Source organism: Haematobia irritans, chromosome 5, assembly GCF_050003625.1.
Source record: "Haematobia irritans isolate KBUSLIRL chromosome 5, ASM5000362v1, whole genome shotgun sequence".
NCBI classification, from domain to species: domain Eukaryota; kingdom Metazoa; phylum Arthropoda; class Insecta; order Diptera; family Muscidae; genus Haematobia; species Haematobia irritans.
The window spans coordinates 58,367,325-58,626,663 of NC_134401.1; the positions used below are offsets into that span (position 1 = coordinate 58,367,325).

The window sequence follows — 259,339 nt, forward strand, 5'->3', positions numbered from 1 at the left end:
CTAACTTCCGAACGAAACAAGCTATCGACTTGAAACTTGGCACAAGTAGTTGTTATTGATTTAGGTCGGATGGTATTGCAAATGGGCCATGTCGGACCACTTTTACGTATAGCCCCCATATAAACCGACGCTCAGATTTGACTTGCGCAGCCTCTTGGAGGAGCAAAATTCATCCGATCCGGTTCAAATTTGGTACGTGGTGTTAATATAGGGTCTCTCACAACCATGCAAAAATTGGTCCTAATCGGTCCATAGTTATATATAGCCCCCATATAAACCGTTCCCAAATTTGGCTTGCGGAGCCTCTAAGAGAAGCAAATTTTTTCCAATCCGGTTGAAATTTAGTACATGGTGCTAGTACATGGTCTCTAATAACCATGCAAAACTTGGTTCACATCGGTGCATAATTATATATAGCCCCCATATAAACCGATCCCCAGATTTGACCTCCGGAGCCCCGTGGAAGAGCAAAATTCACCCGATCCGGTTGAAATTTGTTACGCGGTGTTAGTATATGGTTTTTAACAACCATGCAAAAATTGGTCCACACCGGTCTTAATTATATAACTCCCATTTAAACCGATCCCCAGATTTGACCTCCGGAACTATTGGAGGAGCAAAATTCATCCGACCCGGTTGAAATTTGATACGTGGTGAAATTTTGTATATTACGCTAGTATGTGGCCTCTAAAAAGTGTCAAAATTTGTCCATATCCGTCTATAGTTATATATAGCCGATCCCCAAAAATAATCTACCAAAATTTAATTTCTATAGAAAATTTTGTCAAATTTTTTTTTACTATAGAAAATTTTGTCACAATTTTATTACTATAGAAAATTTTGTCAAAATTTTATTACTATACCCAACAAAACTTATAATTACTAGTGGTACCTTCAACTTTTGTGGAAGTGGAATATCTTACTCAGACTTCACATCATTGTTGTTGCCATCAATCCCTGTAGTTGCTTTCTTCGCCGTTTTGTGGGTTGTTGAAACTTCGTTTGGCTCTATTTAAAATTGCTGCATTGTTGTTGTTGGGTGTAATTGGAATTCGATTGTTGCTATTCTTTTGGGTACAAAAACTAATAATTTAGCTCATATTTAAATGGGAAGAATTCCCCAATCCTTCATTGGATTTTTTTTTTTCTATAGAAAATTTAGTCAAAATTTTATTTCTATAGAAAATTTTATCAAAATTTTATTGCTATAGAAAATTTTGTCAACATTTTATTTCTATAGAAAATTTTTTCAAAATTTTATTTCTATAGAAACTTTTGTCAAACTGAATAATTTACGTATTTAATCGGCCTTTTTTGTTTAATATATACCCCGTATGGACTAACTTACAATTGAGAAGACGGTGTTAAAAAGTTTTAAAAAACCTTGCCATCGGCAAGTGTTACCGCAACCCAAGTAATTCGATTGTGGATGACAGTCTGTAGTAGAAGTTTCTACGCAATCCATGGTGGAGGGTACATATGATTCGGCCTGGCCGAACTTACGGCCGTGTATACTTGTTATATTTACATTGGGCGAAACCCAAATCGCTCTTATTGATTAGTTAGGTTTCGTAGTCCCTCAGAAGAAAGGTAGGACGAACGCATAACACGCCAAAAACTAAGGGAGCTTGAATATGAACATACCATATAGCTTTTACCTTGCACCGTCTACCATTTGCTTCCGTCTTCGCAAAACTCTTAAAATGGTAAAACTTTCGACAGCGATGAAGTTGTAATATCGCTCTTGGTTCAGTTTTTGGCAGATAAGAAAGAGTGCAAAAAGTGGATATCATATAAATTATTAAAGTTAATTAAATATTTTAAATATTGTGTATTTAAATTCCATTAAAAACTCGCTGGTTTCTCTTGAGACAATACAATATTTTGGAATGCCTCACATTCCAGTTGAGTCAAAATAATCTGTGGATTTAGGCATTAAACAATTATTTCCCCCTTTAAAGAGCAGGAATTTATAGTCATGAGTGTTGGTTGATATTTACACCGCTAACATATCATATCATTCACACACTCGCACGCTCAAAAGACTATGAAATTATTGAAATGCTTTTCAATACATGTGTGTGAAGTACAAGTTGCCGTTTTTTTGCTTTGTTGTTGACGGTGTTAGTTTTATTTGCCTCAACAATAACATTTACGTTAACGACCATCATCAGTATTGAATAGCAGGGTCACATTCGAAGAGCTCCAATTTGCTATTCAAAAATTTCATTTGCTCCAACTGCATATCAGCAGGATTCCATTTTTCAACATTCAAATCCGCAAATGGTCTGTGTGGCCAGTCATTAAAATTGTTTAACAACTTGGCCAAAATGAAACAATTGCCCAGAATATTTAAGTGTTTGATCAGTCAGTCGGTTTAAATGCTCTCGGTCAGATGATTGGTTAGTTTGGTTAAGGGAATGTGATTTTAGCTTTTTTGACTTTAATGAATTATTTGCTGGTTGCATTTTAACTATTATTACAATTTTTATTAGCATATTGAAGCCGACAATTAGTGGTGGTGGTCATTATGGAAATGACTTAAATGATATCAATGTGGCATTTTAATTATTTATTTGGCTTTTCGTCTATACATACGTTATGAGCCAGAGGACGAGGACGAGAGACCTAAACGATGAACAAATGGATTTTAAAAACAATGCAACAAAATCTCAAATCACTCAGATGATTATTTGCCCATCAATCAATAGAATAAATATATCAATCCTACAATCCTCTGATATGATTGCTGTTGTTATTGATACGTGTTTGATTTGATGACATACAAATTTGCACTTGCATATTTGTTGAAATCTAATTATAACGCATATTTGATTGGAAAAACAATACTGGGAAAATTCAAAAATTTTATTATTAGTTTTTGTCTGCACATCACGTCTGCAATTCCATTTGTGAAAACTATGAAAACAAACACAAGGTCAAATGAGATAGTCCATGATTAATTCAAAACACTGAGAACAAAAATATGAACATCACGTGTACGTCATTCATAATTTTCAATAGTTTAGCAGTCGTATGAATGTTGGATTGATGACGACTGATAATAGGGGTAATCTAAAATCCTTGGTACACACAAAGAAAAAAATTACATTTGTTATGATGTATTTTGTTTAAAAATGGAAAATTCGAATTTTTAAAAAGCGTAGTAATGAGTGTCACTGTTGTGCCACTTTACTAGCAAATTTTCCACCTTTTGCAAGCGTTGATAATTTTCTGCCACTACATACCATATTTTTTACAATATTGTGCTACCTTTTCTCACATTGTCCCACTTTTTTAATTCTTTTTGTACTGGTACATGTTTGGTATATTTATTTGTAATTACTTTTCCCTTCGTTTTTCAAGCAGACACATGTGCCGCCTAAAACTAGGCAACGAAAGATGTTTATAGTGGGTAAATCGTTTTACAACCCTGAACTGTAAAGTTCAAGTGATGATTTTCAATGAACTCGCATTCAGAGATGGTCTGTATCAAACTTTTTTAGGTTTGCGACTGTCGCAAAGTTGTAAACGTCGTAAACGTCACATACGCGTCGTAAATGTAGAAAAAGTAACAAAAGTCGCAAACTGAAAATACTTTAGCCGCGTCGGCTAGGCAGCGAATTCGATGATATCCAAGACGATGGTAGGTGCGAAGAAGTTTCAATTCTTAGGAATGTTCACAATTTTCGGTTTTCGTCCCCACATTTTCCCTATTGCCTTTTGCACGAGTACAGGGTAACCGTGGATTTTCTCGTCCTTTCTTAGCTTTAAGTTCAGTCTCCTGTCCAATATAACTCCAAGGTATTTTACACACTCACTAACGAGAATTTCGATACCACCTAAGAAAATAGGCTTGACCATGGGAAAACTTTCACAAATTTCTGCAGAAACTCACAGCAAATGCTGTCAAACTAAATTAAAAAATGTTCAGGATTTCTTCTATTCAAAATTTGGTTTTCTACAGTAGGTTTACGACTTTTGCGACATACGTATTATACCGTCGCAAACGTATGTCGCAAAAGTCACAGTTTGTGACAGGCCAACCCTGCTCGCATTATAATAATTTTTAAGATAATTTTAAACAAATTTGAAACAAGTGATTTCACAATTCTAGTTAGAAAAATGGGTACACACAAAAAAATTTTTTTCTGATTCAATCACGAAATTAATTGATCCAATTAATTTTTAATTGAAATGTCGTCAATCACAGAAATGATAGTATCAATTAAAAAAATAATTGAAGGTCAATTAAAAAGTTAATTGATCCAATTAAAAAATTAATTGATACTATTATTTTTGTGAATGATTTTTGTTTCAATTAAAAAGTTTGTTGAATCAATTAAATGTTTAATTGAGTATTTTTTAAAACTCAATTAAAATTTTAATTGGAAAAATTTTCGTGAAATTTTTTTGTGTGTATAACATAGATGCATTTAAGTTGTATTTTTTTTTTTTTTTTGCGAAAAAGTGTCTCAGTTCTTGATGGCACCTTTTTGACACTAATTGTATCACCTGTAATTAACGTCGGTAACGCTTAAATTAATATACGCTTAAAGTAATAAAATAAACCTTCGTTTGTCTAAACTTTTGTTCCTTAAGGTGGGTACTATCTTCGGGATTTTCACCAAAAATTTAATAAAAAGGGCAAAAATATATATGACGACGAGTACATTTGTAACAAATTTTATCAAAACTTAGATAGAAATATTTTAAAGTATTGATTGTGTACAAAACAAAACGCAATGCAACTGATCTCTCAGTGTATGGATAGGTACTAAGCTTTAAACTAATTTTTGATTTTATTGTTTTGAGAAATTGAAAAAAAAAATGTGGAATACGCCAACATAGCTTACATTAGCAGGCTGGCTAATTCAATTTCACGCAAATATAAAATACTTTCTTGTGGACCGAAATTTTAGACAAACTACATCCCCCTGATATAAAGTATTTTCTTTGAGAGCAAATGAACACGAATTTGCGATAAGCTAAGCAATAGTTGCCTCTAATATTTATTATATGCTTTTAACGATTATTATATGCTTTTTTCGTCAAAAGAAAACTACGGTTGGCTAAATGTTCGTTCCCTAGAAAATACAACTCTTCTTTCAGTGTAATTCTTTCCATGAACTATATCACTCAGTGTACCAAGAGATTTACCAACAAATAGTTTTGCCATCGGCTATACTGTTTCTTAATATGTCACTGTTGCAAGAATCCATATTCGATGAATATTAAACTGCTCAACCATCTCCTTGAAAGATTTACACAAAGTCGTCGAACATGACTCTCGTCTTTATTGCTCAAAGACGTAGGCAGAAATGGGTTCCCATGTGCGGTTCCCATCTTCGCCAACGTCAACTATCTGCTTTTTAATAAGCATAAAAATTATTTTGACAATATTAGCGTCGGAGGGACAATAAAATCGTGATAGAAAACATGATGGTTATTGAAACCATAAACTGGATCCAAATGGTGGAACTGAGTACATCTGTGAATCCACATAAAATCGTGAATGGGATTAAAAAAGAGCGTGACTACAATCGTGCGATGTAATAAAATCGTAATCGCGCCGTTTTTCCTAGAAAATTATAAGAAAATGATCAATGGAAGTATTGTGCATCTTCTAAATAATATATGATTAAATACATATGTACTAAATAATAATATTATTGTATTTGCATTTTGGTCGCCACCATTCGAAAATCGAATATGCAAATAAAGAAGAAGCCACTACTGAATAGCCAGATCATGTGTCACCATGTTTCTGAAGAAGTTCTAATCCGCAAGAGCAATGTCCAAATTGTCAAAATAGTTTTTTTTCGGGTTTTGCAACATGTTGGCCACATGCTGCAAAATCATCTTGCCATGTCTTTCCAAATATTGTGGACGTTTAGGACTCGCTTCAAATGCATCAATCGGTTGCAGCAGCTCATAGTACACAACACCCAGCTGGTATCACCAAATACATGGCATAAGTTTCTTTCTATAGATATTAGACTTTGTCGTCGATGTTGAGGCATGATCGGGATAAGCATATGATTTCTTTTCGGTAGGGATTATCATAGTGAATCCAGTAAAAACTAAACTTTCTGGTTTAAATCTAAGGGAAACATTTCCTTTTACGAAACATTTTCCTAGCAACAAACACAAGCAAAAATTGGAAGTTCTTTCTAAGTCATTACTTTTAATGTACATACAAGAATGATTTTCGCGAGATGGACTTAATTTTCAAATCACAAAAAGAAATCAAAATAGTGATATATAAAAATCCTTTGTTTTTCTTGACAAATAAAATAATAGCATTTTCCAAAAAATATTTAGAAAGTGTACCGATCCATATAACGACAGACGTAGAATTTGAGATGAAATATTGATTAGTATTATTCCAAAAATCTTTATGTAGAGATAAATGCCTAAAAGGTTACGAAAACTTCTTTAATTTTTGTAATTGTTTCTCTATTTTTTTAATTAAATCCAAAATACTGAAATAACATTACATCTGAAGAACTAAAGTGAAATCAATGCAACAGATGCTTAAAAATATGACAAGCCCATGTAAAATTAATTGCTGCTGAGCCGATTTTGCACCACTCCCGGATCCAAAAGGAGCATTTCCATTGCGTTTTTGGCTACGCTTTTTTTCCTGGGGTCTGTGTATAGATTATGTTATATTGTATTAGAAAATTAGTTCATTGTGATACAGGTACCAACTAAGAATAACTCCTAAATTTTCCCATTTCCAGCTTATACCGTTGGTTCCACCTTATTATACTCTCCTGTAAGGTGTATTCACATGCCATCGATTTATGATTATTAAAACGATAGATGGCTTTTCTATTTCGATTTATGTCTCCTGCAGGCTTCTCTTCATACATTTCCCATTATGCGATGGATGTAAATGAACTTAATCAACTATCTTCAATTGGCAAATTAACTCTAAGCGAATAAGTATGTCTCAAAATCAAAATTAGCATAGATATCTTGCTTGAAGGATGTCATCAATGCACAAATTATCCAAACGAATAAGCGCATATTGGCTTCATCGGTACTACAAATTCATCGTTATTTTGATCAATGGGGAAATTTGCATTTTCTCCCATTGACAAAAGACCTGAATAAATATCTCAAAGCAACAATAGAATCTCATAACAAGAATATTGAAAAGTGCACAAGCATTGCCGGATTATTCCGAACTATAAAAATAACGATAGGAATAAATCATTGATGGTAGAACATGAAAAGAAAATTGAGACAAATCGCTATGCTTCAATGAACATTATTATGAAGAAGTTTTGTAAATTATTTTTGAATGTTGTTTCTTTTTTTTTGTACTAACTTTCCGAGATTTTGGGCAACAAAGAACTCCTAATGCACAATACCGATAAACTTGTCGAAAAAGGATACGGATGCAGGTTTTTTCGAATAATTTTCTTTCATCTTTTTTTTTAGCCGTCTCCAGTGACGTTGCTATGTGAATCCTTTGTGTGCGCGTGTGTGTGTGTTTACACACTGAAAAAACTATTTACGTAATATTAAAGATTAAATTAAATTTTAGGATGCGTAAATGGACAAATTTCTTTAAAATAATGAAATTTTAATTAAGATACATTTTATAATCTTTGCTTCATAAATTTTTTAAATTATCTCGGACACAAATTTTGGAAATTTGCGTCCCTCGGTTAAAGTCGTATATCTTTGAACTAAGACCAATTTTTCTTAAAGTAAAGAAATAAATTTTTTTATATAAAGAAATCGTCCTTAAATTAACTGAAATATTGAAGATAAAAGCGCTTCAAATATAGGCTAAAACTTATTTTAAGGATTTAGCATCTTTGGTTTAAAGTTTTTTGGAATTAAGAAAACATTTTATACGTTGATGTATTCGTTATAATTTGGATTTTTAAAGTGTCATTTGTTTGTACGTGAATAGCTTTATTAATATATCGCGATAAATGGAATCTCTATCTTAATTTTAATTTTATTGATCCTACACGGACGAAAAAGACTGTTCTTCATATGTTTGGGTGTAAAAATTATATGTTTGGAACTCAAATTTTTTAACACAATATTTTTAAGTGCAAGCATATAATGTTCATAAACTAGCATAACATGTTTGGGGCGTATATGTTAATATGTTAGAAGATATTATGTTTGGGACATAAAATTTTTGTAAATATAATATGCTTAGATGCAAACATATATTAATTTGGAAATAGCCTATAAATATATATGTGTTTAGAAAGAGAGACCTAGAGAGTATGCTGTAAGTAAAATAATGGAAGTAACCAATTGGCGCCTTAAAAATATATCCACACAAAGAAAATTTCATTAAAATGTTTTATTACTAGTGTATGCCCTAAGGTGAAACATAATATGTTTGAACAATACAAACAATATTTTGTTTGGACCAATCCTATATATATGCTTGAAGCAAGATGTGTTTGGGGTATATGTTACAGAAGCGATTTTTTTTTTGTGAGGGTGTAGATTTAAAGCAACATAGGTCGCTAAAAATTTCTTTATTTTAAAGAAGCCGCATCTTTGACTCGGAATCAATACCAAAATCCTTAAAGGAAGGTTAGGTTAGGTTAGGTTAGGTTAGGTTATGTGGCAGCCCGAGGTATCAGGCTCACTTAGACTATTCAGTCCATTGTGATACCACAGTGGTGAACTTCTCTCTTATCACTGAGTGCTGCCCGATTCCATGTTAAGCTCAATGACAAGGGACCTCCTTTTTATAGCCGAGTCCGAACGGCGTTCCACATTCCAGTGAAACCACTTAGAGAAGCTTTGAAACCCTCAGAAATGTCACCAGTATTACTGAGGTGGGATAATCCACCGCTGAAAAACTTTTTGGTGTTCGGTCGTAGCAGGAATCGAACCCACGACCTTGTGTATGCAAGGCGGGCATGCTAACCATTGCACCACGGTGGCTCCTTAAAGGAAGGTCAAAATCTTTGGATCCAAGTAAACTTTTTTTGAGTGTAGCATATATTTCTTCTTAAGATTATAACTTATTTTTGTTGTTAAATAAACATGTCCAAGCGACATGTTCCACCATAAGGAGCCTGTGTGCCAGTGAAAAGAAAACAACATTTACAACAATGGCAATGCTGAATGTCAGGGTAATGCTAGAATGTGTATTTAACTGCATTTCCGTGGTCCTTCGTATGCAATTTAAGCGAGTGACAAGGAACGCACACACATACATGCACGAATACATTCACAAATACTTGATAAGATTTTTAAATACCAAAGTCCTTATGTCCTACCATTTTATGCTTTCTGAGAGTGTATGACAGCTTGTGTACTTGTTTTTTTTTTTCTTTTTGCTTTTCTGGATGTCATACTTAAAACGTATTTGACACACATGAACGGGAATTGTGTAAAAAGAAAGAAACTCAGGCAACAAATATAACGTTTTACACTTAAAAATAAGTGATGTGCCAGCGGGAAATTATGAAAGGCCCTTACTCAAATCACATCTTATGCCTAACATAACAATGATTGGCATGCCTTGGTTGCAATTTGCTCATAATGTAATTGGCTTTAGAAAATAAAACAAAAATTTCATTTAATATTAATATGATAGTAAAAAAAATAAACAAGTATGTGGTTAAATTTCAAGGGCCGATGTTGATTTTGAATAAAACACAAACTATTTAGGAAATTATTGTAATTTTATTTTATTATGATATATTGGTATTACTCAATTATGTATGGAACAAAATATCGGCCAAATGGGCGCCGCGACCTCGGTGCCACACCTTCATCTAGTGGTCCAAATTTTTGATGACGCTGAGGCATAATGGAGGTTCTATGCCGTTAATGTGCCGAATTATCTCATCATTTAGCTTTTGAATTGTTGCTGGCTTATCGACGTACACCTTTTCTTTCAAATAACCCCAAAGAAAAAAATCCAACGGTCTCAAATCACATGATCTTGGCGGCCAATTGACATCGCCATTACGTGAGATAACACGGCCATTGCAATTTTTGCGCAAAAGAGCCATTGTTTAGTTAGCTGTGTGGCAAGTGGCACCGTCCTGCTGAAACCACATATCGTCCACATCCATATCTTCCAATTCGGGACATAAAAAGTTCGTTATCATCTCACGATAGCGAACACCATTCACAGTAACTTTCTGACCGGCCTCATTTTGGAAAAAATACGGCCCTATGAAGCCGCCAGCCCATAAACCGCACCAAACAGTCACTCTTTGTGGGTACATTGGTTTTTCGACAATCACTCTTGGATTCTCATTCGCCCAATTGCGGAAATTCTGTTTATTAACGAATCCACTGAGGTGAAAATGTGCCTCATCACTGAAGATGATTTTCTTCGAAAATTGATCATCCACTGTTGCCATTTCTTGTAACTATTCTGCCCATTCACGACGTTTGGAATGGTCAAGAGGCTTTAGTTCTTGAGCCAATTGCACTTTGTAAGCGTGTAAATGCAAGTCTTTATGCATAATGTTCATCAACGACGAGCGTGAGAGGTGCAATTGTTGGGCACGACGACGAGTTGAGGTGGACGGCTCTTCAGCCACACTATCGCGAACAGCAGCAATATTTTCTGCAGTACGAGCTGTACGAGCATGCACTGGTGTTCTCACATCTTCTACAGACCCGGTTTGCTCGAATTTTTCCACGATTTTTGCGATTGTACGCACATTTGGACGATCAAATTAACCAAAAAAAATCACGAAGTGCACGATATGCATTTTGATTTGAACGTCCATTTTCATAATAAGTCTGGATAACTTTAACACGTTGTTGGATTGTGTATCTCTCCATGGTTCAAATTGAATAAGTCTGAAATAGAGATATGTCAAATAAAATTCGGAGAAAAAACTTGGCGTTTAGGTGTGGTTCACATTCAACATCGGCCCTTACAATTTATGTACGGCCGGGCCGAATCTAATAGTGATTTCGACTGGTAAAAAATGTGTTACTTATTTTACACCTTACCTCCATTAATCGAAAATCGTTATTCGATTGGAAAATCCAGTGTAGCCTACCCATAATGTGCACGTTCGATTAGCGGGTTGTAATCCATCGCAAGACCAACAGTGTACCCCATTTTGCGCTGTATCTAGTCAACGGTGCACAAGTTGTTAACAACAATCGAAATATTTCCGCGAATTTTCTTTTGTTTACAAACCACTTGTTCTTTTTTATACCCTCCACCATAGGATGGGGGTATATTAACTTTGTCATTCCGTTTGTAACACATTGAAATATTGCTCTAAAACTCCATAAAGTATATATATTCTGGGTCGTGGTGAAATTCTGAGTCGATCTGAGCATGTCCGTCCGTCTGTTGAAATCACGTTAACTTCCGAACGAAACAAGCTATCGACTTGAAACTTGGCACAAGTAGTTGTTATTGATGTAGGTCGGACGGTATTGCCAATGGGCCATGTCGGACCACTTTCACGTATAGCCCCCATATAAACGGACCCCCAAATTTGGCTTGCGGAGCCTCAAAGAGAAGCAAATTTCATCCGATCCGGCTGAAATTTGGTACATGGTGTTAGCATATGGTCTCTAACAACCATGCAAAAATTGGTCCACATCGGTCCATAATTATATAGCCCCCATATAAACCGATCCCCCGATTTGGCTTGCCAGGCCTCTAAGAGAAGCAAATTTCATCCGATCCGGCTGAAATTTGGTACATGGTGTTAGTATATGGTCTCTAACAACCATGTAAAAATTGGTCCACATCGGTCCATAATTATATATAGCCCCCATATAAACCGATCACCAGATTTGACCTCCGGAGCCTCTTGGAAGACCAGAATTCATCTGATTCAGTTGAAATTTGGTACGTGGTGTTAATATATGGCCTCAAACTCCCATGCAAAAATTGGTCGGTATCGGTCCATAATTATATATAGGCCCCATATAAACCGATCCCCAGATTTGACCTCCAGAGCCCCTTGGAAGAGCAAAATTCTTCCCATTCGGTTGAAATTTGGTACGTGATGTTAGTATATGGTATCCAACAACCATGCAGGAATTGGTTCCTAACAGCCCATAATTATATATAGCTCACATATAAACCGATCCCCAGATTTGACCTCCGGTGCCTTTTGGAGAAGCAAAATTCATCCGATCTGCTTGAAATTTGGTACGTGGTGATCGTATATGATATTTAACAACCATGCCAAAAGTGGTCCATATCAGTCCACAATCCCCATATAAACCGATCACGAGATTTGGTTTTGGAGCCTCTTGGAGGAGCAAATTTCATCCGAGTGAGTTTAAATTTGGTACATTGTGCTAGTATATGGTCGTTAACAACCATGCCTAACTAGGTTCATAATTGTATATAGCCCCCATATAAGCGACCCCCATATTTCAATTCTGGCTCTCTACGTACCGTGCAAAAAGTCCATATCTATTCGTAATTATTTGTAGACTTAACTATACATAACTTTTTTGTCTAATATGTACCACGTATGGACTAACTCATAATTTAGAAAATTATGTTAAGAAGTTTTAAGATACCACAACGCAAGTAATTCGATTGTGGATGACAGTCTTTCGTAGAAGTTTCTACGCAATCCATGGTGGAGGGTACATAAGATTCGGCCTGGCCGAACTTACGGCCGTATATACTTGTATAAATTTTGTATCAATGTTGTATATTAAATATTTTATTGTCACGCACAACAATATCTTTCACTAATATTCAAAAACTGTTTTTTTTGTTCATTGTGAATCCTAATAACATAGTATTCACGCTTTTAAATCTCTTAATTCAGTTCGGCATTCAAAATAGTATAAATTGCATCGAATTTCTCCTAAATTCTTTTGTACAAATTGAATAGTTTCGTTTCCCAATGAAAGTGTAAATAAAGTTTTCTAATTTGACAAGAATATTTTCCAAACTTAATATTTTACATTTATAAAGTTGTACATTTCTTTATTGCAAAGTAGTTTAAAGCATATTTTATCGAAATACTGAACATGAGGAAAGGGCGACAATCCACTTTACCAGTAACCAGTCACGAGGCGAAGCTATAAAAAGAAACTTTTGCTTTGCTGCCTTTGGAGCTGTTCGCAAGTGAAAAACCGCCCTTCAACATTTCTCGGCTTTAACTCGTACGGCACCCGATTTCCTTTCTTTTGAATCATTCCCAATAGTTAAAGTAGATGGGAAATTACTTGGTGTGTAACTTCAAACGATTTGGCAAAATTTTCTTGTGTTTTACACCAGTCCTCATCGTGCAATGCCCCCAATTCAGCATCTATTTCTCGATATTCTTTGTATTCCAAATCAAAATTACCACTGTGAAACCTCTACCACGCTGACGACGAAAGATCAAACTACGGATACGCTTCGGAGAATAAGCGAAGTAGATCGAACCATCACGCAAATTCTGTTTTATGGATACCAAACTTAATATATTGTGAGTCGAAAAAATGGTGTTTACAATCCGGGAAAATGACACACACTACAAATAAAACATATAGAATACGGTTATAACATGATTATAGTTTCATTATTGTCTGATGCGTATACTCGTATTACGAACTACACCAGGATAAGTATTCTTAAGAGGGCACTCCCTACCATTTTTATAGAAAATGGTATTCGTAACATATCACCTTATCCGAAGGGCCTTTGGATATATAATAAAATTCTGAGTTATGTCATGCTTCCTATGGAGCACCAGGTCCGCCACTGCTAAATTATGTACATGGATGTGTGTGCGTGTTCTTATAGAGTGCGTGTGAGGGTTTTTTGGTCTTATACAAACATAAAGATTGTGAATTAAACCAAATCAACATCAAAGCCAAATACTAAAAGTATAGTACTCGTACTTCGTCAGTTGGTCGGGCGGAATGACTGGTGGGTTGCATTGGATTTTTCTTTGGTTCCGTTTCCAGTTCATCGTCGTCGCATTGCAGCAAAAATTATTTGTTATGGTTGCCAACTAATACCACAGCCATGTACGGTAAATAAACTCTGCACCAAAACCAGCAATTCTCTCTAAGCCAACCACCACCACCAGCAGCAATACCAACAACATCACTACCAGTACCACAACGACATTGCCAACAACCGCGATAGTTTTTTTTTTATTTTATTTTTTATTGCTATCCCTCTTAATGTGCAGGTTCACATCTTTGCTAAAATGTTTGTTTGTTGTTGTTTTCTTAATTTCAATAACTGAATCGTGGTATAAAATCAAAGAAAACATTTTTAACGACCCTCGACAAGCCTCTCATGTCGTAAAATCTTTGCAATGAGTGATCTCGTATTGGTTACAAATTACGAAAAACTGAATTTCTAAATTCTAATTTTAAGGAATGCTTTTCGCTAGCAAAAAGGGGTCACTGTATGAAAGGACATGGCATCGGAAGTAAATTCCATTAAGACGGATACCGTTGTCTCAAATTCTTCTTATTTGCACACCCAGAGAAGGAATATGTTCACCTCAAACATGTTTCAAGAGCACCATATTACTTATACTACATGGTTGCTGTGAAAAAGTAACATGGTGCTTTTGAAACATGTTTGAGGTGAACATATTCCTTCTCTGGGTGTGCAAATAAGAAGAATTTGAGAGAACGGTATCCGTCTTAATGGAATTTACTTCCGATGCCATGTCCTTTCATACAGTGACCCCTTTTTTCTAGCGAAAAGCATTCCTTAAAATATATTCTTTTCTCGTCAAACATCACATGCTTTCCGAAATCAGATACATAATTTCCGAGAAAAGAATATGGTTTCGACAAACATGCTGCATGTTTTCCGTGAAAAAGTAACATTTTGCTCTTGGAACATGGTTGTGGTGATCATATTCCTTCTCTGCGTGCATGCATATGAGGGGCTAACTACATCGCCCAAATCCTTATTATCCAATATAAACAATGTTATTTTTAGAAAGACCACCAAAGGGTAATTTGATATTTATTGAAAAATAGTACGGGTTTTTAAGTTTCTTACTCGACAGTTTAAATTGTAATAAAAACAAAAGAATAATAACTGTTGTCAAAAAAAAAGATCAGTAATCAATGGTAAACTGAAAAAAATATTAAAATAATAAAAATATGCAACCTTAATTTTAGGACACAGAATTTACTTTTTGTTTAAATAAAGATTTTTTTAAGATTAAGTCGTATATCGTTGAAGTAACACTAATTTTCCTTAACATGATTAACAACAAAAAACCTCAGGGTGTGTTTTGTGGATTTTGCATATCCCATTTACACAGAAAAAAATAAACTGTTTTATAGTAGGAATGAACTACAAGAACAAGAATGATCGTTGGAAAATTGAACGAAATTGTACTCCACATTTTGAGATTGCAACAAAGCATTGTTAAAACAAGTAATTAAAGTAGAAGGTCGGTCGGGGTCGACTATATCTTACCCCTACTGAATAAGGAAACATAACGGTATCATTGGTATAGATTTGGGAGATAACCCTCATTTCCATATTTAAGAACATTAAGGCGAACATGTTTATGGGGATTTTATCATAATGCCTTATATTAGGTTAGGTTATGTATAGTGGCAGCCCCAGATTTCAGGTTCACATAGACTATTCAGTCCATTGTGATACCACAGTGGTGAACTTCTCTCTTATCACTAAGTGCTGCCCGATTCTATTTTAAGATCAATGATAAGGGATCTTTTTATAGCCGAGTCCGAACGGCGTTCCACATTGCAGTGAAACCACTTAGAGAAGCTTTGAAACACTCAGAAATGTCACCAGAATTACTGAGGTGGGATAATCCACCGCTCAAAAACTTTTTGGTGTTCGGTCGAAGCAGGAATCGAACCCACGACTTTGTGTATGCAAGGCGGTGGCTCCACATTCGGTGACCTGATATTAGGATATATACTTAATTTTGCACCTACAGAGTTAATATGCCACTAAAGAGGAAATCGCTCAATTAGTGTGGGTAACAAATCTGTATTTGTGAACATCAGGCAATTTTAGATTTATTTTTTAATTTTTTAGATTTACATGTAGCTCTTACATAAATACAATAGCTACATGTAAATCCAAGTACGATTAGATGATACATCCAAATTTGAAATTTTAGTAACATTGGTTAATAAATAAGAGGATTATGGCCAACTTTGGGAAAATCGAGCGATGCTATCTAAATCTGAACAAATTTGCACGTTTGATTGATACCACAGAAGATTACCCTAAATTTGGGTAAGATCTGTTAATGCATAAGGCTATTATGACCACATTTTCTAAGATCCGGCGATTCACATATATGGGAGCTATATATAAATCTGAACCGATTTGCATGCTTTTTTGAACATAAAATAAGTACTATAGGAGAATAGAGCAAGCCAAGGTTTTATGGCAAAATTTGGAAATATATATGGGAGCTATAACGGGCGATACATATATATGGGAGCTATATATCTGAACCAGTTCCGATGATATTTTGCAGGATTTTGCTTGATACCACAGAAGGTTATGTTGTGCTAAATTTGAGTACGATCGGTTAATAAATAAGCCTCCCAGAAAAAAGAGCGTCGCTAAAAAAGTAGTGAAAATGTTCTTTTTGGATCCGGAAGTAGTGCAAAATTGGCGCAGAAGCGATGAATTTATCACGGGCGTGTCATAGGACGGATGTCCACCATTTAAACAGCCGTTGCACTGAATTTTCATCACTTCTTACTCTGTGATACAAATTCAGTGTTTTGGATGTGATTTAAAAAATGTCATATTTTGACAAATAAATAATTTTTATAATTTTTTATGACATGCACGTGACTGAAATTTCACTCACATTCACGCACATTCACGAAGCAAAATGTTTATTCACGCACGCTCACGCACGATACATGTGGTAGCCAATCCCACTCACGCACTTTCACGAAATGAACACTCGTACTCACGCACGAGCTACTTTTAAAGACTCACGCACACGACAATTCACGTGATTCACGACAAATTCACGAGACTCACGACATTTTCCAAACGGAAATCTGCAAAGGTAACAAAATTCAAAAATAGAATATAGTTCGAGAGCTAATTAATTTCAGTTAACATACGAGTATGAATTAAATCTTGATTTTTTTCGTGAGCGTGAGTTTGCAGAAATTTCATTCACGCACATTCACGAACTGATTTTATTTCTCACGCACGTTCACGCACGACATTTTTATTTTAGTCCCATTCACGAACATTCACGAGAGTTGCTTTGGATTTTATTCACGACTCACTTGATTCATGCGTGAATCACGCGTGGCACGAGAATTGCGTGACACGCGCACACCTCTTTCCGAATTACAATATTTTGTTTGAATTACAATATTTTGAAAAATTCACAATATTTTTTGAATGGATTTTGAATTTTTTCTACAAAATTTCAATAATTTGTACCATTTTATAAAACTTTTTTTCTGTTTTTAACCTTTCTGAAACAAAAAAATTTAATTGTCCCATTAAAAATAAGAAAAAAGCGAGTTATAAATAATTGAATTAAAAGAACTTCCTGTGTAGTTGAAATAAAGGACATCTTTGGGAGTACATCTTTTGGAAGTGCTTTTAAAGTTGTCAATACTGTTGGGAGAACTTTCAAATTTTTTTGATGGGCTATTATGGCCATATTTGGTAAAATCGGTATATGGTATTTGGTATATGGGAACTATATCAAAATCTGACCCGATTTCGCTGAAAAATCATTGGCGCCAAATCATGACCATTTCAACAATATTGTAGTTAATTCTTACTAGTTTTGGGAATCGTACGAAAATTTTATTTTGCTTTAGTTTAAACTGAAGTTATGAACAGCTTTGTTAATAGAGAATGCATGAATAGCAATTCGTTAAATGAGACCCATAATTTTAATTTTATAGAGTTTAGATTTAAAACAAGATAGCTTCATAAAAACTGTCTTTATTTTAAAAGATGCCGTATTTTGGCTTGGAAGCTACACCAAAATGCTGAAAGGAAGGTTAAAATCTTTGAATCCAATTGATTTTGTTTTTTTTTTCAGTGTGAATGGTAGGAGTAGTAACCCCAGTTGACCGCTGGCGCTTTGTCAATTCAAGGAAATACTTAAGTAAAAAATTATAACTCAGAATTCTTTAAGACGAATGATTTCAGTGATGGGAAAGCACAGATTTCTTCTGAAGAAATCATAAAGCCAACGAAATCTCAACCACCACACAATTTGTATATATATCATATGATGCATTCTTTCACCGGACGAAATTGTATTTCCATGACCGAATCATTGATATCGCCCTTATCTTCGTAAATAAAAATTTTTCTTACTGACTCTTTTAGAAGATTGCTATTTTCAGAATTCTTGGACTGATTATGGAATCCCTATCAAACCCTCGGCTCTGGACCTGGCTCAATGTGGCAAAGACATAATGTTGGATATTAACACCTAACCTCCCAATGAGCAATTGAGAGGTGTGGATGAAGGGAATGTGGATAGTTCAACATCGACCAAGAATATATCTACTCGTACTTTATGGGAATGACAAAATTAGTATATCCCTAATTCTATGATGATGTTTTTACATTAACCATACTAACTAATTAACCTAAAATATAGATTGGTTGTTAATTTTTCAAAATAAAAAAGATAATCCAAGTGCTGTTGGGTTTGATTTTCCTCTTAGCAACTAAGCCCACTTTGATGGGGCGAAAGAATATTGTCAGTCGCGACCAGGTCTGATGATCAATAAAAAAACCTATTTACCATCACAAATTTTTGGGAATTTGTTCTAATGTATATAAAGCCGTCTATACTTACATTCTTTTATTAAAAAAAAAAAAAAAAAAAAAACGATATATATTATTCTAAAAACACACTCCATTATAAATTCTTTAAATCATAAAACAAATGTGCCAGACACAATAACGGCGAACATATCCGATGAATATTGACTAACTAGACCAGCCAAAGCAGGCCAGAGCAACAAAAACAAAGATGATAACAAAAAGTGCCAAATTAGAAAGCAATATATAAAAATATCACAGTTTTTTTCTTTCTTCCTATGCACACAGATAGAGAGAGAGAATATTTTTTTTTGTGCTGTTAATATTTCACAAAAGATTTATATCCCATTTCCGCCGTATGCCATTAAAACAAAAAGTTACTTTAAAATCGCTGTCACACAATTGGAATGGATGTTTTTTTTGTTTTGCAACAGGACTTTCGCCAGCATTGGCTTTAGACACAAAACAATCCCTTTGAATTGGCTCATACATAAACGCAAACGCAAACACACACACACACACACACATGCAGACATATATTTAGTTTTAGGGAATATCACAAAAAAGTCGTAATAAATATATTTGAATTAGTAGTGTATATATAAAAAAATAGAAATTCTGTGTGTTCTGTTTTTTCAAACTGACTTTTATGTTTAAGCAAAGCACTCCAAGGTCCTGCTGACGGTATGCGTCCATAAAAAGTAAAAACTCTATCGCCAATTGATAGGGCGATATTCATACATTGAGTTTAGCATTAAAATCTCATTTAGTGAATATTGATTGGCCATTATTTATGAATTTGTCTTGTTTGTCATTCTCATATTCCTCGCTATTCGGTGAATAAAGGGTTACCTGTAAAGCATTAAGATTTTTGACATTTTTTATAACATTTGCTACGAAAGAATTAAGAGGTTTTCTTTTTCGAAGAACGAAATTTTAGAGGAAGGAAGCTATCTAAACATTTTTCAGTAAAACGCCAAACAAAAAAGATTAGGGATAATGGTTGGATAAAAACTCTTTTTGGTTTGTTCTTAAAGAAAATATTTTAGTACAAAAGGGAATATCTTTTGTCTAACATTTCGCTACAGAGGAAAATGTTTTCTCTCTGGGTGTATACTTCGTCTTCAAATCCATCGACACACCTCTAAAGCAAGTTTTCTAGCTTTTCGGAATAAGTCTGGCACTTTCATTAATTAGACCATAAGGCAACTGATTTCGCGCAATGATCCTTGTGGATACCAACCAACCTTTGTACCAATTTAGTGGCAAATTTGCCACTTATTTTATGTTTTAAAAATTTTGTGCCATTTTTTTGTTGAACCACTAAGGGCCAAACTCTTCAAATTTTTCGTGCCACCATTTCGCACATTTACCACATTTTTATTAATTCCTTTTTTTAGTAAATTCAGATCTGGAATCTTAGATTCGGCCAATGTAGAGCGGTGAACTTCACAGGGAGGTGCGCTATCGCTACTAGTGTATGTAACAACTATACATGACCTGTTAAGGAGGGAATGAACCCGTCTGTTGCGCAGTTGATGTTACAATATTTCTGCAGGGAATGGATCATAATAAATTCTGGAGGAAAGCAGAAAGAAACCTAAGGATGGCATATCACTGGGCAAGACCCAGAGACTTGAATGTTAACACGGAGAAGACAGAATTCTGTCTATTCACTAGAAGAACTAGAAGTGTCCAATATATCGAAGACGATACCAGTGTCTGATAAAATAAAGTACTTAGGAGTAACCTTAGACAGGAAACTGTATTGGAAGAGCCACATCAAAGATAGGGCACTATGCAAAAGAATGGTGGGATTTAAATAGGGTCTGAATATATGAGAGGATAATAAGGCCAATCCTGACATATGCGTCGATAATCTGCTGGACATCAATGGAGAGGAAAAGCAACATAGAAATTTTACAATGGGTCCAACGGACATGTTGTTCTGGCATAACTGGGGTAATGAAGACCATGTCAACCAAAGCCTTGGAGACGATATTCGACTTAAGGCCTATAGAGGTTAAAATCAAAAGCGATACTGCCATGCCTGCGATGAGATTGGAGAAGTTTGGAGAATGGATGAAAACACGAAACAATGCGAACCATCAAAGGTGGGTGTAATGGCGGATGTCGCAACAATCCTACATGTATATCTGATGTGGCCACTGCAGGCGAGTGAGACATTCTCACTCCAGTTAGGTGGCGCTGGGAGAGTGCGAGCCCAAAACAGATACTAAAGGGAAATAACTGATACACCAATAGATCTAAGATTAGCGAGAGAACGGGTTGAGCCTATATATTTGGGGATTCGGACATCGTCATCCTATTCCGATTAGCGGACCACAGCAATCCTGCAGGTGTGTTATTTGGCTCGGAAATAACACGAACATGTTTACAGCAATTCATTTAATTCGTATTTTTTTCGTTTCTAAACGAAATATGTCACTTTTATAAAATCAGATAACGCTGTCTCCGACCATACGAAATTCAAATTTTTCGCAAAGTATTTTGTGAAAAATATATTTTATTGATTCAAATGACAAAAATGTGTCTATTCATTGATTACACATAAAAACTAGTGTATTCCATCACTATATTAATTGATTGCATTAATTTTAATTGTAATTATTATTATTAAATCAAGTAGGGTTTTAATTATATATTGTTTTTAATTCAATCAAGATTTTCATGGACAAAAATTTGGCGCAATTTCTTTTGTATATATTTTGACCTATTCTAGTGGACAAAACGATTTTGAAAGAAACAATCTCAGAGATTATTTTGAAATTAGTGTATTTGATGGGTATATGCTGTAAATAATCACTAAATTCTAACCATATGTTATAGAATATGCGACACCACTTGACATCATTTTCTTGTCTTCGAAAAACACATAAATATATCACCAATTTGAAAACCCAATTTCCAAAGCGTTATGCATTGTGATTGTGTTGATTTTTTTTCTATTATTGACAAATTATTTAAAACTTAACATTTTCTAGTTTCAATTTTTCAGATCATAAATTATCAAGTGTGGCATGGATGGCATTGGCAGCATGGACAACATCAGATAGAACAAGGACAAATGCGGCAATGGATGTTGCGGCAGTATTGCTATCTGATCTATCCTTCATCTCGACCTCCATTTCTCTTGTTCACTCTCTATGAACATTATTGCTGAATACGAGGGACGTATCTTGCTTGTCAACACAAATGTTGCAATTCATTGACAGTGGAGCTCTGTCGTTTTCCCCACAATGTTGCAGTTGTTTTCTTTGTTTCATCACAAATGCCCATACCCACCGACCCCCACGAAATTTCTAGGCAATGTTTGACAACGTCATCATTATTGAATCGCCAAATTCAATAGAGCTGTTTGATGGTAGCATTGAATCCAATCCACTATGGGCTATGATGGAATCAAGGCTCGACAAATCCTTCATCCTCATCATAACCATATTCTAATGGTTTTTTGATATGCCCTTTGCCTATCGTTTTCCTCCCCATGCACTACTACACATGTATTGCCCATTCTTGGCATATCTCGGAATCAATTCGTCAGACAGACTTGTAACAAATGTTGCTGCTGGAAAATAAATTATCTTTGAGCTGACTGACATACGCCCAGTTTTATTGATGAGACATTGAGCGGAGATGCAGCATCAACGAATTTGCAGAAAAACATTAACAACGCGGTTTTAAGCAAAATATTAATCTTTTGTTTAAATTATTTTTAAAATTTGCATTTCTAGTTATTCCAACAAATACAGAACATTTTTTATAAAGGTAAGATAATCTTAAGCAAGTGATATTCCTACAAACCGAAATTTTTCATATGAATGCGTTTTCCATAGTTTTTGTGAATAATCGATATTGGTTTGGTGCGACCGGATGATGGTCCTCAACGACCGTTTTTAATTCACACTGGTCGGTGGGACTTTCGTCCGTTTGTAACGCCATGTCTCAACAAGAATAAAAGAGAATATTAAGTGTCTCATCCAATAATGTGTTCTAGTGTTGTGAAATAAGATATATAGTTTAATATCCTTAATGTGAAACGTTTAAGTTAACTAGAAATTCGAAATTTGTATCGTGAAAGTATGATCTACTTCTCCCGAAATATGGACATCCAAAGTTTAACATCCACTTTGTAAATATTAATCTAGTCGTATTTTATTACAAATTAAGGGACATTCTTGTAATTTATTTGAGTACGTGGTTTCCCAAGAGTTGCAATCTGCCAACTGACAGCTCTATCGTAAAGTTTGACATTTGTGAGATTCTACGTACTCAGAACGTTCTGATATAAATTCAATGGGATTTGGTGAAGGACGTCCAAATTAAGTTCGAGAACAACAACTGATTTTAGACGACCTTCACTAAACCATTAATACCGTGCGTCAACTGATATGTGACTCATGCGACTAATCGTGAGAGACAATCTTAGGCATTAGTGGGATCAACATACATTCAATATTGCATGAACAGTTGACCGTCAAAAAATTTGTTCCCGTTGGATCCCACATAATTTTTCAAAGCCTCAATAAAACGTCATGTCTATTGATCGAAAGAAATGCTTCAAAAATACGTTCGCGATGCTTCAAAACACGTTTCTGACATCGTGATGAATCGTGGATTTACGCGTGTGAACCCGAAAATTAACAGACTGTATGGGTGTTTCAAGATTAGTTAAATCCAACCTTTTTTTCGGAAAAACTGGACATGTCTCACAGTGCTTCGACTCCATATAACGAATGGACAAAAATAGAAGGATGCGTCGAAGGAAAACGAAACAAAGGGATCAAAAATATTTCATACACTCAAAAAACGAGAACCCTATGTTTTACTAAAGGCAATTTAACTTTATTTTAGTTCATGGAGAATGTTTACTCTAATAATTTTTTGTGTATGTTAGTTAAATGAAATAAAAGACAGGGAAAATTATACACAACTAAAGTATAAAGATGTACCAAATTCTTACTTCTCACAAAATAGTGGGCGTGATGTCAGCACTGTTTAGTTAAAGTTTTCAAAAAATAATCTAAATTTTCTAAAATTAAAAAAAAAATTGTTCATCCTAGTGGGTTCGCTGTTTTTTCAGTGAAGATAGTGAGATAACGCAAATATCAAAATGTCCTTTTGACTCATTTTGTTACATAAATTCGTTTTACATTTGTTGTTAGTTTTTAATTAAAAAAATAACATTTTGCTAGTAACGTTATTTTTGCAAAAGTTCATAAAATTCAATTTTTTTCCTTTTTGTCCATCTTGGTGGTATTTTGAGGACGTGCAACAAAAAATTATATCTCTTAATTTCCTTTCTGTTTTGATTTTGTTTTATATTTATTGTTAGTTCTATTCAAGAAATAAAATTTCCCTACACTCAAAAAAAAGTGAACTCACTATTTCACTAAAGCCAATTTAACTATATTTTAGTTCATGAAATTATTATATTTGGAGAAAGTTTCATTTACTCTAATAATTTTTTGCGTACGTTAGTTAAATGAACTAAAAGACGGGAAAAAATTATACACAAATAAAGTAAAAAATTTTACTAAATTCGTACTTCTCACAAAATAGTTCATTATTTCTTTAAATTTGTAACTTTTACTACAACAGCGTCCATCATGAACCTCGTATGTCAATAAAGACATTCTTGCAATTTTGAACTCCAATTTTTTCCTTCAAACTACAAAATTTTCTTTAAAAAGTGAAAAAAATTATTTATGTCTAATAAATTTTCTTGAATTTGTCGAAAAATATTTACTTATTTCTGTGATATCGGCGTAATGCCAGCGCTTGTAATACTGTTTAGTTAAAAATTTCTAAATCTATTCAAAATTTTCTAAAATTAATCAAAAGTTTTCTTCCTGGTGGGTTCACTGTTTTTTTTCAGTGTAATTTGGTAACGGTAGTTTTGAAAATTATATTTTTTCCTTCTCGTCCAAGATTATTATAAAATTCTTGAAATTTGAACTAACTTCTATACCCAGCAAACAAAAGCGTCGCCAAAAAAGTAATAAAAATGTTCTTTTTAGATCCAGAAGTGGTGCAAAATTGACGCAGACTTGTCATAGTACGGAAGTCCTCCATTTCAACAGCCGGTGCACCGAATTTAGATCACTCCTTTAGGTGTGATCCGAATTGAATGTTTTGGATGTAAATTAAAAAAATTCTGCGATATTTTGTCAAATAAATAATTTTTATAATTTTTAATGGATTCTAAGGCTTGTTGGAAACGCTTGACCTCAAATATTTTTAAAAATTCACAATTTTTTCAGATTTGATTTAGCATTTTTTTCGAGAAAATTTAAATAATTTGTACCATTTTATGAATTCTTAAACTGTTTTTAAACAATTTGAAGCAAAAAAATTTAAATTACCCATTAACAAGTGAGTAAAGTAGAAAGTCGGGCGGAGCCGACTATATCATACCCTAAACCACCATTACAGAATTAGTAATTAAAAGCATTTGAGGGGTAACATATAGGTCTGGCAGATAAACCGCAGTTGCATATTTAAGAAAATTAAGGGGTACATGTCTATGGGTGCTTTGTGTCAATCTGACTATAGCTCATAGTAAATGTTGCCAGGGAAAATGTTCGGTTTACCCTACAGGGACAGAAAAGTTCCCTACTTTCCCATACATTCGCAAACAATTTTCCCTACTATATTTTTCGTTAAATTTAAAAAATTTTACAAAACAAAAATGGTTCTAAGTACTTTATTATCTTAAAACATGAATATGCAACGTATATAAATTAGAATATAAATTTGTATTACCACCACGGTTGCCACAGTTGGTAGAATTCTACCCAAAATAGTAATGTTTTTTGTTAAATCTCTATAAAAATAAAATTTTGTAAAAAGTTTCTATAAACAAATTTTTGTGAGAAATAAAATTTTGAGAAAAAATTCCACAGAAATAAAATTTTGAGAAAATTGTTTATAGAAATAATATTAAAAAAAAAAGTCTATAGAAATACAATTTTGACAAAATGTTCTATAGAAATAAAATGTTGACAAAATTTTCTACAGGAATAAAGTTTACCACACATTGTTAAAGATCAAGCCTTGCCGGCTTCTAATTTCCTTCTCTAGAGCCACCAAAATGTAAAAATTATTACAAGTTGTGTTGAGTGAAAATGTCCTACATTGTGGCCCTACGTCCCTACAAGACGCTAAATATTAGAAAAACCCTACATATAGGTAATTTCCCCTACTTCTAGCAACACTGGCTGTGTTGATATTGCACCTACGGAGTTAGTTGCCACTAATATTGAGCCCATTATTAAAAAAAAAGAAAACCGTTAAATTAGTGTGGGTAATAAATACAAATTTGTAAAAATCGAGCAATATTCTTATGTAAGAGCTACAAGTACGTATAAGTACGATCGGCTAGCACCTCAACATTTGAAATTTGAGTAACATTGGTTAATGAATAAGAGTACTATGGCCAAATTTGGGAAAATCGAGCTGCATATATATGGAAACTTTATCTAAATCTGAACCAATTTGCATAATATTTTGCGGGTTTGATTAATACCACAAAAGGTTACCTTGTGCAAGATTTGAGTAAGATCAGTTAAGAAATGAGGCCTGTACATAAGGTTATTAGGGGCGAATTTTGTCAAAATCGGCTGATACATATATGGGAGCTATATCTACATCTGAACCGATTTCGATGAAATTTTGCACATATAGTTAGTACTATAGAGGACTGGATCTAGCCAACTTTTAGTAAGATCGGTTAATAAATAAGGGTTCTATGACCAAATTTGGGAAAATCGGGCTATACATATATATGGGAGCTATATCTAAATCTGAACCGATTTCGATGGTTTTTTGCACATATAGTTAGTGCTACAGAAGATTATATTAAGCCAAATTTGGGTAAGATCGGTTGATAAATAAGGGTTCTATGGCCAAATTTGGGAAAATCGGGCTATACATATATATGGGAGCTATATCTAAATCTGAACCGATTTCGATGATTTTTTGCACATATAGTTAGTGCTATGGAAGATTATATTTAGCCAACTTGGAGTAAGATCGATTTGTGAAAATCGGGCGATACATATATATGAGAGCTATATCTAAATCTGAACCGATTTGGATGAAATTTTGCAGACATGAAAGGCGATTGAAAATATTACCTTTTGCCGAATTTGGTGACGATCCGTTTGAAAAAACGCCCAACGTGACCCCATTTGTCGAAATCGGGCGATACATATATATGGGAGCTATATCTAAATTTGATCCAATTTCTTCCAAATTCAATAGCGTCCGTCCTTGTGCCTAAAAAACTCCCTGTACCAAATTTCATCAAAATCGGTTAATAATTGCGACCGGAATCCTGTGAACAACAAATACATGGACATACCCATATGACCACAGAGGCCAAAATTTTACTCCGATTTACATGAAGTATCGTACAGGGAATAGAACTAACATTCTTATTATGTATGCCAATTTTTCTGACATCGGTTCAGATTTATATATAGCTCCCATATAAATATTTCGCTCGATTTAGATTCATATGACCACGGAGACCAAAGATGCACTCAGAATATTTTGAAATTGTGCACAGACAGAAAATTAACATTTTAGCAAAGTGTGCCAAAGTTAGTAAAAATCGACTTAGAATGAGACAAAGTCCCTATATATATATATGTTCTACCGTTTGTGGCCAATATGGCAAAAATACACACATTTTCATGTTAAAGTCGCCACTGCCAAGTCGAAATTTGCAAAACATTACTCAAATTTGCCCATACTTCTAATACATATCTATCGACCGATAAATCATAATTGCACTTTTGCAAAATTGCATAAATATGGTTTAGATTTAAATATTTCCCTTTTTTAATTAACATTGAGCTCCGTTCAGTTTTGCCAGGTTGGGAGTTTTCCTCAAAAATTTGTTTTTTTTTTCAAGATTGGTGGCATTTTTACACTAAAAAAAAGCATGTCCGGTTCCAAAGATTTTGTCTTTACTTTAAAAATTTTGGTATTGATTCCGAGCCAAAGAAGCGGAGAATTCAGGTAAGGATACCTTTAAGACAAAATTCTCTTTTAAATTTGGTTTTTGTGTACTTGACTCTACGAAGCAAATTTTCGCTTTTTTTCTTCATATGCTAACAAAGTCCGTTAAAAACAAGTTGACGACAACTTAATTTACCAAATTCAGACACGACTTCCAGTAGAAATTATGATATGTTTCAATTAAAAAACGTCTATAAAATAAAGTGTTGAAAAACATGTCCTATTTTTTAATGATTTTATGCTTTGTAGTCAAGATGCAAAAAGACTACAAATTTAAAGACAATTTCATTAATTTTAATGAATTTTTATGAATTATTAAAGTCAAGTTGACCTTAGCCCAAAAAATTTTTCTTTCATGTTATGATACCCATTTTTTTCAGTGTAGGGATAAGATTTATTTTAGGGGGTTTCTAGCGGTAAAAAATATCGTATACCTTATAAAGTAAAACAATTCTCAACCAAATTCGGGACAATATTTGCATGAATTTTGAGAACAAAGACGTGGAAGGTTAACACCAGGGCTGTGGAGTCGGAGTCTGAGTCTGAAGATTTTGCCGGAGTCGGAGCCGGAGTCGTAGAAATTTTACTCCACTCCGACTCCGGCAAAACAAACTTGAAAAACACTTCCTATCAGGCCAATCAAAGTGTATTCATATGGGTGAAATTGCACGGTGATATAAAAAGTAGGTTTTACTAGAATATGGGCCGAATTTATCAATTGTATTGTCCATTTTTAACACATTAAAATACCGATTTTTGACCATATATGTACTCTTGATAAAGTTACAATTTTAAGGCAATATATCAGTAGAACCTAACGTTCTAAATTTTTTGGCAGGCATGTCGAGTTCAAAGAGGGGTCATACCGGACAATTTTGTGATATAGCACCTACATATAAACCCATCTTCCGATTTGTTTTCAGAAGTTTTTCCCAATGTAAAATTTTCATAAGATTTGTCAGAAATTTTGAATTTAGAGTTATTTGAGATCGTTATTGTTGTTTTTGATCTCAGCTTAAAACCATGCATTGACTAAACTACAAGTGTAGCTTAACCAACAGAGGAAAAGTATGCTTGTCAAATTTATTTGGGCAAAGCCCTATAGACCCACTACCGAGTTCTCGTTTAGAAGCAACCTTTCAAGAAAATTGGAATTGGAAGTAGTTATTCCTCTCCGACTAGATATGTTAAAGGAGCTGTTAAAAAAGAGACGCCCCTTTCCCGGATCCCAGATCTCATTTATCGCATTTTCTTTATTTTTTGCGATATGTTAATAAAGATATTTACTTACAAATAAATGCTGAAAATGTTGTTTTAATTCCACAAAAAAACTTTATGCCAAAAATGGAAAATCCTATATTTGAAGCGATTTAATCTTAAATCTAAAGATTCGATATATCAGTGAATTTAAAGACGATTTCTTTAAGTAAAAAATGTTGCTCTTTACTTTAAGAAATTTCCTTAGTTCAAAGAGAAATTTCCTTAGTTCAAAGACATTCAACTTTAACAGAGGGATGCAATTTTGCAAGATTCGTTCCTTAAATTCAATGAAAAAAATACTAAAAATTAAATACTTAAAATTTAATCTTTCATATTAGGTCAATATTTTTTCAGTATACTGTTCACAGTTATATCCCAGCACAAAAAGGCACAACTTTAAAAGCACTTCCAGAAGATGCACTCCAAATGATGTTCTTTATTTTAACTACCAAGGAAGTTCTTTTAATTCAATTTTTTATAACTTGAAACACTTTTAATGGGTAATTTTAACTTTTTTATACCCTCCATCATAGGATGGGGGTATATTAACTTTGTCATTCCGTTTGTAACACATCGAAATATTGCTCTAAGACCCCATAAAGTATATATATTCTGGGTCGTGGTGAAATTCTGAGTCGATCTAAGCATGTCCGTCCGTCCGTCCGTCCGTCTGTTGAAATAACGCTAACTTCCGAACGAAACAAGCTATCGACTTGTAACTTGGCACAAGTACTTGTTATCGATGTAGGTCGGATGGTATTGAAAATGGGCCATATCGGTCCACTTTTACGTATAGCCCCCATATAAAGGGACCCTCAGATTTGGCTTGTGGAGCCTCTAACAGAAGCATATTTCATCCGATCCGGCTGAAATTTGGTATCTGGTGTTGGTATATGATCTCCAACAACCATGCAAAAATTGGTCCATATCGGTTCATAATTATATATAGCCCCCATATAAACCGATCCCCAGATTTGGCTTGTGGAGCCTCTAACAGAAGCATATTTCATCCGATCCGGCTGAAATTTGGTATATGGTGTTGGTATATGGTCTCTAACAACCATGCAAAAATTGGTTCACATCGGTCCATAATTATATATAGCCCCCATATAAACCGATCCCCAGATTTGGCTTGCGGAGCCTAAAAGAGAAGCATATTTCATCCGATCCGGCTGAAATTTGGTACATGGAGTTGGTATATGGTCTCTAACAACCGTGCAAAAATTGGTCCACATCGGTCCATAATTATATATAGCCCCCATATAAACCGATCCCCAGATTTGGCTTGTGGAGCCTCTAACAGAAGCATATTTCATCCGATCCGGCTGAAATTTGGTATATGGTCTCTAACAACCATGTAAAAATTGGTTCACATCGGTCCATAATTAAATAGCCCCCATATAAACCGATCCCCAGATTTGGCTTGCGGAGCCTAAAAGAAAAGCAAATTTCATCCGATCCGGCTGAAATTTGGTACATGGTGCTGGTATATGGTCTCTAACAACCATGCAAAAATTGGTTCCCATCGGTCCATAATTATATATAGCCCCATATAAACCGATCCCCAGATTTGGCTTGCGGAGCCTCAAAGAGAAGAAAATTTCATCCGATCCGGCTGAAATTTGGTACATGATGTTGGTGTATGGTCTCTAACAACCATGCAAAAATTGGTCCTTATCGGTTCTTAATTATATATAGCCCCCATATAAACCGATCCCCACATTTGGCTAGTGGAGCCTCTAAGAGAAGCATATTTCATCCGATCCGGCTGAAATTTGGTACATGGTGTTGGTATATGGTCTCTAACAATCATGCAAAAATTGGTCCACATCGGTCCATAATTATATATAGACCCCATATAAACCGATCCCCAGATTTGGCTTGCGAAGCCTCAAAGAGAAGCAAATTTCATCCAATACGGTTGTAATTTGGAACAGGGTCCATATCGGTCCATAATTATATATAGCCCCCATATAAAACGTTCTCCAGATTTGACCTCCGGAGCCTCTTGGAGGAGCAAAATTCATCCGATCCGGTTCAAAGTAGGAACGTGGTGTTAGTATATGGTCGCTAACAGCCATACCAAAATTGGTCCAATCACACAAAAATTGGTCCATATCGGTTCATAATCATAGTTGCCACTCGAGCCAAAAATAATCGACCAAGATTTTATTTCTATAGAAAATTTTGTCAAAAGTTTATTTCTATAGAAAATTTTGTTAAAATTTTATTTCTGGAGAAATTTTTGTCAAAATTTTCTTTCTATAGAAAATTTTGTCAAAATTTTTATTTCTAAAAAAATTTCTAATAAAATTTTGTGAAAATTTTATTTCCATAGAAAATTTTTTAATATTTTCTTTCTGTAGAAAATTTTGTCAAAATTTTATGTCTACTTTGTCAAACTGAATTATATACGTATTGGATCGACCTTTTTTGATTTAATATATACCACGTATTGACATACAATTTAGAAGATGGTGTTAGGAGGTTTTAAGATACCTTGCCATCGGCAAGCGTTACCGCAACTTAAGTAATTCGATTGTGGATGGCAGTGTTTAGAAGAAGTTTCTACGCAATCCATGATGGAGGGTACATAAGCTTCGGCCTGGCCGAACTTACGGCCGTATATACTTGTTTTTGTTTCAAATAGGTTAAAAACAGAGTAAGAATTCATAAAATGTTACAAATCATTTAAATTTTGTCGAAAAAAATGCTAAATCCAATCTAAAAATATTGTGAATTTTTGAAAATATTTGAGGTCAAACGTTTCCGACAAGCGTTAGAATCGATTAAAAATTATAAAAAATTATAAAAATTATTTATTTGACAAAATATCACAGAACAGAAAAGAACATTTTCACTGCTTTTTTGGCGACGCTTTTTTTGCTGGGATATTTACTCCATATAATCTGATTCCTGGATTTAACTTCTACGAGTAGAGCATACTGGAGGCTAACTTTGACTTGATGCTCCCGTCCATGACGTTAGTATCTATTCAACACAAACAAGTATATACGGCCGTAAGTTCGGCCAGGCCGAATCTTATGTACCTTCCACCATGGATTGCATAGAAACTTGTACTAAAGACTGTCATCCACAATCGAATTACTTGGGTTGCGGTAACACTTGCCGATGGCAAGGTATCTTAAAACTTCTTAACATCGTCTTCCCAATTGTAAGTTAGCCCATACAAAAAAGGCCGATTAAATCCGTAAATAATTCAGTTTGACCAAATTTTCTATAGAAATAAAATTTTGACAAAATTTTCTATAGAAATAAAATCTAATGACGGACTGGGGAATTCTTCCCACTTAAATATGAGCTAAATTATTAGTTTTGGTACCCAAAAGAATAGGAACAACCGAATTCCAATTACACCCAACAACAAAAATGCAGCAACTTTAAATTAAGTAAAACGAAGTTTCAACAACCCACAAAACGGCGAAGAAAGCAACTACAGGGATTGATGGCAACAAAAACAACAATAATGTGAAGTCTGAGTAAGAATTTACACTTCCATAAAAGTTGAAGGTACCACCAGTAATCATAAGTTTTATTGGGTATAGTAATAAAATTTCGACAAAATTTTCTATAGTAAAAAAAATTTGACAAAATTTTCTATAAAAATAAAATTTTGGTATATTATTTTTGGACCGATATGGACCAATTTTTGCATGGTTGTTAGCGGCCATATACTAGCGCAATATACCAAATTTCACCACGTACCAAATTTCAAACGGGTCGGATGAATTTTCCTCCTCCAATAGCTCCGGAGGTCAAATCTGGGGATCGGTTTCAATGGGGGTTATATATAATTAAGAGCGGTGTGGGCCAATTTTTGTATGATTGTTAGAGACCATATATAACACCACGTACCAAATTTCAACTTTCAATTTTCAACTGAAATTTGCTTCTCTTAGAGGCTCCGCAAGCCAAATCTGGGGATCGGTTTATATGGGGCTATATATTATTATGGACCGATGAGGACCAATTTTTTCATGTTTGTTAAAGACCATATACTAGCACCATGTACCAAATTTCAGCCGGATCGGATAAAATTTTCTTCTCTCAGAAGCTCCGCAAGCCAAATCAGGGGATCGTTTATATAGGGGCTATATATAATTATGGACCGATTTGGACCAATTTTTGCATGGTTGTGAGAAGTAAGCGTGATTTCAACAGACGGACGGACATGCTTAGTTCGACTCAGAATTTCACTACGACCCAGAATATATATACTTTTTGGGGTCTTAGAGCAATATTTCGATGTGTTACAAACAGAATGGCAAAGTTAATATACCCCCATCCTATGGTGGAGAGTATAAAAATTGTCAATAGAGATACATAATCGCCTGTGTTTAAGCGATCAAGAATTTAGAAGACAAGATCCCATATACCTTGCAACAACACAAGTAATTCGATGTGGATGACAGTCTGGAGTATAACACAATCCATAGTGGACGGTACATAAAATTCGGTCTGACCGAACTTTCGGAGATATATTAGGTTAGGTTAGGTATAGTGGACGCCCGATATTTCAGACACACTCAGACTATTCAGTCCATTGCGATACCACAGTGGTGAACTTCTCTCTGATATATAACAGGTTGGCTGACCCGGTCTGACACATAGATGGCGTCGCTAGTATTAAATGCATATTATTTTTAGATAGTACCAACCTTCAAATGATTCGTGTCAAAATTTGACGTCTGTAAGTCAATTAGTTTGTGAGATAGAGCGTCTTTTGTGAAGCAACTTTTGTTATTGTGAAAAAATGAAAAAAAGGAATTTCGTGTTTTGATAAAATACTGTTTTCTGAAGGGAAAATATACGGTGGAAACAAAAACTTGGCTTGATAATCAGTTTCCGGACTCTGCCCCAGGGAAATAAAAAATAATTGATTGGTATGCAAAATTCAAGCGTGGTGAAATGAGCACGGAGGACGGTGAACGCAGTGGACGCCCGAAAGAGGTGGTTACCTACTAAAACATCAAAAAAATCAACAAAATGATTTTGAATGACCATAAAATGAAGTTGATCGAGATAGCAGAGGCCTTAAATATATCAAAGGGACGTCATATCATTCATCAATAGTCATAGAGAACGATGGCAAAAATTCATGAATTGGGCTTCGAATTGCTTCCCCACCCACTGTATTCTCCAGATCTGGCCCCCAGCGACTTTTTCTTGTTCTCAGACCTCAAAAGGATGCTCGCAGGGAAAAAAATTGGCTGCAATGACGAGGTGATCGCCGAAAATGAGGCCTATTTTGAGGCAAAACCGAAGGAGTACTACCAAAATGGTATCAAAAAATTGCAAGGTCGTTATAATCGTTGTATCGCTCTTGAAGGGAACTATGTTGAATAATAAAAACGAATTTTGACAAAAAAAGTGTTTTTCTTTCTTAGACCGGGGACTTATCAGCCAATCTGTTATACTTATTAGTAATAATCCTGATTTGGTGTTATAATTCAGTAGAATTGATTTAGAATTTAGTATAATTTATTTCATTACAATTTTACCGATTTTTTTTCTGTGTATCGAATTAGATTCTAATACTACTTCATATAAATAACGCTCCATTATAGTAAATGAATTTAGCAATTGTTAGTGCATAAAGTAATAACGTCTTTTAAAATGATCTACTATTGTATGCAGCTTTTCTCAACTTTAGAAATTTTTCACACGTGTCAGATTATCCATTCACACTTCATATACGAACAAAGTTTATTAAATTATCAATAGGCCTTAAACAATTGGATTGTGTCAAGAGATACTTCTACCGATACATTTCTGAAGTAGCCACTGAGACGAATCATCGAGGTATGGTACTTTTACATTGTCAATTACAGCACTTACAGTGAGGATGTCGCTTGTACGTGCGTTTACACGATTTTACCATATTATCCCACAATTGTGACTAATAACGAACGAAACAGTTGTCCTCATCTTAACCCAGTTTGAATAAATGTCTAAGAATGTTGAAATTATTGAGAGTCTTGCTGTCAAGTGTCATCGAATATTCGATACATCAGTCTAAAGTGGGATGCAGCAAATATTGAATGGCCTTTAAACATTTACTCGTATTTATTGCTAATAATATGTGCTCAATGTATTTATAATGTGTGCTTCAAATGCAATTTATTATATAAGAGATTTGCATATTTATCAATGATATTCCTTGATATCAATTAGACTTGATTAAAATTAGAATATTCTATACATGTTAGGAATATCACGGAAACGAAAATACAATGAAAACAAGTATATACAGCAGTAAGTTCGGCCGGGCCGACTCTTAAATACCCACCCAATATTAGGGTTTCCTTTGAAATTTCAGGGGGGTTTGAGGACAGATCAAGCAGAGCAGTTCAACCAGTATACTTCACGAAGATAAATTTAAAGATTTTACCTATGACGACTATATCAGAATCTGGATTTATAGGAACCCTTTTTGTTTGAGTTTTAGAGGAATCATTAACATCTCTTGTAAGTGTGCAAGAAAATTATAAAATAATTGAATAATTGATTTGAAATTTTAAATCTGTAGATTTTCACCCGAGAAGTAAAATATGGAAATTTTACATTGAGTTTCAAGCAACTTTCATGATCAGTGCGCCTTCTATACCCTCAAGAAGTGAAATCGGTCTATATGGAGGCATTACCAAATGGACCGATAAAAGCTTAATCTGATACACGTTTTTGTGAGCCTAAAATACGAGAATATTTACAATTTAAGGCAAATCGGATAAAAACTACGGTTTCTAGAAACCCAAGGAGTTAAATCGTGAGATCGTTCTTATGGGGGCTATACAAAAAATGAACCGATACTCACCGTTTTCGGCACACCTTTTTATGGCCCGAAAATACCTCTAGATTTCCAATTTCAGACAAATTGAATAAAAACTTCGGATTCTAGAAGCCCAAGAAGTAAAATCGGGAAATCGGTCTATATGGGAGCTATACTAAAACATGGACCGATACTCACTATTTACGGCACATCTCTTTATGGTCCTCAACTAATTCTAGATTTCCAATTTCAGGCAAATTGGATAAAAACTACGGTTTCTATAAGCCCAAGACCCCAAATCGGGAGGTCGGTTTATATGGGGACCATACCAAAACATGGACCGATGCTCACCATTTTTGGCACAACTCTTTATGGTTCTAAAATATCTCTAGATTTCCAATTTCAGGTAAATTGATTAAAAACTGCGGATTCTAAAAGCCCAAGAAGTAAAATAGGGAAATCGGTCTATATGGGGGCTATACCAAAACATGGACCCATACTCACTATTTTTGGCACACCTCTTTATGGTCATAAAATACCTCTAGATTTCAAATTTCAAGCAAATTGGATAAAAACTACGATTTCTATAAGCCCAAGACCCCAAATCGGGAGGTCGGTTTATATGGGGACTATATCAAAACCTGGACATATATAGCCCATATTCGAACTTGACCTTCCTGCAGACAAAAGACGAGTTTGTGCAAAATTTCAGCACGATTGCTTCATTATTGAAGACTGTAGCGTGATTACAACAGACAAACAGCCAGCCAGACAGACAGACGGGCATGGTTAGGTGGCAGCCCGATGTATCAGGCTCACTTAGACTATTCTGTCCATTGTGATACCACATTGGTGAACTTCTCTCTTATCACTGAGTGCTGCCCGATTCCATGTTAAGCTCAATGACAAGGGACCTCCTTTTTATAGCCGAGTCCGAACGGCGTTCCACATTACAGTGAAACCACTTAGAGAAGCTTTGAAACCCTCAGAAATGTCACCAGCATTACTGAGGTGCGATAATCCACCGCTGAAAAACTTTTTGGTGTTCGGTCGAAGCAGGAATCGAACCCACGACCTTGTGTATGCAAAGCGGGCATGCTAACCATTGCACCACGGTGGCTCCTGGACATGCTTATATAGTCTTACAATTTTTCCCTGATCAAGAATATTTATACGTTATATAGTCGGAAATCGATATTTCGATGTGTTACAAACGGAATGACAAACTTATTATACCCCGTCACCATTCTATGGTGGTGGGTATAAAATATTGTATTGGAGCCAAAGATTTATTTTTCTTAATTTACGAATGCTTAGCATAGAAGACGCATTTCTCGTATATAAAGTTTTTTTCCTTGTCCAAAGGTCAATGAAGTCGTTTTGCCCTAATATTTATGATTTGACGTAAAAATAAGTATCTTAACATGAAAACTTTTTTGTTTAGCTAAGGTCAACGTGGTTTTTTCTTTATTCAACCGTCGAACTGAACGGACGTGTTTTCTAATAGCGGAGTATTTCATCGTAATAAGTACTTATTACGAATTTCACGTGTGGTGGAAATAATAAACCACCATGCAGCGAAATTCAAAGTCTTCCACTGGGTTGCTAACTTCAGGGCCCAGTGGACGGGTAACGACTAAAGTTATAAATTTGGGCAGCGACCAAGAGTCAGGCCCAATTAGTCGACCTGTAGACGGGTCGACTGGCGGTGACACTTTGGCAAGTCGAACCTTTTCTAAGGTGACGACATCAAAAGGAGGCAATCCCTCTCGAAAGAGATTCAAGGAACGAAGAAATGCTTTGTTTATCCTAAAGAAATTAGGATCAGTCGACCCAAACACGTTGTCGGCTAAGCAAAGCGATTCCTTAAAATGGGCTCAAGGAATTCTTGAAGCTGGAAAAAGGGAACGATCACCGGATGAGCTACCATCCTCTAAACGGGATCAAAGATCGTTTGCCTCAGTTGCAAAAGACAGCCTTGTGATGGCTATTATTAATAAAGGAGCATTGGGCGGTATGATTCCAAGGCAAAAATGGGGGGAAATTGAGAACGCGATGTCTGGTGTTTACTCAGAGGTGCAAAAAAAGTTTCCCGGACCAAGTCCTCGACAGCAAGATGCTGGATGGTATCAAGGACGATATAAGTTAATAGCTTTTGCAGACCAGAGGTCTATGGATTGCTTTAAAGCTGCATTGATGCTAATTGGTGAAGTTTGGGAAGGAGCCGCTTTGGAGTTAGTCGATAAAAAAGACATACCGGCTAAACCTAGAGCACATGCATGGATACCGGCAAACCCTCCTGCTCCTGAGTCAATATTAGAGAGACTAAAAGAATGTAACCCAGATCTTCCAACCGCCGATTGGAAGGTTGGTCGTTTGGATGAGGTGGATGGACCAAGACGACATGCGGTGTTTATATTAAACATAGAGTCGCTGCCACATCTAGCCCAGACCCAAGGACGCGTAAGTTATGGCTTTCATGATATCCATATGAAGGTATACAAAAGCGATCAACCAAAGGATACCGAAACGGACAAGCCTCCGGTGGAGTCAGCAGTGAAAAAATCTCCTAGCGAAGCCGAAGGAGACATAAAACCTGCAGACTATGGCGAAAATCATATGCGGGAAGTTTCTACAGGCTCAAGCCTCACCAAAGCTGAATCGCGGATTGTTGCGAGAGTTACCGCGATCTGTGAAGAGGAAGCTCTTGATGACTCAATTGAAGCGGCTGATGTGACGGTGGTTGAAAATTTGGATGGTTCTACGGTTCCTCCAGATAAATCTTCACCATTGTAAGGCCGCTTGTGCTGCCTTAAAAGTTCTCCTGATGAAAGGAGACATAGATATAGTTCTTATTCAAGAACCATACATATATAAGAACAAGATCTGTGAATTAAGCACTCCGGGTTTCAAACTTTTGCATAATACCGGTAACGATATAAATCGAGCATGTATAATTGCTAAAAACGAACTAAACTTGTTTCTGCTTCCTTCATTGAGCAATGCAGACACTGTCGTAGCCAGTCTAGAGATATCCACATGCAAATATTGGGTATCTTCGGTCTACATGGGACATGATAGGGATATGCCACCCTGTGCCGTTAAGACCTTAGTTGAGGAGTCACTAAAAACAAAGACAAAACTCATTATGGGATGCGATGCAAATGCACATCATAGTATTTGGGAAAGTAGTGATACTAATGCAAGGGGAGAGTCGCTAATAGAGTTTATTTTGCGTACTAACCTGGTAGTTTGCAATAAGGGAGATGCACCAACCTTCGTCACCAGGAACAGACAAGAGGTTTTGGACGTAACGTTGACCTCTCCGGAACTGAATGATAAGATATCTGAGTGGCAAGTTTTGAGGGAACATAGCTTCTCAGATCATCGCTACATCAGTTTCAGATTGGCTGTTCGTACTTCAAAGACCATATTTCCGCCAAATGTTAGGAAAGCTGATTGGAATAGGTATAGGGAATCGTTCAATTTGATGATACCGGAAATGCCGGAGACAAATATGAGCACTGTGCAAGATATCGAACACGCAGTGGAGCGGATTACGAAGGCCTTCAACATTTCACTGAAAGCTGCTTGCCCTAGAGGAAAGCCAAGGGGAAAAAATCGGCCGCCATGGTGGACTACGGAGTTAAGTAATATGAGGAAATCCTGCAGGAAGCTCTTTAACAAAGCAAAGTCCACAAGAGCTCCGGGGGATTGGGACACTTACAAGATGAATCTGAGAGAATATAAACGAGAACTGAGAAGGTCTCAACAAAACTCTTGGGATGATTACTGTAGCAGTTTTGAGAATACGTCAGAGGCTTCCAGACTACGGAAGGTACTAGCATCCACTAACACCGCTCCAGGTTTCATTAAAACATCGGAGGGAAATTGGACAACGTCCAGTGAGGAGACGTTGGAGGTACTTTTGGACACACACTTCCCTGGAAATCAGACGGTTGAACCATGTTCCGGCGGTGTAAGAGAGGCTCGGCGATCATTTCCTATCGAGGAAATTGTGTCGGAATCTAGAATAAAATGGGCTTTAAAGCTATTAAGACCATTCAAATCCCCCGGACCTGATGGAATTACTCCGGCGGAGTTACAGGCAGTGGTTGAAAGAATTATCCCCTGGTTGACGGTGATATATAAACAATGTGTAAACTTAGCATATATTCCAGAAAAGTGGAGAGAAACAAAAGTCGTCTTCATACCTAAAGAAGGAAAAGCCTCTCACTCGAGTGCGAAGGATTTCCGACCAATCAGCTTATCCTCATTCCTACTTAAGACCCTGGAGAGGATGATAGACATGTATCTTAGAACTAGCGTGGATTCAAGTTTGCTCTCGAAACGACAGCATGCATACTCGAAGGGCAGGTCTACTGAGACCGCATTGCATGAACTGGTCAGCTTTATTGAAAGCTCACTATCTGTCAAAGAATACACAATCGTGGCGTTTCTAGACATCGAAGGGGCGTTCAATAATGTCCATCCGAGCTCGATATTAAATGGACTGACAACTCTGAATGTTGATCCAGGTATACTTAGGCTGTTAGACGAACTTCTAATAAAGAGACGTATTTCAGCCACACTAGGGCAAGCAAACATACAAAGGTATGTGAACAGAGGCACTCCCCAAGGAGGAGTTCTATCACCTCTTCTTTGGAATGTTGCTATAAACAACCTTCTGGTTTCTCTAGAAAAAGAAAGGATAAAAGTGGTGGCATACGCAGATGATGTGGCGCTAGCAGTCAGGGGAAAATTCCCATCCACAATCAGAGATATTATACAGAGAGCTCTCCGGATGACTGAGAAATGGGCGAAAGATAATGGTCTTGGTGTAAATCCAGCAAAGACAGAAATAGTCATGTACTGCAAAGATCGAAAAACTCCCACGGTTAGGCCCATTTCCTTAGGGGGTACTGAAATTCCCTTTGGTGAGTGTGCAAAATACCTTGGCGTTATTTTGGACAGGAAGCTGAATTTTAGGCTTAATATTGAATAGAGGGCGAGAAAAGCCACGGTAGCTTTGTACTCGTGCAAAAAGGCAATACACTAATAGAAAAAATTACGTTCCATAGTCGTGAACGGACGGTGACAAACTGAAACGGCAACGTTCACACAAAATCAAAACGGAATGTTCACAATTTCGTCCACGGGCGTTCACGATTTCATGAACGGCATTCGTTTTTCTTGGGCCATGAAATATCTTAAAATAATATTTAGACACTATTATGGCAACTCCCTCGGTGGTGCAATGTGCTAAGGCGACTGTTAACACGTATGGTGCAGAAAACACAGGTTCGAGTCACGCCAGCGGAAATCTTTTTTTTTAATTTTGTTTATAAAGTCGTAACCATAAGGTTTTCAGATCATGAACGCTGGTTGTTGTTTTGACAACGCATGGTGTCATTTTATCGTTGTCAGATTGACACCGCCTGTTCTCAGTTTGACACCACATGTGTGTTGATTCCCTTTCATGAACGAATCGTTTTGAAATGAGCACGCCGTGCACGATTTTTTCTAGGAGTGTAGAGAAAAAGTGGGGACTAAGACCAAAAATTGTGCATTGGCTATACACGGCAGTGGTTAGACCTATAATGCTATATGGTGTTGTAGTCTGGTGGCCGGCACTTCAGAAACCGACTTGTTTAGATAAAGTTCAGCGTATGGCGAGCTTATGTATCTCAGGCGCATTTAGTAGACAGGAACAGACTCCCTTAATGTCATGCTACATCTATTGCCTTTAGACATTTTGGCCAAACAGTCAGCTGCAACAACGGCTGTGCGGTTGCGCGAGCTATCGCTGTGGTCGGAAAAAATGTACGGTCATAGTTCGGTCCTCAAAGTAATGCCAGATGTACCTAACGTAGTGGATTACACCCTGGCAAAACCACTTTTCGACAAAAAGTTTGAAACTCTAATTCCCAACAGTGAGGCGTGGTGTACACAGACCCCGGGGAATAAAATATATATAGATTTCTATACTGATGGCTCCAAATTGAATGGACAAGTGGGGTTCGGAGTATATTCTAAAGATCTGGAAATTCGAATAGCGAAAAGATTACCTAATCACTGTAGTGTTTTTCAGGCTGAAATATTGGCAATAAGAGAGGTGGTGAATTGGCTGAGAAGTAATGTTCCAACAAATATTGGCATTAATATATACTCAACAGTCAACCTGCAATAAAATCCTTGGACTCTGTGTTCCTTAACTCAAAAACGGCCATAGACTGCCGCAAATCTCTCAACGAGATGGCTGAGCAGTACAATATTCACCTAATATGGGTGCCTGGTCATAGGAACATACCGGGGAACTGTGAAGCAGATGTGTTAGCAAGGCTAGGAACTACCTTACATATTCCAGGGGAACTAGAATCTGTTGGTATGCCTCTGGCCACCTGCAAGCTCTTACTGCGTGAGAAGGCTGTTATGATGGCCAATATTCGATGGGAAAATTGCAAGGGTTGTAACGACACCAAGCAAATATGGCCCCATTTAAACTTAAACCGCACACTAGATATGCTAGTGTTCTCAAGGCGTCAGATAGCACTCCTAATATCTGCTATAACGGGTCGCTGCCTGATAGGCGAATTTGCAAAAACTATAGGTGCGAAGTATAATGACTATTGTAAAAGCTGTCATGACGTGGAGGAAAAGGAATCAATTAAACACCTCTTGTGTGAGTGTCCTGCTTTTTGTGTAAGGCGTAAGCGAATTTTAGGAGCATATAGCTTTAGATTACTGGCTGACCTGGAAAACGTTAACTTAAGCAGTTTGTTAATGTTTTTGGAGCAATCTGGTTGGTTCCACAAAAGTAAATAATAGAGAAGGTTCAGTGGTTAAGACTAGAAGTGCCCATATGTAATAGGTACTTTTAGTTAAATGTGGTATCACAATGGACTGAATAGTCTAAGTGAGCCTGAAATTTAATCGGTCTGCCACTTTAACCTAACCTAACGTGGTTTCAATAATTCTGGAAAATTCTTCAAAATTATTGAAATTGTAGTTAAATTTGTTGTCCTTTTGCATACTGACTACAAAACAAAAAAGCTTTCAAAAATAGGAAAAATTTTACAGTTTTTCAACACTTTATTTTAAAAACGTTTTTTGAAACATACCGTAATTTTTACTTCAAGTCTGAATTTGGAAATTTAAGTTGTCGTTAACACGCTTTTTAAGGACTTTGATAGCACAGGAAGAAATCAGCAGTAAAAAGGAATGAATTCAAATTTGTTTCCCAGTTTCAAGGACGTAAAAAACCAAATTTAAAATGGGAGTTGTGTATTAAATTTATCCTTACCTCAATTCTCCGCTTCTTTCGCTCGGATCAATACAAAAGTCATTAGTGTAAAGATAAAATCTTTGGAACAGGACAAGATTTGTTTTCAGTGTATGAATCCCATACGGCAATTTAAAAGTTAATTGATTGATTTAAAAATGTAATTGTTACAATAGTTTTTGAAATTGAAATTAATGTTAATGAAATTAAATGATTAATTGAATTTGTTTTTTGCACTAAAAAAAAACATGACCTGTTCCAAAGATTTTGTCTTTACACTAACGGTTTTGGTAATGATTCCGAGAATTGAAGTTAGCATATATAGAAAAAAATTTTCTTATTGATCCAATTAATCTTTTAAATCAAATATCTTCAATCACGAAAATTATTGCATCAATCACAGTTTTAATTGGGCATAAAAAAATACTTGATTAAAAAATTAATTGATTTTATGAGAAAATTTCAATTAATTTTTTTATTGATTCCATTAATATTTCTAATTGATGTTGATTGCAAATCTCAATTAATTACATGTTAGTCTGATACCGAAACAGGCAATTGACGTCCAAATGCATTATATCTAATTATACAATTATTTTTCGAGCTTTATGGACAGATATAGATTAAGGAACATGGTTAATAGAGCCATTGAAAAGAAAACGCCAGATAAAAATCTATACACGCCTGGACTGTACATGTTTCGGTTCGGGCGAATGAACCTTTCCACAGCCCTTAGTATAGATCTGGCTGGGAGAGATAACTCAATTTTGGGCCCTTTATGCTAACTCCTTATGGAGAAAATTAATTTTTTATTAAAAACCTAACTGCATTCAAATACTTTATTAACTGACTTAGTCTTCCGAGTTTGATTAACATAACATATTAATTGTATCAATCAATTTTTTTTATTAAAAAATAGAAAAATTTTCAATCATTGAATTGATTGACTTAATGTTTCTAGCTGATTGTATCAATTAATTTTTTAATTGAGAAAGTTTTCAGCTTCAATCAACTTTTTAATTGGAAATATTTTGGGGATAGCTTTTTCTGTGTCATTTTAAAAAACAATTCTCTAGGAAACAAATTTTGACTTATTAGATATTTTAACTTTTCTATTTATGTGCTATCAAAGTCCTTTAAAAGTGTATTAAAGACGGCATACAATTCCAATTTCAGACTCATATTCAAGTATAAATTATATTATGTTTGAAGTGAAAAACATCTATAACAAGGCCGTAGCCAGGATTTTAATTGGGAGGGGGGGGGAGGGTGGTTCAACTTTAAAAAAAAATATTCATATAATCTCATGTGTAGAAAATTGTATTTATGTATAGGTATGTATACAATATCTTTATAATATTAAATTGAGCCGACGGGCTTTTTGGGCAGCAAATAAATCAATGACTTCTTTAGTCGGCACATTTATTCGGCGATGAACCGAAATTAATGTCAATCCATTGAGTCTACTCTCGCTAGTCGAATTTCTCTTCATTGTTGAAAATGAACGTTCGGATGAGCAGGGATGGAAAATGAAGTACTATAGTACTTTTTTCAATACTTTTTCACCCCGGTCAGTACCGTAGTACCCCCGCGAAGGATTTAGTTACTTTTGTGTAAACATTTTTGAGTCGATATTTATGGTACAATGGCTTTGACAAAATATTTTAATATTTTGAGAAAGTTTTTATCAACCTTATTTGCTAATAGTCTTTTACAAATATGGCAAAACAGACATGTTCATGTGGGAAGAAAATCTCGATTTTGTAAAAGACATAGTCAAAAAGAGGATTTTATTGAACTTCAAGAATGTTTTAGTCGAAAAAAGAATGCGATTCTATATTATCGATTTTTTATTTCGGTAGAAAATGTTGTCAAAATTTTATTTCTATATAGAATTTTTGCAAAATTTTATTATTATAGAAAATTTTGTCAAAATTTTATTTCAATTGAAAATTTTGTAAAAATTTTATTTCTGTAGGAAATTTTTGCAAAATTTTATTTCTATAGAAAAAATTTTGCAAAATTTTATTTCTATAGAAAATTTTTGCAAAATTTTATTTATATAGAAAATTTTGTCAAAATTTTATTTTCTTTAAAATTCAGTCTCTTGACAATAATCTTCCAGTGAAATTTTTGTTGAAATTTAGTAAAAAGTACCTTTCCGCTCAAAAAATACCTTTTTTGTACTTTCTTAAAAATTGTATTTTCCATCCCTGAGTAACTGGCAAAGTGACCAAGATTTTTAAAAGAATATGCACGTTTGGAAATATCTCTTTATTGCACTCTCCAAGTGCTTCCATCGCTGAATTAGGCAGGTTCTTTTCGCAGTTTTGTGCCATTTCACACACAAAAAAAAAAATTTCTGATTCAATCACGAAATTAATTGATCCAAATAATTTTTTAATTGAAATGTCTTCAATCACAGAAATGATAGTATCAATTAAAAGATTAATTGACAGTCAATTAAAAAATTATTTGATCCAATTAAATATTTAATTGATACTATTAATTTGTGTGATCGATTTTTATTTCAATTAAAAAATTTGTTGAATCAATTAAATTTTTAATTGAATGTTTTTTAAAACTCAATTAAGATTTTAATTGGAAACATTTTCGTGAAATTTTTTTGTTGTTGCTATGGCCAAACAAAGCGAGTCATATTCACAAAAAGAACAACAAACACACAAAAAGCAGAAAGACATTTTCCAAAAATTAAATTTGTGGTGCGAGAACAAAAACAATTTGTTTTTTTTTCGACCGTCGTTTGACGGGCTTTTCAACTAGTATTCTATGATTTGTGCAAGTTTTATAGGTAAGCGTTTTTCAAAATAAAACCTCCAACTTTTCTTCAACATCTTCGATAAGATTTTTCTATGCAGCTAAAAATATATATTTATTTATACAAAAATATTCATTCATTTCGGGGGGGGGGGGGTTTGATCCCCCTCATCGCCCCCCCCTGAATACGGGCAGTTAACCTTAGTCAAACGAAATTTTCTTTCATGTTAACATACCAATTTTTAAGTCGAATCTCTTAACAACAAAGACAAGATGATTTCATTAAAAGTTTATCAACTTTCGGACAACGAAAAAACTTTATATCAGAGAAATGCGTCTTCTATTCTAAGCAAAATTCGCATTCGTATTTTAAGGACATGAAATCTTTGGCCGCACGACCATATTTTTTCAGTACATTGCATGGGCAACACCAAGAAGGAACGGTGTGAGATCCATCGTTTAGGATACCAATCATTTATTTTCTTATTTAAAATTTAGGTATGAATTCTATATAAGATAGTAAATAAAATTAAATACACTCAAAAAACAGTGAACCCACCATGAAGGAAAATTTTGGTTAATTTTAGAAAAGTTCGGTTAATTTTTGAAAATTTTAACTAAATTGTATTACATAGGCGATATTACCAAAATGTAACAAACATAAGTACATATTTTTCGACAAAATCATAATAATGTATTCGACATAATTATTTTCATTCACTTAATAAAGAACATTTTGTTGTTTGAAGGAAAAAAATGGAGTTCAAAATTGAACGAATGTCTTTAGCGTTATACGAAGTTCAATATAGGCCGAATCTGTGGTAAAATGTAAAAATTTAACAAACTCTGAACTATTTTCTGAGAAACACGAATTTAATAAATCAAAGAACTCGACCCAGTTTGATGAAAATTATTCTAGCACTGAAAATTCAAATTCTCAAGGGAAACAATATTCATTCTCCACGAAATTAAAACCGCAAGGAGTAGCAATTTGAGTTTTTGTACTCTGATAAAAGAGTCATCAATACTAATCTTTCGATTTTTCCAAAATCAAGCAACATTTTTATACCCTTCACCACTACTGCACTGAAAAAAATATTGTGGTGAGGTCAAAGATTTCATGTCTTTAAAATACGAATGCAAAGTTTGCTTAGCATAGAAGACACATTTCTCTGAAATAAAGCTTTTTACCTTGTCCAAAAGTCGATCAACTTTTCAACGAAGTCGTATTGTCCGTATAATTAAGTGGTTTGACTTAAAAATGGGTATCATAACATGAAAGAAACAATTTTTGGGCTAAGGTCAACTTGACTTTAATAATTCAGAAAAATTCTTTAAAATTAATGAAATTATCTTTGAATTTGTTGTCTTTTTGCATCTTGACTACAAAGCAAAAAACGTTCAAATACAGGACATGTTTTTCAACACATTATTTTAAAGACTTTTTTTACTTGAAACATAGCATAATTTCTACTGGAAGTCGAGTCTGAATTTGGAAAATAAAGTTGTCGTTAACTTGTTTTTAAAGGATTTTGATAGTATATGAAGAAAAAAAGCTCAAAAAACGGAAAATTAAAATTTGCTTCCTAGAAGCAAGTACACAAACTCCAAATTTAAAATAGAATTGCGTCTTAAATGTGTCCTTACTTGTATTCTCCGCTTCTTTGGCTCGGAATCAATACCAAAATTTTTAGAGTAAAGACAAAATCTTTGGAACAGGGCATGCTTTTTTTCAGTGTGTGGTACAGGGTATAATAAGTTTGTGCATTTGTATGTAACGCCAAGAAATAATAGTCATAGACCCATCTTTTAGTATACCGATCAGCTTAGAATTACATTCTGAGTCGATTTAGCAATGTCCGTCTGTCTGTCAGTCTTTCTGTCTGTCCGTCTGTCTGTATATGTAATTTTGTGCACAAAGTACAGCTCGCAATTTAAGTCCGATCGTCCTCAATTTTGGCATGGGGTCTTTCTTCGGGTCAAAGACAATCGCTATTGATTTTGGACAAAATCGGTTCAGATTTAGATATAGCTGCCATATATATTTATCACCGATTTTATCATAATTCACGTATTTATGAACCGATCTTCTTCAAATTTCGTACATCTGAATGTTTTGTAAGTCACGTAAAACCTGCAAAACATCAGCTAAATCGGTTCAGATTTAGATATAGCTCCCATATATATCTTTCGTCCGATTTGCGCTTCAAAAGCCAGAATTTTACCCTGATTTGATTTAAAATTTGCACAAAGTGTACGTTTAATAATATGGTTAACTGTGCCAAATTTGCTTGAAATCGGTTCAGATTTATATATAGCACCCATATATACCTTTCGTCCGATTTGCACTTATATGGCCTCAAAAGCCAGAATTTTACCCTGTTTTCTTCAAATTTTGCAAAAGGAGTGCGTTTAATAGTATGGTTAACTGTGACAAATTTGTTTGAACTCGGTTCAGATTTAGATATAGCTCCCATATATATACTTCGTCCGATTTGCACAAAAGCCAGAATTGAGTAAAATGTTTCATATTTTAGACCCATTTTCAATCGGAGTTTCCTTCAGTTGACTCGATAGTTTCCACAGAGAATATATTTAATATGCTTTTTGATCTAATTGGTTCAGATTTCGTAGTCATATTTCACACTGTAATACCACACTTTTCACAAAACGGTCGAGTTTTAAATAAACTAGGCCAAATAATATATCACAACCCACAATTGACCACATATAATGCCGAGATTTAAGCAATATCCTTGTAAAAGCGCCACTGAAGCAACAATTTTAAATATTACTTAAATTTTCCTTTACCTCGAATACGTATTTCTCGCTCGATAAATCGTAAATATTATTTCGTACAATTGCATATTTTGTAACTAACATTGTGTTTCATCCCAGGGTGTTAGCCGATTTAAATTTTAATTCTAGAGATTTTATAGAAATACAAAAAATTGTCTCCATATTGTATATAAATTATATAAATATTTCTAATAAAAGCCTTCATAATAACTCCCAAAAAATTTGAAGGAGTTAATATGGTAACACAAATTTTCGGCCCCGCCCGACTTTAGACTTTACTTACTTGTTGTAGACTCTATCGCTTCAACGTGTTCTTATTAGTATTTTAATAAATTAAAATACATGCAAATTCAACAAAATTTGTGAACAGAATTGAACGTCACAAAAATTTCGAAACGTATTGACTCCGTTGACTACCAATGTCCACCCAGGAAGTCATTTCGTTACATCCATATTTTCCTAATTATGCTTCAAAAAATTATTGTTTTGTACATTATACCATTAGAATAAAGAAGTTCTGGAGAAAAAATAAAAAAGAAGTTCTGAAGAAAAAATAATTTGAATAGCTACTTTTAATTTGGTAGTGAAATGATGCAATGATAGGAATAATAAAACAAGTCTTAAAAAAAATGTTTCCATTGGATAACCCCTTCAAAGTCAAATTTACACAAATAATAAAGACAAAGGTCAGTATAAATAATACAGAATATTTATTATTAGCAAAAATATGTTTTTAGTTCTGCAAAGTTTGACTTTTTATACAATGAAAAAAAATTGTCGTGAGGCCAAAGATTTCATGTCCTTGAAATACGAATGCAAATTTTGCTTAGCGTAGATGAAGCATTTCTCATATATAAAGTTTTTTTCCTTGTCCAAAAGTCGACAAACTTTTCAATGAAGTCATGTTGTCCTTATAATTAAGTGATTTGGCTTAAAAATGGGTATCATAACATGAAAGAAAAATTTGTTGGGCTAAGGTCAACTTGACTTTAATAAATCAGAAAAATTCTTTAAAATTAATGAAATTGTCTTTAAATTTTTTGTCTTTTTGCATCTTGACTACAAAGCAAAAAATCGTTCAAAAATAGAACATGTTTTTCAGCGCTTTCCTTTAAAGACACTTTTTACTTGAAACATAGCATAATTTCTACTGGAAGTCGTGTATGAATTTGGAAAATAAAGTTGTCATTAACTTGTTTTTAAAGGACTTTGATAGCATATGAAGAAAAAAAGCTGAAAAAGCGAAAAATTAAAATTTTCTTCCTAGAGTCAAGTACACAAAACCCAAATTTAAAAGAGAATCTTAAAAGTATACTTACTTGAATTCTCCGATTCTTTGGTTCGGAATCAATAAAAAAATTGTAAAGTAAAGACAAAATCTTTGGAACCGGGCATGCTTTTTTTCAGTGTAGCCTTCACCACTACTGTGGTACAGCGTATAATAAGTTTCTGTATTTGTATGTAACGCAAAGAAGAAACAGTTTGAGACCCATATTTTAGTATACCGATGGGCTTAGAATTAAATTCTAAGTCGATTTAGCGTTGTCCGTCTGTCTGTATATGTAATTTTGTGGGCACAGAACAGTCGCAAATGGAAAAAATCGGTTCATCTTTAAATATAGCAGCCATATATATTTATCACCGTTTTGATCATAATTGACGTGTTTATGACCGATCTTCTTCAAATTTCGTGTATATGCATGTTTTGCAAGTCCCGTAAAACATGCAAAATATCAGCTAAATCGGTTCAGATTTATATATAGCTCCCAGATATATCTTTCCCCTGATATGCATTTATTTGGCCCCAGAGGCCAGAATTTTATATTGATGTTGTACTTCACAAGAAGTACAACAGATTGTATCATCAAGTATTCTAAATTTGGTCTGAATCGGTTCAGATTTAGACATAGCTCCCATATATGTAGCCGGATTAGCTTCTCACCGCTTCAGCTACAGTATCCTCATGAATCCTGTTCAGATCTGTCTGGTATGCTGCCTGATCTAGAGGCTCCCTTTTGTAACGCTGGATCTGGGGCTCTAGAAGGTGAAGATCAACCCTTACATTCCTGGGTGGAGGTTGTCTATCCACAAGATGGTGATTCGGATGACAACTTCGATGGTAACCCAAGAGGTACTGCTTTGACAGCATGTAGTTGTGTCGACGCACTGGGATGATCTTGGTCTCCGCAGAAAGGTGATCCAGGGGTGTACTGTGGAGACATCCTGTTGCGGTTCTAAAGGTAGCGTTCTGACAGGTCTGTATGTTTGTAGTGGAACGTTTTATACTCAATATAAATTTTATTTATTAGTTAATTTAAAATTATTCTTTTTCATTTATTTTCTATAATGCCATAAGCTCATCAAAAATATTACTGTGTAAACTTTGCACCTGAGCTTTACTTTGTGTTAATTCCTGGATAGGCCTTATACTCAATTCATTGATTTTCAATATTAGTTGTATTTTTACACAGCGACAGACATGGGCTAATCGTAAATTTGTCAATGAGAAAAAGAAACTAGAATTGTGCTATGCGTGAGAATTTTTGGAGACTATGTTTTCTTATTGATTCATTTCATTCATCCATTAATTTTGTTTTTGTTACGATGCATTTGCATTTTTTTTTCTTTCTTTCCATTCATGAATGACACCGTTTCGTCGTCCGTCCGTGCAGCTGACTTTAGTTAATTTTTGATCGTCTCTTACATCAATTGCTCTAGTGAGAAGTTACGTGGCAAACTCTTAATAGATTTATTCAAAAATATTTTGTGGAAAAATATAATTAAAATAATAAATAAATCGGTCATCGTGTAACAAATTGAAGTTGATAATTTTTAATATAAAAGTGGGATTTTATGGTATTTTTAGTACCAAGTGGATTATATGTTGCCAGAGTGAATTAGCCAACTTAAAAAATATTCAAGCATATTTGACGTTTTGTCTTTACACGCGATTGTCAAAAAATTTCATGCTTCAAGCTGAACCAAGAATAGCGAAAATTCTTCTTTCTTCAAACTTCCGGCAAACGAGATCAAATAGTTTATTCCAGTCAGCCTATAAAAATAATCGAAATAGTGATCCGATTTAAAAATCCCAATCCTGCGTCATACATTTTAAATTGAATATTTAAAAGAATCTGAAAAGCATATGTAAAAACTTGGCAATAACATTTTATAAGGTAAATTTCTAAATTATTTCGGTAATTATGAGATTTTGACGAGACCTTGTGATTTTAGATCCAACGTGATTATACCCTTTTTCGATAAGACTTCCCAAACGTTGAGTCTGTGGTGCTGTAGTCGAAGAGCACAAGGAAAATTCCCAAAAGGGTCCCACAACACGCGCCAGACTGAAAATATCCTTACTACACCAGAGACAATTTGAGATCTTCTTACCCACAGGGTAAGGAGCTTCAAGACAATCTATCTGCCACTAATCCAGAGTGAAAATATCCCTCCAGCATTGTTCGAGAAGTTGCGTAAAAAAGGGCACAGACAACATCAATCAAATCTCATCGTATTTGCAATTTTCTTTCAAGACTTCCATCGTGAACTCCACCTTGAATCATATGGTGCACATTATTTAATATTAATGAGTTAGCTGGTTTCGTGCTGATTTCATGAGTCCCGATAATCTCAAAATCACCCAAACGTGATCGTTAAGGGCTTTTTTAATCTTTAATAATACCATTTTTTTCTTCGGATATGAACTAAATTTAATGAAACGTAATGTTATTTTGTTTGCCGTACTTTAGTTCAATTAAATCAAAAGCAAAAGTTTGAAACAGAATTAACAATTTTTGGTTGTATCGCTATTGAAAAATGAAACCTTCATTTCTTTAAAATAGCAATTCAATTATATACTTAAGATAATTTAGCTAAATACTAATTTTTAAAATAATTTTCCTAATGTTGGCATAACTACTGAATATGTCATCACAAATTTAATTTCATTTCTTTAAAATAAAAATTTAAACAATAATTTACCTAAATCGTAAATTTTTAAATAATTTTTCTAATGTTTACCAGATTCTAAATATTTGATCACAATTTCACTTCCATTTCCTTAAATCTACAATTTAATTATGTAACAAAAATAATTTATCTAAATCCTAAATTTTAAAATAATTTTTATAATGTTTGCCTATCTACTAAATATTTAATCACAAGTGTATATCCTATCCGAAGCAAAATTCAAAAACAAAAAAATCTCTCATGCTATAAAAACAGAAATTCTACTTCCTAAACAAAAACCATAAGCTAACATACATTGTTCCATAAAGCCAGCAACTACGCAGAGCATGCAGAAGGCCTTCATCATGACTGGACGCCGCTGGTAAGTGAAACACATGGTGATATTTTTACTATTTATACTATAAAGAAAAGAAAACAAAACGAGCTGAGTCAAGAGAGCCTATAGTGAGGAGAGTACATCACTCGTACATACTTATTTACATAAATATTTTTCATTGATGATTTAAGACTCTCATTTATTCGCGCATAATGTAAGTCACTCTTTGTTTACTATAGCCCTCACCTAAGTTCTTCTTCACTCTGCCTCATAGTATCTGAAATTTGGATAGATTTCTGTTGTTTTGATTATTTCCCTTGTTTTTGCTATGTCTTTTTTTTTTATTGTAATGAAATCAATAACCCATTAAGGGCTATGCTATTTAGAATTGATTTGAATTTTGCTATATAGGAAACCTTTCAAAAAAAATTTCTTAATATATAATTCTTAAATAATGTTTAAAATAACTTAAATATTCGTATATAATTAATTTCTAAATATATTTTTGAGCTATGTATGAATTTTCTATAATGTGAATAAAACATAATTAATGATAATGAATTGGTAAATATTGATTTACGTTTTCTACTATAGGGATGTTCAAATAAATTTGGAGTGAAATTAGTTAGGGATCCTAAAAAATATTACCACTTAGGATTACGGATGGTGAGGGTTGTGAGTTTGATTTCTCAAAAACATCGGAGAAATCTTTTCCAATTTGTAAGTTTTCGAAAGTTAGTTTTATATCGCATGTTCATTAGTCTCTCGTTTTTATGAAATTAAAAATTTACCATCTTCCGGTCCATTTTTTTTAAATTTATTTTTTTTTTCCATCATTTAAAATTGTGGGTACTTCGAACTAGGGAGTCTATAATAATAACTGTTTTGTGAACCCGGCTCGTAGGGAAAGGGACAAGAACCCCACCCAAGACTGTTGCTAGTTTCAATAATGGCTCCCGTGGTCCTCATTCCGTTCGAGTTCAATGATGCTTTAATCATATCGAAAATTTCAATTTCAATTTTGTTCGTGTACATTACAGTATTTGGCGCCCAACAACGTGGGGCCGGAAGAGTTATATTACATAAATTTTCATTATTTTTCCATCTTTTTATTTCATATAAAAAAGGGAAATTTTGACTCTTTATCCTAGAGACTTTATGTGGTAAATACTTACAGGAACCCTTCTGGATATTTCAGGAGCTCGAAGTTTACTTCAACTTATCTGACCGTCGGTGTTAATGTGAGATTTTTCATTACATAATGTCCTAGTTTAATGAGAATCATAAATTTTCCTAGAACTTGGTATTCTAAAATCTAGTTGTAACAAGGCTTAGATATCAGCACCTGCTCAGCGACCGGATCTCATTAATTTAGCAGATGCATTTTAATGACTATTGTTGTGTAGACGGGAGATCTATGTCCGAAACAATTTCCAAGCTGGTTTGTCTATTAGAATTAATTTTAGGGTATCCGTACCTATAGACTAATAATTGATTCATTTGCATATTTTATTTTTCGAAAATCATACATTTCACTCCTACTTATGATCATCACCTGGTAGAAAACGTTGAATTTTTATGATTTAGAAACACAAAGTCTCGAATATATATTGTTTTTTTTCGAAGATTTTTTTCTGTTTGTTTTGACATTGACACACTTTTTGTTGAATAACACGATTGTGTGAGCGGTACTTTATTTGAGTTGACATTTTGACTATAATTAAATGCTTTGAAATGGCTTCTCAGGAGCAATCACAAGGCGTTGGTGATCTTCCTGTTCCTTCGCCGGAAGACACTAACATGACTTTTTCTATTTGTCGGATATGCAATGAGCCTTTAATTGAGGGTCAGGACTGCTTAGTGCTGAGCCAATGTTCGCATCCCTTTCATAGGCCATGCATCGAAACTCATTTAGCTTCAACAGCGGAATGTCCCATGTGCAAACGGGCATGCCAACTTAATGAACTTAGAACCTTTACGGTTTCATCGAAACCGCCTCCAAAGGTTCATGCAAAGCGAGGTAAAGGTAGAGGGGCAATGTCTAAGAGTTATAACACTCGTAGTGCTATTAGAAATTTATTTCAAGCGCCAGAAAATCCTCCTTTAGATATAAGCACTAATGAGGCAGCGGACGCTATCCAAACGCCTAACAGAAATACCGGTACAAGAAATCAGAATTTTTCAATTTCCCCTTTTCAGCACCACGTTCGAGCCGCGAATCCACCAGGCATTGACTATACAGAAATAAGTAGGTTGATTGAAACGAGTGTAACTCGTATACTACAAAATATGCAACTTTCGCCACAACAGCCTGCACATGGCACAAATAATTCAGATATACCAGATTCTAATTTAAATGTTCCTACTCAAGGGCGTGAAAACAACGTCCTTGGAAACAATAATAATTTACCTATACACAATCCACCCAATAATTTTCCAAATGTTAACGTAAACCGCAACCGACCACCTGAGGCAAATTTTACGAATTTACAATTCAACATAGGCCCAAATGAGGTACCACGTTCCTCTGGCTTTCAGAATGCTAATGGTTCACCCAATGGTTTTTCTAGCATATATAGCTCAAATGTACAGGCCGACAAGGTGACATCAATTATACAAAATTGGAACCTTAAGTTCGATGGTTCGTCAACCGGCCTTAATATAGACGAGTTTTTATACAGGATCAAAACCCTCACGAAAGAGACTTTTAACGATGACTTTTCAGTCATTTGTAGAAATTTGAACACCCTTTTAACTGGTAAAGCGCGCGACTGGTATTGGCGCTACCACAAGCAGGTACCAGCTATTACGTGGGATAATTTTTGTGTTGCCATTAAGGAACAATATAAAGATATGAAATCCTCTTTCGATATTATCGAAGAAGTTCGTAACCGTAGACAAAGACCGGGAGAGTCTTACGATAGTTTTTTCGATGCTATTTGCATGATAGCCGATAGATTGCCGAGACAAATGGCAGAGGAAGAATTTATTGAAATAATTGCCAGAAATTTGAGACCGGAAATTAGGCAAGATTTGCTATACGTGCCCATTCATTCCCTTTCACATTTACGAAAATTAGTGCAAATGCGAGAAAATTTGTGGAGCGATGAGCACGTACGGAAAACCTTGACCCCACGTAATCTTAATCAAACTTTTCCTACACGTCGTCATATTTCAGAATTAGACCATGAATCTCCTCCTGCCGAGGAACTTAAATATTCAGTTGATGCCCTTGTTAAAAAAGAATTTAATGGTAATTGCTGGAATTGTGACAGCGTTGGCCATCACTGGCAAGATTGTCTTGAGACAAGGACCATCTTTTGTTATGGTTGTGGCACAAAAAATGTGTACAAACCGAAATGTGCTAAATGCAATTCTCGTAGCCAACTTCCAAAAAACTTGTAATTGATGGGTCCGAAAACGGACCACCTCTAGATTGCAATGCCAGCCATATTGAGGATAAAGAAAACGTTGACTGTAACCCAATCGCGAGAGATTCCAAATTGAAGAGTCTTTCAATTTTAAAACGGACAAACAAATTACAGAATTTTTCATACGATGACACCAGTCCTTTAATATTTCCTAAATTACCTTATCATAAACGATGGGAATTGTATATGAAAAAACGAAACGAAATATTCAACGTATCTTCGATCACCAATCGGAAAAAGCCCAAGAGGTCTACGATTCGATTTAGAAATTTTTATAGAATGAAAAAAATTTCTAGAAAAATTCGTGTTTCTACAATAATATCGAACCCAAAGGACATGAGATATTATGCCCAAGTTTCTTTTTTAGATTTTCGTGAATTTGGACTTTTAGATAGTGGGGCAAATGTAAGTTGCATAGGTGGCGATTTAGCCAAACAAGATTTTACTAAATTCCCTAATTATTTTATGATAAAATCCTATGTTAATACTGCCGATGGCAAGGGACAAAAAGTCCTTGGTTGGATTGATGCCAATATATCATTTAGAGATAAAGTCAAAAGTGTAAGACTTTATGTAGTCCCCACCATTTCTCAACGCCTAATCCTTGGCATTGATTTTTGGAAAACATTCGACCTAATTCAGGACGTTTTTAAATCTGCAGACATTCTTGCTATGAATAGTGAAGGCATTTGTACACCAGAAATTTCACCTAATGTTGGAAAAGAGATGGCAGAGATTGAAGACAGTTTTTATAAATTAACCCATTTAGAGCGTAGGCAATTGGATTCTGTAATCGCTCTTTTCCCCAATTTTGAAGTTCAAGGTTTGGGACGGACAGACTTAATCAAACATTCTATTGATGTTGGGGACTCCACACCAGTGAAACAGAGATTTTACCCTGTTTCACCGGCAGTGGAGAAACTAATGTTTAAAGAAATTGATAGAGTGTTAGATTTGGGAGTCATCGAACCTTCAACTTCACCTTGGAGTTCGCCGATGCGCTTAGTGGTGAAACCTAACAAAGTCCGGCTATGTTTGGATGCGCGACGGTTAAATGCGGTAACAAAGAAAGACGCTTATCCGCTTCCAAACATAGAGGGGATATTTTCCAGGTTGCCTAAGGCCAACATCATCACTAAGCTTGACCTTAAAGATGCCTTCTGGCAAATTGGCCTAGATGAGCGGTCAAAGAGTCTCACGGCATTCACAGTCCCGGGCAGGCCACTGTACCAGTTTACAGTAATGCCGTTCGGGCTGTGTAATGCCCCGCAGACAATGTGCCGTCTCATGGACGCTTTGATTCCACCAGACCTCAGACATTCCGTCTTCGGCTACTTAGACGATCTTATTATTGTATCTGAAAATTTTGGTACCCATATTGAGATACTAATGAGATTGTCTAGCCAATTCCGCAAAGCAAATTTGACCCTAAATGTGTCAAAAAGTAAATTTTGCGTTACCCGCGTTAACTATTTGGGCTACGTTATAGGCGGAGGGGGCATAACAACCGATCCCGAAAAAATCACAGCTATAACCAACTGGCCAGTGCCCAAAAACTTGAAACAAGTTCGTGGATTCCTGGGCCTAGCTGGTTGGTATAGGCGGTTTATTCGGAACTTTTCGTCCGAAACATTCCCTATAACGGAGGTGGTGTCTACAAAGCGGAAATTTAAGTGGACTGATGAGGCTCAAAGAGCTTTTGATCATGTCAAGTCACTGCTCACCTCTGCACCAGTGTTATGTAATCCGGATTTCACAAAGAAATTTTACTTACACTGTGATGCAAGTGACTTTGGCATTGGCGCGGTCCTAGTGCAACATGACGATGAGGGCAATGAACGCCCTATAGCCTTCATGAGCAAAAAACTGAACACCGCCCAACGTAACTATAGTGTTACTGAGCGGGAATGTTTGGCGGCTCTGGAGGCTATAAAGCGTTTCAGGTGTTATCTGGAATTACAAGAATTTGAGGTGGTGACTGATCATTCCAGCCTTCTGTGGCTGATGCGGCAAACAGATTTAAGTGGTCGACTTGCACGGTGGGTCTTTAAGCTACAACCATACAAGTTTACCATCAGTCACAGAAGGGGGAAAGACCACATAGTTCCAGATGCACTCTCCCGAATACCCGTTGATGAAATATCGGCCTTGGAACACATAAATCCTGGCATAGATTTGGATTCGCCACACTTCAATGATATTGACTACCAAGATTTGAGAAATAAAATTAGTATGAACCAGAATAAATATCCGGACATAAAAGTGGTTGACATATTTGTTTATTGTCGAACGGAACATTATTCTGGGGATGAATCCCAAGAGGAGAATAGTTGGAAATTGTGGATTCCTACGAAATTACAAAACGAGACTATAGCGAGGGCTCACGACTTGCCGGAAACAGCCCATGGGGGTATGGGGAAAACCCTTGAATTATTACGACGGACCTTCTATTGGCCAGGAATGGTGCGAGACGTGAGGAATTATGTCCGCAATTGCGAAGTGTGTAAGACCACAAAAGCACCCAACATGGTATTGAAACCACCATTAAGTAACTTGCCGGAAACCGTCCGCCCATTCCAGAGGCTATATGTGGACATCCTTGGTCCATATCCAAGGAGTAAAGGGGGATATATAGGAATCCTTATTGTCCTGGACCATTTTTCAAAATTCCATTGGCTCTGTCCATTGCGAAGATTTACTTCCTCGCCCATCCAGGATTTCCTTTTGAAACACATATTTCATGTGTATGGTGTTCCCGAAACATTAGTTAGTGACAACGGGAGTCAGTTTCGATCGAACGACCTGAACGCTTTTCTTACGACCTATGGGGTGAAACATATTTATACGGCCCTATACTCGCCACAAGCCAATGCGTCCGAGCGGGTAAACCGTTCGTTGATTGCAGGTATAAGGGCGTATTTGAGAGACAGCCACAAAGAATGGGATGAGAAGTTAAGTCACATCAGTTGTGCGCTACGAAATTCGGTGCATCAATCGATTCAATGCTCGCCCTATCATGCTTTATTTGGGTTCAATATGGTGACCCATGCGTCATCATATCGACTTTTAAAGGATTTGAAAATATTAGATGAACCTAAAGTAGCTATCGATCATGGCGACCGTCTTCAACTTCTTCGAAACGATATAAAAGGATATATCAAAAAAGCATTTGACACGAATCGAAATAACTACGATCTTCGCACTAGACCTCAAGCATTTCAAGTTGGTCAAATGGTATATCGTAGAAATTTTGCACAGAGCAATTTTGAAAAGTCATTCAATGCAAAATTAACTCCCGTGTTTATAAAGGCGAAGGTTAAAGAGAGACTAGGACGGCATTATTATATTCTTGAAGACGAAAATGGCAAGAACACTGGAACATACCACGCAAAAGATATTCGGAGTTAGCGTTCATTTTTCCATCTAATTAAGATGCGAATATCTTTCTTAATTATCCGGTTTGTAGTGGAACGTTTTATACTCAATATAAATTTTATTTATTAGTTAATTTAAAATTATTCTTTTTCATTTATTTTCTATAATGCCATAAGCTCATCAAAAATATTACTGTGTAAACTTTGCACCTGAGCTTTACTTTGTGTTAATTCCTGGATAGGCCTTATACTCAATTCATTGATTTTCAATATTAGTTGTATTTTTACACAGCGACAGACATGGGCTAATCGTAAATTTGTCAATGAGAAAAAGAAACTAGAATTGTGCTATGCGTGAGAATTTTTGGAGACTATGTTTTCTTATTGATTCATTTCATTCATCCATTAATTTTGTTTTTGTTACGATGCATTTGCATTTTTTTTTCTTTCTTTCCATTCATGAATGACACCGTTTCGTCGTCCGTCCGTGCAGCTGACTTTAGTTAATTTTTGATCGTCTCTTACATCAATTGCTCTAGTGAGAAGTTACGTGGCAAACTCTTAATAGATTTATTCAAAAATATTTTGTGGAAAAATATAATTAAAATAATAAATAAATCGGTCATCGTGTAACAAATTGAAGTTGATAATTTTTAATATAAAAGTGGGATTTTATGGTATTTTTAGTACCAAGTGGATTATATGTTGCCAGAGTGAATTAGCCAACTTAAAAAATATTCAAGCATATTTGACGTTTTGTCTTTACACGCGATTGTCAAAAAATTTCATGCTTCAAGCTGAACCAAGAATAGCGAAAATTCTTCTTTCTTCAAACTTCCGGCAAACGAGATCAAATAGTTTATTCCAGTCAGCCTATAAAAATAATCGAAATAGTGATCCGATTTAAAAATCCCAATCCTGCGTCATACATTTTAAATTGAATATTTAAAAGAATCTGAAAAGCATATGTAAAAACTTGGCAATAACATTTTATAAGGTAAATTTCTAAATTATTTCGGTAATTATGAGATTTTGACGAGACCTTGTGATTTTAGATCCAACGTGATTATACCCTTTTTCGATAAGACTTCCCAAACGTTGAGTCTGTGGTGCTGTAGTCGAAGAGCACAAGGAAAATTCCCAAAAGGGTCCCACAACACGCGCCAGACTGAAAATATCCTTACTACACCAGAGACAATTTGAGATCTTCTTACCCACAGGGTAAGGAGCTTCAAGACAATCTATCTGCCACTAATCCAGAGTGAAAATATCCCTCCAGCATTGTTCGAGAAGTTGCGTAAAAAAGGGCACAGACAACATCAATCAAATCTCATCGTATTTGCAATTTTCTTTCAAGACTTCCATCGTGAACTCCACCTTGAATCATATGGTGCACATTATTTAATATTAATGAGTTAGCTGGTTTCGTGCTGATTTCATGAGTCCCGATAATCTCAAAATCACCCAAACGTGATCGTTAAGGGCTTTTTTAATCTTTAATAATACCATTTTTTTCTTCGGATATGAACTAAATTTAATGAAACGTAATGTTATTTTGTTTGCCGTACTTTAGTTCAATTAAATCAAAAGCAAAAGTTTGAAACAGAATTAACAATTTTTGGTTGTATCGCTATTGAAAAATGAAACCTTCATTTCTTTAAAATAGCAATTCAATTATATACTTAAGATAATTTAGCTAAATACTAATTTTTAAAATAATTTTCCTAATGTTGGCATAACTACTGAATATGTCATCACAAATTTAATTTCATTTCTTTAAAATAAAAATTTAAACAATAATTTACCTAAATCGTAAATTTTTAAATAATTTTTCTAATGTTTACCAGATTCTAAATATTTGATCACAATTTCACTTCCATTTCCTTAAATCTACAATTTAATTATGTAACAAAAATAATTTATCTAAATCCTAAATTTTAAAATAATTTTTATAATGTTTGCCTATCTACTAAATATTTAATCACAAGTGTATATCCTATCCGAAGCAAAATTCAAAAACAAAAAAATCTCTCATGCTATAAAAACAGAAATTCTACTTCCTAAACAAAAACCATAAGCTAACATACATTGTTCCATAAAGCCAGCAACTACGCAGAGCATGCAGAAGGCCTTCATCATGACTGGACGCCGCTGGTAAGTGAAACACATGGTGATATTTTTACTATTTATACTATAAAGAAAAGAAAACAAAACGAGCTGAGTCAAGAGAGCCTATAGTGAGGAGAGTACATCACTCGTACATACTTATTTACATAAATATTTTTCATTGATGATTTAAGACTCTCATTTATTCGCGCATAATGTAAGTCACTCTTTGTTTACTATAGCCCTCACCTAAGTTCTTCTTCACTCTGCCTCATAGTATCTGAAATTTGGATAGATTTCTGTTGTTTTGATTATTTCCCTTGTTTTTGCTATGTCTTTTTTTTTTATTGTAATGAAATCAATAACCCATTAAGGGCTATGCTATTTAGAATTGATTTGAATTTTGCTATATAGGAAACCTTTCAAAAAAAATTTCTTAATATATAATTCTTAAATAATGTTTAAAATAACTTAAATATTCGTATATAATTAATTTCTAAATATATTTTTGAGCTATGTATGAATTTTCTATAATGTGAATAAAACATAATTAATGATAATGAATTGGTAAATATTGATTTACGTTTTCTACTATAGGGATGTTCAAATAAATTTGGAGTGAAATTAGTTAGGGATCCTAAAAAATATTACCACTTAGGATTACGGATGGTGAGGGTTGTGAGTTTGATTTCTCAAAAACATCGGAGAAATCTTTTCCAATTTGTAAGTTTTCGAAAGTTAGTTTTATATCGCATGTTCATTAGTCTCTCGTTTTTATGAAATTAAAAATTTACCATCTTCCGGTCCATTTTTTTTAAATTTATTTTTTTTTTTCCATCATTTAAAATTGTGGGTACTTCGAACTAGGGAGTCTATAATAATAACTGTTTTGTGAACCCGGCTCGTAGGGAAAGGGACAAGAACCCCACCCAAGACTGTTGCTAGTTTCAATAATGGCTCCCGTGGTCCTCATTCCGTTCGAGTTCAATGATGCTTTAATCATATCGAAAATTTCAATTTCAATTTTGTTCGTGTACATTACATGTTATACCACGGCGTATCGCTCGTTTGAGGAGTACACACTGGCGCTGCATAGTTTACCACTGACCGGCCAATTGCCTTATATGTAGTTAACAAGGTTTCTTCGTCCGCACCCCAAGTGCTGCCGACAAGCGACTTGAAGACCTTGTTTCTACCGCGGAGCTTATCACAAATTGCAGTGGCATGGGGGGACGACTTATAAAGGCTGTCGAATGTGACCCCGAGAATCTTGGGGTAATTTGTTGTCGGAATTGTTTCGCCATCGACTCTGACATTAAACTGCCTGCGTACTTCCACCGTCCATGTAGTGAATAGTGTGGCTGAGGATTTGGTGGGAGATATCCTCAAACTTCTTGCAGTGAAATAACTGGTAAGATCAGCGAGGTAGACATTTAATCGATCGCAAATGTCATCAACAATGGGCCCGGATGCCATGATTGTGCAATCGTCCGCATAAGACACAATCTCGACGCCGTCAGTAGGGGGTGGAATCGAGGACAGGTAGAGGTTAAACAGTGCCGGAGATATCACCCCGCCCTGGGGAACTCCCTGTTTAACTCTACGGGGTTTTGACTTCTTGTCCCTGAATTCCACGTACGACTGGCGTCCACACATATAATTCAGAACCCAACGCTTCGTTCCTGCCGGTAGGGACGTGTTCTCGATGTCCTCGAATAATGTGGCATGGTTGACCGTATCGAACGCTTTCGATAGGTCAAGCGCCACGAGGACCGTCCTATGACACGGCTTGGGCTGATTAAGTCCCCTATTGATATGTGTCGAAATGGCATGTAAGGCTGTCGTCGTACTGTGTACCTTACGGAATCCATGTTGATGGTGGGCAGCTGGAAAATTCTCCACAAGGCTGGGGAGGAGTAGTGCCTCAAGTGTCTTGACTACTGGCGAGAGAAGGGATATCGGTCTGTACGATTCACCTTTACTCGAATCTTTGCCTGGCTTCATTGTGGAATCACTCTTCCCATCTTCCAGACATTAGGTATAATGAGTGATTCCAAGGACAAATTGAGGAGTCTGGTCAGGTACTCAACTTCCAGTATTCCCAGATGCTTCAGCATTAGCATTGAAATTCCGTCGGGGCCCAGCGCCTTAGATGGTTTCGCGCTGTTGATGAAGCCTTCCCTTCTGTGATGATTTCCCCCATACACACTGTAATGCCAGACTTTCCAGAGAACGCTTGATATTTAGATAATGCTCCGATTTGTGCAAATTTTGCCAGATTTGGCCAAATAATATCCCACAGCCTACAATATACCGCCTGTCCTTCCCAGCAAAAAAAATTGGAAGTTCTTCCAAAGGCACAACTTTAAAAACACTTCCAGAAGATACACTCCCAATGATGTTCTTTATTTTAACTACCCAGGAAGTACTTTTAATTCAATTTTTTATAACTTTGTTTTTTCACCACCGTGGTGCAATGGTTAGCATGCCCGCCTTGCATACACAAGGTCGTGGGTTCGATTCCTGCTACGACCGAACACCAAAAAGTTTTTCAGCGGTGGATTATCCCACCTCAGTAATGCTGGTGACATTTCTGAGGGTTTCAAAGTTTCTCTAAGTGGTTTCACTGGAATGTGGAACGCCGTTCGGACTCGGCTATAATAAGGAGGTCCCTTGTCATTGAGCTTAACATGGAATCGGGCAGCACTCAGTGATAAGAGAGAAGTTCAGCACTGTGGTATCACAATGGACTGAATAGTCAAAGTGAGCCTGATACATCGGGCTGCCACATAACCTAACCTAACCTAACCTTCATACTTTTAATGGGTTATTTTAACTTTTTTTGTTTCAAATAGGTTAAAAACACAGTAATAATTCATAAAATGGTACAAATCATTTACATTTTGTCGAAAAAAATGCTAAATTCAATCTGAAAAAATTGTGAATTTTTGAAAATATTTGAGGTCAAACGTTTCCGACAAGCGCTAGAATCCAGTAAAAATTATAAAAATTATTTATTTGACAAATTTTAACAGAATTTTTTAATTTACATACGAAACATTAAATTCGGATCACACCTAAAAAGTGATGCAAATTCAGTGCAAAGGCTGTTGGAATGGATAAATGAAAGAACATTTTCATTACTTTTTTGGTGACTGTTTTTTTGCTGGGTTGTACAATTGTCACTGCAGAAATTTAAAAATAACCATAATAAATCATATAATCTATAAATCACTTTTATCAAATTTTTAGAAGTACAAAAATTTGTCCAAATCGCTTCAGATTTAAATACAAATATATTCCAATTTAGAGCTTTATAAAGTTCCCACTAAATTTTATTGACTTGAGATGATACCAACAATTTTGATCTACACTCTGGTGAAGGGTATAATACAGTCGGCCCTGCCCGACTTAAGACTTTACTTACTTGTTTTTTAGTAACATTGTGTTTTCTCCAAGCGCGATAGTCGATTTGTAGAGAATTTGTAGAAGTGTATTCCGGTTTAGAGCTTTATACAGCTTCCAATAAATGTGAATGATTTGAGATGGTACCAACAATTTTGGGGGTCCCGTCCGTCTTCAGACTTTACTTACTTGTTTTAAAGATATGTCTTTGAAAGACAAATAGACTGTAAATGTCGTGCTTGTGATGTTTCTACAACATTTATTTTACATGTTACGAGAAAAAATCCTTCCGTTATTTAACGACAAAAAATCATACAAATATAAAGTTCATTTTTGATTACTCTATAAGAATACAAAAGGCAACCAAATGAAATATTAAGAAAATTTCCTAAATAAAATTAAATTTCAAGTTTAAACCCATCTACAACACTAAATATTGTTCTCATTCCTCAAGTAGTCATAATAACCAAAAACTTTCCTGGAGGCCATATTATGGCTGTGGAAATTAAAAATAATGTTACATCAAATTCAAATCACCATTAGTGGATGTTATGGCTACTCTTACCATAATATGGTTGTATATTAAATAAGTACAGCAATATTTGGAAAAATTATATAGATTAAGTAGTAGATGCAAACTACTTAGCTATACAGTAACCCCTCGATTTACGTCGTCTCTGTTTACGTTGTTTCGATTTACGTCGTAAAATTTTTTGTTCCATCAAACTTCGATCTACATCGCCATTCGATTTACGTCGTCGAGTTTTTTGCCCACTTTATCAGAAACGTCTTTCATAAGTAAAATAAGTATCACATAGAACATTTTTTTCTAAAATTCTTACCGAAATTACTGAATTATCTTTATTTTTGAAGTATTTTAACAGGTTGGCTGATAAGTCCCCGGTCTAACAAAGAAAAACACATTTTTTTTGTCAACATTCGTTTTTACTTTTCAACATAGTTCCCTTCAAGAGCGATACAACGATTATAACGACCTTCCAATTTTTTGATACCATTTTGGTAGTACTCCTTCGGTTTTGCCATCTATGTGTCAGACCGGGGACTTATCAGCCAATCTGTTATATTATTATGTACATGCACATACAACATAAATGGACTTAGTAGTAAGTATGAGCAATTTTTAATTCGGTTTACGTCGTTTCGATTAACGTCGTCAAATTCCGGAACCAATCACGACGTAAGTCGAGGGATTACTGTATGTAGTACAACATATAAATACATTTGGTTAAGCTTATATTCCCTCTATAGTGGCAATCTTTAGATTTTGCTTTACAATAAAATACCAACAGAACAAAATCAACTATATATCAGCTTAGGGATTAAAAGGGAAGCTCAGTACAGGTTTGAAAAATAGACTGTAACAAATGGACAAATATTTCCGATTCGTACAGATTTCCGACGGGCGGAAACGGAAATTCTCAAAGGAATAGATACACTCACAGAGAAAGATGTTCACCAAATATTTTCATTTAAAATTTATTTGAATTTTCAAATTTTTTTAATTAAAAGAAAAATCAATCAAAAAAAATAATAATATCAATTAATTTTTTAATTGGATCAATTAATGTTTTAATTTGATCAATTAATGTTTTAATTGTTTTTGGTGATAGATTCTATTATTTTTGTGATTGCAATTAAAAAATAATAACAATTAATTAATTTTGTGATTGAATCCAAAAATTTTTATTTGCAGGAGATGATTTGGATCTATGATTATAAACATTGTGGTTAAAACGGCACAATATACTAGAGGTGTGCACGTGAGTAATATTTTACTCACTCTCACAACTGAAAAATTTAACTCACGCACGATATATTCGGTACACTCACGAACGAAAGTCCACACGCAAATTCACATGATAAACTTTTAAATAAGGACTCACCATTGAGTCATATGTTACGGTTAAAGATTACTTTTGAGAGTTCGCAAAAACAATCCCTCGTCGACGAGAATAATGTGGTATTCGTTATTAGTTATGGGGACAATCATAGAATTGCATGAGTAATTTAACTGGGGGACTTCATTGAAAACATGAGCATGATTAAAATCGAGAACGTTATTAAACTCATAACATTATAGGTGTTACTAAAATTGTAAGCGAATTCAACTCGTAGTCGTTATTATGTGTTGTGAGCGGAATTATTTTCGCACATTCACAAAGAAATTATTTTCGTGATACACGCTCACGCACGACATTTTGGTTGGTTAAACACGCTCACGCACATTCACCCCGTTGTCATTAGCGTGAGTGACGACGAATTTGTGTCACATGTACACCTTTACAATATACTTGTTGGGCATCACTCGAAAAATTCAAAAATTCCATAAAAGTCATTACGTTTAACGTAGAGAAATTTAAAATTTAAATTTTTTATTTTTATTTTATTAAAAAATAAAATTTAAATTATACCAACAAATTATACAAAATTTAAAGAATAATAAATTGAAATATAGTAACCGAAAAAATAAATACTATTTATCATCTTGTAAAATAACGAAGGTATCAGGAAACCAATAACCTTTCGTAGAAAGTCTGTAGATAAAGTAAAGCTAAATGTAACTTATTTCGTTTTTCTAAATTTTCGTTCCCGAGGAAAGTATTTTTGTTTAGGTGTACATACTGACTGAATATTACAAATTGAACCAAATAGATCATTGTAGTACAACTTTTGGGAAGTATGAAGTACTAAATTTACCAACTTTTACATCCCTGGTTTAACGTACATCCATGAATACTCTTCCAGATATATAATCTAATCATTTACATTAGTTTTACGTTATTTAAATAATAAATTTTTCTTATTTTTTTTTTAAATTAAGCCAATTTTAGTTGTAGTGACAACCCGTTAGTTTAGGCTCACTGTCCATCCGGTGGTACCTCAGTTGATGAGCTTCTCTCGTATCAAACCCGATTCTTAGTTTAGTTCAATCACAAAGGATCTAATTTTTATAGCCGAGTCCGAGCGGCGTTCACGTTATGTTGAATCTACATAGAGAAGCTTTGATACACTCAGAAATGTTACCCGTATTACTGAGAGGGCACAATCCACCGCCGAAAAACTTTTTGGTGTCCAATCGAAACTGGTATTATGGCGGGCGAGCTAACCATTGTACCACTGTGGTTCCCTAATTTTTCCTTTAATGAATTAACAATTTAATTTAATAATTTAATTTTTATTTTACTTGCACAAAATCCAGTGCAAAACTCTAAAACATTAGGTGCACTTCCAATCCCTTTCTTGGTCCAAGCAAATATCAAATGTATCAACCACAATTTTTTGGTGTTAGCCAATTCAACAACCTTTACAACGCTATTGTGATTGTATTTAAAAAATACACCACATATAACACAGTGTGGTGAAAGATAAATGGATTCATAATTTCCCACAAAAGCCTAATGAATGGTGTATATTTATACCCTGCACCATTGTTGTGGAACAGGGTGTTATTTGTTAGTGCATATTTTTGTAACAGGAAGACCGACACATGGTGTCTTTGCTCCACGCCCCGATTCAGCGATGTCTGTCAGTCTGTGAATACATTTTTCCAAGTCGCAGTTTTAGTCCAATCGACTTAAAATGTGGATTTGGATATGTTATTTTGATCTCAATTAATTCCTTTAGATTTTGGCAGTAATAGTAATAGTGAATGGTAATGCATTTTACACTCAAACTAAAGTGACCTCTTATTTAAGTTAAAATGAATTAATTGTAAAGAAAGTTGAACATTGTATAGCGCCGTCAAAGACATTATTATTTGTTTGAACGATGTGATTTTCGTAGAAATTAGGAAGAATGCATTCCATATAACAGGTTGGCTGATAAGTCCCCGGTCTAACAAAAAAAACAAATTTTTTTTTTGTCAAAATTCGTTTTTATTATTCAACATAGTTCCCTTCAAGAGCGATACAACGATTATAACGACCTTCCAAGCTTTTTGATACCATTTTGGTAGTACTCTTTCGGTTTTGCATCAAAATATGCCTCAGTTTCGGCGATCGCCTCTTCATTGCAGCCAAATTTTTTCGCTGGGGGCCAGATCTGGAGAATACGGTGGGTGGAGAAGCAATTCGAAGCCCAATTCATGAATTTTTGCCATCGTTCTCAATGACTTGTGGCACGGTGTGTGGAACAACACTTTTTCTTCTTCATATGGGGCCGTTTTGATGCGATTTTGACCTTCAAACGCTCCAATAACGCCATATAATAGTCACTGTTGATGGTTTTTCCCTTCTCAAGATAATCGATAAAAATTATTCCATGCGCATTCCACACAAGTATATACAGCGGTAAGTTCGGCCGGGCCGAATCTTAAATACCCACCACCATGAACCAAATATTAGGGTTTCCTTTGAAATTTCAGGAGGGCTTGAGGACACTTCCCGAAGATATATTTAAAGATTTCACCTATGAGGACTATATCAGATTCTGGATTTATAAGAACCATTTTGGTTTGAGTTTTAGAGGAATCATCTCTTGTAAGTGTGCAAGAAAATTATAAAATAACGTCTTGATTTGAAATCTTAAATCTGTAGATTTTCACCCGAGAAGTAAAATCTGGAAATTTTACATTGAGTTTCAAGCAATTTTCATGATCATTGCGCCTTCTACACCCTCAAGAAGTGAAGTCGGTCTATATGGAGGCATTACCAAATGGACCGATAAAAACTTAATCCGACACACGTTTTTGTGAGCCTAAAATAACAGAATATTTACAATTTCAGGCAAATCAGATAAAAACTACGGTTTCTAGAAACCCAAGGAGTTAAATCGGGACATCGTTCTTATGGGGGCTATACTAAAATATGGACCGATACTCACCGTTTTCGGCACACCTCTTTATGACCCGAAAATACCTCTAGATTTCCAATTTCAGGCAAATAGGATAAAAACTTCGGATTCTAGAAGCCCAAGAAGTAAAATCGGGAAATCGGTCTATATGGGTGCTATTCCAAAATATGGACCGATACTCACCATTTTCGGCACACCTCTTTATTGTCCTAAAATACCCCTAGATTTCCAATTTCAGACAAATTGGATAAAAACTATGGTTTCTATAAGCCCAAGACCCCAAATCGGGAAGTCGTTTTATATGGGGACCATACCAAAACATGGACCGATACCCACAATTTTTGGCACACGTATTTGCTGTCCTACAATACCTCTAGGTTTCCAATTTCAATAAATTGAATAAAAACTGCGGTTTCTATAAGCCCAAGAAGTAAAATCGAGAGATCGGTCTATATGGGGGCTATACCAAAACATGGACCGATACTCACAATTTTGGCACACCTCTTTATGGTCATAAAATCTCTAGATTTCAAATTTCAGGCAAAGTGGATAAAAACTACGATTTCTGTAAGCGCAAGACCCCAAATCGGGAGGTCGGTTTATATGGGGACTATATCAAAACCTGGACCGATATAGCCCATCTTCGAACTTGACCTACCTGCAGACAAAATACTTTTTTCAGCATGATTGCTTCATTATTGAAGACTGTAGCGTGATTACAACAGACAGACAGACATCGTTGTGTCGTCTTAGAATTTCTCCCTGATCAAGAACATATATACTTTATATAGTCGGAAATCGATATTTCGATGTGTTACAAACGGAATGACAAACTTATTATACCCCCGTCACCATTCTATGGTGGTGGGTATAAAAACAGAGGCCATTACTTTGCCAGCGGACTTTTGAGTCTTTCCACGCTTCGGAGACGGTTCACCGGTCGCTGTCCACTCAGCCGACTGTCGATTGGACTCAGCAGTGTAGTGATGAAGCCATGTTTCATCCATTGTCCCATATCGATGGAAAAACTCGGGTGTATTACGGGTGTGCTGCAAACACCGCTCAGAATCATCAACACGTTGTTGTTTTTGGTCAAATGTGAGCTCGCGCGGTACCCATTTTGCACAGAGCTTTCGCATATCCAAATATTGATGAATGATATGACCAAGAAGTTGCTTTGATATCTTTAAGGCCTCTGCTATCTCGATCAACTTCATTTTACGGTCAGTCAAAATCATTTTGTGGATTTTTTTGATGTTTTCGTCGGTAACCACCTCTTTGGGGCGTCCACTGCGTTCACCGTCCTCCGTGCTCATTTCACCACGCTCGAATTTTGCATATCAATCAATTATTGTTGATTTCCCTGGGGCTGAGTCCGAAAACTCATTATCAAGCCAGGTTTTTGCTTCCACCGTATTTTTTCCCTTCAGAAAACAGTATTTTATCAAAACACGAAATTCCTTTTTTTACAATAACAAAAGTTGCTTCACAAAAGACTCTCTATCTCACAAACTAATTGACTTACAGACGTCAAATTTTGACACGAATGTTGTTACTATATAAAAATAATATGCATTTAATACTATCGATGCCATATATGTGTCAGACCGGGGACTTATCAGCCAACCTGTTATTTGTTCACTATTTATACCCTTCACCACTACTGTGGTCTGTCTGTCCGTCTGTTCATGTATTTTTGTGCGCAAAGTACAAGCCGCAGTTTAAGTCCGATCGTCCTCAAATTTGGCATAGGGTCGTTTTTTGGAACAAAGACAATCGCTATTGGTTTTGGAAAAAATCGGTTCAGATTTAGATATAGCAGCTGTCATATATATTTATCCCAGATCTGGTCATAATTGGCGTGTTTATCAACCGATGTTCTTCAAATTCCGTACATCCGAATATTATATGAGTCTCGAAAAATTTGCAAAATATCAGCCAAATCGGTTCAGATTTAGATTTAGCTCCCATATATATCTTTCGTCCGATTTAGACTCATATGGCAACAGAGGCCAAAGTTTACTACCGATTTTCGTGAAATTTTGCACAGAGAATTGACATTCTACCAATGCTTGGTAAATTTGATTGAAATCAGTTCAGATTTAGATATAGCTCCCATATATATCCTTCGTCCGATTTGCACTTATATGGCCTCAAAGCCAGATTTTTGCACGAGAGTTACGTTTAACGGTGTCTTTATGTGTGCCAAATTTGGTTAAAATCGTTTCAGATTTAGATGTAGCTCCAATATATATCTCTCGTCCGATTTGGACTTATATGGCCTCAAAAGCCAAATTTTACACAAGGAGTACGTTTAACAGCATCGGTAAGTGTGACAAATTTGGTTGAAATCGGTTCAGTTTCAGAACTATACATGTCAAATTTAGTCAAAATCGGTTCAGATTATATATAGCTCCCATATATACGTACACCAGAGTTCGGGAAATGTGGAAGACTGTTTCATATTTTAGACCCATTTCCCATGGGATTTTCCTCCAATTGACTAGATAGTTTCCACAGAGAATATATTTAATATGATATTTATGTGTGTCAAGTTTGATCTAATTTTGTTCAGATTTAGACAAAGCCTCCATATATTTGTTTTTCAGGTTTATACACTGTTAAAAAATATGTTTTTCATATGTTCCGATATTTCAACCGTCGAACGGAACGGACGTGTTTTTCAATAGCGGATAAACTCATCGTAATAGGTACCTACTACGAATTTCAAGTGTGGTGGGATATTAAGCCACCATGCAGCGAAATTCCAAGTCATCCACTGGGTTGCTAACTTCAGGGCCCAGTGGACGGGTATCGACTGGAGTTATAAATCTGGGCAATGACCAAGAGTTAGGCCCAATTAGTCGACCTGTAGACGGGTCGACAGGTGGCGACACTTTGACAAGTCGAACTTTTTCTAAGGTAACGACATCAAAAGGAGGTAATCCCTCACGAAAGAGATTCAAGGAACGCAGAAATGCTTTGTTTATCCTAAAGAAGTTAGGATCAGTCGACCCAAGCACGCTGTCGGCTAAACAAAGCGATTCCTTAAAATGGGCTCAAGGAATTCTTGAGACTGGAAAAAGGGAACGATCGCCGGATGAGCTGCCATCCTCCAAAAGGGATCAAAGATCGTTTGCCTCAGTTGCTAAAGATAGCCTTGTGATGGCTATCATTAATAAAGGAGCATTGGACGGTATGGTTCCAAAGCAAAAATGGGGGGAAATTGAGAATGCTCTGTCTGTCGTCTACTCACAGGTGCTGGAAAAGTTTCCCGGCCCAGATCCTCGACACCAAGAGGCTGGTTGGTATCAAGGACGATTTAAGCTAGTCGCATTTGAGGACCAGAGGTCTATAGAATGTTTTAAAGCTGCTCTGATACTAATTGGTGAAGTTTGGGAAGGAGCTGCTCTAGAGTTAGTCGAGAAGAAAGACATACCGGCTAGACCTAGAGCACATGCCTGGATACCTGCAAACCCTTCTGACCCTGAATCTATTTTAAATAGACTGAAACGATGCAATCCAGATCTTCCAACAGGAAGGTTGGCCGTTTGGATGAAGTGGATGGACCAAGACGGCATGCAGTGTTTATATTGAACACTCAGTCTTTGCCACATCTAGCAAAGTCCCAGGGCCGTGTATGTTATGGCTTTCATTATATCCAAATGAAGGTGTATAAAAACGATCAGCTAAAGGATTCAGAAATGGACAAGCCTCTGTCTGAATCAGAAGTAAGCGGATCCTCTTGCGAAGTCGAGGGAGATACCAAAGTTGAAGACATGGATAGATACCGTATGCGTGAGGAGGCTTCTATTGCCTCAGAACTCACCAAAGTCGAACCTATGGTTATTGCGAGAGTCACCGATATCTCTGAAGAGGACATTCTTGATGACTCGATTGAAGCGGCTGATGTGACGGTTGTTGAAAATCTCGATGGTCCTACGGATCCTCCAGATAAATCTTCATCATTGTAAGGCTGCATGTGCTGCCTTAAAAGTTCTCCTGATGAAAGGGGACATAGATATAGTTCTTATTCAAGAACCATATGTTTATAAAAACAAAATATGTGAATTAAGTACTCCGGGGTTCAAACTATTGCAGTATACTGGTAATGATGTAAATCGAGCCTGTATAATTGCTAAAAACGAGCTCAATTTGTTTCTGCTTCCTTCAATGTGCAATACAGACACTGTCGTTGCAAGTTTAGAAATAGCCAAATGTAAATATTGGGTATCTTCGGTCTACATGGGACATGACAGGGAGATGCCTCCATATGCCGTTAAGACCTTAGTGGAGGAGTCACTGAAAACAAAGACGAAACTCATTATGGGATGCGATGCGAATGCGCATCATAGTATATGGGGAAGTAGTGATACTAATGCAAGGGGAGAGTCGCTAATAGAGTTTATTTTGCGTACTAATCTGGTAGTTTGCAACAAGGGAGATGTCCCAACCTTTGTCACTAAAAACAGGTAAGAGGTTTTGGACATCACCTTGGCCTCGCAAGAACTGAATGAAATGATATCTGAGTGGCATGTTTTAAGTGAACACAGCTTCTCAGATCATCGCTACATCAGTTTCAAATTTGATGTTCACATCACCAAGACCATATTTTCGCCAAATGTTAGGAAAGCTGACTGGAATAGGTATAGGGAATCGTTCAATATGATGATACCGGTAATAACAGAGACAAATATGAGAAATGTGCAAGATATCGAACACGCAGTGGAGCGGATTACTAAAGCCTTCAACATCTCACTGAAAGCTGCATGCCCTAAAGGGAAGCCAAGGGGGAAAAATCGACCACCATGGTGGTCTACGGAGTTAGGTAATATGAGGAAATAGTGCAGGAAGCTCTTTAACAAAGCAAAGTCCACCAGAGCTCCTGTGGATTGGGACGCTTACAAGAAGAATCTGAGAGGATACAAGCGAGAACTGAGAAAGGCTCAGCATAACTCTTGGAATGATTACTGCAGCAGTATTGAGAATACGTCCGAGGCTTCCAGACTACGGAAGGTTCTAGCATCGACCAACTCCGCTCCGGGTTTCATTAAAACATCGGAGGGCAATTGGACAACGTCCAGTGAGGAGACTCTGGAGGTACTATTGGACACACATTTTCCCGGAAATCAGACGGTTGAACCATGCACTGGCGGTGCCACAGTGGCTCAGCGGTCGTTTCCTATCGAGGAAATTATATCAGAATCTAGAATAAAATGGGCGTTAAATAGCTTTGGATCATTCAAATCCCCCGGACCTGATGGAATTACTCCGGCGGAGTTACAAGCGGTGGCTGAGAGAATTATACCCTGGTTGTCGGCGATATATATAGGATGTATCAACTTAGCATATATTCCACGAAAGTGGAGAGAATCAAAAGTCGTTTTCATACCTAAAGCGGGAAAAGCCTCTCACTCGAATGCGAAGGATTTCCGACCAATCAGCTTATCATCATTCCTACTTAAGACTCTGGAGAGGATGATGGATATTTATCTTAGAACTAGCGTCGATTCAAGTTTGCTCTCGAAACGGTTACCCTAGAAAAAGAAAGGATAAAAGTGGTGGCATATGCAGATGATGTGGCTCTGGCAGTCTGGGGAAAATTCCCATCCAAAATCAGAGATATTATTCAGAGGGCCCTCCGGATGACTGAACAATGGGCGAAAGACAATGGTCTTGGGGTAAATCCTGCAAAGACAGAATTAGTCATGTACTGCAACGATCGCAAAACTCCCACGGTTAGGCCTATTTCCTTAGGGGGTATTGAAATTCCCTTTGGTGAATGTGCAAAATACCTTGGCGTTATTTTGGACAGGAAGCTGAACTTTAAGCTTAATATTGAAGAAAGGGCGAGGAAGGCAACTGTAGCTTTGTACTCGTGCAAAAAGGCAATAGGAAAAAAGTGGGGACTAAAACCAAAAATTGTGCATTGGCTATACACGGCAGTGGTTAGACCTATAATGCTATATGGTGTTGTAGTCTGGTGGCCGGCTCTTCAGAAACCGACTTGTTTAGATAAAGTTCAGCGTATGGCGTGTTTGTGTATTTCAGGCGCATTCAGCAAGACAGGAACAAATTCCCTTAATGTCGTGCTGCATCTATTGCCTTTAGACATTTTGGCCAAACAGTCAGCTGCAACAACGGCTGTGCGGTTGCGCGAACTATCGCTGTGGTCGGAAAAAGGTTACGGTCACAGTTCTGTCCTCCAAATAATGCCAGATGTGCCTAACGTAGTGGATTACACTTTGGCGAGTCCACTTTTCGACAAAAAGTTTAAGACTCTAATCCCCAACAGTGAGGCGTGGTGCACACAGACCCCGGGGAATAAATAATATATAGATTTCTACACTGATGGCTCCAAATTGGATGGACAAGTGGGGTTCGGAGTATATTCTAATGATCTGGAACTTCGAATAGCGAAAAGATTACCTAATCACTGTAGTGTTTTTCAGGCTGAAATATTAGCAATAAGAGAGGTGGCGAATTGGCTGAGAAGTAATGTTCCAAAAAATGTGGGCATTAATATATACTCAGACAGTCAACCTGCAATAAAATCCTTGGACTCTGTGTTCCTCAACTCGAAAACGGCCATCGACTGCCGCAAATCTCTCAATGAGATGGCTGAGCAGTACAATATTCACCTAATATGGGTGCCTGGCCATAGGAACATACCGGGGAACTGCGAAGCGGATGAGTTGGCAAGGCTAGGGACTACCTTACATATTCCAGGGGAACTAGAATTTATTGGTATGCCCCTAGCTACCTGCAAGCTCATGCTGCGTGAGAAGGCTGTTATGATGGCAAATGTTCGATGGGAGAATTGCAAGGGTTGTAACGACACCAAGCAAATATGGCCCCATTTCAACTTAAACCGCACACTAGATATGCTAATGTTCTCGAGACGTCAGATATCACTCCTGATATCTGCTATAACGGGTCGCTGCCTGATAGGCGATTTTGCAAAAACTATTGGCGCGAAGTATAATGACTATTGTATGAGCTGTCATGATGCGGAGGAAAACGAATCAATTAAACACCTCTTGTGTGAGTGTCCTGCATTTTGTGTAAAGCGCAAGCAACTTTTAGGAGCATATAGCTTCAGATTACTGGCGGATCTGGAAAACGTTAACTTAAGCAGTCTGCTACTGTTTTTGGAACAATCTGGTTGGTTCAACAAAGAAAAATAATCAAGAAGGTTCAGCGGTTAAAACTAGAAGTGCCCATATGTAATAGGTACTTTTAGTTAATGTGGTATCACAATGGACTGAATAGTCTAAGTGAGCCTGAATCTTAATCGGGCTGCCACTTTAACCTAACCTAACCTAACCTATGTTCCGATATAAACAAAATGTGTTTCTGGCAAAATTTTTAAACACAATATATTTAAGTGCAAAAATGTAATGTTCCTAAACTAGCATTAAATTTTTGGGACACATATGTTAATATGTTAGAATATATTATGTTTAGGACAAAAATGTTTCAAAAAAATAATATGTGTGAATGTAAACATATATAAATTTATAAATTTCGAGTAAACATATATATGTTGTGATATTTTATTCAGGGAGCGACGGAGACAGAGAGAGTATAGAGAAAGAACCCGGGAAGGCTGACGAAAGATATCAACATAACACAGCGAGAGAATCAAAAGAGAGCTTGTATGTTGCTTCGGAAAACTGTTTTACGTGTTCATTTGTTTTGGCTATGCGCTTGGCATGTTAATAATGCTTCGTCTAAATATTATTTAATTTGAACATTAAATTGCGTATTCGGAGTAAAAAGAACCAGGAGAATATACATTTTAAAAAACAGCATATGTTTTTGCCTTGAGAGCAGCAATTTAAATATGTGTGGACATGTGTTTTGTTTATCATTTTGGCATTATGGGCACAATTTTTTTTGTTGGTTCGTCAAAAGAACTGGTAACGTACGACGAGTAAGTCAAAATATTTAGAAAGAAAGGAATTTAAATTAAAAATTATTTTTCATTTTAGCGGCAAAACTCTATCCAAAGCAACAATTGAAAAAGTTTATATGAATTATTATAGAAAAGAAAACGTGAAAACATGGCCATTTAAGAGCGATAATGCCAACTTTATTCCGGCCCTGAAGGTAAAAATGAAATTACGTACAAAATTATTCGTTAATAACTTTATTTGTATTTCAAAATACGAGAAGCTAGTAAAAAATAGTTCACGCCTAAATAAATTTATTTGTATATTTTAACTTATGTATGTAGAGTTTTTCAATTTCTTCGAAAATTTAAAACTTTTATACCAAAACCATTTTTTTGTTACAAAGTTGTTATTTTTGCAATTAAAAAAATAATATTTTTTCCAAAAGCTCAGTGCATTTCGTTTATATCAACCACTGTTCTTTTCTGATTGTAAATCTTTAATAACACACATTTCGAAGTTTCATTGTAAAAATTTAATTTAATAATATATAAATATAAATACAAAAAAAAATTGGTGTTCGGTCGGAGCAGGGATTGAACCCAGGACCCTTTGCATACAAGGCGGACATGCTAACCACTGCTCCACGTGACAAACAAATATATGTTTCTGTTGAATAACGTTTTGTTTGCATCGGCTCGTGGGCGCTGCAAACTATGCTATATAAATGTAACTTATAACAATTCGTTTTTATTATTCAACATAGTTCCCTTCAAGAGCGATACAACGATTATATCGACCTTCCAATTTTTTGATACCATTTTGGTAGTACTCCTTCGGATTTACCTCAAAATAGGCCTCAGTTTCGGCGATCACCTCTTCATTGCAGCCAAATTTTTCCCTGCGAGCATTCTTTTGAGGTCTGAGAACAAGAAAAAGTCGCTGGGACCAGATCTGGAGAATACGGTGGGTGGGGAAGCAATTCGAAGCCCAATTCATGAATTTGTGCCATCGTTCTCAATGACTTATGGCACGGTGCGTTGTCTTGGTGGAACAACACTTTTTTCTTCTTCATATGGGGCCGTTTTGCCGCGATTTCGACCTTTAAACGCTCCAATAACGCCATATAATAGTCACTGTTGATGGTTTTTCCCTTCTCAAGATAATCGATAAAAATTATTCCATGCGCATCCCAAAAAAACAGAGGTCATTACATTGCCAGCGGACTTTTGAGTCTTTCCACGCATCGGAGACGGTTCACCGGTCGCTGTCCACTCATCGACTGACGATTGGACTCAGGAGTATAGTGATGGAGCCATGTTTCATCCATTGTCACATATCGACGGAAAAACTCGGGTGTATTACGAGTTAACAGCGGCAAACACCCCTCAGAATCATCAACACGTTGTCTTTGGTCAAATGTGAGCTCGCGCGGCACCCATTTTGCACAGAGCTTTCGCATATCCAAATATTGATGAATGATATGACCAACACGTTCCTTTGATATCTTTAAGGACTCTGCTATCTCGATCAATTTTTTTGATGTTTTCGTCGGTAACCACCTGCTTTCACCGTCCTCCGTGCTCATTTCACCACGCTTGAATTTTGCATACCAATCAGTTATTGTTGATTTCCCTGGGGCAGAGTCCGGAAATTCATTATCAAGCCAAGTTTTCGCTTCCACCGTATTTTTTTCCTTCAGAAAACAGTATTTTATAAAAACACGAAATTCCTTTTTTCCCAATAATAAAAGTTGCTTCACAAAAGACGCTCTGTCTCACAAACTAATTGACTAACAGACGTCGAATTTTTACACGAATCATTTGAAGGTTGGTACTATATAAAAATAATATGCATTTAATACTAGCGACGCCATCAATGTGTCAGACCGGGGAATTATCAGCCAACCTGTTACATACTGTAATTCCAGAATTTCCACAGAACGTTTCAGTTTTAAATAAGGCTCCAAGTCGCCCGACGTGACCAAATAATATATAACAACCCACACTTGACCACATATCTTGGCGAGATCTAACCAAAATTCTTGTAAAATCGGTACTGATGAGTAGCAAAAATTGTAAATATTACTAAAATTGTCCTATATCTCGAATACATATATATCGCCTGATAAATCATGCTCTTTTGTACAATTGCATTAAAATTTCTCTCGCATCATATTTCCCACATTTTTTACTAACATTGTGTTGCATCCCAGGGCGTTAGTCGATTTAAATTTTGATTCTAGTGTTTTTGTAGAAGTACAAAAAATTGTCTCCATTAAAAGTATTTGTATCTGGAAAGGCAAACCTTTATATAGCTCCCAGCAAATTTGAAGTAGTTGAAATGTTTGTCTACATAGTGGTGAAGGGTATAATAACATATAGTCGGCTCCATCCGACTTTAGACTTTACTTACTTGTTTTTATTTTCATATGTATCTTTTCAGAAGAAAATTTACTAAATTTTGAGGAAAACTGATTTTAGTAAAGTTTTTCTATATTTTTATGAATAATTTAACAACATTTTTTATTAGTTGTAAATTCTTACTCCTCGTGAAGAAACCAGTGTTAGTAAAATTTCATTCCTTGTTTTAGTTAATGAACTATTTCTATTTCTAACTGTTTTCAATTTTGGAATTTTTACTGAATCAGATAAGTGGAAATAAATTATGACATTTTTTCCTTAATTTTCGAAGGCATTTTTTCGCATTGTATTTAGGTGATTTTTATTTACATCGACATCAAGACAAGCCAAGATAGTCAAATGAAAAAAGTATATATGGCCGAAAGTTCGGCCAGGCCGAATCTCCGTAATTGAATTACTTGCGTTATGGTTACAGATGCCGATAACAATGAATAGTTCTATTACTTAACATTGTCTTCCAAATTGCAAATTAGTCCATATATAGTCTATGTTAAGTAAAAAATGCAGATTAAATGCCTACATAAGTCTCTTTATTTATTGATCAGTTTATATAGAAGTCTAAAAATATTCCGGCAAAAAAAATTGGAAGTTGTTCCACAAATATTTCTTTTAAAGGGCATCCCGGAATCCCCCTCATCTTTTGGGCAAATCCATAACATTTTTTTAAAGCACATCGCGGGATATCCCATGGATTGCTTTCCACTTCCAATGCAGTCTCTTTGTTCAAGTTTAAGAAATACGCAATTAGGCTATTTGAAGTGAAAATTGAAGTTTTGAACAATTAAATTTCACAAAAAATAAAACATCAATAAAAACGTAAAAAAAGTAAATTTTATCTCAGCTGGGATTTGTACCTGTCCCGTTAGACTTTTTCACTTCCATGGAAGTTTTAAGAAGATTTTGCACATTACGAGAATTTTTATTTTTTGTTGACTTTTAATGGAAAAAATATATTTATACAAAAATATATGCCAAAAATAACAAAATAAAAACGATGTATAACATAAAAATATATTTTTTTGAGAAAAATATATGATAAATGATACGACCCGAAATTAACTAATTTTCTCACTTTAAATATCGGGCCAAATTTCAACCAGATCGGATAAAATTTGTTCCTCCATTGGGCTTCAGAAGTCAAATCTTAGGAGGAGGTCAATTTATATGGGGGCTATATATAAATATGGATCGATTAGGATAAATTTTTACACGATTTTTAAAGGACATATATTAACATCAAGTACCAAATTTCAACATGATCAGATGAAATTAACTTCTAATTATATTGGGGCTAGCTATAATTATGTACTCATATGAACCAAGTTTTGCATGGTTCTTAGATGGCATATACTAACATTAGGTACCAAATGTCAGCCGGATCAGATATAAATTGCTCCTCCTAGAGGAAATTAAATCTGAGGATAGGTTTATATTGGGGCTAGCTATAATTAGGTATCCATATGGACCAAGTTTTGCATAGTTATTAGAGGGCATATAATAACATCACGTATCAATTTTTAATAACATCGGAAGAAATTTACTCCTCCAAGAGGTTTCGGAGGTCAAATCTGGTGGTCGGTTTATATGGGGGCTATATAATAATGGACCGATATGGAGCATTTCTGCATGGTTGTTCGAAGACATAAACAGAAATCACGTACGAAATTTCAATTGGATCGGATAAAATTTGGTGGAAGGCATAAAAAAGTGTATTTGTGCACTCAAAAAAATATTGTCGTGACCAGTAAGACCATCAATGAAGGATTAGACCGGCTAGAACGATTTTTGGATATTCTCAAGAAATATAGACTCACCTTACGCTTAGGAAAATGTGCGTTCCTGTCGGAGATGATAACTTATTTGGATCACATAGTAAGTGAAACAGGAATATCGCCTGGTGAAGAAAAGGTGAGCGCTATAAGAAATTTACGAACACCAACGAATGTGACTGAAGTCCGGCGGTTCCTTGGACTGACGAACTTTTTCCGAAAATTTGTGCCGAAACCTATAACGTTGTTGACAAGGAAGAGTGAGGAAAATAAATTCCGATGGGAGGAGCATCAAGATAATGCTTTTCGACAGCTGATAGATACATATTCTTTGCAACGAACCAGTGTTGGCGATCTACGCTATGCATGCTGATCACCAAGTGCATACAGATGCAAGTAGTTTGGGCTTGGTCGGTGTTCTTCTTCAGTAGAGTGAGGGAGGTTGGCATCCAGTGTTCTATTTTAGTCGCCACTGTTCAGACGCTGAGGCAAAATAGCATAGCTACGAACTTGAAGCCTTGGCCGTTGTAGAGACTATATAACGTTTTCGTATATATTTGCTTGGCAAGCCGTTCTGTGTGATTACCGATTGTGCAGCTATAACGAGAGTTAAATCCACAAAGGAACTAGTTCCAAGAGTAGCACGATGGCTGATGAAATAGTTGGAGTTTGATTGTACTTTTGTTCACCGAGAGGGCGCACGTGTGGCCCATGTTGATGTCTTGAGCAGATCACCGGACTTGACGCCGCAGGAGATAGAGCCAGCTGGATTTATATTAAATATTAACGTCAACAGCAATGATTGGATTCTGACGATGCAGCTGAGAGACGATAATTTGAAGAACATTGTACTGGTTCTAAGAGACGAAATAAAATCTGAGCAATGTAATCAAATTAAACAGGATTACGTTTTACAAAATCATCGTCTTTATCGAAAAACGCTGAGCGGAGCAAAGTTGGTTATACCAAAAGCTATACGATGGAGGATCGACCACTTGCGACTGTTTATGAAAAGTACACGTGGATATACATATATACTGGCTCTCGCGGATGCATTTACGAAATTTGTTGTTCTGACGCCTGTACGAAGTACGAAGACCCCACCAGTGATATGTATATTGAATGAACTTACTAGTTATTTTGGATTAACACGTCGTATAACATCGGATCGAGGAACGACATTCACATCGAAGATGTTCGAGGAATATTGCAACATTCATAATATTCAACATATCAAAAATGCCGCCCGTGCCCCCAGGTCAAATGGCCAGGTTGAACTAGTCAACCAAACAATACTGTCATTCCTGCGTATGACCACAGAGGAGCCGAAGGATTGGGATTTGTCCCTACATGTTTGGCAATGGTCAATCAATTCCACACGAAATTCGACTACGGGTTATAGTCCCAACGAGTTGATTTTATATTATAAACCCATTGACCTAATCCAGAACTGTATAATCGCCGCTATTCACGATGACGTCTCGACCGAAGAGATTAATATCACCGAAACACGTTCTCTGTCGTGAAAGACCTGTCAGAACGCTGCCTTTAGAACCGAAACAGGATGTCTCCGCAGTACACCCCTGGACCACCTTTATGCGGAGACCAAGATCATCCCAGTGCGTCGACACAACTACATGTTGTCAAAGCAGTACCTCTTGGGTTGCCATCGAAGTTGTCATCCGAATCACCATCTTGTGGATAGACAACCTCCACCCAGGAATGTAAGGGTTGATATTCATCTTCTAGAGCCCGAGATACAGCGTTACAAAAGAGAGAGCCTCTAGATCAGGATTCATGAGGATACTGTAGCTGAAGCGGTGAGAAGCTACAAGGTTAATCCTGTTCTCGGAGTCCGACCGCCGCCCATAGCACCGGAGGAGAGAGACCTCCCATGGCAGACAAGGTAGTTTTGGCCCAACTAAGATCAGGCAAGTGCAGCCGCCTCAATTCATACTTATCAGTGATTGATAGCAGCGTAGCTGACGTGTGTCCCATCTGTAATCAAGGGCCACATAACACTCGTCACCTTTTTGCTTGCCTAGCTAAGCCTACCCGTCTCACTACCATATCACTCTGGACACACCCCATCCTGGTCGCAGAGTTCCTTGATCTGGCTACCAGCTGAACTACACAAGCATAGAACAAAATGGATGAAACTACATTAAAAATTGTTACAACAACAACATCACCGAAAAACGAGACGAGGCTCTCCAGAATATCAAGAGCGAGATACAGTGATGGAGCAAGCGCTTCGATAACAAGCACTCACGACCAACTACGTATGTAGAGGATGATTTAGTCCATATACAAAACTCAAGCCACTGGTGAATCCCGTAAATTAGAACCCAAGTTTAGAGGCCCTTACATCGTTGTACGAGAGCTTGAAACGACCGATATTTGATTGAGGATGTTCCTGGGATAAACATCACTTCGCGAAAGTTTTCCTCTGTATTTAGTTCCGATAACATGAAAAGATGTTGTGAGTTTTCTCCCGAACTGGATTTACCGGACGAAGATGAAGTCGAGGGCGTCTTCGGGTCAGAATAGGCCCACTTGACAGTTCAATACACATTCAATACCAATAAGAGTTAAAACCTTTTATATCTCATTGTCTTTAATAAACGTTTATTTTCTTATGGTTAAAATACTAAATTTCAACGTCCTTAATTCATCTGTGCTGGGTCAATAGTCCTACGAATCCCATCAGTTGACACATTTGTCTGATATAAAGTTTTTTTCCTTGTCCAAAAGCCTATAAACTTTTCAATGAAGTCGTTTTGTCCTTAACGTTAATTGATTTGACTTAAACATGAGTGTCTTTACTTGAAAGAAATTTTTGTTTGATTAAGGTCACAATCATTAGTGCAAAGATAAAATCTTTGGAACCGGGCATGCTTTATTTTTAGTAGGGGGAACACTTAATGTATAGGATTTAAAAATAGTGAACTTTTGAATAGTTATCGTTAAAACACTATAGGCTTTGATAGAAAAATGTTAATGTTTATACTAGACTTGCAATTAATAATTTCTGTTTGGGAGAAAATGTTTCCAAACATACATATTATATGTTCACATAAAACAAACATCATAATATTTCAGCAATATCCACAACTATATGTGCTACTTGCAAAATATATTTGGGACAAATGTCCCGAAATTTTTAGGGTGTGGTTGTATACGAATTCCCCAAGCTTAGCTTACACACAAAAAAATCTGATTCAATCACGAAATTAATGAAATGAAATGAAATGTGAAATGTCTTCAATCACAGAAATGATAGTATCAATTAAAATATTAATTGACAGCCAATTAAAAAATTAATTGATCCAATTAAAAAATTAATTAATACTATTAATTTGTGTGATTGATTTTTGTTTCAATTAAAAAATTTGTTGAATCAATTAAATTTTTAATTGAATATTTTTTAAAACTCAATTAAGATTTTAATGGGAAAATTTTTTTTCTGTGTAGGGCATCATATTGGCTGCCATAACCATGATAGAGGAAATGTCCTCTGTCTTATTTGTTAAATTTAAAAAGGACCGCGTACCCTTGTCGCTCCGGACCCTTGCTTAAAGCCCTTCTGATTTTGAATTCTGATGTGAATTTCCTTGGATAAGGGTTACTGTTGAATCTACATATTTTGAAGAAAAATATTTAAGTTAAAATTTTTTGAATGTCTTTAGCGCTATACGAAGTTGAAGACAGGTAGAATATAAGTAAAATTTACTTATTGTAGAAACTAATGACGAACATTTTATTAAAATTTACTCATTTTAGAGAAATATATTTCGAGCGAATTTCGCACTTTTTTTCAAATTTGTATCAAGTCATTAAAATAAGCAAAAACTAATTAATGTAAGAAAATTGTCTTATATGTGGCAAAATTTAAATAAAATTAATAAAATTTTCATGATCTAAAATAAAGTTAAATCGGTTACAGAAACTTTCTTTAACTTTTTCTGGAGTTGTGATCCTTATTCAAAGGTAATTCGGGCCGACCGATTATGCTTGCTGCTATTAAATAAAATGCACATATAATTTATTTATTCATTTATTTAATATTAAATAAAAAATGTATGAAAACAATAGAGTTGACAATAAAAACAATTCAATAAAAATTATATCTCTTTCAATTAACATTGAACAAAATATTTTTTGTATACTCTCGAGACAAACAATGAATGTTAGACTAAGGCGCACGCATGCGCAATATTGCTCTTATTTATTGCTTTAAACCATAAAGGTTCGGTAACAGTATTATAAAATTTAAATAAATTTTTTCTACGCTTGTTCGATGATTGCAAAAAAAAAAAAAAAGATTTTTCTTTTAATTCTACTTGACTTGCGTTAGCAATTCATATAAACGAACAAAAGATAAACACAGATAAAGACAAACATACTCGTACATATATAAACATATAAATAATTTTACTATTGACTAGGGTATTTCGTGTTGATTTAATTATTTTTCTTTTTTGTCTATTTTTATTTATTTATGACAATTTTATTTAGTTTATTGTTTTCATAGATTTGCCACATATTTCAATGTGGCTTTAACTAGATTATCAAAAATACAGTGGCCATCAGATAAAGGGTGAGTAAAATTAGAATTCTAGGGAATTTTTTCAAAATTCCCTTAGTTTCCTGTGGCCTTTGGTTCTTCCTCATTTGTCATTCGTTTCAAACGAAATTATTATTATTATTATGTATAGATTATTTGACAAGAAAATTTCTTTGAAATTGCACTGGTTTCCAATGGTCTTAAAGCGCAGTATGATAATTTGAACGTTTTTCATTTTCGATTGCTTATGACAAACGCTCTCCTTCATTGTGTACGAGAACTTAATTAAATATTCTATAAAAAAAAATTGGTTGTTGCTGTAGTAGTTGTTATGTTTTTTTATAATTAAGTAATATCTAAATTGGAAAAAGTATTTTGATTTGGTCATCTTAGAATTAGGATTTGTTTGTTTTTCTGTTTTGTGGGTGGAGACATTCGAGATTCGTTGAATGTATATGATGGTATTGTGTAGTTCATATGCAATAACCCGTTCTGTGGGTTTAAAGACTTGATCGAGTTCCTTCGTGTGGCAAGATTAGGAATGATTAAATGATTTGAGTACTCAACACTGTTGCATCGGATTTGTGGTTTCTTACAATAAATAATTTTTCTATGAAGATTTTAATGGTTTTTTGATCGTAACTTTTGATAATTGCAGGTACTGGCCATTTCGGATCCTGCATGGCACCAGCTAATCCTACTATTTGCATTTGGCTTCTTTATGCTTCTTCAAGCTGTATACAATTCCACACAACGATTGGTAGTTACCAGAGGTCCAACCACTCCATTGGCTGTAGCAACTGGTGGTGGCACTATCGGATTTTTTGTTGGCTTTTTTGTTACTTTCAAACTGGCCTTTAATGTATTTCGATCCACAATCTGTGGCGTGGTATCAATGGCAAGCAATGGCTGATTGGGTATGGATCCACCACCTGTGACAGCATTCACCGTAGGACCATTAGCAAGAACCGGTGATTTTGGCACCACTACCGCTGGCGGTGGTGATCCATATTGATGATGATATGCGTTGTTTGAATTTGGTGTTCTTGGCGGAGGAATTGCTACTGTTGCCCCTCCTGCTGCTGGTGATGGCAATGGCACCTTAGAGTGGTTGCTGTTGTTATGATGATAGGTAGAATTGATGTTGGCTAGCGCTGTTGGTGGTGCCTGTATTACAGGAGGAGGATATTGCTTTGGTGGCACTAGAGTCATTGTTGGTGTTTTATTTGGTGATAGTATTAGGCCAGTGGTATTTGGTGGTATTGCTATGTTTGGAGGACTCAGCGGTGATGGTTGATTAGCGTAATTTGTTGCTGGCACTGCGGGTATATAATCGAGAGAATACTGGAAAGAAGAGAGAAACAAAGAATTTAGGAGAGCGTCATAAAGACCAAAAAATGTCTGGCCAAAGTGTCAGACTTTCAGAATACTGCACAATTCCTGATTTTATCATGTCCGTTAGTGGAGCTTCGGAATCGTCTGGGTTACACTTTTCCCATCACCCCAAGTACACCTTAGTCTTGGGAGGTTAATAAATAAACCTGCACTGAGAATGTCCAAAGAGTTCGTAATGTTTTGGTCTTAAGAGATACACAAAAAGCATCACTAATATTTTTCCAATTAAAATTTTAATTGAATATGAAAAATACTCAATAAAGAAATTAATTCCATCAATTATTTTTTTTAATTCAAAACTAACATTAAGGTGTATCAACTATGGAAAATAGCCCTATGGAAATTGTTGCAAATTACTACTGTCGGAGTGTCATAGGACTGGTACCGAGCTCCAGTTTATTTGCAACCCAGCAAAAAAATTGGAAGTTATTCTAAAGGCACAACTGTAAAATAACTTCCAAATACGAGTATGTTCTTTATTTTAACTGCACAGCATGTTCTTTTGAGTCAATTTTGTATAACTCGCTTTTTTCATATTTTTAATGAGAAATTAAATTTTTTTTTTGTTTCAAATAGGTTAAAAAACAGATTAAGATTTAACAAAGTGGTACAAATTATTTTAATTTGTAATTCATTGAAGAAAAATTGCGAATTTTTTAAAATATTTGAAGTCAAACGTTCCAGACAAAAATTATTTACTTGTTAAAATATCAAAAAATTGCATAATTCACCTCCAAAACACTGATTTCGCATCATACCTTAAGAAGTGATGCAAATTACAAAGTGCAACGGCTGTTAAAATGGAGGACATCTGTCCTATGACAAGCCCATTTTGCACTATTTCTGGATTCAAAAATAAAATTTCACTGCTTTTGACGACGCTTTTGTTGATGGGGAGAGGCAAATAAAAATGTTAGGAGCAATCGTTGCAACGTTTTCGTCATAAATTCGGGGTTACTTGCTCTTAATGAAAAAAGAATAGCAGAAAGTACTTTTTCTTTGGGTGTATTATTAAAAGCTATAATATCTTGATGTTACTCGTGTACAAATCGGTAGATCTAATTAGATATGATGAGATCTCACATTTAAATATAAGCAGATATTTCTGGATTCCATACATGACGAGATCTAACATCATATCAAACTACATAAAGGGTGATATGGTCAAAATTTGGTCAATATAAACTTGACGTATTTCTTTCAATTTTGCATTTAAAAAACCTGAACACCCCTCATTTTGAAGGTGTGTGTGTAGAATGTTGCTCCTATTTTAATTTTGGAATTCATTCTTCAGTTGTCAAAATGCCGTTCAAGCAAGAAGAGCAGCGTATCAAAATTTTGCTCGCGCATCGCGAAAATCCGAGCTACTCGCACGCAAAGCTGGCAAAATCGCTAAAAGTTGCCAAATCAACCGTTACAAATGTAATTAAAGTATTTGGGGAACGTTTGTCGACAGCCAGGAAGTCTGGATCGGGGGGAAATCGAAAACCGGAAGCCGCTGAGACGACAAAGAGAGTTGCCGGTAGTTTCAAGCGAAACCCTAACCTCTCTCTCCGAGATGCCGCAAATAAGCTGGGTGTATCGTCTACAACCGTGCATCGAGCCAAAAAACGAGCCGGACTATCGACTTACAAGAAGGTAGTGACTCCAAATCGCGATGATAAACAAAATACGACGGCCAAAGCGTGATCCCGGAGGCTGTACACGACGATGCTGACGAAGTTTGACTGCGCGGTAATGGACGACGAAACCTACGTCAAAGCCGACTACAAGCAGCTTCCGGGACAGCAGTTTTATACGGCAAAAGGAAGGGGAAAAGTAGCAGATATTTTCAAGCACATAAAACTGTCAAAGTTCGCAAAGAAATATCTGGTTTGGCAAGCCATCTGTACCTGTGGCTTGAAAAGCAGCATTTTCATAGCTTCCGGGACTGTCAACCAAGAAATTTACGTGAAAGAGTGTTTGAATAAACGTCTGCTGCCTTTCCTGAAGAAACACGGTTGTTCCGTACTGTTTTGGCCGGATTTGGCATCTTGCCATTACGGTAAAAAGGCCATGGAGTGGTACGCCGCCAACAACGTGCAGGTGGTTCCCAAGGACAAGAACCCTCCCAACACGCCAGAGCTCCGCCCAATTGAGAAATACTGGGCTATTGTCAAGCGGAACCTAAAGAAGACCAAAAAAGTGCTAAGGACGAGCAGCAGTTCAAGGCAAACTGGCTTTCTGCGGCGAAGAAGGTGGACAAGGTGGCTGTACAAAATCTGATGGCAGGAGTCAAGCGTGAGGCCCGGCAATTCGGATTTGGAAAAGCGAAAGCCTAACTGAATATTTTTCCTGAATTTTATACTAATTGAACTTGAAAAAAGAAATTTAATTTGATTTTTTAAATAAACGATTTCACCGATTTACACGCGTTTTCCCTTGACCAAATTTTGACTGTATCACCCTTTATACACTGAAAAACATATTTACGTTATATTAAAGATTAAGCAAACTAAATTTAGGATGCGCAATTTACTAAGTATTAAGGACAAATTTCTTTAAAATAATGAAAATTTAATTAAAATAAAGTTTATAATCTTAGCTTCAAAAAATGTTTATATTACATGTAGGACACAATTTTGGAAATTTGCGTCCCTCCGGTCGCCTTAGTTCAAAGTCCTATGTCTTTGAACTAAGGCAAATTTTCCCTAAAGTAAAGAAACACATTTTTCATTTAAAGGAACCGTACTTAAATTCACTGGAATATTGAATCTTTAAATTTAAGATAAAAGCGCTTCAAATATAGGTTATGACTTATTTTGAGGATTTAGTATCTTTCATTTAAAGATTTTTTGGAATTAAGGAAACATTATTTACAAATGCATTTTTTTATATATGACATCTGTATCCTCATTTTAATGTTATTGATCCTAGATTTGAAGCCAGATATGTCGCTAAAAATGTCTTTAATTTAAAGAAGCCGCATCTTTGGCAATACCAACAGGCTAGAGATGTGCACGCTCACAAAATTATCCCTGTCACGATAATAACGCTTATCAGTTCAATTCGCTTACAAATTTAGTGACAACTAAGATGTTAAGAGTTTAACAACGCTATCGATTTTAATAAGGTTCATATTTTCAGTCAGGTAAACTACACTTAAAATTGGGTGTAAATGTTCGTGAATATAGATTTTCTTTTCGTGAGTGTAGGATTCTTTCAACATGAATGTGCGTGAGGATGAGTAAAATATTACTCACGTGCACACTTCAACTGCATACCCGATATTAAGGGATTTGTGCTCACAGAAAATTATTGTGTGAGTTCCCTAGTGGAGGGTATTTAAGATTCGGCCCGGCCGAAGTTTTGGCTATTTGTACTTGTTTCGCAACGCTTTATATATGTTATGGAATTGATTGAATAATGAATTTAATTAATCAATAATTCGTTATTCAAATTTATTAATTGGAAAAATCTATTTTTCTATGTTGTAACTAAAATGTCCCCCTTAAAAATATTAAAAACAAACACGAAACTACTAAAACATTAATATTTACCTACCATTGGTGGCCCATGATTACCAGGAACATGAGTGGGCGAATGTGTAGCTTGGTTGAAATATGTTGTGGGCGACACCGGAGGACTTGGGTATGGCCAATAGACCACGGGATGAGGATAAAATGCAGCGGCATGTGGCGGTGGAGGAGGTGTAGGATGAGTAGGACCATGGGGATGGTGGCCACGATGGGGTGCTGCTAGAATTGGACCAGGTGCAGCAAAAGGACCAAAATGACCAAATGGAGGGCCAATTACTGAAGCGCCTATGAAAAACAAAAATACTCAAAAATTATACTCATGCCGCTAATGCAAAACTTAACGTACATATGTATACAAATAAAGATTATATAATTATAATTCCATAAATAAAATTAAACAAAAGTATAGAAAACTTTGAAATTGGATTTTTTGATAGAAAATTTAAAAATGCCGAACAAACAAAAAAAAGAACTAAATAGACAATTTAAGTAACAGCAAATATTTCGTCGTGTCTTCTTCAAAAAAAAGTTCATCAAGAAAATGTTAAGATACGAGTCATAGATAGATCCGATATATATTTATAGGTAGTATAGAATAGAGTTATGTAAGTATTTATGCAAAAATATACGATAGTTGTTATATGTTTTTATATACTAAGTATGTATTTAAAAGCACTCACCGTAGCAGATTTTAAAGAAAAACATTTATTTCAAAAAATATATAAAAAAATTAAATATTTACCAGTGACCGACCCACCATGATTTGCAAGTTTTTTTTTTCATTTGAGTTTTAATTTCTTTTTTATGCCACCAGCACCATCATAAGAGTAGAATACAATTGACACACTCTGGATCAGAGAAATACGTACACGTACGATGATGAATTTGATTATTATTGGTTTTTGATTGTATTGGTGAAGAGTAGTAGGTAGAGTAGTACTATCTAGCACTAGTTGTTGCTGTGATATTTGGTAGTACTTAGTAGTAGTAGTTTGCTAATGGTATCAAACATAATTAAAACCATAATTTCAATTGCGCACACAGATATATAAATTCATATTTAAGAAGCATAACTATTTTGTAATAATAAAAATAATACAAATTTTACCATATACCAAAAAAAAATGGAATGAAATAATATATTTTTCAGGTCAATAAATTCCTTTTTCTCTTCGAGATACAAAACGAAAAATATTAACGTGGATCTATGTGCCCTACATTGTTTCTCCGAAACAAAAGGCAATTTAATAAAAAAAAACAGATGAAAAATTATTCACCAAAATAAAGTAACAATAAGACAAATTTAGAATAACCGGAAAATTTTAATTTTTTATATAATATTATTTATTAGTTTGTCATCAAAAAAATGAGAAACTACGAAGTGAGAACACGTATGCATCGTTTGGTATGACGTATGCTAATTTTCTATATTCTATACTGTATTGCCTTTGTGTAAAACTCTTTTTTTAATCAAAGTTCTAAATAAATTAAAATAAATTAAACTACACTAAACAAAAATACTTAAATTCAATTAAATTTAAAGTATAATTTTGTTAAATAAACTGCATTAAATTAACTCAATTAGAGTGAGTTAAATTGAATTAAAAGTAGATTTAAATGTAAATTCATTTTAACTAAATTGTATAAAAAATGATATGCGTTTTATTTTATTCGTGTTATGGCATTTATGTGAATAATATAATTTTTACTAACTTATTCAATAGATGAATTGAAAAAAACACACACTTGAAGTGGTACATGGTTATATTTTAAAAACTTTGAATGAAGAAAGAAATGTTGTATTTATTTTTTAGTTATTGTTTATTTGTAATAATAAAAATAAATTTAAATGTTAAAATTTAGTTTAATTTAACTTTCATTTTACTTGTCCTACACAAGTCAAAAAATAGACCATGAAACCAAAAAATAGACCATAGGAAACTTTAAGATTTTTTCAATCAGTTGGTTAAATTTAGTTACCATAAACACAATTAAACTTAACATAACATATTTTAATTAAAATTAGTGGTCAATTAAATAAAAAACAAGTATATACAGCGATTATTTCTGTCGGGCCAAATCTTAAATACACACCACCATGAATCCAATAAAGCAGTTTCCTCTGAAAATATATAGAGTACTACCTCAAATTTCTACATCAAAGTTTGGATTTATAAGAACCCTTTTTGTCAGAGTTTTAGAGGGATCTCAAACATATCGTGTTAGCGTGCAAGAAAATGACTATTCGTACGAGTTGAAAAAATAAAATCAAGAAATGTAGATGACCAGTGCGCCTTATATTCCCTCAAGAAGAGAATTCAGGAGATCGGTCTATATGGAGGCACTAAACAAAAATGGGTCGATAACACCTAAATTCTACACAGGTTTTTTGGGACTAAAATATATCTACACTTCTAATTTCAGGAAAATCGGATAAACACTACGGTTTCCAGCAGCCCATGAAATCAAATCGGTAGATCGGTTTATATGGGGTTAAAAGAAATCATGGACCGACACTCACCATTTTAGGCACAGGCTAACTGTGGTCCTAAAATACTTCTAGATTTCTAATTTCAGAAAAAACTATAATTTCCAGAAGCCCAACCAGTAAAATTGGGAGATCTATCGATATAAATGCTATACCAAACCATAGGGCCATACACCCAGAGATGGTCTGTATCAAACTTTTTTAAGTTTGCGACTGTCGCAAAGTTGTAAACGTCGTAAACGTCACATACGCGTCGTAAATGTAGAAAAAGTAACAAAAGTCGCAAACTGAAAATACTTTAGTCGCGTCAGCTAGGCAGCGAATTCGATGATATCCAAGACGATGGTATGTGCGAAGAAGTGCCTTTGCACGATTACAGGGTAACCGTGGATTTTCTCGTCCTTTCTTAGCTTTAAGTTCAGTCTCCTGTCCAATATAACCCCAAGGTATCTTGCACACTCACCAACGGGAATTTCGATACCACCTAAGAAAATAGGCTTGACCATGGGAAAACTTTCACAAATTTCTGCAGAAACTCACAGCGAATGCTGTCAAACTAAATTAAAAAATGTTCAGGATTTCTACTATTCAAAATTTGATTTTCTACAGTAGGTTTACGACTTTTGCGACATACGTATTATACCGTCGCAAAAGTCACAGTTTGTGACAGGCCAACCCTGCATACACCCCACACCCAGAGAAGGAATATGATCACCTCAAACATGTTTTAAGAGCAAAATGTTATATTTGGGTGGTGACCATTTAACATGGTTTTCGCAACCATGTTCTTTTCTCGGAAAACATGTATCTGATTTCGCAAAGTATGTATATTTGACGAGGTTATATTTAGTGACAAACATGTTACATAGTCACCATACAAAAATAACATTTTGCTCTTGAAACATGTTTGAGGTGTTCATATTCCTTCGCTTCGTGCGTATTCGCTATTTTCACATCTCTCTAAATATCAATTTTTAAGAAAATTGGATAAAAACTATCACTAATTTGGGTTCGATTTATATGGGTGTCATATGAAAACCTGGACCGATGTAGGTCATCTTCGATTTTGACCAGCATGCAAACAAAAAACGAATTCGTGCCAAATTTTAGGACGATGGCGCTATTATTGAAGGCGGTATCATAATTCAGACACATAAAGGGTGATACGGTCAAAATTTGGTCAATATAAACTTGACGTATTTCTTTCAATTTTGCATTTAAAAAACCTGAACACCCCTCATTTTGAAGGTGTGTGTGTGTAGAATGTTGCTCCTATTTTGAATTTGGAATTCACTCTTCAGTTGTCAAAATGCCGTCCAAGCAAGAAGAGCAGCGTATCAAAATTTTGCTCGCGCATCGCGAAAATCCGAGCTACTCGCACGCAAAGCTGGCAAAATCGCTAAAAGTTGCCAAATCAACCGTTACAAATGTAATTAAAGTGTTTGGGGAACGTTTGTCGACAGCCAGGAAGTCTGGATCGGAGGGAAATCGAAAACCGGAAGCCGCTGAGACGACAAAGAGAGTTGCCGGTAGTTTCAAGCGAAACCCTAACCTTTCTCTCCGAGATGCCGCAAATAAGCTGGGTGTATCGTCTACAACCGTGTATCGAGCCAAAAAACGAGCCGGACTATCGACTTACAAGAAGGTAGTGACTCCAAATCGCGATGATAAACAAAATACGACGGCCAAAGCGCGATCCCGGAGGCTGTACACGACGATGCTGACGAAGTTTGACTGCGTGGTAATGGACGACGAAACCTACGTCAAAGCCGACTACAAGCAGCTTCCGGGACAGGAGTTTTATATGGCAAAAGGAAGGGGAAAGGTAGCAGATATTTTCAAGCACATAAAACTGTCAAAGTTCGCAAAGAAATATCTGGTTTGGCAAGCCATCTGTACCTGTGGCTTGAAAAGCAGCATTTTCATAGTTTCCGGGACTGTCAACCAAGAAATTTACGTGAAAGAGTGTTTGAATAAACGTCTGCTGCCTTTTCTGAAGAAACACGGTTGTTCCGTACTGTTTTGGCCGGATTTGGCATTTTGCCATTACGGTAAAAAGGCCATGGAGTGGTACGCCGCCAACAACATGCAGGTGGTTCCCAAGGACAAGAACCCACCCAACACGCCAGAGCTCCGCCCAATTGAGAAATACTGGGCTATTGTCAAGCGGAACCTAAAGAAGACCAAACAAACTGCTAAGGACGAGCAGCAGTTCAAGGCAAACTGGCTTTCTGCGGCGAAGAAGGTGGACAAGGTGGCTGTACAAAATCTGATGGCAGGTGTCAAGCTTGAGGCCCGGCAATTCGGATTTGGAAAAGCGAAAGCCTAACTGAATATTTTCCCTGAATTTTATACTAATTGAACTTGAAAAAGAAATTTAATTTGATTTATTAAATAAACGATTTCATCGATTTACATGCGTTTTCCCTTGACCAAATTTTGACCGTATCACCCTTTAGGCCGATCGTCTTAGAATTTCTCAAATTAAAACTAAATTAAATATATTTAAAGAATATTTAAAAAACATGGTCACCATACAAAAATAACATTTTGCTCTTGAAACATGTTTGAGGTGTTCATATTCCTTCACTTCGTGCATATTCGCTATTTTCAGATCTCTCTAAATATCAATTTTTAAGAAAATTGGATAAAAACTATCACTAATTTGGGTTCGATTTATATGGGGGTCATATGAAAACCTGGACCGATGTAGGTAATCTTCGATTTTGACCAGCATGCAAACAAAAAACGAATTCGTGCCAAATTATTATTGAAGGCGGTATCATAATTCAACAGACACATAGGCCGATCGCCTTAGAATTTCTCAAATTAAAACTAAATTAAATATATTTAAAATATTATTTCCTTTGTTTTTCTTCACACTTTTTAGTAACTGTAATGCATTAGTGTTTTTCAATTTCGAAACCTTTTGATAATAATCTTCTTTGTCGCATAAATGTTGTTTTCTCGTCACACATATTTGCCAAGATTAGATAAATGATAAAACATGATTGCGACAAACATGTTACAAGTTCCCCATGATGTTTATATACACGGACGGAAAAGACTGTTTTTCGTATGTTTGGGTGTATAAATTATATGTTTGTAACTCAAATTTTTTAACACAATATTTTTAAGTGCAAGCATATAATGTTCATAAACTAGCATAACATGTTTGGGACATATATATTAATATGTTAGACAATTTCATTAAAATTTTTCACTATCACACACAAAAAAATTTCACGAACATTTTTCCAATTAAAATCTTAATTGAGTTTTAAAAAATATTCAATTAAAAATTTAATTGATTCAAAAATTTTTGTAATTGAAATAAAAATCAATCACACAATTTAATAGTATCAATTAATTTTTTAATTGGATCAATTAATTTTTAATTGATTGTCAATTAATTTTTTAATTGATACTATCATTTCTGTGATTGAAGACATTTCAACTAAAAAATTAATTGTATCATTTAATTTCGTGATTGAATCAAAATTTTTTTTTTGCGTGCAGTGTATGCCCTAAGGCGAAACATAATATGTTTGAACAATACAAACAATATTTTGTTTGGACCAATCCTGAAAATATATATGCTTGAAGCAAAATGTGTTTGTGGTATAAGTTACAGAAGCGATTTTTTTAGGGTGTATTACTCAAAATAACTTGAGTACGAACAAAGGGTCATGGGTTCAATCACCACATAAAAATCCCTTCTCAGAAGGGATGGAAGATTTTCTAAGTGGTTTCACCGTAATATGCAATACAGTTCGGAAAGCCGTGATAAACATGCAATCGGTCAGCACACATTGATAAAAAAAGTGGTATCTAAGTTCGGGCATCCACTATACTTAACCATAGAACTAGAAGACAATAACTAAATATTATATTCAAATAAATTAGTACAATTTAAACTAAAGTGATTTATATAAAATTAAAATTAGACTTAATTAATTAAATCAAAGTAAATTAAATTAGAAACAAATGAAAATAAACTAAAATAAAAATCAATTACTTAACACAAGATAAAAGCGAAGAATTAATTTAAATAAATGAAATGAATTAATTTAAATAAAAATAAACTATACTAAATTTATTACAATATAATATAAAATACAATAAAATTGTGTGCATCAATAATTCCACAATTTAACAACCATTGAATTGTGATATTTATACTCAACCTAAAGTATTCGCTGAAATAAAATCCCCTATAAATAGTAATTGATCGTCTAGATTTTAGATTTTTACATAAAATAATTTACAATTAAATAAAACTATGATGTTATTACTGACAACATGCTTTCAGTTATAAAGTTACGCTTCTTGGTTTTATTCAAATGCATATTATCTGTGTGTACACATTTTTGTTCTTTGTCACATATTTAATATAATTTTAGCAAACGACTATTAAAGTAATACCACATACCAGATAACCAACAGCCAACATAACGTTTAATATAATCCAACGAAATTTATTAAAAGTAAAAGGCAAAGATTTGTTTCAACACCACATTACTTACAGCACTGAATAGTTGCAAATTGTTAGCACCATTGTATACACATTTAAGATAAAGGACGATAATCACTAAATTTTTCTTCTCTCTCTCTCTGTAGGAGACAAATCATATGCAAATCGAAAGCACCCCGCCCAGCATATTCATTTGGCCTCAGCAGCAGCCAACCCTTGAACCAACCAAAATTTAAATTGAAACCAAACAAAAAATTGAGAGAATTCCGTGTTTCGAGAAGAAAAATGTGGGCGGACACTACGAGACATACACACACATACAGACAGGAGTGATCTATAATAGCACAACCTTATCAAGAGACTAATTTAAAAAATGTAAATAAATACTTTAAGCCACCATCTGAAACCGGAACCGGAATTTGCGGCAATCACCAGAGTTGTATTCTTGTTAATGTTACGAATGTCCTTGTATGGCAGAAGAGAAAAAAACAAGTTGCAGGACACACACACACACTTAATATAAATGCGCTAAAATAAAAAGAGAATAATGAGTATAATGACACCTTCCCTCCCCACGAGACCAATACTATGCGAGAAAGTTATTCACACAAAAAAACTAAGTTTTGAAGAGATATCCGTTTTTTTTTTGTTTTACGTATATTGTATTATAGGTGTAAATATAAAATAAATTGGTATAAATGTAAAAAGTAAATATTTTTAAAAGAAAAAGAAAATCAATATGCTAATTAAAATAAAATTAAAAAAATATTAAAATATGGTTTTTAAAAAATCGATATTAATATCAAAGTATAACTTAATTTTTCTAAATGGTTTACTAATGCTTAGGGGGTGGGCAACAATCTTTTCTATGTGATCTTGTTGCCTCATTTTGCAATAATTCAAATATTTCCCCTTTTAAATTTCAATACACAAGCTGAATGTCATATGCCATATTATGGCTATTCATAGTTTTGTGAAAATTCCATTTAAAATTGTTAAATAGCAAATATGCAAAATTTACACTCAAGCAAAAAGTACTGCATAATTTTCATATTCTCCAAAGCTGAACTTCATGAACCTTGATCATATCATCAATAACCAATTTGTGTACTTAGATTTCATTTTAATTTTGGATATGGAAAAATCAAATATACTAAAACCAAAACCCAAATAAAAATCCTTACCATAGCAAAATTTGTGTAGAAAAATTTAAAAGAGGAAATTCTTGAAAACTATTGTTTTGTTAACTTAATGATTATACAAATAAAACCAATTATGATTTCAACTAAATTATAATGTTAATCACTCTATTGAAAGCATTTCCGTTTTAATTTTTTTTAATCCATAAATGATTTATATACGTCCTATTGATTTTTGTCTACTTTAAGTACTTTTTTTTAACAATTATAACATTTTTAGTTTTAAATGCAAACGCCATTGTATTGTGCAACAAATCTACTTCTGACATCAGCAGTAAAATCGTAACAAATAATTAAATTCCACTAAAAAGAATATTAGTTTGCTTAACATATCACATTCTTTCTCTGGGTGTGATGAATGCCTATTAGTTTTTCTATGGAACACTTTTTATTTATTTATTTATTTATTTATTTGTATATTTCTACACAGCAAGACAATGTCTTATAATTATAGTGCAGATTTCAATAGATGGACATTATTTCAACTATTGAAATCTGCACTATAATTATAAGACATTGTCTTGCTGTGTAGAAATATACAAATAAATAAATAAATAAATAAATAAAAAGTGTTCCATGGAAAAACTAATAGGCATTCATCGCACCCAGAGAAAGAATGTGATATGTTCATCTTTCAAAAATAACATTTTGCTCCTGAAACAGACCACTTTAATTATACCCAAAATGGGAAGCTCTAAACTAAACGAACGAATTTAATGTAATTCAGTTTATTGAACTTTAGTTTTTAATTTTATTTTTTCAATATAATTTATTTCAAATAAATTATAACTAAACTTGGTTGGTTTCTACCAGTTTATTCCAACCGTATTAATTAATTAATTTTTCTATGATTTATTTAATTTTAGTTTAATTTTCAGTTAATTGCCTTACTTTGAATTTTATTTTTTTCCAATATAATTCATTTCAATTACAATCAAAATTGGTTGATTTCTAATATTTTTCCACTTTTAATTTGGAAACTTGTATCAAATTTATCCTAAATTAATTAATTTTTCTTTAATTTACTTTCACTTAACTGCCTTGGTTCCAATTTAAAATGTTTCAAACTAAAATTGCTTTGTTTCTGCTAGCTTATTCCAAGTTTAGTTAATACAAGTAAATTAAATTATACTAAATTAACTGACAAGTAGTGCCGAAAGTCAAGCCAGGAAGAAACGTAATCTTATCTCTAAAGACAACAGTTTTCAAATGAATAACTTATGCATTATTCTAAAGGCCATGTACAGATAAAAATATATAAACAATATAAATCTTAATTGACTTTGAAAATTAAAAAATTAAACGAATCAATTAAATTTTTAATCATAGTAAAATTTAATAAAATTTTAATTGAAGTTTGGCGTGTGCTATTCTAATATCCGTAATTGGAGCAATTTCAATGTTAAGTGGATCAATTACTTTCGTGATTGAAAATTGAATTCAAACTGCTGAAGGATGTTTTCTAAATCGAAATTTTATTAATTCGAAGCCTATATCAAGTCATAGAGATTACGGACCACTATAGACCAGTTTAATAGTAGGAACAAATTTATATAAGGTCAATATCTATTTATTTTATCTATTTTTTATTATATAGCAATGTTCAAAATATGTTCAAAATTTCAGATCTGCTGCTCGGTCTATTTTGAACTTCATCTAATATGGACCGATATGGATATATTTGTGTCCGGTTGCACGGGGACGGACCTTAACTACCCAGCAAAAAAAGCGTCGCCAAAAAAGTGGTGAAAATGTTCTTTTGGACCCGGAAGTGGAGCCAAATTGACGCAGAAGCGATGAATTTAACATGGGCTTGTCATAGGACGGTTGTCCACCATTTCAACAGCCGCCGCACTGAATTTGCATCACTTCTTAAGGTGTGAGGCGAATTCAATGTTTTAGGTGTGAATTAAGAAATTTTGTGATATTTTGACAAATAAATACTTTTTAAAATTTTTTATGATTTTTTATGCATTATAATGCTTGTCTGGAACTTTTGTGATCAAATATTTTCAAAAATTCAAAATTTTTCTACAAAAGATTTAGCATTTTTTCGGCTAAATTTAAATATTTTGTACCATTTTATTAATTCTTAATCTGTTTTTAATCTATTTAAAACACACAAAAAAAAATAAATTTCCCATTAAGCGAGTTATAAAGAAATTGACTCAAATTAACTTCCTGTGCATTTAAAATAAAGAACATTTTGGGTGAGCATTTTTGGAAGTTCTTTTAAAGTTGTGCCTTGAGCAGAACTTCTAAATTTTTTTGCTGGGTAACTATTGTGGTGTGCGTGTGACACAAAATTCTCGTGACACGCGTGAATCACGTGAGTCGTGAACAAAATCTAAAGCAACTCTCGTGAATGTACGTGAATGGGACTAAAATAAATATGTCGTGCGCGAGCGTGCGTGAGAAATAAAATCGGTTCGTGAATTTCTGCAAAATCACGCTCACGAAAATAATCAAGATTAAATTCACGCTCGTATGTTAACTGTAATTAATTTAACTCTCGAACTGTATTCTATTTTTGAATTTTGTTACCTTGGTTGATTTCCGTTTGGAAAATATCGTGAGTCTCGTGAATTTGTCGTGAATCACGTGAATTGTCGTGAATCGTGCATGAACGTGAGTCTTTATTACTTTTTTAACCATTCACTGCAATGAGTTTTTCATGAATTCTTCAGAAGTGGTGCTACTTCAGTATTTTTGATTTAATTAAAAAAAAATAAGGGAAAACTTAAAATACTTTATCGACTTGTACCTCCAGGTAAAGGCGCTTTGGATAATGCAAATATTATTCTATTTGTCCTTACTGGGTATTATACCCGGTAAAATTTAGAAAATTTCAATTTATTGTATTTTTGATGTACTTTAAAAAATACAATATATTGAAATTATTGTAGAAAAACAGAAAAAAAAATAATTTTTGCCTGCAATCAAGAAATTAAAAAATTAATTGATACTATGACTTTTTGTGGCAGATTTTTGTTTTCAGTAAATTTTTATTTTTAACAATTAAATTTTTAGTTAATTTTTTTTAATTCAATTCAAATTTTAATTAGAAAAATATTTGTGATTTTTTTGAAAAGAGAGATAGCCACCAGTTTCATTCATCTCAATTCAAATTTTGATTTATATTAATTTACTTCAATTATTTTATGTCAATATCTATTTAATGGAACCACAGTGAAACATTATAACCGTCATAGGAATTTAATAAAAAGCCTACATGACCAAAACCCATACTTTTCTGAAATTAAATTTTACACACTATTTTTTCTGAAGAATTTTATGGTCCATCTAATTATAGGCCATGTTGGCTCACAAATAGGTATTGATCTTATATTAATTGATCCACAAATAAAGTTGTCTATAATTTAATGAAATACCCTAAAAGACAATAACATTATTAAAAAAATCAAAACTCTACAAGTATAAGGACTCATGTAGTTTTATATATATATATATATATTTTTTTTTTTTTTGAGATTTATTTGAACGTGTGGCGGATTTTACCCAATAGATATTTGTGCTATAAACCCTGAATTTTTCTGACAAAAATAGTACTCTGGAGGGTTAAAAATTTTTTTGGAGCATAGAAATATTTTTTTGTTTGCTTATAGCAGCAACAACCAAGAAAACTGGAAAGGCGGATACAATAATTCAGAATAATATGAAAACAAAAGCTAATGTACGACTATATATACTAAAGTGTACATGAATTAGTGATGACGAAACAAAACATTTAGATAAACGATACCAATAATATAAAATATCACCAAATAAAATTTTGTTGCAAAAATACATTTTTAAAGACGATTTTACGATTAACACCATAGTAGATTTGTATAAACGCACAATTTTTCATTTAATTATCATAAAATAAATATAAATGCAATCAAATACCAAAATGAATGTAGTATGTATGCAAGTATTAATGATAAATTAAAAAAAAAAAAAACTAAAGATAAAATGTTAAATAGAAAGGAACCCATTTTAAGTACTAAATTTAGTATAAGATAAAATTTAAGGTGGAACATTAGACCCAAAGTTGAGATAAAACAATATTTTCATAGGAATAAATAACCAGGCATGTGGAAAATTCCGGAAAACTGCAAACAACTAATTTTTTGCAATAAAATTTAATTTAGCATTAGTTTAACTGCTGACTTTTTTCTGTGTAGAAAACAATGCCCTCATAAGATGTGAAAATCCGAAAAAGCTGTTTTTCCACAAGTTTGGATCGCATTTTTATATTTTCCCTAACACCATAATAAACAATAGTGAAGGGCTCATAAATACATATATTCGTTACATGTCAAAAAAGTACGTTTTTCGTATCCACTTTGTACAACAAATGCTAGTTTAGTGCATCATTGACAAACGAGCCTATAAAGTCAAAGGAAGAGGTAAAAAAATTCGATAAATCATGTAGAAAATTTCGATAAGCTCATCAAAGAAGCCGGATGGACGGACATACTTTAATTTAATTTTTTTTTTGTAGAAATGAAATGTACAGTTTACATTTATATCCACAGTAAAGAGCAGTCTTTTTCATGTAGACTTTTGAAACGAACTTTGAAATTTTTGTTACTATAAATTTATTGTAAAATAACAAAGTATTGAATGTATTAGTGAATTTTGTTACTGACTTAGGGAAATTTTTATTAAGCCTTCGCATAAGCAAAATTGATTGGTTTATGAAAATATTGTTAAATTCAAGCCTTGCTCAAATGGTTGCTTTAATTCTGGAGAGCCATCCTTAGTGAAATGGATATAAAATGTTTTTTTTCGATAGTGAAATAAAAAAATTTGTTATACCAAATCAATCGTTTTATGATTATTGTTTTAATATTGGTTAAAATTTTTGCTCGCTTATAGCGCCTTAGTCAAAATGATAAAGGATGACTTTCTGGGATTAAAAAATAGAGATTTCCTTTCTTTTCTTAAATTAATTAATTGTTAAGTAGTTTCCATTAAAGACGTGCTAAAGTCACTTTAGTTGGAAAATTATGAAAGTTGAGCAATAGAGAGGACACACACAGGAAAGGTTTTCAATAAAGATTAACCGAATGATAGGATATAGAACAACAACAATAAATTATATAGTATGCAATTTTGTTGTTTTTTTTTGTGTTTCATAAGACTAAGGCAAAATAATCTAAAAAATAATGATTAAAACTAGCTATAAATAAAATTAGGTAAAAAAAAATTATAATGAACAAACAATAATGATAAACCAAACTAAGGTGAAGTTTTGTGGTTTCGATTCTCATGAATTTTTACAATAATTGATTTCTTGTTTAATTTTTAATTAAATATTTTTAAAACAGTGAATGAATGCTTGTTTTTTTCTTGAAATATAAGGCCAAATGTGTTTTTTTATAAAATTCCCAAACATTTTCAATTTTGAATATGCACAACCAAATTTCTCCTTTTTATTAAAGCCAACACCAGACATTAATCAAACACGATTTAATTTCATAATAAAAAGCAAAGACTTTAAAAGATCTTCAAAATGATAAAAAAAAGTATTTTTAGAAAATACTTGAAATTGCACTTAGTAGTAGTTTCATTCAATGGAGGGATATAAATTATGGTTAAGTTTTATTTTTAAAAATAAACCCATGTTTTCTTGAAAATTCTATTAAACAGTGTTTGATTAATGTTAGCCTCTTTTCACATACATAAATGTTTTCAAAACCATTTATATAAACCCAAACTATTCGGTTTTCTTCAAAAATATTTTTCTGAAAGCTTCCTTATAGTTGTATGTTTGTTTTTATAGAAAGCTTTTTTAATTGCCAGAATTGTTTATAAGATTAATTTGTGCAAATGCGTTATTTGTTTTTTTTCTTTTTCTCTATTTTAAGATTTTTTCTTCAATAAAGAAATTTTCTATTTAAGTTCTTTTACTTATGTCATAAAAACGAGAGAGGGATAGTTCTAATCTAAAATTAATTCAAATAGAAAAATTATTGAAACTTAATAACTAAGTTAAAAATAGTCGTTTTTTCTCTATAATATTAAAAAAAAATTATAATAGAGGTTAACCCTTGGATTAAATGTTAAAAAATAAAGGTTTAAAAAGGAGCATAACTCAAATATCGTGTGATTTTTTTTGTTATATTTTTAATAAATTTTATATGAAAATATAAATAATTTTGTAATATTGCAATCATTACCGCCCTCTTCATAGAGCATTTAATAAAAATGGGGGTTATTTTCATCTAAATTCGGGAATAGAATTTTAATGAAAAATTTTCTTGGAAGCACTTAAGTATTTAAGATTTACATCTAATGGAATGCATTGAGCAAAGTTATGGAGTTTTAATTTAAAATTTCCAAAATATATTGGAACATTTTTAAATTACTGTAAAAGCGAAAACGTATTAACTGCTTTGCAGTTGGAAGGCTAAGTAAGATACACTTTCTATGTATCTAAAGGTAATATTCGATAATTTAAAAATATAATTAAAAGTAAAAAAAAACTGTAATAGATATTTTTTTATAAAACAAATAAAAGCTTTGTAGTGTTTTAAAATTTTCAGTGTGAACCTTTTCATTACTTTTTTATTGTAAAATTCTGATAGCAAAAACCAATCCGAAAAAGTTTCATTTGGAACTTTTTTTTTCCAAATAGTCATTGCGACAAATAAAATAAAATTATTAGTAATATATATGTAAACCTCTTTAAAACTACCAAAATCGTTTAAGGCAATCATTGTAAAAGAAAAATTCTTTAGGCATGGGAATATGATCTACAATTGTAGCAAAATCGTTGGAGTTTTTGGATGTAACAATTTGTCATCACTGAATTTAATCATTGCTCTTTGTATAGATACTAAATAGTAAGCAAATATCCATATTCCAACTGAGTTTGCCAAACTTCCTCGAATAATCATTGCCCTTCTTAAAGAGCTTAAGTAGAAGGAATTTACGTCAATTTCAATGACGAATTTCCATAACAGTAAGTTTACAATAGGGCTGTTTAATTTTAGCACTGGATGCAACATTTGTATGGGCTATCCAGAACATCGTTGCGCTGGTGTTCTATGCGGAACATCTCATCAGTGCAAGTCGCGTCGATGTTGCCAGATTGTATTTTGATAAAGTGACCCTTCTTCGATTCACAATAGCAATTTATTGTGACTAATTTATCGAAAAACATGAAATTCAAAGTGTTACAGTGTCATAAATAATCGCAGCAGTAAATATTTATTACTAATTGGAGCATTTCATACAATAAAAATGCAAGATTTCACTTCATTTCTGTGATTGTTTTTAAACAGCTGACAACAGTGTTGCATAGTTTTGGAGATGACCTGGATAAACGGGTACTCTGTTTTCTTTTAGTCGTTCACGGCTTAGGGTATCCAGTGCTAAAAGAAAACAGCCCTAATATGGACTTGCGTTATTTGTCGATGGATACAAATGATCGTTCACACAAATCTCTACTGAAAATTTTACACCACTACAAACTTTATTTTGTTTTCGGAAAACCTAGTTAAGTCCACCTTGCAGTGGGGGGTCATGTTCAATCCTGTTCATTGGCCTAAACACCAGGATTATAAAAATGATAGATATTGCTCGGTGGAGGTCTTGTCAATGCTCTTTTCGCAGCACTAGCAGCTGCATTGGCATCATGTTGGAATGCATTCTCATATGAACGTTTCATGGAATGTGGTATGCTTGCGGCAGCAGCAGCATTTGCAGCGGCTGCCGCTGCAGCAGCAGCATGCATGCCACTGGCCGCAGATGCCGCTTGGGCTGTCTGTGGTGGCATCATGCTAGCAAATTGATAACCTTGTTGAGCTGGCATATAGCCTAGAGGAAAGGTTTGAAAATAGGGTCTTGGCATGAAAACAAATTGAGGCTGACCAGCAGCAGCAGCCGCTGCCGCCGCGGCGGCATTGTGAGCGCCAGCGCCATGACCACCCATTGCTGCGGCAGCTGCAGCAGCAGCTCCAGGATGCTGCATAAATAGTGGATTTACATTTGTATACAATTGCTGCTGTTGCTGATGATGGTGGTGTTCAGCTGCAGCGGCAGAAGCAGCTGCTGCTTGCTGCCGGGCCATAAGATTGTGTTGAGCAATAAATTGAGCTTGTTGCTGAGCTATTAAAGCGGAATTGTGAGCAGCTGTTGCTGCTGTCTGCGGAGGGGGCAGAGATAAATTAAAGGGAAAAGTCATAGCTGCCTGGGGACTTACAGCTGAAGCTGTGGCCGTATGAACAGACAATTGATTGGAAGGTGGAGCCAAAGGTCCTACTGCTGCAGCAGCAGCATTTTGAGCCACAGCAGCTGCAGCTGCTGCGGACTGAGCTGCCAAAGACGGATGATGAACACTAGAGTGAGGAGCTGAGGCTGTGGTTGCCAGATAAGGGGATATACCTCCGCCAGCTCCAGCCACATGTACTGGCTGTGCACTTGCTGACACAGAAACATGAGGAGATGGTGGGGCTAGAGCTGCTACGGCAGCAGCCACAGAGGGCGGTGATTGCAAGGCGTGAGCATGGGAGTGGGCATGGGCATGGGAGTGAGCATGTACATGAGAATGAGCATGCGTATGGGGACTAATAGCTTGTGCACTGGCCGGCGTTTGTTGTGCTAACATACCCGGTGATAATAGAGATGGTTGTTTGCCTCCCGCCAAATGGGGATGTGGATGAGCTGCGGGCACAGGCGATTGTAGGCCACCATTCAGGACCATATTCATGTCATCGCCGGAACACTGGAAGACTTCAATGTAGCGATATTTCTTACCAAACACCATGAACTGATGATGTTTGCGTTGGGCACAAAGGCGAGCCGCATCTTCGGAATCCATTTGGATAAAAGCTTCGCCACTGGGCTGACCCTGCAAAAGCAGAAGAATAGGAAAAAAATCAATCATTCATTCCCATTGCGCATTGCAAAAATCATCTTACCTGTGCATTAATCACCATGTGTACACCTTGGAAGATTATGTGTTTCGCAAAATCATCAAGAAAATGCAGTATGTGTTCCACCAAAGCTTCATAGGGTAGACCACGTAGACGTATACAATTCTTAATGGTACCCGAGGTGATGAGATGCTAGAACCGACCAAAAACATAAAGAGTTAAAGAAAGCGTTTTACGATAAAAAAAGGATTTCGAATACCTGTGGCAATAATGACAATTGCATAGGTGGCAATTGGGCAATCAAAGGTGGCTGATGATTTGGTTCATATGTCTTAGGATCCAATGATCGATTCAGGACTTGCTGTACCTCAGCCGTTGTCGAACGGAACAATTCGATATATCGTTGACCAATTGACTCTCGGTGACGTGACAAAGCCTTGGGCGCATCACTCTCATTGGCAAATAAAACAAAGGCATCACCCGTAGCTCGGCCATCAGGTTTCTTGACAAATAAGACTCCCTCATTATTGTCCAAGACATTGCAGGGACTATCGCCAGTGGTAAAGAAGTCCAACTATGAATTAGAAGAAAAAAATGAACATTATTGGTAAGAATATTGAATATTAACGTTTTCTTTGTTCTTACCACTTGTTTGGCTGTACAGTCATAGGGCAAGCCACGCATCCGAATGATTACTTGGGCGCCTTTGGACAAAAAGGCCTGAGCTTCGTTGGAAGCTCCACCGGCAACTGAGAGAAAATCATCTCCTGTGGCCCGATATACCTCAATATAACGATTGCCTATGTGGTGTTTGTGACGTTTCAGAGCCATATCGCGGTGTTCCTGTGAAACGAAACGTATCAAAGCTTCACCGTTACGACGGCCCAAAGGAGATAGGCACAATGCTACGCCACCTCTGCGAAAAGAAAGGAAGGTATCACATTTTATTAATAAATTAATATTTTTAATATTTAAAAAACTAATACACCATTGCTAATGTCAATGATATCAATATCGAATTTTGAATAGTATTTTTCCGGAAACCAAAATCGACAATTTGTTTTTGTGAGTATATAAATAAATATTGAATTGTAAATGTGGCAAAGTTTTACATGTTTTAACGATTTTAGATTTTACCTACAAGGGAAAGTTGTTACTTCTACAGTATGGGATATTGAGATATTGACTTAACAGTTCAAAATGTTATTTTTGTCAACATTTTATTTTTATAAAAACTTCACTCAAATCAAATTTAATTTTTTAATCAATTTTAATAGAAATCGCAATAGAAAATTTTGTTAAAATTTTATTTCTATAGCAAATTTTATTCCAATTTCATTTTGTCAACATTTTATTTTTATAAAAAATTCATTCAAACACTGTTAGAAATATATGTTTTTCATATGTTTCGAGCACAACAACACAACACAATATACATATTTAAGTGGAAACATGTAATGTTCCTAAACTAACACTAAATGTTTGGGACACATATGTTAATATGTTAAAATATATTATGTTTGGGGCATGAATGTTTTATAAAAATAATATGTGTGAATGTAAACATATATAAATTTACAAATTTCTAGTAAACATATATATGTTGTGATATTTTATTCAGAGAGCGACAGAGAGAGAGAGAGAGAGTATAGAGAAAAAAATAGAGGTAGAAACCGGGAGGGTTGACGAAAGATATCAACATAACACAGCGAGAGAATGAAAAGAGAGCAATTTCTGTGAAACCGCTTGTATGTTGTTTCGAAAAACTGTTTTATGATAAGGCCAAAAATTTGATATGCTTAAGTCTAAATATTATTTAATTTGAATATTAGAATGAGTATTCGGAGTAAAGAGAATAGACATTCGGAACTAAGAGAATAGACATTTGAAAAAAAACAGCATGTGTTTTCGCCTTGAGAGCAGCATTTTATGTATGTGTGGACATGTGTTTTGCTTATCATTTTGGCATTATGGCCACAATTTTTTTTCTTGGTTCGTTAAAAGAAATCGGAACGTATGCTAACCACTGCTTCACGTGGCCAACAAATGTATGTTTCTGTTAAATAATGTTATGTTTGCATGGGCTCGTGGGCGCTGCAAACTATGCTATATAAATGTAACTTATAACGATAATTGTCTATTGGTGACTATAACAGCTACGTAGGCTAGTGGTAGTGTGTTGGCTTACAAATTGCATGGTTCCCGGTTCTATTCTCCGTCCAGGCGAAAGGTAAAATTAAAAAAAAATTATAAAATTGAATAATTTCTTCAACATTATTTGTATTACAGAAAAAGGTGCCAAAAACTAAAACTTTCGTGGAAGTGAAAATTATGTGAGGGAATGAGCACAATCTTCTTGGGGCGAAAATTCTTCCAAGCAAAATGCTTCCAAACATATAATATGTTCACATAAAACAAAATTTTATTCCTATAAAAGATTTTGTCAAAATTGTATTTTTATTAAAAATCATTCAAATTAATTTTTTGTTTCTATAGAAAATTTTATTCCTATAGAAAATGTTGTCAAAATTTCTCTTATAATTGTTTGCGTAAGTTAGTTAAGTGAACTAAAAAAAGGAAAAAATTATACACAAATGAAGCAGAAAGATTTACTAAATTAGTATTTCTCACCAAATAGTTCGTTATTTCTTTAAAATTGTAAATTTTACTACAAATACGCCCATCTTCGTATGGCAATTTTGAACTGCAATTTTTTCATCAAAACTAGAAAATTTCCTTTAACAAATGAAAAAAAAAAAAATAATAATTATGCCTAATACATTTTCTTGAATTTATCGAAATATATTTACTTATTTTTGTGATATCGGCGTGATCTGATCGTTTGTAATACTGATTAGTTAAAGTTTTCTAAAAAATAATTTAAATTTTTTAAAATAATCCAAAATTTTTCTTCCTGGTGGGTTTACTGTTTTTCAGTGTAGACAATTTTGTCAAAATATTATTTCTATTAGAAAATTTTGTCAAGGTTTTATTTCTATAGAAAATTTTGTCAATTTTATTTTTGTATTACCTCTTAGTTGGATATGAATATTTTGGAAAGTCCTCCAAAACATCAATAATTCTACCAATCTACCGAACAGTAAAAAATCTCCTATTTGTGGTAGAATTCTACCAACTGTGGCAACCGTGATTGGAAGACAACAATGAAGCATTTCTTCGTGAGATACCCCTAAAATGTTGCAAAGAGTATACCAAAATTGGACAAAGCGGATGGACCATTTGAGGCGCCGTCTGGGTCAACATTTGCATGAAATAATCTTCAAATATTAAATTATATGGACCGTACTATCAAATAAAGATTTAAAGAAGTTTTCCGAATTTTATGTTTTTTTTTAAAGTTCCTCTTACAAAATCATTCTTTAGAAAAAGGAACGGAAAAACCCATTTCATTCTTTATTACTATTTTTAATTTAGTTTTAATCACAGAATACGATACATAGTAGAAAGATTATATCGAATTTACATAATACTAAATTATTATCACTCTCTAAATTATCTTGTACATTTTCTAATCACAAACAATCGATGCATCTCATTTTCATCATTATCAGCATAACAACCTTCACCAAAACACATCAAAAGATTACAATGATATTACGATGGAATTTTGATTTAAGATGCTGTTAATAAAAAAAATGTCGAGCAATACCGAACGTACTACTCAAACACTAACGCCAGCCTATTCCTAACAAAAATTTCTCGACAATCGCTCTGAATCTGATCGCTCTGTTATCAGTGCGTATGACGACCTGATGAACAGCCAATAGTCCCACAATGGATAGAGAACCAGCCGGGCAATCGTCTAAAGATGAGTGAGACTGACGAAATATAAATCCGATTGAATCAGTCAGTATAGAAAAAATCTTCATTATCATGTCGAGAATTCAAAACAACACATGCACACCTATGACTCAAAATGAAAATGTAATATGTGGATAGATATAACAGGTTGGCTGATAAGTCCCCGGTCTGACACATAGATGGCGTCGCTAGTATTAAATGCATATTATTTTTATATAGTACCAGCCTTCAAATGATTCGTGTCAAAATTTGACGTCTGTAACTCAATTAGTTTGTGAGATAGAGCGTCTTTTGTGAAGCAACTTTTGTTATTGTGAAAAAAAATGGGAAAAAAGGAATTTCTTGTTTTGATAAAATACTTTTTTTCTGAAGGGGAAAAATACGGTGGAAGCAAAAACTTGGCTTGATAATGGGTTTCCGGACTCTGCCCCAGGGAAATCAACAATAATTAATTGGTATGCAAAATTCAAGCGTGGTGAAATGAGCACGGAGGATGGTGAAAGCAGTGGACGCCCGAAAGAGGTGGTTACCGACGAAAACATTAAAAAAATCCACAAAATGATTTGGAATGAAGTTGATCGAGATAGCAGAGGCCTTAAAGATATCAAAGGAACGTGTTGGTCATATCATTCATCAATATTTGGATATGCGGAAGCTCTGTGCAAAATGGGTGCCGCGCGAGCTCACATTTGACCAAAAACAACGTGTTGATGATTCTGAACGGTGTTTGCAGCTGTTAACTCGTAATACACCCGAGTTTTTCCGTCGATATGTAACAATGGATGAAACATGGCTCCATCACTACACTCTTGAGTCCAATCGACAGTCGGCTGAGTGGACAGCGACCGGTGAACCGTCTCCGAAGCGTGGAAAGACTCAAAAGTCCGCTAGCAAAGTAATGGCCTCTGTTTTTTGGGATGCGCATGGAATAATTTTTATCGATTATCTTGAGAAGGGAAAAACCATCAACAGTGATTATTATATGGCGTTATTGGAGCGTTTGAAGGTCGAAATCGCGGCAAAACGGCCCCATATGAAGAAGAAAAAAGTGTTGTTCCACCAAGACAACGCACCGTGCCACAAGTCATTGAGAGCGATGGCAAAAATTTATGAATTGGGCTTCGAATTGCTTCCTCACCCACCGTATTCTCCAGATCTGGCCCCCAGCGACTTTTTCTTGTTCTCAGACATCAAAAGGATGCTCACAGGGAAACATTTTGGCTGCAATGAAGAGGTGATCGCAGAAACTGAGGCCTATTTTGAGGCAAAACCGAAGGAGTACTACCAAAATGGTATCAAAAAATTGGAAGGTCGTTATAATCGTTGTATCGCTCTTGAAGGGAACTATGTTGAATAATAAAAACGAATTTTGACAAAAAAATGTGTTTTTCTTTGTTAGACCGGGGACTTATCAGCCAACCTGTTATAAGGCGACCAGGCAGTCATTTAGATTATCAGTCAACTCTATAATGAAAATGTATGAATTTTGCATAGGGTGCGAATTTTAAAATCCGTGAAATATCTACTGGTTATACAGACAGTTCATTATAAATAGGTAGCTACTGTCCTCTTACATTACATTACGAGTATACTAGAACTCGACCGAAGAATCGGCTTCGGCCAAATATCAATCTTTTTGAATAATTTATTTAATATCGAATTGTCCCAGTGTTGAAATTGCCTCAGTCAAAATGCCCAGTACAAATAAAATGTAAAACATGTATAAAAAAAGTACTTCTAAGGGGACAACTTTAACAGCACTTCCAAAAATGTCCTCCCAAAGATGTTCTTTATTTTAACTACTCAGGAAGTTTTTTTAATTCAATTATTTATAACTCGCTTTTTCCATATTTTTAATGGGTAATTTTTAACTTTTTTATTTCTAATAGGTTAAAAACAGAGTAAAAATTAATAAAATTGTACAAATTATTAAAATTATGAACATGATTTATTCGGAAAAATACACCCAAAAAAACTGAACCCACCGTGGAAGAAAATGAAGGCTTATTTTAGAAAATGTTAACTAAAATAGTTTTCTAATTGCAACATGTTACAAATAAGTTAATTCAATTTTTGTCAAATTGAAGACAATTTTTTAAAAATAATTAATTTTTTACTCTTGTTTAAGAAAATTTCATATGGTGAAAGAAAAAATTGAATTTAAAAATTGTTAAACTGTCTTTAGCGCTTTAGCTCAAGACAGGTACAATTTTATTCAAATTTACTCATTTGAGAGACTTATGAACTCAATTTAAGCAAACTTCTACCATTTTAGGAAAATATGAACTAATTTATTTGTTTGTAAAATTGTGCACTATATTTGTATACAACTTTTTTTCTTATTTTTAGTTCACGTCATTAAAGTTAGCAAAAAATTATTCAAAAAAGGAACATTTAATCATATTGAGTAAAATTTAACTAAAATCAACTAATCTTCATGAACTAAAATTAAATTTCAGTTGGCATTAGTGCCCCTTTTTTCTGGGTGTATAACAGAATTTTGTAATTCGCATCCGATACCCTGAATTCGAATCACACCTTAAGAAATGATGCAAATTCAGTGCAACGGCTATTGAAATGGTGGACATCCGTCCTATGACAAGCCCATGTTAAATTCATCGCTTCTGCGTCAATTTTGCACCACTTCCGTATCCAAAAAAATATATTCATTACTTTTTTGGCGACGCCTTTTTTACGAGGTAATTAAAGTTACACTGAAAAAAAAGCATGTCCGGTACCAAAGACTTTGTCTTTAAGGTGAGTATTAAGTTCGAGTTTTGCCGCAAAATCGCTAAAGTGAAAACTAAATCAGACTAAAACTAAACTAAGAAAAATGCATGAAATTATACGTATTTGTTGCAAATTTTATTATAACTTGATGGGGAAAAGCCCAAAGCAAATATTCACAAAGTTTGTATTCCTTAAAATTGATTATTAAAGAAAAGTAATCGTGAAAAAATGACGTTTTTAGCGGCTAAAGTCGTACTTAATACCCACCTTTACTTTAAAAATTTTGGTAGTGATTCCGAGCCAGAGAATACAAGTAAGACACACAATGTGGGTTTTGTGTTCTTGCTTCTAGGAAGCAAATTTTAATTTTTCGTTTTTTTCAGCTTTTTTCTGCATATGCTTTAAAAACGAGTTAACGACAACTTTATTTTCAAATTAAGATTCGACTTCCAGTCGAAATTATGCTATGTTTCATGTAAAAAACGTCTTTAAAATAAAGTTTTGAAAAACATGTCCTATATTTGAACGATTTTTTGCTTTGTAGTCAAGATACAAAAAGGCAACAAATTTAAAGCCAATTTCATTAAATTTAAAGAATTATTCTGAATTATTAAAGTCAAGTTGACCTTAGCCCAAACATTTTTCTTTCATGTTATGATACCCATTTTTAAGTCAAATCACTTAATATAAGGACAATACGACTTCATTGAAAAGTTTATCGACTTTTGGACAAGGAAAAAATCCCTATATTAGAGAAATGCGTCTTCTATGCTAAGCAAAATTTGCATTTGTATTTTAAAGACATGAAATCTTTGACCTCACGACAATTTAATTTTTTTTTTTTGAGTGTGTGCACGCACATGATTATACTTTATCTCAACATCGATTTCTACAAAATTCTTTGACAAAAATCGATTTGCGACGGTTTAATGTTTCATGTTACAAAGTTTTCTTAAATAATTTACTTACATGGTTTTCAAAATTGACTTTATCTCTACGTTAAAAAATTCCTTACTTCAAAAATATTAATTTGAGTACTAACGTTGTATTCAAATACTGTATTTTGACCCAGCAAAACAAATTGGAAGTTCTTCTACCCAGGAAGTTCTTTTAATTCAATTTTTTTATAACTTGGTGTTTTCATACTTTCAATGGATAATTTTAACTTTTTTTGTTTCAAATAGGTTAAAAACAGAGTAAAAATTCATAAAATGGTACAAATCATTTAAATTTGGCGAAAAATGCTAAATTCAATCTGAAAAAATTGTGAATTTTTGAAAATATTTGAGGTCAAACGTTTCCGACAAGCGTTAGAATTCATTAAAATTATAAAAAATAATGAAAATTTTTTATTTGACGAAATATCACAGAATTTTTTAATTTACATCCAAAATATTGATTTCGGATAACACCTAAAGAAGTGATGCAAATTTAGCGCAAAGGCTGTTGAAATGGAGGACTTCCGTCCTATGACAAGCCCATGTTAAATTCATCGCTTCTGAGTCCGTTTTGCACCACTTCCGGATCCGAAAAGAACATTTTCATTACTTTTTTGGCAACGCTTTTTTTGCTGGGGAGTTAAAATACTTACTTGGCGACGTTGAGACCACGAAAGAATTTTGCTATATCCTGGTCACTGCTTTGCCAGGGTAAACCTCGAGCTCTCACAATGCAGTTTCCATCAATTTCATCGTCGATTGAGCTGAAAATAACGAAAACGAATTTTTATTATATTTACTATGCACTGTGTAACTCTACATATATGTTGCCTATAACTATTGTTTGTAGACTAGGAATATCATTCATATTTAATAAATAAATAAATAATGAGAATTGTCCTGTCGCAAACTGTGACATTTGCGACACACATTTACGACGGTATGAAACGTATGTCGCAAAAGTCGTAAACCTAATGTAGAAAACCTAATTTTTAACAAAAGAAATTATAAAATTGTTTTAATTTACTTTTGGTTTCACTGGAATGTGGAACGCCGTTCGGACTCGGCTATAAAAAGGAGGTCCCTTGTCATTGAGCTTAACATGGAATCGGGCAGCACTCAGTGATAAGAGAGAAGTTCACCACTGTGGTATCACAATGGACTGAATAGTCTAAGTGAGCCTGATACATCGGGCTGCCACATAACCTAACCTAACCTACTTTTGTTTGGCTCCCCAATAAAAGGGACGCAAAAAATATGTTGTTACAATGTATTTGTTGAAAACTCAACTACCCAGCAAAAAAATTGGAAGTTCTTCTAAAGGCACAACTTTAAAAGCATTTCCAAAAATGCCGTCCCAAAGATGTTCTTTATTTTAATTACACACGTAGTTCTTTTGATTCAATTTTTTAAAACTCGCTTTTTCATATTTTTAATAAGACATTTTAAATTATATTGTTTCAAGTAGGTTAAAAAGAGAGTAAGAATTAAAAAAATGGTACAAATTACTTAAAAAATTCTAAATCCATTCTAGGAAAATTGCAATTTTTTGAAAATATTTGAGGTCAAACGTTTTAGACAAACGATAAATTATTTATTTGGCAAAATATCACACAATTTTATAATTCACATCCAAAACAAAGCCTCTCAATACCAAATAATCGCTACATCAGTTTCAGATTGGCTGTTCGGAAGTACCAGAGACAAATATGAGCACTGTGTAAGATATCGAACACGCAGTGGAGCGGATTACTAATGCCTTCAACATCTCACTGAAAGCTGCATGCCCTATAGGGAAGCCAAAGGGGAAAAAATCGACCACCATGGTGGTATACGGAAGCTCTTTAACAAAGCAAAGTCCATCAGAGCTCCTGAGGATTGGGACGCTTACAAGAAGAATCTGAAAGGATAGAAGCGAGAACTGAGAAAGGCTCAGCATAACTCTTGGAATGTTTACTACAGCAGTATTGAGAATATGTCCGAGGCTTTCAGACTACGGAAGGTACTAGCATCCACTAACTCCGCTCCAGGTTTCACTAAAACATCGGAGGGCAATTGGGCAGTGAGGAGACGCTGTAGGTACTATTGGACACACATTTTTCTGGAAATAAGACGGTTGGACCATGTTCTGGCGGTGCTACATTGGCTCAACGGTCATTTCCTATCGACGAACTTGTATCGGAATCTAGAATAAAATGGGCGTTAAATAGCTTTGGACCATTTAAATCCCCCGGACCTGATGCAATTACTCCGGCGGAGTTACAAGCAGTGACTGACAGAATTATCCCTTGGTTGACGGTGATATATAAAGGATGTATAAACTTAGCATATATGTTAGTTATTCCAGAAAAGTGGAGGGAAACAAAAGTCGTTTTCACACCTAAAGGATTTCCGACCAATCAGCTTATCCTCATTCCTACTTAGGACTCTGGAGAGGATGATAGACATTTATCTTAGAACTAGCGTCGATTCAAGTTTGCTCTCGAAACGACAGCATGCATACTCGAAGGGCAGGTCTACTGGGACCGCTTTGCATGAACTAGTCAGCTTTATCGAAAGCTCACTATCTGTCAATGAATACACAATCGTGGCGTTTCTAGACATCGAGAAGGCATTCAATAACGTCCATCCGAGCTCGATATTAAATGGACTGGCAACTCGAATGTTGATCCAGGTATACTTAGGCTGCTAGACGAACCATGTTATTTTCTCGGAAATTATTAATCTGTTTTCGGCGAGCATGTTATGTTTGGCGAGGAAACAACATTTTTGCGAGAAACATGTTACATGGTCACCCTCCATTTTGCTCTTGAAACATGTTTAGGGTGATCATATTCCTTCTCTGCATGTATATCTATATATGTCATTTGCCTTATACAACAAGTAAGGAAAGTCTAAAGTCGGACGGTGCCTTGGTGCCCTGCACCACTTTGTAGATCTAAATTTTCGATACCATATCACATCCGTCAAATGTGTTGCGGGCTATATATAAAGGTTTGTCCCAAATACATACATTTAAATATCACTCGATCTGGACAGAATTTGATAGACTTCTACAAAATCTATAGGCTCAAAATTTAAGTCGGCTAATGCACTAGGGTGGAACACAATGTTAGTAAAAAAATATGGGAAACATATAAATCTGAAGCAACTTTAAGGAAACTTCGCAAAAGTTTATTTATGAGTTATCGCTCGGTATATATGTAATAGAAGTTTAGGAAAATTAGAGTCATTTTTACAACTTTTCGACTAAGCAGTGGCGATTTTACAAGGAAAATGTTGGTATTTTGACCATTTTTGTCGAAATCAGAAAAACATATATATGGGAGCTATATCTAAATCTGTACCGATTTCAACCAAATTTAGCACGCATAGCTACAATGCTAATTCTACTCCCTGTGCAAAATTTCAACTAAATCGGAGTTAAAAATTGGCCTCTGTGGTCATTTGAGTTTAAATCGGGCGAAAGATATATGTGGGAAATATATCTAAATCTGAACCGATTTCAACCAAATTTGGCACGCATAGCTACAATGCTAATTCTACTCCCTGTGCAAAATTTCAACCAAATCGGAGCAAAAAATTGGCCTCTGTGGTCATATGAGTGTAAATCGGGCAAAAGCTATATATGGGAGATATAAGTAAATCTGAACCGAATTCAACCAAATTTGGCACGCATAGCTACAATGCCTATTCTCCTCCCTATGCAAAATTTCAATTAAATCGGAGTAAAAGATTGGCCACTGTGGTCATATAAGTCCATATCGGGCGAACGATATATATGGGAGCTATTTAAATCTGAACCGATTTCTTCCAAAATTAATAGGGTTCTATTCTGAGCCAAAACACATACTTGTGCCAAATTTGAAGTCGATTGGGCTAAAACTGCGACCTAGACTTTGATTACAAAAATGTGTTCACGGACAGACGGACATGGCTATATCGACTCAGGAGCCCACCCTGAGCATTTTTGCCAAAAACACCATGTGTCTATCTCGTCTCCTTCTGGGTGTTGCAAACATATGCACTAACTTATAATACCCTGTTCCACAGTGTGCGCAGGGTATAAAAAGGATTTCAAATCAATATTTAGTGGATTTTGAGCCTAATGTGTATGAACTAATAGCACGTCCATTGTACTGAATGTAAAGTTGTACATCTTTATATGATTATTATAAACGTATCTTTAATTGTCTTTCAGTGGAATTAGAGCACCTAGATATAGCAAATATTGAGATATTATTTCATGCATTCTTGAATTGCTCTGAAATCACGTTTCTCTATAACAAAAAATCATAACCACCACGACTACCAAAACAAAGAAAAAATTGCTAAGATTAGCAAAAAGTTATCATAACACTTGAATTGCTGTCTACACTAACAGCAGTATCGGTCCGCCACATTTCTCAGCTTTAATGATTGTAATGGCTTACTAAAACAAAGCTGGCATGTTATTTAAACTCGAACGAAATTTCGATAAAACGTAAGGTTCTAATTGTGCAACAATTCGTATATTTTTCTTTAACACGTCAGTCCATAAAAAACAGAGCAAAATTTCCTCTCTCTCAATGATTAGTAAAATCAAAAATCTACTTGAGAAATCGAATATGCAGATTGATCAATATTGGACGATATCCATAATATTATTTTATTGTTTAGAGTTACCACCCCAAAAGAAAACGTAGAGGGGCCAAAATGGGAGCAGAAAACCAGGGTTTAATAGAATCTGTATTAGTTGGATCTTAAGATCATCTATAAGACAAATAGGAAAATTGGTCTATATGCAACGAATTAATAAAATATAGTACATTGAGCATTTTAATTAAAAGTTGGTCTTTTATGATTATGCGGATTAGAAAAATCGATTCATCAGTCACATCATAAAAATCAATTGCCACACTTATATTCTTATAGGTCTGATATAGCATAATTTTCAAAATTTCGCATACATGCATATGCAATATTTGACACATCTCTTTTCAAACTTTATATAAATCATCTGATAATTGCACCTTCATGACGCTCTTGATGTCTATTCGGTAGATCAGTTTATAACGTATCGATGCATACAATATTTGACACATATTTTTACTAGTCTGAAAGACCTTTAGATTTAAAATTCCTATATAATTGGATTAAAAAAAAACTTGTGACATCTGGAGGTTCATGAAAACAAATGGATTAAAATATGCACCGACATGCATACACCATGCGTAGATTCCACGCACATCGGCTAAAAATTAGACGCCCACATTAAATCGCACGTTCAGTTTTTAGAGATTCTACATTCAAACAGGCGCCGATATAAGTGGTTGAAGCCGAACAAAAATACCTCTAGTAGATCACCTATTAATAGTTGATATTTGGACAGTAGGAGAATCTTACCCGATTTTTTAAATTATGCTTATTAACTTCTTCGAGTAATATACAATTTGCTGGATGTGGAGGGGGTATTACCGAATACCGTACAAATAGAGAAGTTCATGCTATGGGATGAGAGAGGATCTCTCCCCAGTTCCGATCTTTTAAAAAACAAAGTAAATTCTTAGCCTAAATATTCATAAAAATATCTGAAAATCTAAATACACCCAGTATTGGCTTATATCGAGTACTGATATAGCGCATCTTTACGTTAGGTTATGGAATATCGGTAGTTCCTTATTTTAGGCTCACTTAGACAATTCTATCCATGATGATACCACAGGTGGTGAACTTCTCTCTATGTTTCAGTACACGCAAGCCCGAATCGCGTTTCGCTTTACTGTGAAATCACCACAACCGTTTTCGGTCCCAAATTCGGCCTATGGTAATTATTACCCCATGGCTAGAAACATCCTATATTTACTATATTGGCACTTACGTTTTTCAATATAACTACCGCACTGCCAACACCGAACTTTACACAGGCATTTTGTTTAATTAGTTCACAATTTTATTTTATTTAAAAAAATTACTCGACTTTTTTCCGAGATTGCATTTTACTCCTCTTCACCGCGAGTTCAATACAAAAAACATATTTTTTATTTATTTATTTTAGTTTGCTTTTTTCAATATTTCTGTTATTGTTTATTGGCACTTTGTCTCAGAAATCCGATAAGAAGCAATGCATTTTTGTTGCTGCTATGATCACTTTTTACTTCGTATTTCTTGGGTGTATATGGGGATATGATTTTGTTTCAAATTCGATGAAAAATCCAAAAGACCTTTTTTTCCCAAATGCCGTCGTCTATCTCGAGTTAAAGGGAAATCGCTACTGTCATAAGAATTGCTTAAGCCACGAGCACGTTTCAGATCGATAACGTATCTAGCTGGACAATACAATGTCGATGTTCATCGCCAAAGTATCTCTAACTATGCCGACCAGATAGAGAAATTGAGAGTAAAAGAGAGAAATTAGTTCAAAACAAGGTGCCCACTCAAGATCTTTGAGATTAACCATACATGCGAGAATTTCTGCAAGAGCGTCATAACTCAAAATTGAATTTTTGCTTGGTTTGCAAAAGAGTTTAAAAAAAATGTATTGAGAATAGTTAACACTAATACTTTATAGTTTAATTAGCTATTCAAGTTATTAAAATCCTTGACTAACAAAATTTATTGTGAGTTTCTGAGCACTTTTTCACCATTTTTGTTTTAAATTTTGAGTTAAGACGGTTTTGAAATAATGGATCGATATGTTCAATTTTCTCACACTCTCACTTTCAACATTGAAGAAAAAAGAGAACAAGACCACTCAAAGTGTTTCGCCTTTGAGTGGCGATCATCTTCAAGTGTCAAATTATTTTGAATTGTTTGTTGTATTTTTGTTTACATCCAGAGCTGATAATAATCGGAACATAGTCAAGTGGCAGTTTTGTGGTTGTTTGTTTGACTTAGTTTATGGTTCATCTTGGAACAAACAGTGAAGCAATTGCTCTTTGGATACCAAATGGGATATATACAGTGTGACTGAGCAATGGTTTCCCCTATAATCTGATAATCTTTGAGAGGAGAGTTTGAACTAAAGTTCTTATCAGGTGTCAACTGTATAACCCACCATGACATACCAGAAATTTATTGCTACCATGTGTATTTTATACATCCATTCTTTTACCATTTATATACTTTGGAGATGTAAACGATAGGAATATGAATGCATGGAGAATATAATACTAATTGCGATTTAGTTATTGGGAAAAAATGCAAATAGGAATACCACCTATATGCTACACCATGGATTCGAAACCTGAAGCATTGATGTAAAAAAATTATTTAAAAATTAAAAGATCAAATTGGAAAATGAGGGTGTTATTATTAAAGTTTTCAGGCTATGTGGCTGATATTTCGAACTTCTGTATAGAATATGTCCAAATTATAGTATATAAAGCGATGCATATTTAAGCGAGCATTATAGAAATTTGAACCGATTGTGAAAATCGTAGTAGTGTTGGAGCGTATTACCCTTTGCTAAATTAGAGTAAGATCGGTTACTAAATCAGCATATTGTACAAAATTGTTCGATCATTTGATGACACATATATATTTGAGCTATATCTGAATTCGATGTCAATTTTGCGTTAATCGATGTTACAAATGAAAAGAATATGGTCATATGTCTGATATTTGGAAGGTTAAGCCGAATATCACACCAAATTAATTTGCGGTAAATGTGATTGTGATCAGTAAATTAATAAGGGTAACAGGTTGGCTGATAAGTCCCCGGTCTGACACATAGATGGCGTCGCTAGTATTAAATGCATATTATTTTTATATAGTACCAACCTTCAAATGATTCGTGTCAAAATTTGACGTCTGTAAGTCAATTAGTTTGTGAGATAGAGCGTCTTTTGTGAAGCAACTTTTGTTATTGTGAAAAAAATTGAAAAAAAGGAATTTCGTGTTTTGATAAAATACTGTTTTCTGAAGGGAAAAAATACGGTGGAAGCAAAAACTTGGCTTGATAATGAGTTTCCGGACTCTGCCCCAGGGAAATTAACAATAATTGATTGGTATGCAAAATTCAAGCGTGGTGAAATGAGCACGGAGGACGGTGAACGCAGTGGACACCCGAAAGAGGTGGTTACCGACGAAAACATCAAAAAAATCCAAAAAATGATTTTGAATTACCGTAAAATGAAGTTGATCGAGATAGTAGAGGCCTTAAAGATATCAAAGGAACGTGTCGGTCATATCATTCATCAATATTTGGATATGCGGAAGCTCTGTGCAAAATGGGTGCCGCGCGAGATCACATTTGACCAAAAACAACAACGTGTTGATGATTCTGAGCGGTGTTTGCAGCTGTTAACTCGTAATACACCCGAGTTTTTCCGTCGATATGTGACAATGGATTAAACATGGCTCCATCACTACACTCCTGAGTCCAATCGACAGTCGGCTGAGTGGACAGCAACCTGTAAACCGTCTCCGAAGCGTGGAAAGACTCAAAAGTCCGCTGGCAAAGTAATGGCCTCTGTTTTTTTTGGGATGCGCATGGAATAATTTTTATCGATTATCTTGAGAAGGGAAAAACCATCAACAGTGACTATTATATGGCGTTATTGGAGCGTCTGAAGGTCTAAATCGCGGCAAAACGGCCCCCTATGAAGAAGAAAATAGTGTTGTTCCACCAAGACAACGCACCGTGCCACAAGTCATTGAGAACGATGGCAAAAATTCATGAATTGGGCTTCGAATTGCTTCCCCACCCACCGTATTCTCCAGATCTGGCCCCCAGCGCCTTTTTATACCCTACATCATAGGATGGGGGTATATTAACTTTGTCATTCCGTTTGTAACACATCGAAATATTGCTCTAAGACCCCATAAAGTATATATATTCTGGGTCGTGGTGAAATTCTGAGTCGATCTAAGCATGTCCGTCCGTCCGTCCGTCCGTCCGTCTGTTGAAATCACGCTAACTTCCGAACGAAACAAGCTATCGACTTGAAACTTGGCACAAGTAGTTGTTATCGATGTAGGTCGGATGGAATTGAAAATGGGCCATATCGGTCCACATTTACGTATAGCCCCCATATAAAGGGACCCTCAGATTTGGCTTGTGGAGCCTCTAACAGAAGCATATTTCATCCGATCCGGCTGAAATTTGGTATATGGTGTTGGTATATGGTCTCTAACAACCAAGCAAAAATTGGTCCACATCGGTCCATAATTATATATAGCCCCCATATAAACCGATCCCCAGATTTGGCTTGCGGAGCCTAAAAGAGAAGCAAATTTCATCCGATCCGGCTGAAATTTTGTACATGGTGTTGGTATATGGTCTCTAACAACCATGCAACAATTGGTCCACATCGGTCCATAATTATATATAGCGCCCATATAAACCGATCCCCAGATTTGGCTTGCGGAGCCTAAAAGAGAAGCAAATTTCATCCGATTCGGCTGAAATTTGGTACATGATGTTGGTATATGGTCTCTAACAACCATCCAAAAATTGGTCCACATCGGTCCATAATTATATATAGACCCCATATAAACCGATCTCCAGATTTGGCTTGCGAAGCCTCAAAGAGAAGCAAATTTCATCCAATTTGGTTGTAATTTGGAACATGGTGTTAGTATATGATCTTTAACAACCGTGCCAGAATTGGTCCATATCGGTCCATAATTATATATAGCCCCCATATAAAACATTCTCCAGATTTGACCTCCGGAGCCTCTTGGAGGAGCAAAATTCATCCGATCCGGTTCAAATTAGGCACGTGTTGTTAGTATATGGTCGCTAACAACCATACCAAAATTGGTCCAATCACACAAAAATTTGTCCATATCGGTTCATAATCATGGTTGCCACTAGAGCAAAAAATAATCTACCAAAATTTTATTTCTATAGAAAATTTTGTCAAAATTTTATTTCTATTGAAAATTTTGCCAAAATTTTATTTCTACAGAAAATTTTGTTAGAATTTTATTCGGTTCATAATAAAATTTTCATCATTGTCAAAATTTTATTTCTATAGAAAATTTTGTCAAAATTTTATTTCTATAGAAAATTTTGTTCAAATTTTATTCGGTTCATAATCATGGTTGCCACTCGAGCCAAAAATAATCTACCAAGATTTTATTTCTATAGAAAATTTTGTCAAAAGTTTATTTCTATAGAAAATTTTGTTAAAATTTTATTTCTGTAGAAATTTTTGTCAAAATTTTCTTTCTATAGAAAATTTTGTGAAAATTTTATTTCTATAGAAAATTTTGTTAACATTTTATTTCTGTAGAAAATTTTGTCAAAATTGTATGTCTACTTTGTCAAACTGAATTATATACGTATTTGATCGATCGTTTTTGATTTAATATATACCACGTATGGACTTACATACAATTTAGAAGATGGTGTTAGGAGGTTTTAAGATACCTTGCCATCGGCAAGCGTTACCGCAACTTAAGTAATTCGATTGTGGATGGCAGTGTTTAGATGAAGTTTCTACGCAATCCATGATGGAGGGTACATAAGCTTCGGCCTGGCCGAACTTACGGCCGTATATACTTGTTTTTTTGTAGATTATTTTTGGCTCTAGTGGCAACCATGATTATGAACCGATATGGACCAATTTTTGTGTGATTGGACCAATTTTGGTATGGTTGTTAGCGACCATATACTAACACCACGTTCCTAATTTGAACCGGATCGGATGAATTTTGCTCCTAGAAGAGTCTCCGGAGGTCAAATCTGGACAACGTTTTATATGGGGGCTATATATAATTATGGACCGATATGGACCAATTCTGGCACGGTTGATCATATTCTAACACCATGTTCCAAATTACAACCTGATCGGATGCAATTTGCTTCTATTTGAGGCTTCGCAAGCCAAATCTGGAGATCGGTTTATATGGGGTCTATATATAATTATGGACCGATGTGGACCAATTTTTGCATGGTTGTTAGAGACCATATACCAACATCATGTACCAAATTTCTGCCTGATCGGATGAAATTTGCTTCTCTTTGAGGCTCCGCAAGCCAAATCTGGGGATCGGTTTATATGGGGGCTATATATAATTATAGACCGATGTGGACCAATTTTTGCATGATTAGTCTCTAACAATCATGCAAAAACCATGGGGCTATTTAGGCCCCGCAAGCCAATTCTGGGGATCGGTTTATATGGGGGCTATTTATAATTATGGACCGATGTGGACCTATTTTTGCATGGTTGTTAGAGACCATATACTAACACCATATACCAAAGTTCAGCCAGATCGGATGAAATATGCTTCTGTTAGAGGCTCCACAAGCCAAATCTGAGGGTCCCTTTATATGGGGGCTATACGTAAAAGTGGACCGATATGGCCCATTTTCAATACCATCCGACCTACATCGATAACAACTACTTGTGCTAAGTTTCAAGTCGATAGCTAGTTTCGTTCGGAAGTTAGCGTGATTTCAACAGACGGACGGACGGACATGCTTAGATCGACTCAGAATTTCACCACGACCCAGAATATATATACTTTATGGGGTCTTAGAGCAATATTTCGATGTGTTACAAACGGAATGACAAAGTTATCTAATCTCAAAAGTCGGATGGATTTTGGAAGAGGGGCTTAAAATATCCTCACGATTGTGATTAGCATAAGTTAGTTCAGTTTTTTAATAAAATCAATTTTTTTACAAATTACTGACCGAGGGGGTTAAAATTTTGTCTGAATGTGTTCTAAAACTAAACTCTCGAATATACCAAAACTAAGTCCGATAGTAATTTATAGATCACACTTTTTAATGTCTTATAGATGATGAAGAAGCAAGGAGACCAGTCCTTATAAGGCCTATATCTACCTATTAGCTTATTTAATATATCCGTTTACGTCAGATTCTAAAATTCGGACAAAATTTACGATTTGTAAATGTTATAAACAAATAAAATTGGGATATCGTTCTATATAGAAACTATATCAAACTTGGAGAATCTTTGGTTTATTGTTGTGGCGTCAAATTAAATTTCTATTCGAGACCATACCAGAATACTATACTTTACCAATGCTTTTTTGCAACATGTTCGAAGACAAAGCAAAATTACTTGTACAAAATTTCAACACGATCTAAGGCTTCCATTTTTTAAAACATTTAAAATTTTTCCGTACCACCAAAAAGATACTAGTTATAGGTTAAGAAATGTACCTATTCATTTTGTATAACACATGTGTGTTTAATTTATTTTTTATTAAAACACTTAAACCATAATAAATTATAATTCAATGGGAGAGACCATATTTTTAAAAGACATAAATAATAAAAATAAAATCGATTGCAGTTAATAAAATAAAAACAACAGAAATTAAAATGTATTTGGAATTAATTTAATTAGACGCTGAGCAAATTGCTTCGGAAAATAAGCCTTTAAGAAATAAAGCCCCCAAAATGGAAATGAAATAATGCCCCAAGTTTTTGTTTTGTAACGAAATAAAGCCTCATTTTGAGTATGCAATAAAATCCCACAACAATAACGAAAACTATCATGAAGCATGAAATAGGGCCTAATGGCGATTGATTTTATTATCAAAAACAAAATATTTATTGATCTCTGAGCAAATATTGTACAACAAAGTCAATTTTTGAGCAGTAAAAATCTGTTCAAAAAATAAAGCAACAAAAACATGCCTTGTTTGAAATGTCATAAAATATATTCTATAATCTCAACTTCATTTCAAATTTAATTAAATTATAATAACTCAGCATGTACTATTATTAAATTCCTTTATAAACGTAAAATTTTGAATATATTTTAATAAAGTAAGTTGTTAAATAAATACATACAAAAGTTTGATGCAATTACTTTAAAACTCACTATCTTTATCTATAATAACGACGAAAACCTAAGCCTCACCTTAGCCTACGTATACGAACTAAAGTTCATTTGGATTTTTAGTACAAATTACAGAATTTATTAAAATCATACATGAAAATTACGTTACTTGCTTTGAATGATTGTTGCTATTAAACAAAAAAGCCGGTTATTTTTATTGATTTGACATACAAATTTACATGCAAACAATTTCACTATTTATCGTTAATTGTTTGATAGATGATGTAAAGTGACTTACCAAATTCCAGGTTCTAACACTAAGCTAACAGTTTCATTTGCAGTAAATTTATGACCTAAAAATAAATAAAAATATTTATAAATTCACAAATTTCCAACGGGCTTAAGAATGCCAGTGATTTTTCTCAAGTCTTACCTGCTTTGAGCAAATGTTGAATTGCTGAGACCATATCACGAGATTCACGGATATAAAAATCCGTATCATCAATGGTTGTGATGTTCAATTCTGTAAGGGTAAGGGAATTAATAAAAAAATTTCGAGAAACCAAAGTGCAAAACTCATTTCACTCACCATTGATTATTTCGGCTATACTTTGAGCGGGGTTTACCATGGGCATTTGTAGCATTTTCTTAACATCTTTGACAGGCACCAGGGCCCGTGACAAATCGCCAGATTTGAAAATTGCATACTCTTTGCGTAGATCACTAAATTTGTTGTAGTATGAGGGCAAATCGATATCTTTGACACAGGCCTCACGATGTAAACACTGGCGCAGGGGTAATTGACCATCGGTGACTATTTTGAAATCCGTATCAAACAATGACAAGGATCGTAGGTATTCGTCGAACTGCAATAAAAATAGAGAATATTTGAAATTAATAATTGAATAGTTGTTGTTGTTCAATGTTGCGAATTAGAGCGAACTATTATTTTTATCGCGCATGGGAGGGCGAGTTTTAACGTGGTTTCACATCGATGTTTGATATCGCTTTTGAGCCACATAGGACAAAGTATCAAGAATACACGATCTCGTAGTAGCAGACGTGCGTCTGAAATAGTAAGGGTACTTAAAAAAGTCTCTCGTACGAATATCAATCGCATGAGGAGCAAGATTGGCCTATCGAATACTGTGACATTTGCGACATACATCTACGGCGGTATAATACGTATGTCGCAAACATCGTAAACCTAATGTAAAAAACCTACATGTGAATAAAATAAATTATGAATTTTAATAATTTTTTTGGTCGCATTTTCTTCTTAAAATAAATTGTAATTTTTATTCAGGTTGGCAGAATCTATAAACTTTAAATAATAGCTATTACTAAATATATTTTACTGAATATTGTTAAACTTCATCCTCGCTCTAGAAATCTTTGTGATTTTCACAAAAATCTCCATTTTGGTTTATACACCCTCAAAAAAAATCGCTTCTCTAACATATGTTCCAAACATATTTTGCAGGAAGCACATATATTATTGGATACTGCCGAAACATTAATATGTTTGTTTTATGTGAACATATTATATGTTTGGAAGCATTTTGAGCCCAAAAATATTATATGCTTGGAAGAATTTTCCCCAAAGAAGACTGTGCTCATTCCCTAACATAATTTTCACTTCCACGAAATTTTTAGTTCTTGGTACCTTTTTCCGTAATACAAATAATGTTGAAGAAATTATTCAATTTTATAATTTTTTTTTTAAATTTTACCTTTCGCCTGGACGGAGAATCGAACCGAGGACCATACAGTTTGTAAGCCAACACACTATCCACTGGGCTACGTAGCAGTTATAGTCACCAGTAGACAATTATCGTTATAAGTTACATTTATATAGCATAGTTTGCAGCGCCCACGAGCCCATGCAAACATAACATTATTTAAAAGAAACATATATTTATTGGCCACGTGGAGCAGTGGTTAGCATGTCTGCCTTGCATGCAAAGGGTCGTGGGTTCAATTCCTGCTCCGATCGAACCAATGTTTTTTTTTTGTAATTTAGATATTTATACTAAAGGGTGATTTGTTAAGAGCTTGATAACTTTTTTTTAAAAAAAAAAACGCATAAAATTTGCAAAATCTCATCGGTTCTTTATTTGAAACGTTAGATTGTTCCATGACATTTACTTTTTGAAGATAATTTCATTTAAATGTTGACCGCGGCTGCGTCTTAGGTGGTCCATTCGGAAAGTCCAATTTTGGGCAACTTTTTCGAGCATTTGGGCCGGAATAGCCCGAATTTCTTCGGAAATGTTGTCTTCCAAAGCTGGAATAGTTGCTGGCTTATTTCTGTAGACTTTAGACTTGACGTAGCCCCACAAAAAATAGTCTAAAGGCGTCAAATCGCATGATCTTGGTGGCCAACTTACCGGTCCATTTCTTGAGATGAATTGTTCTCCGAAGTTTTCCCTCAAAATGGCCATAGAATCGCGAGCTGTGTGGCATGTAGCGCCATCTTGTTGAAACCACATGTCAACCAAGTTCAGTTCTTCCATTTTTGGCAACAAAAAGTTTGTTAGCATCGAACGATAGCGATCGCCATTCACCGTAACGTTGCGTCCAACAGCATCTTTGAAAAAATACGGTCCAATGATTCAACCAGCGTACAAACCACACCAAACAGTGCATTTTTCGGGATGCATGGGCAGTTCTTGAACGGCTTCTGGTTGCTATTCACTCCAAATGCGGCAATTTTGCTTATTTACGTAGCCATTCAACCAGAAATGAGCCTCATCGCTGAACAAAATTTGTCGATAAAAAAGCGGATTTTCTGCCAACTTTTCTAGGGCCCATTCACTGAAAATTCGACGTTGTGGCAGATCGTTCGGCTTCAGTTCTTGCACGAGCTGTATTTTATACGGTTTTACACCAAGATCTTTGCGTAAAATCTTCCATGTGGTCGAATAACACAAACCCAATTGCTGCGATCGGCGGCGAATCGACATTTCACGGTCTTCAGCAACACTCTCAGAAACAGACGCAATATTCTCTTCTGTACGCACTGTACGCATTCGTGTGGTTGGTTTAATGTCCAATAAAGTAAACTGAGTGCGAAACTTGGTCACAATCGCATTAATTGTTTGCTCACTTGGTCGATTATGTAGACCATAAATCGGACGTAAAGCGCGAAACACATTTCGAACCGAACACTGATTTTGGTAATAAAATTCAATGATTTGCAAGCGTTGCTCGTTAGTAAGTCTATTCATGATGAAATGTCAAAGCATACTGAGCATCTTTCTCTTTGACACCATGTCTGAAATCCCACGTGATCTGTCAAATACTAATGCATGAAAATCCTAACCTCAAAAGAATCACCCTTTATATTAAATTTTTATAATGAAACTTCGAAATGTGGGTTATTAAAGATTTACAGTCAGAAACAGTGCTTGATATAAACGAAATGGCTTTTGAATAAAATATTATTATTTTTTTGCAAAAATAACAATTTTATAACAAAAAACTGTTTTTGGTATAAAAGTTTGAAATTTTGGAAGAAAATCAAAAACTCTAACAAAAGAAGTGTATAAACATACATAAATAATTTTATAATGTACACATAAATTTATTTAGGCGTGAACAGTTTTTTACAAGAATTTAATACTATTTTAAATGCCTTTAAAACTTTTCGTGTTTTGTACTCAATTTCACTTTTGCCTTTAAGGCCGTTAAAAATGTGTATCCATAATGCCAAAATGATAAACAAAACACTTGTCCACACATACATAAAATTCTCCTCTTAAGGCGAAAACACATGCTATTTGTTTCAAATCTCTATGCTCTTGGTTCCGAATGTCTATTCTCTTTACTCCGAATACTCATTCTAATATTCAAATTAAATAATATTTAGAGTTAAGCATATCAAATTTTTGGCCTTATCATAAAGCAGTTTTCGGATACAACATACAACTGTTTCACAGAAATTGTAAACATATATATGTTTACTCGAAATTTGTAAATTTATATATGTTTACATTCACACATATTATTTTTATGAAACATTCATGCCCCAAACATAATATATTTTAACATATTAACATATGTGTCCCAAACATTTAGTGTTAGTTTAGAAACATTACATGTTGACACTTAAATATATTTTGTTTAAAAATTGTGCCCGAAACACATTTTGTTTATATCGGAGCATATGAAAAACATATTTTTCTAACAGTGTAAGAACTTTTTATTCCATATATCCCTACACTCAGAAAATTGAACGTCGTAACTACAAGTAAATTCCATAATACTGAGTAGTTCAAAATTTTACTCACAGTTAGTTAAATTTAACTATTGATGAACAAAATTAACTCAGTGGAAGTGAATAGAACTTACGGCTATTGCCAGCAAAATGGTTAAGAACTCCCAATGAGTTCGTAAATGGACTGAAGCAAATGTAATAATAGGGAATACGTATTTTCTCGAACGTACGAAAAAAAATAGACACCCTTGACTGTATGTGTTAATGAACACCTGCAGCCAAGCATGGAAATAACCCTACGGGAAATTGGTGCAAATTGAACTGATGGACCCATCACAGAACTAGAACAATTTTTAAATAGTCGTAATTTATTGATTTCCGTACTCGCTTGATATTAAAATCTTTTGGTGAAATAAAATTATCAGAATAACCTATTGTTCGACATATTTCAAATGTTCGAATGCGATTCGGATGCTCAAACTGAAAGATTTTTCTAAGAGTTTGTCTGAGTGTGGGTCCTGAGGATCTGTCTATGGAGTGCTCCTGCTAAATTGTCCCAGGATATGTCCTTTGGAATGAGTCCAAGACGTGTCCTATAGTGTAAATTTACCCCGTCCATGACAAACCCATATTAAAGTGACCGGTCCCTTCCATACATTTTGACCAGAACTGAAACTGGTCCATACACACCAGGGACTAGTCCTGTACCGGTCCTGTGGTTGTTCCATTTCCCGTAGGTAATAAACAAAGTCACATTTGGTTGTTTATGAGTATAAGAGCCCAGAGGATAGTGTGTATAGTTATAAAACTGATGGTACGCGGTTCGATCCTCCGTCCGGACAAAAGGTAAACTTTTATAAAATGACAAAAATAAAATCTACAAATGATTCTAAAGGATTTGTACTACAGAAGAGTAAGTGAACCCTCCATGAAGCTAAAGCCAATTTCACTCTAGTTTATTACATGAAAATTATTATATTTAAGTTAAAGTATATGATAAAAAAATATGAGAAAAATTTTAAATTTTAATATTTTTGTGTCCATTCGTTTTGTTTGTGTATTAACAAATTTACAAGCATTAAATAAACCGTTATTAAATTTAAAAGGGGAAAATTATACAAAAATTAGCTATATTTTAAATTCAAATTTAATTATCATTATTCATAATCGATAAGCCAACATAGGCTAAAATGATTACACAGTAAAATACTTCATGACACTACCAAATATTGAATTCAATTAACTTATTCTATAACAACCTAATTTTATAAAATACAAACTAAACTGAATATAACAATCGCTCTGCATCTATAAATCCTAAAAAATAATTCTGAATTTTTTAAAACTTTATATTGTAACAAAAATGCGCACATCTTGAACTTCGTATAGTGCTAAAGATACATTTGCAATTTTGAACTTCAAACTACGATAATAAATAAAGAAAAAATTTCTTAAATTATTGATTAAAAATTAATTGATTTGTGCTGCACACTCAATTAATTTAATAGGTTAGGTTAGATGGCAGCCTGATGTATCAGGCTCACTTAGACTATTCAGTCCATTGTGATACCACATGATTATCACTGAGTGCTGCCCGATTCCATGTTAAGCTCAATAACAAGGGACCTCCTTTTTATAGCCGAGTCCGAACGGCGTTCCACATTGCAGTGAAACCACTTAGAGAAGCTTTGAAACCCTCAGAAATGTCACCAGCATTACTGAGGTGGGATAATCCACCGCTGAAAAACTTTTTGGTGTTCGGTCGAAGCAGGAATCGAACCCACGACTTTGTGTATGCTAGGCGGGCATGCTAACCATTGCACCACGGTGGCTCCCTGTACTATTGACGTGTAAAGTGTGGTTTTTATACCTTTTTATTAAATTCTAAAACAGTACCTTTTTACTAAATTCGAAAAACGTTGTAGTAAATAGTTGTCAATATTAACTTGCTTACACTAAACTAGATAAAATTAAATTTAATAAAATAAATATTGCATCCCCACTAATTATGAAGCGAAGGTTTTGAAACTCAACAAAGCATAATTTTAGACTCTCACATATCATAACATCTCACAACTTCTCAGAATGACATGTAATGGGATAGAATCTTTAAAAGATTTTAGTCATTTTTAAAACTGCGCCTTAAAGTATGCCATAATTTTCTATCGTAAATTAATCGACTATAATTTATTGGGCAAAGTGTGTCATCCAAATCTATGACGATATAACTAGTGAATCCAGAGTCTATACTATAGTTCTAGAATCGATACGTCTGGTACAAAAATTAAAAGGTTCATGTTGTTAAAAAAAAGAGTGATTTTATATTGTACTCTATGAACAATTAAGACAATGCGAAAAAAAAAACAAACAACTTAATAAACATAATTAAAAGAAGTATATACGACCGTAACTTCGAAACGCCATAAGTGATACTGAAATAATGGACTGTCACTATTCCTAACCTAACCTAACCCCAACTCCTAAAATGTTGTTGCTGAGTATATTTACCAGAGATATATAATTTCAATATAATCGTTTACCATCCGTTCTTAGGCCAATAAGACAGTAATTTTTTCACCATCATTAAACCAGTTTCACACAATGACCGTTGAATGACGTACAAAACCCTATGCAACTATTGTGATAAATTGAAGGTTCTTCATATCCATACAATCGTTTTGATAAAATCAATATTCATTATATAAACAATTACTATTAATAATAATTGATTATTTTTAGAGAAATTATAGACCATTATTAACATATTGAACATTGTATTAAATAGTTTGTGTTATCCACATATGTACTGAATGAAACCTGCGGAGGACAAATATATTCATGACTCTCAGCTTTAAATCCTGAGTATTGTTCAATAGAAAAGTAAAATATGTAATATAATTTATTTTAATTAATATACTCGTAGTTATGTTTTTGTTTGTGCTAAATAGAATAGAAATGCAAATGTGAAACAAATAACTATAGAATTATGTGAGGAGTCAAGAGGTGCTTAAAACACCACACACTTGATTTCAAACTCTAATGATTAAGAGTTAAGAGTGAATACTCTGGAACCTTGACATCATAATTATACAATGAACGACAATTCGCACTATGATTACCTTCTCAACTAACAACTGAAGCTACAAATGACTCTACAAATCCGTATAAAAATGCATTCAATGGCAGCATGAGATTCATCTAATCCTACAACTGGAAATAGCAAACTGAAAATCCCCCCTATGCAAGTTTTCAATTTTCAAAATTGATTTTAGCAAAAAAAAAATTGTATTATTTATTTGCATTGTTGTTACCTTGCTATCTATGTGACTGTCTTTATTTGCTATTCATTCCATAAATTAAGGTAAAGAGTGTTTATAACCAACACTCGAAAATGAGCCTAACACTTGACACTTGAGCAAAATGCAAATTTATTTTGTTTTATGACATTTGCATGTTGCGCATGCGCATCTTTGGGCTTTTCGTACTAGATATCAATATTAGATGCCAATAGAGTATGTCAAGATGTCCTGATGAATTTAAATAATTGATAAATACTTAAAGCCCATATTCTCAATCTGTCCAATAATTAAAAGGTTTAAAGTACCTATTACAGTCTTAATCTTACCTGACTGCTAACGTTACCTACATTTTAGGACACTCAATTTGTGCTACATTAAAAACACATTTTATTAATATAAACATATTTGAATTGAAAAAACATTAATGAACCCTCTTTAAATGGAATGATCGTCTTTCAAATATGCATCCATTAATTTGAATGTCTTTAAAGTTCTTAATGAACAGAACACCATTCGTAAAAATGATATTTAAATTAAATGATATTGTGAAACTTTGAATCAAAAACCACAAATAAATGAAGGACTTTAAAAAGGTGGTTTGTGGTCTGAAGGTAGTGCCAATAAAGACCGTCCCCAATCATTTCTACATGGGCCTGCCACAGGGCAGAAGTATTCCGTTTTCGGATTCCTTTGAATTGCTTTCGAAGTTAAATTGCGCCACACTGTGGAACAGGGTATTATAAGACCCAGAAAGAGACAAGATAGACACAGAGTGTCTTTGGCAATAACGCTCAGAGTTGGCCCCTGATTCGTTCTAGCTATGTCCGTCCGTCCATCTGTCTGTGAACACATTTTTACAATCAAAGTTTTGGTCCAATCAACCAAAACATGGACCGATACGGACCATTTCGACACACCTCTTTATGTTCCCAAAATACCTCTAGATTTCCAATTTCAGGGAAATCGGATAGTAAATACAATTTCTAGAAGCCCAAGAAGTAAAATCGGGAGATCGGTCTATATGGGGGCTATACCAAAACATGGACCGATGGGCACCATTTTCGGCACACCTTTTTATGGTCCACAAGTACCTCTAGATTTTCAATTTCAGGCAAGTTGGATAAAAACTACGGTTTTTATAAGCCCAAGAACCCAAATCGAGAAGTCGGTTTATATGGGGACTATATCAAATATATACTTTATATAGTCGGAAATCGATATTTCGATGTGTTACACACGGAATGACAAACTTATTATACCCCTATCACCATTCTATGATGGTGGGTATAAAAACGTATAAAACAAAGTATAATTATATACATTTGCTTTGGAGTGTTGTAAACAAATTCAATTCCAACTTATTGAAATTTCATCAAAATATTGATATTTACTCGCGATGTGGATTCAACGGTTCCGTCCCACAATGGTCCACAGTTAGGATCTAATAGTAAGCCAACAAAAGCCAAAAGGTAAACACTTCCGAGAATAGACTTACAACAAAGTATAGCTTTGCGTATATTCGTTAGAAACGTCATTGCTGTTCTGTGTCTATGACAATTAAAAATTCGTTTTCAAATTGCATTTGAATTGGAAATAAATGATTGCTGGAATAATGCGTGACGCCTTGACATTCACATTCACACACACACACACATACACTTTATCAAAGATTTTCAATATTGCGTGACTACCTGATAGGCAGAAATTTATAAATAAATGTCATAGATTTTTGTCGTCAATTTGTTGTATTCCACGTGAAAATATCAAACCGCAGAGAATGCCATCTGAATCGTTTACAACCTTAGCGATTACAATTCCAGCACTGTCATCATAATGTCTATATTTACACGGTGGCAATACGACAAGCGGTGGTAGTACACACGCCCTCATGATGCTAATTTGGCTCGTGCCGCTGGGGAGAGGAGAGAGAGGTAAAGGCGGCCTAAATCACAGATTTTCATTACAATTTTCTTGTAAACATACTGCATTTTTATTTATCTTCAATATTTTTGCATACAATCTTGGGAGAGGAAAAGAAATTTCTTTGGCTTATTCTCAATGTTTCCCTTGAAATATCAATAGGAAATTTCCCCCCCGATATCTTTGTGTACTCTGTTCAAATATTTGCTCATCATCAATGACAGCATTTTAAGATCCCCATGTCATAGCACTCAGATTTTTATCGATAACTGTGATATAATATGCATATGCAATATTTATTGTCAACTCAATTAGAAATAACATTAAATAGTAGTGTATTTGCATGATTTTTTATATATTCGAGCGGATTTGGGGTGTTTTGGCGTGATAAGATATTAAACTAAAAAGGCGTTTAATTGCACTCTCAATGCTATTCGAGCACATGGCGATAAGATATTAACACGTTCTATGCCAAAAAAATTAGCGCCGAAAGAACTACATGAGCCATAGCTTAAATTTGGACATATCAAAGAGACCAAAGAGAAATACCTAAATATAAATTCAAAATGACGTGAATTTTACTGATTCGTCTATTTTCAAATTTTCAACACAGTAATCCAAAGTTCTAGAATTGTATAAATATATTTATGTGAATTATTAAATGTTTAAATTCATGCTCAAAAAACGAGTATAAGTTTTTAATACGAGAAATCTGCGAGGGTCGTTCACGATTACAGTATATGCACCCATAACATTTTTGAAACTACCAGAAAACTTGGAATTTGTTTCAGAACCATTTCTTTTTCAGCATAACCCGTGATCCTCATTTTTGATTTTTTTCTACTTCCGATGAAGTTCCTTTGGGCAACTCTTATGGTAATTGGTTTTAAGTGAAAATCTGTATAGAACTGAAAATCAATAAAAAGAAAAACACAATGAAAATAAATTTAAAAATTGCGAACCTGAGGTTGTTTGAACCTTTATTCCTAAGTCATTACTTTTTATGTAATGTACACAAAACTCACTTCTTTGGCTCGGAATCAATACCAAAATTGTTAAAGTAAAGATAAAATCTTTGGAACCGCGCATGCTTTTTTCAGTGTATGGATAGAAAACATGGAAATTGAAATTAATTAATTTAGTCTTAATAACATAGAATATTATTCTTTTGAAGAAGCAATTACTAACTACCGACAAGTAACTGAATTCAACGTACGAGTAAAAATATTTCCTTTATTGTATATCATAACCCATAGTTTTGTGTAATGTAACAATAATAATTTTTTTAAATAAAGTACTGGTGGTTATAGAAAATTGACTTGTACGAAAAATTTCTTAGTTATATACAAGCTTGTTGTACCTTTAATTCCTCAATACTACGCTCTACTCTACTTTTTTGAAACTTATACTGACAAACAGTTTATTTCAAACCAATTTCTTAATATAGGTTTCCCAAAAAATTTTTCATTTTTCCGGATAGCAGGAATATTTTGAATGAGTGTAAGTACATTTTTCCACAGCATGGTAATAAATACGATGCAATACATGAACTAATTTATAAGAAAATCATGAACTTATCTAGATGAAAAAAATCAAATCATGGTCATTCTTACTATGAGTTAGTTCATTTTTCATAAACAATAGTAAACATTTTTTTCGGTGCATGTTTTTTGTTATTATAAATATTTATAGCATTGTTTAGTTTAAAAAAAAAATTATATCCCATTATGTTCCTTAATCTTAATGAATTATAAATGAATGTTTAATAATTGAATTTAATTTAAATTAATTTTTAGGAATTAAAAATAATCTTCCTTGTAATATAAACTATTTTCACACTATCGGTATTTGCTTCGAAAGCCCCCTTCCACTTTGTTAAATGGTTGCATTTAACAACCAAATATCAAAGTCCATCACTGTATCTGAGAGTGAGCTAATAAGCACCTCTAAAAAGAAAATTCAAAAACTTCACCCAGAAGTCGATAATCGCCCATGGTTTTGTGACTAATCTAATCTCTGTGTTTGAGATAACACAATAACCCTCTACTTCTGGTATTTCATTCTCTTTTAGATGATGATTTTAGTTTGAATAATGTTTACTTGAATGTCTTAATAAAATATCCAACTAAGCGATTCCATTGCATTTGGGAATAAAAAGAGAAATAGTAATCGAAAGACGAGGATAATTTCAAAGAAGTAAGATTAAATCTATTGTGGATTTATTATTATAAGTGTGCACTCATAAAAAAAACTATGAATGAAACGTATAGATGATAAATTTAATTACAAATTCACCTCGTAAAATAAAAGTATATTAAACTTTATTATTCTAATGGTTATAATTTGTTAATCAATGCATGCGGTAGCAATTGCCGAAATAAAATATATGGCCCCAATTATTTACACGGATACACACATAAATATGTACGTAAATAACAAATATTTGTTGTTTTTTTTTTGTTATTTTAATCTGGAGAAAAGGTATCCGAAAAAAGTGAAAGAAAATGTATAAGTAATTGAGTCCCATTTTATACCATAGCATAGGAGCTAATCGAACTATGTAGGAGTCATGTAAAGACGTGGAGAACTGTATTAGTAAACCTAAGCATTTTATTAAAATAATCTAAATCTCACACTGAGAAAAATATTTACTTGATATTAAAGATTACACTACCTAAATTTTAGGATGCGCAACTTACAAATTACTAAGGACAAATTTCTTTAAAATAATTAAGATAAAGTTTATAATGATTGCTTCAAAATTTTTTTTTATTAAATTTAGGACACAACTTTTGGAAATTTGCGTACCTCGGTTAAAGTCGTATATCTTTGAACTAAGGCCAATTTTCCTTAAAGTAAAGAAACACATTTTTTATTTAAAGAAATCGTCCTTAAATTAACTGAAATATTGAATCTTTAAATTTAAGATAAAAGCGCTTCAAATATAAGCTAAGACTTATTTTGAGGATTTAGCATCTTTGGTTAAAAGTTATAATTTGGATTTTTAAAGTGTCATTTGTTTGTACCACGAACAGAGAATGAAAATTCGATAAGTGGAATTTCTATCTCTATCTTAATTTTAATTTTATTGATCCTACACTCAAAAAAAAGTTTGCTTGGATCCAAAGATTTTGACCTTCCTTTAAGGATTTTGGTATTGATTCCGAGCCAAAGATGCGGCTTTTTTAAAATAAAGACATTTTTTAGGGACCTCCCTGGCTTTAAATCTAGGATCGATAAAATTAAAATTGGATACAGATCTCATTCATCGAATTTTTATATAAGTATTCATGTACAAGTATTCATGTACAAAAGTATTCATGTACAAACACATTTCAGTTTCAAAATCCAAATTATGCCAAGTACTTCAAAGTAAAAACGGTTTTCTCAATGCTAAAAAAAAAACTTTAAACCAAAGATGCAAATCCTTAAAATAAGTCTTAGTCTATATTTGAAGCATTTTTGTCTTACATTCAAAAATTCAATATGTCAGTTGAGTTAAAGACGATTTCTTTAAATTAAAAATGTTTTTCTTTATTTTAAGGAACATTTGCCTTACTTTAAAGATCTACAACTTCAACAGAGGGAATCAAAATTTTAAGATTTGTATTTTTGTATTTGTATTTGTATTTATTGATATAGTAGTACAAAAAGTATAAACTTATATATGATTAGTGTCCTAAATTTAATGAAAACAAGTATATACGGCCGTAAGTTCGGCCAGGCCGAAGCTTATGTACCCTCCATCATGGATTGCGTAGAAACTTCTTCTAACCACTGTCATCCAGAATCGAATTACTTAAGTTGCGGTAACGCTTGCCGATGGCAAGGTATCTTAAAACCTCCTAACGCCATCTTCTAAATTGTATGTAAGTCCATACGTGGTATATATTAAATCAAAAAAGATCGATCCAATACGTATATAATTCAGTTTGACAAAGTAGACATACAATTTTGACAAAATTTTCTACAGAAATAAAATTTTAACAAAATTTTCTATAGAAATAAAATTTTCACAAAATTTTCTATAGAAATAAAAATTTTGACAAAATTTGCTATAGAAAGAACATTTTGACAAAAATTTCTACGGAAATAAAATTTTAACAAAATTTTCTATAGAAATAAACTTTTGACAAAATTTTCTATAGAAATAAAATCTTTTTCTATAGAAATAAAATTTGGCTCGAGTGGCAACCATGATTATGAACCGAATAAAATTTGAACGAAATTTTCTATAGAAATAAAATTTTGACAATGATGAAAATTTTATTATGATCCGAATAAAAATTTAACAAAATTTTCTATAGAAATAAAATTTTGGTAGATTATTTTTGGCTCTAGTGGGAACCATGATTATGAACCGATGTGGACGAATTTTTGTGTGATTGGACCAATTTTGGTATGGTTGCTAGAGACCATATACTAACACCACGTTCCTAATTTGAACCGGATCGGATGAATTTTGCTCCTCCAAGAGGCTCCGGAGGTCAAATCTGGAGAACGTTTTATATGGGGGCTATATATAACCGATATGGACCAATTCTGGCACGGTTGTTAAAGATCATATACTAACACCATGTTCCAAATTACAACCGGATTGGATGAAATTTGCTTCTCTTGGAGACTTCGCAAGCCAAATCTGGGGATCCGTTTATATGGGGGCTATACATAATTATGAACCGATGTGGACCAATTTTTGAATGGTTGTTAGAGACCATATACCAATATCATGTACCAAATTTCAGGCGGATCGGATGAAATTTGCTTCTCTTTGAGGCTCCTCAAGCCAAATATGGGGATCGGTTTATATGGGGGCTATATATAATTATGGACCGATGTAGACCAATTTTTGCATGGTTGTTAGAGACCATATACCAACATCATGTACCAAATTTCAGCCGGATCGGATGAAATTTTCTTCTCTTTGAGGCTCCGCAAGCCAAATCTGGGGATCGGTTTATATGGGGGCTATATATAATTATGGACCGATGTGAACCAATTTTTTCACGGTTGTTAGAGACCATATACCAACACCATGTACCAAATTTCAGCCGGATCGGATGAAATTTGCTTCTCTTTGAGGCTTCGCAAGCCAAATCTGGAGATCGGTTTATATGGGGGCTATATATAATTATGGACCGATGTGGACCAATTTTTGCATGGTTGTTAGAGACCATATACCAACATCATGTACCAAATTTCAGCCGGATCGGATGAAATTTGCTTCTCTTTGAGGCTCCGCAAGCCAAATCTGGGGATCGGTTTATATGGGGGCTATATATAATTATGGACCGATGTGGACCAATTTTTGCATGATTGTTAGAGACCATATACCAACACCATGTACCAAATTTCAGCCGGATCGAATGAAATATGCTTCTCTTAGAGGCTCCACAAGCCAAATCTGGGGATCGGCTTATATGGGGGCTATATATAATTATGGACCGATATGGACCAATTTTTCCATGGTTGTTAGAGACTATATACCAACATCATGTACCGAATTTCAGCCGGATCGGATGAAATTTGCTTCTCTTAGAGGCTCCACAAGCCAAATCTGGGGATCGGTTTATATGGGGGCTATATATAATTATGGACCGATGTGGACCAATTTTTGCATGATTGTTAGAGACCATATACCAACATCGTGTACCAAATTTCAGCCGGATCGGATGAAATTTGCTTCTCTTTTAGGCTTCGCAAGCCAAATCTGGGGATCGGTTTATATGGGGGCTATATATAATTATGGACCGATGTGGACCAATAGTTGCATGGTTGTTAGAGACCATATACCAACACCATATACCAAATTTCAGCCGGATCGGATGAAATATGCTTCTGTTAGAGGCTCCACAAGCCAAATCTGAGGGTCCCTTTATATGGGGGCTATACGAAAAAGTGGACCGATATGGCCCATTTTCAATACCATCCGACCTACATCGATAACAACTACTTGTGCCAAGTTTCAAGTCGATAGCTTGTTTCGTTCGGAAGTTAGCGTGATTTCAACAGACGGACGGACGGACGGACGGACATGCTTAGATCGACTCAGAATTTCACCACGACCCAGAATATATATACTTTATGGGGTCTTAGAGCAATATTTCGATGTGTTACAAACGGAATGACAAAGTTAATATACCCCCATCCTATGATGGAGGGTATAAAAAATTTTTGAAGCAAGGATTATAAACTTTCTTTTAATTAAAATGTCATTATTTTAAAGAATGTTGTCGTTAGCATTGCGTAAACTTCGAGTCCTAAAATTTAAGTTGCATAATCTTCTATATTAGGTCAATATTTTTTCAGTGTAGTTTTAAAGCAACATAGTTCGCTAATAAATATCTTTATTTTATAGAAGCCGCATCTTTGACTCGGAATCAATACCGAAATCCTTAAGGAAAGGTCAAAATCTTTTAATCCAAGAAAACTTTTTTTGAGTGCAGCAATGTCCATAAATAATAACGACAAGTGGTACATATTTATCGTATCTTAATTTAAATCTGAATGTCTGATAATTTACAAATTTTACAAACTAATGGCGATTTCAATTGGGAAAAAGGTGCACGAAAACGCTCTAAAATGGGTTACCAATTATTACCCTGTGCTACATTTAAATAAGATCGCTAAGAAACGATGTTTTGATGTTGATCTGAATCCCGGAGTCAAGGGGTCTTATGTAAATTTTGAGTTACAGCGATTAATAGACATTTTGCTGATATTTGGAAAGATTGAGCGGATATCACACCAGAAAATTTGAGTTTTTAAAAATCGAGCGATATTTATATAGACGAGAGTTCATACAAATCTAAACTTACACCGACAAAAGTAAACTTGTTTTGTAGAAAGAATGAACTAACTCGTGCGAAAATTGAACTAAAATGTAAACCACATCATTGGCACCAAATCATGACCATTTTAACAGTATTTGAACGGTCATTGAACTTTAAAACCACGTTTAGATCACAAAATGTTTGAGGCACACTTAACAAATGTAAGATTTCATTGAGCTGTGGGAAATTTCGAAAAAATAATAAAATTTAACTACAAACAAATATTTTTTTTTTTCAATAAAAATAAGTTAAAACTAGCGCTAATTTAACTACCCAATTTTTTATAGATTTCCATCCACACTGAAAAAAATATTTACATGTTATTAAAGATTACGTAAAATAAATTTTATTATGCGCAATTTTCAAAATATTAAGGACAAATTTCATTAAAATAATAAAATTTTAATTAAAATAAGGTTTTAAAAAAAATTGTTTATTAAGTTTATGTCACAATTTTTGGAAATTTTCGTCCCTCCGTTAAAGTCGTATGTCTTTGAACTAAGGCAAATTATCCTTAAAGTAAAGAAACACATTTTTGATTTAAATAAAAGGTCCTTAAATTAACTGATATATTGAATCTTTAGATTTATGATAAAAACGCTTCAAATATAAGCTGAGACTTATTTTGAGAATTTAGCATCTTTGGTTTAATTTTCTTTTTGTAATTTAAAAAAAAAAACATTTTTTACTTTGAAGTATGCGTTACAATTTGGATTTTTGACTTCTTGGGCTTTTAGAGATCGCAGTTTTTATTCGATTTGTTCGAAATCCAAACGGCAGTTTTAGGTCAATAATTAATTTAAGAAATTCTTCAGAGGAAAATTCACCATTTTTGGGTTACAAAAAAAAAACAGTCTTCAAATCAAACTTATTTGTCCTTAATATTGGACAAATTTTATTGCCAAACATATTGGCGACCAAAAATGTTGGAAAGACAAATTGAATAAAATTAGTTTGAGACATCTTTGGAAACTCACCTCTTCAATAGCTTCTTGTAATGGCTTTCCAGCAGCCTGTGCAATGGCTATGGGCAATTGTTCGATGATGATATCATTGTGCGTTAGTGCGCTCGGACCATTTGTGATATTGTTGTTATTGATAATTGTGTTGTTGTTGTTGTTGCTGCTGCTACTATTTGCAATTGCGACCGCATTATTGGAATTGTTGCTGTTGGAAGTGTTAATGTTAGTGTTGTTGTTGCTGTTGATGTTGTTAGTACTCGATGTTGTACAATTGCTAATGGAAGTATTTGGCGATGTTGGCGTTGAGCTGTTATTTGTGATGTTTAGCGAGCTATTGATACTATTGCTAGTTGAGTTCAGGAGATTGCTGCTACTGCAGCTACTGTTATTGCCAGAATCCTGAAATGAGGTGATGGCCAATGGGGGCGATGATGCCGTATGTGATGCATCCGATGATGTGGAGGTGGTGCGATCTTTGACAAAAGTGCCATCGGGACGCACTAATATCTGTTTGGTTCCAATTATCTGTAATAAACACAAAAAGGGAAAGGAGACAAATATATTAATAAAATAAAATCGAATAGAGCTTAAAATTTAGAGCAATCATAAATAGGACAATGCAATAATGGAAATACACGAATTAGCCGCATCAAACAAACAAAACGAATGAAGGTAGTGGAAGCACGCTCAAAACAAACCAAGCCAACTGCACTCAAATCGATGATTTAACTTTGGCAAAGGAAAAGAGTTACGTTTGGAAATTTGTTTAGGCAAAGCCAACTATCAAAATAATTTTTTCGGGAGGTTCAAGTGTAATTCACTTTGGGTTTAGTGAATTACGAGAATTTATTCTGATAATTGGTTGGTAGTTTAGATGCAAGTACACGCAAAGAAAAAAAACGTTTGGAAAACGTGTACCGAAAACGTTTTTCTTTTGTTAGAGTTTTTTGAATTGCTTCGAAAATTTTAAACTTTTATCACCAAAAAATTCGTTTGTTACAAAATTTTTATTTTTTCAATAAAAAAAAGTTATTTTTGAAACAACAACACAGTCCATTTCGTTTATATCAAACACTGTTCTTTTCCGACTTTAGGTCTTTAATAAGACACAGTTTACAGTTCAAAATTTAATATACTACAATGTAATGTTGAACATTTTTTCGGAATCTTCCGAACATATCTGGAATATATGTAAAAAAAAAAAAAAAAAAAAAACTTTGGTCGAAGCGGGGATCGAACCCACGACCCTTGGCATGCAAGTCGGACGTAGCAACCACTGCTCCACGGTGCCAAACTAAATGTTTGTTTCTGTTAAATAAACTTTGTTTATTCGGTTCGTGGGCGCCGCAAACTATGCTATATAAATATAACTTATATGGATATTTATCTATTGATGACCATAACAGGTACATAGCTCAGTGGTTAGTGTGTTGGCTTACAAAGTGCATGGTCCGCGGTTCGATTCTCCGTCCAGGCGAAAGGTAAAAAAATTTTAAAAATTTATAAAATCGTATAATTTCTTCTACATTGTTGGAATTACAGAAAAAGGTGCTAAGAACTAAAAAACTTCGTGGAAGTGAGAAAGATGTGAGGGAAAATGCAATTAGCCAGAAAAAAAATTTTTGAGTTAGTCTTTATGAAATTGTTTTTACATCCTGGAAAAGAATAAACGTTTATCACAAAAAGTATATACTTTTCTTCCAAATGTACTTCCTTTCAACGAAAAGCAAATGAGAAACGAACTTTGTTTGTCTAAAATTTCGTTTGGGAGGAAAGAATTATTTTTTTTGCGTGTAGTGAATGCTGATGAGGAATGTGGCAATTCCCAAACATATGTCCATCCAACCGTCTTGCAGTCTATAGGGCTTTGCCCAAATAAATTTGACAATGTTACTTTTCCTCTGTTGGTTAAGCTACACTTGTAGCTTAATCAATACACGGTTTTAAGCTGAAATCAACACAACAAAAATGATTGAAAAATAAACCAATAATAACAAACAAAACGACACCCATGCAAATATCAAAAAAGGATGTAAGCACAGAAAAGAAATATGATAATATTTGAAGAGTAAAATGCTATTTTGTGAAACATTCCACCTCCATAGGTTTCTGGCTCACTTAGATGTATTCAGTCCATTGTAATACCACAGTGCTGAAGTTCTCTCTTATCACTGAGTGCATCTCGATTCTCAATTAAAAGGACCTCCTTTTTATAGCCGATTCCGAACGGCATTTCACATTGCAGTGAAACCACTAAGATAAGCTTTGAAACATTCAGAAAACATCACCAATCGAAGCAGGGATTGAAACGACCGTTTGTATGCAAGGCGGTTTCCATATTGTTATGAACGGTGGTTCCATACTGTGATGCGAATGGATTGAATAAATAAATCTGTAATGTTCGTCACATGCGACATCAATAAGCAAAATCTGCTCAAGGCGTCTTCCACCAACTTCACACAATTGCACTGCTATGATATGTCGCTACGGGGAGGCATCCATTCTATGTGGTTACTAAATCGTCCAGACATCTTGATGAGATATTTATGGCAGTGATAAGTAATACGAGTATGTATTTCAAGCAACCTTTTGAAGAAAATTGCACCGGAGGAAGAAGACGTTCTATGTGCTTCTGAGAATCAGACGAAACCATCTACGGTTATGTCAGGATTAAGGATTTAATTTTTCAACTAATTGTCAAATAAATGATATCACAATGGAAATAAAGGGCATGACACTTAAAAATCTAAATTATAACGGGTTCATCAACGTACAAAATGTCTTCTCAATTCCAAAAAAAACTTCAAACCAAAGATGCTAAATCCTCAAAATAAGTCTTAGCCTATATTTGAAGCGCTTTTATCTTAAATTAAAAGATTCAATATTTCAGTTAATTTAAGAACGATATCTTTAAATAAAAAAATTATTTCTTTACTTTAAGGAAAGTTGGCCTTAGTTCAAAGATATACGACTTTAACCGAGGGACGCAAATTTCCAAAATTTGTGTCCAAAATTTAATAAAAAAGTTTTTGAAGCAAAGATTATAAACTTTATCTTAATTAAATTCCATTACTTTAAAGAAATTTGTCCTTAGTAATTTGTAAATTGCGCATCCTAAAATTTAGGTTGCGTAATCTTTAATATTACGTAAATATTTTTTCAGTGTACGTAAAATCAACAAATATATAATAATCGAGAGGAAAATATAATGCGGAATTTAAAGTACCATTAAGTGCTAATGATCTGATAACTGTAAGAATTATCAGCTTATTATATATACCATATAAAGTCCTTTTTATTCCTAAAGTGGGGAAATCCTCTCAATCAGGTATGAAGGACTTCTATGCAATGACCTTATCTTCAGACCTTCACCTTTTATTATTTCAACTTTTTTTGGAATTTTTCTATTAATACACTAAAAAAAAGTTTACTTAGATCCAAAGATTTTACTATCCGTTAAGAAATGTGTATTGATTCTGATGCAAAAATTATGCGTCTGTATTTTAACAAAACTTCACACCCATGCAAAATCCACAATATAAGTCTTAGCCCGTATATTTGAAAGTTTTTTATCTTTAAAGCAAATATTTACTATATATGTTAAAGAAAATTTCTTTAAATCATAAAGAATTTAGTTTATGGAGACTTACAACTTTAAAGGGAAACACATTTTAAAGGTTCATGTCCTAAATTTAATGACAAAAACGATGCTTTTTTGAAGAATTTTTTCCTTAATAATATATAACTTCCCAGCAAAAAAATTAGAAGTTGTTCTAAAGGCACACCATTAAAAGTACTTCAAAAAAATACCTCTCTTTTTATTCAATTTTTTTCATATTTAAATGGGCAATTTTTTTTGTTTCAAATAGGTTAAAAACAGATTAAGAATTAATAAAGTGGTACAAATTATTTAAGTTTCGTCGAAAAAAAAATTTTAAACCTATTCTAGAAAAATTGCGAAATTTTGAAAATATTTTAGGTTAAACATTTCAGACAACCGAAAGAACCATTAAAAATTATTAATTTGAAAAATATTACAAATATCTTTAATTCACATCCGAAACACTGAACTTGGATCACACCTTAGTGAGGCAAATGCAGTGCAACGGCTGCTGAAGTGATGAACATCCGTCGTATGACAATAACCATATTAAATTCATCGCTCCTGCGCCAATCTTGCGCCACTTTCGGATCCAAAAAAAAAAAAAAAAACATTTTCATTGCGCTTTTTTGCTGGGTTACGTATCCTAAAATTTATTTTGCATAAACTTTCATTTTTGTCTGGGCTTGTATGTTGTCTTATTAAAAAAACTCTCCGATTGGCTGGGAAAAGTGCGAAGGCTAATTCTGATGTCACAAGATCACCACATCCAAATCCATCTCTTAAGGTGGCGTTGATATCTCTCTTAGTGAGTGGCTAAATTGAAGAAGCGAGCTACCACTGTGAGCATGTAGTCCTTAAAATAATGGCAGAAGTTCCATACATAGCGGAATATACTGTGATGAAACCCTTTCGACAAGAAATCGCTTATTCACATTTGAGAATCATTAATGTACAGATTCTTGAGAATAAAGTTAACTTTAATTTCTATATGTTACACGCATAGAAGATATGTTATGTGATCACCCCAAACATGATTCAAGAGCACAAGTTTTTTTGGACGGTAAACACACCCAGAAAAAAGTGCCTTCGAAACTAAGGGAAAAAATGTTCATCAATTTAGCGTAGCCATTTTATTTCCATTAAGTTAAATTTTTGTGTGAAATAATATAATTTACTTGTTTCAGTAAAAAAATCCTAAACTGAAAGCAGTTAGGAATAGTTCATTAACTAGAATAAGGCATGGAATTTTACTAATACTGGTTTTTTTCGCTGGGTATAAGAATTTACTTCTGAAAAAGAAAATTTTATTCACTCATAACAAACCATTCATAAAAATAAACAAAAACCAAACTAAAAGCAAGTTTCCTCAAATTTAGTAATGTTAACTAATATATGGAATAAATTCTACCTAATTTCTACGAAAATCACATCGTTCAAACAAATAAAAATGCCTTTGGCGCTATACGAAGTTCAACTTTCTTCACAATGAGTTCATTTTAACTTAAAGAAGGGGCCAATTTTTTCTGGGTACATGGAACAATTTTACCGCAAAAATTACCCCTTCATAGCAAACGTATACATGGTTGCCGAAATTAGATACGTAATAACATTTTTGCGACAAATATGACACATGTTTGAGGTGATCATATACCTTCTCTGTGTGGATGTTTAGTATCCTCCCATTTATACCTAGTATCCTCCCATTTATACCCATTCATAACGCCAATTTACTCTGCAAATATTTATATTACAATGCTAGGATATAACGATAAAAAAAACTTCCACTTCTTGCGGTAATATTCCTCTCTTGCATATTTTATCTACTCTACGTCAACGTAGGATTCTATGGCAAGAAGATATTGAACTCACTTCAATACCAAATTTTATATTCAATTGTATTTTTTTTTTATTTTATCGATAACCATACGAAATACAATTGCAAATCGCCATAAAAAGAAATTGAATAATGAAATATTTATAGGTTTTCAAGCTTCAAGCCGAAATCATGGCGGCAATGTGCCACTGCTCTTTCTTCTACTACTTCTTTCATAGCTATATTATCTGATATACATTTTATTTGTTTTTGTTTATTTTTTTTTTTAATTTCGAATATTTTGTTTAGGGTTAAAACCTGTACGTGAATAAATTACAGAATAAAACGCAATTTCATTGGACATACTTGAATTCGTTTTTCGATCACAACAATTTAAAACCAAAAACTGGACATGTGTGCGTGAGTCCTACCGTGAGTAAAATATTACTAACGTGCACACTTCTATTGTATATTGCTCTTTATGGTCAATTAAATCTTGCATACAATCACAAAATTCATTCATATATTTAAGTATAAGTGAAAACTTCACGACATGGTCTTACAGCTCGTACTTCAGAAAATATTGTTGCTGTTCGTGATAGTGTCATCCTCCTCAACCCAGTTCGTGAACATTGACTCACGAACTAGAGCCTCTTGATCAATCCAAACTTCTTCAATTGTCGGAATGGAGGCCAGAAACCCACAACAGCGAATGAAAAATTTTCAAAGAAAATTTAGAATATGCATGGGGACAATATTTGCTTTCAACAGGACACCTGCCAGAAATCTCACGAAAGAATGATTCTCTTGTGGGGCAAATTCAATGGTAATGGTCTCTCTTGTGCTGGTGATATCAAAATCAGGTGATTTGGCATCATTGGACTTGTCCCTATAGCTGCTTGTTATTACCTGCTCGTACTCTACGAAAAGTATTGTTTAAATGATCTTTGATAGTTCAGTTAATATCTGTTTCTTTTTAATAATATTTTACAATACTTATAAGTGATAAATCTCCTGTAAATACTAAACATTCTATCATTCTCAGTACCACCACTTATATATAGAGATATGTCTACAAATAAGCTATACAAAATGTTTTTAATTTCTTTATCATTTTGTATTCTACTGTATTGTGAACGAAGATGTAATACGATGAAAAAATATCAACATGCAATGATGAGAATTTCTTTGCATTACTATTATTATGATTGATTTCACATTATTATTACCTAGAATATCGTGTTTTACTGCAACTAAGTTTATTGCATTGGTATCGAAAGGCTCACATCATTTTGTCAAGATTTCTTAGCGAATTGTTTACAATGTTTGAGGAAACACCAGTTGACACAACATATACATATAGCTGCTTTTCTATAAATGAAAGACAGCTTACATGCAAAAACAGTATTTGCTGAAAACAAATTTCAAATACTGTCATAACAAGTGCCAAAATTATTTAAATAAATAACCAGCATCCCTTTCGCCGTTAACAAATATTTTAGGTTTATATATATGTGCATGTATTTTTGCTAAATCCATTTTTTTTTTCGTTAAGATATTTTTTATCACCTAAAATGTGTATTTATATTTGCTGTTCAAAAACAAGTTTTTTCGGATTGTATTTTGAACTAAATAAAAATGTTTCAATTTTGTATATAGTTTGTGATCAAAGTAGACATTTTTTATAACGTACCCAGCAAAAATTCTCACTCACTGAAAAAATTACACCAAAATATTCCCAATTAAAAAGTTGATTGAAGATGAAAATTCTTTCAATTAATAAATTAATTTATACAATTAACTTTTTAATAGAAGATAGAAACATTAACACAATTAAGCCAATAATTGAACATTTAAAAATTTTTAATTAAATAATTATGTAACTTTTTAATCAGTTAACTTTTTAATCAAACTCGAAAGACTAATTCTCTTAAAAGGAAGTGATGGATTTTTTTTAATTTTTAACTAAAAAATTATTTCAAACCGTCAACTTTGTAATCAAACTAAAAAAACACAGTCATTTAAGAAATTAATTAAAAATAGCTACGTTTTAAATGAAAAAATTAATTGAGTTTTACAATCAACATCAATTAACTTTAAGCTTAATATTGAAGAAAGGGCGAGAAAAGCCACGGTAGCTTTGTACACGTGCAAATATGTAATAGGAAAAAAAAGTGGGGACTACGAAAACCTATATGATGTTGTGGCCTGGCGGCGTCCTTGTGTATCTCGTGGGCATTCTGTAAGACAGGGCCAGATTCCCTTAATGTGATGCTGCATCTATTACTTTTAGACATTTTGGCCAAACAGTCAGCTGCAACAACGTACAGTTGCGCGAGCTATCGCTGTGGTCGGAAAAAAGGTCTCAGTTCGGTCCTCAAACTAATGCCAGATGTGCCACACGTAGTGGATTAACATGATGACGAAACTGCTTTTCGACAAAAAGTTTGAACCTCTAATACCCAACGGTGAGGCGTAGTGCACACAGACTCCAGGGAATAAACGTTATATAATATAATTTAAAGACCAGGAACTTCGAATAGCGAAAGATTATCTAATCACTGTAGTGTTTTTCACGCTGAAATATTAGCAATAACAGAGATGACGAATTGGCTGAGAACAAATGTTCCAACAAATGTTGGCATTAATATATATATTCAAACAGTCAACCAGCAATAAAATCCTTGGACTCTGCGATCCTTTACTCTAAAATGACCATCGACTGCCGCAAATCTCTCAACGATATGGCTGAGCAGTACCGAGGTGCCACCGTAGTGCAATGGTGGGAGCCACCGTGGTGCAATGGTGAGCATGCTCGCCTTGCACACACAAGGTCGTGGGTTCGATTCCTGCTTCGACCGAACACCAAAAAGTTTTTCAGCGATGGCTTATCCCACCTCAGTAATGCTGGTGACATTTCTGAGGTTTTCAAAGCTTCTCTAAGTGGTTTCACTGCAATGTGGAACGCCGTTCGGACTCGGCTATAAAAAGGAGGTCCCTTGTCATTGAGCTTAACATGGAATCGGGCAGCACTCAGTGATAAGAGAGAAGTTCACCAATGTGGTATCACAATGGACTGAATAGTCTATGTGAGCCTGATACATCGGGCTGCCACCTAACCTAACCTAACCTAGCAGATATCAGGAGTGATATCTGTCGACTTGAAAATATTAACATATTAATTGTACGATTTAAGTTTATATAGGTCCATATTTGCTTGGTATCGTTACAACCAGGGCTGTGGAGTCGGAGCCGGAGCCGTATAAATTTTGCTCTACTCCGACTCCGGCGAAACAAAATTTAAAAAACACTTCATATCTTTGTAACAAAATAAATATTTCGACAAATTAGATTCGATTGGGGTTTTTAATCGAACAACGAAGTACTGGATTTCAGGCCATTCAAAGTGTATTTATATGGGTGAAATTTCATGAGAGGGTGTAATTTCGTGAAGTACAGTTAAAAAGAACACCAGGGTATTAAATTTTCCTGGTATTAACAACACTTAGTGGAAATCTCAAAATGTGGAGTACAATTTAGTTCAATTTTCGCACGAAGTAGTTCATTCTTCCTTAGAAGAATATATTATGTTTGGGACATTCCATTGGTATATACACTAATAGAAAAAAATGCGTTCTACAATCGTGAGCGGACCGTGACAAAATGGAATGGGAAAATTCATATAAAGGTGAGTACTAAGTTCGAGTTTAGCCGCTAAAGTGAAAACTAAATCAGTAAAAAAAGGCATACAATTACACCCTCAAAAAAAATCGCTTCTTTAACATATGTTCCAAACATATTTTGCAGGAAGCACATATATTATTGCATACTGCCGAAACATTAATATGTTTGTTTTATGTGAACATATTATATGTTTGGAAGCATTTTGAGCCAAAAATATTATATGCTTGGAAGAATTTTTCCCAAACACGATTGTGCTCATTCCCTAACATACTCGTAATTTTCACTTCCACGAAATTTTTTAGTTATTGGCACCTTTCTCTGTAATACAAATAATGTTGAAGAAATTATTCACTTTTATAAATTTTTTAAATTTTACCTTTCGCCTGCACGGAGAATCGAACCGAGGACCATACAGTTTGTAAGCCAACACACTATCCACTGGGCTACGTAGCTGTTATAGTCACCAGTAGATAATTATCGTTTTAAGTTACATTTATATAGCATAGTTTGCAGCGCCCACGAGCCCATGCAAACATAACAATATTTAACAGAAACATACATTTGTTTGCCACGTGGAGCAGTGGTTAGCATGTCTGCCTTGCATGCAAAGGGTCGTGGGTTCAATCCCTGCACCGACCGAACATTTTTTTTTTGTTTTTTTTGTTTAATGTACACATTTATATTTATACTATATTAATTTTTTTAAATGAAACATCGAAATGTGCGTTATTAAAGATTTGAAGTCAGTAACAGTGCTTGATATAAACGAAATTGAAAGATTTTTGGATAAAATATTATTTTTTATTGCAAAAATAACAATCTTGTAATAAAAAACTGTTTTTGTACAAAACTTTAAAATTTGGAAGGAATTCAAAAACTAACAAAAGAAGAACGTGGAGTCGAGTATAAACATACATACATAATTTTATAATATAAACATAAATTTATTTAGGAGTGAACAATTTTTTACTAGCATTTAACACCATCGCTCTAAAATTCCTTTTATTTTTCTTTAATAATTCATTTTAAAGAAAATAAACTTTTTAAATTGTTTTAGCTGTAAAAGTCGAACTTAATGCCCGCTTTTATATTTGATGGTGTCCGTCAACTCCTCGTGGACTACTTTTTAATAAAGAGAAACTAAACTTTGTTTTTTTACATTTTACTGTGTAATTTTTCACTATTTCCTCCTTATTTCATTTTACCGTCCCAACTCTAAAAAGAGTATAGTGCCCTTTCGTTATTTTTATGAAGACCCCTGATTTCTTTTAACGAACCAAGAAAAAAATAATGCCAAAATGATAAACAAAACACATGTCCACACATACATAAAATGCTGCTCTCAAGGCGAAAACATAAGCTGTTTGTTTTTCAAATGTCTATTCTCTTGGTTCAGAATGTATATTCTCTTTATTCAAATTAAATAATATTTAGACTTAAACATATCAAATTTTTGGCCTTATCATAAAACAGTTTTCCGAAACAACATACAAGCGGTTTCACAAAAATTGTTCTCTTTTGACTCTTTTGCTGTGTTATATTGATATCTTTCGTCAACTCTCCCGGTTTCCATCTCTATTTCTCTCTATACTCTCTCTGTCGCTTTGAATAAAATATCACAACATATGTATGTTTAGTTGAAATTTGTAAATTTATATATGTTTGTATTCACACATATGATTTTTATGAAACTTTCATGCCCCAAACATAATATATTCTAACATATTAACATAGATGTCCCAAACATTTAGTGTTAGTTTAGGAAAATTACATGTTCGCACTTAAATATATTGTGGTTTAAAATCGTGCCCGAAACACATTTTGTTTATATCGGAACATACGAAAAACATATTTTTCTAACAGTGTATACATATTTGTTGCAGATTTTATTATAACTTGATGGGGAATGGCCCAAAGCAAATTTTCACAAAGTTTGTAATGACGATTTTAGCGGCTAAACTCGAACTTAATACCCACCTTAAAATCAAAAAGGAATGTTCACGATTTCGTCCACGGGCGTTCACGATTTCATGAACGGCATTCGTTTTTCTTTGGCCATGAAAAGTCTTAAAATAATCGTTAGACATTGTTATGGCAACTCCGCCCGTGGTGCGATGTGCTAAGGCGACTGTTAACGCGTATGGTGCAGACAACACAGGTTCGAGTCACGGTAGCGGATTTTTTATTAATTTTGTTTCGATGAAAGGACCGTTTTGAAACGACCGTTCATGATTATTTTCTATGGGTGTAAAAACTCCGCATGCAAAGTTATATTCATTTAGAAAATGCGTATAAACATATATATTTAGAAATGTAAGAGAGAGAGAGAGAGAGAGAGAGAGAGCAAGAGAATAAAGAGGACAAAGATAAAGATGGCGACGAAGATAAGTAACGAAAGATATAAATATACACCGTGAAAATATTAAATTGTATTCATTATTGAATTTACACACACACAAAAAAAAATTCTTCTGATTCAATCACGGAATTAATTGATCCAATTAATTTTTTAATTGAAATGTCTTCAATCACAGAAATGATAGTATCAATTAAAAAATTAATTGACGGTCAATTAAAAATTAATTGATCCAATTAAAAAATTAATTGATACTATTAATTTTTGTGATTGATTTTTGTTTCAATTAAAAAATTTGTTGATTCAATTAAATTTTTAATTGAATATTTTTTAAAACTCAATTAAAATTTTAATTGGAAAAATTTTCGTGAAAATTTTTTCTGTGCATTCAATTGTTTAGAAACTGTACAAACAGTACAAACAATTGTTTGATTGAACTATTTTTGAAAATATATATGATTGAAGCAGAATATGTTAGGGAGTATATTTTACAGAGGCCATTTTTTTAGGTCTCAAAGTGCTGGGTATTTAAGATTCGGCTCGGACGTATATACTTGTTTTTAACTTTTGCCAGTTCTTGAAATAATTATCATCGGACCATCTTAATAGCAAACTAGTGGTTTATGCAAAATAAAGATTGTTTTCGAGATTTAAGTTTTGTTTTATTAGCCAAATAATGAAAACAATAACTTATTGCTATGACAACAATTAAAAATATTTATAAAATCTTAATACACAATGCCGAAATCATTTCTCGAGCTATTAAAATTATCCCAAATGTCCAGTGAGCGGTCTCGTAGTTTATTTTGTTTTTAAAATTCAAACACTGTATATGGCCATAAAAAATACAATTTGAGTGTGTTGTATTGTCTGAATGTTATAGGGTAGCAGAGTTGCGAATTTTATGTCGTATATATAATTAGATGCTTAAATTAGAAACGTTGGTTAGATTTATATACAAGTACAATAATGCAATAACTTTTGATAATCTCTTCGCAATAATGAATATCTTTTAACTAAATATAGAAGAAGAGTATTGAGGCTTTTCCGGTGAAGAACAAGCATATTCTTTCAAAAGGATTATAAACAAAAATCCATTAAGGTGGAGAAATCTCCATTTGATGTAAAATGCATATCATAGCCGAAAGGACAAATTCAAATCCGCTTCACCGTCAAACAGGCAAACGTCAATGCCTGATGTGATATATATGGGTCGTCTTCATCCCTTGGTCTCATTATTCATTAACGGATTGAGAGAAAAAAAAAAAAACAAGTATATACGGTTGTAAATTCGGCCAGGCCGAATCTTATGTACCCTCCACCATGGATTGCGTAGAAACTTCTACGAAAGACTGTCATCCACAATCGAATTACTTGGGTTGTGTTATCTTAAATGGTTTTCTAAATTGTGAGTTAGTCCATACGTGGTATATATGAGACAAAAAAGGTATGTATTGGTAAGTCTACAAATAATTACGAATCGATATGGACTTTTGCACGGAACGTAGAGAGCCAGAATTGAAATATTGGGGTCGCTTATATGGGGGCTATATACAATTATGAACTTGATATGGATCAATTTTTGTGTGATTGGGGATCGATTTATCTGAGGGCTGTATATAACTAAAGACCGATATGGACCTAGTCAGGCATGGATCGGATGAATTTTGCTTCTCCAAAAGGCACCGGGGGTCAAATCTGGGGATCGGTTTATATGGAGGCTATATATAATTATGGACTGATATGAACCAATTCTTGCATGGTTGTTGGATACCATATACTAACATCACGTATTAAATTTCAACCGAATCGGTTGAATTGTGCTCTTCCAAGATGCTCCGGAGGTAAAATCTGGTGATCGGACATACTCAGATCGACTCAGAATTTCACCACGACCCAGAATATATATACTTTATGGGGTCTTAGAGCAATATTTCGATGTGTTACAAACGGAATGACAAAGTATATATACCCCCATCCTATAGTGGAGGATACAAAAATTAATAAAATTCATTGAATTCTACAAACCACTGCACCACCGACCAAAAACATTGCTTACAAATCTTGCTTGGTCATGTAAATTTATACATCTCGTTGGTATTGAAGAGCCTATACTTTTTGTGAATGAATTTCAAGGAACAACACCTTCTCACAAAAGGTGAATGAAAATTTATAATTTCAATAGTAGGTTTAAAGTTGTATTGAAAACACAAAAAAAAAGAAACAACTTCAAAATATGTAAATTAAGTTAAGCACGGATATTTTCAATTCTTATTTAAAAACGATGCAAGAAGACCCTGAATATATGGATACATCCATGAAGACAGACTTTATATAACATTTTACATTGGACAATCCAAGGGTCATACCGCCATCAACGGATGAGCGTACATTTCAATGATTATTAAAATGTAAATGGATGAATGTGTAAGGAAAGGTTTTAATATACTACATAAATGAATAACTATAATATTTGAAGTCTTTCCAGAGGGAAAGAGTTATATTGGAAACATTGAAAACTGATCGTGGAAATCAATTGACAGCTTGGAATCTATAACACATGCTGTAACGGAAACGGAAAAACGATTTACATAAGCCGGAATGTTCTTATCGTTAATGTTGCATATATTTGGAATTACATATTATTGTATAGCGGCATATTCCTATGGCTAAAAATATTGATAAGAGTGATGGTAATTTTACGACGGCTCCACTCCCATTGTGCATGATGAAGTTTGGTGTGTTTAGATGAAAATAATGCAAACTTTAAATTGATTATTACACAATTTGCAGATTCGGTGATTTAAACAGTTTGTGATATTGTTCTAGATAACGAACCATAGAACGGTTGCGCCGTCAATTTTTTTTTAAATAAAATTTTCTGAATTCGAAGATACATGTACTTAACGGAAGGAGATAAATTTCAAAAATTAGTATCGTCTATTTAGTGAAAATATTTTTTAAAGCAAGGACTATAAAATTTCTTTTTATTAAAATTCCTTCGCTTAGAAAAAAATGTATCCTTTCTTGAATTGTATGTCCTCAAATTTAAGTTACACAATCAAGAGGTCTGGTTGATTACTTTTTCAGTAAAAACTTGCAAGACATTAACAGCCATGTTTTTATTTGCGAGTCTATTCCGAATCCGACAATATAATAAAATCCACTCTAATTATTTTCGGCACAAATTTCCCGTTCTTAAATTAGAGTGGTTTTGACTCTCATTTTTGAGTCAGCTGTGGAAAATTATTTCTCAGAACATTTTTTTAAACTGCTGCCTGGATTTTTATTATCTATTTTGGTGTTAAAGAAACGCAAATTTCAAGAGTCCTGTGTTGTCTTAGGAATTCTTCTTCCAAATTATGCCAGGTACTTCAAGGTAAAAACAGTTTTCTTAATGCTCAAAAAACTTTAAACCAAAAATGCAAATCCTTAAAATAAGTCTTAGCCTATATTTGAAGCGTTTTATCTTAAATTTAAAAATTCAATATGCCAGTTGAGTTAAAGATTTCTTTAAATTAAAAATGTTTTTCTTTATTTTAAGGAAAATTTTGCCTTACTTCAAAGATCTGCAACTTCAGCAGATAGACGCAAAATTTCAAGATTTGTGTCCTAAATTTAATGAAAAAAAAAAATTGAAGCAAGTATTATAAACCTTCTTTTAATTAAAATTTCATTGTTTTAAAGAATTTTGTCCTTAGCATTGTGGAAATTTTGAGTCCTAAAATTTTTAAGTTGCATAATATTCCATATTAGGTCAATATTTTTTTCAGTGTACGTATCTGCACATAGCTTTATTGCCTTATATCGCCATAAAAACATATTCTAACACCAATTCTACAATTAACTCTGAGATATTTGGCCACCGTATTGTTTGAAGGTTAAATTGCCAATGTCCTTATTATTAGCCTTGGACGTACAACCTTCTGCAAACTTCTGTAGCGTGTAATAAATTTGTTGGAAGACACGATATGTTCCATATGGATAAACTTAGAGATGACTGGTGAAGAAATTAGATCTTGCAAATCCAACTTCTCTCAAATTTCTGGACATTTAGACAAAATTACTCTCGAAAGATTCGCAAGAAAAAGAGGCCTATTGGTTATTAAAGATTTCTTATATTTAATGTAACAAATAGAAAAAAAACCTTTTCTATTCTATAAACACATGCCTTTTAATGCAATTTGGATTATAATATATTGTCATTCCAATTAGTTTAGATTACTTGGGTTTATTTTAAAATATTTAGAGAATTATTTTTCCAATTCGGATTGAAGAACCCCTTTAGAATCGGTATGTTCTCTAAATGAGCTAAATCGAAATGAAGAACATGGGCGTAAGATGGATTTTATTCTCTTTGCTAACACTAACAGAAATTTGGGGGGACGCCATCAAGTAAAAATGGTTTAATTTAGAGCTTAAAATTAATAAATTATTTTACAATTTTTGAACCAATTAAAATATTCCTCATTGACACTGTGAAATAAATGACACGTATGATTAGTTCATGACTAAAAACCAACTGGTAATTACATACTAACTCTTCCAAGTTTTTACTACGGCAAAAACATGCAACTTCTCAATTTCTCAAATGTCAAATTTGATCAGTCTCTCTCCGGGTCTCCTTTGTAGTAAAGGAACAACGTTTTTTTAATTAAACCCGAAATACTAAAGTATCATTGCACTTGAAGAACTAATGCGCCACTTCCGGATACAAAAATATCGTTTTAATTTCTTTTTTGGCTACGCTTTTTTTTGCTGGAATGTTATTTATTTATTAAACTTATAGTAAATATAAGAATAATAGAGAGAAAATCTAGCATTAGCTACTTAGGCTATCAGCTAAAGTTTTATAAAAGAAAAGCGAGACATTCGATACACAGAAAAAAAGTAAATTGTTTTACAGCAAGAACGAACTACCTCGTGGGAAAGTTTAACTAATTTGTACTCCACATTTCGGGATTTCTACAAATCGTCGTTAAAACCTACATGAGTTTTCAGTAATTTCTTAAAAGCCGATTAATCGTTTTGACTAAATTTTCAAAAATATCAAAAATCGATTAGTCAAATTTGAATTGACAAAAAATCAATTGGTCGACAATTCGATTTTTGATCTTTGTATCTCTAGTCTATAGCATCAGAAAACCATAACCTATTTTATTACATAATAATTCCATTTCATTAATATTTAGATTGATGTAAGCATTCTTTATGAGTTAAAGGTTAATGCCGGCCAAGCCAGCCAAGCAACCATTACTAATACTGAGAAATTGAAAAAAAATTAAAAATTTCCATAGCATCATATTCAAACACATGATCATTAGTAAAATTTATGAGATTTAATTAAATGGCAAATAACTTTGACGCAAATTGGCGCAGTTGTAGTTGGACTGGTGTAATTCATATGAGGAAAAAAAATCCGTTGTTAAACTAATGCTAAATGTAACTTATTTTTATAGCAAAAAAAAAGTTATTTGATTGTAGTTAAATTTAATTATTTTTTGCGAAATTTTCCACAGCCCCATGAAATTTTCGTTTTTTTAAGTATGTCTCAACCATTTTATGAACTAAACGTGAGTATAAAGTTCAATGACTGTAGACATAAGTTCAATATAAACTAAAGCAAAAATGACTCCCAAAAATACTAAAAATGAACTACGGTATGGTTAAAAGGGTCATGATTTGGCGCCAATGATTTTCTTCTGTAATTTTGGTTAATTTCTTACTCTATGAGAGAATCTATGAGAGGGTGTAAGTGAACTGCAGTTAAAAAGTATAACAGGCCATTAAATTTTCCTGGTTTTAACAACGTTTTGTGGAAATCTCAAAATGTGGAGTAAAATTTAGTTCAATTTTCGTACGAGTTTGTTTAGTCTTCCTATAAAACAGTTTAACAGAAATAATAAGTGGTGCCCGATTCTATGTTTAGTTCAATGACAACTACTTACCTAGTTTTTGATGGGAAGTTCTAAATGAGAACAGCTGCGATCTACCGCAACCGACCAGTGTATTTAGTAAACACCAATATTTGCAATCTTAAAACACCCATTGGTAAAATGAATTTCAACCACAAATATCCCACACAACTGACGATTGTCGGTGGTTGTTAGTACACAGATAAAAATAAGTTTGAGAACCAATAACTTTTTTTTTGGAAAACCAACGACAACATTTGTTAATTTTCCTGCAACAAAATAATTTGTAATTTTAGTAAACATTATGACAAATAAGTTGTTAGCAATCCTTGCCATCAGAAGGCAACAAATAGTTTGTGTTCTCAACAACTTAATTTGTAAGTAATTTGTTGACCACCAAACAATACAAAATATTTGTTGTTGAACGTTACGATTAACCCTCAACAAATATTATGGAATTTGAACGAAAATGTTTGTATATGGTTTGTTGAATATCTATTTATGATCTGTGACAAATTTATTTGTGTCTTCAACAAAAGTGTGATTTGTTTGCGTTTGTTAATAAGTAAGAAATTTAGCTTTTTTAACAAATAGTTCCTGTAAATTTCCACTAAATCGGAGTAGTTTAGAATTTGCTCTTTGGTTTATAACCCCTTCCCCGATCAAATATCGACAAACAATTTTGGCGTTTGTCGTTCAGAGTTAACCTTAAACTTCCCTGAAATTCCAAGAAAATCAGAAAATTGGGTACCCTTTTTTCACCATATGATCACTCTCCACGTTCTCTACCAATTTCAAATAAATGCTTTTCTGTATTTTCTCATGAGTGAGCTCTTTGCTTGCTATAAAACACGTGCCCATTCTCATTTTTTTAACGGTATTAATCGCATACTTTTGTAGCTTTCGTACACATTCGTGTCTGTTCTGGTACACACATGTACAATTTTCGTGTGGTGTCACACTTAAAAGGTGTTCTGGCCAACACTATACACCGTCATAGACCTGAATAATTTACACGAACATTTCTTTTGTGTAGGCTTAGTGTACAGCCATCGTATGCAAAGTCAGAAGTTTTTATAACAAATAAATAACAGATTCTGAAACTTTAATATGTTTTTTTATAAATATTTGCAAATTTTATTGGGAAAATCACTTATATATGGCAGAAACCACGATTTTAAAAATCCATCTAAAATTTGAACCGAAATTTCCCCTGATTGGTGTATAAATTTTGGGGTTGTTTTAATCAGCTGATTTTCAGTGTGTTCGAAAGTATAATGTTGCCACAATTTTTAAAAGTTAACACAAAAAAGTTTTAAGCAAAATTATCTTTGATTTTTGTGAATATTATCCGCTTTCCTAAACAAATCAAAGGTCTTTTTGAAAATATAAGGTAAATAAATTATAACTTTTACAAAATCAATGGGCTAAGAAAAGTGCATTTTACCAAATTTATTGCATGAAAAATATGGCATCTTCAATTCTGCAAAGTGTTCTTGGTGCACAAATCACTGAGCACATTAAAAAAAAAACTAACGCCGCCAATATCTTTCTGCACATGGAGGCCGCCACGATAGAAAATTTGTTTGCAATATTATTGTAAATATTTAAGCAATGCAAATGAGAAAAACCTTAACAGAATAGTTAATTATGCCCACTATAATTAAATTTCTTTTAATGTATGGATGTTAAAAACTGTTTGACCAAAACCAAAATAAATACTTCTCTGCCGTCAAAAACAAAAACGAGAACGACACGGCGATCGTATGTTCAGGAGCAATTGAGGAGGGATAGAAAAAAACAAATCAAAACAAAGGTAGAAATCGCCTTCTTATTTGTTCTTGATAAATTGCTCTTGTCCTTACATTATTCACTGCTAACAAAAATCCGGCAGGCATTTTATGGCTTTGAATTACGCACTTACTTTTAATTTTTTATGTTTATACCGGCAAAATATGTTTTGTTTATATTTTCTGTCTGCAAATAGTATGGCTTGCAGAAAAAATCAGCTGTCACATTTTTCGATTAAAAGTCCGAAAAAAGTGTTAACACGTGTGACTCAGAACAACTAACTTTGTGTGTGGTGTGTAGAAAGTGTATAGTGTGGTGCACAATGCGGTGTGACCCAGAACAGACATGATTATTTTTGTTTTTGTTTTCATATCTGTAGCTGTCAACTATTTTCTCAACAAACCAATTTGTTGAAAATTCAGGATGTTTTTACAGTTTTCTCTGTCAAGTATCTACAAACACATATCAACGACAAATTCCTCATATTCAATAGACAAATTTGTTGAGCATCAGCAGTTTTTACATACAAATAAAGTTGTTAATATTTATTTGCGGTTTTTTTGTGTGTTGTCTCTCGAAAACAACGTAATAAAACAATCACTCAAATTGGTTACCTCATATCTCAGCAGTTTGGTATTCTCTTCTTTGGTACTCTCTCAGTTCCCTTAAGCTAATGCCAACTGCTGGTAGTTGTAATTGTTGAAATCCTTGATTTAAATATACTGCAACACAACTCTCAACGAGATGGCTAAGCACTCCAATAGTCACCTAATATGGGTGCCTAACCAAAGAAAGATGCAAGTGAAATGCAGAACGAATGAGCCAGCAATATTTTGAGATAACATACATTCAGAGGAATTTGAATCTTTTGGTATAAATCCTTTTATGATGGAAAATGTTCAATGAGAGAAATGCAATCCTTGCATTTGTTCAATTCAATACCCATTCGTCCATCTTTTAGTTCCAATATACAAAAAATTCTCATATTATTATATTGCCCAATTTTCACATATACGGCCAATTATCAAAAATTATTCGATTTTTTTAAAGATGATCGCCAATATTAAGTGGTCTTTCATCAGTATTATGGAAAATTTATCAATAATAAATATCCAAAATGAAAACTGGCACATTAGCCTCAAACTTCAATAATGTGACATGCAATTTAACTATGGCTATACCATCTCTCTGGTCTATTGCATTTCTGGTGTGCTTGTGCCATTTTTCGAATTGATATGAAAATAACCAATAATTGGTAGCTAATTAATATTTAGTTATGACTTCAATACTGACAATTAAAAGTAATTATCATAAGTGATATTTGTTATAGTTTTGCGAAAATAAAACAAAAACAACGAAACATCACCACAAAAATCATTGCCAAACGGTCAATCCAATGGACCTGGGAACGGATATACAAACTTATATGGTAGATAATAACATTTTGCATTTGGTTATAAATTTTTAAGTGGAACAAATAAGATAATAAAATATATTAAATAAGTAACTCGAATGTAGGATTCATGGATTAGTGTATTATGAAATTAAGAGGGAAACACACATTTACCGAAGAGGAGCAATTAATATCGGACTTACTACCCTGAAAAAAAAGCATGCTCGGTTCCAAAGATTTTGTATAATATTGATTTTGAGGCAAAGAAACGGATCAATGATGACAATTTCATTGATTGTGGAGAATTGTCAGAATTATTAAAGCCAAGTTGAACTTATTCAAACAAAAATTACTTTCATGTGCAGACATCTAGTTTTAAGTCGAATCACTTAACTATAAGGACAAAACGACTTCATTGAAAAGTTTATCGACTTTTGGACAAGGAAAAAAAACTTCATATGAGAGATATGTGTCTTCTATGCCAAGGAAAATTCGGATTCGGATTATAAGGACATGCATTATTTTCATGGAAGACTTTATGGCTTTAGTAAAATATGCTGCGATTTAAGCACATATTAAGCACATCACGAATCTGCAAAATGATCCTCTAAGTATAACCATAGAAAAATATCGTTATACTTAAATTGTAGTTTTACTTTTTTGGCAGTGTTTGTCCGTGCAACAACTTTCCACACTAAATATCATGATGTTGGGTGGAAAATTAGATGAAAATACAATACCGCATCAAGGCATTCTCAACTTTAAATGTTCTAGTCACCAGAGTCACTCTTCACTGCCGATTTCTAGAACCATAACTTTGTGCTATTATCAAATGGAATTTTCGTGCGAAATGGTACGAAAAAGACTTTTCTAAGACAAAACATACTTTATCACCCATGTGAAAGCATATAGGCCCTATATTTACTCTAAATTTTAAAAAAGCCTACACTGAACGAAAAAGTTTCGTTATATTAAGGAAATGTGTCTTTAAGCGTGAGCCAATGAAACAAATTCGTTAAAACAAAGAAATTTTTCGTTATTATGACGCTACAAATGATATAATAATTCCATCTTTGAAAAATTTTTTATTCTAGTTCTCAAAAAAAATTACAAAGTTAATATTCGTAATATTAACGAAACGTATTTCATTAATGTAACGAAAAACGAAAACACAAAATTGTCTTTTAACGATCGATTTCATTGTATTAACGATCACTTTCGTTCTTATAACGAACAATATAACGAAGATTGGAAAGTAGTATTAAATTTATTGCAAACAACAATAAAAGGAAAGAACGACAACCACTAAAGGTAGGCTGAGCCGTTTTGTGTCCAATAGTCTGAGGATTTGGCCAAAATGGAAGTTGAACAAATTTCACAATTTTTTATTAATGCACTGAAAAAAATATTTACGTGATATTAAAGATTACGCAACCTAAAGTTTAGGGTGCGAAATTTACAAAATATTAAGGACAAATTTCTTTAAAATAATTAAAAGTTAATTAAAATAAAATTTTTAATATTTACTTCAAAAATTTTTTTCATTAAATGTAGGACACAAATTTTGTCCATTTACGTCCCTCCATTAAAGTCCCATGTCTTTGAACTAAGACAAATTTTCCTTAAAGTAAAGAAACACATTTTTGATTTAAAGAAATTGTTCTTAAATTAACTGAAATATTGAATCTTTAGATTTAAGATAAAAACGTTTCAAATATATGCTAATACTTATTTTGACTACTTAGCGTCTTTGGTTTGACGTTTTTTTGGAATTAAGAAAACATTTTTTACTTTGAAGTATACGTTATAATTTGGATTTTTAAACTACATTTGTTTGTACGTGAGTACCTTTATTACAAAACAGCGAAAAGAGAATGAAAATGTGATAAATGAGATCTATATCCTAATTTTAATTTTATTGGTCCTAGATTGAAAGCCAGATAGGTCGCTAAAAAAATTTCTTTATTTTAAAGAAGCCGCATATTTGGCTCGGAATCAATACCAAAATCCTTAAGGGAAGGTAAAAATCTTTGGATCCAAGTAAAATTTTTTTTGAGTGTGCCAAAGGTTGGAAAAGATACCAAATGTGTCGCGGAAGTACCAAGGTACTTTTTTTACATAAAAAATACCAAAGTACCAACATTATCAACCCTGTTATACGCAATATTTTGCTATCTTTAAAAAAAGGAACGATAAAAGAAAATTGAAAACAATATTGAGCGAATATGGGCGATTCCACAATATTAAGGAAAAATTTCCTTAAAATAATGTAATTTTAAGTATAAGAAAGTTTATAAATTTTGCTTCAAAAATTGTTTCATTGAATTTAAAGTCAAGTCTCATGTCTCTGAACTAAAGCAAATTTTTTAATAAAGTAGGTTAGGTGGCAGCGCGATGTACCAGGCTCACTAGACTATTCAGTCCATTGTGGTACCACATTGGTGCACTTCTCTCTTATCACTGAGTGCTACCCGATTCCATGTTAAGCTCAATGACAAGGGACCTCCTTTTTATAGCCGAGTCCGAACGGCGTTCCACATTGCAGTGAAACCACTTAGAGAAGCTTTGAAACCCTCAGAAATGTTACCAGTATTACTGAGATGGGATAATCCATTGCTGAAAAACTTTTTGGTGTTCGGTCGAAGCAGGAATCGAACCCAAGGCGGGCATGCTAACCATTGCTCCACGGTGGCTCCCTTTTAATAAAGTAATAAAGGGAATTTTATCTTTCCCTATCCCCACTTTCAATATTATGTCACTGTAGGATTGATTCGATCTAATCTCTGCTAAAACTCAAACTAATACTCCAAACACAAATAAAATGTCAAAAACTTCAGTGTAGTGATTAATTTGATTTTAATTGGTATTATTACTTTTTTTCTTAATTGCGTTTTTTTCTTTTCGCATTCTCCTCTAGAAGTTTACAAGCATCTATAGGCTTTAGATAGATTTATAAAAAAAAGTGTAATTATATTTTCTGTCTTTTTACAACTTCCACCAATTGCATATAATTATTTTCCTAATCTCAGAGTCTAGTGTAAGACAAATTTGCAATTAACAAATCTGATAGATATAAAAATAATACCCAGCTATCATTGAACTATCACAATTACCAATCGATAAGTATACCAAACAAAAAAATTACCCACATTGTTGACTTAGATGATAAAGTAGGTTTCGTTCTCTGTCATGGAGCAAGGCCAGTAGGATGAAAACAAAAAAAGGTAATAAAATAATCTATAATCGTTTGAAATAATTTAATTCACATACTTCAACTAACCAAATTAAAAATGGGACATTTAAAAGGCGTTTGGTTGGTAAGTTTAGATTTGGGAACTTGGCGTATAGTTATAACGAGAATAATGAACTAATAGTTATTGATAATAAATTCTGCTAGTTCAAACAAAAAAACAGAATAATAAAAAATGATGAAACTGTATTATATACTGAAAACTTTATTTTTGATAGGATTAGTTTTAACTAACCGAACACGGCCCGCTTCGCTGGACCTTGTAAAAATACATATATCGCATTTAATATTTTGCGTCAACCATATCTTAATAAGATAATACTTCCGAAAAAAATTCCAAAAAGATTTGAATTTATTTTCGAAATTCACATCAATACGGATTTCAATTTATTTGAGGTTAAGGAAGAAGATAAAGCCTTGTAACATAAAATGATTCCGGGCAAATAGAAAAATTTTCTTGCAGCTGTGGTTTATTTCTCTTACCCATAGTATTCTTTCTCTTCGGGCAGCAATTACTTCACTCATGGAAGAGTTTCATGTATTCCGTATAGAGTGATCAAAATCGGTGGACCGATTTATCTTCTTACACCGATTGTCGGTTTTCGTGAAAATCCCAACCGGCTTTTGGTTTTTATATTTTCATAGTAAAATTGCCAATTTAATGCCATCTGGGTATTTTAATAAACTGCAATGGAAATACTTCCAAGTTGGTGCAACGCACATTAAAATTTAAAAGATGTGTCCAATCTTAACCCTTTGACTACCGATGTCCACTTAGGAGGACATTCGAAAAACACACCAAACTCTATTTCACCAATTATTTTCGATTTATTTCTCGGTGTTAGTTTAAAGTAGAGGTTTAATCTATATAAGCTATAAATATTTTCCATATTGGAGAGCACTAAAATGCATTTTTATAAACTTTTTTGAAAATAAACGAAAAATAAGAAATTTTGAGACAATTTTTCAGAACAAACTATATAGCTCGTGAACTAATTGAAGTAGGTCCTCTAAATTACATTTTTTTCTACATGCTTCTAAGATTTTTTCCTTCCAAAATTACGTGTTTTTTTTGTTTTGGAAAAAAGTGCGGATTTTTTCATCACTCTAATTGCGTATTTAAATTTCTCTGAGCGATATCTTGATAAAAAATTGTAAAAATATTTGATAAAATGTGTTTTCGGAAAATTTTTCCAACAGTGCGTTAACCACTTTGTATCGCAGGAACACCTTCAATGAAAATTTCATATTTCTTGACTCTAACAGTAAAAGATAAACCGCTCGTGATTTTATCCCAACAATTATTGTTTATATTTCAAACAGATCGGAAAACATGCTTTTTTGTTTTGTAAAGAAGGGTATATGTATAGACATACATTCGGTGAATATGCAAGTGTAAAATGGTTTGAAAAAATGTTGTTAATATTTTTAACAAAAAGTTATGGGAAGGATCGTTCCTTAACACCAATTTTTTTTTAATTATGCACTGTATACACACAAAATTTTTTTTTCTGATTCAATCACGAAATTAATTGATCCAATTAATTTTTTAATTGAAATGTCTTCAATCACAGAAATGATAGTATCAATTAAAAAATTAATTGACAGTCAATTAAAAAATTAATTGATCCAATTAAAAAATTAATTGATACTATTAATTTGTGTGATTGATTTTTATTTCAATTAAAAAATTTGTTGATTCAATTAAATTTTTAATTGAATATTTTTTAAAACTCAATTAAGATTTTAATTGGAAAAATTTTCCTGAAATTTTTTTCTGTGTACAAGTCGTTGGATCATCCTCCACATTTCCTGTGATTTTCAATATACCGGAAAATTAAGTATCCTATTTCAACTGCATAAAAACTGTCAAATAAATCGGAGTAAGAAAACATTTAAAAATTCTTCAAAAACAAACATTTTCTAAAATGTCAGGCACGAGGAAGAAGGATTTAGGTTTTGTACTTAAAAAAATCTGGAAGCTCTTTTCCACGTACAAATTAGAGGTGTGCACGTAAGTAATATTTTGCTCACGTACACCCACGACGGAGAAATCTTGTTCACGCACACTTACGCACGATATTTTTTGGTAGGACTCATGCTCACGAAAAGAAAATTTGTACTCACGCACGAAAATCTTTCAAATGTCGTGACTCACGAAAAATGTCGTGACTGACGAAAAACCTCGTGACTGAGGAATAATTTTATGAGTAATTTACTTAAAGAACCTGACTGAAAACATGAATATGATTAAAATTAAGAGCGTTATAAAACTCTTAACACCTAGGATGTCATTAAAATTAAGCATTTTATGTTCGTAAGCGGAATTATTTTTGTGAGCGTGTTTTTCCCACGCTCATGAAGACATTATTTTCGTGACTCACGCATGACATTTGGTTGGTTAATCACGCTCACGCACACTCACGCCGTGAGTCACGACAAGTTCGTGTCACGTGCACACCTCTAATGCAAATAAAATATCAAGACCTGAAAGATTTAAATTTTCAACAATTTGGAAAAGGATGTGGTGTCTGTTCCCGGCCAGATATCGGAAAACCTATACCCTATAATAATCACCTTTTCTGAAAACTAAAAAAGCGGATTACTTTTCTTCGTATTTCAAAAAGGTTGAGCAATGGGAAGGTCTTCTTCCCGACCAAATACATTAGAAGACCTTTGTCTTCTCTAAAAACTTTAAGTATATCGTCCAAATTTAATACAAAAAATCATACTACTTTCATAAACTCCCCTCACTCCCTCTGAAAATTTCAAGTAAATCGAAGAATTTTAGTTATTTTCAAAAAAGTCGTGCTGCCAACTATCGAACAATAAAGAAGCGGGTCGTTGTTTGGACAACACAGCAACCTTCCCTGAAAATTTCAAGCAAATCGGAAAACTTAAGTCCAATTTTTAAAATGTCGGACAAAAAAGAGATCCCATTCCCCGTTCAAATATCAAAAAACAAAATACATATCACACATATTAATTTCATATCCTCCCCCCACGTCCTCTGTAAATTTCAAGTAAATCGGAGAAATTTGATGAATAATTCTCCTATGTATTTTTCACAAGAAATTACCAATAAGTCGCAAATTTAATCAGCTCACCCGGCCAGTTGTACACTAACAGGTTGGCTGATACACATAGATGGCGTCGCTAGTATTAAATGCATATTATTTTTATATAGTACCAACTTTTAAATGATTCGTGTCAAAATTTGACGTCTGTAAGTCAATTAGTTTGTGAGATAGAGCGTCTTTTGTGAAGCAACTTTTGTTATTGTGAAAAAAAATTGAAAAAAGGAATTTCGTGTTTTGATAAAATACTGTTTTCTGAAGGGAAAAAATACGGTGGAAGCAAACACTTGGCTTGATAATGAGTTTCCGGACTCTGCCCCAGGGAATTCAACAATAATTGATTGGTATGCAAAATTCAAGCGTGGTGAAATGGGCACGAAGGACGGTGAACGCAGTGGACGCCCGAAAGAGGTGGTTACCGACGAAAACATCAAAAAAATCCACAAAATGATTTTGAATGACCGTAAAATGAAGTTGATCGAGATAGCAGAGGCCTTAAAGAAATCAAAGGAACGTGTTGGTCATATCATTCATCAATATTTGGATATGCGGAAGCTCTGTGCAAAATGGGTGCCGCGAGTTCACATTTGACCAAAAATAACAACGTGTTGATGATTCTGAGCGGTGTTTGCAGCTGTTAACTCGTAAACACCCGAGTTTTTCCGCCGATATGTGACAATGGATGAAACATGGCTCCATCACTACACTCCTGAGTCCAATCGATAGTCGGCTGAGTGGACAGCGACCGGTGAACCGCCTCCGAAGCGTGGAAAGACTCAAAAGTCCGCTGGCAAAGTAATGGCCTGTTTTTTTTTGGTGCGCATGGAATAATTTTTATCGATTATCTTGAGAAGGGAAAACCCATCAACAGTGACTATTATATGGTGTTATTTGAGCGTTTGAAAGTCGAAATCGCGGCAAAACGGCCTCATATGAAGAAGAAAAAAGTGTTGTTCCACCAAGACAACGCACCGTGCCAGAAGTCATTGGGAACGATGGCAAAAATTCATGGCCCCCAGCGATTTTTCTTCTTCTCAGACCTCAAAAGGATGCTCGCAGGGAAAAAATTTGGCTGCAATGAAGAGGTGATCGCCGAAACTGAGGCCTATTTTGAGGCAAAACCGAAAGAGTGCTACCACAATGGTATCAACAAATTGGAAGGTCGTTATAATCGGGGACTTATCAGCCAACCTGTTAAAGACTATAAGAATTCGAATTAGGTGTCGAGGAAACATATATGTATACACGGACGAAAAAGACTGTTTTTCATATGTTTGGGTGTAAAAATTATATGTTTGGAACTCAAATTTTTAGCACAATATTTTTAAGTGCAAGCATATAATGTTCATAAACTAGCATAACATGTTTAGGACATACATGTTAATATGTTAGATCATATTATGTTTGGGACATAAAATGTTTGTAAATATAATATGCTTACATGCAATCATATATTAATTTGGAAATTGCCTGTAAACATATATGTGTTTAGAAAGAGAGACCTAGAGAGTATGCTGCAAGTAAAATAATGGCAGTAACTAATTGACGCCTTAAAAATATATCCACACAAAGAAAATTTCATTAAAATTTTTTACTACCAGTGTATGCCCTAAGGTGAAACATAATATAATATTTGAACAATACAAAAAATATTTTGTTTGGACCAATCCTGAAAATATATATGCTTGAAGCAAAATGTGTTTGGGGTATATGTTACGCAAGCGATTTTTTTTTGAGGGTGTAGTCATGCTTGTGGAGATTGGTATCTGGCATTTTCTTTTCAATAACTGAATACCAATTGCTTAATCTTCATGTATAATAAGTTCGTATGCAAAAATATGTAAAGTAATCAATTTAGACGTAGAACTTAGTCTGCAGTGATATCAGGATAATATAAAACAAGTATATACGGCCGTAAGTTCGGCCAGGCCGAATCTTATGTACCCTCCACCATGGATTGCATAGAAACTTGTACTAAAGACTGTCATCCACAATCAAATTACTTGGGTGTGGTATCTTAAAACTTCTTAACATCGTTTTCTAAATTGTGAGTTAGTCCATACGTGATAGAGAGCCAGAATTGAAATATGGGGATCGCTTATATGGGGGCTATATACAATTATGAACTTGATATGGACCAATTTTTGTGTGAGTGGGGATCGATTTATCTGAGGGCTATATATAACTATATACCGATATGGACCTAGTTAGGCATGGTTACTAGCACAATGTACAAATTTAAACTGACTCGGATGAAATTTGCTCCTCCAAGTGGCTCCAAAACCAAATCTCGGGATCGGTTTATATGGGGGCTATATATGATTATGGACTGATATGGACCACTTTTGGCATGGCTGTTAAATATCATATACTACCATCACGTACCAAATTTCAACCAGGTCGGATGAATTTTGCTTCTCCAAAAGGCACCGGAGGTCACACCTGGGGATCGTTTTATATAGGGGCTATATATGATTATGGACTGATATGAACCAATTCCTGCATGGTTGTTGGATACCATATACTAACATCACGTACCAAATTTCAACCGAATCGAATGAATTTCTCTCTTCCAAGGGGCTCCGGAGGTCAAATGTGGGGATCGGTTTATATGGGGGCTATATATAATTATGGACCGATTTCGACCAATTTTTTCATGGGTGTTTGAGGCCATATGTTAACACCACGTATCAAATTTCAACTGAATCAGATGAATTTTGGTCTTCCAAGAGGCTCCGGAGGTCAAATCTGGTGATCTGTTTATATGGGGGCTATATATAATTAAGGACCGATGTGGACCATTTTTTGCATGGGGGCTATATATAATTAAGGACCGATGTGGACCATTTTTTGCATGGTCATTAGAGACCACATACTAACACCATGTACCAAATTTCAGCCGGATCGGATGAAATTTGCTTCTCTTAGAGGCTCCGCAAGCCAAATCGGGGGATAGGTTTAATTATTGGGGGCTATATATAATTATTAACCGATGTGGACCAATTTTTTCATGGTTGGTAGATATCATATGCTGACACCATGTACCAAATTTTAGCTGTATCGGATGAAATTTGCTTCTCTTAGAGCCCCCGCAAGCCAACTTTGGGGGTCTGTTTATATGGGGGCTATACGTAAAAGTGGACCGATATAGCCCTTGTACCAAGTTTCAAGCCGATAGCTGATTTCCTTCAAAGTTAGCGTGTCAACAGATATCGCTAGATCGACTCAGAATTTTACCACATCCCAGAATATACTCGTATATGTACACTTTCTTGGGCCTGAGACCAATATTTCGATGCATCACGAACGGAATGGCAATGTTAGTATACCCCCATTCAACCTTAAATACTATACCTCAAGCATTATGGTTGGAAAACCATCTATTTGAATAACTCTAGTTATTGAGACTTCAAAATTATTGCCGTTTCTTTAAATCCCCCCTCCACATACATGCAATGATACCAATCATCCAACCAATTGTCGAAATCCACCTGTAATCTTGGTTCAATCGTTGTATTCACGGGGTAGTGCAATATAATCTCCTAGATAAATATCTCAATTGGATTTCGTTGGTCTCATTACAACGAAAAGCAGAAATAAGCAAAACTAGTTTATCGTCAACGTTTGTCATGTATTTTCATTTACAGGCTGTTCATCTGGAACATAAATCGTTTTTAATTGCAAAGGCAATTATATTTTCATAAAAATAATAATATGCTCACTCACATCAGATGACAATGATCTCGGTTAGGTACTCTCCAGACATTCAGGCCACAGAGTCAATTCAATTGCCTCTGAGCCTCGTACCTCCAAATGCTAACATACCTTCAATTGGCATTCGCCGCCATAAAGCCCAAAAAAGAGAAACCTTTTGTTTTCCGGTCCACCAGAAAATGTTTATCATTATGCTTATTATTATTATTATTATTTTTATAAAATAATATGTTTATTTGAATGCCTTGGCATTCGGGCTTTGTATCGAATTGGATAAAACCGCAAATGAGGGGAGGAGTAGACAGACAAACAGACGGATGGGAACATACAGATATGGCTTTTCCGTAGATGTCAAAATAAAATATCTGTGAATATTTTTAAGCAAAGCCCCATTATTAACTCATTTAATGAAGCGATTTAAGATAAACATTTTAAATTTGATGATATTTGTAATTACACATACACATACACGCCCTTACATATACAAATATCGTCATATAATGGCCATAGAGCATCCCATGCATTACTCTGTTTTGGCCCCAAAAAAAAAACATACAGACAATGCCTCATGCATCCGAAATTGGGCAACACAAACAAGCACTGTATCAAAAACTTCAAGTGAAAAATCATAATTGCTACCTTTGTACAACATTCAACAAAGTTTGGAGTGATATTTAAGGTTAGTTTATTTTTTTGCGAAAACAAGTGAAGAAAATATCAATGAACCACCACTATAGGTTGTCAATCACTGTTTCAATAGAGCTGGGGATGACTAACTTTCGTCAAGCGAAACCTGAAGGTCATTCTGATTGTAGTCCATAGCCGGAAGACTATAACAGGATGAATCGGTCATAGCCAAACAATATCTACTATATTTTAGAGTTGCTGACACGAAGTGTTGCCAAACTCGCAATGTTTTGCCTATGAGACTACAAATGACAAAATATTTGCACCACAAATCTTTATAATGATATAGGTAGAGTTGCCAAAGGCCTTGATGGTGTTTAAAAAAATCAGCAAAATTGTTGACGAATCTTCATGTAGGTAATGATCTGGAAATAATCCGTAAAAGGAGTATTGATATCAACATCGAACTCGACTTTTTATCGAAAAGTCCCAGACATCTTTTTGTAATCTTCCAAATCTACCTCTGGCGTCTTTGAAAATATTATCACATTGACTTTCGATTTTTTTTTAATCGAACAAATATAATTTTCGGAGTTAGCGAAACTCTCAAAGTGAACAAAGTGTTTGTTGTATTTTATATTTCCGGACTAGAAAACAAACGCAAATATTAATACTCAAAAATCGATTTTTTGTTTTTCAAAATATTCCCCATTAACATCTATACCAACTCAAAAAAAGTTTACTTGGATCCAAAGATTTTGACCTTCCCTTAAGGATTTTGCTATTGATTCCGAGCCAAAGATGCGGCGTCTTTAAAATAAAGAAAATTTTTAGCGACCTATATGCCTTTAAATCTAGGACCAATAAAATTAAAATTAGGATACAGATCTCATTTATCAAATTTTCATTCTCTTTTCGCGGTTTATTAATAAAGGTACTCACGTACAAACAAAAATCTAAATTATAACGGATATTTCAAAGTAAAAAATGTTTTCTTAATTCCAAAAACAAAAAACAAAACTTTGAAAGACGCTAAATCCTTAAAATAAGTCTTAGCCTATATTTGAAGCGTTTTTATCTTAAACCTAAAGTTTCAATATTTCAGTTAATTTAAGGACAATTTCTTTAAATCAAAAATGTGTTTCTTTACTTTAAGGAAAATTAGCCTTAGTTCAATGACAGGCGACTTTAACCGAGGGACGCACGTTTACAAAGTTTGTGTCCTAAATTTAATGTAAAAAAATTTAAGATTACAAACTTCATTTTAATTAAAATTTCATTATTTTAAAGAAATTGGTCATTAATATTTTGTAGATTTCGCATCCTAAAATTTAGGTTGCGTATTCTTTAATATCACGTAAATATTTTTTCAGTGCACTTTTGCCAATCTGATCAGAGAAGGCCCAAGTAGCAATGTTTTGAGTTGTCTATCAAAACGATAGTAGTAAGTTTACTGATCTAGCAAACGAGACGCTTTTGCAGCAGACACAAACTACTCTAACAAATAACTTTTCTGTTATTACAATACTGGTCTGTCAAATTATTGAAAGTCAATATTAATTTCCATTATGTTGGTACCACTTTTAAAATACGATATTAATTTTGGTACACCTACAGATATTATTTTAATGTTTTCTAGCCTTTGATTCAAAGTCTCTCTATCTTACTTTAGTTTTTAAATATCAACAAAATAGTTATTTAAATAGTTAACCCATAAATAATAAACTAACACATAGCCTAAATAGCTATAATGAGTTTCTATTGATTTTTTTTATTGTTTTTATTGTGTTTTATTTCAAATAATCAATTTAGACTGTAGTGTTTTAGGCATAAAAGTGATTTTATTTACACCGATCCCACAGTTTTACAGGGCAATAAACTTAAGCTAATTTGAATATTTATCAAAACAAACCGAGATGAGATGAGACATTTAATCGTTTTTAGTTAACTGTCCATCAGGGTCACACGGATTCCAAAACAATTTGAAGAATGTAAAAACAAATGCACAAAATTGCAACTATAATCATAAAAATAAAAACAAATTGGGTTACTTTCCACAGATTCTTCAGGCGTTTGATTGATAAAGAACGGGTTAGAGATAAATTAAAATTCCAAGATATATTTCGTGAGTATTTACCTGAAAAGGGAAACTGTTTTTATACCCACCACCATAAGATGGGGGGGGTGTATTAACTTTGTCATTCCGTTTGTAACACATCCAAATATTGGTCTATGACCCCATAAGCATATATATTCTGGGTCGTGGTGAAATTCTGAGTCGATCTAGCTCTGTCCGTCCGTCTGTGAAAATCACGCTAGCTTCCGAAAGAAACAAGATATCGACTTGAAGCTTGGCACGAGTAGTTTTTATTGATGTAGGTCGGATGATATTGCAAATGGGCCATATCGGACCACGTTTACGTATAGCCCGCATATAAACCGACCCCTAGATTTGGCTTGCGGATGCTCTAGGAGAAGCAATTTCATCAGATTTGTTTGAAATTTGAAACGTGATGTTAGTATATGACCTCTAACACCCATGCAAACATTGGTCCATATCGGCCCATAATTATATATCTCCCCCATCTAAACCGATCCCCATATTTTGTTCGCGGATCCTGTTGGAGGAGCAAATTTCATCCGATTGGGTTGGAATTCGGTACGTGGTGTATGTGGTCTCTAACATTCATGCTAAATTTGGTCCATATAGCTCCCATATAAACCGATCCCCAGTTTTGACCTCCGTGTTCGTGGTGTATATGGTCTCTAACATTCATGCTAAAATTGGTCCATATATCCCCCATGTAAACCGATCCTCAGATTTGACTTCTCTAGGAGGAGCAAATTTCATCGGATTCGGTTGACATTATCTGTGTGTTAGTATATGGCCACTAACAACCATTCAAAAATGTTTCCATATCGGTCCATAATTATATGTAGACCCCATATAAGCCGGTTCAGTTAAAATTTTCTACGCTATATTATTATATGGTCTCTGCAACCATGAAAAAATTGGTCCATATCGTTCTATAATTATATATAGCCCCCATATAAACCGATCCCCAGATTTGACCTCGGGAGGCTCTTGGAATAGTAAATGGCTTGCAGGCACAAACTTCATCCGATTCGGCTGTTAGTATACGGTCGCTAACAACCATGCCAAAAGTGGCCCATATCGATCTATAGTTATATATACCCCACAGATAAACCGATCCCCAGATTTTACTTCTTCCTGGATAAGCAAATTTCATTTGATCTTGGTAAAATTTGGTACTAATCACACAAAAATTGGACCATATAGGTTCATAATTGAATATAGCCCCATATAAACCAATCCCTATATTTCGCTTCTGCCTTTCTTTTACCGCGCGAAAATGCATACCGGTCAAGAACTGAATTATATAGTTTTTTAATCGGCCTTTTTTGCCCAATATATGCACACAAAAAAAAATCTGATACAATCACGAAATTAATTGAACCAACTAAAATGCCCTCAATCACAGAAATGATACTATCAATTAAAAAAATAATTGAAAGTCAATTAAAAGGTTAATTGATCCAATTAAAAAATGAATTGATACTATTAATTTTTGTGATTGCTTTTTGTTTCAATCAAAAAAATTGTTGCATTAATTAAATATTTTATTGAATACTGTTTAAAACTCAATTAAGACTTTAGTTGGAATAATTTTCGTGAAATTTGTTTCTGTGTACCCCATATGGAGTTAATGCCATGCAAATAATTTTCTATATTTTGTTCCATAACAATAAAATGTTCAATTGAAAGAAGATAGGGCAACAATTTGTTTTGTTTTCAAATACTTTTCCCACAACCCAAGTAATTCGATTGTGGATGACAGTCTTTAGTAGAAGTTTCTACGCAATCCATGGTGGAGGGTACAGAAGATTCGGCCTGCACCCAGAGAAGGAATATGATCATCTCAAACATGTTTCAAGAGCAAAATGTTATTTTTGGATGGTGACCATGTAACATGTTCGCTGCGACCATATTATTTTCTCCGAAATTATGTATCTGTTTTCTGAAAGCATGCTATGTTTGCCGAGAAAATAACATGTTTGCCACAAACTTGTTACATGTTCACCATCCAAAAATAATATTTTGCTCTCAAAACATGTTTGAGGTGATCATATTCCTTCTCTAGGTGTGGCCGAACTTACGGCCATATATACTTGTTTTAATTATAAAACTTGCTTGTATAACTGAATCAGTGAATTTTAAAAATTAAAATTTAACACTACTGCTTCATGTTGACTCTTTCACTACCAAATTAAAACTAATGTTCAGTTTTTCCTTCTGTTTTTACTTTGAGCCGATGTGTGAGATTGGCTTGGTGAAGAGTGGTCCATAGACGTGTTTCGAATCACCGCGATCATATTTTTCGAGCATTTATTTCTACATACGGACACGGGCCTTTTCTTGAGCAATTGACAAATTGTGTGGGATCCAAACAGGGTTGGCCTGTCACAAACTGTGACTTTTGCGACATAAATTTGCGACGGTATAATACGTATGTCGCAAAAGTCGTAAACCTACTGTAGAAAACCAAATTTTGAATAGAAGAAATCCTGAACATTTTTTAATTTAGTTTGACAGCATTCGCTGTGAATTTCTGTAGAAATTTGTGAAAGTTTTCCCATGGTCAAGCCTATTTTCTTACGTGGTATCGAAATTCCCGTTGGTGAGTGTGCAAAATACCTTGGGGTTATATTGGACAGGAGACTGAACTTAAAGCTAAGAAAGGACGAGAAAATCCACGCTTACCCTGTACTCGTCCAAAATGCAATAGGAAAAATTGAATTGAAACTTCTTCGCACCATCGTCTTGGATATCATCGAATTCGCTGCCTAGCTGACGCGACTAAAGTATTTTGAGTTTGTGACTTTTGTTACTTTTTCTACATTTACGACGCGTATGTGGCGTTTACGACGTTTACAACTTTGCGACAGTCGCAAACCTAAAAATGTTTGATGCAGACCATCTCTGGATCCAACGTGAACAAATTTTTTTGACGGTCAGATATTCATGCAATATTGAATGTATGCTGGTCTCACTAATACCTAAGTCTGTCTCAATCTCACGATAGGTCAAATGACGATCTGGCAATATCTGTTGGCACAGCGTCAATGGTTTCCGGAACAAGAACTGATTTTGGACGTCTTGGAGTGAGCTTCGATCACGGTTGAAATTGGCGGTGCTTCATCGACAAAAATTTTATTAAGTTCATCGATGCACTGTTGTTGAAATAATCAACGTTGAAAGTTGCAAAAAAACTTGCAGGACAAAATGATTCGATTTAAAAATGAGTATCTTTACATGAAAACAAAATGAAGGGTCGCTTTAGGTTTAATAATTCAGAAAACTTCTTCAAAATTAATGAAACCGTCTTTACATTTGTTGACCTTTTGTATCTTGACTTCAAAACAAAAAATATTTAAAAATAGGAAATCTGTTTTGAATATTTTATTTTAAAGATATTTGTTACTTGAGACTTTAAGTTGTCGTTAATACGTTTTCAAAGGGCTTTGGTAGCACATAAAGAAAAACCGAATAAATTAAAATTTGTTTTCTATAATCAAGTACGAAAAATCCAATTGTGTCCTAAAGGTAGCCTTACTATAATTTTGTGCTTCTTCGGCTCGGTATCAATACCAAAATCATTGGTAGAAAGAGAAAATCTTTCGAAGCGGACATTATTTTTTCAGTATATAGAATCCTTACGAATCTTTCCGTATTTCTATAAAAAATTCCAAACTGCTAATACTGCTTAGTAATTGATCTAACCAATGCAATATATTCTCTGAAACTTTCAATTGACTCCTCGTAATTTTATGGAACTCCCCAACGTGTTCGATAGAAGTAAAAGACAAACCGATCGCCAAAAGATTTCGTCTATGGTCTTTGAAGATTTTTTTATTTTTCTACTTTTGTTCAACGAAGATCATTAGACAGACATATTGGTTACTTTCTTGACTTAGAGGGGGTCACATTCACATGTGTTGCCATACGTTATTTGAATATGGTTGGATTTCGCTTTTTTTTGTGTAGATGAAAAATAAGGGTCATCTTCAGTTAAATTTTGTTTGACTAATTAATCTTCTTTCACAGACGTGGGCCATTGTCGAATTTTGCCCTCAGTTGGTATAATTAAGTTTTAAACAAATTAAGTTTCTTTCAAGGGGAATATGTGTGTGCGTGTCTGACTTTGTGTTCACACTCAAAATAAAAAAAAATATTTCTTTTTCTATTTTTATATTTTTTGTTGTGTGTTTTTTATAAGAAAATCTTTGCAAAAATTATACACATTTCTAAATACATAAATAACACAAAAAAAACAAAGACAAATCAACTTTCGAAAGTGAAGAAGCTGCAACAAATCCACAAAAAAACTTTAAATCGTAAATCAATAATAAAAATTTGGCAGCTTATGCTAATTTCCAATGATCAATGGAAGCATTCATTCGAGGGGAATCACACAGGGTCAAAGTGGACCAGTACGATTCACTGCACGTTAGCTGCATGGTGAAGATGTCCATGAGAAAATATCGATGTGCAAGGGAAGTGTAGAAATTAGTTGGCGGCAATCAATCTTTGAATCCTATTCGACTTTGAGTTAATGATAGGTTTCCGACAGGTCACCTGAATAGTTAACATCGCCCGCATTTACTTTGTCGAGTGTAGGAAAGTCATAAATCATCATCATTTAAACAAAACATTTGAAATTTGAAGCTTTTGGAAATACAAAAAAAAATGTAAATAAAACTAAAAGTTTCTTAAGAGAAAAGGGAGATATTATATAAAGTCCAAAGCATTAGTATAGTCTACTCACTTTTCCAAAACAAAGCCCCGAGGCTTATAACACATTCATGTAGTCTTACCTAAAAAATAAAATTAAAAACGAAAAATCAATACAAATTGAAACAAGTATATACAGAAATAAGTTCGGCCGGGCCGAATCATAAATACCCGCCACCCTGAATCAAATATTATAATTTCCTTTGGAATGTCAGGGGGGGGGGGTTTGATGACAGATATTCCCAGCAAAAAAAGCGTCGCCAAAAAAGTAATTTAAATGTTCTTTTTGGATCCGCAAGTGGTGCAAAATTGACGCAGAAGCGATGAATTTAACATGGGCTTGTCATAGGACGGAAGTCCTCCATTTCAACAGTCGTTGCATTGAATTTGCATCACTTTTTTAGGTGTGATCCGAATTCAATGTTTTGGATGTAAATTAAAAAATTTTGTGATATTTTGTCAAATAAATAATTTTTATAATTTTTTATAATTTTTAATGGATTCTAACGCTTCTTGGAAACGTTTGACCTCAAATATTTTTAAAGATAAATTTAAAAATTTTACCTATGAAGACTATATCAGATTCTGGATTTATAAGAGCAATTTTTGTTTGAGTTTTAGAGGAACCATTAACATCTCTTGTAAGCGTGCAAGAAAATTATGAAATAACGCCTTGTTTTTAAACCTAAAATCTGCAGATTTTCACCCCCATTTTTTAAATGATTACGAGAAATTTTGCATTCGGTTTCAAGCAATTTTCATGATCAGTGCGCCTTCTATAGCATCAAGAAGTGAAATCGGTCTATATGTAGGCCTCAGCAAATGGACCGATAAAAAACTAAATTCGATTCACGTTTTTGTGAGTTTAAAATACTAGTATATTTACAATATAAGGCAAATCGGATAAAAACTACGGTTTCTATATACCCAAGGAGTTTAATCGGGAGATCGGTCTATGTTAAAGTGTCAGCCCGATTAAGATTCAGGCTCACTTATGGCGATTTCGATTGGGAAAAAAGGTGCAACATTCTCGAAATTGATTGCCACATATGAAGGACACTGTCATAAATTTTTGTTCCTGTGTCCCTCAAAATGTTATGAATTAATAATAACTTTGGAATGACACTACCATTTGGGCGAAAATACAATGAGGGAAAAAGTAGTGTAACACCAAGGCAACATATTTTTTGCGAAACGAAAACGCCCTTAGACTATTCAGTCCATTGTGATACCACATTAACTAAAAGTACCTATTACATATGGGCACTTCTAGTTTTAACCGCTGGACCTTCTCGATTATTTTCTTCTGTTGAACCAACCAGACTGTTCCAAAAAGCATGGACCGATACTCACCGTTTTCGGCACACCTCTTCCTTATGGTCTTAAAATACTTCTAGTATATCTAGATTTCAAATTAAAAACTACGATTTCTAGAATCTCAAACAATAAAATCATTTCTTGGACACCTATTAATAGTCCTAAAAAACGTCCAGATTTTCAATTTCAGGCAACTACGGTTTCTACAAGCCCAAAAAGTAAAATCGGGAGATCGGTCTATGTGGAAGCTATACTAAAACATTGACTGATACTCACCATTTTTGACACACCTCTTTATGGTTCTAAAATACCTCTATATTTCCAATTTCAGGCAAATTGGCTAAAAACTAAGGATTCTAGAAGTAAAATCGGGAGATCGGTCTATATGGGGGCTATACCAAAACATGAACCGATACTCACCAATTTTTGCACACCTCTTTGTGGTCCTAAAATACTTCTAGATTTCCAATTTCAGGCAAATAGTATAATCGGGAGATCGGTCTATTTGGGGGCTATACCAAAACATTGACCGATACTCTCCATATTGGCACACCTCTTTATGGTCCTAAAATACCTCTAGACTTCCAATTTCAGGCAAATTGGATAAAAACTACTGTTTCTATAAGCCCAAGACCCCAAATCGGGAGGTTTACTTGGAGTCTATATCAAAACCTGGACCGATGTAGCCCATCTGCCGACAAAAGACGAGTTTGTGCAAAATTTCAGCGCGATTGCTTGATTATTGAAGACTGCAGCGTGATTACAACAGACAGACAACCAGCCAGACAGACGGACATGGTTATATCGTCTTAGAATTTCTCTCTGATCGATATTTCGATGTGTTACAAACGGAATGACAAACTTATTATACCCCCGTCACCATTCTATGGTGGTGGGTATAAAAATTAAACAAATTAAATGAAATAACTCAAAAATCTCTCACCCCATTCACTACGATGAAGTAAAAGGACCAGGTTAAAACTCTGGGTGCACTGAAAAAAATTTGGCCAAAAATTTCATGTCCTTCAAATACAAATGAGAATTTTGATTAGCATAGAAGACGCATTTCTCTGCTATAAAGTGTTTTTCCTTGTCCTTATAATAAGGAGATTTGACTTACAAATGGGTATATTTAAATGAAAGAAATTTTTAACTAAGGTCAACTTTTTTTTAATAATTGCGAAAAGAAAACGTTAGTTAAATGAACTAAAAAACGGAAAAAATAATACACTAATAAAGCATAAAGATGTAAAGGGTGATTTGTTAAGAGCTTGATAACTTTTTTTTTTTAAAAAAACGCATAAAATTTGCAAAATCTCATCGGTTCTTTATTTGAAACGTTAGATTGGTCCATGACATTTACTTTTTGAAGATAATTTCATTTAAATGTTGACCGCGGCTGCGTCTTAGGTGGTCCATTCGGAAAGTCCAATTTTGGGCAACTTTTTCGAGCATTTCGGCCGGAATAGCCCGAATTTCTTCGGAAATGTTGTCTTCCAAAGCTGGAATAGTTGCTGGCTTATTTCTGTAGACTTTAGACTTGACGTAGCCCCACAAAAAATAGTCTAAAGGCGTCAAATCGCATGATCTTGGTGGCCAACTTACCGGTCCATTTCTTGAGATGAATTGTTCTCCGAAGTTTTCCCTCAAAATGGCCATAGAATCGCGAGCTGTGTGGCATGTAGCGCCATCTTGTTGAAACCACATGTCAACCAAGTTCAGTTCTTCCATTTTTGGCAACAAAAAGTTTGTTAGCATCGAACGATAGCGATCGCCATTCACCGTAACGTTGCGTCCAACAGCATCTTTGAAAAAATACGGTCCAATGATTCCACCAGCGTACAAACCACACCAAACAGTGCATTTTTCGGGATGCATGGGCAGTTCTTGAACGGCTTCTGGTTGCTCTTCACTCCAAATGCGGCAATTTTGGTTATTTACGTAGCCATTCAACCAGAAATGAGCCTCATCGCTGAACAAAATTTGTCGATAAAAAAGCGGATTTTCTGCCAACTTTTCTAGGGCCCATTCACTGAAAATTCGACGTTGTGGCAGATCGTTCGGCTATTCATGATGAAATGTCAAAGCATACTGAGCATCTTTCTCTTTGACACCATGTCTGAAATCCCACGTGATCTGTCAAATACTAATGCATGAAAATCCTAACCTCAAAAGAATCACCCTTTACTTAATTCGTACTTCTCATAAAATAGTTCATTTTTTCTTTGAATTTGTAAAATTTACTATAAATGAACTTCGTATGGCACTAAAGACGTTCTTGTAATTTTGAACTCCAATTTTTCCTTCAAACTGCAAAATTTTCTTTAACAAGTGGAAAACATTAATTACGTCTAATAAATTTTCTTGAATTTGTCGAAAAGAATTTATTGATTTTTATGATATCGGCGTGATGTCAGCGTTTGTAATATTTGTTTAGTTAAAATTTTCTAACAATAATCTAAATTTTCTAAAATCAATCTAATTTTTTCTTTCTGGTGGATTCATTGTTTTTTTAGTGTATAATATAATTGTGTCCTAAAAGTATCCATATATCAATTCTTCACTTCTTTGGCCCGGAATTAATACCAAAATCATTAGTGTAAAGACTAAATCTTTGGAACCGGGATGCTTTTTTCAGTGTAGGCTCATAGTTGTCCTAGAATTATGTTAGCCGGACATAGTCAATTAGGCCAGATTACAACCTCAAGCTACCTACTTAATGCCTAAGGGGTACACATGCGAGACCTTACCTTGTTTTGGAAACAACCCAAATGATTGTTTCAAGAATATTTAATTCATATGGGATTTCTAATGTCGTCTTAAAGCCTCGTAATTATTTTACAAAAACTTTGCATAGATTAGCATTTATATAACAAAAAATAATATTACGAATAAAAAACGTACGCTAAAGAGACCTTATGCAAAAAAAAATTAATGCCTGGAATTATTTAGTTACCTACTGTGTCTATTACTTGCAAGCATTAGAAATGCAGAAGACCACTTCCTAAAAACTGCAATCGAATAGGTTTGTGATTTGCCTCAAAAACCACAAATACTTCGGAATAAAAATTTTCCACAATTTGCAAAATTCAGTTTTATTTCTTTAGTATGTCATTAACCTCATAGGTCAAATATTGCATATTTTGAGCAAGTCGATGACAAGTATATGCAAATTTTAATGGCTCAGTCAGCTCTATGGACTATTTGAACTGTAAAAGCCAGAGAGATCGAGTCATTAGGCTATAGCAACCATTTCGCCAATCTAGAAAGAGGCGCTTGGTCCGAAACACCGACCAAATTTATATGCAAAATTTCCAAAAACCATTAAAAATTCTGCCAAGATCAATAATTTAAATGTGTCCACTGCTGGAACTTTCATTTTAGCATAATTTTTGCAATGTTTCACCAAAAGCCAATAAGAGTCATCTAAAGAAATCGATTTAAATAAGTTTCGAGTGATTATGATGCCGGAATCTGTGACACACTGCCGTAGATTTTTATCAAATATCTTTGATGATTATAAAATAAATATAAAAGTGTGTTGTTGCAAAATATTGTGAGTAAAAGGCATAATTATTTTATTTCGCTGTTTTACTCCTTTTTGATTTTCAATAAAATTTACATAATTGAAATAAATAAAAGTCGCATACAATGAGCACAGACATAAAACAAAAACCAAACCATAAGAAACAAAAAAACGAGCTGCTGAAACCAAAATGTCGACTGGCAAAAAACAACAAATCAACAAACAAATATAAATTATAATCGCATTTGTTGTGTTGTATTGCTAAAATGTGGTCGATCGGTAAAGATAATTATCTTTTTAGAGCTTTACCTACGTGCAATTGTGTACATATTGAATGAGTGAGTGAGTAAAATTGTATGATTGAAAATTGCTACTCACAATCGAATACGACTTTTGTGGCAAGTGCTAACGTTAAATTTGTGAGAAATCATTTGCCGACTGCTGCTTAAGATAACGTTTTACAGGTCCGCCAGTAATCTAAAGCTTTATGCTCCTAAAATTCGCTTAGACCTTGCCCAAAACACTCACGCACGAGGCGACTTATTGATTCCTTTTCCTCCGCATCATGACAGATCATGTATTAGTCATTATACTTCACGCCAATAGTTTTTGCAAACTCGCCTATCGGGCAGCGACCCGTTGTAGCAGATATCAGGAGTGATATCTGACGTCTTGAGAACACTAGCACATCTAGTGTGCGGTTTAAATTGTTGTCTTTGTGTCGTTGCAACCCTCGCAATTCTCTCATCGGATATTCGCCTTCTCACGCAGTCTGAGCTTTCAGGTAGCCAGCGGCATACCACAGATTCTAGTTCCCCTGGAATATGTAAGGTAGTTCCTAGCCTTGCTAACTCATCCGCTTCGAAGTTCCACGCTATGTTCCGTGGCCAGGCACCCATATTAGCCTTCTTCATATGGCGCAATAGTTTTATCATGGTAAACAAACGATCTCCTCATAGAGAAAGTTTGATGATTTGGAAAAAAATCAACACAATGACCCGTGAACTGGTGAATTTAGAGAAGGTTATGTTGGGAGTACTGTCTGGTTGTGTTAGGATTAGACTGTCCAGTTCATTATGATATATTTAGCTCAATGGTACTCTCCCTATAATGAACAATACTTATGGAGACATAGGTCGTATGATGTGGAAAATTATCAAACCTAGAGAGATTAATCCTGCAAAAACCGAATTAATATTGCAATGTGCCTTGGACTAGTGAAAAAATACAATAGCGAATAAGTGGGGGCGCACTTAGTGCAACAGGTACACATGCTGCATCTATTTCCTTTAGGGTTATTAGACCACAAACAGCAATAAACGCTGAAACAGCGAAAAACGCCTCGTCAAAAAAGCAATGCAAATGTTCTTTTTGGATCCGCAAAAAAATGGCTCAGAAACAGACTTCTATCACGTCGTAAAGTTTTTTTGACGAATACTAGCCAATATTTTATGGCAATTTCTAAGTCTGAGTGTGCACTTTTCAAACATTTTTTGGAAATCTCTATTTTTTATTTCTCATTATTGAGTTTTTTGCAAAGTAAAATTCAGAAAATTTGAATTTATTTGTAAAACTACGTAAGACAAAGGATTTTATATATCACATTAAAAGTCTTCTTGTGAGGAGCATTTTAGGATGTACTTCAAAAGTAGTGAAGAACTTCCAAACTTTTTTGACGACCATTGCCAGTAATTGGAAATTTACTAATTGCCTCATTACAGGGGATTTAAAATTAAAATACAACAAATGTTATTCCTTTCGCATTCCCAGTGATCAAAATCGTACTACTATCAGCTTTACCAAAGTTTTAAAACCAATGGGATACCATTCACAATAAATATCGGTTACTACGAAACAATCATATCTTTCGGTCCAATCTTGTCGAAACCCTTAATTTTAATTTTTTTAGGCTTTTCATATTTCAAATTCCATTTTTTTAAGTTTTTTTTTTTTCTTGAACATTTTTTTTTGTTTTGGAGTAGAGTAACCTCTATGTTACACCCTCAAAAAAAAATTGCCTCTGTAACATATGCTCCCAAATATATTCTGCTTCAAGCATATATATTTTCAGAATTTGTGCAAACAAAAAGTTGTTTGTACTGTGCAAGCATATTTTATGTTTCAACTAAAGCATGTTTTAAGGCTCTGAATGCACAATTTAATGTATAAATTGAATGAATAATGTTTAGATTTAAACAATTAAAATTTTTGATGTTGATGAATACAAGCTCATTTTCAACACAAAAAAAAAATGTCTCTCAAGGAGAGCACAATTCTCATTTAATTTTCTGCGCTACATTGATGTCTTTCGTTATTTATCTCCATCGCCATCCTTATATTTTTTCTCTATTTTCTCTTGCACTATCTGACGTTTCTAAATTAATATATGTTTGCATCCAGAGATATTATATTTAAGAAAATGTGATGTCCCAACCATAATATGTTCTAACATATTAACATATATGTTCCAAAGAAGTTAGACTGGTTTACGAACATTATATGCTTGCTCTTAAAAAAATTTGCTAAAAATTTGAGTGCCAAACATATAATTTTTACACGTAGTGGACGAAACTAACTTATAAGGGCCAGTTTCTCAATGTCTTGTTATTATTTATCGTGTCGATAAAACAGCTGATCCCATACAAAAATTTTACTAACCGGAGGTCTATCCACCGGTTAAAATTAATCGGAGGATGAGAAACTGGCCATAAGAAAGAATAAATAGAAATGAGAGCAACGCGCTCGCGCTTTTTGAGTATATTTATGGTAAAGCTATAATTTTGCTAAAAATTTGAGTGCCAAACATATAATTTTTACACGTAGTGCACGAAACTAACTTATAAGAAAGAATAAATAGAAATGAGAGCAACGCGCTCGCGCTTTTTGAGTATGTTTATGGTAAAGCTATTATTTTTGTAAAGCTTGCATGCTTGCGACGAAGTATATATTTTTTGGCTGCTGGTATGCTTGCATCGAAATAATTTCCTCCGATGTATGTTAATAATAGAAGTTATTGCTAGTATGGCTACACGAGCTATCGCTGACACCAGAAAAAATAGGAATCAATGTGAGTCTCAAAAAAATGAATTTTTTCGATAAACTTAATATCGCGCGAAGATTATTATTGTAACGAATTACCCATGGATACAAAGATGGCGAAGATTGCATTGAGCCAGTAAGCCTGAAATGAAGAATAACCTAAATAGAAACCTTGCATCAATAGATGTCCAAGCAAAATAAACAAACCAAATTTGCCCTAAATATGGATAGTATAGATAGACGGGGTGGGTATTGATAGTAAACCCTTCAAAGGCTCTGAAAGTAAACTAAGATAAGTCGAATATAAGGATCTTTCCGGAATTGTAACACTACACTGCAAGTACTGCAAAATGCCTTCATATTTCCAACGTTCGGCAACACTGCAACGTCAGATGTTCTACATGGAAACTATCAAGCGTATGTTCCGCAAAAATACTGTGAATTTTAACCGAAAACGCTAAGCGGCTGTTTCTTCTTCTTTCCCTCGATGGTGGTTTTTTGATCAGCCGATAGGAAAACAAAACGTAAATCTTCGTTTTTATGAATTTTACGATACGTTTACGTTTTTCTAACATTGGGAACTCAATGTTAAGTTTGAAGATGTATTTTGCCTCCGCGTTTTTCCATGCTGAAATTCGTAGAGTTCATCGCTATACGTCTACAACTAATTTGTGTGCAATGAAAATCAGTATAATAATGATAAAAAGAAGAAAAGTCAATTAATGGAGATACATTTGACATTCCGAAATAATTTTCGGAAGACCGAGTTGACCAGACTTGGCCATCGATGGAAAAGAAATGCACTTCTTCTCTCAGGGCATGTATACAAAATCAAAAGTAATGCGAATTAATTTCGAGACGTACTCAACAAACCAAAAAAAACCAAAAGCTAAAACCTAACTTCCCGCAGCATGACACAATAATTGCCAAATTAACCAAATGATAGATGTCACAAAGTTGAAACAAATATATCATTTAAGCTACGTTTTAATTAGTTTATATCACCACACAGAAAAAAATGAAACCAAGACCAGACTACTATCACCCTTTTAATTTTGTTAAAACATTTACATTTAGCGAATTTGCAATCACATATGTTTTGTTTCAATTCTTTGCAAATTTTTTGACATAAATACTGAAATATTGTAAAAAAAAATGCATAAAACAAGTTTAATCGCCTGTTTTGTGATTTCAACCACTGAAGACAAGTTTGGGGGTACCCATTGACGTTACTCACTATTTTTATAACTTTATTCAAATACAGTCATTTGCATTATGCATAGAGCTGACCGAAGAAGCATCCCAACAAATCAAGTGACAGTTATTGAGTCAAAAAAAACTGGATTTTCTAAATTAGCCTAATTCTGGATACTCGTTTAGTTTTTCATTTCGTATTCAAAGACCATAAGAGAAATTCCTATTTATTTATAAATTGGTCAAATTTATACTCTTTTTCAAAGATCCTCAAAACTAGAAAGAAATTAATCTTCGAAAACTAGAAATATAACCCTCTAATGCCCCAATTTTTTTGTCACCTGATTAAATTTTCAATGTTAACGACACAAAATCAAGAAAACTAAACAAGATAAATTTATACGGTAAAATTCAGTATATGCTGCAAAGCCTCTTGAACAGTTTAAACTAACTTTTCTCTTTATTTTACCCATTTTTGTTGTCTTAAGGTGTGTTTTACTAAAAGCTTCCTTATTAAATGAAACCCATCTAAAGGCGGGATTGGGCATTAAAGGGATAAGGTCAACCTGTAGATGACCTGAAATTAGTCTGCACAACTTAGTTTTCTTTTACTACACTACTGTGGCATCAGTGTATAATAACTACATACATAACTACATAATATTAAACCTAGACCCACGAAATGCTATCACTAGGCTATTCGTAATGTGTTTAATCGTAATAGTGTTAAATTTAACTGGGAATTCAGAATCGGCTATTGTTGGCGAGCTCAACACAAAATGCACAAAGTGTTTGAGTACCATACCAAAAATCGTTATAATGATACTGGTAGCATTACCAAAATGCCATGGATGTGGTAAAAATAAACTACAACACCTGAAATATTCCGTGAAATATTTTACATCAAAGTAAAATATAATATTTGACACGAACTGGCATAACAAACGAGGTGAATTTCCGAACATGCGACGAGAACATTTGCACAATTATACAATTCGTAAAGTTCCAAAATGATCATGTTTACTTAACTATAATTTTGAACTACGAAGGATAGACTAGATATGGTGGCATCCCGTTAGTTTTAGCTCACTTGGATTATTCAGTCTATTGTGATACCATAAGTTCTCTCTTATCAATGAGTGTTTAGCGCAATAACAAGAGACCTCCTTCTTAGAGCGGAATCCGAACGACGCCTTATATTACGGTTAAACCACTTAGAGAAGCTTTGAAATCGCTTTACATTGCGGTTAAACCACTTGGAGAAGCTTTTAAACACTGATAAATGTCTCCAGCATTATATTAGGTTGAAAAGAGGGTTCATGTTGCCCTGTCCAATGTCGGACGACTTATACCTAAGGCAGTAATCGCCTAGTTGTGTGCTCTGTTTCTTTCCACCGTACTCTTCTTTTATTCCAGGAACTCTGTGTCCTTAACGAATTCCCTAATTTGTTTCCAGTCCATCTTTACAAGCTGGGCAGTGTCAAAGCTAGTGTTCCAAGGTCTCATCATCCTCATCCTCATCCTCTACGGTTCCGATTCGGCGCAAGTTTGTTCTCAATTCTATATTATTCCAACGGCCCTCCTGACTATCGTCGAACTCTCCTTGAGTAGTTCTCCAATCTTTTTCTTGTCTGGTCACCCCATAGTATTTTAGTCGCCCCACCGACCGTTGCATTGGTCCCATCGCTTTATGTGTCTCCCGTGCTCATTCATCCAATGCGGTCCTCGTTGCCTCTGTTGGCTTTGCATTCTCTAAGATCACTTCCCTATGTGTCCTAGGTCTTATCGCCAGCTCATTTGTCTTAACATTTCCTTTTTTCCGTCAACCATATGATGCGGATCCTCCTGTATTCCGAGTATTCGTTGATCATGCTTTTCGATTCCAATATGGTTCGCGATCGAAACGTTATGTCGACTCTTGCAATCTGTGAAAATGTTCACATTTTGTGGTCTCGTGTTATTTCCGACCCATTTAACGTCATGACACGCACTTTTATCTGCAGGATTGTGCTGTGGTCCGGTAATCGCGATAGGATCTCGGAGTCTGGATCCTCCCGTTCTCTCACCTATCTTCGATCCGTCGGTGTAGTAGTTATTTCTCTCTGCTATCCGTTCTAGGATCCCATTCTCGCGGGACCATTTTACTGGTGTAAGAATGCCATACTCGGCAACTATGGCCACCTCAGATATACGGTCATGGATTATTGCGCCATCCATTTTTGGTGTAAACGAAGGACTTCCAGTAAAAATTAGTGATAGTAATCTAAATTTATTTAATTTCAAGTGAAATAAAGCTTTTAAGTTTCTTATATTTCAATCAAAAATTTGACTTTTGACTGTGACTTTTCTTAGCTTTTTTCTAGCTATTTTTTGCTATTTTTTGGGGCAAATCTAGTGGTTTCCATATTAAGCTTGTCATTGCGCTTAATATGGAATCGGGCAGCACTCAGTGATAAAAGAGAAGTTCACCAATGTGGTATCACAATGGACTGAATAGTCTAAGTGAGCCTGATACATCTGGCTGCCACCTAACCTAACCTGGTTTTTGGTGAAACAATTCTGGCAACATTGCTTCCTACCAAATATAGAATAAATCTCATAATACTGTTCCTAATATGACCACATTCGCATATGTCTTCAGAATTTAGTTAATCAACATAATTGTTTATCACAAATCACAGTACACTCAAAATATATTGAGGAAATGTACGCAACGGTCTTCCTCCTCCAGTTAAGCGTTTACATTAATAATTTTTCTAGTAAAATAATCCAACGCCATATCTATAAGCCAAAGATACAATGTGCACATTCAATTTAAATGTAGGAATTGTTCTCTTATACAATAACAGCACCACATGTTTGTTTGTTTGCTTAATTGAAGCTTGCAATGTGGAAAAATGGCGTTTCCTATCATCGCAAAAGTAGGAGGTTCCAAATGAGCATACGAAGCCTAATGCTTACCGATAGGGTGAACCGAAAAAAAAATGAGTTTAGTGTAGTTTATTGAAATGTACTCAGCGAACTAAATGAAACAAGATCAGTAAAAGACTATACGAGTATTTGCAAAGAAAAGTAAACCAACAAGTGATTGCTAAGATCAATAAAAAGGGAAAAGAATGGTGGAGCTTAGCTCGAGAAATATGTGGACCAGGAGGAGATCGCATTACATACGAGCATATCATACATACAACTGAAAGCTTCCACAAATTGGAAGTATAAGCGTACAATAAAATCATGGATACCGAAGAAATTGAGATCATTTTTTAGCAATTCAGTATTGGTTATAACATATGAAAAGGAAGATCACACACGAGTATCAAACTAGCGAAAACATTTGTTCCACAACAGAAAATATATACAGCCTAACTGCTATTGTGAAGTTGGCTTCCGATACGACTTTAAGGCTGCATATGATAAAATGGGTAGACCGTCATTCATTTACAAATACCATGCTCTAGGCGTTTCGACAAAATTCGTAAATATGATCAATAACATATACAAATGTACTACGATTTACGTTTGGAACGGCAAGGATATTTCAAATTGCTATGATACAAAAGCAAGAGTTAAACTAGAATGTTTATTAGCCTCCTTATTTCTGAATATCAGAATTCTGCACTACGCAGACGATATCGTTATTTTGGCCAATGATATATCTACACTACAGAGGATGATAAAGAAACATGAGGAATACTGTAGTAGGGAAAATCTCAAGTGGTTATCTTTCGAAATGGTGGGACTCAAAAAAGGAGGAATCGTATTATCTTTTTGTTTTGGTGTTTGGTCGAAACTGGAATTAAATCCACGACCCTTTTTTTTCAAGGCGGGTATGCTAACCATTGCACCAAGGTTGATCCCTTTTCCGCCGGGGAAAGGAACTCCTGTCTCCTGGTGGGGATACTAACCTCTACACCGTAGAGGAGGCCGAAATGTCGACATAAACGAAATTAAAATTAAAGGATGAATCTGATTACACTCAAAAAAATTTACTTGGATCCAAAGATTTTAAATTTCCTTTAAGGATTTTGGTATTGATTCCGAGCCAAAGAAGCGGTTTCTTTAAAATAAAGTCAATTCTTAGGGACATAGGTATCTTTAATTCTCGGCTCTATAAAATTAACACTAGGATACAAATCTGATCTATATAATTTTGATTTTCTATATTAACAAAGCAATTCATGTACAAATAAATGTAAAATAAATAAATGCAGAGTAAAAACTGTTTTCCTAATTTCAAAAAAAAAATTAAACCAAAGATGAAAATCCTTAATATAAGTCTTAGACTATATTTGAAGCTTTAATCCAAAGATTCAATATCTCAGTTAATTTAAAGACTATTTCTCTTTTTTCGCTACTTTAAGGAACATTTGTCTTACTTCAAAGGCATGCGGCTTTAATAGAGGGTCGCAAATTTTAAAGATTCGTGCCCTAAATTAAAAGAAGGAAATTTTTTAAACCAAAGATAAACTTTCTTTTAATTAAAATCGAAAAAATAATTGTATAATTGTAAAATTTCTTTATTTTAAAGAAATTTTTCCTTAATATTTTGTAAATTGCATGACCTAAAATTTAGGTTTCATTATCTTTTCTATTAGGACAATTTTTTCTTCATGTGCTATCAAAGTCCTTCAAATGCTTGTTAACGACAACTTAAATTTCCACATTCAGATTCGACTTCAAGTAGAAGTTATCCTATGTTGCAAGTAAAAAACGTTTTTAATATAAATTGAAAGTCGCCTCCTATGTATGAACGCTTTGTTACTTTGTAGTCAAGGCACAAAAAGTCAACAAATTTAAATTTGAAGAATTTTTCTGAATTATTAAAGCAAAGATGAACTTGGAATTTTCTTTCATGTGAAGATACCCAGTTTTAAGTCGAATCACTTACCTGTAAGGACAAAATGACTCCATTACAAAATTTATCGATTGATAGAAAGCAATTCTTAATTCTTATTTTAAGGACATGAAATCTTTGGCCTCGCGACAATTTTTTCCAGTCCACTAATATCTGCATCTCATGAGTTCATAATATTTTATAATGGAATCAAACCCTGCAGAAATGGTCTCAACTAGAGGTGTGCGCGTGACACGAAGTCTCGTGACACGCGTGAATCACGTGAGTCATGAACAAAATCCAAAGCAACTCTTGTGAATGTGCATGAATGGGACTAAAATAAATATTTCGTGCGTGAGAAATAAAATCGGTTCGTCAATAAAATTTCTGCAAAATCACGCTCACGAAAATAATCAAGATTTAATCCACACTCGTATGCACGCAGAGAAGAAACATGATTGTCACAATCATATTCGAAGAGCAAAATAATATGATAGGAGCTATTTTTGCGGCGACCATGTAACATTTTAACCTGCAACCATGTTGGCTCAGTGAACATGGTTCTAAGAAAAATGTAATTGTCCTCATCTAAAATGTTATTATATTGATAAAAAGAATTTTGTTTGAATGAAAAGACAATGGTCACGATTTAAAATGTTATGGTATTCATTAAAAATGTTTTTCTCCTAGTTAAAAGAACATGGTCGCAACCTAAAATGTTTTGATCTTTATGAAAAAACTTTTTTCATCGTCGAAAAAAGGACGCCACTTGAGAAAAGAAAACACAAAATTAACTTTATTTGTTTCTTTTTATTTATTTATAAACTAATTCATTGTTTATTTGTATTTATAATGCCGTTCAAGCAAACATCATATATTTTTACACACTCTATTTTATTTCAATTTCAACAATAAGTAATTATTCCATATTTACATCGTGCGCATCAAATGTACAAACGCAGACATCATGTAACTGCAATAAATGATACCATATAGCAAAATGCAGAAAAAACAGGTACATTTTTTCAATTACACTTTCCTTTTTTGTGTTCACATAAAACCACGTGCCACTTCTGAATAAATAAATTAACACAAAACACAGTAAATCCGTATTCTCCGTCCATTCCAAGAAACAATCAACACACGACTGACGCGCAAAATGAAAATCGTGTGTACCTGCTCAATGTTTTTATAAAATTCTGTTCGCTGCAAACAAGTTAAAAAATTAAATGGTCACGAAAAAAATGTAAATGGTCTTAAGGCCATGTAATGGTTCTAGACATGTCTATACTTAACCTATAAAAATACTTTTTTCCCTGTAAAAAAGTAAAAAAAAATTAAATGGTCAGATACATGATTTTCCCGACCATTTAATGGTCTCAAATTCTATCATTTAAATAATAGAACATGTTTGCGGTATTTGAGAACCATTCAAATGCTTATTGCCACCATAAATTTTTCTCCGCTCGAAAACTATTTTTACAAAGACAAAATACATGGTTTTCGCGGCAATTACATGCTCTAGCTAAGCATTAAATGGATGCGGCAACCATGTCCAAACATGGTTTTTCTGTGCGTGTGTTAACTGAAATTAATTTGGCTCTCCAACTATATTCTATTTTTGAATTTTGTTACCTTTGCTGATTTCCGTTTGGAAAATATCGTGAGTCTCGTGAATTTGTCGTGAATCACGTGAATTGTCGTGAATCGTGCGTGAACGTGAGTCTTTAAATGTAATTCGTGAGTTAGCGTGCGTGAGTACTGGTTTTCATTTCGTGAATGTGCGTGAGTGGATTGACTACCACACTATCGTGCGTGAGCGTACGTGAATAAATATTTTGTTTCGTGAATGTGAATGAGTGTGAGTGAAATTTCAATCACGCGCACACCTCTAGTCTCAACTATAATTCGAGCATAAACAGGGTGGTTAAAGCTAAACTTCAACACATTCGGAGCTAGTGAAAAAAGATGCAAATGTAGTATCTGCCAAATCTGTATCTTTTAAGATACCCTGTTCAAATATCCAAAATGAATTGCATTCATGATGCAAAAACCACGTGCATTGTCTTGTCAAATTCAATTAAAATAAAAAATTCTTTTGTTTAAGATTAAACAACTCACCTGTCCTGTTGCCGCTTCCAAAATCACATAGACCAGCAATATGATTTCTTTTTCGTCCGAACCCAAACCGGGTCCATTTTGTCCGCAGGTTGCCACATAGAATGACACAACATGTTCGGGAACCTGCATTTTTGTTTGTTTTCTTTCTTGTTTGCTCTTCCAGCCGTCTTGTTTAAAATTTTTGTACAAAAATTTTGGCAATTAAAAAAATGCAACAACAAAATTTATAACTAATCTAATAGGCTACTATTAAAAAATAATTTAATTTAGAGTAAAGACGCCTTGGACGTTATTGTTATGATGTTTTTATGCTGCCGCTGCCGCTGTTGCTGATGTTGTGTGGTAATATTGAGTGGCAATGATTGAAAATCATTTGGATTTGTTTCTAGTGTAATTTTCTTTTAATTTGTACTATGAATTTGTACCAATTTAAGGCTTTGGTACTTGAAGTGACTTGGACATTATCTGTAAAAGAAAAGAGAAAAACAAATACAGGAATTAGTGGATAGTTTAAATGCAAATGTTAGTAAATAAAAATGATTTCATTTTTTTTTTTTTAATTTATAGTGGAACATTATCGAAATGCTTTTAGAACCATTGGAATTATTTTCCTGAGCATCTATTAATATTCAACAGCAATGTGTATATATGGCTGAGTTCAGTGACAAAAACCTGGCTGCCACTGTAACAATTGGCTTTTTTCTTTGGAAATTATTTAAAAATCATATCAGACAAATGGTTGCACACATTTACCAGACATGTATAAGTTTTCGTATGAAATACCTAGCCTCAATTTCGTCACTTGTAATTACGAGTATATTTTTTAGATCTATAATATCGGACTGAACACAAGTAAACCTTTATTGACAGAGTCTATTTGGACTATCTTTCTTTGAAATTTTGAATAAATCATAACAACAGCTTCATACAACAAGGAATCTAGCATAATGCGTATCAGTATTTATTTTTAATGTACTAGAGTCCATTGCATTGCATTGCAAATATTTCCCCATTGTTGCTATTTTACTACTTTTCAAATAACGATGACTTGCATTATGATTAAAATTTTCTGCATTGGATGAACTATCTCGCAATGAATCATTTGAGATTAGATATTTTATCGATGCAGTATCTATCTGATAGACATTATTTTTTTATGTGGTCAACAAATAAATAGAGTGACATATTTATAAATTATAATATCGTATTGAAAAAGCATGTTTGTACCCTCGACTATGGGATGGACGGCATAATAAGTTTGGCGTTTCTAAGATATTCCGATAAACACATTTTCCTACAAGCAACGAAATAAATGTTTGGAAAACGGGAAAATGTTCTTCTTTTAAAAACGTTTTTTTTTTTTTAATTGCTTGAAACAGCTCAAACTTGTATCACCAAAATAAATTTTCTTACAACATTTTATTTTTTTTAATAAAAAATCGCAGTTAATTTCGTTTATACACACAAATAAAATTTCAGTAAAAATCAGCCAACGAAAAATTTTCATTCATTCATTCATTCATATTTTATTTGTAATTTCAAAGCCCCATGGCCAATTATAACAAAATTACACAGACTACAATACAGTCTACTAAAAAATACTCAAATTCAAAACAGAATTGCAAAATTCTTAATATTTACCCTAAATTCTTAAAAGTAGATATGTATATAGCCCTAAGAATACAAAGCAGTTCGCTATACTACCAAGAAATTGATAATCCAACACAAAAATAGCAAATATCTTTATCTTACCCTAAACCCATAACAATAGTAATAATATATGTTGTAACAAATTTCTATATACCAATAAACCCCCTGACAAATTAACAATAGTTCATATAGTAGTTGCAGTAATTATAATATTGCCACCAGAGTCCCCAACTAACCGCAAACAATAATCACAAAACTAACAAAAAATAGTTACTAAAAATACCCACGCGTCAAAAGCTCTCAGAACCAAAGTGTTGCAATAGCCTACTACGGTACACCGAATCCGAGGCACCAAACATCCTCAAGGCGTCAGGAAGGACATTAAAAGCCCGCGCAACTCTCACCTCAAAAGATCTCTCAACCAGCCCATTTTCGACCCTTGTTACGACCAATTGATTGCTCCGCGAGGAATGTGTGAACACAAATGACTGCGTCAAAAACGAAGGGCACTGATTCCTCCATACCCTATAAAACAGCATCAGGCTACGAATAGATACGAGACTGTGGAACGAACACCCCACAAAGCGCTCAACAAATGGTGCTATATGAGAAAATCGATTGACCCCATAAATAAATCTTACCGCATTATTGAACGCAACCTGGACCCTATTTAAGTTATAACCAGCACAACCTGCATAAACCTCCATACCATACAAGATCACCGACATCACCAACGCATGAACCAATTTAATCCGTACATCCCGCGGCAATATCAAATCGCAATTATAGAGCCGACGGAGGGTGAAGTTGACACGCGATACGACCCAATCCACATGCTCAGCGAAACTAAGCCTGTCATCTACAACAACCCCCAAACATCTGACACTCGACACAAAGGCGATACTTTCACCACCATACCGTAGGTCCACAGCCACCGGCCTAGAGGCAAACAACACCGCCTTTGTCTTACTGGGATTAACAGAAAGGCCGTTGGCAGACATCCAACCATGCAGTGCAAGCAGCGCATGATCAATCCTCGCCTGCAGAACTTCAACAAACTGAGAGCCACCCTTAAACAGAATCTGTATATCATCGGCATATGCAAATGGGCTACACCAAGGAGCAATTACCCCAAAGCAATCATTCAAGAACATGGAGAATAGAATCGGTCCGAGAACAGACCCTTGAGCTACTCCACTCCTAACCGGCAATTCAGCTGAAGAAAAACCGCCAACACAAACATACTGCCTGTGATCCGACAGATACGACGACACCAACCGACACGCACTGGGATCAAATCCAAAAAGATCCCTAAGTTTCCTCACCAGCAGCCACCCTATCAAACGCCTTCTGCAAATCCAATGAAAGAAGAACACAAAACTTCCTGTTGCTGATACTGAACCTTATCTGATCAGTAAGGCCAGCCAGCAAGGAAGAAGTACTTCGCTTAGAGCGAAACCCACACTGGCAATCACTAAGGATAGGCTCAACATATGGTACCAGCTGCTGACGCATTACGTGCTCCACAACCTTCGACAAAATAGGTAGCACACTGATCGGTCTTAAGTCATCGATGGAACCAGAACCAGTGGCTTTCCTAATCGGGATGATCCTAGCTACCTTCCAATCCGAAGGGAACTTAGAAGTCATAAGGATGGTATTCACCAGATGTAAGAAAACTTCGCTTACATGAGGGAAAACCACCTTAAAGAACTTCAAACAAAGTCCATCACACCCCGCTGCATTCGAAGATATCGCCAAAAATGCCGAGAATAATTCCTCCATAGCTATACAACGAAAACCAAAACTACCGTGCATGTCACCGCCGCTATCAACTTCACCCTGTGCCACCGCGTCCACCATCTGGTTGTCAACAAACCTCCTATTCAAATCGTCCAGGCCAAAATCAACAATATCGACATAGCCGTCATATCTATCATCAACTACCCCTCTATTTCGAATGCACCTCCATAAACTCCTAGCATCACTGTGCAAAGAAAACAAAGACTCATGAGCCTCCCTCTTGGCTCTCCTCACAACAGCCTTTGCCTTATTGCGCACTCTACAAAATAATATAATATAATATAATATAACAAAACAGTTTCATTAACACAATGAAAATATTCGTTAATAGTACGAAACGTTACGTTGATTTGCAGAAAATTCATTTATTAACGAAAAAATCATTGTATTAACGAATTTATTACATTGGCTGACTTTTAACGACACATTTCGTTAATATAACGAGACTTTTTCTATTAGTAATTCCGCTATGCTTTCCTAAAATTTTCGAAAATGTTTAAATTAATTCCGTTTTTGTACAACTCAAAAGTTCTATACACTCACAAAAATTCTATACATTTCTTCCACAAAACTTTTTTACCGCGAAGCAAATGTAAAACACTTGTCCAAAATTTCGTTTGTGGGGAAAGTATTATTTTTGAGGTGATTACCAACAACAATACAATGGGGAATTTCTTCTTTCTTCCTTTCCATCGATAACATCACAACAAAAATTATAGTTTAATAAATAACCCTATGAAGAGAATGTGCAAAGGATTCGTAAAAGATTTTGCGGAGCACAATTTTAGACAAACGAAATTCTCCTTTCTTATCAAATATATATATTTTTTTGTTTTTGTGGGGGAAACTAAACCCGAATTTATATTAAGTGATTCAACGATTGTCTCTAAGCTATTATTTGATTTTAAAGAAAAATTGTTAGCTCCCAAAAAAAAAAACTTTGCATATATGAAATTCCGTGTATACACTAAAAAAAGTTTTCTTTCCTGAGCAAAGACGTTCTGAATGAAAGTATTTTTTTTTTTTTGGTGCATAATATACAACAGAAGTTCTTAAGTTCAATATAGAGACTAGTGCTCGATCGAACAATCGGCATTAAGCACGAATCCGCCTTCGGCGTCAAGAGGCCTATTAACGGAAGCTTTTTGAATTTATTTCATATCGAATTGTCCCAGTGTTGAATTTATCTCAGTCAAAACATCCAGTACAAATAAAATGTAAACAAATGTAAAAAATCCTTGTTTGTCATTATAATATAATATCAAACTACTGAATTTTGAATACTAAAAAGTCACTTAATTCTAAAAGAATATTATAAGACTTGGACAGAATTACCTTTTACAGATGTTTCTATACCTTTGTTGAATAAGATACGGTAATATTGAACTAAAACACCCCAAATTTCTTTAATTACAAATTACATGAAAATAATCTGCTTCTGCGGATTATTGCTATTCGGTCGAGCTCTAATTAACACACCATAATTAGATGCTATAACATTTTTTAGAACATCTGCAGATTTTACTTCTTGAATGTCGTACTACTTTCACTTCATTAACCTAAAATTTAGATTAAATTTGTTTTTTTTTTTATACTCCTGTTATAGAAATGTCCCAAAAAATGAAGGTAATATTTGATCGAAATCCACTCCGCAGTTAAAAAAGATCCACATATTGAAAAAGGAGTTTTGGCTAAAACTATTGAAGTACGATGCACAAAAAAAGTTAGATTAGAAAGAACCTGGGTGTGGCTTCGCTTGCACGAAATTGTCTAGATACTGAATTTGGTTTTCTCCTATGATAATCCATTTTAAATTGATCAAAAGTCAAACGAAAATTTACACCTTCCAAATATTTAATGGATAATGGCCTAAATACAGTATTGAGGACATGGGCAGACAAATATTTCCAACGTCATACTATGGTCGCCAAAATGTCCGGCTCACAATCCGTTGGACTTTTGCGGATGGCACATTTTGGAGAGATCATCTTAAGATCCAGATTAAAATTTTAAAAACATAATTTGATACGATAAGATATGAGTAAATCCGAAAAATTGTAAGATCTAATAATATATAATTACAATGGATTTATCTCATCTGAACAGATCTCAATATTGGCACAGATACATAACATATAATGTCTTAGATATAATTATATCTATCCCTATATGTAGTTGGATATGATGTTATATATATTTATTTATAATTATATATAATTCTCATCATATCTGGGTAAATCTGCTTAGATCTAAAGGGGCCAATTTTGATTTCTAATCCTACATAACTAGATCCCACAATATTTGCATGGGTTGGCTCTTCATCGTGAATAAGCCAAAATACTGCAGAGTCAATTTCATGCAGAGTGTAATGGCTTTGTCGGCTGTTGGAAGACCATAATTCGAGCCAAAGGAAGTCGATTCGAAAAAATGCAAAGTGATTCTAAAATGTGATGTTATTTCCGACATTTTTTGAATAATAAAATTTAAAAAAAATCTGTATTTTGATGTTAAAAGAATTTTTTGAAATAAAACAAAAAGCTTCCAAAAATCCATCTTTTAATTCTCATTATATATAATTGGTTATAATTGATGTCGAGCAAATTCAGCTTATAATAAAATAATATACCACTTAAGAGGATTGCATTTTACATAACACTGCTTATCTCTAACTCTTCATCATACACGAAACTAATCTTCTTCAGAAGAACGTTCCCCAGCGCCAGCGAAATTAATCACGGTCAGGCGAGCGTCTTTCCAATAGTGCAAAGTCATTTATATTCGGACAAACGGCTTTCCCTCGTCCACTAAATCGAAACTCTGACACAATTTCCGGAACTCAAATGTGGTCTTCATGTGCAACTAATAAAACAGTATTTTTTTTTTAAATCAAACAGTCTTTTTCGGTGTACATACTTCAACAACTCATTGGAAATGAAATACCACTCCCTACGAAAATTTTGCAGTTATAATTAAACTAAAGCATTTATGTGTTGTCGCGATGTTCCTTGTTAGATCGCAGTAGAAAAATTGCTGGAACGATTTGAGCTGTTGGGATAAAGAGAGATATGACAAATAAAACCCGTGCAAATGAAGTACTATAGTACTTTCTTCAATACTTTGTAAGTACCGTAGTACTTAGGGTACCACCGTGATGCAATGGTTAGCATGCCCGCCTTGCATACACAAGGTCGTGGGTTCGATTCCTGCTTCGACCGAACACCAAAAAGTTTTTCAGCGGTGGATTATCCCACCTCAGTAATGCTGGTGACATTTCTTAGGGTTTCAAAGCTTCTCTAAGTGGTTTCACTGCAATGTGAAACGCCGTTCGGACTCGGCTAAAAAAGGAGATCCCTTGTCATTGAATTTAACATGGAATCGGGCAGCACTCAGTGATAAGAGAGAAGTTCACCAATGTGGTATCACAATGGACTGAATAGTCTAAGTGAGCCTGATACATCGGGCTGCCACCTAACTTAGTACCTTTTGTGTATACAGTTTTGAACCGATATCAGTTTTCATGGTACAATAATTTTAGCAAAATATTTAAATATTTTGACAAATTTATTTGCTAAAGGCTGTTTGCAGTATACTGAAACTGCATCTTTACAAATTTGGAAAAAAAAGACAAGTTCATGTGGGAAAAAATTTCCATTTTGTAACATCAATAGCCAAAATCACAATTTTCTTGAATTTCATGAATAGTTTAGGTCGGAAATAAATGTGATTCTATGTTACGTTTGGGAGCCACCGTGGTGCAATGGTTAGCATGCCCGCCTTGCATACACAAGGTCGTGGGTTCGATTCCTGCTACGACCGAACACCAAAAAGTTTTTCAGCGGTGGATTATCCCACCTCAGTAATGCTGGTGACATTTCTGAGGGTTTCAAAGCTTCTCTAAGTGGTTTCACTGGAATGCGGAACGCCGTTCGGACTCGGCTATAAAAAGGAGGTCCCTTGTCATTGAGCTTAACATGGAATCGGGCAGCACTCAGTGATAAGAGAGAAGTTCACCACTGTGGTATCACAATGGACTGAATAGTCTAAGTGAGCCTGATACATCGGGCTGCCACATAACCTAACCTAACCTATGTTACGTTTCTACACGAACACCTTTTAGGAAAGAAATTCTCGATCGCGAACTAGAAGAATGGGAACCGTAACAATACTACGGTAATCTGTGTAAGCGAATTTAAAATAAAATTAGATTTTTTATTTATTTTTTATGTTAAAACTTGTGACCAGTGGTAACATTGACATGCAGACTTAAGGAGCTAGAATAGTTTATTGTCAAGATTACAGCAAAAAATGGCACGAAATTTTATTCAAGAGGATGCTCTTGACATTAATATTCCAATGGTATTTTTGTTGTGATACGGAATGTAGGGAGAAATCTTTGAATGAATAGAAAATATAATATCAGGAAAGTCGAACAACGTAATTCCTCCTTTAACTAAATTATTTCTCGGTGGGAGAAAAAAATGTAAATAGATTTTTTCTGATTTTAAAGTGCTAAACCAAAAAAAAAAAAGCTTGATGGCGTTAGTAAGTTTTGAAGAATGCTTTCAAGGAATTGTCGTATATGGTCCAGCGGGTTTATTGGACCTTACTTTTTGAATGGTCGGAGTTCTGACCTAATTATATTAAATTAATCTAAAATAATGTAAATTAAATTAAATTAATTTGTCAAATATTTTTGAATAAACTTTTCATTCACCCAGAAAAAACATCGAGTCCAGAAAATATATGAAATTATAATTGTCTTCATACACAGAATGACATAAACAAAATTAATATTACATTTAAAAGCCTATTATTTTGTTACTTTTGGTTTTTTTGTTGACTAAACAAATTGATATCGACGTCTTCATCAGTTTTTATATGTGTTCAAAATATTTTATGCAAAATATGTTTGTATGTAATAATAATTTCCATTGAAGTCATATACCGGTTGTAATTAAATTTAATAACGCTTTTAAGTTAATAAAAAATAAATGCATCCATTTCATATTATATCACTGTAAACCGTATTTCTTGTTTTTTTTTGCATTTGCTTGTTTTTTTGTTTTACTTCGGCTTATTAATAGACGTCTTTACGGCGCGATCAATGGCCAAGGGTCAAGCTCATTGGTTTCTGAGGTTAATCGAGCAACACAGGGGTTTTATGGAAATTATAAATACTCACTAAGAAATAGTAGACTAAAGAAAAATACATGGATTTTTTTTAATTACCAAGCCAATCTAGGTGACTGTGGAAATGTTACCTCTCAAAACAAAAACACTGACTCCACCAGTTGAAACAGCAGAACAATAAGAAATTAAAAAATATATATATATTCGAACGATTGCCCAACGAACTCAGCAAATGACATAGATACGTACTAAGATATGACATAGCTAAAGTATAATTAAGCCACCTTGTCAATATCTGAGAGAAAAGATTACTGAATTACTTTGCCAGCAATGGTAGATGATTATGAACGAGGGCCGATCGAAAAGTTTCATAGTAATCTAATATTGGTCTTAGGGTTATGACAATTACTTAAGAATGAATAGCAACAAAGATGTAGTAGATTACCTACACTGAAAAAAAAGTGTAAAAATCACCCAACTCTATTTTAGCCAGTCTTTGGCACGCAAACATTGTCACAATTTGGCCAACGGCACTCCTCAATGAGAGTGTGAACTACAAACGCTTAGTTTCTTTACTCCGAAACGAAAGTTTAGACCTACGAAAGTTTCTTTTCTATTTAAAGTTGTTTTCTTAAATGCAACTAAATCTTTATTGCCACGTGTGTTTCTAACGAACTTTGTTCGTCCTGAAAGAAACAAAAGAACATTTCGTTTCCTAGTAAAGAAATGATTTTTTGAGTGTACAACAGAAATGAGGAAGTCAAAATTTATACCCAACTGACTTACAACACCATATTGCATTGGAATTCGAATAGAAATAAAACTTTGTATTTTCTATAAAAATAATTTCATTCATTGACAATAATAAAAGTTAATGTGACTGATGTTTTCCTGAACACACAAGTTTTAATGGCAGGTTTTCTGACTAAAAAGTTCAAGAATACATAGCTTGAGAGGAAAAAAGAATATAAACAACTCCCGAATATAATGCATGGACGAATTAATTAAAATAAAAATAATTCAAGGAAGGCTATTTTAAGAGCCATTTTGACTCTTGCCCTTTGACCATTGAATTTTGTTGATGTGATACCCGGAAATGGTTGCAGTACATACATGATTTTAAATTATGTTGTAATTTTTGTTTTTTGTAACACATCTTTAATACAACTGGAGTAGAGATTTTTGTCTTTTTCTGGGCAAGAAAACAACATACGATAATCACATAGTGTGCATAACGAAATTACGAAAGTCTTTTGTTTTGTTTTCTTTTTTAACACATTTCTTTATTTTATATATTTCGTATTATGTTAGTTTTGTGTTTGATGTTATAACACTCACGCGGTAATAAAGAATCACTGAAAAAAATTGTTGTTTTAAGCAAACAGATATGTTAATAAAAAAAATATTTTATTTACTTAATTATTTATTAACCAGCAAAAAAAATTTGAAAGTTGTTCTAAAGGCCGAACTTAAAAATCACTTCCGAAAATGTCCTCCCAAAAAAGTTCTTAATTTTAACTACACACACGGATGAAAAAAACTGTTTTTCATATGTTTGGCTATAAACATTATATGTTTGGAACACAAATTTGTAAACACAATATTTTTGAGTGCAAGCATATAATGTTCATAAACTAGCATAACATGTTTGGGACATATATGTTAATATGTTAGAACATATTATGTTTGGGACATAAAATGTTTGTAAATATAATATGCTTGGATGCAAACATATATTAATTTAGAAATAGCCTATAAACATATATGTGTTTAGTAGCTTGGAGCGCTATTTAACAGGGAGCGATATTGAATTAAGTTGGTGGTGGTTGCTTGTTATTACAAAATTAACATTTTATTTTTCCTTGGGCAATTGATCAGCTACTTCTATGATCCTTACAAACTGTGTGGTCCGCTGTTCGAATCCCCGTCCGGCAAAAGGTAAAATTAAAATAAAAAAAATCATAAAATTGAATAATTTCTTCTACAATGTTTGTATTACAGAAAAATGTGCTAAGAACTAAATAATCTCGTGGAAGTGAGAAAGATGTGAGGGAATATACAATTAGGCAGAAACAAAATTTTGAGCATTCAGGTCGAAAACCTATGTTGTTAGCACCTATATTACCTGTTTATTTTCATAATTCATTATGATTGTAAATATATAAATAAATAAATAAAATTTTGAGCACAATATTGTTTGGGAGAATTTTTTTTAAGCATATAATATTTTTGGGTGCAAAATGCTTCCAAACATATTATATGTTCACATAATAACATATTGTTTTTTGGAAGACAACATTATTGAATTTGGATGCAAAAATACAAAATGTTTGGAACTTAGACTACCCAAACATATATTGTTTAGACCAATATGCTTTCAAACATATTATATATTGGAAGAGATCAAACATATAAATGTTTGGGCAATACCCAAAAATGTATATGCTTGAAGCAAAATATGTTTGGGAGTATATGTTACAGAAGCGATTTTTTTGTGAGGGTGCAGGAAATTATGTTATTTTGATTCAATTTTTATACCCTGGGGGTATATTAACTTTGTTATTCCGTTTGTGACACATCGAAATATTGCTCTAAGACCCCATAAAGTATATATATTCTGGGTCGTGATGAAATTCTGAGTCGATCTGAGCATGTCCGTCCGTCCGTCCGTCTGTTGAAATCACGCTAACTTCCGAACGAAACAAGCTATCGACTTGAAACTTGGCACAAGTAGTTGTTATTGATGTAGGTCGGATGGTATTGCAAATGGGCCATATCGGTCCACTTTTACATATAGCCCCCACATAAACGGACCCCCAAATTTGGCTTGCGAGGCCTCTAAGAGAAGCAAATTTCATCCGATCCGGCTGAAATTTGGTACATGGTGTCAGCATATGGTCTCTAATGACCATGCAAAAATTGGTCCACATCGGTCCATATTTATATACAGCCTCCATATAAACCGATCATCAGATTTGACTTCCGGAGCCTCTTGGAAGACCAAAATTCATCTGATTCAGTTGAAATTTGGTACGTGATGTTAGTATATGGTATCCAACAATTATGCCAAAAGTGGACCATATAAACCGATCCCGAGATTTGGTTTTGGAGCCACTTGGAGGAGCAAATTTCAGCCGAGTCAGTTGAAATTTGGTACATTGTTCTAGTATATGGCCGTTAACAACCATGCCTAACTAGGTCGATATCGGTCTATAGTTATATATAGCCCTCAGATAAATCGATCCCCAATCACACAAAAATTTGTCCATATCAAGTTCATAATTGTATATAGCCCACATATAAGCGACCTCCATATTTCAATTCTGGCTCTCTACGTACCGTGGAGAAGTCCATATCGATTCGTAATTATTTGTAGACTTACCTACACATACCCTTTTTGTCTAATATATACCACATATGGACTAACTAACAATTTAGAAAACGATGTTAAGAAGTTTTAAGATACCACAACCCAATTAATTCGATTGTGGATGACAGTCTTTCTTAGAAGTTTCTACGCAATCTATGGTGGAGGGTACATAAGATTCGACCTGGCCGAACTTACGGCCGTATATACTTGTTTAGAACTCACTTTTTTCATTTTTTTAATGAGCAATTTTAACTTTCTTAAATAGGTTAAAAACAGAGTAAGAATTAATTAAATGGTACAAATGATTTAAATGCTAAATACAATCTAGAACAAATATATACAGTAGTAAGTTCGGCCGGCCCGAATCTTAAATAGCCAGCAAACAGCACTACCTTTCATGCATCTATACTGCATGAGTTGGTTGCAATAACGTAAACGAATGATCATAAACTTGTTTGATTACTCGTTTACGTTATTGCCATCGATTCATGTAGTGTGGATGCACTGCCTACATTATTGTATACCAAAAAGGCGCAACTAAACTATTACTGCTGAAGTATTTTTTGCTGGGAAGTAAGAGAGATTTTTTCCACGGTCAAGAAGTTATCAATGGAAAAATGTTTGTACAGCCAAATATATTGTTATTGAAAATAGTTTGACTTTGGAGTAGTTGTCTATAGAAAAACCAAACTCCGTCGAACCAAAGTACACCTTTGTTTAATAGTCCTGATTTACCATATACCTGATTTACTATGTGAATTTTTATATTTTCTATGTGTATTCAAGAAATGCAAAAGCGAAATCCCAAATGAAAACTATCCACATAAACACTTTATGAAGTTAAGATTACCTTATTAAATCAAGAAATATTTTTGAATATAAATACAAAAAAGAAATACTCACAAAGCAATACATATGAAATAACCACTTATGTAGTATGCAGAAAAGATAAACTAATATTGAAGTAACTTATAATACAAAAAGATATTGAAGAGATAGAGGAAAGTTGTAAAACACAAAATAATTACACCAGTTACACATAACAAGCGAAGCCAAGAGGATAAAATTAAAGATTCATAAAGTATTTTTTATTAATATTAATCCTTTAATATTATCATTGTTACAACCAGGGCTGTGGAGTCAGAGTCTGAAGATTTTGCTGGAGTCGGAGTCGTAAAAATTTTGCTCGAATCCGACTACGGCTAAACCAAATTTTTTAAAACACTTCACATTTTTGTAACTAAGCATGTTTTTACGCAAATTAGTTTCCATTGCGTTATTCATTCGATCAATGTACAGCATGATTGTAAATGAAAATCAACTTACAATTTACGGCTATCTTTTGATGTTTCCTAGAATGTTAGACTAGCAGATGGGCTGGATCGATCCATTTTAATACCCGAAATTATTATTTTTTTTAATTTTATTTTAAGGCCATATACATATGTGGAATATTGACAGAAAATTTTTTCAAAGTTGCTTTTTATAGAAAATTTTGTAAAAATGTTATTTCTATAAAAAGTTTTGTCAAAATTTTATTTCTACAGCAAATTTTGTCACAATTTTATTTCTATAAAAAATTTATTCAAAATTTTTTTACTATAAAAATATTTTTTCTATAGAAAATTTCGTCAAAATTTTATTTCTATAGAAAATTGAGTCAAAATTTTGTTTTTATAGAATATTTTGCAAAATTTTATTTCTATAGAAAATTTTGCAAAAGTTTGTTTGTTACACAATTTTTTTTAATTTTATTTCTATTGATATTTTATTTCTATAAAAATTTAAGTCAACATTTTATTTCTATAGAAAATTTTGCCAACATTTTATTGTAATAAATTTTTTTATTAGAAAATTTAGTCAACATTTTGTTTCTGTAGAATTTTATTTACTACACAAAATTTTTTCTAAAATTGTATTTTTATTGATAATTTTTTCAAAATTTTATTTCTATAAAAAAAAATTGTCAAATTTTATTTCTATAGCAAATTTTCTCAAAATTTTTCTGTTATACAAAATGTATTCGAAATTTTATTACTATAGAAATATATTTTTCTATATAAAATTTAGTCAAAATTTTATTTCTATAGAAAATTTAGTCAAAATTTTATTTGCTACACATTTTTTTTAATTGTATTTCTATTGGTAACTTTTTCAAACTTTTATTTCTGTAAAAATTTTTGTCAAATTTTATTTCTATAAAAATTTTATTCAAAATTTTATTTCTATATATTTGGTCAAAATTTGATTTCTATAAAAAATTTTGCCAAAATTTTATTTCTATAGAAAATTTAGTCAAAATTTTGTTTCTGTAGAAAATTTTGCAAAATTTTATTTACTAGACAAAATTTTTTTCAAAATTGTATGCTCACTGCTAAGTCTAAAACTTGTAGAAATGACTCAAATTTGTCAATGAATGAATCATAAATGCATTTTTGCGAAATTGTCTAAACAATTATAAATATTTCCCAAATATTGCCCGAGATTTTGTAGAAATCTGATTTGAGATTTTATCAAAATGTAGATCTAAATACAAAGTTGTGCAGAGTATATTATAATCGGCCCGCCCGACTTCGAGACTTTCCTTGCATTTTTATTTTTTGTTAAAATTGTGTTACGTCCCATAACGTTAGATTTAAATTTACAGTACATAGATTTTGTAGAAGTCTATACAATTTTGTCTAAATCGATTCAGATTCAAATTCATGCATATGGGAATATAAACCTTTATATAGCTCGCAATAGAACTACAAATTAGTGGTATTAAAATGAGATTTAGTTATATTACCCGGAGTCGACTCCGGAGTCGGAGTCGAGCTGATGAAAAATGCTGGAGTCGAAGTCGAGCAACATTGGCTCGACTCCACAGCCCTGGTTACAACAGGCTCTGTTATTCTATTTAGGTAGTAACATCGGTAATGTGACTATATTCATGAAAATCTTGTACAAGTAGAAGCTATGCTTGATTTCACACCTACCCTCAAAAAAAAGCATGCCCGGTTCCAAAGATTTTGTCTTTACTTTAACAATTTTGGTATTAATTCCGAGCCAAAGAAGCGGAGAGTACAAGCAACGATACTTTTAAGACACAATTCTCTTTTAAATTTGGGTTTCTAGGAACCAAATTTAAATTTTTCGTTTTTTTTTCAGCTTTTTTTCTTCGTACGCTATCAAAGTCCATTAAAAACGAGTTAACGACAACTTTATTTTCCAAATTCAGACTCGACTTCCAGTAGAAATTATAATATGTTTCAAGTAAAAAACCTCTTTAATATAAAGTGTGGAAAAATATGTCCTATATTTGAATGATTTTTTACTTTGTAGTCAAGATGCAAAAAGACAACAAATTTAAAGACAATTTCATTAATTTTAAAGAATTTTTTATGAATTATTAAAGTCAAGTTGACCTTAGCCCAAAATGTTTTTCTTTCATGGGTATCATAACCATTTTTAAGTGAAATCACTTAATTATGAGGACAATACGACTTCACTGAAAAGTTTATCGACTTTTGAACGAGGAAAAAACTTTATATTAGAGAAATGCGTCCTCTAAGCTTGCATTCGTATGGACATGAAATCTTTGGCCTCACGACAATATTTGTTCAGTGTAGAGAATCAATATACCAGTAAAATTTAGTCAATTATTAAAAACGAGAAACACCCAGAAAAAAGTGAACCCACCATGAAAGAAAATTTAGATTTATATTAGAAAATTTCAACAAAATATTTTAGTAATTGTCACATGATACAAGTTAGCTCAAAATTTTTGTCAAGTTGAAGTATGTTTATTAAAATAATAATTTTTTCTGTGGTTTAATAAAATTTCATATTTTGTAAGAAAGGCTTGGAATTAAAAATTGTCAAAATGTCTTTAGCGCTATATGAAGTTCTTACTTAGAGAAAGTTGTGAACTCAACTTCAGCAAACTTCACACGTTTTAGGAAAATTTGAACTACTTTCATATTTAGTAAAATTTTGTGCTTTATTTTTATAATTTTTTTTCTCATTTTTAGTTGACGTCATTAATGTATGCAACAAATAATTAAAATATTTTTTTTTTACTTTTGGCAAAATTGAACTAAAATCAAATAATTTTCATGAACTAAAAAAAAATTAATTAGATCTAATTATACAATTATTTTTCGAGCTTTATGGACATATATAGATTATGGACATATATAAATTAAGGAACTCCATAAGGAGTTAGCATAAAGGGCCCAAAATTGAGTTATCTCTCCCAGCCAGATCTATACTAAAGGCTGTGGAAAGGTTCATTCGCCCGAACCGAAACATGTACAGTCCAGGCGTGTATAGATTTGTATCTGGCGTTTTCTTTTCAATGGCTCTATTAACCATGTTCCTTAATCTATATATGTCCATAAAGCTCGACAAATAATTGTATAATTAGATATAATGCATTTGGACGTCAATTGCCTGTTTCGGTATCAGGCTAACATGTAATATAAATTTAATTAGGCTATAATTCCGTTGTCTTTTTTCTGGGGGAAGTCGTTCAATCAATTTGTAAAAATCGCAATATATTGTGTGATCTATTTATATAAGAACTATATCTGAATCTGGATTAAATCGGTTAATACATCTCACTGTGAAACTATAGGATGATTGATTAATAAATAAGGGTATTTTGGCAAAATTTGGGGAAATCGGCGGATACATATACATGAAAGTTATATCTCAATCTGAACCGATTTGGATGCTGAAAACGATTACTCCGTGTCAAAGACGATGGGTTAGTAAATAACAATATGACACCATTCGTTGAAATCGGGTAATACATCGGGCTATATCTATATTTGATCGAATTTTTTCCAAATTCAATCGCGTTTGTCCCTGTGACGAAAACATTGTAATATGCGTACTGAATTTGGTTGAAATCGGTTCAGATGTAGATAAAGCTCACATATATATCTGTCGTCCGAATTATAGTCATATGACCACCGTAGGTCAAAATTTCACAAAATTTCACACAAAATTGTGCACAAAGAATGGAATTAACATTTTTACTATGCATGCCAAATTTTGTTGGAATCGGTTCAGATTTTGATATAGATTCCATACACAGTGAAACCGCTCAAACTTGGACACTCTGAAAACCGGACACCTCCCCAACATGGACAGTTGTCTGGGGACGTTTGCTATATTTACACATTATAATTAACCTCCCATACCTGGACACCTGTCAAAGATGGACAAAATGTAAGCTACCATGGGCGTCCACCTTTCAGAGGTTTCACTGTATATCTTTCTACGGATACGCACTTATATGGCCCCAGAGGTCAAAATTTCACTCAAATTTATCTATATTACTATAAATCATAAATGCAGGCTTGACAAATTTTATGCAATTTAAATATTTCAGTCCCGGTCATTAATCAATTTAAATTTTGAGTCTAGAGATTTTGTAAAAGCAATTTTCCAAATCGCTTCATATTTAAATATTTGCATATGGGAATATAAACCTTTATATAGCTTCCAACAAATTTGAAGGTGTTACGATGGTATGAAAAATGTTGATGTAAATAATGGTGAAGGGTATAATGTAGTCGGCCCCGCCCGATTTAAACTTTCCTTACTTGTTTTGAAAATGAGTTTGGATAACCAGTTGCGGCGAATGGATTGCGCTATCGAGAGATGATTTAGGACTACTTTTGGTCGGAGTTGGATGGTAATGATCTGGACCTTACCATTTTACGAAAGTCGTTTCCGGACCGTATTATATATCGAAGAGGTGATAACATTTGGACACCCAGATCTTGTGATTTAGTATCGTGGTACTTCCTTCTTTGGGGCCACGCTAAAGATAAAGTCCAACAGCTCAGCGTTCATTAATTTTTTCAACAAACAATAATGGAAGAATTTAGTACGTGAAATAATTTAGAACTTGCAAGTAGTTAGTACTTTCATAGAATATTTTTTAATATTGAATTAATACGCATGCAATATTAGCCATACTTTCAAAAGCATTTCAATCAGGTTAACTTTTAATTCACTAACAAATATACTGCAATATATAGATACTGGATATGTAAAGGTGATAAAATAATTTGCAATCACGAGATCAACTTATTTATCCACTTCAATTTATGCAATTAAATGTCATTGTTATTACAACGATTCATTCTCTACCATTGAGATTGCATCATTATCAGTGAAAGGATTTTAAATTATTGCATATTCTTCACCGCATGAAGCTCCAATATTTTCAGTTATTTTGTATGAAAATATTCCTTGAATGATTCATAAACATTAATTGGGAGGGAAAATCCCCGGATGAGTAAACAAACATCCTTGATCAGATGAATACAAACACAAACTAGTTGAGGCATTGTATACTCAGAAATTACAGTCATATGTTTACAAAAGTTAACTCCACTTGTTTCAAAAAGTTTCCATAAAGTTTCAAAAACAATAATGAAATATATTTTGTTTTAAGAAAATGTTCAATACATCTACAGGAACAACATCGTAAATTAAACACATTTCGCGGTATAGGCGAGGGAAAGTAGTCTAGTGTGATTTTATTATCTGGTTCATTGACAAGGATATAAACCCATTGAATATGAGTATATGACTCATTCTAAGGATTTGCAATACAGCAATACATTAGCATAGCGAATGCATTCTATCTTCCCAGTATGTTCTATGTAATTATATGAAATTATTAAGTAACCCAGTCAAGTGTTTGTCTACATTAGTTAGCCCTGTATTAAATTTCTACTTAATCGATAGCACATAGCACCAAATGCAGCTCAAAGCCAAGGACAAATAATTATTTTGATACCACCAATAAGAAATATCTGTATAACATTATCGAGAGAAAGACACCGATCTAATTCCAATATAGTAAACAATTTGACAGAGCTTGGATGACTTGTAGTTCAAATCGATTCAAGTTATATTTACTAACACGTTTTAAAGGTAATTAAATGTGAATTAGCTAAAATCACATACAATGGCTTCAATCGCGAACAATAATAAACTAAACCTGAAAATAACGACAAATACAGAAATACCAATTTATATGTTTCATAGAGAGCTAATATCAATTATAATTTAAAATAATTGAAATACATTGTAAAAAATGCGCACAATAGCCGTTCGGTTTAATTAATTCATTCATTAAAGATTTATAATAAAAAAGCATACCTATATTCACCACAGATATGTATTTTGTCTCTTACACAATTACCATGAAAGTTTTCTTGTAGCTTCATTTCGCTTTCGTTTGTACGGTCATCACAAATTAAAAATTTAAATTGCACCCAGAAACGACAACGAAATTTTTATAGTCGACTTAACTTCATTTTGCTTATGAAAATTATTTGATTTTAATTAAATTTTGTAAATGTGAGAACATTTTTCTTAATTTAATTATTTTTTGCTTAAATTAATGACTTGAACTAAAAATAAAAAAAAAAGTTTTATAGAAATGGAGCTCACAATTTTATTAAATTTGAAAATTAAATTTGAAAAATTTTTTCTAAAATCGGTGAAGTTTACTTAAATTGAGTTCATAAGTTTCTCAAATGAGTAAATCTTTCCCAAACTGTCTCTGCCTTTTTTGAATTTTTTCCTTACAAATATTAATTTTTCTTAAACAAGAGAAAACATGTATTATTTTTTATAAATTTTCTTCAATTTGGCAAAAATTATTAACTAATTTGTATCATGTTGCAATAAGTGAAATTTTTTGTTAAATTTTTCTAACTTGAATGTACATTTCTTTCACTTTTTGCTTTAATAAGAATAAATTAATTGATCCAAAAATAGTTTTTATTCAAACTACTTCAATCACGAAATGATAGTATCAATGAAAACAAAATTAGTTATAAATAAAAATATAATTGATTAAACATTAATTGTATTCTTTTGCCCATTTATCTAATTTTTATTAAAATGATTCAATTAATTACTTGACTGTTTGTTGATTTTTTTTTAAACTCAATAAAATTGTTAGTTGAGGCAGTCAATATTTTATTGAACTACTCTTCCTTTACCAATTAATTAATTTATTTTTTATTACAAATTTAAAAATTAGTTGCAATAATTGATAACTAAAAAATAAAATTAAAATTTCTATATACACCGAAAAAATATTTCCGTGAGGCGAAACTTTTCAATGAAGTCAGTTTTTCTTTATAGTTAATTCGATTCGACCTAAAAATGTGCATCTTTTTATGAATGAAAATTTTGTTTGACTAAGGTCAACTTGGCTCTGAAAAATTTTGAAAAATTTAACCCTTCGTTGCATGACATTGCATATAAGATATGTTACTTTTTTGTCTATATGACGCTATTGAACTATTTACCGTTAGTTTTTTGCCTTTTTAATTCTTTTCACGTTCGTGATACACTTTGGTAAGATTTTTTGTCAGCATTAAAAAGGGCTTTGGTATAATAAATACACATAAAACGGTTTTAACAATCCAAATGTTTATCGATGCAAAATTAAATCATGCAAGGAAGGGTTAAATTTGTTGACTTTTTGCATCTTGACTACAACGCAAAACTTCGTTCAAAATTCGGACATGTTTTCAAACCTTTTATTAGGGCGTTTTCACTTGTAACATAACATAATTTCTACTTGAAGTCGAGTCTGAATTTGAAAATTAAGTTGTCATTAACACGTTTTTAAAGGACTTTGACACGAAGAAAAAATCTAAAAAAAAAAAACAAATATATTAAAATTTGTTTCCTAACATCAAGTACGCAAAACTCAATTTTAAGAGAGAGTCCTACGAATATCCTTACTTCAATTCTCCGCTTCTTTGGCTCGTAATCAATACCAAAATCATTACTGTAAAATCCTTGGAACCGGCCAAACTTTTTTTAGTTTAATTAAAATTTTAATTGGAAACATTTTTTATTTAATTTAAATATTAATAAGGATAATTAATTTAAATTAAAACAAGTAAGGAAAGTCTAAAGTCGGGCGGGGCCGACTATATTATACCCTGCACCACTTTGTAGATCTAAATTTTCGATACCATATCACATCCGTCAAATGTGTTGGGTGCTCTATATAAGGGTTTGTCCCAAATACATACATTTTAATATCACTCGATCTGGACAGAATTTGATAGACTTTTACAAAATCTATAGACTCAAAATTTAAGTTGGCTAATGCACTGGGGTGGAACACAATGTTAGTAAGAAAAATATGGGAAACATTTAAATCTGAAGCAATTTTAAGGAACCTTCGCAAAAGTTTATTTATGATTTATCGATATATATTATTATTTATCGATATATATGTATTAGAAGTTTAGGAATATTAGAGTCATTTTTACAACTTTTCAACTAAGCAGTGGCGATTTAACAAGGAAAGTGTTGGTATTTTGCCATACCAAAACATATATATAGGAGCTATATCTAAATCTGAACCGATGTCAACCAAATTTGGCAGGCATAGCTACAATGCTAATTCTACTCCCTATGCAAAATGTCAACTAAATCGGAGCAAAAAATTGGCCTCTGTGGTCATATGAGTTTAAATCGGACGAAACCTATATATAGGAGCTATATCTAAATCTGAACTGATTTCAACCAAATTTGGCACGCATAGCTACAATGCTAATTCTACTCCCTGCGCAAAGTTTGAATTAAATCGGAGTAAAAGATTGGCCACTGTGGTCATATGAGTGTAAATCGGACGAACGATATATATGGGAGCTATATCTAAATCTTAACCGATTTCAATAAAATTTGGCACACTTGACTACACTACTAATTGTACTCCTAGTGCAAAATTTCAACCAAATTTGGGAAAACTCTGGCTTCTGGGACCGTATTAGTCCATATCAGACGAAAGATATATATGGGAGCTATATCTAAATCTGAACCGATTTCAACAAAATTTGGCACACTTGACTATAGCACTAATTGTTCTTCTTGTGGAAAATTTTAAGCAAATTAGGGTAAAACTCTGGCTTCTGGGGTCATATAAGTCCATATCGGGCGAAATATATATATGGGAGCTATATCAAAATCTGAACCGATTTCTTCCAAAATCAATAGGATTCTATTCTGAGCCAAAACACATATTTGTGCCAATTGGACAAAAACTGCGACCTAGACTTTGATTACAAAAATGTGTTCACGGACAGACGGACAGACGAACATGGCTATATCGACTCAGGAGCCCACCCTAAGCATTTTTGCCAAAGACACCATGTGTCTATCTCGTCTCCTTCTGGGTGTTGCAAACATATGCCCTAACTTATAATACCCTGTTCCACAGTGTGGCGCAGGGTATAAATATCAGAGGTAATCGTTGACGCGCTTGTCAAATTCGAGTTTATTTGCTCCAATAGAAAATACTTTATAAGAAATATGAATTTCATTTGTCTAAAATTTCGTTCCGGAGGAAAGTATTTTTTCTTTGGGTTTAGCCTCGTTAAGATTCCTATTTGCCTTAATATCTGATGGTAAATTTTTCCTGTGTCTTACAGATAAATTCTTACTATACATTTTTTATGCGCCAATCCGTGCTATAATTGAAAAACTAATTTTTCATGTCGTGATGTGTACACAACGTGTAATAGAACATTAAGAAATTTTATTGGCGTATTTAACTTAAAAATAAATAAAACCAAATAAATAACTTGAAGAATGCTATAAAATGGAAACCGTCATTTGTCAAAAGGAAGTTAGTAATAAACTACATATTTGAGAAAATTATATGACACCTCTACGATTGAAACAATTACTGCAAGTTTTCCAACTACATCTAAGTCATGTCGATATTATAACCACGGCTTTTGTCAGTCAGAAAGCATTTTTGGCACACTTTAAATCATTGGCTCTGAAATGACAGTTGCATGCAACTGTTGCTGGTTGACCCCCTTTGTATCTAAAAATCGAAGTAGTTGGGAATTGAGATTTTTATCTAAACAACTGATGCCGAAGCTGTTTTAATATGTCCATGATCTGGTTTTATTTTTGGAATTATCATTTAAAGTCAAAGCTCACACTAATGGTGTTTTCTTTTCTGAACAAAATACTTTGCATTCATTTTGATTGTACGGAGTATACATTTTTAAATTGCTGCCAGCAACCTAAAAAAATATTACAATTTCATCGGTCAGAAAAGAATGTCTAAATGACAATATTTCTTTGTTATAAAATAGGAATAAAAACATTATATTATTAAATTTTCATTAATTCTATTCACCATCATTCATTTATTCAAGACATTATCAACAGCACATGCAACTCTGCCGTTTTAGGACAATCACAGCACTCTCGTTTGTTGAAAATACTGACAATGTCCTCAATTTGACACTCTGTGTGGCATACATTTCGCAACTGAATTCGAAACATTTTCAAACTGCTGCATTTTTACAAAAGAACATCGGCAGTCCATATTCCAGGCAAAGTGCACTTATGTTAGAAGAAAATAGAACGCCATAAGACAAGAATCATTTCTAGTGTTGCCCTTTGATACTGGTTGCAGGCTGTCACCAGCAGTTTGCAATCCTTTATTTGAATCAGTTAAAGCTCAATTTTAATTCTAACACATTACAACTTTTATGCAAGTTCTACACGGACGAAAAAGACCGTTTTTCATATGTTTGGGTGTAAAAATTATATGTTTGGAACTCAAATGTTTAGCACGTTATTTTTAAGTGCAAGTATATAATGTTCATCAACTAGTATAACATGTTTTCGACATATACGTTAATATGTTAGAACATAACATTTTTTTATACCCTCCACCATAACATTGTCATTCCGTTTGTAACACATCGATTTATTCATTTATTCAACCGTCGAACAGAACGGACGTGTTTTTTTAATAGCGGATAAAATCATCGTAATAAGTACCTACTACGAATTTCAAGTGTGGTGGGATATTAGGCCACCATGCAGAGAAATTCAAAGACATCCACTGGGTTGCTAACTTCAGGGCCCAGTGGACGGGTATCGACTGGAGTTATAAATTTGGGCAATGACCAAGAGTTAGGCCCAATTAGTCGACCTGTAGACGGGTCGACTGGTGGCGACAATTTGACAAGTCGAACCTTTTCCAAGGTAGCGGAATCAAAAGGAGGTAATCCCTCACGAAAGAGATTCAAGGAACGTTGAAATGCATTGTTTATCCTAAAGAAATTAGGATCAGTCGACCCAAGCACGTTGTCGGCTAAACAAAGCGATTCCTTAAAATGGGCTCAAGGAATTCTTGAGGCTGGCAAAAGGGAACGATCACCGGATGAGCTGCCATCCTCCAAAAGGGATCAACGATCGTTTGCCTCAGTTGCTCATGGCTATCATAAATAAAGGAGCATTGGACGGTATGGTTCCAAAGCAAAAATGGGGGGAAATTGAGAATGCTCTGTCTGGCGTCTACTCACAGGTGCTGGAAAAGTTTCCCGGCCCAGATCCTCGACACCAAGAGGCTGATTGGTATCAAGGACGATTTAAGCTAGTCGCATTTGAGGACCAGAGGTCTATAGAATGTTTTAAAGCTGCTCTGATACTAATTGGTGAAGTTTGGGAAGGAGCTGCTCTAGAGTTAGTCGAGAAGAAAGACATACCGGCTAGACCAAGAGCACATGCGTGGATACCTGCAAACCCTCCTGACCCTGAATCTATTTTAAATAGACTGAAACAATGCAATCCAGATCTTCCAACAGCTGATTGGAAGGTTGGCCGTTTGGATGAAGTGGATGGGCCAAGACGGCATGCAGTGTTTATATTGAACACTCAGTCTTTGCCACATCTAGCAAAGTCTCAGGGCCGTGTATGTTATGGCTTTCATTATAATCAAATGAAGGTGTATAAAAACGATCAGCTAAAGGATTCAGAAATGGACAAGCCTCTGTCTGAATCAGAAGTAAGCGGATCCTCTTGCGAAGTCGAGGGCGATACCAAAGTTGAAGACATGGATAGATACCGTATGCGTGAGGAGGCTTCTATTGCCTCAAAACTCACCAAAGTTGAACCTATGGTTATTGCGAGAGTCACCGATATCTCTGAAGAGGACATTCTTGATGACTCGATTGAAGCGGCTGATGTGATGTGATGTGAAAATCTCGATGGTCCTACGGATCCTCCAGATAAATATTCATCATTTTAAGGCTGAATGTGCTGCCTTAAAAGTTCTCCTGATGAAAGGGGACATAGACATAGTTCTTATTCAAGAACCATATGTTTATAGAAACAAAATATGTGAATTAAGTACTCCGGGGTTCAAACTATTGCAGTATACTGGTAATGATGTAATTCGAGCCTGTATAATTGCTAAAAACGAGCTTAACTTGTTTCTGCTTCCTTCAATGTGCAATGCAGACACTGTCGTTGCCAATTTAGAAATAGCCAAATGCAAATATTGGGTATCTTCGGTCTATATGGGACATGACAGGGAGATGCCTCCATGTGCCGTTAAGACCTCAGTTGAGGAGTCACTGAAAACTAGGGATGCCAGACGTGCTCTTTTAAAGAGCACATGTGCTCTTTTTTACAAAATGTACTCTTAAAACAAGACAGGCCAAAAGAGCATGCAAAAGTGCTCTTGTTTTGCATCACAACAAATATTAATCAAACGCGATTCAATAAATGGTAAAAGTAAACTGAAAATACGTAAATGTCGCACTAATAGATTTTCCTAGCCGTTATTTTCTAATTAAATAGTGTTTTACTTTATATATCTGAGTCGTATAAGATGTTGCTTCTTCACTTTGTATTCTGTTCTAAATGTAAACAAACTTCTTCAATAACGTTTTTCACAAAACCGCCAAAAAATTACATACAAAGTATTGTAAGAAAATTAGCTTGAGTTGAAAGTGGGTTATTTTATGTTTATGGTATGCACTTTTTGCTATGTTTAAATGAATTATATTTCAATAAATTGGAATTACCCTGCCAGCATTTCAAAGTTCCATTTCATCTTCAACGCTACCACAGACTCGTAAATGTCACTACAACCATCCTACTGTGATGGGGGGCAGCATATCATAAAGTACAAAATGTACTTCATACATGTATTTTGCCATCACTACTTTTACAAAAGCCATTTTATTTTTTGTGAAACGCCAAGCGCAACCAGCTTGTTATATTTTATTTAAATAAAAACGAAAATAAAGTTCTGAAAACATAGATTTTACGCTTAAAATTGTGAAAGATATATTGGTGAACAATTTTTGATTTTCCAAATGGAATAAAGTGATTGTTTTTCAAATATTTTACAGACACGCTGCCTCCATCGAATAAAAACACTGGCTGATAGACGCTGCAACATGTAACTCGCTACTTGTAACTCTACCTCATCATTAATGCCAAAAATTATGTTAAATGTGATGTGATAGTGGTATAAATGTTATATTTTTAAGAATTTGTAAATAATTAATCAAATTATTAAATATCTAAACAAACGTGTTTTACTCGACCACAATGATTCTTTTACCACTATCTTAAAATGTGCTTTTTCTGATTGTTTGGAGGGTCTCTTATTGGCGTCGTTCTAAATTGATCTATAAAGGCACCTAATAATTGCACTCATGCGAAACCTTTTTGTAGTAACTTGGCGTGGTACAACTTCTCAATAGTGACGGCGCTTTTCCGACGAGTTTTTGATATCGTATATGATTGTTTTCAACGTACTGGGGATTCTCAGAAGCGCCCCCAAATTCAAAAAATGTTGGCAGGGTAAATGTTTTTCTTTTATTTGAAAAAGTGTGCTCTATTCTTTTCGTATGTGCTCTTTTTATAAACTGAATGTGCTCTTTTTGCCTCTTCAAAATCTGGCATCCCTACTGAAAACAAAGACGAAACTCATTATGGGATGCGATGCGAATGCGCATCATAGTATATGGGGAAGTAGTGATACTAATGCAAGGGGAGAGTCGCTAATAGAGTTTATTTTGCGTACTAATCTGGTAGTTTGCAACAAGGGAGATGCCCCAACCTTTGTCACTAAAAACAGGCAAGAGGTTTTGGACATCACCTTAGCCTCGCAAGAACTGAATGAAATGATATCTGAGTGGCATGTTTTAAGTGAACACAGCTTCTCAGATCATCGTTACATCAGTTTCAAATTTGATGTTCATACCACCAAGACCATATTTCCGCCAAATGTTAGGAAAGCTGACTGGAATAGGTATAGGGAATCGTTCAATATGATGATACCGGAAATACCAAAGACAAATATGAGCACTGTGCAAGTTATCGAACACGCAGTGGAGAGGATTATTAAGGCCTTCAACATTTCACTGAAAGCTTCAACATTTCACTGGAAATCGTGCAGCAAGCTCTTTAACAAAGCAAAGTCCACCAGAGCTCCTGTGGATTGGGACGCTTACAAGAAGAATCTGAGAGGATACAAGCGAGAACTGAGAAAGGCTCAGCATAACTCTTGGAATGATTACTGCAGCAGCATTGAGAATACGTCCGAGGCTTCCAGACTACGGAAGGTGCTAACATCCACGAGCTCCGCTCCAGGTTTCATTAAAACATCGGAGGGCAATTGGACAACGTCCAGTGAGGAGACGCTGGAGGTACTATTGCACACACATTTTCCAGGAAATCAGACGGTTGAACCATGCACTGGCGGTGCCACAGTGGCTCAGCGGTCGTTTCCTATCGAGGAAATTGTATCAGCATCTAGAATAAAATGGGCGTTAAATAGCTTTGGATCATTCAAATCTGATGGAATTACTCCGGCGGAGTTAAAAGCGGTGGCTGACAGAATTATCCCCTGGTTGTCGGCGATATATATAGGATGTATCAACTTAGCATATATTCCACGAAAGTAGAGAGACTCAAAAGTCGTTTTCATACCAAAAGCGGGAAAAGCCTCTCACTCGAATGCGAAGGATTTCCGACCAATCAGCTTATCATCATTCCTACTTAAGACTCTGGAGAGGATGATAGATATTTATCTTAGAACTAGCGTCGATTCAAGTTTGCTCTCGAAACGACAACATGCATACTCGAAAGGCAGGTCTACTGAGACCGCATTACATGAACTAGTCAGCTTTATTGAAAGCTCACTATCTGTCAAAGAATACACAGTAGTGGCATTTCTAGACATCGAAGGGGCGTTCAATAACGTCCATCCGAGCTCGATATTAAATGGACTGACAACTCTGAATGTTGATCCAGGTATACTTAGGCTGTTAGACGAACTTCTAAGGAAGAGACGCATTTCAGCCACACTAGGACAAGCAAACATACAAAGGTATGTGAACAGAGGCACTCCTCAAGGAGGAGTTCTATCACCTCTTCTTTGGAATGTTGCTATAAACGACCTTCTGGTTTCCCTAGAAAAAGAAAGGATACAAGTGGTGGCATACGCAGATGATGTGGCGCTAGCAGTCAGGGGAAAATTCCCATCAACAGTTAGATATATTATACAGAGACCCCTCCGGATGACTGAGAAATGGGCGAAAGATATTGGTCTTGGGGTAAATCCTGCAAAGACAGAAATAGTCATGTACTGCAAAGATCGCAAAACTCCCACGGTTAGGCCCATTTCCTTAGGGGGTATTGAAATTCCCTTTAGGGAGTGTGCAAAATATCTTGGCGTTATTTTGGACAGGAAGCTGAACTTTAAGCTTAATATTGAAGAAAGGGCGTGGAAAGCAACGGTAGCTTTATACTCGTGCAAAAATTCAATAGGGAAAAAGTGGGGACTAAAACCAAAAATTGTACTTTGGCTATACACGGCAGTGGTTAGACCTATAATGCTATATGGTGTTGTAGTCTGGTGGCCGGCACTTCACCAGCCGACAAGTTTAGACAAAGTTCAGCGTATGGCGTGCTTGTGTATCTCAGGTGCATTCAGCAAGACAGGAACAAACTCCCTTAATGTCATACTGCATCTATTGCCTTTAGACATTTTGGCCAAACAGTCAGCTGCAACAACGGCTGTGCGGTTGCGCGAGCTATCGCTGTGGTCGGAAAAAAGTTACGGTCACAGTTCGGTCCTCAAAATAATGCCAGATGTGCCTAACGTAGTGGATTACACTTTGGCGAGTCCACTTTTCGACAAAAAGTTTGAGACTCTAATCCCCAATAGTGAGGCGTGGTGTACACGGACCCCGGGGAATAAAAGATATATAGATTTCTACACTGATGGCTCCAAATTGAATGACCAAGTGGGTTTCGGAGTATATTCTAAAGATCTGGAACTTCGAATAGCGAAAAGATTACCTGATCACTGTAGTGTTTTTCAGGCTGAAATATTAGCAATAAGAGAAGTGGTGAATTGGCTGAGAAGTAATGCTCCAAGCAATATTGGCATTAATATATACTCAGACAGTCAACCTGCAATAAAATCCTTGGACTCTGTGTTCCTCATCTCCAAAACGGCCATCGACTGCCGCAAATCTCTCAATGAGATGGCTGAGCAGCACAATATTCACCTAATATGGGTGCCTGGCCACAGGAACATACCGGGGAACTGCGAAGCAGATGAGCTGGCAAGGCTAGGAACTACCTTACATATTCCAGGGGAACTAGAATCTGTTGGTGTGCCTCTGGCTACCTGCAAGCTCTTACTGCGTGAGAAGGCTGTCATGATGGCAAATGTTCGATGGGAGAATTGTAAGGGTTGTAACGACACCAAGCAAATATGGCCCCATTTAAACTTAAGCCGCACACTGGATATGCTGGTGTTCTCGAGACGCCAGATATCACTCCTGATATCTGCTATAACGGGTCGCTGCCTGATAGGCGATTTTGCAAAAACTATTGGTGCGAAGTATAATGACTATTGTATGAGCTGTCATGATGCGGAGGAAAAGGAATCAATAAAACACCTCTTGTGTGAGTGTCCTGCATTTTGTGTAAGGCGTAAGCAAATTTTAGGGCCATATAGCTTCAGATTACTAGCGGACCTGGAAAACGTTAACTTAAGCAGCCTGCTAATGTTTTTGGAACAATCTGGTTGGTTCAACAGAAGAATATAATCGAGAAGGTTCAACGGTTAAAACTAGAAGTGTCCATATGTAATAGGTACTGTTAGTTAATGTGGTATCACAATGGACTGAATAGTCTAAGTGAGCCTGAATCTTAATCGGGCTGCCACTTTAACCTAACACATCGAAATATTGCTCTAAGACCCCATAAAGTATATATATATATATATTCTGGGTCGTGGTAAAATTTTGAGTCGATCTAAGCATGTCCGTCCGTCTGTTGAAATCACGCTAACTTCCGAACGAAACAAGCTATCCGCTTGAAACTTGGCACAAGTAGTTGTTATTGATATTGAAAATGGGCCATATCGGTCCACTTTTATGTTATGTTTTATATGGGGGCTATAAACGGACCCCCAAATTTGTGCTTGCGAATCCTCTAAGAGAAGCAAATTTCACCCGATCCAGTGGAAATTTGGTACGTGGTGTTTGTATATGGTCTCTAACAACCATGCAAAGATTGGTCCACACCGGTCTTAATTAAATATAACCCCCATTTAAACCGATCCCGAGAATTGACCTCCGGAGCTATTGGAGGAGCAAAATTCATCCGACCCGGTTAAAATTTGGTACGTGGTGAAATTTGATATATTGCGATAGTATATGTCCGCTAACAACCATGTCCAAATTGGTCCATATCGGTCTATAGTTATATATATCCGATCCCCAAAAATAATCTACCAAAATGTTATTTCTATAGAAAACTTATGATTACAGGTGGTATCTTCAACTTTTGTGGAAATCTTACTCAGACTTCACATCATTGTTGTTGTTGTTGCCATCAATCCCTGTGGTTGCTTTCTTCGCCGTTTTGTAGATTGTTGAAACTTCGTTTGGCTTAATTTAAAATTGCTTCATTATTGTTGTTGGGTGTAACTGGAATTCGGTTGTTGCTATTGGGTACAAAAACTAATAATTAAGCTCATATTTGAGTGGGAAGAATTTCCCAGTCCTTCATTGGATTTTATTTCTATAGAAAATTTTGTCAAAATGTTATTTCTATACACTGAAAAAAATATTGTCGTGAGGTCAAAGATTTCATGTCTTTAAACTACGAATGCAAATTTTACTTAGCATAGACGACGCATTTCTCTAATATAAAGTTTATTTCCTTGTCCAAAAGTCGATAAACTTTTCAATGAAGTCGTATTGTCCTTATAATTAAGTGATTTGACATAAAAATGGGTATCATAACATGAAAGAAAAAATTTTTGGGCTAAGGTCAACTTGACTTTAGTAATTTAGAAAAATTCTTTAAATTTAATGAAATTGTCTTTAAATTTGTTGTCTTTTTCCATCTTGACTACAAAGCAAAACTTCGTTCAAATATAGGACACGTTTTTCAACTCTTTATTTTAAAGACGTTTTTTACTTGAAACATGCCATAATTTTTATTGGAAGTCGAGTCTTAATTTTTGAAAATAAATTTGTCGTTAACTCGTTTTTAAAGGACTTTGATAGCATATGAAGAAAAAATCTGAAAACGCGATAAATTAAAATTTGCTTCCTAGAAGCAAGTACACAAAACCCAAATTTAAAAGAAAACTGTGTCCTAAAAATATCCTTACTTGTATTATCCGCTTCTTTGGCTCGGAATCAATACCAAAATTTTTAAAGTAAAGACAAAATCTTTGGAACCGGGCATGCTTTTTTTTCAGTGTAGAAACTTTTGTCAAACTGAATTATTTACGTATTTAATCTGCCTTTTTTTGTTTAATATATACCCCGTATGGACTAACTTAGAATTGAGAAGACGGTGTTAAGAAGTTTTAAGATACCATCGGCAAGTGTTACCGTAACCAAAGTAATTCGATTGTGGATGACAGTCTTTAGTACAAGTTTGTATGCAATCCATGGTGGAGAGTACATAAGATTCGGCCTGGCCGAACTTACGGCCATATATACTTGTTTTAATATAGAAATTGTCTATAAACATATATGTGTTTAGAAGGAGAGACCGAGAGAGTACGCTGCAAGTAAAAAATGAAAGTAACCAACTATACACACAAAGAAAATGTCATTGAAAATTTTTTTCTACCAGTGTATGCCTAAGGTGAAACACAATATGTTTGAACAATACAAAAAATATTTTTTTGGACCAATTCTGATTTCCATTCATTTGGAACACTATTAGAGAGACATTGAGACAGTGGCAACATTGTTTTAGGCGTTATCGAAATTATGTGTATTCAGTACTGCGGATTTTTTACGTACATTGCTTTCAAGTACATGGAAAAAGATTTTGGTATTGATTCCGAGCCAAAGATGCAGCTTCTTTAAGATAAGGATATTTTGTAGGGAGATATCTAGTTTTAAATCTAGGCTCTATGAAATTAGAATTGTGACACAGATCTCAGTTATCAAATTTTCATTCTATTCCAAATCCAAATTATAACAAATACTTCAAAGTAAACCATATTTTTATTAAAAACAACTACTTTAAACCAAAGATATATATTTTAAGCTTTTTTGTCTTTAAACCAAAGATACAATATCTCTGTAAATTTGAAGAATATTTCTTTTAATCAATGAATTGTACAACAAGCTGTCTCGATGCGCATCACAAATGATAAATTCATTTTAAATCAAAAATGTTTTTCTTTACATTAAGGAAAATTTGCTTCACTTTAAATATATACGACTTTAACGAAGGGTAGCAAATTTTATAGATACGTGTCCTAAATTTAAAGAAGTAAATTTCTAAAGCACTTTCTTTTAATTAAAATTTCTTTATTTTAAAGAAATTTGTCCTTAATATTGTGTAAATATTGTAAAATTTAGGTTGCATAATCTTTCATATTAGGTTAATATTTTTATCTGTGTGGGCATCACCGCTGGGATGATCACCGCTCTCTTGGTTTTGTGTTTTGAAATTTTGAAATCTTTAGATTTTTTAATTAAATCAGAGTCTATTTATTTATTTTCCCCCCAATTTAAATTAAATTTCTTCAATAAATTGTTGACAAGTTGAACAATTTATTGAAGAATTTTAATTTAAATTGGGTATTTTTGAGGAACGAAAGCGACCCAAATTGGGGACAAGAGCCAGAAAAATGCTGGCAACACTGTCGACTACACATCTCGATATCGATATCTGTTTAAGAAATCGAATGCACAATTGAATTTTAAGTCAAGCCTATGTATAAACAAAACTATGTGTTTGGAATGCTTGGTATTGCTGTTTTTTGTCTTTAGTTTTACTATTGCAAATTGCTTACTGGCGAGTATTGTGGTAGTCTCCCATAAATTTGTTGACCACAACTTAAAAATGTGCGCTCATTTTGGCAGTAACAGCAGTTAAACAAGTTTCTTCTTCTGCTTCTACTGCGTTGCCATCATCACAAACATTGCTATCTTAGTCGTTTTCATTTTGTTTTTGGCTTTAAAAGCAAAACAAGCAACCAGCCAAAAGGAACAATAGTGATACAAAAATAAACAACAGACGGTGGGGATGGCCAAGAAACCGAAAAAAACGACTACAAAATGGTGAAACATACAAACGCACATGTTTACATGGACTGTTATCTCTCATCGTACCAGGCTTTTGGACAACTCTCTCAAAGAGCTTTGTAATGTAATAATGATCGACCAGGCCTTGAAGAGACGCTCAAGAAATACTACTATAGTGAGAGAGAAAATAAAAGAGCAAATCCATAAATGAGAATGACAATATGAGTAGGGGCATTTATGTTATTCTTAGTGGACACTAAAGGGCAAACGTTCAGCAGTTATTTTTTGGGAAAATTATTGGTTGCTTTCATCAAAGGCAAAATAATGTACAAGATGGCAAACTATTAGAAACCTACAAGCAATGTTACCGTTGTGCGACTTTAGTCGCATTTTGCAACCTTTCTTACATCATGTGACTTTTTTAATGTAAACTTTTTTAACATATGCAAAATGTGCGACCTTAGTCGCATGCGTGCGTTTGAACTCGGCTATAAAAAGGAGTTCACTTGTCATTGAGCTACCCATAGAAGCAATCATTAATAAGTTAGAAGGAATATGATCACCACAAACATGTTTCGAGAGCAAAATGTTATTTTTTGGACGGAGAACATATAACATGTTTGTCGCAAAAATGTTATTTTCTCGAAAATTATTTATCTTATTTCAGAAACCATGTATATGTTGCCGAGAAAATAGCATTTTTGCGACAAAAAAATTCCATGTTCATTAGGGATGCCAGATTTTGAAGAGGCAAAAAGAGTACATTCAGCTTATAAAAAGAGCACATACGAAAAAAATAGAGCACACTTTTTAAAATAAAAAAAAAAAACATTTAATTCCAATTTATTTATAAATATAATTCATTTAAACATAACAAAAAGGTTCATATCATAAACATAAACTAACCTACATTCAACTCCAGCTAATTTTCATACGATACTTTGTAAGTCATTTTTGGTGTTTTTGTGAAAAACGTTATTGAAGAAGTTTGTTTACATTTAGAACAGAGTACAAAGTGAAGAAGGCGTGCTCTTCTACGACCCTTATATATAAAGTAAAACACTATTTAATTAGAAAATAATGGCTAGGAAAATCTCTTTGTGCGACATTTACGTATATTCAGTTTACTTTTACCATTTATTGAATCGCGTTTGATTAATATTTTCTGTGATATGCATCACAGAAAAAAAGCGCACTTAACTAAAAATAGAGCACTTTTACGTGCTCTTTTGGCCTGTCTTGTTTTAAGAGCACGTTTTGTAAAAAAGAGCACGTCTGGCATCCCTAATGTTCATCGTCCAAAAATAACATTTTGCTCTTGAAACATGTTTGGGGTGATCATATTCCTTATCTGTGTGTATTCGAACCCCATCTTGTCCAAACATGTTGGTACATCAATAACTTTCAATTTAAAAAATACGATGATGTATGGGTCTAGGAACGGTAAATACAACATTAAATATAACTTTGGCCCTGAAAAGCGGGATTTTTTTAATGTTCTTCCCCCAGAAAAAAAATTATAGCCAATTTAACGTTATTTTAGTTCATTAACATTTGGGAGCCACCGTGGTGCAATGGTTAGCATGCCCGCCTTGCATACACAAGGTCGTGGGTTCGATTCCTGCTACGACCGAACACCAAAAAGTGTTGCAGCGGTGGATTATCCCACCTCAGTAATGCTGGTGACATTTCTGAGGGTTTCAAAGCTTCTCTAAGTGGTTTCATTGGAATGTGGAACGCCGTTCGGACTCGGCTATAAAAAGGATGTCCCTTGCCATTGAGCTTAACATGGAATCGGGAAGCACTCAGTGATAAGAGAGAAGTTCACCACTGTGGTATCACGATGGACTGAATAGTCTAAGTGAGCCTGATACATCGGGCTGCCACATAACCTAACCTAACCTAACCTAGTTGATTAACATTTTCTTATTTCCATTATTTGTTGCTTTCTTTAGTGGAGTTAACTAAAAATGAGAGAAAAAATGCTATACTAATGAAGTACGGTATAACCTCTCCAATCCAGACACTCACTCGACCGGACTACCCAGTCCGGAGAGCTCAATGTTTCGGACACTCTTTTAAATGTTTCCTCTGTAATCCGGACAGTATTTGCAGCAATTATTCGTTAATTTATCGTTTGTTTAGAAAATAAACCAATACTAAGAAAAGGTGACTGCGGAGGAATGTCAATTTGCGTGTTGTCACATTTCGTCGGGTAGAAACATTTGGAGCCGTGGGCACACAAACATAACGGACGTGTTATCTAAGAATGGTTGATGTTCCGTAACTCATTTCGTACAATTCCATGACCAACCGAATAGACTTTTTTATTTGCTTATTTTAGAGAGTTGTGTAAAGAAAATATGCTAGTATGTGCTCACGAACATAATCCACTCACGAGTATCATTAGCTTTCAATTTTAGTCACACTTATGATTTTAAGATTTTTATAACGCTATCGATTTTAATGAGCCCACGTTTTCAATGAGATTCACCACGTAAATTACTCAGACAATGCTAGGATTGACCATATATTTAATAACGAATACCACATTATTCTCGTCGGCGAATAATTTCTATTATGGTATGGTCCCACTGGGCAAATATTTGACAGAAATCAAAATAGAATTCGTCGATACAACCAAACCACCAAACATTTTTAGCTCATATTGCATAATTAACATCATTGTAGAATTATTTTCCAAAACCGATGTCCAGATAATTTGAAAATTGTTCTGGAAAAATGTTTGACACTCATCTTGGTCAAATATTTGCCCGGTGTGAAAATATTTCCCGAAAATTTTCCAATTAAAATTTCAATTTGAATATTAAATTAAAAATTTAATTGATTCAACAAATTTTTTAATGGAAACAAAACTCAATCACAAAAATTAATAGTATCAACTATTTTTTTAATTGATACTATAATTTTTGTAATTAAGACATTTCAATTAAAAAATTAATTGGATCAATTAATTTCGTGATTGAATCAGAAAATTTTCTTGTTTTGCGTACATAGCCTTATTCGAATCTTCTTTACCTTTTGAAAGTAGATTTCAAACATAAGATGCGATTCAATGGTGATGATATTCTAGAGTGAATCGAGTGAGTTTCGGTGGTTTTCGTGAATCACGATATGTGTGCTTTAGTGCCTTCTTCTGATCGTTAGAATATGTGAATGTCCCACACGTTAGTGTGCGTGTGTTTGTGTCTTTAAAACCTTTTCATGCGTGAGTACAGATTTTTATTTCGTGGAAGCGCGTAGCTTGAGTTCTACGAAAAATATCATGCCTGAGAGCGCGCGAGTAAAAATTATCCGTGTTGACTGCGCGTGAGTGTAAGTAAAATATAACTCACGGCGTTTAGATTACTTCCATAATAATATGGTCGTTTGAGAGTTTTCCGAAATGAACTAAAGATCATTGAAATACTCAAATATTAATTAATCGTCACTTTTATCTCATTTATGGTCACTTTTATCTCATTTATGATTTCTTTTTTACCACCATTAAGCAGAAAATTGTTATAAATTTTGGCACAAAGACAATTTTTTTGGTAAAACCCCCTAAATGTGATTGATTACTAATTGCATAGGTTTGCGCCTTAGTGTCTGATATTGTTGAATCCAACCGAAATTAGCTCTTTTTCAATTGTTCGAAATAGGCCGTTCTACCGATTATTTCTTTATCCCTTCTGTGCGTGATGAGGTCCCCCTGGACCTTTTTGATTTTTATTCATATATAACTTTATCTTTTATATGATTTGCAGCTTGATGGTTTATGACTTCTTTTACTGAAGTGTTTTAAGTTGAAAACTTTAAATTTTTATGTGATTGAATCATTAAATCGATTTTTATAGGTATTTGAAAAAGTTTAGTGCGATTCTGCGTGATGAGGTCCAAAGGGACCTAGCACTTATTACATTAGTGATTTTAGCACAGTTTAAAAAGCAGCGTAAAGATATTGCGATTTTCGTATTTGGAACAATTAATAACACTAACATCCTTTCAGAAAATACCGTTATTTGGAAGAATTTGTCATTTTTGAAGTTTCCATTTGTTTCGTTGCTTGTTAGTACATAATTGTATGTCTTCCGTTGATATATCCACTATTGTGAAACTAAAAGTGCAAAAAAAGTTATTTGAACTTCATGGAAATCTTAGCCGATCTAAGTTTTTATGTTCTATACATGTTTCAGACCCATCGGATCCTGGAATTTGGCAAGATGTGCCTCAATTTGGACCAAGTTTGACACAACCACTATGCACATAGTACTGCGAACAAAACGAACGCCACTAAAAAAATCTTATTGTTTTTCCTTCAAAAATCCAGTTTGTAAAGAACACTCAACTACCAAAACAATATATTATTGATTGGTACGTACAAAGATACTTATAGGTACCACGCCTGCGACAAACATCAGGGCCTCTACACGGTTGAAAAAGACTGTTTTTCATATGTTTGGCTATAAACATTATATGTTTGGAACACAAATTTTTAAACACAATATTTTTGAGTGCAAGCATATAATGTTCATAAACTAGCATAACATGTTTGGGACATATATGTTAATATGTTAGAACATATTATGTTTGGGACATAAAATGTTTGTAAATATAATATGCTTGAATGCAAACATATATTAATTTAGAAATAGCCTATAAACATATATGTGTTTAGTAGCTTGGAGCGCTATTTAACAGGGAGCGATATTGAATTAAGTTGGTGGTTGTTGCTTGTTATTACAAAATTAACATTTTATTTTTCCTTGGGCAATTGATCAGCTACTTCTTTGATCCTTACAAACTGTGTGGTCCGCTGTTCGAATCCCCGTCCGGCAAAAGGTAAAATTAAAATAAAAAAAATCATAAAATTGAATAATTTCTTCTACAATGTTTGTATTACAGAAAAAGGTGGTAAGAACTAAAAAATCTCGTGGAAGTGAGAAAGATGTCGGGAAATATACAATTGGGCAGAAACAAAATTTTGAGCATTCAGGTCGAAAACCTATGTTGTTAGCACCTATATTACCTGTTTATTTTCATAATTCATTATGATTGTAAATATATAAATAAATAAATAAAATTTTGAGCACAATATTGTTCGGGAGAATTTTTTTAAGCACATAATATTTTTGGGTGCAAAATGTTTCCAAACATATTATATGGTCACATAATAACATATTGTTTTTTGGAAGACAACATTATTGAATTTGGATGCAAAAATACAAAATGTTTGGAACTTAGACTACCCAAACAAATATTGTTTAGACCAATATGCTTTCAAACATATTATATATTGGTAGAGATCAAACATATAAATGTTTGGGCAATACCCAAAAATGTATATGCTTGAAGCCTAATATGTTTGGGAGTATATGTTACAGAAGCGATTTTTTGTGAGGGTGTAGTATACTTATCAAAAATTTAAACATTATCTGTATCCTATTAAAAGTTAAATAAAACTCTATATTTACAACAAAATATTTATATATGCAATTTGTGCATCACAGAAGAGTCCACCTACAGTAAATGATCGAAAAATATCGTAGGGATAACCTCTCTACCTTCCTTTTTTATTGTAGGTCCCACGGACATACAAAAGGGTTAACACAGTTAATATGCGATTTTCCTAAAGTTATAGTTTGAAGTTACTTTCGAGCAATAGCTGATTAAATTTTCAAATAGAAAATAGCATATACATATACATCAATCTTCGAATTTTACATATTGAACAATAATTTTTAACATAAACTGCGACTGTTAAAAGGACATATCTTAAACCATAAATTTAGTTTGTCATATGTTCAATAATGGCTACACCTACACACAAAGAAAATGTCATTAAAATTGAGCTAATGAAATTTGTGCATTGATATAACGAAACATTTTCATTAGGACTATGAACATGTTCGTTAATAATACGAAAGGTTTCGTTGTTGAACAGAAATTTCATTATAATAACGAAAATTTAATAATGACTTCATTTCGTTGGTTTAATTTTAATGACACAGTTCGTTAATATAACGAAGTTTTTTCTACTAGTGTATGTCAAATGCTTCAAATCTGTAGATGGAATTTGAGCCTCCTAAGTTTTACGATTATTTATTTGCCAATTTTTGACCATCAGTGTAGCATTGATTGTTCTTTTTCCTGTTTTTTTTTTTTTATTTCTTTTAAAAGAAGACTGGGATTTCAACATCGCAGCCGCCACCACAATCATCGTAGTCGTTACTTTTTTAACTGTAAATTTCTTTTCACTTCACAGATCATCAACAACCAGCCATAGAGCAAGATAAAATTAGGGGAGAAGTGGCCATCGTATAGAAAGCGATGTTTATTCATAATTCGAGGAATGAGCTGTTGGAATTTAGTTTTGCGTCTTTAATTCATTTTGGTCATATTCTTGTTTTGATGGGATTGCGAAAATATTGACGTTGGCCAAATTTGTGATATGAGAACAAATGCAAGATTTTCATTCAATTATTAGCCTTGGCCAAGGGAGATTGATGAGTATGAGCGAAGGTGTATGAGTATACGTGTTGAGACCATCCAAACATGAATTCTCAAGTACCATGGTAATTACTTACTTTAGTACTGCTGCTTACTTGTTGCACGCACCAAAGATGCAGGTATGTTGGATTATAATTTTCTGGAAATTTAGTAACAGGTGGACTAATGACAGTTGTGGTGGTGGTGGTGATTGTCTGATTGCAGGCAATGTCACTTTGAAGCAGGAGAAATGCTTTAATTTATGTTTTATGGTTCAGGTCTGTTTATCTTGAGTTTTCACCTCATGCACACCAAGGGGAAGAGACAGACTACTCACTGAACTGTTGAGTTTCTATTTTTACTGTACGATTGTCCGTCCACTATACGTTCGTCTAATCAGGTTTAACTCCGTTATTTTTCTTTATTGTATTTTTTATTGCATTCGCTGGTTTATTCCCACTTTTCCAGCTTTTCCATACACGAAAACTAAAAGTCCAAGATTTCCGTTTTCCCAACAGGTTGTTTGTAGATAATTACGGTTGGTTGCTTGATTTGCTTGCTTGGTTGCTTCACTCACTGGTTAGTCTTCATAGCAGAAAAAAAATCCAAGTGGAAACTTTCGATGCAAGTGTCGTTCGTTATCTATTGTCTCGCACTATTTGTTTAATGGTCTCTAAGTGTTTTCCTCAATATGGAAATGCTAAATACGTATGTATCATATTATTCATATCTAATAGTTATTTTTATTTTTCTGTGTTTGTTTAATTTTTGTTTAACAATTTTAGGTTTTATTTGTTTATTGCACTTTTTATCTTTAATTCTGTTTTTACAGGGCACTACACCTTTTCTTTACAAATAAAGTTTTAGTTATTTTTGGATTTATTTTTGTATTTTTTTAATCCACTGTTAAAGATCCGATTTGTTTTAAGAAATTTCTATGACAATTTTTTCTCACAGAAATGGGGGTCTTACAAGTTTAAACTTTTGTTGTTTTTTTTTTTTATAATTTGGTCCCGAGTCCGAGTTTATCCGTTTAGTCGCGCTCTCCGGTCGATGGCAAGTCAGCAACTGCCGATTTGTGGTCTACCGTGTGTGAACGAAAACCTGAACTATCAACCGAATATTGGTTATACGATTTTCTGTTTTACACCTCTTTTCGTGAGTCTCGCTCATTGCTTGTTTTATTATTCAAGTCGTTGTCGTTTTGTTGCTTCCCAATTTTCCATTTATTTTTTGTTCAAACTCACAATAACAACAAAAACCACAACAACAAAAATCGTGTTTCTACTGTTGATTCTGTCATTCATTGAGAAACACGTAACTCTTACCACCGCAACTCATTTAACCAGGTGTTTGATTGCTATTGTTGTTGTTATCGTTCATGCCTGGAACGTTGTGAGTTTTTAGATCGTTATTCTCTCTCTCTCGTTCTCTGTATCTTTTGCTCTTTATCAGCAATGAATATTAAGTTGTATCTCACTATACAAATGTAGCGTTCTCTTGTATCTCTCCCAACAACTTGTTGATATCGTGTAAACGTCAGGTATGCAATCTATAGCCCACTGGTACCGAATTCAGTACATTTCACATATACACAGAAATACATTCGGGTTCCTTTATTACAGGATCACCTAGGTGTGTAAAAAACGTGTATTTAAGGGTCTTCACAAAGCCGAAATTTCACAATAATAAGTAATTTAAACGTCAATTAACTCCAAATTTAGAAGATATGACGAACCCAATTCATTCGCTGTAGTCTTACGTTTAACACCACAAAATTAAGAAATCGGAACACGACCCCCATATTAAAATTTTTAGGATTTTAAACACCAAAAAATTTGGAAATTGGACAACAAATGACTGGTTGGGTCGGCCAATAAACTTTCGCCTTGAATTATTTCCTGACAATAAATAGGGTATATAGCAGCATTCTTGAAACTCCGAAGCCAATGTGCATCCAGAGTATAACGTGTGACCTAAAATTGAAACGAATGACTGTTTAATTCTTTCCATTGTACTAAACAACCAATTTTATGACGATTTGAACCAAAGTCTTACTGATACCTTCGAAACGAAAATTATATGGAACTATGGACATTCATGGCTAGGCCGACTCAGCTGATGATAGGAATGTCTAGCAATGCGTGAATTAGGATCTGTCTTCAGTCGTATCCGGATTCAGACGTATTTACGTTCAATTTTACATTTTCTACCGCAGGCTTTAGGCTTTCACAAATAACATTTTCTATTTAATGAGAGAGAAATGTCCGAATTGATTGTAAGGATCAACTGATCAACGTCAATTGATTTAGAATATTTCAGTTTATAAACGTCAAAACGGTTGAAAAATTTATCGTCCCTGGTATATAGTAATATCCAAAATCTCGGATCCTAACTCTTGATTCTTCATATAATAATAATGTACGGACTTTGCCATCACTGCATTTGAACGTGTATTGTGGAGTATAATAACCTATAAATATGGGCTTAATGGATTTTGCTATTCTTCCAAACACCTCAATCTCACACACAATACCTCTCGCTTGTTTATAAGTTCTCATACCCTCTTACTCTCTTCATTTTTACCTGTAATAGAATTGTATATGTATATGTTAACTCTCAATAAGAATAGTACCAACAGCATCGAAATCGAATAACGTTAATACACACTATTTTCTTTTTCAAAGTACCGCAAACCAGATTTAAGGTGAGAATAAGAAGGAATCCAGAGAGAGTTTTGATCATCGATTTTTATTGTGGGATATGAATGTGGATTATATTTGACTTATGACCCAGAAGTCAGTGTTGTCGGATTACTAAGTAATCCCAAAAAGGTTTTATACAGAATTGTTGTTTAAAGCCCATTACTAATAGTGTAGTCAGGCAAACAGAGGAATATTAATCGTTTCAATCCGATTATAAATCAGTTGTGAAAATTACGCAATTTTCAGTTGAGATTTATTTAATGAAAAGTGAAATTTTGTATAGAGATATTTCAGTGCCAAATCTATTGTTCTATTTATTGAGATAGACCGACTAAGCCTTCCAATTCACATCGAAAAAAATTATTTTTATGAAATATTCTTCACCAACTCTTAGTATATTCTTCATTTAAACAATGCATTTTCATTGATTTTCATCAGAACACTGAAAATGTACATTTGACTAAAAATAACGGGATATCTCACAAACTGAACCATAAAAATATTTAAAATTTTGTTTTTCGAATTAAGCAGATCAAAATACATAATAAAAGTCACATCTCCCAAATGTACAGAAATATAGTGCAATATAGACTTTGGACAAGAGTAGTGCAACTACTTTGGAATAAGTTAATTGTGTTGTAAACTTCTTCTTTTTATTGTACATCCCAACGAAGATGCAATTCAAGTAATTGCGAAATATAAAAACAACGAAGAAATGACCTCGAGCATGATTAGTTACTGATTTACATTAGACTATTAAAAAGGTCGAATAAAATAAAGAAAAAACAAAATCAATTTATGAAAAAATAATAATTTTGTAAACTAGTGTAATTCTAATTTCTGTGAGAGATCAGGAATTTGTTTATTTGCTGTTGATCTCCTCTCAGAAACACGTTGAGACAATGTTTAGATTCGTATCCTTAACATAGACATAAAGCTTTAATCGGACAGTGAAATTCACTTGTGATATTACACTATCGCTTCATTAGATAATTACCGTCCTATTTTTATATATGGTGTCAATAAATAACTGAACCCATGTGCTAAATGGTGTTATCCCCCGGTTAAATACTAAGTAATGGTTGGCGCCTTTCTTTTAGCTTGTAATGTTCAAACTGTTAGCCAGTTTTATAAGGATTCTTCACTCATTGGGATGATTTTTATCGAGTTTTGCAACGCCAAGAGCAAATTTGAAGCGGCTAGTCTTTATATAGAATCTTTCCCACTTCAGTTGTAAAGCAGCCACAAACATTAGATTGAATCTGCCAATGACGAACTCCCAACTAATGTAAATAAGTTTGAACATCTCTGCTGCTAATTTCCCATCTTCTTCTTGTATTGCCTTCGGTCAAAATATTACATTCTGATCATTCCTTAAGAGCGAGATTGACAACATCAAAATACCGGAATTCTGTTTACTTACTCAACGATTCCCCAGTAGGTCTGTAGCAACGTTATTTGCGCAGAAAATAACAAAACCCACAACAAACACAACTCAGAATGGCAGTTAACGTTCTCATCGTCATATCCATGGATGTTACCAATAAACACTGAGAATTGTAAGATAGTACCTACTTTGTCAATGGCCACAAAAAATTACCTTTCTACAACTCATGAGAAAATTGTCCCACAGCTAGAGAGTACCCTAACAACATTGACTAACTTAGAATTGTTTATACTCACCTTTTTCTGGGCGAAGGGGGCAGCATAGACCTCAACCAACAGTAACAACAACAAAGACTTTAATGGATTTTTACCTGCCAAGAGAACACGACAGAGACACAGAAAAAAGTTCAACTGAGTGTACAAATCAGAGTTGCCATATTATTGCTTGAAATTACCCACGGATTAAATGTTCGGAATGTTTTAACGAAAATGGCTTGATGGTGAATCGCAGATTACACAGAAAACAATATCACCAAAAATTTTCCAATTAAAATTTTAATTGGTTCATCAAATTTTTTAATTGAAACAAAAATCAATCGTAAAAATTAACTGTATCCATTAATGTTTTAATTGCAACAATTAATTTTTTAGTTGACTTTGGTGATTGGTACTATCATTTCTGTGATTGAAGACATTTCAATGAAAAATTATTTGGATCAATTAATTTCGTGATTGAAGACAAAAAAATATTTTTTTCTGTGTAAGCAAACTTGGAACTAATATTTCAGCTAAAGGCCGGTAATAAATTCGTATTTCACAGGTTGAATATATTTTATATATTACTATTATATTCTGTGAAACAGAAATGTAGTACTGGACTTAAGACTGTAAATAGAGATAGGTATAACTTAATCTTTCGAGTAAGGATAAAACTTGTCTGTATGGTAAACCTCCCTTATGAAAAATTAGGCCTGATTCATAGTTTGGTAGTACCTCAAATTCTTAGTACAAATATTTAATATTAATGTTTAGTTAACGTTTAGATAAAAAATGAGGATTAATTACATATATGTTATAAGCCACATTAGTTCTTGATCGGTTTATATAGAGGAGAAAATAAATATTTATTAATATTCAAGTCTGGGGGTCGGATTATATCATCATAAAGCATTTACTAACAACACGCACCAAATTTCAATCGGATCAGATGAAATTCACTCCTCGAAGAAGTTAAATAATTATGAACCCATATCGATCAATTTTAACATGGTTGTTAGATGGCGTATAGTAGCATCACGTACCAAATTGCAACCGGATTTAATTAAATTTGTTTCTTCAAACACTCCGGATGTCTACTAAGGCGATCGAGGGCTGTACCCTAAAAAAATCGCTTCTGTAACATATACTCCAAAAAAATTCTGCTTCAAGCATATATATTTTCAGGATTGGTCCAAACAAAATATTGTTTGTATTGTTGAACATATTATGTTCTGCCTCAGGCATACACTGTTAAAAAAATAATTAAATTTTTATATTTTTAAGGCGCCCAACTGGTTACTTCAATTATTTTACTTGCAGTATACTGTCTAGGTCTCTCTTTCTAAATACATACATGTTTATAGGTTATAACTAAATTAATATATATTTGCATACAAACATATTATATTTACAAAAATGTTATGTCACAAACATAATATGTTCTAACATATTCAATGTTAATTGGGATAATTAACATTTTAATTAAAAACCTAAAAATTTAAACTTACCTGAATTTATTTTTGATTTGTTTAACGGCCATTTTAATGTAACTCCGTTAGGCTTTAACTGCCGGTTAACAGAAAGTAAATTGCAAATCTCTTCTCTCCAGTTAACTTTAACTGAAAAATGTTCAGCAGTTAAACTGGCATATATGTTCATAGTACGATTTAAAAGTTCGTTACCTAACAAAGGACTAACGGAGCTTCATGAAAATGGGGGTAATTTTTTAATTGATTACGTTTTCAACTTCAATTATAGTTTTATTTGGAAACATTTTGGGTAATAATTATATAATTGCACTCCAAATTTCAAACGGATCGAATGAAATTTTCTCGTCCAAGAAACTCAAGGAATATATTTATAGATCAATATAGACCACTTTGTTCCATAATAGTTAGAGGTCGGATACTGACATAACATGTCGATTCACCCTCAAAAAAAATCGCTTCTGTAACATATACCCCAAACACATTTTGCTTCAAGCATATATATTTTCAGGATTGGTCCAAACAAAATATTGTTTGTATTATTCAAACATATTATGTTTCACCTTAGGGCATACACTGGTAGTAAAAAATTTTAATGAATTTTACTTTGTGTGGATATATTTTTAAGGCGCCAATTGGTTACTTCCATTATTTTACTTGCAGCATAATCTAGAGAGTAGAGAGAGTCTCTTTCTAAACACATATATGTTTATGGGCTATTTCCAAACTAATATATGTTTGCATCCAAATATATTATATTTACAACAAATTTATGTCCAAAACATAATATGTTCTAACATATTAACATATATGTCCCAAACATGTTATGCTAGTTTATGAACATTATATGCTTGCACTTAAAAATATTGTGTTAAAAATTTTGAGCTCCAAACATATAATTTTTACACCCAAACATATGAAAAACAATCTTTTCATATGTTTGGGTGTGGAAAGATGAGGCTCCAGGATTCTCAATTAGGCAACCATGGCCCTAATATATACGTGAACTAAATTTCATGTCGATAGCTTAATTTGTTGGTAAAGTAGTGTGTTTTCAACAGACATAGGGAGGGACATGAACAGATCAACTCTCAATTTCAACGCTACCAAAAATTTATAAATTTTATGGTGTCTGAGTCAAATATTTCGATTCGTTTCAAATGTGTACCGCCCTTTCTATTGTGGAGGGTATAACAACCAGAGATGGTCTGTATCAAACTTTTTTAGGTCTTCGACTGTCGCTAAGATGAACATTACACACAAAAAAATTTTTTTCTGATTCAATCACGAAATTAATTGATCCAATTAATTTTTTAATTGAAATGTCTTCAATCACGAAAATGATAGTATCAATCATAGTTTTAATTGGGCATAGAAAAAATTCTTGATTAAAAAATTAATTGATTTCATTACCAAATTTCAATTAATTTTTTAATTGATTCAATTAAAAATTTAATTGATGTTGATTGCAAAAATCAATTAATTTATTAATTAAAAAAGGTAACTATTTTCAATTACATTTTGAATTGGCTTAGAATTTTTATATGGATTAACAATTGATTGTTTGAAAAAAAAATTTAATTAAAAATTTTAAAAAATGTTCATCACTTTTTTAACTGACTTAGTCTTCCGAATTTGATTAAAAAGTTAATTGTATCAATTAATTTTTTAATTAAAAATTTTTAAATTTTCAATCATTGACTTAATTAACTTAATGTCTCTATCATGATTAAAAAGTTAATTGTATCAATTAATTTATTAATTGTGTATGGACCACGCAGACCCAGAATAGTTTGAAGTTGCGAATGAGAGATGTAAAACCAGTAGAGATTTTCCATAAATATAATATAACAACATATTGTTTGCATCTCTTTTATCGGGGATCCAAACTAAATTAAATTAAAAAATGTTTATAAATTCTATTGTTCAAAATATGGTTTCTACATTAGGTTTACGACTTTTGCGACATACGTATTACACCATGGTAAATGTATGTCACAAAAGTAACAGTTTGCGACTGGCCCACCCTGATAACACCTGAATTGATTCGATAAATTTTTCATACAAATTTTGATTCATATAAACACCGCCTCAATTCCATCTCAATAAGACTTTGTGACAGGGGGAATTTTACCCAATTTCCCTTCTCTTTAGAATATTCCAAAGATAATTTAAGCAAACAATATGGCATCATTGAGTCCCACAAAAAGAGAGGACGGATGACATGTAAAGAAACTGTAAAAAGATTGTAAAGCGAACAAAAGGGAATAATAAAAATGACGTTACATTCAAACAAACACTCCGATCGACGGCCAACTGGCCAAACATGCATTAATGTTGCAGGAAAAAAAGAAACTGCCAATTACCCATCCCTCATGGTACGCAACACTTGCAACAATACCGTAAGTGCTCCTGTGTACGTAACATAATTACTAACACGCAAGTTAATGCATGGTTCCCCTATTCTTATTCGCCGATGTTACTGGCAAATGACCAACTGATGTATGAATAGACTTGACTGGCAGTGTACTACTTGCTACTCTCCTCTGCTCATGTCATGTACATAAAACAGGTAAAATAACAACAATGACTTAACTGCCTACGTACATACCTGATGTATACTTATTTACACCCTTCCTCGTCTGCTCTTTTATGATGATTCGTCGGTGAAGACAATGAGGATCATAAACCTCTGGACTCTGTTGTGCACTTGTAGATCCTCTTAATTATGGATTTCTTTGGAACAACAATTCTTGTTCTTCCACTAATTCAAGCAACAATGATAATATTTTCCTCACAATTTTATTGCCTTTTCTTGTTTTAAGAAATTTAGTACACGCACACTCACACAGCCAAACACTCTCGCATTTATAAAATTTTCACTTTTTTGCTGATACCAATTTGAAGAATAACAACTTTTTTACAAAATCTATATTGGCCTACTATCGAAGACTCGTGGTTGGTTTAAAGTTGAATAAAGTACGACCATAGAGAAACTAATCATTTCGGTAATTGTCCATGAATATCGATGTATAGTAATTAACTTGGTGCTCGTTCTAACCGTCGACATCAATTTACCCGTTTTAATATTTTCTACTACAATTCAATATCAAATGGAAAAACAAAAACACCTCTACGTCAGCTACTTGGCGATTATAACTCCACGAACTCTCTCGGCTAACTAAATATCGATGGTGAGACAAAACAATCTCTTAACCACCATCAATGCTGAATGTACCTCTGCCTACCTACCTGTTCATCAACTCATATTCAACAGTTTATCAACCAATATTACTACCACAAAAGCATTTTACTGTTGCCGTATGATATTGTCTGCTTAGGGGAAATTTCCTCCAAACATGGGATATACATTTGCGATGGGGGATATTTGTAAACATATAATATATAGGGGGCTATGGGGTATTTTATATATCGAGCCATGTTTCTATATAGCCCCATATAAACCAATTCTCCGATTTTACTCCTTGAGCATATAACACTACTGTTACCGATTTTAATGACATTTGTAGTTCAGGGATATTTTACTGCATTAAAGAGCTTTGCTTAATTTGACATACATTGGTCGCTGTTTTGATGTAGTCCCCATATAGCCCTATCTCCCGATTTGACTTCGTGAGAGCATGGAACCAGCAATTTTCACCCGTTTTGCCTGAAATTAGAAATCTACATGAAAAACTTTGCTTAATTTGATATATATCGGTCTATGTTTTGATAAAGCCTGTACACGCAAAAAAAAAACGTTTGGAAAATGTGTACTGAAAACGTTTTTCTTTTGTTAGAGTTTTTTGAATTGCTTCGAAAATTTTAAACTTTTATCAAAAAAAAAATTCGGTGTTCGGTCGAAGCAGGGATCGAACCCACGACCCTTGGCATGCAAGGCGGACGTAGCAACCACTGCTCCACGGTGCCCTACTAAATGTACGTTTCTGTTAAATAAAGTTTGCTTAATCGGCTCGTGGGCGCCGCAAGCTATGCTATATAAAAATAACTTATATGGATAAATTTCTATTGATGACAATAACTGATACATAGCTCAGTGGATAGTGTGTTGGCTTACAATCTTGTGTACCCTCCATCGTGGATTGCGTAGAAACTTCTACGAAAGACTGTCATCCACAATCGAATTAATTGGGTTTTGGTATCTTAAAACTTCTTAAAATCGTTTTCTAAATTGTTAGTTAGTCCATACGTGGTATATATTAGACAAAAAAACGTATGTATAGGTAAGTCTACAAATAATTTCGAATCGATATGGACTTTTGCACGGTACGTAGAGAGCCATAATTGAAATATGGGGGTCGCTTATATGTGGGCTATATACAATTATGAACTTGATATGGACCAATTTTTGCGTGATTGGGGATCAATTTATCTGAGGGTTATATATAAGTATAGACCGATATCGACCTAGTTAGGCATGGTTGTTAACGGCCATTACTAGCACAATGTACTAAATTTCAACTGACTCGGATGAAATTTGCTCCTCCAAGTGCCTCCAAAACCAAATCTCGGGATCGGTTTATATGGGGGCTATATATGATTATGCACTGATATGGACCACTTTTGGCATGTTTGTTAAATATCATATACTACCACCACGTACCAAATTTCAACCGAATCGGATGAATTTTAGTCTTCCAAGGGGCTCCGGAGGTCAAATCGGGGGATCGGTTTATATGGGGGCTATATATATATATGGACCGATGTGGACCAATTTTTGCATGGTTGTTAGAGATCATATGCTGACACCATGTACCAAATTTCAACCCGAGCGGATGAAATTTGCTTCTCTTAGAGGCTCCGCAAGTCAAATCTGGGGATCGGTTTATATGGGAGCTATATATAATTATGGACCGATGTGGACCAATTTTTGCATGGTTGTTAGAGACCATATACCAACACCATGTACCCAATGTAAGCCTGATCGGATGAAATTTGCTTCTCTTAGAGGCTCCGTAAGCCAAATTGGGGGATCGGTTTATATGGGGGCTATATATAATTATGGAGCGATGTGGACCATTTTTTGCATGGTTATTAGATACCATATACTAACACCATGTACAAAATTCCAGCCGGATCGGATGAAATTTGCTTCTCTTAGAGGATCGGCAAGCCAAATTTGGGGGTCCGTTTATATGGGGGCTATACGTAAAGGTGGACCGATATAGCCCATTTGCACCATACCATCCGACCTACATCAATAACAACTACTTGCGCCAAGTTTCAAGTCGATAGCTTGTTTCGTTCGGAAATTAGCATGATTTCAACAGACGGACATGCTCACGTCAACTCAGAATTTCACCACGACCCAGAATATATATACTTTATGGGGTCTTAGAGCAATATTTCGATGTGTTACAAACGGAGTGACAAAGTTAATATACCCTCATCATATGGTGGAGGTTATAAAAAAGGGCATACAATTATACATATTTGTTGCAGATTTCATTATAACTTGATGGGGAATAGCCCAAAGCAAATTTTCACAATGTTTGTATTCCGTAAAATGGATTATTAAAGAAAAGTAATCGTGAAAAAATTACGATTTCAGCGGCTAAACTCGAACTTAATACCCACCTTAAAATCTTAATTTTTTCACGACTACTTTTCTTTAATAACCCATTTTAAGGAATACAAACTTTGTGAAAATTTGCTTTGGGCTATTCCACATGAAGTTATAATAAAATTTGCAACAAATATGTATAAATTTATGTCTTTTTTGCTGATTTAGTTTTCACTTTAGCGGGTAAACTCGAACTTAGTACTCACCTTTAGGCGAAATATTTAAAATTCCTCTAAAACTTAAACAAAAATGTTTGTTATAAACCTAGAATCTGTTGTGATATATATGTGTAGCAACTTTAAATTTAACTTCGAGAACTTGTTTTTAGTCAATCTTTATTAATATTAATATCTGTTCCAAACCGAATTTTTTACAGCGAAAAGAAAAATTTAAACAATGTTCGTTGGCCAAAATTTTATTTGGTAGGAAAAAATATTATTGTGCGTGTATGTATGTAATTTTCTTTTGGGATAAATATTGATAAATTTATACAGAAATTACATGTTCATAACATTTATGATCATAACACCTATTTTCGGAATATATATGCAATGAAAAGTCCATCAATTGTGACATTGATAATTGGGATGTGGATTCATTACAATGTTTTCCTGAAATGCAATGTGAATAATATCACAGAATGAATGAAATGAAACAATAAATTAATATTCATTCTTATATATATATATATATATATATATATATATATATATATATATATATATATATATATATATATATATATATATATATATATATATATATATATATATATATACTTTATGGGTCTTAGAGCAATATTTCGATGTGTTACAAACGGAATGACAAAGTTAATATACGCCCATCCTATGGTGGAAGGTATAAAAATGGAAAAAAGTTATACACAAATAACGCATAAAGATTTTGCAAATTCTTACTTCTCACAAAATAACATATTTTTGTGATATCGGCGTGATGTCACCCTTTGTTATACAGTTTTTTTTTATTTATTTATATATTTACAATCATAATAAATTATGAAAACAAACAGGAAATATTGGTGCTAACAACTGTTTAGTTGAAATTTTCAAAAAATAATCAATATTTTCTAAAAGTAACCAAATTTTTTCCCCATTCTATGGTGGAGGGTTTAATTTCACTCAGAGTTGGAATTTGGTTACTTCAAATTTGTTTCAAGAGCATAATGTAATTTTTGGAGAGGGAGCATATAAAATGTTTTTTGACAACCATGTATTTCATTTCAGCAAGCATGTTTCTGTTTGCTAAAAACAAAACATTTTTGTGACAAAAGAAAAACGGGTTGACGTGATCATATTCCTCCTCTGTATGTATGAATAAAGTCGTACTATATATGCCAACAGTTCATAGTTCATATTCATTGTAAAGAAATATAACCATATGACGCATTCAGCTCTAGGTGCGTTTGGGTGAAAACCTAGACCGTGTCAATCGATATTTAGTAGGTTAGGTTAGGTTAGGTTAAAGTGGCAGCCCCATTAAGATTCAGGCTCACTTAGACTATTCAGTCCATTGTGATACCACATTAACTAAAAGTACCTATTACATATGGGCACTTCTAGTTTTAACCGCTGAACCTTCTTGATTATTTTTCTTTGTTGAACCAACCAGATTGTTCCAAAAATATTAGCAGACTGCTTAAGTTAACGTTTTCCAGATCCGCCAGTAATCTGAAGCTATATGCTCCTAAAAGTTGTTTGCGCTTTACACAAAATGCAGGACTCTCACACAAGAGGTGTTTAATTGATTCTTTTTCCTCAGCATCATGACAGCTCATACAATAGTCATTATACTTCGCGCCAATAGTTTTTGCAAAATCTCCTATCAGGCAGCGACCCGTTATAGCAGATATCAGGAGTGATACCTGACGTCTCGAGAACATTAGCATATCTAGTGTGCGGTTTAAGTTGAAATGGGGCCATATTTGCTTGGTGTCGTTACAACCCTTGCAATTCTCCCATCGAACATTTGCCATCATAACAGCCTTCTCACGCAGCATGAGCTTGCAGGTAGCTAGGGGCATACCAACAAATTCTAGTTCCCCTGGAATATGTAAGGTAGTCCCTAGCCTTGCCAACTCATCCGCTTCGCAGTTCCCCGGTATGTTCCTATGGCCAGGCACCCATATTAGGTGAATATTGTACTGCTCAGCCATCTCATTGAGAGATTTGCGGCAATCGATGGCCGTTTTCGAGTTGAGGAACACAGAGTCCAAGGATTTTATTGCAGGTTGACTGTCTGAGTATATATTAATGCCCACATTTTTTGGAACATTACTTCTCAGCCAATTCGCCACCTCTCTTATTGCTAATATTTCAGCCTGAAAAACACTACAGTGATTAGGTAATCTTTTCGCTATTTGAAGTTCCAGATCATTAGAATATACTCCGAAACCCACTTGTCCATCCAATTTGGAGCCATCAGTGTAGAAATCTATATATTCTTTATTCCCCGGGGTCTGTGTGCACCACGCCTCACTGTTGGGGATTAGAGTCTCAAACTTTTTGTCGAAAAGTGGACTCGCCAAAGTGTAATCCACTACGTTAGGCACATCTGACATTATTTTGAGGACAGAACTGTGACCGTAACCATTTTCCGACCTCAGCGATAGTTCGCGCAACCGCACAGCCATTGTTGCAGCTGACTGTTTGGCCAAAATGTCTAAAGGCAATAGATGCATCATGACATTAAGGGAATTTGTTCCTGTCTTGCTGAATGCGCCTGAAATACACAAACACGCCATACGCTGAACTTTATCTAAACCAGTCGGTTTCTGAAGTGCCGGCCACCAGACTACAACACCATATAGCATTATAGGTCTAACCACTGCCGTGTATAGCCAATGCACAATTTTTGGTTTTAGTCCCCACTTTTTTCCTATTGCCTTTTTGCACGAGTACAAAGCTACAGTTGCCTTCCTCGCCCTTTCTTCAATATTAAGCTTAAAGTTCAGCTTCCTGTCCAAAATAACGCCAAGGTATTTTGCACACTCACCAAAGGGAATTTCAATACCCCCTAAGGAAATAGGCCTAACCGTGGGAGCCTTGCGATCTTTGCAGTACATGACTAATTCTGTCTTTGCAGGATTTACCCCAAGACCATTGTCTTTCGCCCATTGTTCAGTCATCCGGAGGGCCCTCTGAATAATATCTCTGATTGTGGATGGGAATTTTCCCCTGACTGCCAGAGCTACATCATCTGCGTATGCCACCACTTTTATCCTTTCTTTTTCTAGAGTAACCAGAAGGCTATTTATAGCAACATTCCAAAGAAGAGGTGATAGAACTCCTCCTTGGGGAGTGCCTCTGTTCACATACTTTTGTATGTTTGCTTGTCCTAGTGTGGCTGAAATACGTCTCTTCATTAGCAGTTCGTCTAACAGCCTGAGTATACATGGATCAACATTCAGAGTTGTCAGTCCATTTAATATCGACCTCGGATGGACATTATTGAACGCCCCTTCGATGTCTAGAAACGCCACGATTGTGTATTCTTTGACAGATAGTGAGCTTTCAATAAAGCTGACTAGTTCATGTAGTGCGGTCTCAGTAGACCTGCCCTTCGAGTATGCATGCTGTCGTTTCGAGAACAAACTTGAATCGATGCTAGTTCTAAGATAAATATCTATCATCCTCTCCAGAGTCTTAAGTAGGAATGATGATAAGCTGATTGGTCGGAAATCCTTCGCCCTCGAGTGAGAGGCTTTTCCCGCTTTAGGTATGAAAACGACTTTTGTTTCCCTCCACTTTCCTGGGATATATGATAAGTTGATACATCCTTTATATATCACCGACAACCAGGGGATAATTTTGTCAGTTACAGCTTGTAACTCCGCCGGAGTAATTCCATCAGGTCCAGGGGATTTGAATGGTCCAAAGCTATTTAGCGCCCATCTTATTCTAGTTTCCGATACAATTTCCTCGACAGGAAACGACCGCTGAGCAACTGTGGCACCGCCAGTACATGGTTCAACCGTCTGATTTCCAGGAAAATGTGTGTCCAATAGTACCTCCAGCGTCTCCTCACTGGACGTTGTCCAATTGCCCTCCGATGTTTTAATGAAACCTGGAGCGGAGTTGGTGGATGCTAGAACCTTCCGTAGTCTGGAAGCCTCGGACGTATTCTCAATACTGCTGCAGTAAGCATTCCAAGAGTTATGCTGAGCCCCCCTCAGCTCTCGCTTGTATCCTCTCAGATTCTTCTTGTAAGCGTCCCAGTCCTCAGGGGCTCTGGTGGACTTTGCCTTGTTAAAGAGCTTCCTGCAGGATTTCCTCATATTACTTAATTCCGTAGACCACCATGATGGTCGATGTTTCCCCCTTGGCTTTCCTCTAGGGCATGCAGCTTTCAGTGAGATGTTGAAGGCCTTAGTAATCCGCTCCACTGCGTGTTCGATATCTTGCACATTTCTCATATTTGTTTCTGTTATTTCCGGTATCATCATATTGAATGATTCCCTATACCTATTCCAGTCAGCTTTCCTAACATTTGGCGGAAATATGATCTTGGTGATATGAACATCAAATTTGAAACTGATGTAGCGATGATCTGAGAAGCTGTGTTCACTTAAAACCTGCCACTCAGATATCATTTCATTCAGTTCTTGCGAGGCCAAGGTGATGTCCAAAACCTCTTGCCTGTTTTTAGTGACAAAGGTTGGGACATCTCCCTTGTTGCAAACTACCAGATTAGTACGCAAAATAAACTCTATTAGCGACTCTCCCCTTGCATTAGTATCACTACTTCCCCATATACTATGATGTGCATTCGCATCGCATCCCATAATGAGTTTCGTCTTTGTTTTCAGTGACTCCTCCACTAAGGTCTTAACGGCATATGGAGGCATCTCCCTGTCATGTCCCATGTAGACCGAAGATACCCAATATTTGCATTTGGCTATTTCTAAACTTGCAACGACAGTGTCTGTATTGCACATTGAAGGAAGCAGAAACAAGTTGAGCTCGTTTTTAGCAATTATACAGGCTCGATTTACATCATTACCAGTATACTGCAATAGTTTGAACCCCGGAGTACTTAATTCACATATTATGTTTTTATAAACATATGGTTCTTGAATAAGAACTATATCTATGTCCCCTTTCATCAGGAGAACTTTTAACACCATCTTTAAACCATATATTTAGTAACACCATCTTTAAACCAGGGTTGATAAAGTTGACACTTTTGTGTTTTTTTTTTTTTTTGATACATTTCGACTGCCAAAAGCACCGTGGCACAACCGCGAGCCATTTGATACTTTTACATCACAATTACTCTATATGGAGTTAGTTATTTTTTCCTAAATGTGAACGTTTCTTAGATATCAACTCAACTCTAAAAGTTATAAATAGCGGACATTGAAGAAATAAACATATTCCAAAATGAGGAAATTTTAGTTTTTATTATAGGATCTCAACATTTTTGAGAGAAATATTGTCTATAGCACATTCGTCCGCAAATGTGAAACGTGAAATGTGATTTCTTTCCGCCACACATATTTGAAACGCCCAGAAGGAGACGAAATACACACTGGTGTCTTTCCCCTGAACCGGTTGCGACAGTTGGTAGAATTCTAAAAAAATGGTACATTTTTTACTGTTTTGTAGATTGGTAGAATTCTTGATTTTGGTACATTTTGCAAAGAGGTACTTCTTCATAAATTTTCTATGGAAATAAACTTTTGACAAAATTTTCTATAGAAATAAAATTTTGTAAAAATTTACTATAGAAATAAAATTTTGGGAAAATATTCTATGGAAATAAAATGTTCACAAAATCTTCTATAGAAATAAAATTTTCAAAAAATGCTATAGAAATAGAAGTAAAATTTTCAAAAAATTTTCTATAAAAATAAAATTTTCCTATAAGAATAAAAGTTTTCCTATAGAAATAAAATTTAGACAAAATTTCGTATAGAATAAAAATTGGAAAATATTTTTTATGGAAATAAAGTTTATCTATGGGAATAAAATTTTGACAAAATTTTTTATAGAATTAAAATTTTTAAAAAATTTTCTATGGAATTAAAATTTAAAAAAAAAATTCAAAAAAATTTTCTATAGAAATAAAATGTTGACAAAATGTTCTAAAGAAATCAAATTATGACAGAATTTACTATAGATATAAAATTTTGACAACATTTTCTATAGAAATAAAATTTTGTAAAATAAGAAAAACTAAAAAATTGTCCAAATATGTCTAGATTTAAATATACGTATACTTTTACAATAGTCTTTAAATTTAATATTATAAATTTTTAGCACCTTTTGGCTTCGGAAAGGACATTTTTAATACATTTTTAGTACTTTTTCGTCAACATCATTTATTATCCCTGCTTTAAACTCGAGCTTCAAAATATACTTCAAATAAATATTATATATAAACTTTAATTAGGCCAAATAATTTTGCCTTTAATAGACAAATAATAGACTAGGTAACATACTTTTTTGTTTATAAGTTCAAATGTTTTCAATGTATCTTTTACTTTGATGTTTAACTAGACAGCCCCAACACTGATAGCAACTCCGTTACATTTTTGAGTAGATCGGCTACAAGTGCAACAATACGATCGACCAATTCCCCAACATTGCCACCTAATTGACCATTGAGCAGGGCTCCTGGATTGGCAAGGATGGTCCCTAGACCACAAATTACTCTACCTAAGTCGGTTACGACTACGGCAAGGGTATGGACCAGATTATTTTGTTGAGCTTGAACTCCACAAAAAGCAAGGATGACACCTGAAGGATAATATTTATTAATGAGCATTGTGTTATTTTGAAAACAAAACTTAGTAATACCTGCAGCTAGGATTGCAGCAATAACTTTGTTTGAAAACATTTTTCTCTTTTGCTTTGAAATATGAACTGATGATGGCAATGAGTACAGTTGAAAAATCTTCACACTTTTAATATGGCAATTAGCAGTACGTAATATATGGGTTCCTCAGTTAATTATAAATCCATGGATCGATAAATTTAATGATATGGACTCTTTAATCACCAACCCCATTTTACTGAATTGGTATAGGAAGCGGCCTTTGTTTTAAACTTTGTGCGATCTCTTTTGCTTGATTGTGTAAAATTCGTTCTATGGATTACTTAAAAATTACCTGTTGACAAAATGTGGAGAGCTTCACATCAAACTTATGGCCTTCTTTTATCGATTCTGAAAAATGGGGGTTCTAATGTTTATATTATATTAAAAATGCTATAAGCTTATATATTATAATACTTATCCAAACAAAAGCATTGTATACTCGTACACTTGCAAGGAAAGGCAATTATTATCGAGCAAAAATTTTTGGAAGTCCAGTTCATAATTTTTAGTTGAAAAAGAAACTCTTATATGTTAGATATAAAACTTAAAACTTATTTTCAAACTTGTCTTAGAAGTCATATCAGGATATGCTGGTTACATCTAAAATTTGATCGAATGACGTTGGATACAACATATTTTATAATAAATTTTAGAATCAGTTGAGATTTGTTGGATTTGGCCAGCTTCGCCATGAATTATGGCCTTTAATCGGCCACACGTTTTCAAACTTGTCTTAGAAGTCATATCAGGATATGCTGGTTACATCTAAAATTTGATCGAATGACGTTGGATACAATATATTTTATAATAAATTTTAGAATCAGTTGAGATTTGTTGGATTTGGCCAGCTTTGCCATGAATTATGGCCTTTAATCTGCCACACGTTGCACGAAAGTGATTCTGCAGTATTCTGGTCTATTGCCGGCGATGCTCCGTTTCGAGATGATCCAATCGTTGGTATTTTTTAGTGCCAAAATCAAAGTGTTCA

The 259,339-nt window shown here is 34.1% G+C and overlaps 1 protein-coding gene and 1 long non-coding RNA gene across 2 annotated transcripts; both read right to left on the reverse strand.

The window, feature by feature from the left end:
• Positions 1 to 87,742: 87,742 nt before the first annotated feature.
• fus (epithelial splicing regulatory protein fusilli) lies at positions 87,743 to 241,164 on the reverse strand. The gene is given in 14 exon segments (XM_075312153.1): positions 87,743 to 87,945; positions 87,948 to 88,104; positions 91,699 to 91,958; positions 108,457 to 108,697; positions 108,768 to 108,914; positions 108,982 to 109,296; positions 109,368 to 109,638; positions 116,866 to 116,976; positions 129,260 to 129,314; positions 129,395 to 129,484; positions 129,551 to 129,827; positions 146,210 to 146,719; positions 200,264 to 200,728; positions 240,193 to 241,164. Coding segments are annotated over 13 exon segments (2,628 nt in total). The 5' UTR covers positions 200,393 to 200,728; positions 240,193 to 241,164; the 3' UTR covers positions 87,743 to 87,880.
• Positions 183,687 to 184,326, reverse strand: LOC142240453 (uncharacterized). The gene is made up of 2 exons (XR_012723282.1): positions 184,267 to 184,326; positions 183,687 to 184,166 (listed from the first exon to the last, which is right to left on the reverse strand). It is a non-coding gene; the product is annotated as an uncharacterized LOC142240453 (long non-coding RNA).
• Positions 241,165 to 259,339: the final 18,175 nt, after the last annotated feature.